The following is a 239,786-nucleotide window of genomic DNA, read 5'->3' on the forward strand; positions in this document are numbered from 1 at the left end:
CCAATTTTTATGAAATTCTATATGCATATTCAGTAGGTCTGAAAATCTACTATTTATTTTTCATACCCCTAAATGATAATAAGTCCATCCCAAACATTATTTTTTTATTTTTTGGGCAATATTCTTTACTTATATTTTTTATTAAATAATACATACAACCGTAAATTGTCACCGTTCTGTCACGAACCCTATTTTTTTATAGCGTTATTAATTTATATGGCAAAACAACGTTTGCCGGGACAGCTAGTATAATATAAAATTCACCTGGTAAACGTATTAACTAGGAATATAATGAGTTAAATCTGTGGAAATCATAAAATTTGCTACTACCTATGCGTTTTATTTGTTTCTGAATAAACTTTGTATAACCAACGTGCACTCGTAGACAATTTTTACAAAACCTCTGTGGGGGTTTAAGCCCACAATTCCGTGATGATGCTATTGATTGATTGATTTCCTAAAAAAAACCGCCTAAAAATTGGGTTTTCCTAAATAAAACCGCCTAAAAATTGGGTGTTCCTAAATAAAAACGCCTAAAAATTGGGTGTTCCTAAATAAAACCGCGTCGGTTGAATGCTACTCCAACACTGATTTTTGTTACTAAAATAAATATAACGAGGTGAAATGTATTGAGGTGAAATTGCATGTGTAGGCAATTGTGTATTGCACAGTAAGCAGGCATGGGCGGTTGCCCGTACAGCCTCTTTTGAAAGATGTGTTTTTATCCACCCATAAAAAGCATAGTATCTTAGTCTTTATGAATAGCAACTCATTAGTTTCATCGCGTATAGATATACCCGTGGATGCCGTGCCATGCTGATGCACTGATTATGTATGTTATTCAGTTATGCTATAACTGAATAGGGATGTTATGGATATGAAATTTCGGATACGGATAGGTTTCGGATATAGGAATAATTATTATACCGGATACGAATGCGGATATATATCGATGCGATATCCGAAATAATATGAGATTATTTCGGATCATCCGTTAGTTTCGGATGATTTCGATTAAGGATATTATTTTTTTAAGGAATTTCAAAAGTAAAATACAAATAGCTAATAAAATAGTTACATAACGTGTCTCAATTAGGCTCCGCCTCTATCCGATATTGTCCGAAACTTTTATTTCGGATTCGGTTACGGTTACGAATATTTTTTTATAGCATCCCTGGATCAAAGTTTAGTGGTGGTCTAGGTTTAGCAAGCACCCTCAATTTAAATGGTCAGGGGTTCATACGTATTAATGCATATGATTATATATCTGGATGTTTTCTATATATTTATAAAAATGATATTAAAATATGTTTAGCAGTTGTTTAACATGAATGTAGTACAAGCTCTGCTTAATTCAAGACTATGAGGCGTCGCTATGTAAAATATTCTGATTGTCATCGATTAACATATGGATTGTTGTCGATCTGTCTAAAAAAATGAATACCATAGCTTAAGGTTACCGTACCGTACCGTAATTACCGTGCGAGGAATCGAACCCGCGACCATCGGAAGTAAGGCAGTGCCTAAACCACTAGACCACTGGCACTGTCAATTCAAAGTTATGCTAGAACATATCATATAATTTGTATGTAGTCAACATTTATTGAGTAAGCACCTCTTCCTTGCCTTAAAAAAAATAATACGGTATTACTTTCTAAGTTTGTGTTATGATTTCTCTTTCTCAGCCACTACCCAATGACTTTTTTAATTGACGACATATACTGGACTTGACTTGATGACCAGGAACGTTCTCTAACAGTATTCCTTTGGATCAACGGGGGATCCTTGAGCTGGTTCCAGGACTTAGGTGGACCACTAATTGAACATAATGAATTTATTTATATATTTTGACACCATACAGATTTTATGTAACTACATACCTTCAATATTTAATTAACTTAATATATTATAATGCCTTTGTACATTATTAAAATACCCACTTTTTACTTGTATCTATTGTTATCAAAATTAAATTATAAGTTCTTGACTTGACGCCAACGCTGGATCCGCCCTTGCATTGGATTGAACAGTTTTATATTGAAAGAGTACATAATAAAAAAAATAACCACTTGAATTTAAAAAGTAAAAGACTGGAACTATCAATAAATTAAAAAGATCTAGTAAATCATATTTATTATTTACTAGCTGTAGCCGCAACAATGTATATGATAGTTTGGTTGGCTGATAACTTGAAATAAATTTGATTATAACACCTACAGATCACGCAGGCAGAGACGCGGTATATGCCTAGCTAGTGTAACCGCAAAGAAGTGGACACGTCCCAAACTGTCAATCGAGAGAAGGGAACCACAACGCAAGTTTTAGTCAAAATAAAATATGGATTTATGAGTCACACACTTCGCTTTGACTCATCGCCGCAGAGCTCTGTAACACCCATGTCACTAATAGGTAGAGATGTGCTAACTCGTAAATAACATGACTCGAGTCAACTCGAGTTAAAATTCAGGTAACTCGAGTTAACTCGAGTTGACTCGAGTTACCTGGAACAAAAAGTTTTTCTTTATTTTTTCGAACAATTCTAATGTTTTTGGGTGCAGCTACCTTGAAAGCTTCACCAAACTTTAAGGGGCGAGTAGAAATGGCACTTTAAAGCACGGAAGGACTTATGGAACGCATAATCATTTTAATGACAACATAATCGGACGAATATGCGAAAAAGAATGATAACAACCTCAAATAAATATTGAAATATTTGTGACGAGTGAAAATTGTATGATATGAAATGATCGGAAAATTTCATGTCATTGTCAGTTTGATGACAGAATCATGCTCTTTCACTTGATCCTTTCATTTACCAGTTGAATTCTTCCAAATCGAGTTGGCAGAATTCAACTCGAGTTAACTCAAACTATGCGCAACTAGAGTTGACACATCTACACTAGTAAGTAGGTATGTATTTCCCATATTCACGTTGCTTACATAAAAAAATCTCATTACAATAAAATCGTCATAGAAAATGAAACTTTTGATAATGATCTGATTGCTTTTACTTCAAATCAAAAATTATATATTCATGTAGGACATTTTAGCCGCTTATGAACGTCAAGTTTTTATATTAACAATTTTTTCCTACTGTCCGGTTCAATATATATACCCAATTAAGAAGAGAAGAACTGACGAGAAGAGACTCAACTATATATGCTTTCTTGATTCAATTATTTTAGAAATATGAAAGCGTAGCGGGTTTTGTATTAATTGCCGCATGCATTCTTATGTAAAGTGCGAATACTGTAACTACCATATAGTAATTTTTGTAGCTGTGACGTGGTCGTGTGGAATGAGTAGTTGATTTGATTGAGATGGCAATTGTGAGTAGCTATGACGTGGTCTGGTGTTTTGAGTAGTCATGCTCACTAAAATGTCCAGACTTGTGGCGGCGTGGTGGGCCGGGTCATTGGGCTCCCTAAAATATGGTCGAGCGCAGTGGTGGCTGGCTCATCCGTCATACTCGTGAACGGGTGCTGCTTGTGTGGACTGGTCTGCTCTAATCACTATGACTTATTTTCTCTTATTAATTGTTTAACCAGTTGTTGTATATTGAATGTTTTTTTCTATTTTATTATTTCATTGAATTAGTGCTAATCGGTGGTTTGTATTCACACACTTAAACTTAAATTGTAAGTAAGAATAAATTATTTAAAAGAGCAACACACAAGTTTCTTGCTTGTTCTTCTTGTGATGAGACAGCATTCCGAATGAGCGGTAGATTAAAAAAAAAAATGTTATGACTATTCAAAAGTGCTTCAATGTAAGTTTATTTGAATAAATGATTTTCTATTCTATTCTATTCTATTCTATTCTATGTTTTTTTTAAAAGCCAGTTTGTTTACAATACTTTCTCATAGTTTCGTATAGGTGTATACGTATAATATTAAATGAAAATCCCGTGCGTGAACAACAATTGACAGACACGTTTGTCATACAAATAATTGTTTAATGAGTAGGCTTTGATCAATTTATATATACATATATATAACTCAAAGGTGACTGACATAGTGATCTATCAACGCACAGCCCAAACCACTGGACGGATCAGGCTGAAATTTGACATGCGGGTAGATGTTATGACGTAGCCATACGCTAAGAAAGGATTTTGATTAATTCTATCCCCAAGGGGATAAAATAGAGGATGAAAGTTTGTATGAAACTTTGTCAATTTTAAATCGATCGGGCTGAGACTATGCATGCATAAATCTACTATGACGTAGGCATCCCCTAAGAAAGAATTTTGATAAATTCCACCCCTAAAGGGATAAATTAACGCGAGCGAAGCCGCGGGCAAAAGCTAGTCTATACATATAAATAAAATTGGAGTGTCTGTTTGTAATATTTAAATAATTGTTTTTTACTAAATGCATATCAATATAAATACGGTACATAAACCAAAATAACATTTTTTACAATTTTTATCTCTCTGTCTGTTTGTTCTGGCTAATCTCTGAAATGGCTGGATCTATTTTGACAGGACTTTTTTGGCAGTGGATGTAATAAGGAGTAATAATGTAAATAATAATAATAATTACTCTTTATTGCGCACATATAAAAAAAACAATAAGTACAAAATAAAAAAAAAAATATTATACAAAATGAAATGCAGTAAACCTGCAAATGTATAAAGAACCGACATACAAATATATATATCCATACATATATAATATTATCCACCACATAAACTTTATTTATTTATTATTATTTTTTTTAACTTTACAAAAATTCTCTTCTCCCCTCTTAAGGAGAGGAGATGGCAACTTACCCCCGGCAGAAGCACAGTCGGCCGGGGTTCAGGGCCCAGGGAGAGAAACCGGCGTACAATGCGGGCAGAATCTAAGAGCACCGCTTTCTGCATCTTTCCCGGGAGTGAGCCGCCGAGATTAGGTATTATTATTATTTCCGCAGTTTCACACATACATATATCGGTTATTTTATAGTGATCACAAGGACGGGCTTATATCACCAAGTCACATGTTCACACAATTGTATTTTTAAATATTGTTTACAGGACTATTCTTATTATTATTATTATATACAGAGTAGGTATATACATAATGAAGTGGGCCACCAAATTGCTCTGTATTTGAAGCATTTGAATATGTATGCTCCATACCACAGTATATAGTGACGCCCCGCCGAGACATCGACTTCCCACTACCTCCATACATATACGTAGAATAATAAACCTAAGTGCTTGATCACAAATTACCTAACTACGGCAAACAAGTTTTGAAATAACCACGTAAATTTCGCTCTGCAGAATAGAATAGAATAGAAAATCATTTATAGTAAAGTAAACTTACATTGAAGCACTTTTGAATTCATTCATTCATAATTTAAGAGCTACGCTCTTGTCGGTGGAGCTCTTGCCACTTTCCGCGATCTTCCATCATGCTCTTTAATTCTTGATACGACACGACTCCCATTTTGTCCTCAGTTTGTTTGATGTAGCTATTCCTTGGTCTTCCCCTCCCCCTCTTTCCTTCTATTTTCCCCTCAATAATAATTTTCATGAAATCATCGTGCCGTATCAAGTGTCCTAACATTTTTCCTCGTCTATTTTCTATTGTGTTCAATATCTGCCTTTTTTCTTTTACCCTCTGTAGTACTTCTTCGTTTCTTACTTTATCCTTCCAGCTAATTTTTGAATAGTCATCACATTTTTTTCAATATACCGCCCATTCGGAAAGCTCTCTCATCACGAGAAGAACGAGAAAGACACTTGCGTGTTGCTCTTTTAAATAATTTTATTCTTACTTTACATTTTCCAAGAAGGTCGTACGATAGTCAAGTTTCCATACTGAAATTTTCTCTTTTACTGAATAGTGGCGTATAACCCATATTGCATGGGTGGATTCAATAACGGTCGGAATTTGATCGCAATTAAATAATATAAACTCCGTTAAGTAGTACGATGTAAATAAAGCAATTGCTGTTTATTCATCTTATATATAAAATTCTCGTGTCACAGTTTTCGTTCCCATACTCCTCCGAAACGGCTTGACCGACTCTCATGAAATTTGGTGAGCGTATTAAGTAGGTCTGAGAATTGGCCAACATCTATTTTTCATCCTCCTAAATGTTAGGGGTAGTCCACCCCTATTTTTTTTTTATTTTAAGGCAAAACAACGTTTGCCGGGACAGCTAGTACTTTATATATTTTGATAAAGAGCTCGAGGTTTAATATCTATGTAATTTTTTTAGTAATAAGTAAGGAGCCAACTGAATATCAGCGCTGCAGGGTTATCTGTATGCTGAGTTGGCTACCTTTTCACTTTTGCGGCACATAAAGTCACCTACATTTTTTTTATTAATTCGTGTTTTTTCAGTATCTCATGTATGTTATGTGTTTTTAATTGTGAATAAAGAATTTATCTATCTATCCACTATTTATGTATCTAAATAAATCTATTTACTCTTTATTATATTATATTTTTCAAGCTTTTTAATTTTAGGTTCTTAGTTGTACAATTAAGTTATGTAAATAGAATAAATATTTACTCATTGATTAGAACCGTAGCCACCTCTTTCTAGACAAATTGTATTCTATTTTATTGTATTCTATTCAATTCTATTAAAAAAAATAATAAAACCTCAACACTATATAACGTGCTACAGCGGTGTTGCCGTGTGCTACGACAGTTGGTAATAGCGGTATACGATACGTAACTCGGCTAATACTCGGCTAGTACTGCAGTTAAGAATGTTAATAATATTAAATATATATATATATATATATATATACAATCTAAAAAAAACATTGGAACACATATCTAAATATATGTATATAACTCAAAGGTGACTGACTGACATAGTGATCTATCAAGGCACAGCCCAAACCACTGGACGGATCGGGCTGAAATTTGGCATGCAGGTAGCTGTTATGACGTAGACATCCGCTAAGAAAGGATTTTGATTAATTCTACCCACAAGGAGATAAAATAACGGGATGAAAGTTTGTATGAAACTTAGTCAATTTTTAACCGATCGGGCTAAGACTTTGCATGCATAAAGTTACTATGACATAGGCATCCCCTAAGAAAGGAATTTGATAAATTCCTTCATTGATAATCCTTTCCAAAATTCCAAATTAACGCGAGCAAAGCTAGTAAAAAAAATACGCCAAAAGAAGGTCGCCTACGCCACATAAGAAGCGGCAGATAATACTACAAAATTAAAAAAAAGTACTGCAGGTACCTGCCTTCGTCTTGTTTATGTCTCCATGTACTCAACATGGAGACGGCCGCAATTTGTGGACCTTTCACAATTTTGCGTATTTGCCAATGACACCGGTACACTCGGCCACATTATAAGAAGCTACGATGGCATATTTAAGAATATTTTTTACCTTTAATAATAATAATATCCTGGACAATTCACACAGCGCCATCTAGTCCCAAGCCAAGCAGAGTGTGTTATGGGTACTATACTACTGATAAAGACATATCTAGGTATAATTTTCTTGTAAATACCCAGACCGATATAATCATATAAGTGTTTGAACCGCGAGAGAAATAGAACTCGTAAGCAACAGTACTAAGATGGTGCGGTGGCGGTGGTGCGGTGATCAAAACTAGACCTAGCTAGACCGCAGAGAGAGTCAATTCAAAGTTATGCTAAAACATATCGTATAATATGTACGTAGTCATATAACATTTGATGAGTAAGCGACTCTTGCCTTAGGCTAAACTCCGTGAGGCAAGACATTATAATGGATAAAATATTGCTCTACCTGCTGTACCTATCGAATGAGAGTGAGTGTACAGGGGTAGGTATCGATAGGAAGGTCAAGGGCGAACGCCCGCCGACCCGCCGACCCCCGCTGCTGGCGACGTATCATTTGTTACAATGACTTACTTGTTGATATCGACTACCAGTGTGGCCAACTATGTTTGATCAAGCCCATTAGTTAGACGAGATTCCCCTGGAAAGTTTCATAAATTACTTCTTCTACTCACTTTTTACTATCGCACCGCTCGCCATCGACAGGGAATTCATCCCTATACGCAGGAACCTATGTGATCTCGGACAGTGCAGTTTCAGAGCTTCCTCCCGCGTACACTTAGTGGAATGAACTACCTACCGAGATTTTCTCACGAGACTACAGTATGGGGTTTTTCAAGAAGTTTCTTAAGGGTCGGCAATTCGCACGTGACACCCCGGTGTTTCAGCCGTCAATAGGCTACGGTAATCGTTTACCATCAGATGGGCCGTATGCTTGTTTGCCACCTACGTGCTATAAAAAATTAACATGATGGGCTAACTGTCCTGATTTCATGTTCTATTTATCAACTTCAACTGATGCCGTTAGTGCAGGCAGGTGCACCATTCCTTCTTCAGTCAATTCAATCTTGGCAAAGTTTTCGTGGCTTTTATGATGGTATATCTTGTGGTATGGTATCGTTGTGGTCCTTGGCGACAGAGCTCCTTGCAATTTGTCTCCATCTTGTACGGTTTTTGCCTGCACGAGAACATTGTACAATGGACTGATTCCATTATCATACTTTAAAAAGGCCCACTGGTTGGACCACTAAAAGAGTCCATATATTCATGAAATCATTAAATTAAGCAATTTACAACCTAACTGATATTATAACGAGAAAGTGTGTAAGTATGTATGGATGGATGTTTGTTACTCTTTCACACAATAACTACTGAACGGATGTTTATGAAACTTTACAGTAATAAAGCTTATACATCAAAATAACACATAGATTATGCCCCTCCGATCGATCGGAATTACGACGGCCTGAGCCGAGGTTCGGACCCCTAGTGGTGCCCTCAGACTAAAGTCGTATCGGTCAGGCAGGAGTTGGCCTTCAGCTGCTCCATAAGTCCTTCCGCGGCTTTGGAGTGCCATCTGCACTCGCCCCCTAACGTCCGGTGAAGCTATAAAGGCCAGCTGTAATACATTAGAGTAGTCCGAAAAAAAAAACATAGGTCATAATTTAAGATATTATGTAAATTGGGCGAAATACAATGATAAATGTCAAGTAAGAGAGATGCAGACGTAGTTGTTAGTCGGGTCAGCCAGTTTTCTATAAAAAAAATGGTTATTTACTCAGAAAATAATGCTTAATATTAAATAATTACTTTCGTTTAACAATTAACTTACAGAAATTAATAATTAGTAACGTTAAAGTTAAGAAATCAATCAAAGTTCCATTGAATAATTTAGGAGAGGAAATACTTTGAATTCGTAATCATTTTATTGATTTTTTAAATAGAATAGAAAATCATTTATTCAAACAAACCTAATTTAAGCACTTTTGACTAGCCAACAATTTTTTAAATCTACCCACCAAATGTGTCTAACTCTCCAGTTATAATGGTAAAACTAGTAAGGTGACAACACTGAGGACTACCTCATTAGTCAGCATTAACCAACAAACAGTAACCTGGCTACCGTAGTTTTTATTTATGCCTCCTAGCGTTGGGTATGGTAAGGGAAGAACCTACCAATTTTAAGGTGTGGTTGTGAATAATACATTTATTTCCTAAATTTTTCCTAAACATTTCCTCACGACCGCAAGGAAACTTTTAGCCAAAAATCAAATAGGAAGATAAGGTTAAGTACCGAATATGATGGTTCACTAGTATGACACAATATATAGAATTAAATACTCAAAATATACCACACAGCGCCATCTAGTGAAAACCTAGACAATTTGTACTGTACACCAGAGAGTGGGTACCTTTAGCGCAGACGGGTACTTTATTTATATGTATAGATAATATCAACCATATGTAAAAATATTAGTATAGCAATAAAGGTTTTTTTTTTTAATTTTTTTATTTTAACTTTTCTCTACATACGTTTTCAGTATAGGCACAGATAACATAATATTTATTAGGTGATTATTTGATGTATAAAAAATATAATGCCCAAACAAAAATGTCCTATAATAATTATGTAAATTCTTCTAATTTAAACTTTATTTATTTAAACTTTATTAGGCGGTATGATATTTTATTCCAAGTTTTCCCTCTCTCGCTGTTAATATTTTGTTCCTGTTGTGAACTTCCTCTACATCCTGATGCTGTGGAGGGCGTGATGACACACAGCGGATAAATATAAGATGAACGTGTATTTTCCTTTGCAAATTTTAATATATTTACATATGATTACACAATGAATACAATTATGACGAGTATATGGTAAGAATTAATAAACACTGTAATTTATTACTTAACACACGGGTGTAGGTATTATATGTATATATTATATATATATCTAAATATATATTACTCATAGGTGACTGACATAGTGATCTATCAACGCACAGCCAAACCACTGGACGGATCGGGCTGAAATTTGGCATGTAGGTAGATGTTATGACGTAGGCATCCGCTAAGGATTTTGATTAATTCTACCCCCAAGGGTTTAAAATAGGGGATGAAAGTTTGTATGAAACTTTATCAATTTTAAACCGATCGGGCTGACTTTACTTGCATAAAGCTACTATGACGTGGTCACCACCTAAGTACAAAAACGGTAGAAATAACAGTTTTTACTACATGCATATGAATATAAATATATTACATACACCAAAATAACAATATTTACAATTTTTGTCTGTCTGTTTGTTCCGGCTAATCTCTGAAATGGCTGGACCGATTTTGACGGGACTTTTATTGGCAGGTAGGCTACTTTTATTTTAGTAAAATAAAGTTAAATTTCACGCAGATGTCTTGTCATGATAAAAGAAACATATTACAGGTTAACATTTCGCTGGGTATATTGAATTTGGTTTCCATTTTACCTAACTATCAAAATGTGGGATGAGTCAAACCTCACACTTTGAATAATGTGGTTTTTTATCGGCATTTCTATTACAGGAAATTCAGTCCAAAAATATAAATCAACATAATTTTTTTTCGTTGTCAACCGATTCGAACTCACGACCGTTGCAAGAGCAGTGTATAAATTACTGGACCGCGACGTTTACTTTGTTATTAGTAGATACACTACAAAATATACAATATCCTATTATATTTATTTTCATTCTATACTTTATGTCTACCTACGCTTCTAATGATTTGTCTAACGCTATATCTATATATATATATATTTATAGTATTGTAAAAATAGCAACGTAAGTTCACATGAAACCGGATTCGCTTCCAGGCGCCAACCACGCACTGCGTCAAGCACCCACCAGCCGCACTAACAGAATCATAACAAACCTTGACTCACATAAACAAACTCCGCGCCCTGAAATGTCTACATTTTATACAAAGGGATAGACAAATCTTGTTCATGGTCTGCTACATCATCAAGATGGACCTTGCTGGTCTTGTTATAGAGTTTAACTTTAGCTAGCCGACCAAACTATGCATGGAAAAATTGTAAAGGTCAATCATTTTTGAAAAAAACACAAGAACTATAAACACTGAGGGAGTATCCCTTTTTTTTCTTCTTTAATAGGCAGTTGGAGAAGATTTTATTATCACTTACCTATTCTTGAAGGTATAAGGGGGGCAGGGGGGAATCTGTCAGGTTGACCTCAACGCGGTACCTCATGATAAATTCTTGGTGAATTAGTCACGATGGGCTAACTGACCTGATTGTCCACTGGTGGCCAGAGCAAACCGTTAGTGCATATGCATTCACCATTCCATTATCATCCAGTGAGGACGAATGTTTAAGTGATTGAATTCTTAAAATCGTGTTTTTTATATTAGATATATCCACAACAAAAGAAAAACATGAAATATAATATTTACTAAACTCTACATATTTCGAGTCCAGATTACATGCAAATCTTTGGTTATTTGGCACCCAAAAAGGAAGTTTTACCTAACAAATATAAAAAAATATACAGCTATATTTTTTATATTTGTTAGGTACTTCAGAATTCCGTCGTGTAGGTATCTATAAACCGATTTGAAAAAATATTTTATTATTTAGTATACTTTCAGATTGGTTCCATTTTTTTTTAATATGTATTCCATGTTTATTTTTAAATATCTATAATATTGCAGTATACGTGACTGTCGTCTCCGGTCGAGCTTATCTGTGAAGTTGGTAGTCGATGGTTACTCTATGTATTTTACAGAATAATTGAGAAATGGCGGTTCCCGCCAAATTAATGTGTACAGTAAATTCGCGTTTTAATTAAATACAGTACAAATATAATCATTTCATACTAGCTGTGCCACCGGTTTCACTCGCATGAAATTTGTAGCCTATGTTATTCTGATGTATAAGCTATATTACTGTAGTGTCATCAAAATCCGTTGAGTAGTTTTTGCGTGAAAGAGTATCTAACAAACATCAATAAACTTTTGCGTTTATAATATTATTATTAAGATAGGATATATTTTAGATATCAACAAGATTTTGAGCTTACTCAGAAATGTCAAATTTCATTGGCAGCTTGCGAGAGAATGAGATTTAGCCAGAATAGCCAGTAGCCAGTGAAATGGGCGTGAGCGAGGCGGGCTCTCCCCACCATATGGACCACGTGATCAGGCGCGTGCGCCGCCCACCACCCGCCAAACGGCAAATATATCGATTTCAACCCTTAATCATTTATTCTAATATATATTAACCGTGTGATATTATCACTATTTTTTTCTTATTGATGATAATGGAATAGTGGATCAGCCTGCGCTAACGGTTTACGCTGGCGGGGCACCAGTGGAGGATGATAATATAACCATGTTAAGGCAGTTAGCCAACAGATTTCAGGGGGAATAGCGCAAGGGTCACCCTGATATGGAACATTGCTAGCAATGGGGTCAACAGTTTACATCACAAACTTTTAAAATTGGGGGGAAATGGGATTGTTAGACGCGGTTCCCCCTGGAAACCATCGTTGTAAATTCTTAGTGAATTTGTCACGATGCGCTAACTGACCTGACCTCATGCTCATCTTATCATCCTCCACTAGTGCCCGCCAGCGTTATCAACGCCAAAAAAAAACTTTAAAAATTTAATGTTGAACAGATTCAAATTCACGGACTTTGGGATCTAATTCGAAATGACAACCACTAGGTCACCATGTCTTGATTGAGGTTATGACTAGCGTTGCGAGACGTCCCGTATTCGAATTGTGCTCAGCTTTTTATTATTAAATCGATCAATCTACGCTAGACAATTTGTCTTTTGATAATTTGTCCCGGGTAAAAAATTCCCGTATTTTTTTGCCTATTTAGGCGTTTGCCCCTTACAGGCTGAAAAAAATCTGGCAACTCTGGTTATGATCTACTAGTTTATTACCTAAAAGATAGCAAGTTCAAATCTGGTCACATAAAAAAATAAACATCTGAGTAAATTCTCATTTCGGACTCTTCGGTGAGTAAAACGTTCACAAAAAAAACATTAATGTAGTGTAGTACCTATATGGGTATCCCTAATTGGGATTTAAAAATGAATCTGTATTTTATAAACATATGCTCACAAGCTCATTTATAAGGAATAACGAGCCGAGTTTCTTATCAGTTCTTCTCATCTCGAAATCATTCCTAACTGACGGTAGATTTGACATATCATAAGAGTCTGTAATAGACCTACATTTATAATTTCTAGGTATTTAAAGTTTTCCAAGGCAAAGGTTTAAATAAATAACAAACAAGAAAAAAACATTTATTATTTACTAATCAACAGCACTTACAATATAAATGTAAGAAATCAGACAGCAAAGTCATTTTTAGAAAAAATATAACAAAACATGTAATCGTAAATAATATAACATACCTAGGTATAACATATAAGAAAATCAAACAAAACAATATATTGAAACTCTATAAGTTTTGTCTTGCTATTTTGTATTTTATAGCATAAGGGACAAACGAGCTAGCGGTGGTGGTAAATAATTACCACCGCCCATGTGCAGAACATTATAAAATGTGCAGGTGAGTTTCTTGTCTACCATTTGTTTTATAGCTCTCTAATACATAACAGCACCACTTAGAATATTTCGTCGATTAAATAGAAAAATAACATTTTTCAAAATTAGAAGCTACAATTGCCTCCTTTTGTATAAGTCAATTAAATTAACCACGCCGTCTTAATCATTATCTAAATACTTTTAAAATGATATATAATATTTCTGTGTAAATTTAAAACTTTAAAGGAAAAATTAATTTAATTAAATTTAAAAACTTTAAATGCTGGTTTTGGAAAAAAAATACTATTTGAATAGTGTCAATTTTCTATTTAACCAACGATTTATAGTGTGTGGTAGTGATCCGATATAAGCACTTTTTAGGACAACATTTCAAATCAAATCAAATCAAACTTAAACAAATCAAAACTACTTGAAATTTAAAATGCGAAATTCGATGTGAAATTGTATCGAAACGACAAATTTTAATTTTCAAGTAGGTACAACACTATATATAATTATTTAAAGCACATATACGAAAATAGAGTTATTTCTTTCAGTGGTAATGGTACCGTTACCATGCCGCTAAGCGCTGACAACTCGTAATCAGTTGCTTGCTGGCTACTGTCGCATCTGTACATACATAAAACACAAATTAAAATGGGTCACATTAATATAGATACATTCTGTAGTTCAACCTAACCGAACTTCCTGTATGTATGTAGATGGATGGAAAGAATAAATGGAATGTGTGAAAGATGTATAAAAGGACAATATGCTCAGAAATTCCGGCCGATAGGTATCAGTGGAAGATATACTGCGCCAACCACAAATAAAGGGATAAAGATAAGGCAATGATGAAACAATGCGGTGGTGACGGTCACGGGCGGGTGGTAGGTGGTGTATGATGACGGTCACGGGCGGGTGGTAGGTGGTGTATGATGACGGTCACGGGCGGGTGGTGTGTGATGACGGTCACAGGCGGGTCATGTGTGGTGTATGATGTCAGTCAGAGATGAGTGGTGTGTGGTGTGTGGTGACGGTCACGGGCAGGTGGTGTGTGGTGACGGTCACGGGTAGGTGGTGTGTGGTAACGGTCACGGGTAGGTGGTGTGTGATGAGTCATGACGGTCACAGGCGGGTGGTGTGTGGTGACTTCACAGGCGGGTGATGTTTGTTGACTTCAGAGCTGGTTGGTGTGTGGTGTATGACGACGGTCAGAGGCGGATGATGTGGTGTATGGTGATGGTCACAGGCGGGTGGTGTGTGGTGTATGATGACGGTCACGGACGGGTGATGTATGGTGTGTGATGACGGTCACAGGCGGGTGATGTGTGGTGTATAATGACGGTCAGAGGTGAGTGGTGTGTGGAGACGGTCACAGGCTGGTGGTGTGTGATGACGGTCACAGGCGTGTGGTGTGAGGTGTAAAGTGACGGTCACAGGCGGGTGGTGTTTACCGTTACCTGATGTTTGTTCCTCAAGCTGCGGCGGGGGGCTGCAGCCACGCTCGTGTCACTGCTGTAGCTGCTCTTGCTGGAAAGTTCATGCTTAGTTACAACAGGTTAGATAACACAGTTAAACAGTAGTTATTTTTATACTTTCATGTTCAGTAACACATTACTAATATAGTCAAACGGACTTTTTGTCACGATTTGATATGTCCAGGTTTATTATTACACTAGCTTGGGGTTCAATCCAATTGAAGTCAGTTGTTTGTGGTGTGAAAGCTGTAATATATTGGTAGTTTTTTTACTATAATAGAACATGTATTTACATACATACATCTTACATGAAAAAACGTTAGACATATCTGTAAACAATTACTTCATAAGATATTTTAGGTAGAAGGAACTTATTATGCACTTTTAATGTGTTTAGAATATATATTTTTTTTTAAGAAATCTTAAAATTAATATTTGATGCATTGAGCATTCATTCTTGCCTGTCTGTTTGTTCTTGTTAATATTTCCAATGGCTGGATAGAGTTAGCGGGATTTTCACTCGCAGATAGCTAATGTTATAAAAAGTAATTTAGGCAACTTTCATTTTAGAAAATTTTATTAGTTACATAGAAAATAATCTTAAATTTAACGCTGAGCATTAAAATTAGTGTAGTGAGACATCTTGGTTCTTCGAAATGGCAAACCATGAGAATACCATAAGGGTCACATGATCTCGTCGTGTATGGTGCTGTATATGTATGTGGTACATATAGGCAGCGGGTTACCACTTAGCGTCTTGTGGGCAATTTCATTAATAATAGAAAATCATTTATTCAAATAAACTTAATTTAAGCACTTTTGAATAGTCAACAATTTTTTTTAATCTACCGCTTATTCGGAAATCTGTCTCATCACAAGAAGAATAAGCAAGAAACTTGTGTGTTGCTCTTTTAAATAATCCTCGTAAGTTCACATTTTACAAGTCGAAATGTGTGAATACAAACTACTAACTACCACTAATTTATTTAGTTTCAAATATAAATACACAATAAGATTAAATCAGTCGTAGTGATAAGAGCAGACCAGTCCCTACAAGCCGCACTCATTCACGAGTATGACGGATAAGCCAGCCATCACTGCGCTCGACTATATTTTAGGGAGCCCAATGACCAATATAAAATTGAAAGACAATAAATTTTGTTTACAGTATAAATGAGCAGTACAAAACGACATTGTCGAGTCTGACTGTAGTATTGGTGGTTACCTGGGCGTGGTGTCCGTGGAGGGGGTCGGTCGGTCTATCTTCCGGCGCTTTCTCCGCGTGCTGTTGAAACGATATACAATTATTATACCCGTCTGAGTCGTAGACCTTTTTGGCTTTAGTTAATTTTAAACTTTCGTGTTTAATATACATTATTAAAATTATTAACCGGGTCTTAACACAAATAATTTTATGGCAAATAAACGCTGAAACAAATCACTGGATTGAACTACATGCGCCTAAGGTCCTCTCTACTGATCGCCACTATTACCCACGAATGGTCCGGGAGGCGATTGAAATTAAAAAACATCCCAATTTCAACAGAGAGGATGGCTTAAAATTATCATCTGCGTGGAATCCAGTCATAAATAAATTCAAGCAAAGTTCAGTAGCATCAACAGTCAATAAGTGTACGGATACCGTGAGTGCTGTGTGTCGCGAACTTTCGTTAAACAATCTAGTGACGGTAGATGAAAAAACTGCTGTCACCTATCTACATTGACATCGCTGCTACTCCAGTCAGCCGTGACCACGGCTGGTGCAACCTTTTTGGCTTTATTAATACTTTTTTTTTAATTTTTAATGTAACGTATTAAAAATGTACAACAGTGTGTACATTTTTAATACGTTACATTAAACGTTACAAATGGCAGTAAAGAACTTAAGTAGCAAAAATTCATTTCTGCATATTGCTGAAAATTATCCTTGTCTACGTCGGGGCATTTTCTATATAGGTATATTATGTATGAATTTTAATTTATAACAGTTGTCTACTACACATATCACAAGCCCTGCTCAGCTTAGGACTGGACGTTGCTGCGTGAGTTGTCCAGCATTATTATTATAATTATATCTGCAATTGTTTTTGATTATTTAATAATATGTAACTACTAGTGATGTGCCGGATATCGTATCCGTATCCGAGGATATCCGAGGCAGAATCAAGATCCGTATCCGCGTCCGTATCCGTAACGTTTTGACGGATCTTTTATGGATCTATTTACCTTTTAATTTTTTTACGAGTTCAGTATTATAAAAAGTTATAAGATCACTTTTTATTAAGAAAACAAAACATAGATCTTCGTGATATTTTAAATTCGATTTAAATTATTTTCATAATATATAATAATCAAGTAAACTAGTACACCGTGGCATATACAGTGTTAATGTTAGATTAGAATCACAATGACAATTAAAGGAACTTAAAAAATACATTAAACTATAACAAAAGAAAAACCCGCTGCGTAATGCTGGTCGAAAAATGTCTCAACTCAAGATTGCGACATCGATTGTGTAAGAACGTTAAGATCCATATCCGTATCTGTATCTTGACACCAAATATCCGTATCCGCGGATCTACGTTTTTGACAATCCGGCACATCACTACACACTCCAAGTCTCTTATGGGGTTTACAGAGAAACCCAACTGCTGTTACACACAACTCCTGCTTTATATACATAACATGACTCCTCTAATTACCTTTTGCAGATACTACTTTTCCTAAGACTGTGGACGGTGTTTATAGCATCACCAGAGAGAAAAAAACTTTAAGAAGGCACTCCATACACGACGTACAACATACAACACATTCATTCATTCATTCATAATTTAAGAGCTGTGCTCTTGTCGGTGGAGCTCCCGCCACCTTCGACGATCTTCCATCAGTCCTTCACAGGGACAGCCAAAAGAATTACCTCGGATTTTTAAATTAAATCTTGCACTGAACCCTACAAACGTAATTGATTGTTAATTCAGAACCAAAACTATTCAATACCAGATATTACCCGCGTATTTGACATTTTTTTAAATATATAAATTATTAATCTCACAAAGAGGGGGCACGGTGTGGGAAATTCACTTCGGGACGACACTCCGTGTAGTAGTAGTTCCCCATCAGGGTACGCAAAACCCAACCAAAAAAAAATTAAGTATTATTTCAGAATGATCAGTAATTTCGAAGAAATAAGCCTTTGAAACTCCACGTGTAACTTTTATAGCGTTTTCATCGCTAGCACGAACCGAGTCCTGGTGATAGTCTTTTGCGATCAGTAGTGTACTCATGAAACTGTACTAGTACTTTACATATTTCATCATTATCATCATCATCTCAGCCCGGAAGACGTCCACTGCTGAACAAAGGCCTCCACCAAAGATCTCCACGCGAACGGTCCTGCGCTGCTCGCATCCAATGCCTTCCAGCGATCTTGACCAGATCGTCGGTCCACCTTTACATCTTTAATATTTCATATTTCACCGGTCTCAAAATGAGTTCTCGTTTAGTAATTAAGAACGCTGTGCATAGTCATTCATTCATCATAATTAGTTTAAATTAATGAATGAAAATGATACTATACATTAAACTGTTACGTATAGTATAATTTTCATTAATATTCATCAGTTTTTTTTAGTTTGGGTACAACCCGAACATTGATCCTTCGAGCCGGATTGGAACGGATAAACCGGTTTTGATATATCACCTATAAAAAAACTACGCCATATATAATATATTATATGTTATAATAATTATTGTTAAATGAAATATAACTAAATAATAAATATGGTTATTAAACAAACTACAAATGTAATGAAAATTTCATTTATTATAAAAATACATATATAATAACTACAAATTACATGTCCATAACAAATTGACAACGATTTATTTATTTTATATCCTCAGAGTAACAGCCCACGTAACTGTTTTCATGCACATCACACCATACTCTTATCGTGGGGTCATTCATCACCTCACACCAATCACAATTATTAAAATAATAATTAATATTATATAAATAGGAATTAATTATTTATGTTATTGTAAAATCTTGTAACTGTCCCTTCCTCTCTTATGTTATATATAAACACATGTGTGACAAGTTGGAATGTGTAATTTTTTTATATATATAAACCATAAAGAAGCATAGACAACTCAATGTTAAATTCAATTTCTAAAATTAGTGATTATAGATGGTTACAATTTTAAGAATTGCTTTACACACAGACACAGCTAGTATATAATATAAATATTAACATTACCTGTGTTGCCAGTTTTTTGCGATATATATATAATCCCCACCATTACATTCACATCAACCAACCATACAGTTAAATCAAGTTCCATGAGCCATTACTCTTTCAAATGTCACAATAACTAACTACTTACTAACTACATTACATCTACTTACTATTACACAATTTAATACAACAAACATAGTCACCAGTTTGATTGAGTCAAGTTATCAATACGAGCAACCAAAGGACCTTAAACTATTATAGTCTCGATGATAATTATACGCAATAAATTATTATTAAAAATGTATTAAACGAATCAAAAATATTTTTTTTTTCGACTACTCTAAAGCTCTTGTCCGCAGCTGGCCTTTACAGCTTCAGCGGATGATAGGGGGCGAGATCAAATGGCACTCCAAATGGAAGGTAGGACTTATGGAGCGGCCAACTCTCGTCTGACGGATACGACGCCAATCTGAGGGCACCGCTGGGGGTACTAATCTCGGCTCAGGCCGTAATAATTTCGTTCCCCGTTTGAATTTAACAGAGGATCGATCGCAGGGGAATAATTAAAAATGCGAAAGTACGTTTATTGATATTGGACGTACGAATAAATTAGTTTTAACAAAATATGAATTCATTATGACTTAACAATTTTGTCATAAACATGATTCTTCAGTTCTGGTTTTGTTTTTAAAAAATACGTAAAAGGTAATTATTCAGTGTGTTATGGACTAACAAATAGGATTACATTTATTTATATTTCATGTAAAACAAATAAGATCATTATTCATAAGATCCTTTGATTTGCTCGTGTTGCAACTCGATATTACAACCCATACAGCATAATGTATGTAATAATGTGTTCATACATTATATTAGTATTAAATTTACATCACAGAATTGTACCCCAGTAATCATAAAAAATAAAAACATTAGTTCTACATACAATTATTAAAAATCTAGGGATCTTAACTCGTTTTTCAATAGTAGCAACAAACAAAGACTTGTGAAGGTAAATGAATATGTCTGCCCATAAAAGAAATAAAATGTGGTAAAATCCCGTGATTTTTCTAATTGTATGTTTAAATATGAATCGCATAAAATTTAAAACTTACTTTCATTTTAAATAATTGTTGGGAAGAAAAGGATATAACAGTAGGTTTGTTACACGTTTTTTTTTTCGGACTACTCTAATGCTGTTGGCCGCAGCTGGCCTTTACAGCTTCACCGGACATTAGGGGGCGAGTGCAGATGGCACTCCAAACCCGCGGAAGGACTTATGGAGCGGCTGAAGGCCAACTCCTTACTGACGGATACGATTTTAGTCAGAGGACGCCACTAGGGGTTCGAACCTCGGCTCAGGCCGTCGTAATATGGATCCCCGTTTGAATTGGACGGAGGATCGATCGGAGGGGTGTTACACGTTTGTAATTCTTTATAAATAAAGGGGTAATAGTCAGTTATCAGTTCGAACATCGAATCTCTCTAAAGCAATTACATGCTGACGGTAGATTTGACATATCATAAGAGTTGATGTACACGAATAAAGATATTTTGTATTGATTTGATTACGGAATTACAGTTCAGATTGTAGAAAAGAAACAATATATAAATATTCATATTAGAATGAATAAAATTATATTAAATATATAAAATATATACCTTCAAAACTATTACAGCAGATGGGGTGGATAGTATTAGACACATTTAATTTTAGATAAAAAGTCCAGTGCATCACATTTAAAATAAGTAATCATGTTGCTAAGTAACAGTTGATATGTAACGTGCAACTGAATCAGATCGAGAATAAATTATATTTGCTGTTGTATATAATCTACTGAATATCTCCATCAGATAGAAACCCTGTCAATTGTTGATACTGTGGAGAAAACAACAGTTGACATGTCCACTAAATTACTTACTTCCAATGAGTCTGAACTCGATTGTAAAGAGAAGAGAAGGAAGATAGATTGACTCCTCACGTGTAAGTTGACATATATGTCATGTACAAATCGTAGAATTTATCATATTATAAAGCAATCCATTATTTAGTAAAATCGTCGTATATTTTAATAAATTATTACTGGCAATATGATTTCATATTTAATATTTTGTCGATTGTCTATTCGTCTGTAACGTTCTATATGTATAAATATGCACTACTAGCACGTCTAAAGGTAAATAAAGACTTTAAAATATAATTACAGTATTTGACACTATTTATAATAGCTCTGTCAAATTCATTATACCTTCAAACGTAAATAATTAATTTATTTACAAAATTAATAGCACGTAATTTAAAAAAAATCTAATGATCAATTCTACGCTTCGGTTACGACATATGTACACTCTAATAGCTGGCAATCATAATTCCATTTTATATGATGGCAATACTGACCAATCTCTTTGACATTTGTGTACTGTCCGATGTCTTATTCGTTTGTACATTTTAATTAAACAGTTCAGTACAGTACATGTTCAGTATTCATTAATAATTCCTGGTATTAGACTCGAAATATGATACTAATAGTAGGGGTCGAGTAATATGTAAACAGATTCGTACTTTGTCACAATAACAAATTATTAAAAATATATAAAAACGTTTGGCAATCAACAACGGTCGATGTGACAAAGTACTAAAGTGTTTACATGGGAGTGCTGGTGACGCTGTAAGATGTGGAGTCTGGAGTCGCTCACCCTGGGTGCTCCTGGTCTGAATCGGGATTCTCCTCGCCCTCGTCTTCCTCATGTCCACCTGTACATAAACATGTCCTTTGTGATACACACACTATGTATGGAAAATAATCTTATAAAATTCTCGTGTTGTTGTGTGTCATGTTAGTTACCATACACCTGCGAAACGGTTTGACAGATTTCTAGGAAATTTTATATGCATATTCAGTGGGCCTGAGAATCGATTACTATTTGTCAAACCCCTAATGATAAGGGTTGTCTACTCCTAATATATTTTTTATTATTTGATCAAAAAATTTTTAATTTATTTTTTTATAATGTGGCATTAAAAATACATATAACCCTAAATTTTCTCCTTTCTATCACCAACCCCTATTTTTAATAGCAATTTTAATTTATATCATATCATTTCAGTCCGGAAGACGTCCACTGCTGAACAAAGGCCTCTTCCAACAATCTCCACGACGATAGGTCCTGCGCTGCTCGCATCCAACGCCTTCCAGCGATCCTGACCAGATTGTTGGTCCATCTTGCTGGAGGCCTTCCCACTCTGCGTCTTCCGGTCCGCGGTCGCCACTCGAGGACTTTTCTACCCCAACGGCCATCTGTCCTACAAGCTATATGCCCTACCCATTGCCACAGTTTAGCAATTCTTCAGAATAATAGACAAATGACATCATTAAACGTGATCGTTCACGTAAAACACAATTTCGACTACGTGCCCAACAAGTCGTAGTCCAAGGGACGGTCCCAAATACAATATTCATAACGAGGCCGTATCTTATCATCGGGCATCGAACCACGTCACCGGCGCGAGTGAAACCGCCTGGAGTTACGAGTGAGGCATACTAATGAGGGATTACTCTCGCATCGAGGCCGAGGCCGGGGAACCACTCGCCACGTGTGACGTGGTGTGACGTTGCAGCCACGTCACCTTTACACTCTTAAGTATTCAAGACTACGTGTGTCAAATACCTGCCTTAAATTCACGGTCCCGATGGTCAGGCCGCACTATGCGTGCTAGATCATTTTGACACTACCATACAAAACTCTGTTTTAGTTCCGTCGGTCTCGATTTCGATGGTGCAAACATTTGTATTCTTTTCTTATTTATTTAATAAAGATTATCATCATTGCCTTGCCTTTATCCCATTATTTGGGGTCCGCGCAGCGTGTCATTCTCTTCCACTGCTCTCATCTCATACAATCCCATACATACATATAATCTCATTTATTCGACTGATGTCACTACATGAGGTAGCGTATTTATTTCGATTGTATATATGTCACGAGAAAGTTTATTTGATATTTCATAGAATAGTAATCCATTCCCATCTATTACATATAGTTACAAGTTATTATTAAAATATTATTGTAGTATGTTCAAAAACTAGCAATTTGTTACGACTATCGTAGCGTGGGGTAGCGTGGGGTAGCGTGGGATAGTGTGGGGTAGTGTGGGGTAGTGTGGGGTGCGTGGGGTGTGCGGGGTACGTACGGTGCCTGCGCGCGTAGTGTTTGCATGCGGGGGGCGGGCGCTCGTCGGGGGAGTTGCGGTAGTGTGGGGTAGTTTGGGGTAGTGTGGGGTAGTGTGGGGTGCGTGGGGTGCGTGGGGTGCGTGGGGTGTGCGGGGTACGTACGGTGCCTGCGCGCGTAGTGTTTGCGTGCGGGGGGCGGGCGCTCGTCGGGGGAGTTGCGGTAGTGTGGGGTAGTGTGGGGTAGTGTGGGGTGCGTGGGGTGTGCGGGGTACGTACGGTGCCTGCGCGCGTAGTGTTTGCGTGCGGGGGGCGGGCGCTCGTCGGGGGAGTTGCGGTAGTGTGGGGTAGTGTGGGGTAGTGTGGGGTAGTGTGGGGTGCGTGGGGTGCGGGGGGTGTGCGGGGTACGTACGGTGCCTGCGCGCGTAGTGTTTGCGTGCGGGGGGCGGGCGCTCGTCGGGGGAGTCCGTCAGCAGCGAGTTGCGGTAGGCCGTCAGGGGGGCCCACTCCTCGCCCCACTGCACCGAGTGCTGGATGCGCGAGTCCAGGAACTGCCAACAAACACCACATTAAGCACGTTCTCGACGGTGAGTGGTATCACACAGAAAAAACGATACAGTCCAACATATCTGTAACGGTTATTCTATATGAAGGCATTTTAATGAGCACATATTTAAATAGAGAATTTGTGTTTTAGTATGATCAGCAATGTTAATTTTCATTTCAGCTCCAGGAACAGCAGGTGCGGCGTCTCCTGTAGCGGAGGGGGCTCACCTTGAGCACCTGCCGCTTGTCCTGCCGCAGCAGCTTGCCCGAGAACTCCGCCAGGGGCTCCAGGAGCAGCAGGTGCGGCGTCTCCTGTAGCGGAGGGGGCTCACCTTGAGCACCTGCCGCTTGTCCTGCCGCAGCAGCTTGCCCGAGAACTCCGCCAGGGGCTCCAGGAACAGCAGGTGCGGCGTCTCCTGTAGCGGAGGGGGCTCACCTTGAGCACCTGCCGCTTGTCCTGCCGCAGCAGCTTGCCCGAGAACTCCGCCAGGGGCTCCAGGAACAGCAGGTGCGGCGGCGGCGCGCGGCCGGGCTCCAGCGCCGCGAACGCGATGCCGGCGCGGTGCAGCGCCGTCAGCGCCTCGCGATTCTTCACCGCGTCCAGCCCGAACATCACCGCGAACCGCTTCGCCAGCTCCTGCAGTCACACGTGCGTCGTTACTATTCAGCCCGCTCCAAATACAAGTTGAGCCCTTGCTATTTAAGTCCACTCTAAGTAGAGAAGTTGATCCAATGGGAGCAGGGGAAGGGAGGAAGAAATTGCTACGACCTCCACACTGTTCCCTCTAGAAACCATCGTGATAAATTCCTGATGAATTTACTACTATGGCTAACTAAGCCGACCTCATACTAATATTATTGTCTTCCATTAGTGCCCCGCCAGCGTAGTAAACCATTAGCTTAGCAGCAGATAAAAACATTAGCATATTACCATATTCGTCGGTTAAATAAAAAATATGGCAGTATTTAAAATGTACATTTTTTACAAGACAAGATATTACAAGTTTTTAAATTTATTTTTTCCCTTCAAAGTTTTATATTTACACAAAAGTATTATATATCAGTTTAAAAGAATTTAGATACTGATTAAGACGGCGTGATTAATTTAATTTACTTATATAAAAGGTGGCAATACTAGCTTCTAATTTTGAACAATGTCAATTTTCTATTTAATCGACGAATGTATAGAAAGCCGGTTGATTCTCTATACACTACTTACAAGATATATATACTAACTAGCTTTTGTCTGTAGCTTCCCTCGCGTTAATTTATTATCTTAGGGGTGGAATTCATCAAAATCACTTGATCACTCTATCTATTAAAAAAATCGCTTTATAATCCGCTGCGTAGTTTTAAAGATTTAAGCATACCGAGGGACGGACAGACAGCGACAGCGATTTTGTTTTATACTATGTAATGATGATGATAAAGAAGTATATGCTATAACCAGCTTTTGCCCGCGGCTTCGCTCGCGTTAACTTATTCCCTTAGGTGTGGAATTTATCAAAATCCTTTCTTAGGGGATGCCTACGTCATAGTAGCTCTATGCATGCAAAGTCTCAGCTCGATCGATTTAAAATTGACAATGTTTCATACAAACTTTCATCCCCTATTTTATCCGCTTGGGGGTAGAAATAATGAAAATCCTTTCTTAGCGGATGCTTACGTCATAACATCTACCTGCATGCCAAATTTAAATATTTTAATTTAAATTTTTTATCATGCCAAAGTTATATATTTAAATATTATTAATAAATTTTATTATAATAAATTATCTCATTACATAACAATATACCTACTTAAATAATATACAAAATTTACTACATACATTAATTAAAATTGCATTTATCTTTACATACATTTTCATACCTATTTATGAAATGGTCTTAATTTTAACGTTTTATTTTCTCTAGTAATATTTACGTACGCTCTCTCGTGTGTGGTGGCCCCACTGAAAATCAGCACTGTGGTATATATATACTGCAGTATAAATGCTGAGTGGGAGTCACATTCAGCGTTACTAGTTTTAGCTTTTAGCTTTTAAGTTGTATAGTATATAAGATAAATAGCATCTAAGAATACTGTAATGCTGAATAAATATCTTTATTATTATTATTAAATTTCAGCCCGATCCGTCCAGTGGTTTGGGCTGTGCGTTGATAGATCACTATATCAGTCACCTTTGAGTTATATATATTTAGATGTCAATACCACAAATACGAATAAGTACAAAATTATAATAATTTAAAAAAAAGATTTATCAGTTTTCCGTTTCTCCTACGTGTACGTATTAAGCTATGCCCGTAGTTTCATCCGCATAAAATTCATAACCTATACGTTATTCTGATTATTAGCTATGTTACTAAGAGTAACCAACATACATCCATGCTCACAAACTTTCGGCGTTTATAATATTTATTTATTTTTATTTATTTATTTATTAGCATACAAAACAGATTACAGTCAATATAATAATATAATAGGAGCGTGTAGTTCGGTACAGAACTGGATTGTAATCCAACACTATGTATGCCTAAGAGCTAAATTATATAGACGCATTCAATATACGCTAGATAATTAGATAAGGTTATATAATAAAAAGTAAACTAAATAGAAAATGATATATAACTACGTAATGCAATGAATTATCATGTTAACAGAATTTTATTTATATTAAAGAAAAGAAAATTGGTACAATGTTAAATATAATTTGTCTCTTTACGGTGGAAATTTAATTGTCTCCGGAACTGGATCAGCGTTGAATGGAAAATATCTATATTTCTATTCGAGACAAGAATTTCATTGTATCGGCGACACATTCGAACTATTGGATTATAATAAGAAGTATTATTTGAGTAAACCTGAAGATGGAAGGTGTTATAATTACGGTTGCGTGATCTAAATCTCGTATTAAAGTTTAATAGAGAAAGAAGAGTGGACGAGTCCAACTGATGATGAATAATTTTATGTAACAAGGTTAGGTCATTATTTTGTCGTCTTATATATAAAGGGTCCAGATTAAAGTATTTCAGACGTTCACTGTAAGATGCAAGTTTACGACCTAAGCCGCATCTATAGCTAAGTATCTTTAAATAACGTCTTTGAATACTTTCAATTCGGTTGCTATGTAGTCTATAGAAGGGAGACCAGATAGCCGAGTTATATTCTAAAATACTACGTACGAGTGAGTAATAGATACTAATTAAGCTTCTACTCTGCCGAAAGTTTTTAGTTGATCTTGTAATGAACCCAAGAAGACGGTAGCTACGGTCAACAATGTTATCATAGTGGTCTCGAAATGTTAGTTTGTCATCAAAAAGCACGCCCAGATCTTTTGCGACACGATTACGATTATTAAATAAGATATAGTAGAACATACGAAACTCATGAGTCGTGGATAAACACTAACCATCAAGTAATAAGGACGATGAATACCTCTCGTTAGCGTAATAACAAAAGCTGTTTTTTCATACATTTCATATTGAGGTCATTGCTCAGTTCGGTTGTAACAGACGGCAGGGAAAATTATTTAACACTAGCAGTACACGCGACTTCGTCCGCGTGGAATTTAACTTTATTTTTCTAAAATAAAAGTAGCCTAAGTTACTCCTTATTACATCAGCTACCTGCCAAAAAATCGTCAAAATCGGTCCTGCCATTTCAGAGATTAGCCGGAACAAACAGACAGACAGAAAATAATTGTAAAAAATGTCATTTTGGTGTGTGTACCGTATTTATATTCATGTGCTTGTAGGAAAAAATGGTTATTTCAATATTACAAACAGACGCTCCTATTTTATTTATATAATAGCTGTTCCCGCGACTTCGTCTGCGTGGACTTTAACTTTATTTTTCCAGCAATTTCACAGATTAGCCGGAACAAACAGACAGACAGACAAAAATTGTAAAAAAATTACATTTTGGTGTATGTACCGTATTTATATTCATATGCATATAGTAAAAAACGGTTATTTCAATATTACAAACAGACACTACAATTTTATTTATATGTATAGATTAATACTATTGAAGACTTTTTGATAGAATAAGGGGCAAACTTGTGGCAGTACACCTGATGGTAAGTGATTATCGTCGCCCAAAGTACCCGCAACACCAGGGCATTTATTTTCATATGCATGTAGTAAAAAACGGTTATTTCAATATTACAAACAGACACTACAATTTTATTTATATGTATAAATGAATACCGGGTGTATTAAACATTATTTGGCATGTTGCTCCTGATTGGTGACCTTGTATTTACGATGGGGTTTCGCGACATGACCAATTTGTTTCTATTCTACATATTTTGTTACATATATTCGTTGTAATATATCAAATGCCCCACAAATTGAAGCATAATAATCTTAGGTACTTAAACACAGTAGTTTTTGTGTTTGAATTAAGCACAACTTGTTTATTGTAAATTGTAAACATGTATAACATTTATTTGAAAGAATAGAATAGAATAGAAAATCATTTATTCAAATAAACTAAATTTAAGCACTTTTGAATAGTCAACAATTTTTTTTAAATCTACCGCTTATCGGAAAGCTCACAAGAAGAATAAGCATGAAACTTGTGTGTTGCTCTTTTAAACAATCCTTGTAAGTTCACATTTTACAAATCGAAACGTGTGTATACAAACTACCAACAAGCACTAATTTAATTAGGCTCAAATATAAAAACACAATAAGATTAAATCGGTCGTAGTGAAAAGAAGAAAAGAATACGAGCTGAGTTTCTTGTCAGTTCTTCTCATCTCGAAATCACTCCGAACTGACGGTAGATTTGACATATCATAAGAGTCTGTAATAGACCTACATTAATAATAATATTTTGAATTTAGATTTTTTTTTTTATTGAAATTGAAATTTACAAGTAACCGTAACACAAATTTTAGCGTTTATAGAATAGAATAGAAAATCATTTATTCAAATAAACTTACATTGAAGCATTTTTGAATAGTCATCACATTTTTTTCAATCTACCGCTCATTCGGTAAGCTGTCTCACCACATGAAGAACGAGCAAGAAACTTGCTTGTTGCACTTTTAAATAATTTTATTGTTACTTTACATTTTTAAGTTGAAGTGTGTGAATACAAACAACCAATTAGCACTAATTCAATGAAATACTCAAATAGAGAAAATATCATTACACAGTATAAAACAAAGTAGCTGTCGTTGTCTGTTACTATATATGCTTAAATCTTTGAAACTACTTTCAACGGACTTTGAGGCGGTTTTTTTTTAATAGATAGAGTGATTCAAGAGGAAGGTTCATATGTAAAATACATGTAGACCCGTGCAAAGCCAGAGTGGGTAGGTAGTTAAATATACAACAAACTGGTTGAGTAAATCATTAGTAAGATAAAAATACCGATACATCAATTTTAATCCCATACAATTCAGAATTATTAATAACAAAATTATAATAATCTCAGGACAATTTACACAGCGCCATCTAGACCCAAGTTAAGCTAGCTAAAGCTTGTGTTATGGGTACTAGACAACTGATAACAAATACATAGATATATATATTTTTTGCTATATACATACATATTATACATAGAAAATAATCTAACCCAAACCAATACAAACAATTATACTCATGAATATAAATGTTTGTACCGTGCTAGGAATCGAACCCGCGACCATCGGAAGTAAGACGGTGTGCTAAACCGCTAGACCACCGAGGTCGTAAAAAAATAGTGTCCAGTTGTCTGACCTTCAGCTCGAGGAACTCCGGCAGCTGCTTGTTGAGGGTCTGGTGCCGCTGCAGCATGTCCGTGAAGAGAGCCTGCATGGCCAGCTCCATGGTGAGGGCGCAGTTGAGCTTGTTGATCTCGCGCGCCTTGCTTAGCGTAGATTTTATTATATCCCCGTAGTCGTTGTAGCACTGCAACAAACATCAATTAATTATACCAGAACACTTCATTATCATCACTACATAGTATATGTTCATGCACTGAATTTTCATTTAATGTTAGACAGACACCTATATAAAAATAAATTGTAAATAAACTGGCTTTAAAAAAACAAAAGTAATTCAATTGAGTTTCTTGCCAGTTCTTCTGAATTGGATGTATATACCGAACTGGACGGTAGGGAAAAATAAAATTATAATGTAAAAATTTGACGTTCATAAGCGGCTAAAATGTCCTACATGAATAAATGATTTTTGAATTTTGGAAGTTTTTGAATTTAATAAATCAAAGTCGCTGTCGCTGTCTGTCCGTCCGTCTAGGTATGCTTAAATCTTTAAAACTACCCAACGGATTTTGTAGCAGTTTTTTTTTAATGGATAGAGTGATTCAAAAGGAAGGTTTATATGTATAATACATGTACACCCGGGCGAAGACGGGGTGAGTAGCTAGTTCTATTATATTTCAAAATGTTTTAAAGGTTTATTTGTTTATAAAGGCACAGCAACCAATAGAGAAGATTGGAGGACGAGTTCATTGTTACATAATTATAAAATTTTATATATAAAAAAAGATAATTACGTAATTATTGAGTCATTTAAACTATATATATATATATATTTAATTAATAAAATCGTAGAATATATTCTGAAATAATATAATAACATATTTTAATTAACAATCCCTTGATTTTATGAATTTGTAAAGTAATATATAATTATAAATAACCCTGGACAATTAACACAGCGCCATCTAGTCCTACGGTAAGCAGCTCTGCTTACCTTAACACTTAGATATGTTTTTTGTACAATCTTTACGTAATATACACTGAAAACACCAAGATTGATACAAACAATCATACAAATATATATATATATAGTGATTAAAGTTTAGAATTTTTAATCTATTTTTTCATACTTGTATTACGACGCATTTGAATCTTAAAGATTATTTCTACTATTTCTACTACTATTATGACAGTTGTCATACCTTGATGTAGTGTTTGAAGACGTCAGCGGCGCGTCGTATGGGCGCTATGTTGTACACTATGAGCTTGCAGTACGCCGCCAGGAAGTTGCGGCGCTTGTGCAACTCCTCGATCCGTCTCTCGTCTTGTCCGTCTGTAACATAACGTTACTACATGCCACGCCCACTGACTACGCACACACGTACAGAGTCGAAACCTTACATCCAGTGCGCATTCTGGAAACTGCATCACTACTTTTATGTACTATAAGTTCTTTAGGTCCGCAAATTAATAGAAATAGATATAAACTTAATTCATGCAGATATTTTTTTTTTATTCCGTCCCCATTAGAATGCAAATTGATCGAGAATGAGAAAGACTAAGTAACTGTTTTTTTACATGTTAATTAATTATAGTGGTGATTTTTCTTACTGTCCATGTCTTGTTTGACAATTTGAGGGGGTCGTTTCTACTCGGTAAAGCAGTGTTTGGGGCAGAGCCGCGTAATATTCTGCCCCACTTGAGTTCTACAATACAGTTTATGTGTTGAATTGTCATGATTTATATATATAAATATAATATCATTTATATAAACTTGTATAACATATTCAATTAAATATATATGTCTAAAACGAGCTACAGCCAAGTTTCTTAACCTTTATTCTTGACTAAATGACCAAAGTGCTTAAATTAAGTTTATTTGAATAAATAATTTTCTATTCTATTCTATTCTTAATGTAGCAGGAATCAATATTTAATTAGAAACGGCGAAAGTTTATTTGAAACAAACTTTCTATCTATCGTAACACAATTTTCCAGATTGAGCTTTCAAACGTTGAAGGTCACACTCTGTACATATGTCACACTCTGATAGTCTACGTGATCTTCTATTACCATCTTCTTGCTATCTCTTATCATACACTATTCCTTTACATTTAAAATTACTTTTATAAGTTACTACATGCAAAAAATGTTATATTTCTCTATAAACAGTAACAATACTTAAGAAATCACAAATTTTGGTACAACTTTGTATTAACCTAACCTATACACCAATGTGTCGATTAGACTCACATAAGAGAAATGTATACTGTACGGCAATCAAAGTATACAACAATCTTCCATTTTTTTTGACCAAGTGTTTTTTTTTAGTGTCCAAGAATATTTAAGTAACACAAACACCTTCACGTATGCAAGCCTGTATGGTAAATATTGCTGATCAATCAATTTCATGTAACATCATATTAATTATAATACTGTACCAATGTATCGCAAATAAATTATTTCATTTCATTAAAATGACCATATAACTTGCAAATTATATTCTAAATAGTGTTTATAATCATCACAAACCATAAATCATCGTATTTAATTATACTATATCCTTTATAAACATTATCCTTACTGATCCTTACTAATATTATAATAAGTAACTCTATCTGTCTGTCTGTCTCGCTTTCACGCCAAAACTACTGATATAAACAAAAAATGTTGAAAAACAAAACCAAAGATTTGTGTTGTTGCTGTATAATAGGCGGGTGTAGTGTACTCACCCGACACCACTTGTCCGATGACTTGCGTGCAAAAACTAAAAACTACTGAACCGATTTCAATGAAATTTGGTACACAGATAGTCTAGACCCTGAGAAAGAAAATAGGCTTTTTAATGCGAATAAAGGGTTGTAAGAGGTTGAAAGGGGAGACGAAGGGTTCTATGGAAGTATCGTCATTTTTAAATCTAGAATCTATATTTTTCAGGCTGTTCATTAAATATTAGTAAGTTTGAAAATTATTATCCTTACGGGGATAAAAAATGGTGGATTAAAGTCTGTATAGAAAATCGTCATTTTTAAACCCATATCCAGGATTCCTTCCCATTTTAGGTTAAATTATTAAAAAAAAATTTTATATTTGGTCAAGATCACTATTCCACACGGACGAAGTCGCTGGCACAGCTAGTAAGCAATATATTGACATAGTATTGTAGTTTACAATAGCAATAATATCCATAGACAATAGGAATAGTGTAAATCACATAAGAGGTAATAAAACATCACGTAGTACGTAAATATGCTATTCAATTCACAACTCATCACACTAGTGTTCCACTCATAAACTATACCATATACGCTGTAGCATGGCGCGGGTGACAGTTTCGTTAACGTTTCGTTTCACTCATAAAAGTGGCCGCGATTTACAAATTATGACTTAGTATTTTAGCTGTACCACATATACATCTATACATATAAATAAAGTTCCAGCCATTTAAGAGATTAGCCGGAACAAACAGTCAGTTTTTTCACGTTTAAAAACGACATTATTTCTATAGTCTTATTCTATATATCTATACATATAAATAAAATTGGAGTATCTGTTTGTAATATTGATATAACCGTTTTTTATTACATGCATATGAATATAACTACGGTATATACACCAAAATAACATTCTTTACAATTTTTTTCTGTCTGTCTGTCTGTTCTTTCCGGTTAATCTCTGTATGGCTGGACCGATTTTGACGGGACTTTTATTGACAGGTACCTGATATAATAAGAAGCAACTTAGGCTACTTTTATTTTTAAAAATTTCCAAATTCTTTTTTATTAAATTCCACGCAGACAAAGTCTTAGATACAGCTAATTCGTAATGAATAAAATCATTAATAACTGTATTAACTTGAATTGCAATTGTTAAATGTAAAATTAATAACTGTCACCCGCACCATGCTACAGCGCACAGAGTATAGTCAGCGGCACCGTTCAACAACCGACGCTATTCATAGTCAAGTCCACGCGTGGTGAATCAGTGCCGCCAAGGTCTACTATGAATCATGCACCACTCTACTGTCTACTGCTCCACTATTAAAATATAACAAGCTATTATCTTATACAATTAGTGAGATGAAGTTACCACCGTAACACTCTGGAGTCTAATCACTATATCAATTACTACTCGTGCTGGCTTCGCACGTGTGTACATGTATTATACATATAAACCTTTCTCTTGAATCACTCTATCTATTAAAAAAACCGCTTCAAAATCCGTTGTGTAGTTTTAAAGTTTTAAGGATACATAGGGACGGACAGCGACAGCGACTTTGTTTTCATTAAATCATAACATAGTATAAAACAAAGTCGCTGAAGCGGTTTTTTTAATAGATAGAGTGGTTCAAGAGGAATGTTTATATATATATAATACATGTACACGCGTACGAAGCTGGGGCGAGTAGTTAGTTACGATAAAAGTCCATAATTAAATCTAAGATAAAAAAAATATAACCGACAAACTGAACAAATCTGAACATAAAATCAAGACTTAACCGAATGAAAATATCAATCAAATCGGTTAATTATTTAATTAAACATAAATTTTCTTAATATTTTGATAGTAATTCACTATAAAAATCATATTCATTGTGTACAACCCAATGACAATATATAAGCCATAACTCATTGGGTTGTAATAACCCATATTTAATTGGGTTGTAACAATCCATACTTCATTGGGTTGTAATAATAAATACTTCGTTGGGTTGTAATAACCCATACTTCATTGGGTTGTAATAACCCATACTTCATTGGGTTGTAATAACCCATACTTCATTGGGTTGTAATAACCATACTTCATTGGGTTGTAATAACCCCATACTTCATTGGGTTGTAATAACAAATACTTCATTGGGTTGTAATAACCCATACTTCATTGGGTTGTAATAACCCATACTTCATTGGGTTGTAATAACCCCATACTTCATTGGGTTGTAATAACCCATACTTCATTGGGTTGTAATAACCCATACTTCATTGGGTTGTAATAACCCCATACTTCATTGGGTTGTAATAACCCATACTTCATTGGGTTGTAATAACCCATACTTCATTGGGTTGTAATAACCCATATTTGATTGGTTTGTAATAAGCAATATTTCATTGGGTTGTAATTAGACTCCAGAGTAGACAGCCTGTTACGGAATTTAGTAGAGAAGCCGTAAATATTATTCTATTGGTACGTTAAACCTTTACCAGATCATGTTACAGAGGTGAGTGTAAAAATAAATTGATGTCCAGAAACAGAACGCAACAGAAACAACTGAATACACTGCACAGGGCATGCTTCAAATCACAAAAGTTTCCAAGTGTTAAGAAAGAATATCGGATCCGATACCGCGAGCGAATATCGTCCCAAATGCGCAGTGTTGCCAGATTGGGGGAATACCCTTAAATTTGGGGGTTTCAGTGGCGACGAGGATAATTTGGGAGAAACAAATATTTGAAGGAATTTGGTGGGTAAAGAAAATTTTAATTGAATTTTTTGTAAGGTAAACATAATGCGACAAAAACCAACAACACAAAACGGGATCGCACTCATCTAATTAAATATGTTGTAAATTTAATTAAATAAAAAAGCCTGTACTGTATGGTATATGCTAATAATATTGGTTCAAACATTACTAGCAGAAGGTATTTTTTCAACTCTTAAATTTTAGGATTCTGGGCATAATTTGGGAGGAAAGCGAAATGATTAACTGGCAACACTGAAAATACGTTCATGACAGCCGTGCGTAACGGTCGTTCGCCGTCGGTTTCGGATGCGGTCGATGAAGCGGGCGCGACAATTTTCCCTTAGTAATGTTAGGTGAGAACATATTGATGCACCGAACTGTGCTTCGCCCGCAACGAGCGTCGAGATAAAAATATGCATTATTGGCGCGCGGCGGCCGCCACCGACACCGGACACCGGACACCGGGCGCCGGACGCGGCCGGACGTCACCGGACGCCGCCGGACACCGCCGGCGGAACGGAACGGGATTCGGAAACGTAACTCGGGAAGTGAGCGATCGTACCGGGTCGGGCCGGTGTGGGTGGGTCGCGCCATTACTAAGGTAAAATACGCCGACGGAGCGCCCACCGCACGCACACGCGGGGAATCCCCGGCACTGCTTCCAAACAGAGCGGCACCGGTCGCGCAGAAACATTCACACGAGAATATTGTGAACGTCACCACTCCACAAACCGGGACGGTGACGCGGACAGTATCGTCGGTAGGGGTCGTTTCTGCGCGACGGCGACTCTCTAGAAGGAGCAGGGGGGGGCTGCCGGTGTGCGGTGCGGGCGGCGACGGGAACGCGAACTAGTGCGAGCGGATTGCGGAGTGCGGACCAATGGGCTTACCGGCGTGGAGACGCGCGACCAGCAGCGCACGCACCGAGCGTGACATGCAACCAAACATACCACACCGTTATCGCATCCCTCCCCTCCCCTCCCCACCACACCACACACCGCGCCCCGCGCCCCGCGCCGCCCTCCCCGGCCGCGAGCCGCCAACACTCCTACCGCGAGACAACCATCCAACACTTGTAGCGCGCGCGAACCGTTCAGACGGAATAGACGAGTTGCGTTTATAAATACTAGAATGAATCGAAGAGGAGAGAAACGTGTCGACGGAGCGAGGAGAGCCGAGGAGGCAGGGGAGGGCGGGGGAGCGGGGGCGCGGCGGCGTGGTGGCCGAGTGTCGGAATAATGCATATTTTTTCTCAGTCACTGACGAGTCGCGAGCGCAGCAGTGACGTCACTGTGACACTACACAAGTGCAATTATTTGCTGCGCGTGCGTCACCACCGAGCCCGTTCACGAATCCCCGTCACGTGCGCCCCGCGCAGCATTTGATTGCACTTGTATAAATATGAACAGACATAGAACTTGAAACCGAACAATCCCCAACATGTACATCCACTCGACCGCTATGAATTCTACAAAACACATCACCCCAATTTAGAAAAACCTAATCCCACAACACAGAAATTTATTTACTTCACCAATATTAGAATCGAGTTGCATAGAGCACTATGCGTCGATTGCGAGAATATACACGTCAAATATGACAGACATACAGTTTATTTTAATGTACCTTAAAACAAACAATGTAAGTTTACAGTTTTTACAGGAAACTATCATATTTGACTTGAACAAAATATTTACACGAAAATTTTATACGAAAGACTGTAGTTGAATGAAATTATTTTTACATAATACAAATCAAATTTAATTGATAACGTGAACACATAGAGTTAGATAACTGTATGTCATGGGAAATTAATAACTATACAAAAATGACAAAAGATTGCATATATACAAAGTATGTATAAATTGTGACTGGTGTTTTTAATCAACTGCTGTATTCTAAGATTTAATTACTTTTTTAAAAGTTTTAACTTTGTGTATATGTCAATCCTTTGAAGCAATATTCTTGGCTCTTGAATATATCTGGAGTCTTGCCAATAAACACCTGTATATTCACACGTTTAATATATTATTAAATTAACTAAAATAATGGACGATTTGAAATTTGATTTGTTTCATGAGTGAAGTGTAGAAGTGTTTAATTCCTTCATTTAAGCATTTTTTCTGTGATATAAAGAGTTTACCCTAAAAAGTATACTAAGCTCATAGTCAATTATGTAGTGAAAATCTGTAAAGAATTTTTAAACTACTTATAGAAACTATAGGATTATTTGATCAATTTAGTAGAGAAAAATAATAAAAAATTTTCAGTGTTACCACTGTGTTTTAATTTCATGCGTAATTTGATATGAGCTCGGTATACTTCGTAGGCAATGTCGGTAGTGTATATGAACGGTAGCCACCGAGTGAAGATCAAATTATCTGAGAGTTTTTTACATTTTTTAAGGGTAAACTTAGTACCCTGTTTCAGCATTTGTTCCTTGCTTTTTACAACATTGAGTATTTCATGAGAGTGAATGGTGTTACAATCTGATATAATCTCAAATACTACCCGTATTTGAGGTTATATTAGACTGCAGCATTGCAGTATCATTTAAGGGGTTACATGGGTTTCACGGTTTCAAAAAATCGAAAAATTTTTTTTTGTCTTATTAAATTCTATAACATCTCTAGAATATTGTCCTAAATTTTCAAGTTGATCCGACTAATAGTTTCGGAGATACAGCCTTTAAAAGGTGGACGGTCGAGGTCAGGTATAGGCTGAGGGCGCAGTAAGTAAAACGCAGCTGCAGCTCATCTATTGTTAGCTGTAATTCTTGTCCCTTTTTTTCTTTATATAAGGTAAACTACTGGAAAATATTTCATTTGGTGATTTCTCGTTAAACTACGAAGTTCATTTTGAGGTTATAAGTGTTTGTTGTGAATTTTATTCGATAAAAAATGCCGTTAAAGTGTCTAGAACCCAGATAACGGAAGGTGTACCAGCGAGACTCGTGAAGCCAGGATTCGTCATAGACTGGAGCAAAAGGATGCCCTGGACAATGCAGGTGTAGCAGGTTCTCTACTTTATGGCCCAGGAATCGACGAATCAATGTAAGTTAAAAAAAAAAAAAATACCCTGTTTTATTGTCTCTTAAAACTTTAAACGCGTTTTTCTCAAAACTATGTTTTCAAAGACGGTTGTCAAGATTTCTCGCGAACTACTCAACCGATCTTGATGAAATTTTACACAGGTCTTCGAGATATCATTTACAAGGTCTTGAACGAAGGATTTTTTTTTATTTTATTTACAACTATTTTTAAAAAAAAAATGTCGAGAAATTTTCATAGAAATTTGCATTTTTTTTATAAAAACGTCTGCCAAAAATCCAATTTTTATTTATTTTTTTTTTCCTTCGTCCAATACCTAGTTTATTGTCTTTACTAAAACACGTATTTTTTATTTTTATTTCAGATGATCCTGAAAGAAGTTCTGCTGACAACGCGGAGGCACCTTTTTACCGAGGGACTGCCGGAAATGGCGTCGTAATGACCGCCATTTTGATATTTTTTTTTTATAATTTTGCAAAATGTTTATTAAATATGTATCTTTTAAATAAAAAAAAATCATTAAAATATTTCATTTTTTATATGTAAAAAAAATTATTGAAAAAAAGGCCGTTTTTTGCCCGAGGAAACCCATGTAACCCCTTAACATCAAATAAGGTTGCGATGAAACGCGTCCAAATTTAGAAATACAGATAAATAAATGAACATTGATAGTGTATGAAAGTAGCGAGTGTTGCGGGAGGTGGGTGTGGTTACCGTAGTTGTAGTGTCAAGGGTGAATTGGTAGTATTCGAGATTAGATTACACCGCAGCATCATTCAACATCAGGTGAGATTGCGGTCAAATTTAGAAATACAAATAAGTAAATAACCATCAATAGTGTATGAGTGTAGCGAGTGTTGCGGGAGAGAGGTGGGCGTGGTTACCGTATTCGTAGTGTCAAGGGTGAATTGGCAGTATTCGAGTTTAGATTACATCGCAGCCTCACTCAACATCAGGTGATATAGAGGGTAATCGTGGTCAAATTTCGAAATACAGATAAATATATAAATGAGTGGTCGTAGGGTACGGAGTAGCGAGAGGCGGTTACCGTAGTCGTGGTGCACGAAGACGAGCCGCTGCACGGCGGCGTTGAGGAGGTCGCAGAGGTCGGTGTCGGGCAGCAGCACGAGGCGGCGCAGAGCCGGCGCGTGGTGCGGCAGCCGCGCCGCGAACACCACCAGCAGGTCGCACACGCTGCTGTAGGCCTCCTCCTGCAGCGCGCGCGACCGCCCCTCCGCCACGATGCTGCGGCACTGCGCCATGTACCTGACGCGTACCTTACATATTACCGCCGCTTTCCTTTGGACTTCCCATACATTGGAAGGGACTCCGGCCCGTCACCACGCTATCTTCGTCCGTTACTTACGAGCGCTTTCAATAGGTTTCCGGACGTAACCCGTCGAAAGGGACCCCCGGCCCGTCACCGCTTCGTTCATTACTTACGAGCACTTTCAATGGGTTTCCCATATGTAACCCATTGAAAGGGTTTTGAAAGATATTCATACTTGCTCGTATATCGACTTTATTTTTTAAAGATTGGAATACGACGTCAATATATAAAATATATATATATATTACTATTACCATTAATTTCGTGATACATAGATACCTACCAATCTCCAACTATAATACCCTCAATTATCGGGCATGTCGGACTCGATATCACTTTCTGATATACATGCACAATATATATAATTGTATCTATAAAAGATTCCCTCAACAATTTAAAATGGAAAACTATACCCGAGAATATTCTTTTGAAGAATACTTAATTAAAAAACCCTTTTAATATCTAAATCAAATTTCATAACAGTAGACAAATGAAAAGGATATCTATTGAAAAACTTCAGTACATCACAACCGATACTCCAGACCGTGCAGCAACCACACCACCGAGTGGCAGCAGACGTGTGTTACAAGTGTCAATACAAACCCGTGCAGACGGTCGTGCAACTGTGAAAGAGCATCAGCTGCTCCTCCGCCTGCAACCAGCCGCTCCTCGAGCTCGTGCAGCGACCACACCACGGAGTAGAAGCACGCGCGCACCACGTACACCAGCGCCTGCAGGTCACCACACCATGTTAATACACACAAATGCTAACATCATCACTATCTCAAACTAAAGGATGAGATTCTTAGTAAAATCCACTGGTCCCCATTAAAACAACATAGTACGCTAATTATCTACCGTGTACATAAACTACCATGCAGAATCTCTAAAAATCTTCATAATTTATTTATTTAAAGCATAAATAAAAAAATATGATAATGTCAGTACAATCTAAGGTCATATTACTACATTTAGGAATGAACATTGTCTGAAAAGCCCGTATAACACAGCAAATACCAAAAATACCACAGTAATTTTTATTTTGAAGACATAGACAATAAATACCATAACTGTATTAATTAATAAACACTAGTGCCTTTAACGTGAATAAAATTTTTATCTATTTTTATCTATCTATCTATCTATCTAGTGGCCTGTATGTAGAAATGAAGATTGACAAAGTTATTGACTTAAAAATGCATCAATGAATTGATAAACCCAAATAATAAGGGTAACCTTTTACCATTTAGGTTTAGGACTGGTAAGTTTAAGTTGGATTACGTAAAGAAATAATATGAACCTGTGGCGGCATCTGCGACTCGTTCTGCTTGATGCACTTGGGCAGGTCCTCGAAGAGCGAGTCCCATATATTGGTATCGTTGAGGTTGTGGCACATGTACATGATGGAGACCTTCCGCAGCGAGTTCTCGACCGCGAACACCTCGTCCGCATCAGGTGTCTCGCCGCCCTCCAGTAGCGAACGGTACTCGTCGATGGCCTCCTGCCACACGCCTCACACGCTCAGTACACACATTACACATACATACACACATCGCCAATATCGAAACTAGTTCAATATTTGCAGAGGAAATCATATAAACATAATATATAAAAAGAAGGGATGAACTTGAGACTTCAAAATTATGCTTGATGATCAGCATAATGATTTAGACACTGTTCATTTTAATTTCGAAAATCTCTGTTGAAATTATGTAAACTCCGTAACATGCACACACTAGAATATATATAGTTACTAGCTGTCCCGGCAAACATTGTTTTGCCTTAAAATAAAAAAAAAATTAAAGGTGGACTACCCCTAACATTTAGGGGGATGAAAAATAGATGTTGGCCGAATCTCAGACCTACTCAATACGCTCACAAAATTTCATGACAATCGGTCAAGCCGTTTCGGAGGAGTATGGGAACGAAAACTGTGACACGAGAATTTTATATATAAGATAATGAAAAGGTATTTTTATAAGGAGCTTTATTACCCAACTTAGTCCGCAAGCATTGTCTTCCATCATCTTCGTCATCATCAGTCTCGCGGAGCCTTTCACCACATCAATATATGTGTAATCCTTGTTATAGTATTTATGCAGTATAAGTAGTTTAATGATATAGTTCATCATATTATTTACAGTTTATTAAAGTTTATATATTTTGATAAACAGCTCGAAGTTTCATATTTATGTATTTCTTTAGTAATAAGTATAGTATAAGTAAGGAGCCAACAGAATATCAGCGCTGCAGAGTTATCTGTAGCATTATGCTGAGTTGTCTGCCTTTTCACTTTTGCGGCACATAAAGCCACCTACATTTCTTTTATTAATTCTAGTTTTTTCTGTATCTCATGTATGTTATGTGTCTGTAATTGTGAATAAAGAATTTATCTATAGCCTTACATTATTTTTTTTTATTTTGATTAGACCCTATAAACATCTACGTGTACATACATTAATTACATCGTATGAACGTCACACAGAGATTTCCTCCAATTAAATAGAAGTGTTTGGAATCGGGCACGTAATAGAGATAAAGATAGTGTGCGTGCGTGCGTACCTTGTACCGGTTGACGCACATGTCGGTGATGGTGGCTCGGGCGACGTTGCAGCGCGTGTAGACGCCGCCCTGCTCGCCGCACAGCCACTCCAGCGTGCGACCGCACGTCTCCACCACCTACCGTCACATCCCACTATACCGCACTTGCAACTATATGTATAAACCAATACTTACTTACCATCCCTTTATACTTTGTCTTTACGCGCGTTATAAAACCTCGATTCGGGGGCGGATCAGGGCCCGAGGATGCAAAGATCCCCAGTCATCACAGAAACGATATTTAGAATATAAAAAAACAATATTGAATGTTAAAAAACCTATCGTAAGGTTGGCAACCCTGAGATCAATCAACAATCAACCGGAAAGGAACGGGGAATCTCTGGTCGCTTGTTTTTGGTCAGTATATTTTTAGTTGAGTAATATAATTAGGTAGGCCCCTAAGTGGATTTAGCCCAGGGCCCTACAAATTCACGATCCGCCCCTGCCTCAATTACTCTCTTATTGACTTCCAATAGATGGCGCTAATTATTAAAGACTAATAAAAATATGGTGGATTGTGAAACTAAGATTGGGAGTAATACTCTCAGTATAGATATAGTCTCAGTATAGAGTATAGATTTCTAACTGTAGTAAAGTTTAGTGTTAAAAACAAAGTAAAAACAACAAGATGACCACTGTTAGACCCCTTGCAATTTGTCATAGACCCCTAGGGGTTGATATAGACCACTTTGGGAATCATTGTACTAAAGTAATGCAGTCATACTGTAGATATTCTCCAATTTATAAAGTAAAATTTTGTGTAACTAAACGGAAATAGTATATGTATGTAGGTGTATGGAGGGTGAATAGGGTGAGGGTGTCGCACCTCCGCCTCTGTCTGCACGGAGACAATGTCGCGCAGCTTGTTGAGCAGCAGCGTGAGGTTGCCCTCCTGGCGCTGCGTGGTGTAGAGCTCCAGGTCGAAGTACTGCGGGATGGAGACCAGGTTGGTGAGCTTCTCGGGGTCGGCTCCGAACTTGTCCAGCAGCGCCGGCAGCGTCACCATGAAGTGCGCCGTCATGCGGCTGCGGTCGTCGCTCACTTGCTGCGGGCACACATACGACATTCACTGACTGATATGCATCTGATTCATCCTAGCTGGAATCCTATGCTATCCAAATCTTGAGGAATATTACTACTTAAAATATTTTTTGTTTCAATTCAATTATTATCATATCCATCGATGTAAAATGGCGACGTTTAAGAATATAAAAAGTGAGTGTTATTTTTAAAAAGGTTTCATGTGACGGGACTTCTTCATATTAATCATTATGTACTTTTTAGGGTATTATTATATTTAAGGTGAAAATTAACCTGTAATTAAATCTCTTACCACTCTCTTTGTTGAATACCTTAACGGAACTAAGTGTATAGTCCTGGATAGCCAATATAAAACTAGTTATCTGTGATTAATAAATATAAAAACTGTTATAAAAGATAGACAGATTATTCAGGTTAGAAAGGTGGTATTATTAGTATCGGTGGCGATCGGACAAGAAGTGTCCCGTGTCCGGTATCCGGTGTCCGACGCGTAGCACCGGGCCGCAGGCCACAGGAGCGGTGTGTCGGGTGCGTGGACGCTAGGTTTGCATCAGGAGGCAGTGGTACACGTCCTTCGCATGCGGTGTACATTCAGTTACCTTGGCCTGGTCCTTGGACAGCAGGTGGTGGTGCTTGCGTGCGGGTCCTCGTCCGACGGGCGGCTCCCCGGTGCTGGCCTGCCGCACGCAGCACACCATCAGCTCGATCAGCGACGACTCCTGCACACCACATCACACATCGTACGTCACACACTATACGCCTCTTCACATTACAACCCATAGTTATTAATCCACAGTCATTTCACGATAACTTATTTCTATATTCTTAATAAACTAAAATATATCGTCGGTTAAATAGAAAAATAGCACTATTCAAAATGTAAATTTTTACAAGACAAACATTTAAACTATTTTAAATTATTTTTTCCTTTAAAGTTTTAAATTTACTCTGAAGTATTATATATTATTTTAAAAGTATTTAGATAATGATTAAGACGGCGTGGTTAATTTAATTGTCTTATATAAAAGGAGGCAATTCTAGCTTCTAATTTTGAAAAATCACATTTTTCTATTTAATCAACGATATGTAAACCTATTGTTTTATTGGGATAAATATATTTTTTTTTATTAATATGTTATTCGACTCTGGATACAAGTCCTTTTTAGCCCAACTTAAAGCTTTACAATATATACTGTCTTAACTCACCATTCAACAAAACAACTTACAAAGTAAACTACTATACAACTGAAATAGATAGAAAGAAGTATCCTAGTAGTTGAATAAGCACTTTTGAAGTTATATTTCTTTATTCTACCATTCATTCGGAACGCAGACTCATCACAAGTAGAACGAGCAAGAAACTTACTTGTCGCTCTTTTTAAAGTAGGTATATCATACTGGGAAATTGTTACTTTTATGTATATTAAAATATTTGTGCCTTGTTCCAGTAGTTATTTGAATAATTTGAAGAAATATTTATTAGACACGAATTATTATAGCATAAATGAATTCTGGATGACGAAGATTCTTCTGCAATTACGCGTACAAAACGCTTAATTGCAGAAGATAGTGAAACTTCTATCCATTTCTTAAGACCTTTGTAACCTGTACTTCACAAATAGAGTATTTGAATTTGAATTTTAATACAATTAATACAAATTAAAATATGTTTATTTTTGTAGGTTTACTACAGACTCGTATGACATGTCAAATCTACCTTCAGTTCAGAATCAAAAAGTCAGTTTCGGGCTGAGTAGAACAGACAAGAAACCCAGTTCTTAGTATTTTTAATTATTCAAAATACATTAGTGGCTTGTAAAAGAATATACATTGGTACGCAATGACTGACCTGTCTATTGTCCAGTGCTTCCTCACCGACCCCGGCCTCTTCGAGCAGCAGGTCCGTCATACACTCCCAGTCCTTCATCATGGGATTCGACTCGATCAACGAGTCCACCAGATACGCGCCGTGCTCGTGTAACTACAAAGACATACATTTGTATTACATATATATATCTTATAGTTTGTCGCAGCTTGATCTTATATTACTAATGTCAACGGTGAGAACATCTCTCACTTACGATTTGCCGACGACATAGTCATCATGACTGAATCGCTGCAGGACCTACAATAGATGCTGAACGGCCTGGCTGAGTCTCAACGCATCGGTCTCCGGATGAATTTGGACAAAACCAAGATCATGTTCAATGATCGCATTCGTCCGGAACCGGTCGCCATTAATGGAGTATCTCTCGAAGTTGATCAGGGGTATATTTATCTAGGACAAACGCTGCAACTAGGTAAAAACAACTTTGAGAGGGAGGCCAAGAGACGAATACAGCTAGGCTGGGCGGCATTTGGGAAACTTCGTCAAGTCTTCTCGTACGCTACCACAAAGTCTTAAGACCAAGGTTTATGAGCAGTCACCTCCGACTCGATGAAGAACTGCACGAGGTCCCGCAGCAGCGGCGTGGCGGGGAGGCGCCGCTTGCCGCGGCGGCTGCGGGCGGGCTCCGCGGCCGGCTCGGGCTCCGCCCTGAACAGCCGCACGTTGAGGAACTCCCCCGCAGCCGCCGCCACGGCGCGCCACGACGAGTACACCAGCTCGTACACGTTCTCGCAGTCCTTGTCCGTCAGCACGTCCGGGTGCATCCTGCGCACGCGTTCACCATATCATCGACCGCACATCATTCGTCCACACGCGTCGAAACCTAAGTGATCTCGGACTATGCCGTTTCAAAGGAGCTTTCTCCCGCGTACACTAATTTCATCATATTAATTGTCATCTTCAAGGTATAAAAAAAATCATACGTAAAATCACACTCGCGAATCGTTCCTGCTTTACGATTCCAGATTCCATAACAAGTTTTTAATTCTGTAATTTTACTGCTTACGAGTAATCTCATCCAATGACCTAAACATAGCTAGCAAGAGTAACCGTCGCGGCAGCAAAAATAGTGAGACTGAGGTACCCCACGCAGATGACTTTTTACAGTCTTATTTATTGAAGAACATAACAATATTATAAACACAAATGTACTATTCCATCCATATTTGTTTTCCACTTCAACATCCATATTTGATTTCACGTAATTCAAAAATGTAAATATCTTCTAAAATCATCTGAGTGTTACATTTATCTCCCTATTTCTGCCAGGAAACAGCTACTTTGTATCTCCAGTGAAATTAAAATATATAAAAACATTAATAGTTTCGGTTGTTAAGTAAGTAATTAATACATGAGCATCACATGAAGTTATATCCACCACCAACTTGTTTAACAGAGTGCATAAAAATAAAGAGTAGCACTAAATAATTCACTTACTTGAGTATAGCTATAACAAGTTTGACGGCATGCACCGCGACCTCAGTCTCCTTGTCGAGCGACATGGACACTATACGATCTTTAAACTTGGATGTGAACAACTCCAGTTTGCCCTTCAGCTCCTCGCATTCATACAGCGGCTGCAACGCTTGCAGGCAGCGCAGTCTCACCTCTCCTACCTAGACACGCACATTGCATGTTATATCGGTTCTTAAGATTGTAACTATTTCACATACAATAGTTGAGCTAATTTCCAGAGTTGAGGAATCCTTGGAACCCTTTTATACACCAGGGGTGTCATGTATAACCCTTTTATATATGACAACCCTGATGATTCAGGAGTCATAGGTCACAGTAACAATTTACTATGAGATGGAACTTATGGCTGTTTGCTACCATCAAGGTATAAAAAAAATTAAACATACATTCCAGCAAAAGAAATGACATCTGTATGAAAAGTCCATAATAAAATAATTTAAAAACAGAACCAAAGATTTAACTGCGGATAACAAAATAAAAAGGACTACTTATACACTAAAGTATTTTTGAATAATCATCACATTTATTTTTCCATCTGCCACTCATTCGGAAAGCTGTCTCAGCGCAAAAAGAATGAGCAAGAAACTTGCATGTTAATAAGTGTTTTCTTTATTTTCCCTCACATGACCTTGGTAAGGAAGTTTCGGCTTCGGTTTCGGCCGAAACTGAGACTTGCCAATACGGTTTCGGTCGTAAACTAGTTGACTGACCTTGTCGTGTAGAGTCCATCCAATGTACTTGAGATAGAGATCGTCGAGGAAGTGCGCCGGGAACTTCTCCATCCAGATGCCTATCTCAGCCATTGTTATCGCTCTTATATCTGGCAGTGTATCCCTAGCAGACAAAAACAGTTAAAATGACATATTACAACAATTCTACTTCTATAGAGTTAATTGTAAGCCTAAATGTCCAAAAACAACATATGCATGATGACCAGGGCCCTCACAGGACACTAAATTAAACAAGCATATGGCAAAACTAGGCCCTATGCACGACAAAAATCTGCAGATTCTGTCAAACTGAAGAAGAAGCGCTATTACACATCCTATGTGGTTGTAGTCCGCTCATGCATAAACGAAATATCTCCTTTGGAAAGTTTACACTCTTTCCCGAGGAGATAAAAACCATCGCTCCTAAGAATATCCTTCAATTCTTGTCCCTGACGGGTCTAGGTAGCGAACTTTGAAAAAGGGCGAGCACAATAGATCTATGTAGGTCGCAGTGCTACAGGTGTTACAAACACCTGACAATAGCCCTAACAACCAAATAAAAAAAAAACCTAAATGTTTAGACCTGAACTTAGCAATTTCAATGGCACAGCAGAGCCGCCTCGTACTGTGATATTACGACAATAATAATTTTGTAGAACTGTCACCTTCAGATCGCTAATATTAAATGGACGTAACTAACTTTGGCTACTTTCATTTTATAACTTTGATTTATTATAATTCCACACAGACTAACACTGGGTAACAGTTATTTTCAAATCAAAAATAATGAATTACAAATAAATATAAAAAATAATGAATATCTGAGGAACATAAGGTATCCAACACAATCTAGACACTTCCATTAATAAGCATCATGGTTCAAAAGTGACACTGACCTATATCTGTGTACGAAGACAGACTTAAACATGTAGGAGAGCATATTCTTGATCTCCTCCATATTCTCCTCGAGCTCCTGTCGCTTGGCGACGAGCACCTCGAGACGTTCGCTGGCGCGCTTGTCCCGCGCCTTGAGCCGCTCGGCCTCGTACTGCCGGAGACAGTTGTCGCAGTTCACGCTCGTCAGCAGCGCCACGTCCACAAGCGCAGTCATCAGCTTCATCACTGTACATACATCATCACATACTTACCAGGTAAGACCTTTGAGGCTCGAAAGGGGGAGTTTCGGCAAAAATCATGTAATATCACAAGGGGAGTACAACCTTATCATCTTCTAAGTACTAAAAAATACATAAACATGTATGTGTTTTTCGACATCAGGGGTCTAAGTCTTAAACCTCACAACATATCATTAGGGTGAGGAGTCCTTCTCCTAGAGATAAAATTGGTAAAAAGAAACATTAAGATTAATGGATGGACCCTTTCTTTTAATAAATGAATAGGAAGAGTGTCTTGACTTGGTATGCTATCCTAAATTACTCACATGTTGTGGGGTCAATTAATAAAGACAAAATAGGTTTTATATGATGGAGTGGTGCATTCGCCTGCACTATAGCACAGGCAGAGCACCAATAGAGGATGACATTATGCTCATATCATATCAGGTAGCCCATTGTGGCTGATACATAATGAAATAACCACAACATTTCCAAAGACGGACCATGCTGATTATCAGGCATCGGATATGTCAGGTCTGACATGGTATATTGCAGGAGTATATTGATGGGACTATTAACCCCCATTACTAAAAACCATTTCCCCTGCCAAATTTTGAACAAATCTGTTTGCAGGAGTATGTCCACCTGTACATATTTCTGTCAAGAACTAGTTTACTAAAGTTTCAGTATGAACATGAGGTGCTGTAGAATGGGACAATTTCATGTCTACATGCTTCATGTAAATAGGCAACAGTCATTCCTCAAGTGGCAATCATTGGCAACATGCATGTGACACCCCTGGTGTTTCAGCCACCCATAGGCTACAGTAACCATTTACCATCAAATGGATGGTATAAATATTTGCCACCATCATAGTATAAAATAAAAAAGTGGGTGTCCCATTGCCATTCAAGTTAATGACAGATTACAAGTTGAAACATGCAAAAGATCATCTGTAATGTGGACTGATGATCTCATTGTTAGCAATGTATCATGTCAGTTTGACCTCCATGTGGTTCTGGAAACCATCATGATAATTCTTGGTGAATTTGTAACAATGGGCTAACTGACCTGACCTCATGCTCATCTTATCATCCTCCACTGGTGCCCCGCCATCGTAAACTGCTAGCTCAGGTGGGTGGACCAAACCATTATCATCCACTACACGCACAACGGCCCGAATGTGAGGCTAATTGCGGAGAATGGAGTCTAACATACCATACCATTATCATCCTTGAAAAAAAATCATCTATACATACCAGCAAGAGTGGCTGTGTGCCTGAATGCTCTAACTTGTGAATCGGAGAGTCCAGTGAGCAGTGAGATTATGTTGTCCATCAAGTACTGGTCATATATAATGGAATACTGGCACATCTTCACCAGTGTCTGGATGAACTCGCAGAAGTTTGAACGGAACTTCTTCCATGTCTGGCCTGTCATTATCAAAGGGTACTCTCCACTCTCCTAATGAAGGAAAGAAATACTTGCATTAATTTAAATTATATTACTTCCTGTATATCTATACAATCCTACATTTTATAATGTAACTAATCACTGTTTGCACATCAAAGTCATGATCAAAACTTTATATTTATGTGTATTTGTGGGCACTAATCTCAGAAATTGTTTAACCATATTAGCCCTGGTTTTCACTATATATAATAAAATATAATATATTCAATACAAATTAAAAATATCTTGATTCATGTAGATTTCTTACACATACTCATAATAAGTCAGATGTAATTTTAGTTCTGAAAATAGAGCCAAGAACAACTGAGAGGAAACACTGCTCCGTACATAATGATTAAAACTTGAATGAATTAATACAGACATAATAAATAGTGTGGTAAAAGTTTCACATAAAATGTGTTTGTTTTATTCCAGCTCAGTTAGTAATGATTACATAGTATAAAACAAAGTCGCTGTCTGTCTGTCCCTATGTATGCTTAAATCTTTAAAACTAAACAACAGATTTTGAAGCTGTTTATTTAATAGATAGTGATTCAGAAGGTTTATATATATAATAATACAATTACACCTGGGTGAAGCTGGGGCAAGTAGCTAGTAAATAAATAAAATAAACAAACTACCTATATATAATAAATAAAATATACATTACCTCATCAAACTCTTGAGTCATTTTCTTAATAATAAGTGTGTGATCCATCTGTGCCATATCCGGTGTGACCTTCCCACGGCAGCCCGACGAATTTATGAAGAACTGCATCAGCTGCACCAAGGCACTCTCACGGTTGGTCTTGTACTCCTCAATCCACATATCCACAACTTGCTACAAAATATATATTCAATGTTACTTAATGCCTACAAACTACTTTGATACTATGTTAAAACATAAAAAATGCCCACAGGTGGGTATCTACGCAACGAGAGTAAATTCACATTGGGATTACCCTTGTGCACTTTTATTGAAATAAACCTAAGGGTTTAAATAATGTTGAAATAAGATTTCTTGAATGTGTTATACTACTAAAGAGTATGGGATTACTTTTCTTGTCAATTTTCGATACAAAAACATTATATAGAGAAAGACCAGATAAAAATTGTACTCACATTTATGGCAGTCTTATTAAATCTTAAAATATTATACAGGCTACTTTCGTCGTCGCCAGGTAAAAGTACAGGTGGAGGCGAGTATGCCTGCGGTGGGGCCGCCCCTCGACCACGGCCCCGTCCGCGACCACCGCGTCCGCGTCTTCGCAGGGGCGGCGGGGGCGGCGACTCTGCCAATCGCCCCACATACCCTCCATCACCACCTCGTCCACGGCTCCGGGTGATCCGTTTCGTAGGAGCCGGAGATGGTGACCTGGCAGCCTCCTCTTCGTGGTGAGATTCTTCAGGTTCCTCTCTAACAATCTCAGTGGCAGTCGAGTTTGCCACTGCTCCAACATTAAAACCTGAATAACTAGGCGTTTCTGGCTCGTGTACAGATTGTCCTCCGTAGTCCGTCATAGGCGTGGCGGGAGTCATTGGATTAACATATTCTGGTGGAGGATCGTCCATCCGGATACGTTTCCCGCCGCGTCGATGCATTTTGTTGAAATTTTAGTTTACTATAAGTACTTAGCCATTGATTTGTATAAAAAACAAAATAACACAAATATACTATGAGAACTGCATTGACACTCCCTATTCTATTTGCTACATTATTGATTTATTTTATAGACGCGTCGAGAGAAGTGGACTACAGAAAAAAAATGTTTAGTACTAAAATGGCGGAACACAGAATGTTGCCAAACGAAGTACAGGTACTCTCTCTAATATTTATTTTGGTCATAGAGCAACTATTATTAGTAGAAAAAAACTTCTCATTTAATATAAATAATTTAATATGCACTTTTCTTTAAAAGGTATAAATAACATTTAAACCTTTACATAACAATTTCTATCCATGAGTAAAAATTAAGTCACTAGTTAGATCATTATCTTATTCTATTTATATCTATATTTACGGATCTTTATATAATATACTTTATGCTTATGAAATTTGAAAATTACGAATTAAATTCTTAATTTCTTCGTAATTTGAAACTGTGTATACATATTTAAATAAAAAATAGAATGCCAATAGTAGTCACAAACTATAGAGTTGAAGTAGTAGTAATTTATGCTATGCTATATCATCTGTAGTAATTATTTTGTAACCTAGCAACCCGAATTGTGAACTGTCATATTTCCCGATCCCATGAATATACCTACATAGCTAAAAATTTAGTTCGTTCATATTATTATTTCTAAATTAACACACTAAAATGGCTAAGAAAACATACGATTTACTATTTAAACTTCTTCTCATTGGCGACTCCGGTGTGGGTAAAACTTGTATATTGTTTAGATTTTCAGACAATCATTTTACAACGACATTTATATCTACTATCGGTAAGAACGACTTCTTTATTTTATTCAGATTTATTTCCCGATTCATTTCACACCCACATTGTAATCATAAAATAGATTTTAACTGCTTCATATCAACTATTAACTCATGGGTTTTCTCCCGTTTACTCTTAGTATGTCTGATAATAACAATGTGGTAACGATTAGATGAATTTGTTATTAATCATAATTTTATCTTTAGGTATTGACTTTAAAATAAAAACAGTAGAGCTGCGTGGCAAGAAAATTAAACTTCAGATTTGGGATACGGCTGGCCAGGAGCGGTTCCACACGATCACGACGTCATATTACCGGGGCGCGATGGGTATAATGCTCGTGTATGATATAACAAATGAAAAAACATTTGATGACATTGTTAAATGGTTAAGAAATATAGACGAGGTTAGTGTTTTTTTAAAATTTTATTTATTGATGATAATGGAATGGTGTATCCTCCTGCACTAACAGTCTATGCTGGCGGGGCACCAGTGAAGGATGATAAGATGAACATTAGGTCAGGTCGGTTAGCTTATCGTGACAAATTCACCAAGAATTTATCACAATGGCTTCCAGGGGGAACCATGTGCAGGTCAACCTGACTTGGTACATTGCTAGCAATAAGATTCAGAGTCCACATTACTAACAATCCTCTTTCTCCCCTACAAGGTTAATGTTACATTTATTTTAATTAATATAAATGGAATGCACACCTATCTACACTAAGGGCAGGGCATCAACATCATGATGAAGTCAAGTAAGTTCACCCATTGGAGCAATTCAGCCCCTGGGAGATTGTCTTGTTAGCGAAGAGTCCAGTAGTCTCCTTTGCTAATGTTTCTATTTCCCATATTGTCTGGTTGTCTCAATTATTGGATATTTTACTAACTCTACTTCCTTGTATTTTGTCCAATTAATTAATTTTACCACAGGACTATATTTATTATCTGTATTAGTTATTTCTAAAGTAATGTATAAACATTTAATAGAGGCAGTTGATAAGAAAATTCTACTTAGTGATCCACCATGTAACCCACAGTTCTTTTAACTGACACTATTATTTTACTACTTACCTTTCATGCCTAACATTTACATATGCAACCACAAATCGGGTGCTGAAAATTTGTAGTTTATTATTCACACAAAATTATTATATTACATTGAAATATGGAATTTTACAATTTAGATGGAGCAATTGTAAGCTGATTTATATGTGTTTATTAACCAATAAGCACATATAAATCAGCTTTACAGCTCTATAAATTATTTCTGATTTACAGTGTATGTGTGTGTGTATGCTGGTTTTTTTTTTGATTGGAATGCTAAATAGTTGATGCTGAAGGCTGTTAATATAATTTGTGTATTGATTAAAATTAGTCTTGGCTAGAAAATTTCCTTTTGAAAATTAATTGGATTTTTACATGACTGTACACTTTTGATGATAACTACTATTAATTTAATACTAAAACTACTATAAATTTTATTAACGTTATATAGCATTATAGCTAGTAAATCATAAATATGATATAAATGCAATTGGATATAGTTATATATATTTTTAATGTTTCCAAAACAATAGTTTCCAGCCTCCGATCAATCCCCCAATCTCGTTCATTACAGACGAGACAAACACATTCCATATTCCACCTGTAAAATATTCTCACGTCATCCATCGCTTGCATTATACAGCTCTGTTCAATATACAAAGATCTCCTCCTTCCGATCGATCCTCCATTCAATTCAAATGGTGATTGAATTTACGACGGCCTGAGCTGAGGTTTGTACCCCCCAGCGGTGCCCTCAGACTAAAGGCGTATCCGTCAGCCGGGAGCTGGCCTTCAGCCTTTCAGCTTCAGCTTCTTTATCAGCCTTTTTTTTATGGATGATAATGGAATGGTGCACCCACTTGCGCTAACGGTTTACGCTGGCGGGGCACCAGTGGAGGATGATAAGATGAGCATGAGGTCAGGTCAGTTAGCCCTTCGTGACATATTCACCATGAATTTATCATGATGGTTTCCAGGGAGAACCGCGTGGAGGTCAACCTGACATGGTACATTGCTAGCAATGGGGTTATCAATCCACATTACTAACAATCTCCCACTCTTTTGTGGATTGTTAAAATGCGAGCGATGGAGGTCGCCTGGCTGATAACAATGTATACGTCATCTGCATACTTCTGGTAAACAACATGTAGGGCTTGAACTTGAAAAACAACAGTGATTGTTTAATTTGCAGCACGCTAATGAAGACGTTGAAAAGATGATATTGGGCAACAAATGCGATATGGAAGATAAGCGGGTCGTGAGCAAGGAGCGCGGCGAGGCGGTCAGTATATCCTTACTTCCTTACTAATACTATAAATTAGCTTGTTCTCGCGACTGCGCCCGCGTGGAATTTAACTTTATTTTCTAAAATAAAAGTAGCCTAAGTTACTCATTACATCAGCTACCTGCAATGAAAGTCCCGTCAAAATCGGTTTAGCCATTTTAGAGATTAGCCTGAACAAACAGACAGACAGACAGACAGACAAAAATGCTAGAAAATGTTATTTTGGTGTATTTATATGCATGTAGTAAATTGTAATTGTAAAAAGTGTTATTTTAATATTACAAACAGACATTCCAATTTTATTTATATGTATAGATGTATAAATGGACACCTCCAAGATGTTTTTATTGTTTTTGTTCACAATTTTCCTGTCTGTTCACTGATAGTCTGGGACACACACACACGTGTGTTAGTATGTCAGTACTCTGTGTTGGTATGTAGCGAGCGCTCGAGCGTGTTGTACGACTGTACTCATAAAAATTAGAAATTAATTAACATCCAGCCGATGTTAACAATCTACGAACATGCATTGTATGACTCATACATTTCGTAACTATGTATGAACACCGGAAAGAATGCGAGCGGACCACGCGCTGACGGTTCCGTACTGTCTATAGAATAGAAAATCATTTATTCAAATAAACTTAATTTAAGCACTTTTGAATAGTCAACATTTTTTTAAATCTACCGCTTATTCGGAAAGCTGTCTCATCACAAGAAGAATAAGCAAGAAACTTGTATTAAAACATTTAAAACTAATGCACAAATCTATACTAATAGAAAGAAAGAAAAAAATAATCTTCATTCAAATAAACTCATTACAAGCACTTTTGAATAGTCATATTTTGATTCTACCACTCATTCGGAATGCATATTCATCACAAGAAGAATGAACAAAGTGTTGCTCTTTTAAACAATCCTTGTAAGTTCACATTTTACAAGTGGAAACGTGTGAATACAAACTACCAACCAGCACTAATTTATTTAGGCTCAAATATAAAAACACAATAAGATTAAATCAGTCGTATAGATAAGAGCAGACCAGTCCCTACAAACAGTACTCGTTCACGAGTATGACGGATATCATAAATTATTAATGTTATCTACTCATACATACATAGGGGTCGTCCATTAATCCCATGATCTTTTTTTAAGCGTTATCTAACCCCCACCCCCTTGGTAATACGCGGTGAAGTTTAAAACTCCCCCTTCCTCCCACTCAACATCACGTGTATTTTTAGTACCTGCAAATCTTAAAATTTTTAAATTATTATCTTTAAATACATAAAGGACCATACTTACCATTTTTTAGACCAGACATACCACTTTAAATACATAAAAGGAGGAGAAAGGAAGGATAAATTAAGGACCATGATAAAAATGTCTAGACAGAAAGGTTGCAGATTGTTTTTGATTGCCATAAAATAACACGTGATGTTTTACTAGCCCCTTCCCCCTCCCCCCCCCCCCTCGCCTCTTGTGATATTTCGTGATTTTTTGTCAAACCCCTCGCCACTTATGGTGTACTATATATATTTGTATAATGATCATTTCACATCATTACCTCTTTTCATGACAAATGCTCGCTTACAGACGAGTCAGACACGTTCCATAGTTCATCTAATGTTTGGTAGATAGGTAGATGTTATGACGTACACATCCCCTAAGAAATGATTTTGATTAATTATACCCCCAAGGGGATAAAATTGGGGGTGAAGGTTTGTATGAAATTTTGTCAATTTTAAACCGATCGGGCTGAGACTGCGTGCATAAAGCTACTATGACGTAGGCATCCCCTAAGAAAGGATTTTGATAAATTCCACCCCTAAGGGGATGAAAGTTTGTATAAATCTTCTTGAACTGAAATTAAAGATTGGAGACGTTCGCTTAAATAGGATTTTGATAAAATCAACTCCCATGGGGATAAAATAAGGGATGATGCAGGATGTAAATGTATTAGTTTGAACCTATCGTATTTGTACCTAATGGAACGAACAAAATAATTTTTGGTTCTTTAGGCTACTTTTATTTTAGAAAAATAAAGTTAAATTCCACGCGGACGAAGTCGCGGGAACCGCTAGTATAATATATTAATGTTGCAAAGGGGAAGTAGTTTATTTGTAGCAGATGACTCGAAAGATTCTTAGCCTAGTTTTAAAGTTATACGCCTATGAATAGCTACCGTATCAGCAAGTAACATGGGCTGTATATCTATACATCTATACTTATAAATAAAATTGAAGTGTCTTATTGTAATGCCCAATTTACACTGAGTCCGAGTGGGCAGGGAAGTGAGCAGCGCTAGAGTGGAAACACTTCCCATGCCATTGGCGCTGCCACTCGCGCTGCCCGGCGCTCCCTCGATTGTCGGGTTTTCGTGCGCGAGTCAAAGGACTGGCAGCGTGTTTTATTCAGCCCTCTCGCTCAGTTGTCGCCCGGCAATATTTCCGGCAGCGCGAGTGGCAGGGGAAGCGGCTGAATGTAAACGTAACATATTGAAATAACCGTTTTTTTTTCTTGGCTTGTAATGGTACAGATAGCGCGCGAGCACAGCATCCGCTTCATGGAGACGTCTGCGAAGGCCAACATCAACATCGACCGCGCGTTCTCCGAGCTGGCGGAGGCCATCCTCGACAAGACGGCGGGCCGGGAGGCGGACGCCGACCACGCCCGCATTGCCGTCGAGCGCCGCCCTTCACGCGCGCCGCCCGCACGCGCCTGCTGCTCCTAAGCCACCACGCTCGCCACACATCACACTCGCCACACTCGTCACACTCGCCACGCTCGCCACACGATGGCAAAACATCTATTATCTCTATATACAAATATGTATGTTATGCTGTACGAAAATGTGACGAGATTCTATTAGGGTTTTCGATCTTCATGAAACCGCTAGGGTCCATGTGTGATCCTCTTTATAATATTATACATTTACGAAATTAAAAAAGACATGGCATATAATTAATTAAATGTGACATGGCACTATTAGGGTTTCCGATCTTTCAATAACATAAATATGTTAATGAATTTGAGATATTCGTTGGTTAAAACCAATGAAGAATACAATACTTGACTATGATCGGTTTGAAGATTTTGGATTGATAAAAAATAATTTTTCATTTGAGATATTGTTTATGGTCATGTATAAACTGTATGTAATTTTTTTTTATTAATAATGGGATTGCGCTTGGTCTTACCTCATCTGATGGTAAATGATGGCAAGACCTAGGATGTAGCGCACTTACCCTGAAGATATCTATTCACCATAGACTTGAAGAATCCGAGGTTGTATTTCTCCGGGATAACAAAAGTGTTTTCCTCTTATAAATTTGTTATGTTACGATGAATTTAGTTATGTTGTAATTTGAAAATATGTATTGATTTCTACAAGCAATTTTTTTAAATATTTAATCGATTTATCTGAGTGTATTCGAATCGATTCAAGTAACGCATAGTTTTGTTACAGATCTGAAACCCTATAGTCATGAAAGAGTTGAGTGCGAGTGTTATTAAAACTATATCAGTTTATATAAACTACCGAAATTGGTTTTATAAAATTGTAAATTCTGCTTCTAAGTAAACGATCCAAAGATGGCGGTGGAGTGATCTCGGCAGCGCAAAGTCTGGTGATTAGCATATGTTTGTCAAAGTGGCAGATAATTTTAGATCCCCTTTTCGAGCCTCTAGGCTGCTAGTTGATAGCTTATGGAAGTATCTATGTACTGGTGTTGATTTGTAGTTGTACACATTATATAATATAGAGATATTAACAGTAATTTGACGACCTCGGTGGTCGGGGTTTCGATTCCTCGCGGGATGGCCGGCGGTAATCACTTACCATCAGGTGAGCCGCAAGTTCGTTTGCCTCCAAATATATACAATACTATACAAAAACGGTCATCGTGACAACTATTACTGGAAATCTTTTCGTGTATTTATAAAATGTGTATAATTATGAACAACCCTGAAAAAGTTTAAAATAATCTACTTTATGGTATAATGGGAGACCTAACTTTGTGTACATTATAAAATTAGGGCTGACAAAAACGATTTAGTGCAATAAATTTGTTGATCGTTATCGACAACAGATACCGCACTAGTAGGTTTCAAACTGAATAGGGCTGTAACGCCTTGCAATTTGTCATTTTCTAATTCTATAAATGTTAGGAATCTGCGTGTATAGTTTTAACTCGTCATGCAACAGAACAATTATTCAATTAGTGCATTATCTATCTGACGAGTTAGTGCACGACACGCAGTAGTAATGCTTTCATATTTTTACATCATTATATAAATATCGTTTCGTTACGACAGACTGTAATTCAAGACAAATATTCTTTGGGACTGTACATTTATATTTCACTTGAGTTATAAAGATAAGCAAATATATGCAGTTATTGCGGAAAGAGAATCTACAGCAAATGGTTTTTAAAGTGATTTATTAATTAACTAGCTTTTGCCCGCGGCTTCGCTGGCGTTAATTTATCCCCTTAGGGGTGGAATTTATCAAAATCCTTTCTATGGGGATGCCTATGTCATAGTAGCTTTATGCATGCAAAATCTCAGCCCGATCGGTTTAAAATTGACAAAGTTTCATACAAACTTTCATCCCCTATTTTATCCCCTTGGGGGTAGAATTAATCAAAATCCTTTCTTAGCGGATGCCTACGTCATAACATCTACCTGCATACCAAATTTCAGCCCGATCCGTGCAGTGGTTTGGGCTGTGCGTTGATAGATCACTATGTCAGTCACCTTTGAGTTATATAACTAAAAGGTGAAATTAAATGGGCGATAAAATAGGGGATGAAAGTTTGTATGAAACTTTGTCAATTTTAAACCGATCGGGCTGAGATTTTGCATGCATAAATCTACTATGACGTAGGCATCGCATAAGAAACATTTTGATAAATTCCACCCCTAAGGGGATAAATTAACGTGAGCGAAGCCGCGGGCAAAAGCTAGTACAATATAAAAGTTCAAGATGAAATCACTAGAACAGTACTTGAAAATGTCAAAACATTAAAATGTAGTTTCTGCGTGCAATAAATCACTGCAACATGATTTCAATATATTTTGTAGCGTTAGCATGTATGTACTATATGATGAATCGTTTAATAGTTTTGGTGCTTCGCAATTCTCACGCCCAATGTGTTGTTTATTCACAGCTTTGTGTTATGAAATGAATTTTGCTAAATATAAGAGTTGTACATTTATAATCAGGTTTTCTATTTAGGAATTGTTAACAAATTCGTCTGGTGTGGTTTTTATATTTTAAACAAGTTTCAACATGTGTATGTGTTCCTTGATTTCACGTGAAATCAGGATACATTCGGCAACGTATATGTTTGATGATCAGAGTTAAAAGGAATGTCAGAAGTAGCTTCAAACGTTGATGTGTAGCATGTATAATGTGCCTCGAGGTGTTAAGTCCGCCATGTGTACCTTTATTTATGTATTTGTGCATTAAAGTTTTAATAAATAAATAAATGTATAGATCTTTGAGGGATTGTTCAAACATTTTCAGCATTTCTAACAAATATCATATTGCTAAAGTTCAAATGTATATATACAGTGCTCCTTCGTCAAGATCTGTGTACTGTGAGCACAATTGTTTGCCAACGATTTCTGTAAAGTACACATGTGTTTTAAAATGTTTTAATACATCTGTCGCTACATCTTACAGGTGTCCTACTTAAAAATACGGCAATGCTTCCATATAGATTTCAATATACAGAGTAATGAATTGTAAATCAGTTTTCAATGCAATATCTGAAGTTACTTTTTTTAATATTTTATTTATAATACTTAGATGCTTAAAAGTAAATTGAAATAACTATAGTTTGTAAAATGGACTTTTGATTTTTAACGTTAAGGTCTATTTTTCGTTTTGTTTTAAAGCAATTTTATTAAGTGGAAATTGACTATGTTTTTAATTACAATTTTCGTGTACCCAACTTAAGTGTCGGGACTCGCAAAACGTTTGCATGTTTCCATTATACTCTTGAATCATGAACAGAGCTTTTTGTCGTCCCAATGAAGTGCTAGGACGATATGAGACGCTAGTTATGTTATTCAGTCTCGTCCTCCACTAGGGCTGTGCTCTTTAACAAAACTAGTTCCGTCACAGATAATATAAGTAGGTACTCTATAATTACTGGATGTAAGAATTATGTACGTTGATGATAAATAAATTAATATTTTATCGTACGGTGTATGTGTCTCGTCGGTTTTTACCTGCTTTTATAAATAAACATCGCCATTGTATATTATGTTCATAATAAAATACCTATTGAAAAAATTGTTTTTGTTCTTTTTTATCCTTTACTCGGTTTCAAGTGTTCCATATTCAAATTCAAGATATCTTTATTCATGTAGGTCTATTACAGACTCTTATGATATGTCAAATCTACCGTCAGTTCAGAATGATTTCGAGGTGAGAAGAACTGACAAGAAACTCAGCTCGTATTCTTTTCAAATTAATGTTGTACATGTTTACAATATATACACAGTACCATCAAGTTTATTTAATGGTATCTTACGGAATCGATTCATTTTGTACACTATAAGAATAACGGCTGATAATTATACTAATTGATTCACGCGACTTCGTCTATTCTTTTAAATACAAGATGGCTGTCGTTCTTCGTGATACAAGTTATCTGCAGGTCAAATTTCTTTAAAATGCATTCAGGTTTTAGTCGTATATATTTAAATGCTAAAATAGTAATCATCTATATATATATATAAATAAAATTGGAGTGTCTGTCTGTAATATTGAAAACCGTTTTTTACTACACATATATACATATAACATACGGTCCATACACCAAAATAATATTTTCTACAATTTTTGTCTGTCTGTCTGTTTGTTCCGGGTAATCTCTGATATGGCTGGACCGATTTTGACGGGACTTTTATTGGCAGGTAGCTGATATAATAAGGAGTAACTTAAGCTACTTTCATTTTAGAAAAATAAATTTATTTTTGTATAATAATAAAAGAGAGCAACATGTTTTTTGCACGTTCGAATGAGTGGTAGAATAAAAAATATGATTATTCAAAAGTGGTTATATTAAGTTTATTCGAATAAACATTATTTCTTTTCTACGTATTATTTTAAATCAACTAACAATATCATGCCTCTTGTATACTGTAATTATTATATAAAAAAAACATCTATTCAAAAGAGCAACACACAAGTTTCTTTATTATTCTTCTTGTGATGAATCTGCATTCCGAATTTGACTATTCAAAAGTGCTTGTAATGAGTTTATTTTAATAAAGATTATTTCTATTTCTATTTCAACATATTGACTACTCTATGAATCATAAACAATTCGTCTCATTTCCTTGTTTAATAAATGTAATGAACACACGAATATTGAAATTTACATAACTTACGTATTGTCTTCTCCAAGGACACTGTTTACTAATTTTCCTGTATTATGCATAAGTAATCTCTAATCTCTGATGACCTCAATAGTGTATTGGAATACTACGTTGCCACACTTTCCGAAGGTCGCGGATTCGATCCGATCTATAAAATATTTATTTATTTATGAGCGCACAAAATAGATAAGTACATATAAGCATTTGTACGTATAATTAGTAAAAATCACGGTATCTTACCACGTTTTATATTTATTTACTAGCTGTTCCCGCAACCTCGACGCGTCGCGACGGCGTGGAATTTGTCTTTATTTAAAAAAAAAAAGTAGCCTAAGTACCTACTCCTTATTATATCGTCTCAGCCCGATTGGGTTTAAAATTGACAAAATTTCATACAAACTTTCATCCCGTTATTTTATCCCCTTGGGGGTAGAATTAATCAAAATCCTTTCTTAGCGTCTTAACCTACGTCATAAGATCTACCTGCATGCCAAATTTCAGCCCGATCCGTCCTCTTTGAGTTATATATATTTAGATTATGAAATCCCACAACTTGCTACGAGGGTATCACTTCTTACTATTTTGTAGTATACATTTGTAACGATAATTTTAAATATGCTACCTGCCCCTTTTGTTATACAGGAAATACGTTTTGTAAATAGGTCTATTGAAAACAAAACATGTTATTGTCTCGCCCGTGCTGCCCTGTGCCCTCTGTTATCGGTTGGCCAGAGGAGCGCCGTGGCATCTCGCAGTCGCCCCTCAGCATCCTGGATTGAGCGACCATGGACACCTTACTGCGTGCTGTTTTAATCGTGTTTTGTTTTAAATACGCTGCATTTAGTGACTGTAAGTACTTTAAAATATTATGTTTCCTATTTTTTTTAAATAAAATACAGTCTTATTTATTTGGGATAACAACAGCTTATATCATTGCTATTATTTTACAATTGAGAAGTTTACAATCTTAGCCAATTATAGTAACCTAGTCTTTAATTATAATTAGATAATAATAATAATGATGAGGTGTGCTAGACCGCTAGACCACCGAGGTCTAGAGGTCTAGCACACAGCTTTACATTTGATGGTCGCGGGTTTGATTCCTCGCACGACACAATCATTTGTATTCATGTGTATAATTATTTGTATCGTTCTGGGTGTTTTCTATGTATAACATGTATGTATTTACGAAAACAAAAAAATATCTATGTATTTGTATCAGTTAAATGTAAATTCACCAGGAATTTAACACGATGGTTTAACAGGGGGAACCGCGTGGAGATCGATCTGACATGGTACATTGCTAGCAATGGGGTTATCAATCCACATTACTAACTAGGGGATGGGCCCCTCAGGAACGCGGGTTCGATTCCTCGCACGATACAAACATTTGTATCTGTATATTATAGTTATCTAGTACCCATAACACAAGCTTTGCTTTGCTTGGGATTAGATAGCGTTGGATGAGTTGTCCTGAGATATAATTATTTAAAATAAAAATAATTTAAAAATGTGCTTCAAAATATTATCTATTGACAATGCCTAGCGGTTTAGTACACCGCTTTACGACCGACAGTCGCGGGTTCAATTCCTCCTTGTACAAACATTTGTATTAATTATTGTGATTGTTTCAATCGGTCTGGGTGTTTTCTATGTATAATGTATGTATTTACGAAAAAAATATCTATGTATTTATATCAGTTGTCTAGTACCCATAACACAAGCTCTGCCAGCTTGGGATTAGAAGACCCTCCGTGAATTGTCCTGAGATATTATTATTCAAAATAATATAAATACACAAAATATACATAAAATATTATGTTTATCACTTGTCCAGTACTAGACAAGTGGGCGATTACAATTCAAGTTATCAGGAAATTTCAACTTCAAGTTATCAGGAAATTTCAATATTTCCCAGCTCCGTGTACCATCGAGCTGGAATGTCGTGAGTGCATCCCGGACAACATGCCGTTGGTGACGTCACACCGCTCCGAGAACGGCACCATCACAGCGGCTGCGGGAGATGAGGTGGTGCTGGTGTGCAGCGGAGGGAAGTTCCTCGCGTACCCTCTGAGGGACACGCTCACTGTCGTCTGCAAACAGGGACGCTACAGGGTGCCTCACGATGGGTCGCTCAAGCACCTGATAGAGCTCGGCTGCCAGGAGAACGTGTTTGAAGATGTATTGCATGAGGTGAGTTATTTAACTACTTGGAAGACGTCTACTGCTGGACATAGATCAAAGATCTCCACGACAATCGGTCCTGAGCTGCTCGCATCCAATGCCTTCCAGCGATCTTGACCAGATCGTCGGTCCACCTTGCTGGAGGCCTTCCCACGCTGCGTCTTCCGGTCCGTGGTCGCCACTCGAGGACTTTATAGCCCTAACGCCCATCTGTCCTACAAGTTATGTTCCCTGCCCATTGCCACTTCAGTGTTGTAATTCTTCGGGCTATGTCTGGTACTTCTGCGGATCTCCTCTTTTCTAATTCGATGATGACAATGACTGTATCTATCCCATTTTTTACACTACGATAGTGGCAAATAAGAATACGATCATTTAATGGTAAGCGGTTACCGTTGTAGCCTGTAGATGTTTGAAACCAAAATTGGTTTAAAAAAAAAATTCTAGCTGTACCTGCAACGGCGTCCGCGTGGAATTTAACTTTATTTTCCTAAAATAAAAGTAGCCTAAGTTATTCCTTATTACATCAGCTACCTGCCAAAAAAAGTCCCGTCAAAATCGGTCCAGCCAATTCAAAGATTAGCCAGAGCAAACAAGCAGACAAAAATTGTAAAAAATGTTGGACTATGTACAGTATAGTATTTATATTCATATGGATGTAGTAAAAAACGGATATTTCAAAATTGCAGACAGACACTCCAATTTTATTTGTATGTATAGATGAGTGTAGGTCACTTTATTTCCGCCCCATGGATATACATTTCTAAAATAATAATTTTCTCTAATTTAATTGTTTCACTTATATGATCTGAAATCGAGTGACCGATCTCCCTCTGAAATCTGCCGCCCCCAGGCCGCGGCCTATATGGTCTAAAAATCCAGGACAGTTTGAAACATCAGAGGTGTCACATACGTGTTGCTGGACCTTAAGAATCTGAGAACTCTATCTAGAATACCATGTGGTGATAGTTTTTTTTTTTGGAAAGATAATGGAATGGTGGATCCGCCTGAGCTAACGGTTTACGCTGGCGGGACACCAGTGGAGGATGATAAGATGAGCATGAGGTCAAGTCAGTAAGCCCATCGTGACAAATTCACCAAGAATTTATCACGATGGTTTCTAGACCACGAGGTCAACCTGACATGGTACTAACAATCCCCTTCCCCCCTGTGGTGATAGTGGTGATGGTATGTTAAGTTTTTTTTAATGTTATTGTCAGGTGGCCGGATGTGCGCCCCCGCTGCAGGGCCGCGCGTACCAGGGCGCGGGGGGAGGGCGCGTGGCGCACGTGGCTGCGCTGTGCTACGACGCGGATCGTGGTCTGTTGCGGCATGCGCACCTCACCGCCGCGCGGGGCAACGACCTCCGTTTACCCCCCCACTCACACCACACCGCGCCCCTAACGCTACTCGGCAACTTCAACCACATGTTCGACGCCAAGAACCGCCAGGACGCAGAGATGCTGTACTCTGACGACGCGCGCTTAAACCGCCGCCTCCACGAGCTGCTCAAGCACGAGCCCCACACGTTCGCAGACCAGACGCTGACTGCGGTCAAACTGCTCAGTCCGCACTACTTCGAAGACCAGAACATGCGCGTGACAGACTTCGCGTCGAACAAAGCGGCCGTGTGGCGCAGTGTAGCGGCGGGCAACTTGCTGCACTTGCAGCGCGACGTCGCTCGCGCGATCAGACTCACACATTCGCGAGCCGTCGCCGTCGTTACGGGTACGCAGGGAGTCGCCGAGATGCGAACGGGCCATCACCAAACTCGACTGTTCTTAAAGGCGGGCGAAAGGTTCCCAGTACCGAAGTACATTTGGATGGTGGTGGTCGACTACAGTCGACGTCGGGCGCTAGCCGTAGTGGTCCTGAACGACCCGTTCGTGGCAGTCAGCGAGATCAAGGAGGCCGTGTTCTGTGACAGTGCCTGTAACGCCGTCAATTGGATCCACGAGCTGAAGAAAAACCGTAACTACGAAACGCCCGTGTACGGGCTCGCGTTTTGTTGCAGCTTACAGAATTTCACCAAAGTAGTTACAGACGTGCCTAGTGATCTTCGAATGAATATCTCAGATTTCGGTGTATTGACCGATTTAACTAGTGATGAGTAATTTCTCAATGTAGTACGCAGTAGATGACCCACGTGTCGATATTAAACTTTATACTAACGAGTCAGTACGTTGTTAGTCTTATCTGTGGTTGTAAGATATTGAACTTTATGGATAAGAACATAATATATTTGTGTGTATGAAATGCCACTTTTACTGATTTTGTATTTAACTAGCTGCACCCGCGACTTCGTCTGCGTGGAATTTAACTTTGTCTAAAATAAAAGTAGCCTAAGTTACTCCTTATTACATCGGCTACCCGCCAAAAAAAGTTCCGTCAAAATCGGTTCAGACATTTCAGAGATTAGCCGGAACAAACAGACAGAGAAACGTTATAAAAAAATGTTATTTTGGTGTATGTACCGTATCTCAATAAAGAGTAATTATTATTATTATTTACATTATTACTCCTTATTACATCTACTGCCAAAAAAGTCCTGTCAAAATAGATCCAGCCATTTCAGAGATTAGCCAGAACAAACAGACAGACAGATAAAAATTGTAAAAAATGTTATTTTGGTTTACGTATTTATATTGATATGCATGTAGTAAAAAACGGTTATTTCAATATTACAAACAGACACTCCAATTTTATTTATATGTATAGATTAACACAAAAATGTATTACATAATAAGATAATAACATTCTGCCCATTCAAATTTAAACTTAAAATTAAAACAACTAAAGTATATTATAGAGTTTATTTAAAAAAATTAGATATTTATTAGATACTTTAATTAGTCCTTTTCAGCGATAGCCGTCAAGTGTCTGTCGATCTCGCTCTCTGATAGCACACTGAAAATAAAAGACTTATTACACTTTGAAGTAGCAATATTGAAAACATTTACAAACATTATATTAAACTAGCTTTTGCCTGCGGCTTCGCTCGCGTTAATTTATCCCCTTAGGGGTGGAATTTATCAAAATGCTTTCTTACGGGATGCCTACGTCATAGTAGCTTTATGCATGCAAAGTCTCAGCCCGATCGGTTTAAAATTGACAAAGTTTCATATAAACTTTCATCCCCTATTTTATCCCTTTGGGGGTAGATTTAATCAAAATTCTTAGCGGATGCCAACGTCATAACATCTATCTGCATGCCAAATTTCAGCCCGATCCGTCCAGTGGTTTGGGCTGTGCGTTGATAGATCACTATGTCAGTCACCTTTGAGTTATATATATTTAGATATAGATTATCCCTTTTACACTTGGTTGACAATATATGTTTTTTTTGTATATGATAATGAAATGGTGCACCCGCCTCCGCTAACGGTTTACGCTGGCGGGGCACCAGTGAATGATGGTAAGATGAGAATGCAAATCCAAAACTTAAATAAAAAAAAACTACAATATAATGCACACTTACTGGAATTTAGGGTTGTCCTTACTGACCACCCCAACCTCGATCTCTGAGGACTTGAAGTCCACGGACAGCACCTGCGACAGGCAGGAGATGGCGAGCTGGATGACGTCATCGGCGGCGAGGTCTGCACGCTTCTTCAGCTTCTTCTCGAGGTAGGCGTTGGCGTCCGTGGCCTTGGCGCCCGCCGCTACAGCCTTGTACGAGCAGTAGTACCCCGACGGGTCTGTCTTGTACACACTCGCGCCGGCTTCCTCGTCGTACGCCACCAACATCATACCTGAAACAAATACATATATAAATCATTCACTCACTTACGGTGCCGAAACGTGGACACTGACAATACGACTGGTCCACCAACTCAAAGTCGCTCAACGAGCTATGGAGAGCTTGGAGTTTCTCTGAGGGATCAAATCCGAATCGAAGTAATTCGCCAGAGAACTAAGATCACCGACATAGCTCTTATCTGCAAGTAGAAGTGGCAGTGGGCTGGTAATATCTGTCGCAGAACCGATGCTCGCTGGAGTAGACGTGTTCTAGAGTGGAGACTATGAATTGGCAAACGTAGTGTAGGACGCCGCGCAGCTAGGTGGAGCGACGACATACGTAGGGTTGCGGGTAGTAACTGGATGAGAAGGGCTGAAGATCGTGCCCAGTGGCGTGCCTTGGGAGAGGCCTATGTCCAGCAGTGGGCTGATGATGATATAAATCTTCAAGGGCCAAAAACATTTTTATTCTGCACAGCGGGTCGCATCATATATATTTTTATAAGGATTTTTTTATTTTATATTAATTGCAATTTTTATTACTTAATTGTTGTCGTTATCCCAAGGGGATAAAATAGGGGATGAAAGTTTGTATGAAACTTTGTCAATTTTAAACCGATCGGGCTGAGACTGCATGCATAAAGGATTTTGATAACTTCCATCCCTAAGGGGATAAATTAACGCGAGCGAAGCCGCGGACAAAAGCCAGTAAGATATATAATAGCTAAACAATCTTCCAAAAATTACTCAAGAGAGAATGATAAGTTTTAATTGTTGAACAGAATAAATATTTTAAGTAACCTTTTAATACTTACTGCATCCAAGTGGGCGCATCTCAGCGTTCTGTGTGTACACCTGTGAGATGTCGGCAATACGGCGACACAGGATATGCACCGGTATCTCCGTACCATACTTGTACTGCCACTTAGCTGCTTCGTAGCGTGCTCTCTGTACCTGGGACTTGCTGTCCGCTGCAATCATTACATAGTATAAAATAAAGTCGCTGTCATTATCTGTCTGTCCCTATGTATGCTTAAATGTTTAAAACTACGCAACGGATTTTGAAGCGGTTTTTTTAATAGATAGAGCAATTCAAGAGGAAAGTTTATATGTATAATACATAAATACAAAAAAAATGATCAAATTATGTTCACATCATCTGGCTATACCTTTATCTTATGTGATTAACTTATCGATGGAGAAAGGTATATTTCCGGACCGTCTCAAAATATCTGTGATCAAACCTATTCACAAGAAAGGCGATACTTTAGACATAAATAATTACCGACCAATAGCTTTAATCTCAAACTTTGCGAAAATTTTTGAAAAAGTTATGGCTAACCGCATAAACGATTTTATTGTGAAGAATAATGTCATCAAACCTATGCAATTTGGTTTCCAGAGAGGAAAATCTACATCGCTTGCATGTTACCACTTAATAAAAGATATCTGTGAAAATATTAATAATAGAATACCAACAATAGCACTATTCCTTGATATGACAAAAGCTTTTGATATGGTAGAACATGAAGCATTACTTAACAAATTGGACAATTTAGGTATCAGGGGAATTTCATTGGATTGGTTTAGAAGCTACCTACAAGACAGAAGTCAATATACCGAATTAATGAGTATGCAAAAAAATGTAAGAGAATCAGTACACTCTCAGTTTAAATTTAATAGAAATGGAGTTCCTCAGGGAAGTATTCTGGGCCCATTACTTTTCCTCCTTTACATAAATGACTTGCCAGACTATGTTGACCAAAAGTGTATTCTATTTGCAGATGATTGTACATTACTATGTAAGTGTACAAATTTAGCTACATTTAATAAAGATATTAATAGTGCATTGGATAGAGTTATACTATGGCTAAATAATAATAACTTGAAAATTAATCTACAAAAGACTAAATGCATTCATTTCAAGACATACTCCAGCCCAAAAATTGACTTAAATATATTGCATGATGGAACAAAAATAGACAAAGTGGACTCTACTACATTTTTAGGAATTACACTAGACGAAAACTTGAATTGGAAAAAACATGTTGACAATATTTGCAGAAAAATTAATAGATTTGTATTTGCATTGTTCAGACTCCGACAAGTGGCCACTTTACAAACTGCGCTCAATGCGTATCATGGGTTTGTTTCTTCTGTATTGCGTTATGGATTGCTAATCTGGGGCAACTCATGTGACATAGATAGAGCTTTTAAAGCTCAAAAAAAATGTATTAGAGCCCTTTGCAATGTCGGATGCAGAGAATCATGTAGACCTCTATTTAAGAAACTTGGTATTCTTCCGTTGCCTTGTATGTATATACTTGATATCTGCACGTTTGTGAAACAACATCCAAACTTGTTTAGCACACATGATCAGATAAAAGACTGTCTCAGATCACAGAGAAGAAATAAAATATTGGTACCAAAGAGCAATTTGACGCTTTACCAAAGGAATGTATCATTTATGGCACAAAAAATCTTTAATAAATTACCACCGGACTTGAGAAAAATGCCTTTAAATAAATTAAAAAATCGATTATATTACTGGTTGCTGGACAAGTGTTTTTATGACATCAAAGAATATTTGTGTGATGATTGTTGACTTTTTTTTTTTTATTACTATATAATTAGAATGGTACATAAGACATTAATTTTAAATTATAATATTATAAATTATTCCATTTTAATATACCCAAAATTTGCATGCCCGTAAATTGGGGCAATTAAACAGTTGCCAATAATATTATTACCTGGACATATTATAATATCTAACTGTATAATACGCAAATAAATAAAATTTCATTAGTGTTGTAGTATAGAACAAGCCGAGTAATACAAAGATTTATAATAGATTCATGCGAAGTTCGGACAGGTCTTTTTTTTCCTTTTATCTAAATTTATTTTGGGGTGTTTTTTTCAAGCATGTAGAATGACTTAACATCTATTTTCTGGGAGTTAATATTAAAAACGAATTTGTATTTTAAAAGAATTCTAAATCTGTTAGGCTCTTTCATCTTGAAATCAGTTCATCAAGCCTTTTAAAGTGAACTTACAAGGATTATTTAAAAGAGCAACACACAAGTTTTTTCCTTCTTGTGATGAGACAGCTTTCCGAGTGGTAGATTAAAAAAAAAATTTATTCAAAGTGCTTAAATTAAGTTTATTTGAATAAATTATTGTCTATTCTATTCTTCAGCATATTTATTGTGGGAATGAGACTTTTTTTTTTTTAAGGATGATAATGGAATGGTGCACCCGCCTGCGCTAATGGTTTACGCTGGCGGGGCACCAGTGGAGGATGATAAGATGAGCGTGAGGTCAGGTCAGTTAGCCCATCGTGACAAATTCACCAGGAAGTTATCACGATGGTTTCCAGGGGGAACCGCGTGGAGGTCAACCTGACATGGTACATTGCTAGTAATGGGTTCAATAGTCCACATTACTAACAATCCCATTTCCCCCCTAACATTGGGAATGAGACTCAATGATCAAAAAATGATGATATGTAACTTGTTCAAACAAGTTTACCTATCATGCCGGTCATGACGCAGCCGATGCTGCTGGTTAACGGGAACAGGTGTGTGACGGAAGCGGGGTCCAGCAGCCGGTCAGGGACCTTCCGTTGCGCCGCCACCACGGCCGCCTCCACCCCGCGCAACGCCACCGACGTCAGCCCACCTTGATTGATGGCTTTTAGCGCATATTCTGTAACATTGCAGTGTGATGGGACACTATTATAAAAAAATAACCTAGACAGATATATTTTTAGAAAATCTTTATACATATCGAAAATAATGCAAACAACATTAATGCTGTAAATAAATATGTGTGTAACAATATATTATTTATACATAAAAATTATGTGTCACATTGTTTGTTCACCGCAGACGGACTACTGAACCAATTGCAAATTTGGTTTGAACATTGTGTGCAATTTGATCCAACTTGATAAGATAGTTTACATCTCAATTTATAGTTCCAATATTATTTTATTGCAAATTATTCCTCTATTATTAGCCACAGCAACGCATGGCCCAGTCTGCTAGTTATACATAAAAAAAAAACAAAATACACTAACTTATACATGTAAAATGAAAACAATAAAGTAAAATATATTATGTGCCACAGGGATATGAAAAGGTTTAGATATGCAGTCAATAATTTACTTGATAAACGAAACACTGATTTTCAGTGAATCGAGTCTAGTGCAAATGTGTGCAGCTATATTCATGAAACAATTTTTAAAATATTGAAACAATTTTGTAAATTTTGACAAAAACTATTTACAAAGACCTTATAAATGCTTAGACTTTAAATTATATTCAAACTAATTTATTCATATAGGAGAATTTGGTTGCTTATGATTATAAATTTTTATCACTAACCCTACTGTCCAGTTCCCACTTCAGTTCTCTCTTTCAGTGTCAGTTCAGCTAGATACTACAGTTAAGAAGAATAAACTCAGTTGAAAATATTTTTTGTCATTATTATTTTTAATAACTTTCAGTACTTTATTATATACCTATATTTTTATTTGACATTCTATTTGACTACGGACAGTTATGAATCTTTAGTGTCTAATTACTAAATATACTAATAAACTGCTAAACCGGGTAAACATAAGCATGACATTACAAATTTTTAAATGATAACCTCAATAAAATATTAAATCAGGGGGCAATGATTGAAAATTGAATAGATCTTCTCTTACATTTCTGTATCTTTACTATATTATTAAGTATGTATGTTGTATCTTTATTGGAAACAATGACAAAAAACTTATAAAATTACATATAGTGTAGTAGCGAAATACCGATGCTTAAAGAAAACTACATACCAACTTGATAAAGTCTTCCTTCAGGGGAGAAAATAGTAATATGTCTATCAAATCCAGCGCTGCTTTCTCTTGCCATTTTCTAAATTTAATATATTGAAAACTTTGATGAATATGAGAATCAAAATAATTAGATTGATAATTTAAAACACTTTAGTTTTTTATTACTGAATTGTCAAATCATTTTAAGGCTCTGGGTACAATTTTTTCAAGGCAACGACCGACGGGAGTCATAGACTATTTGAATATCTTTTTTAATTTTAAAATCTTTATTTTAAAAAAGTAAATTGCAAATTCGGTTTATATCAAATATATACAATTGTGTATTTTTATTTCGCTTAAATTACATTAAAATGTCTATTTTAACAACAACGTTTTATAAAATTCCCACATTCTACTAATGGCGGACAAAATTTGAAATATCAGTGATGGTTACACTGTACTGATGTCAATGTCAAAATAAAACGCATGTCAAAGGGTCAGAAATTGAACCCTCATGTCAGTTCAGTTGTTGTTTGTGAAAGCTTCTTATCTGTTGTCTCAATTTGAATTTTGTTTGAATTTTGTAATCTCGTTTAAATTGAGTTAATATTTTTTAAATAGACTAATTTAAATTCGAAGTATTAACCTCGGAGTCGAGCATTTGTTTGTCTGTTTAACTAAGAGCCAGCGTTTTCTGTCATCATAATGCAAGAAACCGTTACAAACACAAATGAGAGAAAATCTTTATTTTCTTCTATTCTCGATGTACTGGAAACCAGAGAAAAGCAAGCGCAGGTTGACCGTCAGCTGCAAGAGGAGAAATATTTAAGAAGAACGCAAAGAATATATGATTTTCACGGTACGAATCTTGCATATTATTTTGCCGCCTATACTCATTTCTATGTAAATATATTTAAATTACTAAATACTTCAGTCTCTATAATTTAACACTGTTGCTAATCTGTACCTTATTAATTTATTCGTAACGGACATAATTTTATAATGACGAGTGTTTTTTTTTGTTAAACACAATAATTTTGCTATCTGTGCATAAGTTAATAAACTGATTTTTCGTATGTGGTTATAAATATTAAAATCCTTTTTGCATTATATTATTATTATATCAGCATAAACTAATGCATGAGTAATCCATTTATTTATTGTGTTATCATGAATTATATTTTATTGGAGAATGAAAATGCATTATTCCTTTTTTTTATATTTTTAATACTTCATATTCAATAAGCAATCTTATCATGTTCAATACAAAGACTAATTTAAATTCAACACCAATATAATGCTCTATAAAATTTCTAAGAAATTAACACTAGAAGATTTTTATTAAAATAATAAAATTAAGTATATCAATAATTGGATAAATTAGCATCAATACAATTTATTTATTTTCATTTAGCCCTATGTATCAACTACAACAACTTTTATGTTAGAAAATGAGGTAATCACTCCACAAGTGTGTGGGAAATGGGCACAATATTTTCTTTTATTTTTTAATTTTATTATTTAAATATATGAAGTAATTTTTTAAATATATGAAGTAATTTTATTATATATACCCTTTATATTAACAAGGGTTATTTGTTCCACATGCATGTTGTCCAGCAGTGCGTTGAACACATCATAGATTGTGGCATATCACCATAGTCCTCATTCATGGCAATTGATAAGAATTACCATGGATGTATTTTTCATAAGCCAAAGTACAACTCTGTCCAAAGCATGTTATTGGCATTATTTTTACCCCTTTCGCATACATTTTTTTTATATGCATGCTAGAATTGTAGATAGTTCAGTGAGAAAATATGGTAAGACACATAGTACATTTATATTACTTAATATAACAAGAAACTGTATATAGGTCTTTTCAGTTAAATTATAATTCCAGCTTATAGAAATAGAAACAATTTTTATTCAAATAAACATATTATAAGCACTTTTGAATAGTCATAATTTTTTTTCCATCACTCATTTGGAACGCAGATTCATCACAAGAAGAATGAACTAGAAACTTGCATGTTGCTCTTTTAAATAAATATTGCTCAGAATTATATATAAAAAAAAATGTGTAAACACACATTGCCAAATAGCAAAGTTCATATAAATAAATAAATAATTACTTGAGTAATAAAATAAATCAGTCTCACTTATCAGAGCCCAGTCCCTACAAGCAGCATCTATTCACAAGTAACTTCCCATTGAAAATCCTACAATGATTGTTTGTCCAACAGAGCGACAGCGTCGCGAGGCCGTGGAGCTTCGGCGGTGCCTAGACTTCGTGTCGCAGCATGCTCACGTGCTGGAGTCTGTGCTGCGGGGCGGCGGAGGCGGCGGTGCTGGTGAGGGTGTTCCGCTGAGCGCAGCGCTGGTGCGGCAGGCGGCCGCGCTGCAGCGCTGCATGGCACAGTGCGTCGCCAACGCCTCCAGGATACGACAACTGCTCACCGCCACCCACCAGCCGCAGATGGACACCATGCTTGCCAAAATGGTGAGTGTATACCATAACTACCATAGACTAACTATATTTTTATTATCTTAATAATATTATAAACCGACCTCGGTAGTCTAGCGGTCTAGCACACCGCTTTACGTCCGATGGTCGCGGGTTCGATTCCTCGCACGGCACAAACATTTGTATTCATGAGTATGATTGTTTGTATCGGTCTGGGTATTTTCTATGTATAATATGTATGTATTTACGAAAAAAAAAAAAAAAACATCTATGTATTTGTATCAGTTGTCTAGTACCCATAACACAAGCTTTAGCTAGCTTAACTTGGGTCTAGATGGCGCTGTGTGAATTGTCCTGAGATTATTATTATTATTATTATTATTATTATTATTATTATTATAAACATAAAAGTTTGTGAGTATGGATGGATGTTTGTTATTCTTTCACGCAAATCGATGTAGCTTTTCAGTAATATAGCTTATCCCATCAAAAACATAAATGTGAAATGATAACCGAGTTTAATATTATGATATATGCCTTGATTGTTGACTTCTACGACAAAAGAGGTGAGATCTAAATGGGTGCCAAGTTCAATGGTCTGTCCTGAAATGTATTTGTAACAATATAAAATATCATTTCTTCTTATAACTTAGGATAATATACTGTAGCCTAAGGTCTAACTTGGCCAGTTCTCATATACCAATTATTACTTTCGATTGCTAGTTACTACTAGTAATAAAATAGGAACCGACAAGTAACATGTTTAGAACTTGCGAAGGCTACAGTATATTTCGTATATGAATGAATATTTCGAATATGACATTAATATCTAAATAACCGTTTGAGATATGTTTATGAAATTTGGAACACATATTTATCTCGCAAGTCTCAATATATGAACCAAATTTAACAGGTTTATGTGAAAGAGTTTTTGAGTTATGAGGGGGTCAAAAGTGGCTCCAAATGGTTCGTGTAAATATACACACTTGACACGCTACCGCGTGTTTAGATACATCAGAATAACATATAGGCTATAAATTTCAGGCGGGTGAATCCGCGGCCACAGCTAGTAATAAATATAAGAATAGAATAGAATAGAATAGAAAATCATTTATTCAAATAAACTTAATTTAAGCACTTTTGAATAGTCATAACAATTTGTTTTTTATCTACCACTCGTTCGGAAAGCTGTCTCATCACAAGAAGAACGAGCAAGAAACTTGTGTGTTGCTCTTTTAAATAATCCTTGTTTTAAAATCACTAGTATCCTGACGACTTAGGCGTAATGCCGATTAGTCAGGGAGAGAAACACCTCAATGCCTACAATATTCACAATTATCTATCTCTTATTTGTTTTTATAATAATATCAACACTTTCGCTCCAAAACTCCCGCTGCCTCCGTTCAATCGTCCGTCATCCACCTGTCAATGTCACATAGATTACTTTGGCTCTGGCCTCTGACGTTCCGTTTCAGGTTACATGATTATTGACTTTACCATTTTTAATTAATGGTGCGTCACACGATAGTTAACAGTCGGCCATCCTGCAATAGTGTCTGGCCCAGACACATAGGTAACTGATGAGCGTAGTCATGCTTATCAAAGGATATAGTGTCTACAGGATCATATAACAAATACTTAACTAAATAAACTAAAGATACACATTACTTTCATAACATTGACTATCTTAGTATACTGTCAAAGGTTTACAATCTAAAATCAATACTAACAGAGCTAAGTTTCGGCATGCATTCAGAATGCACAAAATATAACATAACATATATTAATTTACATAATCCAAATCACCCAAAAACATGAACAACCTTTTAGAGTAACAAACAATTATTTGGCGGTGATTGACTTCTATGAGTCAGACTGTAACATATCACCATCACAATGTAAGTTTCCGATCTTATGAACATTGCATTTTTTTTTTATACCTCCAAAATAGAACTTGACATTTCTCATCATGAATATTTTAACGGATAAATTTAACATATCACATTACAAAAGGTAAAACTTAATTACCTACATATATAGAGAAAAAATATAAAGAGAAAGTATTATTCTCGTGACATAAAATTAGAACAAAATCGCTGCCTGCCTTCACCTAACCAATAGAAAATAACAGGTCAATATTATTCAAGTGGTTCTAATACCCTCAATACTACTACTACTATTTTACTTCGACGATACTCTTGATTTACCAGAGAATTATTTTAATATAACATAATTCATTGAATTTCAGTTATGATTTACTTAACAATACCATCAGCTCACTGGTCAAGTAATCTATTGCACCCTTTGAACCCTGTACATTTAGGGAACTATAAATGATTGTAGATACTGATCTCAATTTTCTTTACAACACCAGTTTAACATAAACCAAAACCCACTGTTCCAGATTAATGTGAAATAGAAATAATCTTTATTCAAACAAACTTAACACAAGCACTTTTGAGCAGTCAAGATTTTTGAATCTATCGCTTATTCGGAACGCAGATTTATCACAAGAATAAACAAGAAACCTGTGTGTTGCTCTTTTAAATAAATATTGATTTACTTATATTTAATTAACAACAAGGATTAGGCGTGCGGCAATCAACATAAAAACCGCTACGCACTTAATCTCCGTTCAATCAGACAACATTGACAGCGCTATGAATTTCAAGTTAGATATTTTCTAAAAAAAAACACTGATTTATAAATGATGACATTTATAAATTTTTCAATTTTATAATAAGCTTTTTTTTTTTACAAAGAAAATATTTTATGACACATTTGATTTCTTTTTCTAGCAAATTGAGTACAGACTCTGGGAGTTTGTTGTAAAACCTTGCGCAATTTCCATAAAACGAATTACTAACTTTCGTCAAACGAACGTGAATTTAGTAAGCCTACTATTCACTTTATATTTTATCGATGGTATTCGTAGCCACTTCGGCCATCCAACGTTATCGAAGGGCCTCATTCGATATTATCATAACAGTTAACATCGGGTAATATAATAAAATTAAAATCATATAAAATTTAGTTTGAGATACTTTACATACTTAAAATATGAAAGTTGCCACTGACAACTACACATTACATTTCAACATCATGAATTCAGTCTTTGTTATATTTTTCCGCCTTAAGTTGTATCACTTAATTTTTCACACCAGGTACTAGTCAGCATCTCTGCAAACACGGCTGCCTAGCTAATTAGTGAAATACCTGTTAAAACAAAACATTAAAAAATGCCATCGCTTGCCCACTATGACTACGGTCTCAACAGATCTGGATTTTATTAGACTCAGCCACCGCTTGCCCGCACAAGGAGCTACGGCCTCAAACTGGTCAAATTCTCATTAGACTCAGCCACCGCTTGCCCACACAAGGAGCTACGGCCTCAAACTGGTCAGATTCTCATTAGACTCAGCCACTGCTTGCCGCCACAAGGAACTACGATCTCCAACTGAAACACATCAAATATTTAACAACTGGTCATTATCTCAATGAGGCATTCACCGCTTGCGCACGCAAGGAGTTACGGCCTCCAACTAGTCATATTCTTTATGGTACTATGCTATTTTTACTTCAGCCTCAAGTGCTCTACATTGCAACTCAACTATGGGTTATATGCACTCCCATCAAAATTTACTATTACTTTTTATTCTATTACATATCTTTAAGAACTGGATTTCCTGGTTCCATTTTACTATTTCTCCAACGCTTTAAAGGACTTTATAACATTTAATCATAAGTTAATTCAATTTAATTATGTACCAAATTCGAATTATATATCTGGTTGATATATATCTAGTATCTACCAATTTCTGAACGAACATGCAATATATTACTACCACATACCCTACTCCTATTATTATCTACCAAATCTTGAGTAGCATCAACAAAAAACGAGTCGTTCGTTGTACGTCGCATTGAGCACACGCGGATCCCCATTTTCTCCGTGAACTAACGTATACGGAACCATCAGCCGCGATCTCAGCGCAATCATCTCATCAGTATATCATCAAATCTAAATCACCATCATTTACCTTAAAATCCATAAATCGTATTCATAGTCATATGATTATTATATTAATCTCATAATTTCATCAAAGTACTGCAAATCATTTTTCATTGTCATATCAACCGCCCGTTCTATTAGCCATTTTGCTCATAATTCAGCTTGTCATCGATTGTAACTCATCATTGTATCACTAGCATTCCTTAATCTTTCAGATCTATTCGTTCATGTACAACTCTTCACCGCGTATATTTACCGACTATTTTCCATAGAGGTGTATCAAATTTTACCTTGTGATCGTCCTTACTACAATCTTGCAGTGTAACTATCTTGTACACCTCGAGCGCTTTATTCATAATATTTCTAAAGTGTCTGTATACGGTGTCTGGGTTCTATAAATTAGCACCTCTTCTAATTTCCCATTAATTACAACAGACACATAAAATCAATTCTGAAAGGATTAATTTCAATTTAAACTATTTAGTTAGTACAATAGTCAATCCGTTTTCTCCAAAGGGCGTTCAGCCACACATACAAGTGCATATAGGTGCTCAGACTAATCTATGGAATCAAATGCCCAGCATTTGATTGCGTTGATCATTACTTATAAAAATGTTAACTTCCGTCGTCGTCAAAGACAACGCTTTAAATTTAATTCAATCTTATTTATCTGATCAATATCAACCAAATATTTGAAAACAACATCACCGTTATTATTATAAACTTCCAATATCTCTACACCTGTAATTTTGTACAATTCAACATTAAAACACCCTCACTTATTTAATACATCCGTTCTCGTATGCTATGCAAGTGACAACATCAATTCTTATATGTTGATGAGTTTACTATTAAAAGCCTTAGTTAACACTTTTATTTTACTTCAACTCAACAGTTATGTCAAAAGTGACAATGGTCTAAATACAACACATCCAATCTCATATTCCAGTCAATTGAGTCAACATGTATACCAACAATTCTTACATGCTCGTTAATTTAGCATTATACGCTTCGATTATACTCTTTTTTTTTTCAACCAATTAAAATCTTAATAGATACAATATCTCAAGATTTAACAAAGGTTAACTAGAAATTAATAAAATTGGCAAAACCATCTACAACAGTAATTTATAACTGTAAACTGTAATCTATTGTTAACAATATTTAACTTTCTTATATCTTAACTTTCATTTATATCCTCTAGTAACTTTTCTTATATATTCCTGGGATTAAATTGACAGATATATAGCCTTACTTCCACAACTTATATTGTCTCTCATTTTATTTGCATTGGATATAAAGGTCTCTTAAAACAGTTATAGGTTCAATAGGATCCTTTCAACTTAAATCTAGTATACCCATGTACACTTTTCAAAACTTTAATGCTCATACATTTAACAACAATCAATTGTCCTTTTGTTTTTGTTTTTCTTTTAACTACCTGTGCTTCTTAAATTTGTATTCACTATAATACCATTATAATTAAAGAACAATGGCTCAGCTCGCAAACATTTTCTCAACAAATAATTCTCTATAACATGTAAAACTTACAACTTAGACCATGCAGTATTTATTTTTCATTCTACATATATGCTATTCATAAAGTAGTTTATTATCCATCAGTAAACCATATAAAAATCTCATAAATTACGCCAGTATCCATATTCATAAACCAGCTCGTCCATACTGACTATCCATGTCTCTCTCTATGGAAGTTTGCATCCAATCTTCTCCTGTTGTTTCCTTTTTTTTTCTTATGTCATCTGCTTATCTTTTTTTCTGCTGTCCTACGTTTCTTTTGTCTGTCGTCTCTGCCATTTTCTTATATATATATATATATATAGCTTATAAATTTTTCATTTCATTATATGGCGTCCTACAATCCAATCAATCACAATACTATTTAAATGTTAAATAGGCATTACTATATGTATTTATACCTGTACATATGATACAATTTTCTTTTGAATCATTACTATTTATATATTTTTTTCTTCTATAAATTATACTGATACTGTGCTTGTGAATCACTGTTCATCCCAACGGATACCAACATCTCACTTTCAATCTAAGTTACATTTGCAGTGATTAACTTGTGTTCACAAGATATTGAGGATTTTTCCTATTTTATTTTTTTTTTACTTATATATTCCTGTCATAGCTATACCGAAATCACCATGCACTGTCCTCTACAGTACAGTAGATTCACAGAAGATAATTGGAAGCTTGCCACAGTATAGAAATGCTATCTTCATAAAACCGACTAACTTCAGTCTCATCCTCTTTGGTAACAAAGTTATATTAAATAAAACAAACCACATGCTCATAAAGGCATAGCATAAAACACCAACAATCAGGAATTCTCATAAATATAAAACGGTTGTATAGAATGGGAATGAATTTCCATGCATGGAATGTTATGCAGCCTATTAATAACCACATTACCAAGGTCATCAGCAAAGTTTTCTAGAATATCCATATCTCTTTACTTTCCTAACAATCTTGTCTGTCTGTGTCTCATAATTTTCTTCTATAATAATTTTAAAGCTTATGTATTTTGAATATCTTAACATTGCTCCCACAGAGACTATTTAATAATAACTAATTAATATACAGAAACTTCATTAGTCAAATCATAAAATATTTTATAATCCTGTAGTATACAAATACATAAAAGGTAAGTTACATAAACCATTTAAAAATAGTATCCAATTTTCCTTTCTCCTCTATTTCACCATATCACAGTGTTTAAGATAGATACGAATGTGTAATATTAGTTCACTCCGTGCAAACTAGATGGCGCCACAGGTAAATGTAGATGGCGCTATTAAGATTTTTTTTGTTTTAATGACCTCCCTATAGTAATATTTTTTAATAAATTCCTATCATCCCTATTGAATGGTAGTTTCAATTGGAACCCTCAATAGCAGCTTTTTGACCTCACGGTACCTATTTGTTCATTGGTCCTTCGAGCCGGATGTGTTAACCAAGTTCAAGGTGGTACCAGTTCAACTCCTAAGTCGCAGTGGATTGCTGTGGAAAGGAGTTCCCTTGACTCAAGTGCAGCAAGTAGTACGAGCAGTCGGCGGTTCTACGGTGGCGCCACCTACCGGACGTCGGCGGAACTAATTGCGGACGGCGCGCGAGCAGTCGTCAGGAGAAGAGTCAAGGGCGGAGGAAAGTATTACGTCACAGTGCCATCAGTGTGTGAGTGGAATGTGAAGTGAAACCGTGAGTACATTTAAATTATTAAAAATTCAATGATAGGCGAAATTGAACCTTATATCAAGCGAAGAGAAGAAACATAAAAAATAAATAGCTGTTTAATAAGCTGAACTAATTTCAACCTTATTTGCAAGAGATCAAAAACTTAAAATATTTAAGTGTCTATTTGGGACTTGTAATATTTTCATATAGTGTTAATAGTTATTAAGTGTAGTTTTAGACTTAGAATTGTAAGCGAAAAAACGAAGGTACGGGGAACCTATGCCCAATTTTCCCTAGGTTTCTCAAACACTTAGAAAAATTTTGAAAATTTTTAACTTAGAAATTTTCTCATATATTTTTATTAGATTATCTATTATACCTACAATAATACAAAGTAAATATTAATGCCATTTACATATAAGTAGCAGTAAAATAGTACAAACTTTTACTTTGAATAAAAATAGTTTTTCTTTTACATTTTTTTTTATTTTATTATTGAATAGTAAACTTAGTGGTAAATAAAAAACATGGATCCGTTATTTAATATACAAAATGATATCAATTTAAGATTGAATAAATATAGAACTAATTTTAAAAAGAGTCCGAAGGAACGTATTACACAAGAATATTTAGATAGTAGATTACAAGCATTAGAAGAGTTATGGTTAGAATTTAAGGAGGGCCATAAAGAAATATTAAAAATAGCTGCTCCTGGTAAATTAAAAAGTCATGAGTATGTAACAGAACAATTGTTTGATAAATCAGAAGAGTTGTATTTCGATTATAAATGTGAATTGTTAAAGTTAAAAAGTTTTGAAAATAAAAATAGTAGTAGTGTCAATGTATCCAATGATGTTGCAAATGTTAAGTCGAGCCATGTTAAATTACCCCGCATCATTATTGGTAGTTTCTCAGGAAAATACACAGAATGGCCAACATTTAGAGATTTATTTATTTCGATGATTCATAATAATGACTCATTAGATAAAGTTCAGAAGTTACACTATTTAAAAGGGTATTTAACGGGTGAGGCGGAACAACTTGTTCGACATATTCAAGTATCGGAATGTAACTATGATCTTTGTTGGAAACAATTAGAAGAACGTTATAATAACAAGAAGTACTTGTCTCATTGTATATTAAAAAGACTACTTAGTCAAAAAAATGCGTCCTCAGAGTCATCTAGTTTTTTAAAGGAATTACTAGATACATCGTCCGAGTGTTTGAGTGCCTTGTCTAATATTGGTATTAACGTAAACTCATGGGATATAATTGTCATTCATGTATTAACTTTAAAACTTGACCCTGAATCCCGTAAACAGTGGGAGCTTAACGTCACTAGTAATACTAATTCCGATTCGTTGCCTACATTTAATCAATTTAAAGAATTTTTAACTAGTAGATATAGAGCACTAGAGTTCGTAGAACCACACAATAAGAAATTTGAGAATAGATGTTCACTTAATAATCCTGTAAAAACAAAGGCACTACATGTTACAAATGTTACAAATATAGCTTGTGAATTTTGTTCAGGCAATCATAAATTGTGTTTTTGTAAACAGTTTGCTTCTGAGAGTTATAACAAAAGACATGAATTTGTAGTTAATCAACGTATTTGTTTCAACTGTTTAGGGAGTAACCATTCGGTAAAATTTTGTCGAAAGCCCATTAGTTGTAGAATATGCAAGAGACGTCACCACTCTCTTCTTCATTCTCAAGCAGGGTCGTCAAACGTTAATCAAGGTAGCATAGTACAAACGGTTGATGCGATTCCTTCTACGAGTCAGGAAATTGGTAATGCTTCGAGTGGACCAATTGTCTCTTGTTTTAGTCAAAATAAAGTTAGTACAATATTATTAGCTACTGCTTCAGTTAATATTAAAACAAGAACCGGGGAGTATAAGATGGTTCGAGCCTTGATTGATCAGGGATCACAAGCTTCTTTTATTTCGGAATCCATAGTGCAGGTGTTCGGTTTAAAAAAGATTCCTACAAAAGGAACAATATCTGGAATTGGAGGTAAAAGTTCAGTTGTTTCAAAATATATTGTCATGCTAAAGTTAAAATCAACAACAGATCCATCCTTTACAATGGACGTAAAGGCTTATGTTTTAAAGCAAATTACTTCATACTTACCTGAGTCACGTGTGTCTATTGGCGATTGGGATGAATTCAAGAATATTAGCTTAGCAGATCCGCATTATGATACACCTAATAAAATAGACGTATTATTAGGGGCTGAAGTGTACAGTCAGATTATTAAAGATGGAGTAATAAAGAGTTTTGCGGGATCTCCAGTTGCCCAATGTACTTCACTAGGATGGATTTTGTCTGGTCCCATTAATTCTGTAAGTCCTGGTAAACAAAGAATTGTTAATGTTGTTATGCATACTCACGTCCAAGAAGATGACGCGTTGAAACGTTTCTGGGAGATTGAAATGGCGGATAATTGCTGTAAGAAAATATTAACACTAGATGAACAAAAGTGCGAAGACATTTTTGTTGCAACTACAAAAAGAGATTCTGATGGTAAATATATTGTTAAGTTACCATTTCGTACGGATGATCCTCCTTGTAAAGGCGGTAATTCCAGAGAAATAGCTATCAAGCGTTTTTATAATTTAGAGAAAAAATTAGCAAAGGATAACAAGCTTAAGAATGAATATACTAAAGTGATAAATGAATATTTGTCTATGAACCATATGAAATTAATAAAACAGCCAGATTATAAAGCAAATGAGTCAGTTTACTTACCTCATCATGCCGTGGTACGTGAAGATAAGTCTACCACCAAAACAAGAGTTGTGTTCGATGCATCCTGCAAAAATGAAAACGGTATATCATTAAATGATACATTATTAGTAGGACCTACGATACAAGGCGAGTTACGTCACCTTATTATGCGCTGGAGAAGCTATCCCGTATGTTTAACTGCGGACATAATTAAAATGTATAGAATGATTAAAATAGCAGAAGAAGATAATGATTATCAACGAATTATATGGAGAGAGAATATAAATGATGAAATAAAAGACTACAAATTATTAACTGTCACCTTCGGAACATCATCAGCTCCCTTTTTAGCAGTCAGAGCACTTAATCAGGTGGCTTATGATGAAGGAGAAAGGTATCCTTTGGCTGCAGCACGGGTTGCTAAAGAGTTCTATATGGATGATTTAATGACCGGAGGAGAAACAGTACAGGAATGTTTACAAATATATCATGAAATGAATGAACTATTAATGAAAGCGGGATTTAAATTACAAAAATGGAATAGCAATAAAGATGAAATTATGGAGGTAATACAAAATGATAAAGAGAGAGAAGGAAGAGAAAAGGAGATTAGTAATACAGATACAAAAATAGAAAATATAGAAATAAAAACAGATAATACTATTAACATATTAGGACTTACCTGGAATAGAAACCGCGATGAATTCCAATATTCAGTGAAGTTGCCGCCGCTGTCCGCACCTGTAACTAAAAGAAAAATATTGTCAGATGTAGCTAGGTTATATGACCCGATGGGTTGGATAGCACCTAGTGTAGTAATAGCTAAAGTAATGATACAGAAACTCTGGTTGGCCGGTTTAGAATGGGATGAAGAAGCACCTAAAGAGTTAATAAAAGAATGGCTTACTTACCGTTCAGAACTGCCACAACTTACTGCATATAAAATTCCCCGATGGATGTACACTAAGCATGATAATGTCAGCGTTGAATTGCATGGCTTTAGCGATGCATCTCAAATAGCATACGCAGCTGTGGTATATGCTCGGATTATAGATTCGAGTGGAGTAGTACACGTGTCATTAGTTAGTTCAAGGAGCCGAGTAGCTCCCATAAAACAAATTAGTATACCACGCTTAGAACTCTGCGGTGCAGTATTGTTAGCAAAATTACTAGTAGAAGTTGCTGATATATTAGTTGTTCCAATAACAAACGTAAAGGCATGGACCGATTCCACGGTAGTATTGGCTTGGTTGAGTAAGCACCCGAGTAGTTGGAAGACCTTCGTAGCGAACAGGGTATCGGAGATATTAACAGTTTTAGATTCCTCTCATTGGTATCACGTGTCATCCAAACAAAACCCTGCGGATTGTGCCTCTCGAGGATTGGGTCCATCGCTTCTTATCGCCCATGATCTTTGGAATTCCGGTCCTGAATTTTTATGGAATAAAGATATAGAATATTCTAAATTAAAATGCAATGAAACTCATTTGGAAGAAACTGTAAAGGTACATCATATAACTATAGAGAATTTTATTGTAGATAAATATTCGGATCTTACAAAGCTTATTAAAATTATAGCATGGTGTAGACGTATTATTACAAAACAAAGGATTTTAGCAGAGAATGGACAATTAAATTATTTAAACAAATGGGAACTGGATGAAGCATTAATGTGTTGTATTAAATTGTGTCAACAAAGAGAATTTTCTCAGGAAATATTAGAACTGAAAAAATATGGACAAATTAAAATAAAGACAAGCAAAATAACTAATTTAAGCCCATTTATTGATAAAGATAGTGTAATTAGAGTTGGAGGGAGAATTCAGCAGTCACTGGAAAATAATAATGTAAAGAATCCTATTTTATTACCTCATAAATCGCACTTAACACACCTTATTGTAGCCAATGCTCACAAAAAAACGCTGCATGGTGGTCCACAACTAATGCAGAATTATTTACGTACAGCTTATTGGATTATCAGAGCAAAAAATGTAATTAAACAGTACGTACGCAAATGCATAACATGTATAAGGCATAAGGCAAGAACACAAACTCCATTTATGGGTAACTTACCTTCTGTTCGAGTTACTCCTGCACGTGCATTTTTATGTAGCGGAGTCGATTATGCGGGTCCGATAAATTTGAGAACATCAAAAGGTCGAGGTCATAAATCGTACAAAGGATATATATGTTTGTTTGTGTGTATGGTGACAAGGGCAGTCCATCTTGAGGTAGTGAGTGACTTGTCAACTAAAGGTTTTATTGATGCATTTAAACGGTTTGTATCGCGTCGTGGTTATTGTTCTGAGCTATGGAGCGATAATGGATCAAATTTTGTAGGTGCTTCTAAAGAATTAAAATGTTTATTTAATGCAGAAAATTCGTCGATGTCCAAGGAAATAGCTGAAATTTTAGCTACAGATGGTACTTCATGGAAGTTTATACCTCCTAGGGCACCTAATTTTGCTGGTTTATGGGAGGCAGGGATCAAGTCCACAAAATTCCACGTAAAACGCGTGATTGGGGACGCTACTTTAACATTTGAGGAAATGTCTACACTTCTGTGCCAAGTGGAGGCATGTTTGAATTCGCGCCCAATTTCAATAATGAGTAATAATCTAGAGGAACCATTACCATTAACTCCGGGACATTTTTTAATAGGAGAACCTCTAGTAAATGTTCCTTCACCAAATTATGAAAACTTAAATATTAGTTCATTAAAAAGATGGCAATTGGTTCAACGAATGCTACAACACTTCTGGCGTAGATGGTCCAATGAGTATTTGTCACATTGTATGCAAAGATATAAGTGGACACATCAAATTCCCGAACCTCAAATTGGCGATGTTGTCTTGATTAAAGAGGATGATTTGCCTCCAACTAAATGGCTTTTGGGTAAAATTGTCGCAAAACATACTGGAGCTGATAATATTACGCGTGTAGTTACATTAAAATGTAAAAATTCTCAGATCAAACGCCCTGTTTCTAAAGTATGTATATTGCCAGTTACTGATGATAATAGTAAAGTGTAAAATGATTTGTTATTTACATATATAAATACTTGATACATGTTTAACCTACTAGATGTATTTTTTTAGATGAATTTAAGTGAAGGACTTTGTTTTCGTTTATTGTTTTATTTATACAGTCTACTATGGAGTTAGTCATAATTGTATATTATAGAATTTGTTTGAAAAATGTATTTAGGTTTATAAATATAACTTTTAATGGTTCAATTTATTTTGTGCTTAGGTTATTCATGGTGGGCGGTTGTGTTGTTTATAATAAGATTGTTAAGGCCATGGTGTCCTTGGTGGGCGGTATGTTTAAGATAGATACGAATGTGTAATATTAGTTCACTCCGTGCAAACTAGATGGCGCCACAGGTAAATGTAGATGGCGCTATTAAGATTTTTTTTGTTTTAATGACCTCCCTATAGTAATATTTTTTAATAAATTCCTATCATCCCTATTGAATGGTAGTTTCAATTGGAACCCTCAATAGCAGCTTTTTGACCTCACGGTACCTATTTGTTCATTGTGGTCCTTCGAGCCGGATTTGAACCAGCGACCTATTTTCTAGAATATCCATATCTCTTTACTTTCCTAACAATCTTGTCTGTCTGTGTCTCATAATTTTCTTCTATAATAATTTTAAAGCTTATGTATTTTGAATATCTTAACATTGCTCCCACAGAGACTATTTAATAATAACTAATTAATATACAGAAACTTCATTAGTCAAATCATAAAATATTTTATAATCCTGTAGTATACAAATACATAAAAGGTAAGTTACATAAACCATTTAAAAATAGTATCCAATTTTCCTTTCTCCTCTATTTCACCATATCACAGTTTACATGTATTCTCTTAATTCTCTCCCATCTGTCCATACCTATATACAACAAAAGAGTGCTATGCACTCATTTATTTCCATCTTCCTGCCATAATATCTGAATTATAAAGTTTATTATCCAAATTTCACAATTCTAGACCACACTGTTTGACACAATCCATGTGCTAACTTCAAGATGAGTTCATTATTAACTCATGAATGCTTTAAATCAGTTATTATCATCTTCTGATATACATTTATTTATATTAATATTCAATAATATATTCTTATATTCTATTTTTTTTTTATTATCTGTACTTCACAAATATATAATACAATTTGAATTTAAACAATTATGATTTCCTCCTTGGTTGACATTTCAATTCCAATACAGATTTAACAATGAATCTGTCCACTTTATAGTTTCTTAGTACTGTCATTCTACAAATGACACTAAATAATAAAACTCAATGGATAACTTAAGCTCAGATCCTTGCAGCAAATCTTCAGTTCATTAGCTTATGCACTACACAAGATTGGACAATATAGCAATACATTGCAATATATTACAATAGTCTATTTTCATTATTGTGATAACAATTGTCGTATGTTGTACATATTCATATTATAAAATCATGACATTTTGTGCAATTTACTGTATGGAGAGTTATAACTCATCAAAAGGCAAATACTCTCACTGTTGCGACTCAATATATATATCCAAACATTCTGTATGTACACAAATATTAACTTATTTCCAAAAACTTTTATTCATATTCATAACACTAATAGTAAATTTAAAGACAAGCTTGTTGCTCAAGTATTGTTTAGAAAATTCAACAGGTTTCTTGTACAATCAATAATACAATCAAGAGCCAACAACATTCATTTCTGGAGTTACCAAAAGCTTTTCTTTAGGTTAAAAGACAACTTCATAAATTATAAAACTGAACCATGTAAGAATAGTCTTACCTGTAATCTATCACTTTCTAACATGTCACATATTAATGTGGTGCTTATAAATTCCAACACTCACTTACTAAACATTGTCTCAAATGACAAATGTACATAGCTACAGGTACCTGCACAGGACCTTTAAGTACCTTTATTGATCAACAATGGCTGCTAAGGGCCATTCTAATGAATTTCAAGAGAAGCATCAAAGAAGTGAACCAATTGCTCAAACATATAATACATTCAATCTGAGCATACATATAATATATAATTCCAGCATAATATGACACCTTTGAGGAATTGGATATCATTTCTAGGTGCTTTTTCAACACATTAATAATCAATATCATATGATTATGATAACCTTGAGGATCCTAATAGATCTCAATTGGATTTTATACTAAATAATGATTAAATAAGGAACTATTAGTAATAATAGTTTACAGTTATTCGGTTTTTTAACATTGGAGTTTACTACCAATTGTTAGCCATTGCTATATATATAAAATTCAAAACACAGCAAGAAATAAATATAATAATTGTACTATCAGAGTTAAGTACTATTTTCACTGAGAGCTTCACAGCTAATCATGAGATAGCATCTAAAATGTCTTTAATATCTAATATTATGAAATATAACATGTTATGTTGCTGGTATCAGTTTATGTCAACAATATACTGTGTCTATCTATATTAATATGCTTTATTAATTCATTAATAAACACATATCAAAGTATCAACCAATATAATATATATACATATGACAGTGTCTCAATTTGGGAATATAACCACCATCAAGACATATACCTGGACTATGCCTGTGATTGTCATTTATCTGAAATGGGATCATCAAACATATATGTGTACCTATGTAAAGAAATAATAACAATTCTTCAATTCAATTCACGTAGAACAAACACACAAAACTGAACAGTAAGTTTGACTAATTTACTGTGAATTAGCAACAAACTCAGCAATACCATTACACTGTTTATATGTATAACATGGTATGTGTTCTCATGTTCAACCTGTATGTCAACATAGTTAATGTAACTGTTTCTAATCTGTTGGTATCCTATCATACTCTATCATAGGCATTAATAACATAACAATAGTTACTCTGTATTTTAAACTAATTAGATAGCCATGTTGTTCTATACTTAATGTATTCATAATACTTCTTTCTTAGGTATATTGTATACCTCAATATCATGCTACATGTCATGTCATTACTCTCGCAAGTTATCGTACATACTAAATCTATTTAATATGTAGAAAGCAATTCATCCAAAAGTTCAATAAAACAAGTGAGAAACTGCGTTTAATGGTATGCGTGTTATTAACGTAAATTCACTTACCACAACTTCTAGTCAGAATTACCTTACAGTCGAATTTGTAGGCGGGATTGGTACCGCTTCTGAACTTTTAAAATCACTAGTATCCTGACGACTTAGGCGTAATGCCGATTAGTCAGGGAGAGAAACACCTCAATGCCTACAATATTCACAATTATCTATCTCTTATTTGTTTTTATAATAATATCAACACTTTCGCTCCAAAACTCCGGCTGCCTCCGTTCAATCGTCCGTCATCCACCTGTCAATGTCACATAGATTACTTTGGCTCTGGCCTCTGACGTTCCGTTTCAGGTTACATGATTATTGACTTTACCATTTTTAATTAATGGTGCGTCACACGATAGTTAACACTTGTAAGTTTACATTTACAAGTCGAAACGTGTGAATACAAACTACCAACAAGCACTAATTTTTTGGGTCAAATATAATCATGCAATAAGATTAAATCAGTCGTAGTGATAAGAGCAGACCAGTCCCAAAAGAACAAAGAACAGTAATTGTAAGACCGTTACTATATACAGAAGCACAACATATTGTATATGTTGTAGCTTGTGTGGCGATCCTTAAAAGTAAATAAATAAATTATTCAGGTTGAGGAGTATAGAAGTTTTCAATTGTTGTTTCGGAGTCTTGATTGTTTTGAGTCTGAACTGCCAACCTAGGGCAATCTTTACCACTCTATGGTGAAAACCACAAATTTACATATTATGGGAATTTCGCCATGAAATTCATCTGTACACGCTGGAACCTAAGTTGTCTAGGATAGTGCGGTTGCAAAGGGGCTTCCTACTACGTATTTACATTTGAAAGGAGTTCCTTCTACTTGTCGAGGTTTTATCAAAAAAATACAGCATGAGGTTTTTTTTTTATTTATTTGAGCGACCGCCAAGACATACACCATGAGGTTACAATTATTGTAACTTGCAAAGAGTTCAGGTATATAGTGTTGACTTAATTACTGGTTGCCACGACATGCGTAAATGTTTACAGAAGTTTATATATGTATACATATTTATCTTTTTATTTTATTTATTCTAGTTTATATATATAGTTAGTTTTCAATGGTATATTAAGGTTTCTTAAGGGTTCGCAATGTGCACGTAACACCCCTGGTGTTTCAAGCATATAGGCTAAGGTAACCGTTTACCATCATATGGACCGTATTCTTGATTGCCACCACTGATTTCACTAATTTTCGATTCAGAGCTCCTAGATAATCTATACATCTATACATATAAATAAAATTGGAGTGTCTGTTTGTAATATTGAAATAAACGTTTTTTACTACATGCATATGAATATAAATAAAAATAGGGTACATACACCAAAATAACATTTTTTACAATTTTGTTTGTCTATCTGCTTGTTCCGGAGAATTTCTGAAATGGATGGACCGATTTTGACGGTACTTTTATTGGTAGGTAGCTGATGTAATAAGGAGTAACTTAGCCTACTTTTATTCTAGAAAAAAATTTTCTTTTAGAAAATTAAAGTCAAATTCCACGAAAAGAGAAATTCCACGCGGACGAAGTCGCGGGTACAGCTAGTTATTAATATTATTATTAATAACTACAGGTATAGCTTGTGTCTGAATAAATTGGAAGACGTCCATCTATGTCTGTATCGATGTATTATAGTATTCTCAGTTGAACAAAATTAATTCTGGGGGTGTTGATCTATTTTAAGGGTGTTTGTAGATGAGATTTTATTACGGGCCGGCTTGTGTCATGTTGTCACTTGTCACTTGGCTCATCGTAGTGAATTAACCACAATAGCTTTCTGATAAAACTGCGTAATTAGTATTAACCCTCTCTTTATTAACATAAACAACATTTTTAAAATAAAAGTAGTCTTAAGTCACTCCTTATAACATTAGCTATCTGCGAGTGAACGTCCCGTCAAAATTGGTCCAGGCGTTTCAGAGATTAGCAAAACCAAACAGACAGACTGACAAGTTAATACAATTTTTGACGAAAGTACCGTATGAACTGTTACATGCATTTAAAAAACAGTTGTTAAATTGAAATTATAATCAGACGCTTCAATTTTATATATGTATACAGATATTAGGTGACCCGGCAAACGTTTTGGCATATAAATTAATATCTATTAAAAAATAGGGGTTCCTGATATATATTCGTATCATATTTTTAATCTTTTTTTTTATTATGTAACATTACACAATAAAAAAAAATATCAAAAAATGAAAATATTTTTTTTTTTCCTGAGCCACTCTTAACACTTAGGTGTATAAAAATTAATTATAAACCTATTTATCCAAATCGGTCAAGTCGTTTCGGAGGAGTCTAAACACGAAATATATTATACGAGAATTTAATATATTAGATAATATCTACTGAATACTCCATTAATGCTGTGCAGATCTCTGTAGATTCACTATTCGTTTACTCACTATGAAATAAGCTATTGAATCATGTAATCCACACAGCATATTCTACTTAATTATACATACCCTTTAAACTATGTCTGTAGTCTATTATATATGATATTGTATTAAATTAATTATATTATATGCACATTTGAATTCCATTGAAAATCAGCGTCGTGGCTTTTGTCATGGCATAATGCTGAGATGGGTCTCTTACACACACATCAGTACAGTGACGCGGTGACGATGCTCCGCAGTGGTGGATAGGAAATGCATTTTACTTTATTATTATTATTTAGTATTGGTTTTTTATTATTATTATTTATTTGTTTGTTACTATGTTGTTCTGTTATTTATTTATATTTTGTATATAATGATTTCAACTCTAATTTAATGCATTGTTTTTATTTACGTTTATCTTATATAATAATTTATATACAGCTATCGGCATCATTTTTATTGTGATGTAATAAATGTTATTCTATTCTATTCTATTCTAGATATTTCATCTGTAGCAATTATTAAAAAAAATCGCACACTATTGTGTACATCTAATTGTTTTCTCATCGCAGTTTCATCAATAAACTAGTATCTGTGCTAACAATGCAGCCCACTTTTTGTAACATGTAAGTTATATGAAACTCTCGTATAGATTGAACAATAGGCAATCTGTACCAGAGGTTCCCAAACGTTCCCAAACCGAACAACAAAACAAAACCTAACCAGAGATTAAGTGCGTAGCGGTTTCTATGTTGATTGTCGCATGCCTAATCCTTGTTGTTAATTAAAAATAATTAAATCAATATTTATTTAAAAGAGCAACACACAAGTTTCTAGCTTATTCTTTTTGTGATGAATCTGCATTCCTAATAAGCGGTAGAATAAAAAAAATTGACTATTCAAAAGTGCTTACATTAAGTTTATTTGAATAAAGATTATTTCTATTTCTATTTTTTGTGTCGTAGACCCTTTGCCATATTTTTCGGTTTTGGGTACACCCCCCATTCTTACCTGGTATTGTTTTTTGTAAATTTCTAACTGTAGTAAAGTTTAGTTTTACTTGAATGACGAGTGTGCATGGCAATAGTTGTTCATGCAATGAATTTTCATTTAATGTTAGACATAGACACCTATATGAAATACATTGTAAATAAACTGGCTTTAAAAAAAAAAAGTAATTCAATTGAGTTTCTTGCCAGTTCTTCTCAATTGGATCTATATACCGAACTGGACGGTAGGGAAAAAAAATAAAATTATAATGTAAAAATTTGACGTTCATAAGCGGCTATAAATGTCCTACATGAATAAATTATTTTTGAATTTGAATTTGAATTTGAATTTAGTGATAAAAACATAAAGTAAAAACAACAAGCTGACCGCTGTCGTAGACCCAGTTTGTCATAGACCCCTGGGGGTCAATATAGACCACTTTGGGAATCACTGAACTATTGTTTTAAAAACGAGACGGTTCTCATCGGTATGACACGCTTAGCTAAACAATATTCGACAATTACGAACAATGAAATCGTTTCTTATTATAATACTGTAAGCTGTTCCCGCGACTTCGTCCGAGTGGAATATAACTTTTTTGTCTAAAATAAAAGTAGCCTATGATACTACTTATTACATCGGCTACCTGCCAAAAAAGTCCCGTTAAAATCATTCCAGCTATTTCAGAGATCAGCCGTAACAAATAGACAGACAGAAAAATTTTTTGGTGTATGTACCGTATTTATATTCATATGCATGTAGTAAAAGTTATTTCAATATTACAAACAGATACTCCAATTTTTTATATATATATATATATATATTATATTATCTCCCTTTGATGGGGTGTAAATTTGTCATTGCGGGTGAATATCACCAAACATTATTATTATTATTATTATTAATTGTCAGTTCTCCTCATCTCGAAATCATTCCGAACTGACGGTAGATTTGACTCAGCTCGTATTCTTTTTCAATTTTATTTTCGTATTATAAAAATATAGTGTTTTTGTGTGTGATATGTAGGATTTAAAATATACGTCTCAACTATCTATATCTATCTATGAAAAAATAGGCACCCACGTTAATTAATTCTAAGAAAACATCTCTCCCAGCGTCCTGGGAGCAGGCGATCGAGACACTTTCATCGACCTTGCGTCCGTCCGGTCCACATATCACTCCTGAGTACAGTCACCCATAAGAGAAAGTAACGAGACGCGTGAATCATCTGTTCCGAGATGAAACACTCATTGATTTCGCGAATTAAAATGTTATTGTGAAGTAGCTCCCGCCCGCGGCTACGTCCGTGTTTCGTGACCGTGTTAGTTGCTGCAACTTTTAAGGAAACACTTTGTTACTCTTATAGATTTTTATGTCAGTATATCAAAGTGTCCTGTCCTCTCCTACTTAGGTCCTTTAGGTACTTAGGTATTTTAAGTCCTTAGTCCTGTTATATAAATATATTTTAATTTATCGCTTATTCTCCACTAGCTATCCGCCCCGGCTTCGCGCGGGTGTACATGTATTATACATATAGACCTTTCTCTTAAATCACTCTATCTATTGTTAAAAACTGCATTAAAATCCATTGCCTGGTTTAAAATATCTAAACATACATACAGCAAATAGACAGCGGATGTATATACGATGATGATATATAGATACCACCAATATGTAGTCTATGACGGTCCGGTGGTTTAGTGGTTTAGCGTACCACCTTACTTCTGATGGCCGCGGGTTCATTCCTAACACGATACAAACATTTTTATTCATGAGTATGATTGTTTTTATCAGTATGGGAGTTTTCTATCTCTGTATTGAAGTATTTTAAAATCTGCTTAGTTAGGGACTAAATTAAAATTCAAAATCATTTATTCATGTAGGACATTTTAGCTGCTTATGGACGTCATATATTTACACTATAATTTTTTCCCTACCGTCCAGTACGGTATATAGATCCAATTGAGAAGAACTGGCAAGAAACTCAATTGTATTACTTTTTTTTAAAAGCCAGTTTGTTTACTATGTATATTTATATAGGTGTCTATGTCTAACATTAAATGAAAATCCCGTGCATGAACAACTATTGCCATGCACACTCGTCATTCAAGTAATCGTTTAGTGAGTAATAAATAGGCTTTGTTCAGTGAATATGATTTAACAGATATTTTGAATTTATTTAAGGGTAATTCCAATATATCCTTTGGTATCTTATTATAAATTTTTATACCTATTCCCATAAAAGACCTATGTCAATAGGTCTTTTATGGGAATAGGTTTTTTCTAAACGATACTTGGGGACAGCAAGTTTATTTTTAAATCTAGTATTAGTATTATGAATATTGCTGTTTTTTGGAATATTATTACATGGCTTTATGTGAAATAACCAGTATATTATTATTTTTATTCTGCATGTAAGCGAGAAATCGAGAACCTTCTTCTTTAGGATGGTTAAATACCAGTGCTTAACCTTCCTACGTAATATTGACTTCGACAATTATAGCCCAATTATTACATTAATTATATCATTTATAGTTGACATTGTATCATATATATAATGGGCATGTTATGCGGAGGAACGAGGACCATGTCTTATGGAAAGTGTATAATATGAATTTGGATGGATGTAAAGGGAGGGGACGCCCTAAGAAAAGATGGATGGATTGTGTGAAAGAGGATATGAATAAAAGAAGAGTATGTTCAGATATGACGACCGATAGAGAGCAGTGGAAGAGAATGACATACTGCGCCGACCACAAATAATAGGATAAAGGCAAGGCAATGATTATAGTTGACATTGTATCCCCAAATCTGTCATATGTCGCTGGAAATGAACGTCCACATTGTCTGAAATGTTTTTTGCTGTCAAAGTTCACCTTGCCATTTGGGTACACATAACCCAAATCGTTTCCGTGTACACAGCTCAAGGGCTTCTGTTATTACATATTGTGGGTAAAAACTTATTGTTTTTTAATATCACTCATTTGTATGAACCGGAATTGTCGACATATATATAATGTCTTAGCTGATTACTTGACGGTAATTATGGTGCGGTAGCAGGAATGTCATCTGTGTGACGATTGTCTTACAAATACGAGATTTTTGGATTTTGGCTATAATTCTTAATTAATTTAATTTCTTAATTTAATCTTAATTTATAATAAATTTCGCCCTTATATACGAAGGTCATTAGAAAGCCAATTCGATTAAAAATAGAATTTATTTATTATTTCTATGTTCATATACATATATATATATATATATATATATATGCAGATCTTAGTGCTAAATGAGAGAAGAACAGATACCTATATTTAGGTGACAATGCTAGTTTAAATTATAAAATATATTAATAACATTGATTAAGAGAAAATTGCATGAAAATTATTTCAAATTTCAATCTTTGAATTGTAATATTATTTATATGTATATATTTGTCTTGATATTATTGTATTTGAATGTTGAATATTACTCGATTTTATTTATAAGTTGTGCATAAATATAAAATTTATTATGAATATAATGAACGCGAGAGTTTGTGAGTATGGATGGATGTTTATTACCCTTTCACGCAAAAACTACTGAACGGATTTTGATAAAATTTTATAATAATATAGCTTGTACATCAGAATAACACAGGCTATAATTTCTAATATATTATATATAATATAAATATATAATAAAGTAACAATTTTTAATTCTATTATCACTCTAATGTTCATTATTGGAATAATATTTTTATTTCACAATATTTTTTTTTTTCAGAATATATTTTTTCTAATTATTTTTCGTGTGTATTTTCTCTTACACGTATATATACTTGTTTGTAGAATATATTATCTATCTATCTAACCTAAAAAGAGTGATTTACAAAGTAAGGTAGTTTATAATTTCTCATGTGTCAGCGAGGTGATGGTGAAACCTTATTGCCAATATATAGGAGTTTATCACATTTTTGTTTCCTCGTATGAGGTTAAGTGTTTTAATGTTGGCAACCCTATGTGAAAGACAACCGCAATGTATGGCGAAGTGCGGATAACGCAAGTCATGACATCTAAAGGGTGTTGATACTAATAAATCTTTATTTGGAACAAAATTATGCGTATAATATATCTATAATATATAACTATATATAGTTATGTACAGATTGCGGTCTAGACATCTTCTCCGACCTAATTCTAACCAACATATTTTTGTTTTCCTCTACGTTCACTTTAAAAGTTTCTTAGTATTTTAATATATATTACTAGCTGTCCCGGCAAACGTTGTTTTGCTTAAAATAATAAAAAAAAATTAGGGGTGGACTACCTCTAACATTTAGGGGGATGAAAAATAGATGTTGGCCGATTCTCAGACCTACTCAATACGCTCACAAAATTTCATGAGAATCGGTCAAGCCGTTTCGCAGGAGTATGGGAACTAAAACTGTGACACGAGAATTTTATATATAAGGTATACTAACAATAAGACTCAGTGGTCTAGTGGTTTAGCTCACCGCCTTATTTCCGATGGTCGCGGTTTCGATTCCTGACTCTATACAAACATTTGTTTTCATGAGTGTAATTGTTGTTATTGGTTCTGATAAAAAGGTTGGCAATTTCCAATTACAAACCTGATTGTGCTGAACTAGTGGAAGATGCTCAGACGCAACTCACACTCATATAAAGGTATATAAGTACCGAGTTACTAAGAGTAATTTTCACATTTATGTTTTCTCTCTTATAAAGAAATACTACATGATTGTGTACTGAACTGAGCTGTTTCATTTAAGATTTCAATAAGTATGTAATTGGTAGGTCGCACAGGGTTGCAATAGTAAACAGATCTTGGTGCTGGTTGGTAGTTTGTATTCACTCGTTTCGAATTATATAATGTGAACTTACAAGGATTATTTAAAAGAGCAACACACAAGTTTATCGCTCGTTCTTCTTGTGATGAGACAGCTTTCCGAATGAGCGGTAGATTAAAAAAAACATTGTTATGACTATTCATAAGTGCTTAAATTGAGTTTATTTGAATAAATTATTTTTTATTCTATTCTATTCTATTCTATTTATTTATTTATTTTCGGAAAACCAAGGCTATTTACAAACATAGTTATAAACATAATTAAATGATAACGGCCACTTATAGGTTTCCACGGATAGAAACGTAATATAAAAAAATTACAGTGCTAACACGAGAGGCGTGTTTGTGTTAAAAATACTCATAAAATCATATATCAAACAATAACAATCCACTAAATTAAATTAAATTAAATTAAATTCTTGGGTCTAATTAAGTTTGCCACCTCTGATATATACTTGAGTGATTCCGTTGCGTGACCGTTGGGTATTGCTTACCTTCGAGGAGGCTTTCTGTGAGCGGTGCGATTATTATTCGTTTCGGCAGTAGGGGTTTTTTTAAGGGATGACAACAATGGAACGGTGCGCGCCTGCGTTAGTGGTATACGCTGGCGGGGCACCAGTGGAGGTTGATGAGATGAGTATGAGGTCAGGTCAGATAGCCCGACGTGGTATTTGCCAGGAATTTGACATGTTAGTTTTCAGGAGAAACTGGAGGTCAACCTGACATGGTACATTGCTATCGATGGGGTTATTAATCCACGTTACTAACAACCCCCCCCCCCCCCCCCCCCCCCCCCCCCCCCCCCCCCCCCCCAATTTGTAAGTACTTATTATTAATTTATCAATTCAACAACAATTAAACTGTCAGTTAATATTAATTTGCTCTATTAGTGAACCCTTGAGACTAAAGTACACGTGACCGTGTCACAGTGTGACCTGCACCCACGCCGACCTCAGCCTGGACTGTACGCGAATTCCACCAGACATGATAAAATGGCCACTTCGCATGAATCATATTTTAATAATTATGACAATTAACACATTGCCATCTAGTCCTAAATGTAAGCAGAGCTTATATTATGGGTACTAGACGACTGATATATATACATAGACACACTTCTTTGTAATGATAATAAATATAGAAGAGAATAGAAAATAATTTATTCAAATAAACTTAATTTCAGCACTTTAGAAATAGAAAACGCCCAGTACAAACAATTATACTCGTTAATACAAATGTTTGTGCCGTGCGAGGAATCGAACTAGCGCCCATTAAAGCGGTGTGCTTGACTGCTAGATCGCCGAGGCCATCATGATTATTTTTTATATCTGATCCCATTTAAGGGCATGTGTACTTACTACATTAATCATATCATCTACTCACAACCTACATATCTTCTATATATATAAAAACTTGCTACTCGTCCCGGCTTCGCACGGGTGTACATGTATTATATATATAAAACTTCCTCTTGAATCTCTCTATCTTTTAAAAAAAATCGCTTTCAAATCCGTTGCGTAGTTTTAAAGATTTAAGCATTCATAGGGACGGACAGCGACAGCGACTTTGTTTTATACTATGTAATAATGATGACGTGTCATGTTGTCTGTCCGCGATGGACTCCTAAACTACTGAACCGATTGCAAATTTGATTTGCACATTATGTTCACATAGGACATCATTAGAGCTGAGTGGAGCCATTTCAGTGCATATATGGATATAAAAAATGATTATTTTATGTTTATTTTTAATTATCTACATGCTAAATTAAGTTTCATTATATGTACATTTTATTTGATCTTTTATTTTCGTTTGTTTTTTATATTGTACTAGCTTTTGCCCGCTGCTTTGCACGCGTTAATTTATCCCCTTAGGAGTAAAATTTGTTAAAATTCTTTCTTAGGGAATGCCTACGTCATAGTAGCTTTATGCATGCAAAGTCTCAGTCCGATCGGCTTAAAATTGACAAAGTTTCATACAAACTCTCATCCCCTATTTTATCCCCTTGGGGGGTAGAATTAATCAAAACCCTTTCTTAGCGGATGCCTACGTCATAACATCTACCTGCATGCCAAATTTCAGCCCGATCCGTCCAGTGGTTTGGGCTGTGCGTTGATAGATCACTATGTCAGTCACCTTTGAGTTATATATATAGATTTGTTACATTGTTGAAAAGCATTGAATAAAATATTTTCTTTCATTCTTTCTTCTTTCATTGTGTGCAATTTGGTCCAACTCGAAAGATAGATAGTTTACATCTCAATTTATAGTCGCAATATTATTTTATTCAAGAACCTTATCCGCAGCAACGCGTGACCCGGTCTACTAGTTTTAACATAAAAAGATATTATCATTACACGCATTGATTGTAATCTTTGAGTGTTTTGACATAGATTTTATTTATCTGTCATCTATCTACTGCACTTTTATCGTATGTGTAACATAATCCAACTGGGAGGAAGGGGATTGTTAGTAATGTGGACTAATGACCCCATGGATAGCAATGTACCATGTCAGGTCGACCTCCACGCGGTTCCCCCTGGAAACCATCGTGATAAATTTCCGGTCTATTTGTCATGATGAGCTAACTGATCTGACTTCATGTACATCCTATTATCCTCCACTGGTGCCCCGTCAACGTAAACCGTTAGCGCAGAAGGGTCCACCATTTCATTATCTTTAAAAAAAAAAAACTATCACCACATGGTATTCTAGATAGAGTTCTCAGATTCTTAAGGTCCGGCAACACGCATGTGATACCTCTGATGTTTCAGACTGTCCTGGATTTATAGACCATATAGTGCGGGTGCACCATTCCATTATCATCCTCTAAAAAATAAAAACATAATCCATCTTCATGAAGAAAGACAGCATCTTTTTTTATCTATCTAGATAACATATTAACTTGGCGCGATTAACAGTTCCCGCTTTCACTAAGACCCAACCTTGTGTGACAGTCGTCGTGTGACAGAAGTCGCGGGCAAAATCTAGTAATATTATATAGCTAGATAATATTACTAGCTTTTGCCCGCGACTTCGCACGCGTTATTTATCCCCTTAGGTGTGGAATTTATCAAAATCCTTTCTTAGGGAATGCCTACGTCATAGTAGCTTTATGCGTGCAAAGTCTCAGCCCGATCGGTTTAAAATTGACAAAGTTTCATACAAACTCTCATCCCCTATTTTATCCCCTTGGGGGTAGAATTAATCAAAATCCTTTCTTAGGGGATGCCTACGTCATAGTAACTTTATGCATGCAAAGTCTCAGCCCGATCGGTTTAAAATTGACAAAGTTTCATACAAACTCTCATCCCCTATTTTATCCCCTTGGGGGTAGAATTAATCAAAATCCTTTCTTAGGGGATGCCTACGTCATAACATCTATCTGCATGTCAAATTTCAGCCCGGTCCGTCTAGTGGTTTGGGTTGTGCGTTGATAGATCACTATGTCAGTCACCTTTGAGTTATATATATTTAGATTTATGAGCTGCTGATTTTTCGATGCTGTTACAGATGTCCTGGTCAGTTACATAGCATGTGTTGCGATACCGTATTCGATACTATACTCTTTCTATACGTTTATTTGACGACCTCGGTGGTCTAGCGGTCTAGCACACCGCTTTACGTCCGATGGTCGCTGGTTCGATTCATCGCACGGCACAAACAATTGTATTCATGAGTATGATTGTTTGTATGGGTCTGGGTGTTTTCTATGTATGTATTTATAAAAAACAATATCTAATCAGATATCTAGTACCCATAACACAAGCTTAGCTAGCTTTACTTGGGTCTAGATGGCGCTGTGTGAATTGTCCTGAGATTATATATCTTCCTTTGATGGGGTGTTAAACTTGTCATTGCGGGTGAATATCACCAAACAATGACAATTATAAAATAAATGATTATCATGACAAAAATTTGCGGACTATTCTACAGGTGTTTAGAATTACAGCTTTTTGAAGAAGTATTAAAGTAAGTAAAGTTATTATTATTATTCTTATCTCTCATACTCTCAGCTTTTGCTGGTTTTTTTTCCACACTTATTATTATTATTATTACTTTTTATAATTTGACATATTCCAAGTAACAAAATAAATGCAAGAAAGATGGCACGCAACGTTTATTCTCAACAGCGTGTAGTACATAAAAGGAGCGCAGAGAAGGGAAGGTACTTAGTACAATTTGACTGAGAGTACCTCTGCGTCATTTTACTAAGAAATTTACAATTTTCTGCAGGTTTTTCACGTTTAAAAATGACAGTATGTCTATAGTGTTAATCTATACATCTATACATAGGTATAACTAAAATAGTAGTGCCTGTTTGTAATATTGAAATAACAGTTTTTTACAACATGCACATGAATATGAGTACGGTATATATACCAAAATAACATTCTTTACAATTTTTGTCCGTCTATCTGTTTGTTCCGGGTAATCTCTGAAATGGCTGGACCGATTTTGACGGTACTTTTATTGGCAGGTAGCTGATGTAATAAGGAGTAATATAAGCTGTTTTAATTTTAGAAAAAAAAAATGTAAAATTCTATGCGGACGAAGTCGCGGGTACAGCTAGTTATTAATATTATTATTAGTCGTGCGCTGTCTAATCCTAGAAAAAGATGACCATGCTTCCACATGGTCATCTTTTTCTAGGATTAGACGGCGCTCTATGATACACTCGAAGTTATGTATTTTTTTATTTATTTTGTATCGATGCGGTCATTCGTGTCATCGATTACGCTTCGTAATTATAAAACAGGCGACGACGCGGTTTGTCAGTTTGTTGACCGGGTTAGTTCGTTACAGTTGTTTGAGAGCCGGCCGTTGACTCTCATTACGCTATCTGCCTGATTACCTTTGTTGTGCCGACGGACAGGGTCAATTTCGTGATCCCCAAATCAACTGGTCTCGTGTAATAGTGTAAGTGGGCCGCTTGGTGAGGTCATGTTGTATTAACTAGAAAATCTATGTCAACTTTACTTACTGAACTATTTTCTACATTAGCCGTGTTAGCACTTTGATTAGGGTCAATATCGACAGTTTTTTACATTCATTCATTCATAATTTAAGAGCTGTGTTCTTGTCGGTGGAGCTCCCGCCACCTTCCACGATCTTCTATCAATCTTTTTAGCTGCTAATACAACACGACTCCAACTTTTTCTTTAACTTGCTTGATATAGCTGTGTCTCGGTCTTCCTCTTCCTCTCTTTCCATCTATTTTTCCTCCGATAATATTATTATAAGTTCGTCGTGTCGTATCAAGTGCCCCATTTTTCCCCGCCTATTCTCAATAATATCTATGATCCGTCTCTTTTCTTTAACCCTTTCAAGCACTTCCTCATTCCTTATCTTTCCAGCTAATACTTTCCATCCAATATATATTTATATGGGGTTATAAATATACTATAAATAGAGATACGGCCTATCTGATGGTAAACGGTTAGGAGTCTCTGGTTCGCAGTGAAGTATCGCTTATATTGAGAACTCCGAGCTTTTTGGACGCAAGCTTGACCTTATCTTCGAGATGACTACGGAACTCAACTGTGCTGAGATGTCGACACCGAGAATATAAAAACATTTAAAGATGGTGATGAACCTAATTAAAATATTGCATAGATTTATTCACTACTTCTACACCTCGATGCATATTAAATATTAATATTGGTTCTCCGCTTAGTGATGACCAAATATGTTTGCAAGCAAGTGCTTTGCATTAACAACTAAAGTTAGACATTCATTGACGCAAGGCGCATTGTCTTATATATTTTAGTAAGGAACACGTTCCTTTATCATCGCAACACACGTCAGGCAATCAAACATGGTAATCGATTTGTTTACTATCGCGACATGTTCAATTCGCGACGTGTTAACATCCCCGGACATGTTAAATGTTCGGCGAATGCAATCATTGAGGAGTTTGAATAAGGAATTGTGCAATTTTGTTTATTACTCGATGTTATGTGACTTGGTCTTCTTATTACAATACACAAAATTTATAAAATAGAAATATCTTAGGTTACTCCTTTTAATATTTGCTGTCTGCAATTGAAAGTCCCATTAAAATCGGTCTAGTGGTTTCAGAGATTAGCAGAAACAAACACATTTTTTAAAGGTTGACAACGGTTGACTGTATTCGATCCTTCTTTTATGATAAGTCTATAATCCTAAGGGCTGTAGCTGTGTAAGACCTGTAAGGGCGGTGCTGCGGGGCGCGGCTCCAGTCCGGCGAGCTGGCGATATCCACCCGCCTTTGTATATATTTACTTCTAAGTCGTATATATCCTTCTGTTAATAATCTGTACAATAAAGAATTACAAACAAATCTTTTTTTTATAAATTAATTTTTAATTAAACTCTCACTCAATCTCACCAGCTAGTTCATTCCACAATCTGAGAGTCAAGTAACTATTACTTTATAGTTAACTAGCTACTCTCCCGGCTTCGCACGTGTGTACATGTACTATATATATAAACCTTCCTCTTGAATCACTCTTGCGTAGTTTTAAAGATTTAAGCATACATATATAATGATACATTACAAAGCAAAGCTTGGCGCAGATATAGGTGAATCAGAAATACCCACGCCGACGGCAAACTCTGTCTCGCCACAAATAAACGATGATTAAGCGTTTTAACAAAGAACTGCAAATCTGTTCATTTGTCCTGCTAATTAGATATTACGGCGCAGGTCAGCGGTGAAATCACACGGCCAATTATCCGCAACATTATCCAATTGAGCCGCAACACCGGGGCAAGCAATTAAGGCCTCAATGTCTTTACTGCCTTCACAGAGCTCGGGCGGCGGCGCCGGGACGTTATGTCCGGCTCCTTTCACTTAGTCTGGTTCAGTGTTTATCGCTAACCGATCACCAATAAACCATAAAATATCATACCCAGCGTATACCTAATTTAACATTTTATATGACTACATAACAATTTTACGTTTATTTAAAGGAGCAACACGCTTTTTGCTTGTTCTTGTGATGAGACAACTTTCCGTATTAGTGGTAGATTAAAAGAAGTATAACTGTGAATATTAAAAAGTGTTTAAATTAAATTAATTTCCATTATGGCTTTATTATTATTATTATTATTATTATTATTATTATTTCTTTATATCTATATTATATATCTTCCTTTGATGGGGTAATAGACTTCTCATTGCATTTAGTTAAAATCACCAATATAAATACAGTATAAATGATGAATGATGAGGATGGATAATTTTGAAGTGGAAGACAAAAATTTGCGGACTATTCTACAAGTGTTTAGTATTACAGCTTTTTGGAGAAGTATGAAAGTAAGTGAGTGAAGTTGTAATATCTTGAGACTGGTGTGTAGGGATGTTGGGATGACACCTGTGGACGAGATAAGAATTAGGAGAGTTTTCAGTTTATTTTTCTATTCTATTCTATTTTGATAGGAGCAGGCCCTTTCTCTTTGTCAAAAGATTTGCTACCGAGGTTCGCACAGTTTGGAACCTTTTTTGCAGTAGAATATTTAACGGTAGGCTTCGAATGCCTGGATGCCTTCGCACGACTATTTACCAAATGTTTTATTTAAAATCAAATTATGGTAAATACCCCTTCGATATTGACGTCCTGTATAAAAGCTCCGCAGCATACGCGATGCAAGAATTTTTATGGTATCTTTTCACACGTTGGGTTACATTATCGAAGTTTTTATACGGATACCTAATATAAATTTTTTTTGACACTATTCGATATTCCATCGTCTATAGTGGTCTTCAACGTTTGACAAATCAAGGGCCAAAAAAATTTTTTTCTGCATAACGGGCCGCATCATGTGTATTTTAATAAGGATTTTTTTAATTTATATTAAAGGTACTTTTTATTACTTAATTATTGTCGTTATTGAGAGTGGGCCTATGCTTTTGGCGGGCCCCAGAAAACACATCGGCGGCCCGCAAACTGCTCGCGGGCCGTGGGTTGAAGACCCTTGGTTGGGTTAATGGTAAGAGAATGGGTCCAGTAGTGTCGGATCAATACAAATAAACATATCTTTCCTCTTTGAAATATTAGTGTAGACAAGAGGTTCCCTAACTTTTTTGTGTCGTAGACCCCTTGCCATATACTTACTTAGGTATTGATTTTTTGTAATTTTCTAATTGTAGTAAAGATCAGTGTTAAAAACGTAAAGTAAACCAACAAGATGACCGCCGTCGTAGACCCCTTGCAGTTTGTCATAAACCCTTGGGGGTCAATATAGACCACTTTGGGAATCACCGGTGTAGACTATAATATTATTTATGAGCTGCAGATTTTTGACGCTGTTACAAATGTCCTGGTTATACATCGAGTAGTACTTTGAAAGGAGAGGAGACACTTAGTACAAAGTGGTCTGTGAGTACCTCTGCGTCATTTTACTAAGAAATTTGCTTAGTTTTCTGAATTTTTTCAGGTTTAAAAACAGCATTATGTCTAGTCTTATTCTATACATCTATCTATACATATAAATACAATTGTAGTGTCTGTTTGGAATACTGAAATAATCGTTTTTTACTACATGCATATGAATATAAATACGGTACATACACCAAAATATTTTTTTTACAATTTTTGTCTATCTGTCTGTGTGTTTGTTCCGGCTAATCTCTGAAATGGCTACACCGATTTTGACGGGACTTTTTTTGGCAGGTAGCTCATATAACTTAGGCTACTTTTATTTCAGAAACGTTAAATTCCACGAGGACGCATTCGCGTGTACAGCTAGCCATGTCTATAGGTATCGACACAGTTTCCAATTTCATTACCACAAATCGGCTTTTGTTTGTAATTTCTATACCACAAATAATATGTCGATAATCGCCTTTAGAGTTCACATTAAATATTCATTATGTCGCACCAAATGACTAATGCACTAATATTGTTATGGTCTGAAAATAAAACGTCGCGTGTCTGGAGCGTGGGTTGCACATTAAGCTGGCTATAATTTTTATGAACTTCAGAATGGTATGTTATTATACTCTCTATAAAATGCACTTTACCCCACCCCTGCCACGTCGCCATTAAGTCGTCGACCTCACATTCAGCTAGTTGAGGCGAGTTGTCGCGTCTGTCTGCCAACAAATTGTCGAGACGGTCCTTACAAACAAAGCTGAGCAGTACAGAGCCAGACAGATGTACATGTGCAAATATACTCCCATTTGTAATGTGAGACGATGCAATTCTGTGTTGCACTTTGAATTTGTAACGGTCACTTGATTAACATACGGTTGAAGCATGTCGTATAATAAAACAGTATGACAATATGAAATTATAACATGATGTATATGAAGCATCTAATATAATAAAACAGCATGACAATATGAAATTATAACATGATGTATATGAAGCATCTAATATAATAAAACAGCATGAGAATATGAAAGTATAACATGATGTATATGAAGCATATAATACAATAAAACAGCATAACTAAAGCGGAGGTATCTAATGTGTCTGATGAGTGAGAGGTACTGAGGGTTTAATGAGGAAAATACGGAGACAAAATAAAATACGACAGCGATATATCAAAAAATATGATTATAATATTCAAAAATAATACAAAAACTTATCAAGGAGTTCGCTACAATAACTATATGAAATTATAACATGATGTATATGAAGCATCTAATGTAATTATACATCATGATAATATATAATTACATTAACATGAATTACAAATAGCAATTCATAAATCATGCTGTAAAATTACGGTAATTGTTGCATGATTTTTTTGAATCCCCAATGCAAAAAGAGGTGTGTTAGGTCTTGTCGTTATATACAGACTAGCTTTTGCCCGCCGCTTCGCACGCGTTAACTTATCCCATTAGGGTAGAATTTATCAAAATCCATTCTTAGGGACTGCCTACGTCATAGTAGCTTTATGCATGCAAAGTCTCAGCCCGATCGGTTTAAAATTGACAAAGTTTCATACAAACTTTCATCCCCTATTTTATCCCTTTGGGAGTAGAATTAATCAAAATCCTTTCTTAGCGGATGCCTACGTCATAACATCTACCTGCATGCTAAATTTCAGCCCGATCCGTCCAGTGGTTTGGGCTGTGCGTTGATAGATCACTACGTCAGTCACCTTTGAGTTCTATATATTTAGATTCACAAATAACTTGTAAGATGTCATTGTACCTGTCTGTGGAATCATAGCTCTTACCCGAATTGACCAATAATGTTGTTTGAAAGATGATGTGATCGAGATGGTACTTAGCTGCAATTTATAAGATTTTTATTCGTAGCTTACTTAGAATATAGAATTTTATTTATACTAGCTGTCCCTGCAAACGTTGTTTTGCCTTATAAATTAATAACGCTATAAAAATAGGGGTTGGTGATAGAAGGGTGAAAATTTAGGGTTGTATGTATTTAATGACACATAATATAAAAATATAAATAAAAAATTTTGCACAATAAATAAAAATATAATGTTAGGGGTAGACAACCCTACGCTTAGGGGTATGAAAAATAGATAGTAACCGATTCTCAGACCTACTGAATATGCATATAAAATTTCATACAAATCGGTCCAGCCGTTTCAGAGTATGGTAACTAACATTGATTTTGATTGATTTTCTTTTTGAGTATTTAATTGAATTAGTGCTAATTGGTGGTTTGTATTCACACACTTAAACTTAAAAATGTAAAGTTATAATAAAATTATTTAAAAGAGCAACACGCAAGTTTCTTGCTCGTTCTTCTTGTGATGAGACAGATTTCCGAACGAGCGGTAGATTAAAAAAAATGTAATGACTATTCAAAAGTGCTTCAATGTAAGTTTATTTGAATAAATGATTTTCTATTCTATTCTATTCTATTGTGACACGAGAATTTTGTATATAAGATTTGCTTCCTTCATACTTAGGTATGACGATGCATTTGTTTTCCTATTAATAATTCCCGCTTGATTGGAGGCAACTACTTTTGAATATCTATTATCAATTTAGTACACAACAATTCATAAGCTATTTATATTTTGCATGATGCTGTAATATTTCTGGAATTAATATAATGTTGAAGTTTTAAACATGGAGTTTATAGAGTGTATGATAATATAATAGTGTTCTTTGTCTGTGCTAACGGTATACGCTGGCAGGAGTTTTACAATAAAGAACATCAGTTTATGACGGAGATATTGAGTGGATTACATATATAGCAGTAAATATAATTTATTTTCGTTCCGATCGCAGCTGCACGTTACATACAAACTGTTACTTAGTAACAATACTTATTTTAAATGCGTTGGATTATACTTTTTCTACTTAAATCAATGTGCCTAATAGTTTAAAAATGTGTTGTTTATGACTGATGTTTTTCAAATCTATTTTTTATCCATTCTCCTCTATTTAAGACATTTGTACATAACAAATGTAGACTTCATGGAAGATTATTGTTACATTTTTTATCTTCAAGGGGTGCAACTTTTTGTAACGCTGAATCATTGAAGTACAGTCATAGATTACAATGTAAATGACAGCCATAGATTACAACTTAGGACGTTACAAAGAGATCGAATAAGTCCTTAATGTCGTGCGTTTCATACAAGATATTATTTCTCCTCTTTTCAAATTTCAGTTTTAAGAAAAAAAATGTAGGAAACAGTTTCGAATGAGAATGATGAGCACTATCGTTTGGTACATTTACCTAAATACTAACTAAAAAAATACAATGTCCTCTTTTTTCATTATGTATCCTGAGTGCATCGTCTATCTAACGATGTCGGTGGTCTAGCGGTCTAGCATACCGATGGTCGCGGGTTCGATTCCTCGCACGGCACAAACTTTTGTATTCATGAGTATGATTATTTGTAACGGTCTGTGTGTTTTCTACGTATAATATGTATTTATTAAAAAATATGTATCAGTTATCTAGTACCCACGTAACACAAGCTTTAGCTAGCTTACCTTGGGTCTAGATGGCGCTGTGTGAATTGTCCTGAGATTATATATCTCCCTTTGATGGGGTGATAAACTTGTCATTGCGGGTGAATATCACCAAACAATGACAATTATAAAAAAATTATTATGATGACAAAAATTTGCGGACTATTCTACAGGTGTTTAGAATTACAGCTTTTTGAAGAAGTATTAAAGTAAGTAAAGTTATTATTATTATTCTTATCTCTCATACTCTCAGCTTTTGCTGGTTTTTTTTTCCACACTTATTATTATTATTGTTATTACTTTTTATAATTTGCCATATTCCAAGTAACAAAATAAATGCAAGAAAGACGGCACGTATATCGTGTTGTATTCACCTACGAATTAACCACGAAGATTTCCAGGGTTAATCACATGTAGGAAGACCGTACGTGGTACATTAGCAATGGCATCATTACTCACAATCCCCTCCCCCATATACCTGTATTTTGAAGGTACCGTTAGAGCCCCAAAAAATCCTTGTTTCGAACGTTTTAGAACGCTTTTTGTCCATGAAGGTTACGGTCATTGTCTATGGTGCGAGTTCATTGGTCAGGGTGTTACGCTAGCGATTAGTTGTGCTTGTCATGGGTGACGGCGCGCGACGGTCAACCCAACATCTGGTGGTAAATTGGTCACCAGAATTCATGTAGAACACTTAGTCATGTTAGACTTCGTCTGCGTGGAATTTAACTTCATTTTTGTAAAATAAAAGTAGCTTAAGTTACTCCTTATTACATCAGCTACCTGCCAATAAAAGTCCCGTCAAAATCGGTCCAGCCATTTCAGAGATTATCCGGAACAAACAGACAGACAGACAGACAAAAATAGTAAAAAATGTTATTTTGGTGTATGTACCGTGTTTATATTCATATGCATGTAGTTTTTTTTCTATATATAATGATTTCGACTCTAATTTAATGCATTGTTTTTATTTACGTTTATCTTATATAATAATTTATATGCAGCGGTCAGCTGTCGTTTTTATTGTGTTGTGATCTGTGATGTATGTTATTCTATTCTATTCTATACTATTCTAAAAAACGGTTATTTCAATATTACAAACAGACACTCCAATTTTATTTATATGTATAGTTGAAGGGGTCATTACTTAGGTGTCTCCAAAAACGGAATCGGCGTAACAATGAGACGAGACAAAGAGCACCACATTATATTGCACTTAGATCGGGATTTGCATATAAATGGAAATTCGCTTTCTAATGACAGCGGCGCCATTGTACGATTTGCGGTAATGATAGTGAAAGCGCACGCGCAGGACGCGGGCGGCGCCGCGCCGCGCGCCACTGCCAGAAGCGCTTGTGGGCGCCTGCCTAACATAGGGCTGCCGATTTTTGATGGAGACACAATTAGTGTAATATAGAAACTTTAGTTTCATATTTTTTTTATACCACGTAGGTGGCAAACAAGCATACGGCCCATCTGATGGTAATTGTGGTGGTAATGGTAATAAACAAATTCTACATTGCTATATATCGTAGTAATATTATAAACGCGTAAGTTTGAGAGTATAGAATAGAATAGAATAGAATAGAAAATCATTTATTCAAATAAACTTACATGGAAGCACTTTTGAATAGTCATTACATTTTTTTAATCTACCGCTCGTTCGGAAAGCTGTCTCATCACAAGAAGAACGAGCAAGAAATGCGTGTTGCTCTTTTAAATAATTTTATTATTACTTTACATTTTTAAGTTTAAGTGTGTGAACACAAACCACCAATTAGCACTAATTCAATTAAATACTCAAATAGAAAAAATATTGAATATATAACCAACTGGTAAACAATGAATAAGAGGAATCTGATGAATAAATGAAAAATCAGTCATATTGATTAGAGCAGACCAGTCCCTACAAGCAGCACCCGTTCACGAGTATGACGGATGAGCCATCACTGCGCTCGACCATATTTTAGGGAGCCCAATCACCCGGCCCACCACGCCGCCACAAGTCTGGACATTTTAGTGAGCATGACTACTCAAAACACTAGACCACGTCAAAGCTACTTACTTTGTGAGTATAGATATGTTTGTTACTCGTTCACGTAAAAACTATAGAACAGATTTTGATGTGACATTACAGTAATATAGTTTATATGTGGCCCGGGTTCCCACCAGCAAGCATGCGATCTATCCGATTATAGGCTATCTGCAACTCTTGATTGCCAGACTAATATTTCACTTTCACTATTCGATATCCGCTGCCGAATACTTAGATATTAAAATAATGGGACAAAAAGACAGACAACGACGTTATGTAGTGATGACACTAATGAATGGTGTTGTCGATAGGTTTAGAAAGTGGGATTATATCGGATTTGTACAGTTAGCCATAAAAATATAAATATACTAAATCGGTTCAGTTGAACCGATTTAGCACATTAGTGTGTGAATTGTAAAAAAGATTATAAAAAAATGCGTAGAATAGAATATATTTTTATGGCTAACTGTACAAATTCGATATAATCCCACTCTCTAAACCTATCGACAACACCATTCATTCATCTGTAATATATTTTTTGAGTTTTAGCGAGACTAAAGAACAGTATTTCAGCAGCTCTTACACGAATTGACCGATAATGTTGTTTGAAAGATGATGTGATCGAGATGGTACTTAGCTGCAATTTATAAGATTTTTATTCGTAGCTTACTTAGAATATAGAATTTTATATGTATACTAGCTGTCCCCGCAGACGTTGTTTTGCCTTAAAATAAAAAAATAATTAGGGGTGGACTTCCCCTAACATTTAGGGGGATGAAAAATAGATGTTTTCCGATTCTCAGTTCTACTCAATACGCTCACAAAATTTCATGAGAATCGGTCAAGCCGTTTTGGAGGAGTATGGGAACGAAAACTGTGACACGAGAATTTTATATATAAGATATAGATCACAGTCATAACATACATGAGATGCAGAAAAAGCGCCATCTAGTCCCGAGTTAAGCTATCTAAAGTTTGTGTTACGGGTACTAGATAACTGATACAAGTACATAGTTTTTTTCCGTAAATACATACATATTATACATAGAAACACCCAGACCGATACAAACAATCATACTCATAAATACAAATGTTTGTGCCGTGCGAGGAATCGAACCCGCGACCATCGGACGTAAAGCGGTGTGCGACCGCTAGACCACCGAGGTCGTCAAACGCATTGTACAATGTTACACAAAAAGCACTGGGTGTACGACTGTACGTTCTCTTTTGTGGAAATGAGCCCACTTATGGGCCAGCCTTTATTTAATTTAATTGTGATGACAAGTTAATAAAGTAAGTTAATGATGAGGTCATTAAGTCAGTGCAATGATTGATGATCACAAAAAGGAGGTAAATTATATATGTAAAAACAATAACTTTTGTTCAATCTTTAATGAATGAAGATTGAAGTTAGTTCGCACTTTGAATTTGCAAATTATGAGCTATTTTTATATAGTTTTTGTATATATTTTGTAACTACATTTTTTAATAATAACCCTGTACTATTCGCAGCGTCATCTAGTCCTAAGCTATCTAGCTAAGCAGAGCTATGTTTTCTATCTACCACCGAGATCGTCAGAGCGACGATGCACTCATCATTCTCATTCGAAACTGATTCCTACATTTTTTTCTTAAAACTGAAATTTGAAAAGAGGAGAAATAATATCTTGTATGAAACGCACGACATTAAGGACTTATTCGATCTCTTTGTAACGTCCTAAGTTGTAATCTATGGCTGTCATTTACATTGTAATCTATGACTGTACTTCACGCTGCGTCATCTAGTCCTAAGCTAAGCAGAGCTGTGTTTACTATCTAATATTAATATGTATATGTATGTATTTACAATATATATAAATTTGAATTACAGAGATTAAGTGCGTAGCAGTTTCTATGTTGATTGTCGCATGCCTAATCCTTGTTGTTAATTAAATATAAGTAAATCAATATTTATTTAAAAGAGCGACACACAAGATTCTTGCTTATTCTTCTTGTGATGAATCTGCATTCCGAATAAGCGGTAGAATCAAAAACCTTGAGTATTCAAAAGTGCTTATATTAAGTTTATTAGAGTAAAGATTATTTCTATTTCTATTTCTAAATTAATTGTCTATTATCCATAACATAAGGTCGAGTCTTGTAGAGGTCGAGGTTGAAAATAAAGGATATATATGACCAAGATATACTGATTAACTCAGAAATAACCCTGTTTATACCAATTACAACGTGTGTGCGAATTTTCCTGACAGCCGGTTGGGCGGCGCCGCGGTTACTGAGAAACAAACTTACTTTCATATTCGACACATTTCACATTCATATTCACACATATCGACAAATTAATGTAGTGAAAATGTCGAGAGAGGATATACCTTTATTCACTACTAGCTGTTCCCGCGACTTCGTCCGCGTGGAATTTAACTTTATTTTTCTAAAATGATATTTTCATTGCCTAAGTTACTCCATATTACATCAGCTACCTGCCAAAAAAAGTCCCGTCAAAATCGGTCCAGCCATTTCACCGGAACAAACAGACCGACAGACAGACAGAAATTTTAAAAAGTGGTTTTTTGGTGTATGTACCGTATTTATATTCATATGCATGTAGTAAAAAACGGTTATTTCAATATTACAAACAGACACTCCAATTTTATTTATGTGTATAGATTATTCGTGATAAGACCTTGCTTTGCTTATCATCAGGTAGGTCGTAGATTTGTGTTGGTCGCGACAAAATGTGTAGGAAAAAATATACATCCTAAAGGAGATCTTTATGGGACAGCTAGTGTACATGTACTATATATAATATACTAATTGTCCCGGTAAACGTTGTTTTGCCATATTAACTAATATTTACATTAAAAGGGTGAAAATTTAGGGTTGTATATTTTTTTTTAATGTCGAATCATAAAAATATAAAAATAAAATTTTTGTCCATAATTTTATTGATTATTTGTTTCTAGTACCCATAATACAAACTTTACTTAGCATGGGACCAGCACTGTCCATTGCATTGTCCGAGATCATTGTTTTTTTTTTAATTCTAAATTTGTCCTTGGTTGTCCTAGTTGCCTCTGTTGTTACTCCGTCATTAGAACTGTATCATTCTTGATCTAGTGTTAGGTGGGTCCCTCTCAAAGATATATGATGTAAATTCTGATTGAATCCAGACATGTTCTGCTAAATATTTGCAAGTGTTGTTATTACTATACTAATAATAAATTAGCGGTTTTAATTTTACAAAGTGTTCGTGAAAACTTTAGGTTAATGTACTATGTAAACACGAGGTGTGTTGGTCATTACTCCACTATTGTTTATAGATATAGCTATATAGATAACTTATATAATATTTCACTAGCGATGTTCTTATGATTCTATATTTTCATACAGTAAAATAAAAACTCTATTTTAGTTTACACTCTACTAATATATCGGTGCCTTCAATAATATGCAGTGCAGTAGTTTTCGCGTGATCAATGTTCAAAAATAGAGACACAGTAAAATAATAATTATCTCTAATAAAGGCATTAATTAAAAAAAATAGACATCTTATATTTGTCTCTATCGTTTTGTTATCTCAATGGTGCAGGAGGTACACACTATCTCATCAACTGGTATTAGCAGGTTCTATTTCTGCACAATGCAAATATTTGCATTTTTTTTTATTTTTCTGGGTTGGTGTATAGTAAATGATATCCTGGTAGATAGTACCCATAAGCTTTGTTTAACTTGGGACTAGATGGCGCTGTGTGAATTGAACATTATTATACAGACAGACTTACATAGGTAATAATAGTATTAAAATTTTTATTATATGTATCGTAATTTTTAGCTCTTCTAACCAACCCCTATTTTCTACAGCGATATCTTATAAAAATTACGTGTCATGTTTGTTAACGATGGACTCCTAAACTACTGAACCGATTGCAAATTTGATTTGCACATTGTGTGCAATTTGTCCAACTTGAAAGATAGGATAGCTTACATCTCAATTTATAGTCGCAATATTTTATTCAAGTACCTTAGCCACAGCCACGCGGACCGGGTCTGCTAGTTATAATATATGTATATTTATATCAATAATTTATTTATTTAACTTTAATGCACACAATATAATATATAGTATAGTACATTTGGCGGACTTAACACCATGCGGCATTTTCTACCAGTCAACCATCGGTGGTGCAGAGAATAAATGTTGGCGGTGCAAAATTATAAACATAAACAAAATATCAGCCAGTGTTTGTATATACAGTGGACCCGCGGTAATCCGGCCCCTGTCTAATCCGGCCCCCCTTGTAATCCGACATTGTCTATTATTTGTTATTGAATATTACTTTGACAATATACTTCAGAGTGCATATACATACATACATATATAACATAGAATCTTATCACTGGATCTGTAATTTGTCGGATTACAAGATACTCTTTTGTAAAAAATTCCGGACTATAAGCAGAGGACCCTTAAGCAGCACTCTATAATCCGACAAATACGATGGTCCGACACTGCCCTGCAAAACGTTTGTCGGATAACCGGGGGTCCACTGTCTATATATATATATAATATAAAGAATCATCATTGGATCTATAATTTGTCGGATTACAAGGTACTCTTTTGTAAAAAAATTCGGACTATAAGGGGTCTTAGGCAGTACTCTATAATCCGACAAATTCGATAGTCCGACACTGCCCTGCAAAATGATTGTCGGACTACCGGGGGTCCACTGTATTTGTAAAGTAATGTACAAGTTAGATTTCGTGATAATTCTGCATGTAAATGGGGAAAATGTGTAAGAACGCAAGTACAGGGAAAGTGGCACTAATGTCTGGTCACCCAAATGTGTAATGAGCGGATAATGATGCGCCGCAGCCGCTGCTGACCGTCGCGGTGGTCAGCACGTATTCACAATTATACTCTACTAGCTGTGCCCGCGACTTCGTCCGTGTGTTATCGTGACCTTGACCAAATATAGAAAAAATATTTAATAATCTAACCTAAAAAAGACAGATAAAAGATTCCTCGTTATATAATAGTTTTAAAAATGACAAGTCTATACAAATTTTTATCCCCTATTTTTTACCTCCTTAAGGGTAACAATTTTACAAACTTAGTCATATTTATTTATTTTTAATGAACAACCTTTCATCTACCCTTTCAACCCCTTACAACCGTTTATTCGCATTAAAAAACCTTATACTCTCTCAGGGTCTAGACTATCTGTGTACCAAATTTCATTTAAATCGGTTCAGTAGTTTTGCCGTGAAAGCGAGACAGACAGACAGTGTTACTTTAATGTTAGTAGGGATTTAACTATGTTCAGCACATTCACTTCTAATTTTTATTCTGACTGAATTGAGACATGAAGAAATTGACAGCGTTATTAGTCTAGCGGTTTAGCAGCCTTGCTTTCGATGATCGCGGGTTCGATTCCTCGCACGGTACAAACATGAATATGATTGTTCGTATCGATCTGGGTGTTCTCTATATATATTATGTGTGTACTTATAAAAAATATATATCTAAGGATTTATACCAGTTGTCGTAAGTATATAATCAGTCAAAATTTTGTTGTTGAAAAAATTGTTCAAAAATAATGTTAGGGGTCGACACCCCTAACATTCTTTTTGGTCAGTTTTTTACATATAACCTTTAACCGTAGGACATACAAACCTAAATTTTCACCTTTCAAATTTCAACTCCTACTTTTTAATAGCGATTTTAATATAAAAACAGCGTTTGCGGGGTCAGCCAGTAACCTATATCAATTTAGACAGTATCAATTCAGTCGTTTAGTAGTAAAATAGTAAAAAACACAGACGGACATTCATATTTAGTAATGTATATTAATAATAAAAATATGTAATAAAACTAGTACGGTTTTATTAATTAATGTTCTTTCTCTATAAGTAAAATTCCTTGAATTTTCTTTTTCTTGTGAGACTAGAAGAAAATATTGTTTTTTTTTTATTGTGAAGGGGATCTGTATCGAGATAAAAAACGCAGCGTTATAATCCGTGTCGGTATATATATATACGACGTCAGTACTTCCTATCGTAAACTGTGTAATTGTCTCACATTTCTGGTTTCTCAGGAATAGGAAAAAATACAAACATATATTGTTTACTATGGCAATTCTTTTTTTGTCATAATGAGGAGTTTTTTTTTTGTTATTACGACGAGAGAAATTTTGTGAATAACATATATTTTTTATGTATTTTATGGTCCTAGATACTAATGAGTCGCCATTAATGAAATTATTTTTTTCCCAGTATTTTTTGGGTTGTAAGATTTTTAAGAGACTTTATTTTCGATATTTTTTTTATTTTTAAATTGCGATTTGTGTGGCTTTCGTCCATATGTACTTTGGGCCCAACTGAAAATTGACACAGGAAACTATTATTCCAGCATTATGCTGAGTTGTGGTGTACTTTGACTCTGTGTTGTAAATTGTTGTTTGTTGTTGTTATTGTTGTATGTGTCAAGCAAGTTAATAAATTCTATTGTATTTTACACGGTATCAAAACATTTAAGAAAGAAGACAAACATTCACTTATTCATATAACAAATAAATGACGAGCGTGCATAGCAATAGTTGTTCATGCACGGGATTTTCATTTAATGTTAGACATACGACACCTATATAAATATACATTGAAAATAAACTGGCATTTAAAAAAGTAGTAATTTGATTGAGTTTCTTGCCAGTTCTTCTCAATTGGATCTATATACCGAACTGGACGGTAGGGAAAAAAATAAAATTAGAATGTAAAAATTTGACGTTCATAAGCGGCTAAAATGGCCTATATGCATAAATGATTTTTGAATTTGAAATATTAATACACACACACATATACACCCACACACGCGCACCAATAAACAGTCCTTTAAAATTATTTATATTTTGTATCTTAAACCATATGTAGATAGAACATAGAAATTTACATACTTTCCAATATTTTAATAATGTATTCGAAACAAGACGTTCACGTGTTCTCAGTTTCGGTCGCGTGACATTACAATTATGTGGAGACTCGAGAGTTATCGACACGAGCGTAATAATGTATCTTAAAACACTTTTTTTACTTTTGGTTTCTTTCGGTTGAATCCGAAAGCTGACACATTACGTCGCGGTTACGTACGCGCCACGTACGGTATACGTACGGCACGCGCAGGATGCAACGGATCGTCAAATTGTAAATGAGTATAGAATATACATAGACGCCGTGACAGTTAGCTGTCACGGCGTATGCTGAGTGTCAGCCATGTTGCCAACCATATGTAGAAATAATATAAGATGAATTATTGTAATTGTTCTGTGTATGTATGTATGTATATATGTATATGAGTGTGTGTGTGCATATGTGTATGTATATATATATGTGTAAAGTGTACAATTGTCAAATGTGTATATTTAATAATGGTTGACAATAAATGTTTTTTCTTTCTTTCTTTCAAATAGAAAACACCCAAAGCTACAATCAATCATACTCATGAATACAAATATTTGCATCGTGCAAGGAATCCAAACGAGCAACCACAGGTAGTCAAGCGGTATGCTAACCGCTAGACCACCGAGGCAGAGGTGAAATCTAAATATATATAACTCAAATGTGACTGACTGAGATAGTGATCTATCAACGCACAACCCAAACCACTGGACGGATCGGGCTGAAATTTGACATGCAGGTAGATGTTATGACGTAGGCATCCGCTAAGAAAGGATTTTGATTAATTCTACCCCCAAGGGGATAAAATAGGGGATGAAAGTTTGTAGGAAATTTTGTTAATATTAAACCGATCGGGCTGAGACTTTGCATGCATATAGCTACTATGACATAGGCTAAGAAAGGATTTTGATAAATTCCACCACTAAGGGAATAAATAAACGCGAGCGAAGCCGCGGGCAAAAGCTAGGTGAAAGATTGTGGATAGAATTATGGAATGACTGATTAGTAAGTTTCGGATATTTTCGTATAAATTTACAAAGAATTGCTTTCGTCTTAATACAGTGGTTCCCAAATAGTTTTTGCTGCATACCACTTCCAAAAGGACCTCAAACCTTGTGTACCCCTTATTGTAGCAATCACACTAATATTATAAATGTGAGATTTTGTGAGTGTGTGTGTATGTTTGTTTTACTGATAGCCGCACGTACCCTTTGATGCAACTTCACGTACCCCTGGGGGTACGCGTACCACTAATTGGGAAACACCGGTCTAATAGATTATGAGTAATGAGACTACATTGTCAGTAATATACCCCACTCAAATGGAGTTCCTCGCAGTCCTTTCGGTAAATCATTGTGTTTAAATTCGTAATGAATTTGCTATGAAGGGCTGTCTTCATTGTATTCCTATCATTTTCCATTAGCTTATATGCTCATCCCATTGAAAATATTCTATTACTAGCTGTATCCGCGAATTTAACTTTATTTTTCTAAAATAAAAGTAACCTAAGTTACACCTTATTACATCAGCTACCTGCCAAAAAAAGTCCCGTCAAAATCGGTCCAGCCTTTTCAGAGATTAGTCGGAACAAACAGACAGAAAGACAAAATTGTAAAAATTTTATTTTGGTATATGTGCCGTATTTATATTCATATGCATGTAGTAAAAAACGCTTATTTCAATATTAGAATAGAATAGAATAGAATAGAATAGAAAATCATTTATTCAAATAAACTTAATTTAAGCACTTTTGAATAGTCATAACAATTTGTTTTTTATCTACCACTCGTTCGGAAAGCTGTCTCATCACAAGAAGAACGAGCAAGAAACTTGTGTGTTGCTCTTTTAAATAATCCTTGTAATTTACAAGTCGAAACGTGTGAATACAAACTACCAACAAGCACTAATTTTTGGGTGAAATATAAATATGCAATAAGATTAAATCAGTCGTAGTGATAAGAGCAGACCAGTCCCTACAAGCAGCACTCGCTTCACGAGTATAACGGATGAGCCAGCCATCACTGCAAACACATTACAAACAGACACTCCAATTTTATTTATATGTATAGATGCAAAAATCTTTTCTTTACAATTACATTAATAATAAATAAAATTGTTTCTACTCTATACAGAACGTACTTCTATGGCTAATAAATTTTTGATACATGAAATGACTTCCGTAGTTACACGTTCTACGATCCGTGACCTTCGCACCGTGACCTAAATTTCCCATACTCTCGCCGTGGAGCCGTGAAATGTGTATTGGGTGGCAGCCACACCATGCCGCTCGTACGAGACGGTGCGGTACCGTCGCGTCGCCACACAAATAGCTTTCTACTGTAGTTGCTGTTCAATATCAAAGCATTTTATTTATTTATATTAAAACTTTAATGCACAAATACAAAAAATAAAGTTGCAAATGGCGGATTTAACCATACCTTCAATATATCATTAATTAAATTACCCGAAAATTATAGTTGGCGTTAATTACCTTCTTAAAAGTATGTATTTAAGAAGAGAAGAGAAGAGATAAATAGCATGTTCCTTTTCATATACATTATTTACATACATACTTGTAAACTGTCACGCCATGGCGATTAAAATATATATAATAAATTGAAATTGTAAATTTATGTCGAAGTAAATTCAAGAAAGAACTACATCAGCAAATCTTACGACAGTGTTCAGGAGTACTTAATTAATTAAAAACATTGTCATGTATAATTTATAAATATTTCATTAATACGAAATTGACATACTCATAATATAAATAATGTACATACGTAGTTAATATTGACTAACTAAGAATAACCAAAATTGACATCTGTTTTGTCTGTTGTATGTCAGAAATGACAATATGTGTGAAACTAGTTCTAAAGATCTTAAAAACCACATGTGTACCACATTTCAAGCTTTATTGCTTTCATTATTAATTTCATTTCATCTGGCAACCCTATTCCCAATACCGTTTTTCTTCCCAGTGTTGGAAATAAATTTATATAAAGTCTTGAATAGTGCAGGCCTTGATAAGATCTCTTCTAGAGACTGGGAAGAAATTATATATTTTTTTTAAGTTTTTGTATTTTATGTTGGGCTAAAACGGACTTGTATCCAGAGCCGTAAAATATTAAATAAAAAAAAAAATAGGTACCGTTTTTCTCAACTTTGTTTGTTTACGCAACCCAGAATTATCTTTTATGTTCTGTATACTTAATGACGCTCTTTATACGTGCTTTAATATCGTCCCAGTAGAAACACTCGAGTGAGTGACGTTGTCAGAAGGGTGTTATTAGTATTGTACTGTTGTAGGTATAAATAGACAATGAGTTGTTACAAACTAGCTGCTACCCACGGTTTTGGTTGCTTTATTTTAGATAGTATCGTGCAGGGATGTTAGGGAGCTCCGTAATCGTGAAACTATCGGATAGCAGATATAAAAAGATAATCGTAACCGTAACCAAATCGGAAATAAAAGTTTCGGATAATATCGGATAGGGGCGGAGCCTAATTGAGACACGTTATGTAACCATTTTATTAGCTATTTGTATTTTACTTCTGAAATTCCTTTAAAAATTAATATCCGTAACCGATATTATTAGAAACTAACGGATGATCCGAAATAATTTCATATTCGCATCCGTATCCGGTATAATAATCATTACTATATCCGAAACCTATCCGCATCCGAAATTTCGTATCCATAACATCCCTAGTATCGTTTCATATATAGGCTTTATTGACTTAATAAAGTTTGACGTTCATAAGCGGCTAAAATGTCCTACATAAATAAATCATTTATGAATTTGAATGCCCTGCGTAATACAAACTGTTTACTTAGCAACAAAAATGGTTCAATAAATCCTTTATCTAGTCCCAAGCTGAGCAGAAATTGTATTATAGGTACTGCATAACAGATATAAACACTTATATACATTTGTTTTGTAAATACATACATAATATATGTAGAAAACACCCAGATACAAGCAATCATACTCATAAATACAAATGTTTGTACCATTAGAAGAATACACAGAACAAAAAAAAAATAACCTGCGACCGTCGAAAGTAAAGCAATGTTTATTTCAATATGTTTTAGTTCTTCTCAATTGGGGATCCAATATACCGAAAAATATGATAAATTAAAAATGTAATGTAAAAAAAATTACGTTCATAAGCGGTTAGAATGTCCTACATAAATAAATGATTTTTGAATTTGAATTTATATAAAATAGAAACGAGGTAACGAACTTGCGAACATCAAAAGTAAAGTGCTAAACCGCTAGACCAAGGGTTTTCAACCGCGGCCCGCGAGCTGCTTGCGGCCCGCCGATGTGTTTTCTGCGGCCCGCCAAAAGCATAGGCCCACTCTTAAAAACGACAACAATTAAGTAATAAGAAGTATCTTTAAAGTAAAATCAAAAAAGAAAAAAATTTGTTTGGCCCTTGATTTGTCAAACTTTGAAGACTACTGCGCTAGACCATCAAGGTACGTAAGTTTGCGTAGGTGGGAACCTACTCCGATATTTTTCTAACACCTTCATTAAATATTCTCGTCGTCACGATTGGGGCCCTCAACTTGCTTATGAATTCATGGCCCATTCGATGCCTGTGCAGCGTGGGTGGTGTTCGCACCAACCGGGTCACGGGTACGGCGCGTAGGATTTACTTTTCACGATTTTAATAGGATAACTGACCCCAACTGAGTTATTGGCATAACTACGTAAGTCTAATGAGCTCTATTTTATAGTGCTGCCGCCAGTTTAACGCAGTTTGTGTGTTAGGCTGTTTCCTCAATGATCAGGTATGACTGCGATGACGTCTTTCTGGTCAATCCAGAGATTAGATCTCGATTTGTCAACAGTAAATGATCTTGAACTTGTATACTCATGTATAGATAGGTAGATTTCTAGGCTTTTAGAAGAGGACAGTGTTTTAGGAAAATGGTCTTATCCTGGCTAGTTTTTTTTTATTTTGAATGATAATGTAATGGTGCACCCGCCTACGCTAACGGTTTACGCTGGCGGGGCACCAGTGGAGCCTCATGGTCGTCAGGTCAATTAGCCCATCGCGACAAATTCATCAAGAATTTATCACGATGGTATCCAGGGGGAACCGCGTGGAGGTCAACCGATTTGGTACCATCAGTCCACATTATGGTTAGTACCCCTTACCCCTGTTTAGGTTAGTATCGAGAATCGATTAGTTTTCAGAATAGTGTTCACAAAATCAGCCCCCGCGTTTTTTGGAATGAGGATTGTAATTGCGGGGGAATAAGAAGTAGTTAATTTCTAAAAGATTTTAAAATATTACTTAGGCGCTATTAAATTGTTTAATCTTCTAATATGTATAAAACTTTCGAGTCCGTGTTTGTAACAATATTTTAAAACGGCTTGAGGCATTCTTACAAAATGTGTGTATATATTAATTTTCATACCCGCAAGGGATAAGGGTGGTCAAAATTTTATTTTTTGACTAAACTTTTTTTTAAATTTTCAATCGTTTAGTATCAACCCCATGAATGTATTCATGAATATTATTGTTTATATCGGTCTTGTGTTCACTATGTATATTATTTATGTAATTCCGAAAAAAAAATCTACGTACTTGTATCAGTTGTCTAGTATCCATATACAAGCTTTAGCTAGCTTAACTTGGAACTAGATGGCACTGTGTGAATTGTCCTGAGATTATTATTATATTATGACTAGCTGTCCCGGCAAACGTTGTTTTGCCATATAAATTAATAACGCTATAAAAAAATAGGGGTTGATGATAGAAGGGTGAAAATTTAGGATTGTATTTATTTTTGTATGTTGTATCATAAAAAAATAAAAACTAAAAATTTTGTCTAAAAAATAAAAAAAAAATTAGGACTACTCCTACATTTAGGGGGATGAAAAATAGATATTGGCCGATTCTCAGACCTACTCAATACGCTCACAGAATTTCATGAGAATCGGTCAAGCCGTTTCGGAGGAGTATGGGAACGAAAACTGTGACACGAGAATTTTATATATAAGATTATATCTATTTTGTATAAAACTTAAGAACTCGCTGATTCATTGTAGATACTCATAGTATGGTATGCAGTAACAAAATAGACATCCTGTCCAAGATAAAAACTGGCTTCAGTATTATTTTGCTCAATTGCTAGTGTCGACGAACCGGCCGATCGGTTACGGCCCGTGTTGGTCGGTACCCCAGCTGTAATACAAATGTAACGGTGACCTTTTGTGGCGAGGCCTGATGGCGATGACACTGCACTTTTTGAACGGGCTATTCCGGGAAGTGGCAATTTTGTGGCGCCTAACCGTGATTTTGCTATACTTAACTATTTCGTAAGGTAAAGGATATAAAATTTGACGTTCATAAGCGGCTAAAATGTCCTACATGAATAAATGATTTTTGAATTTGAATTTGAATTTCATCAGAAAAAATCAAATTTTGAATTTGATTTTTTTGAATATGTTTATTCATGTAGGTCTATTACAGACTCTTATGATATGGAAAATCTACCGTCAATACGGAGTGATTTCGGGATGAGGAGAACTGACCAGTTGGATAAACTCGCTGAGACCGAGGCTCGGGCCTTAGGGTGGAAGGTGTTTTGATATTAAATGTCTTGGATTTTTGCCAATCACATTACTGGGTTTAATTGATATTTCGTGCTAAGGAAGAAATTCATCAGCAAGGGTATATATTACATCTATACATATAAATAAAATTGGAGTGTCTGTTTGTAATATTGAAATAACCGTTGTTTACTACTTGCATATGAATACAAATACGGTACATACACCAAAATATCATTTTTTACAATTTTTGTCTGTCTGTTGGTCTGTTTGTTCCGGCTAATCTCTGAAATGGCTGAACCGATTTTGACGGGAATTTTTTTGGCATGTAGCTGATGTAATAAGGAGTAACTTAGGCTACTTTTATTTTAGAAAATAAAAGTTATTACATATATTTTTTGAGCAAATATCGGTCTAAAAATATTTGTATGGACTAATGATTTAATCACGTATAATAATATGTAAAAATAATAATATATTAGGATGGCTTTTTATATCTGACTCTTACGCTAAGCTCGTTAAGCTAAACTCCTCCATTTATAGTATGGGTTCCAGGGAGTCTTTACGAGAGTTCTTTAAGGAATCAAATATCCTTACCCTTATCTTAAATATCCTTACCTTACGTGATTAAGACGACCTCGGTGGTCTAGCGGTCCAGCACACTGCTTTCGATGCTGGTCGCGGGTTCGATTACTCGCACGGCACAAACAATTGAATTCATGAGTATGATTGTTTGTATCGGACTGGGTGTTTTCTATGTATAATAATCTTTTAGTTCTCATGTTAAGTGAATTATTTGTAATTCTTAATGAGAATAAATATCTATAACCTTAAAAAAACCTAATATGTATGTATTTACGAAAAAAAAAATCTATGTATTTGTATCAGTTGTCTAGTACCACTAACACAAGCTTTAGCTAGCTTAACTTGGGTCTAGATGGCGCTGTGTGAATTGTCCTGAGATTATTATTATTATTTTAAATAAAAAAATACTGCGCTCCTTCTCTATATAAACTTTATAACTTGTATAACATTTCACAATCTTCCTTCTGCGCAATTTTCGTAAAAAATGGCACATAGTTTTTGCTTCTCGTAGTAATATCTTAATGTTATCATTATCATCATAGAAGATCAAGGGAGGATCCAGCTTTGGCGACAGGAGGCGGCCATATAGTCGTGGTCAAGTCAAGAATTTATAATTTAATTTTTATAACAATAGATACAAGTACGTAAGTATTGTACTTATTAATAAAATCTGTGTGGTGACGAAATATATACATAAAATCATTAAGTTCAATTAGTGGTCCACCTAAGTCTTGGGCTCAGGGGGAGGTCATGACCCCCATTACCCCCCCCCTCGGGTCCGCCGTTGTAGAAGAGCGAGCCCTTTCTACACTTTGAACATAACCCATCGGTTTTGAAGATAACTATCCACATGCACACACGCAGAATTTTTTTATCGATGATAATGGAAAGCACAGTGTGGTAGTGTAAATCTGCTATAGGTAAAACCTATTGTCATACAAATATAAGGCAGTCATATATTTTCCGTGGGGTCAGTTGTCACCAGGCCTCTCTTCCCCACTGGCCACACTGGGCACGTGCCCAGGGCCCCCTAGTCTAGTCTAGTCCCTACTCCATTGTCAAAGGATAACCGATAGCTGCTCTACTCTCGCCGGAAAATCAGTCTTAACTAATGCTTACTTACTTTGGTGAATTTGCTCGTTTTTATTATTTTTTTATAAATGTTAAGCAAGACCTTAAGCTAAGACCTCTCATCACGTAACGACTAGGTAGGGCGAAGGTAGGGCGTCCCATATACCTACATCTCTAAAGAGTCATGTTAAAAAATGACTTTCTTTATTCTAACAAAATAGTACTTTATTAGTATTGTCATAGGGGTTATCTTAATGTACCCAGTGTCTCTAATAAGTGAAAGACGGCCCTGGTTGTGACCCGTGACCCGCGGCGGGTCAGGCCCCGGTTGCGGAGCGTGGGCGGCGCAGAGCAGCGACCGCGGCCGCCCGACGGCCCTGACCGTCATCTCTATAAATATAACAGTTGCTACCGTCTACATACACATACGGACGCACGTCACGTTATGTATTGTTATGTAAGGCGCCGAGTGCTTTTTCAGCGCTGTAGCATACGAGTGGAGAGTTGATTGATCGAATTTGTAGAGAGAGTGTCTGGTTTATAAATAACTAGCTGTGCCCGCGAATTCGTCCGCGTGTTGTAGTGACCTTGACCAAGTAAAGAAAAAATATTCAATACTTTAAGCCAGAAAATTCAAAGCAAAATTTCTCTGTCTGTCTCATCGTTCTAGCTTCAAATATTAAGGGGTTGAAAAGGGAGAAAAAAGCTGTTTCCATACAACTTTTTATCTCCCTTTTCATCCCCTTAAAACTCATTTTTTGCATTAAAAAGTAGCCTATGTCCTTTCTCAGGGTCTAGAACTCTCTGTATACCAAATTTCATTTATATCGGTTGAGTAGTTTTGGCTTGAAAGCGAGACAGACTGAGTTACTTTCGCATTTATAATATTACTAAGAATTTAGTATTAAGGATATTATAGTTACGGCTAGGTAGGCTACGGTAACCATTTACCATCAGATGGGCCGTATGCTTGTTTGCTAACACTAATTCAGAAGCAGATAAAAATTACACATTATAATCCTGAATACAAACTTCAAATGTAACATTTTTTTTATCAAAAAGGACTTCTGTATTTACTTACATACACATCTTCATATCTACGGGTTCAAAACCGTATCAATAAAAACTTTTGTGTTCCATATATATATTACAAAAAAACGGTTTTAGTATGTCTATCCGACATTCAGTACCAATAATACAAGCTTTCCTAACGTAACTCTTGTTTAAACGTAGGACTAAATAGAGTTACGTCACTTATTCGTACAGACCACTCCGATCGATCCCCCGTCCAATTCAAACGGGGATTGAAATTACGACGGCCTGAGCCGAGGTTCGAACCCCTAGCGGAGCCCTCAGACTAGAATCGTCAGGCGGGAGTTGGCCTTCTGCCGCGCCATAAGTTCTTCCGCGGGTTTGGAGTCATCATTGTGCCATCTGCACTCGCCTGCTATCGTCCGGTGAAGCTGTAAACGCTAGTTGCGGTCAACAGGTGTAGACTCGAAAATATATCTTATACATAAAATTCTCGTGTCACAGTTTTTGTTCCCATACTCCTCCGAAACGCCTTGACCGATTCTCATGAAATTTGTGAGCGTATTGAGTAGGTCTGAGAATCGGCCAACATCTATTTATCATCCCCCTAAATGTTAGGGGTAGTCCACCCCTAAATTTTTATTTTTATTTTAAGGCAAAACGTTTGCCGGGACAGCTAGTATATGTATATATTTGTACAGTTAGTAAAGTATTATGTATTCTGTGGTCTAGATTATTGTTTACACATCCTGTAATGAAAATAAGGGCAACGGAACATGTCCTCACCGCGCCCCACTCGCTTCAACCCGTCGGCAATCTGCGGCTCTATTTATACGGCTTCACGCATCCACCCGCTTATTGGATGTTCGGCGACAGCGCGGGGTGTCGGCGTAGGGGTGGCTGGCTCCGTCGAAGGTCGACCGGCTTCCAATTTTATAGGCTCCGAGTTCGACGGCCGTAAATCAAAGAACATTACACGACAGCCTAACGCAGTCGTCGGAAACTTCCAACCGACGTTTCACGGCGAATGGATCTTATTTCATACATCGTGTGCTCGTAATGCATGTTTAGAAATGTGTATGGGCAGTTGTGTGATAGTTTTGTAATTTTACAAATAAAGCAGCAACGGGTGATAAATACAGATATACAAATGGGTTTAAATACAAGAACTATTTCTATATTTTTCGTTGCACTTCTGTGTTCTCGAGTGCTGCTTGTAGGGACTGGTCTGCTCTTATCACTACGACTGATTTAATCTTATTGTGTTTTTATATTTGAGCCTAAATAAATTAGTGCTGGTTGGTATTTTGTATTCACACGTTTCGACTTGTAAAATGTAAACTTACAAGGATTGTTTAAAAGAGCTACACACAAGTTTCTTGCTTATTCTTCTTGTGATGAGACAGATTCATCAAGCGGTAGATTAAAAAAATGTTGATTATTCAAAAGTGCTTAAATTAAGTTTATTTGAATAAATGATTTTCTATTCTATTCTATTCTATTCTCAAAAACTATTCTGTGTTTATGTATTGACTTGACAGTCTCGGTGATCTAGCGGTTTAGCACACCACTTTACTCCGATGGTCGCGGATTCGATTCATCGCATGGTACAAATATTTGTATTCATGAGTATGATTGCTTGTATCGGTCTGGGTGTTGTCTATGTATATTATGTATGTATTAAAAAAAAAAGTATCTAATTATATATTATCAGTTGTCTAGTGCCCATAACACAAGCTCGGCTTACCGTGGGACTAGATGGCGCTATGTTAATTGTCCAGGATTATTTATTTATATATTATTATTGAATAATGATTAGGTGTATCAAATTTCATTTAAATTCTACAAACTTGTCCGATTTCATAATTTACAAGGTATGATTGCTGTAGTTTCATTCGTGTACACTGATGAAAATATAAATTAATTTTCAAAGTAGGTACATACTCATTTGAAAATAATATGATTTTCTTGTCAGTTCTTCTCATCTCGAAATCATTCCGAACTGACGGCACATTAGACATATCATAAGAGTCCGTAATAGACCTATGTGAATATATGTTGATTGATACGTTTTAGAGTGATTAGTAGATTAACAGATTGATTTACTGCTAGTTTTTCTCAGCTAAAGCAGCAAATGCGATCGTAGTTTGGTTTTTTAGTGGATAAAAATTACACACACCCCTCGTTACTTTCACGGATGGACTGTCTTTTGAAGATTTTTAAAAATAAAAAGGTTTAATGTAATATAAATTTGAAGTCCATAAGAAAATTTTATACTTGTATGAATAAACTCTTTTATCGTTGGTTATGTTTACTTGCGCAGGAAGCAGAGCTGAGCACGTGGACGTCGTTCCTGCAGCGCGCCGTGGACGCCACCTACAACACGGAGGTGGTCATAGACAATCTGCACAACATGATCGGTGAGTTGAGACCATAGACAACAGGAACGGGCGGTATTACTAATGGGGACTAGTGGACTGCAGTGGCGTATTTAGGTAACCAAGGGCCCTGGGGCAAATCAAAAAATGTGGCCCCACTGCCCAGCCGTGGCCCTACATTACAGTTTTATTAAAACGCACATATCGCTATCCGTCAAATTGCCAACAGCACTGCCAACCCATAGAAAGAATTTAGGGGACATCCGAAGGTATAACTTTCGAATTTCTCTCAACTGAGTTGCCATGATTAAAGTCAGGTTGCAACCTGTCATATTTATTTTGAAAATGGGAGAAATTTTCAAAGTTCAGTTGATCGAGATTTTCTGTCAAGGGTTCGAGGGCCTCGTGAGCTTGAGGGCTCCGGGGCTCTGCCCCGCCTAACTATAATACGACTAACTACTATAATATGACTAATTTAAGACGAGCTTGCGGTGAGACATTGCATCTCTGTGCATTTCCAATCGCATATCTCACGGAGACTATTCTGAATGAATAATTATTGGATTAATAATACCAACTGGTGAATTTCACCATCGCACTACCCGCCAGAAATTAAAATACCATTCTGATCAACTGGATGAATGGCAGTCCCCACCAAGCGTTCTTCAATAAACTTTTTGGCATGCACCAATTACATTGTAGAATCACCTTCCAGCAATGGTAATCCGAACCGATACAATATAGAAACCTCCAAGAAAAAGTTTATTCCTTAAAAGGACGGCAAGGCATTTGCAATTCCCATGATGTTGCGGGTGCTTATGGGCGGCGATAATCACGTACCATCGGGTGAGCCATAAGCCTCCGTTACTTCTGGAAATCATATTTATCAGTTTCTTATTTTTTCTCATCCTTTTCATGGATCTCTAGGATCTCTTTCAGTCAACTTTTGAGCAGCTGTGAGGAATATCTCATCTTTCTCATGTATAAGATGTGCAACCCTAGGAAAACATCATCCCATCTTTATAGAAGAAAAATAAATGAAAATAAATACGGAAGCATGTCAAGATAAACAATTTTTCATACCTATGCTACTGTGAGGTTAATGAACACAACAATAATAAAACGTAAACTAATGAAGAGACAACCCTGGTACAGACAGATAGAGTGATTAATTATAAGTAAATGCATTTACCAGGAACATACCGGCGCGGTGTCAGATACCTCGTCGTATCTCGGTAGACATTTCACGCGCTGTTTCACTCGTAATACACACCGCACCGACTCTAGTGTATCTTATGTCTGTAAACCCATGCATTGCTTTGTTTCTGACATATTTAATATTACTCTATACTTTTTTTTACTTTGGATATCCATCATTAAGGTTGACCGCTCCAGGGGTACCGAATGGGTACTGTTGCAATCTCTTTGCACATTTTTATATGTTTATTTTTCTACCAATTTTGAATGTATTTTCTTTATAGGTTTGTCATATATTTTTATTGTCACCTTTTGTCTTACAATCGTTTGTACACGTATCTTCATTATAAGTATTTACCATTTTCTATCCATTGTTTGATTTACATCACACATACAGTTCACTCATTCTATCAACAACAGGTACTGCCGGGTTTCTAAACCGCAAGGTCTACTCTTATTGCTGGAACCACGCTGGAACCACGGTTTGTGTGAGCATTCTTCCACAGCTTCCAGGGGGGTGAGGGGGGAGGGGGGGGCTGAGATGGGTATATCCCGTTGTCGGAGCTATATCCCAAGGTGTACTCTACGGCTTATTGCCGGAGCCACGGTTTATGCGAGCATTCTTTCGCCACGGCGGGGACCTCTAAGTCCCCGTCGTCGGAGCTGCGAAGCTGGAAGAATGCTACACAAGGGTCACTACACTTCTTCATGAGTAGCGCGGGTACACGGGCCCACCATCTCTGGACTGAGATGTTGATAGAGAAGCCGCCGCCCCTGGCCCTTGCGAAGCGCCTCCTTCGCCGTCTTGTCCGTTTCCGATGAATTGGATCAGAACATTATACATATAATAATTTTTCCGTCATATTACCGACATTTTAGCAACATTTTACATTGCAGTTCCACTCCTATTGGTCGTAGCGTGATGTTATATAGCTTACAGCCTTCCTCGATAAATGGGTTTATTGTTTGATTGGTTGTATTAAATATATAAATTTATTGTATAGTGTCATTTTGTGTGTGTAAAAATTAAGTTATGCATGCTGTGTCTACATCTAGAAGGTGTGTTTGTTTTATGTGTATTAAGTTATGTACTATGTAAGACATCCAGTTTTGTAGACCTAATAAATAAAAAAAATAATGATATAAAGATCTATAATATAAAATATCCAATACTTTTTTATTGTGGAGTTTGGGCTATTGTCAGGTGCTTTAGACCTGTAGCACTGCGATCTATGTGGATCTATTGTTCTCGCCCTTTTACAAAGTTCGTTATTTTTACTCAATAGCAATAGTCTATTGAAGTATCTAATGAGTTACTTAATTTTTTTTGACATTTTACTCAGTGTTTAGAACCAAGTTAAGCCAGCTAAAGCTTGTGTTATGGGTACTAGATAACTGATACAAGTACATAGAATTTTTTTTCGTAAATACGTAATTCAAAATATCTTTATTCATATAGGTCTACCGTCAGTTCGGAATGATTTCGATATGAGAAGAACTGATAAGAAACTCAGCTCGTATTCTTTTCAAATAAATGTTGTACATGTTTACAATAATATATAATAGATTAATTTTTAAATTCAATCTTGGGACATACATATTATACATAGAAAACACCCAGATACAAACAATCATACTCAAGAATACAAATGTTTGTGCCGTGCGAGGACTCGAACCCGCGACCATCGGAAGTAAAGTGTGTTAAACCGTTAAACCACCGAGGCCGTCGTGTAATAATAATTGCGTTTGAATGTTGCATAGAGTCGAGTCGTTATAAGCGCCAGCCGTGTCGTGGGATTTGATGCACAGTTGAGGTCGTTGCAGTTTCCCGCAATTGTCACAATTACGTTTATTGTCAATTCACTTGCACAATTACTCAAACACCTCATTATGTCTCACTACATCTCGCGTGCTATGGGAGCGTCTTAATTTGTTAAACGCCCCGACATCGCTCGGAATAATGACCCACTTTTGAGCAATTTTGCCTTATTATGCTGTAAACACCGGATTGTGTACCAGATGAGTTTCTTGAGAGTACTTTTCAATTGTAGTAGCCAGTCGGTACTGGACAGGGTTAGTGGTGAAAAATGGGACAAGGGGATTGTTAGTAATGTGGATTAATGATCTTATTGCTAGCAATGTACCATGTCAGGTTGCCCTCGACGCAGTTCCCCCTGGAAACCATCGTGATACGTTCTTGGTGAATTTGTCATGATTGGTTAATTGACCTGACCTCATGCTCATCTTAGCATCCTCCACTAGTGTCCCGCCAGTGTAAACTGTTAGCGCAAATGCGTGAACCATTCCATTATCTTGCATGCAAAAAAAATTCAATTCAGTTTCTTGCCAGTTCTTCTCAGTTCGATATATATACTAAACTGGACGGTAAGGAAAACATTATAATATAAAACATTTGACGTTCATAATCTGCTAAAATATACTACATGAATATGTGATTTATAATAATAATAATAATCTCAGGACAATTCACACAGAGCCATCTAGACCCAAGTTAAGCTAGCTAGAGCTTGTGTTATGGGTACTAGATAACTGATACAAATACATAGATATTTTTTTTTGTAAATACTTACATATTATACATAGAAAACACCCAGACCGATACGAACAATCATACTCATGAATTCAAATGTTTGTGCCGTGCGAGGAATCGAACCCGCGACCATCGGTCGTAAAGCGGTGTGCTTGACCGCTACACCACCGAGGTCGTCATGAATTTGAATTTTGAATTATTTGAAAAAAAAGGGATAAAAAATATGATATGCACAAGAGATATAAGGTGCTATTTAAAATCATTTATTAACATATTAATAAATGATTTATTTATATACCTGATTAGTATCACTGACATCTCATAATCACGTGACGCCTGATGGACCTCATATATTGTCGGAGACTAAACCTCCATAGAAGATCGTGCGCATGGCCTGCCTTGGGAGGCCTATGTCCAACAGTGGACTGCAGAGGACTGATGAAACCTCCGAACCTTGTGACTTCTCTGCCATAGTCTTTTTTAGTTTTGAAGAGAATGTACCCAAATATTATTTAAATTGTAATGCTGAACAACATTTATTTAAAAGAGCAACACGCACGCGTCTTTGCTGAATTTTCTTTTGACTAGTCTGCTTTCCGAACGAGTGGGTAGAATAAAAAAATATGACTATTCAAAAGTACTCTATTAAGTTTATTTGAATAAAGATTATTACTATTTCTAATATTTGATGACCTCGGTGGTCTAGCGGTCTAGCACACCGCTTTACGTCCGATGGTCGCGGGTTCGATTCCTCGCACGGCACAAACATTTGTATTCATGAGTATGGTTGTTTGTATCGGTCTGGGTGTTGTCTTTGTGTATATAATATGTATCAGTTATCTAGTACCCATAACACAAGCTTTAGCTAGCTTAACTTGGGTCTAGATGGCGCTTTGTGAATTGTCTTGAGATTATTATTATTATTATAATAATTAATATCAAAATTAATGGAATGAGTAAACTCGAAAATATTAGACCTATTACTAAAGTTCTTTCAGTTACAGAAAGATAGCGTATTATCGAGTAATATCGGTATGTTTCATACGGACATCGTCGAGGTACACAGCTAGTATAACGTAAAGGTGTTAATTTTCAGCGGAGCAGCGGCGGTGCGTACGCGAGGTGTCTAATAGCACGGTGTTCACGTCGCTGTGTGGCGCGACTGCCAGCGAGTCACAGGCGGAGGCGGGCGCGGAGGCGAGCGCGGACGCGGAAGCTGATACTCGGTCTCCGCTCGAGCGGCGCGCGCCCTCCGCCGCCTGCAGCACGCCCATCGCCCGTGACTCGAATATGTGAGCCAACTTCTTTTGCTGCAATATTTTCCTTAAATCAAGGACAAATGCAGTGACACGACTTTTGTAAAGTGAGGATTTAGACGTTCATTACATTGTGTAGTAGCACAGAGCAAGATGAAACTGTAGAGGGAATGTTAATTACCGGAAATATTAGGTCTTCTCTATATTTGTAGTGAGTTAAAAATGTTTTTTGTTAAGTGATGTAAAGATATTTCAACGAGATACAAAGAAACCGTAATTAAATTATTATGTTTTGTTATTAGTTATCAACGTTTAATACTAACTAGTTAACTAGTTATCAAGGTGATAACAGTTTTTTGTAATTATATAATAATTGTATTTTGTTTACGACGAAACATTTGCGTTAAAGAATCTTGTGACTGGTACACAGCGGCTATTTATTAAAAATCAAATGATAGTAATAAACGTGTATATATCCCAAAAGGGCTCACAGCGAAGAGTCAAAGTGAATATCAAGTCAAAAGTGATATATAAAAAACTACAAAGTTTATAAAAATTATGGTGTTGCCAGCAACAAATATTTTTCAAAATTCATACAATTGTTTTTGCAGACTGTATTTTGAACGCTAAATTGCTGCTTCATTTCTACCTAATGTTCCCTCTTGACTATTCTTGTTCTGAATATATTAGCGTGTGTATTAAAGAATATGACTCTCGAGCCGGCCATGGAGCCATGACGTCTGAATTTTTATGATTTGTAATCGATGAACGATTATTGCTGAAATACTCGACTGCGTACGCGAGTATTTATAGTGCTGTATCCATCGGAACCGGCCGTAAAACGTGTCCGGTGTACGTCGTTAATATATATATAAAATGTACACATATGTGTTACTCCCCCCTATAACACTGCAGATTGGTTTCGAGTTATAGAAAAACGAGTTCCCGCTGAAGAGGGTTTAAAACAAATATTAAAAAAAACTATGTAATGAACGAAATATGTAGGTTCTATTAAAAACTAAGCTAAGAATATTTTAAATAAAAATTAATAAAACTAATTGATTTCAACTGTACAATTATAAATTTCACAATATAGAAATATAATGTGGATTTACCACATTATATTTCTGTATATGGGGTTATATAGGGGAATGCCCGTGTTATGAGTAAGAGTGCCCTGTTATAGAGGGGTTATTATATATTTTTATGTGTGTATGAAGTATATAAAGTGAAATGAGACGAGGGGAGGGAGGAGACGTGGCAATCCATCTGCATCACTGCCTTACCGCGTGTGTTCAATTCGCGCAAACTGCCACAAACACTTCGAATGGCGCCCACGCCGAATATATTCAACTTTTAATATATACATGTAATATACTTGTTATGCCTAATATTTAAATATCTCGTGTTTGAAATTGCATGTTTACACTACTCTAATGCTGTTGGCCGCAGCTGGGCTTTACAGCTTCACGGACGATAGGGGGCGAGTGCAGATGGCACTTCAAACCCGCGGAAGGACTTATGGAGCGGCTGAGGGCCAACTCACGCCTGACAGATACGACTTTAGTCTGAGGGCACCGCTAGGGGTTCGAACCTCGGCTCAGGTCGTCGTAATATCGATCCCCGTTTGAATTGGACGGGGGATCGATCGGAGGGGGGCTAAAAATTGCATGTATTTTTAATTCTATTTTTATAGTCTATAGTCGATGCAGTTAATATGCTTAGAGCCTTCTTGCTGATGGAATAAAGTTGCGAATATTTCTACTAGATGGCGCTGTATGATAAAATAACAAAAGAAGTCATTACTAAGTTACCGCATTTGAATTATACAATTTATTTTGTAAATTTATATGTAAATTAAATATCAGAAACGTGGTCCAAATATTTCTTATAATGTTTCTTTTTATTTTATTAAGGTGGTAAACAAACATACTGCCATGTTTGTGGTTTTCGTTGATAATAGTTTAGGCAATGATTACCGATGACCATCAGGTGATCTGTAGATTGCTCATCCGTCATACACGTGCTGCTTGTGACGAAGTATTTTCTTCTGATTACGGCTACATATTAAGTTTTCTTTTGACAAATATGCAATAGCATATATTGGTCGTCGTTGCGTTCTACCTAATTGAATTTAAAAATGAATGAAATGAAATTATAATGTAAGCTAATTTGAAAAGAATAAGAGCGGAATTCTTATCAGTTTTTCTCAGCTCGAAAGTAGAGATATCATAAGAGTCTTATAAAGGTACATGAATAAAAAAATTCGATTTGATTGATTCCTCTCAGAAAAAAAAACCAATACAAACAAATGGCCTGAATTCCTAATAACAATTATACAATATATTGGTGTCCTAAAAAGCTTAAACCAATTACACGAAGCTTTCGACGAAAGCCTTGACCGCTGGCCCGCAGTACATTAACACTGGCACCTCCGCGAAAGCGGCACAACCGGTCGCGGAGCAAAAACGTCGCGATTTTTTAATGTTATTGTATCTATCGAGGTTTTATAGAGTATAACAAATTGTTATTTATGCATAATGAGTGTTTATTGATATTCTTTTTGCTCTCTATATGAGACAAGGACTTTGGGCCATCCATTAATCACGTGAGACTTGAAGGGGAGGGGGGGGGGGTGACAAAAATCACAAGGGGGGGTCTAGTAAAACATCACGTGTATTTATTTTATGCCAATCAAAAACAATCTACAACCTTTCTGTCTTAACATTTTTATCATGGTCCTTAATTTCAGAATTAAGATTATACTACCTGTATTTGAAGATAATATTCTAAAATTTTTTTTAGAATATTATCTTCAAATACAGTTTTTTTACAATAAATTACAATTTTTTTTAAAAGGACAGTGGAAGCGGCTTCATTTTATATTATGTGAAGATGTTCAAACTGTACATATAGCGTTATGACTAGATATAATCGAATATGCTTCAATTTAAAGACGAGTATGTTATTTTATTAATATTGATGTTTGTATGTATGATTAATTTATATTTAGAGAATGGTCTGTAATCCAATTTACATGGTAAAAATATACCGTTATCGCTGGAAATAGTAGGGGGTTTCAAGCGTCATAGACTACGGTATTTTGCACCATCAGATGGGCCGTATGCTTGATTGCCACCATCGGAGTATAAAAAAATCAGCTGTTGACCAGTTTTCTTTGAAGAGTATATGGCAGTAAATTTTTAGGGTGTCGAGGTATGATACCTTAGTAGTAAGGAACGAAAATGCGTGAAGTCAATGCATTTTATAACGCCCATGGGGGCGTATGGTCTATAAATTACGTGAGATGTTTAAGGGGAGGGGGTCGTGTCAAATCTTTGCAATTTTTTTTCTGATTGAAACAGAAAATAACTATTTCGGTCCATTTAATCCAGATTGTACATGTTTATTATACTTATAACTCCCAGCAATATTGATAACTAGTATTAACTAGTCGTAATTAAAAGCACGAAGCAATTTGTTTTTCATTTTACAATAACAATCTAACGCGTTTACGTAAGAAACCGACATTTTGAAAAATCTCACGCGAGATTGAGGAATGGGGGAGGGGGTTGAATGAAATCTCACGACATCTCACCAGGGGGGGGGGAGGGAGGGACAGAAAATTAAAAAAAACACCTCACGTAATTTATGGACGCCCCCCATGATGTGCATTTTCCACTAAATGAACTATCAACTTGTTTGTCATTGAATATAATAAAAGTATTCTGAATTTAATTCACAAAATTGTAAATTTTACGTGCTAAATATTATTTACTAGCTACTCGCCCCGGCTTCGCACGGGTATACATGTATTATATATATAAACCTTCCTCTTGAATCACTCTATTTATTGCTGAAAATGCGTTAAAATCCGTTGCGTAGTTTTAAAGATTTAAGCATACATAGGGACGGACAGAAAGCAACTTTGTTTTATACTATGTATTAATGATTCCAATTAATTCGCTTATTCGGTGCCTTCAATGTTTTTGATCATGCAATGTCAGGATTTTATATAAGTTAAATCCGCTTTGGATTGAAGTTTCTTTGTGTGATATAGATGTATATAATTGAGAATCGTGTGTAGTGTTTTGTAGCACGCCTGTATCGTATTAGCACATTTAGAGTTATATGTAATATTAAACGATTTTTGATCTTTTTACATTTTATAATAGTTTTTTAATATCTCAATTGTTGTAAGGCTCGATTATGTATTTACAATTGTTTATTGAACAGTTGAAAATTAAATTGTTGTAATTATTACAAGCAAGTATGTAGTTTTCAGCAATCTGTAATAAAAGTTCTTGTATTGCGAAGGAACTGGCTTCTGTCATACGGTTAATGCTAGTTCAGGAGTGAGGACTACACATAAATACTGAAAGGATTGACATTGTCTTGAAAGTGTACCTACTGTATAAATAACGTTGTAACGATCCTCCTGAATTAAATAATGATTATTATTATGTACTGACAAATGGTTGATACAAAATCATATAGTATTAAAAATTAAGAGAAATTTCTGTTAAAAAACTACTCACTCATAATAGATGTACCTATTTTTAATATATATATTCTAGCAGACCCGGTCACGCGTTGCTGCGGATAAGGTTCTTGAATAAAATAATATTGCGACTATAAATTGAGATGTAAGCTATCCTATCTTTCAAGTTGGATCAAATTGCACACAATGTGCAAATCAAATTTGCAATCGGTTCAGTAGTTTAGGAGTCCATAGCGGACAAACAACGTGACACGTAATTTTTTATATATAACTAGCTATTCACCCCGGCTTTGCACGGGTGTACATTTATTATATATATAAACCTTCCTCTAGAATCACTCTATCTATTAAAAAACCGTTCAAAATCCATTGCGTGTTTTTAAAGATATAAGCATACATAGGGGACAGACAGCGACAGTTATTTTATAGTATGTAATGATGAAGATATATGTAACAAACATAAGACAATTGTAATTATGTAACGAGCCTGCTGTAGATTTAGTGTTCAATAATGTAAGAACTGTTTGCCCCACTGCCATACTATAAATGTTTATATATAAAGGTAAGGGGTTGTTATGTTACATGTATATGGTTTGCTCATGGACTTCGGTAGAGGAATTAAGGAAGATATTGCCAATTTTTAAGAGATTCCACTGAGATCCATTGAATATAAATAATATTTATATTACTATATATGTTAATACTAATGTCTGGCTGTTAATGAATTAACCCTTCCAACGTTTCGACACAGATCTGTGCCCGCAAAACCTTGACCTCTTTTTAACCAATTTAGTCCTTATTTAAAACGAAATAAGATCGAAACGCATTTGAAAAAATACAGCTGGCGCGTGCATACCGCCTCTTCACTTTCGGTCGCTGCGACAGACGGACAATCGTTGAAATATCTCCTTTCGAAAGTATACACTATCCTGAGGAGATAAAAACCATCGCTCCTAAGAATATCCTTCAATTCTTGTCCCTGACGGGTCTAGGCAGCGAACTCTGAAAAATTGCGAGCACAATAGGTCTCTATAGGTCGTAGTGCTACAGGTCTGAAGCATCTGGCAATAGCCCAAACACTACAATAAAAATATTCCTTGTCTATAAAATATTGCAAATAGCAATAAGACCGCAATTAAAACATTTTTAATCTACTTTTATTTTTATTTGTCTATTTGTGCGTAATAAAGAGTTATCATTATTATAATAAATTATATATAATATTTTTTTTGATACATTGGCACTATTCTACGAAAGTTAACTCTCTTAGATTTAACAGAATGGAATAGAATAGAAAATCATTTATACAGATAAACTTCATTTAAGCATTTTTGAATAGTCATAACATTTTTTATAATCTACCTCTCATTCGGAAAGCTATCTCATCACAAGAAGAAAGAGCAAGAAACTTGTGTTGCTCGATATAAATAGCATTACAAAAGAAAATATGTTGCTTGTAAGAAATTAACAAAATACAGTTCATTACCTAATATCCCTAAATAACAACCCCTTTCTCCCCAAAATAAAGGTTGGACTATATCATTTGTCATCGTCTGCCGACGCCCATGATCACTTTACTGGTCTGATGTAGGATATCGGCACCGAGCAATGCCACGGTTGTTCGTTGTATTGTGAAACTATATACGTACACTCATTTCAGTATGTAGGCGTTACTTAGACCTAGACTGTAATGCTTAGAGTTTTCAGGCATTGCTGAAGTTGATATGTTGGTGTTAACAATGATACAGTATTATGTATGCAATATTATTAATATATATGTATGATCTATATTCTAAAATTTAATATGTTATATACGCATATACACTTTTAAACTATATATATATATACATATATTTGTACTCATTGTATAACGGATATATTTTTTTATAATAATAATAATCTTGGACAATTCACAGAACGTCATCTAGTCCCAAGCTATGCAGAGTTAGTGTTATGGGTACTAGACAAATGATATAAATACTTAGGTATTTTTTTTTTTGTAAATACATACGTAATAGACATTGGAAACATACAGATCGATATAAATAATAATAAGAAATCATTAATACAAATGTTTTCACCTTGTGAGGAATCGAATCCGCGACAATCGCAAGTAAAGCGGTGTACTAAACCACTAAACCTCGTCACAGCTTATCTAAATATCGGAAGTTATAAATTACCGATATTTCGATAAACTGTGACGAAGTAACCATCGACCCATCGAAATATCGATAAATGTCCCGTTATATAATGTGTTCAAATATAAATACAGTTATATAAGTACTCAAATTGATGTGGCCAAATTTTGCATAGTGTGTCGGGACGTGTCCCACTGTGTCGCTAGCTACCACTGCCTGTCGCTGGTAAGTGGTAAACCTAAAAGTATCGCTTGCACAGCTCTGTATATATATATTAAGCGTTACATATATATGAAAATTATATTACTATGTTTACATATAAGTATATACATATTTTAACATACAAGAATAAAAATGTTTATATTTACTATGACATATATTTGTAGAGAAGTCAATATGATTGCCAGGAGTGAATAATATCTACAGGGTTAATCGGAAAGGGTAGTACTAAGCCGCAAGTATATGAAAGTATCCACGTAACAAACAAATTGTATAAAAAAATTGCTATCGGAAATAATATCACGCGGGATCAATTAGTTGTTAGTAATATGATACAGTGCTAGTTGTGTTTAGTATATACTATATACCCTTTCCGACTAAACCTGTATATAACGATTTTCGATTATTCGATATATCGATATTATTTCTACCATTGATTGATATTGCGTCTGTCAGCAGCGCTTGGTACTTAATTGGATATTTTATTAGACACCAATATTTATATTTATATATATCAATATTGTATAAATATAATTCTAAAAGTCTATTCGTGTTTTATCGTTTTTAGACCTGTTATTCGATATTATAAATGTAATGAATATTATAACTATAATATCCGTTTATATATTTTAGAGTAGATATATTTATAGAGTTATGTTTCTATAAATAATCTTTAAAAAATATTGTACCAAAAATGTATGGTCAAAGTATATTAATGCAAATAGAAATTTAGCACGTGACATTGTGTATTTTTAAATAAGAAAATAACTAAATTGTTACTAGAGATATTCTAATCTCGACTAATATTTTAACGATCTTTATTAAATAACAAATTTTGTAAGTCGCTTAAGGAAATGGCATGATATTTTGAATATTTCGTAATATATTTTGGATACAGAGACAAGTAATAATTTTGCAATTTAGAAAGGAGTTTATGCAGTATATTACACTATCATAAATACAGGATTAATGTTATGTATATAAGAGTAGTAAATTATTTAAAAAGTAATTTATTAAAACATGTTTAAACGTGTTCTGTATTTCTTCAAAATAGAATTTAAGAGAAGAAAATTATACAAAAACTTTGTTTGTGTTTTGTTGTTTAAAAGTGTTCTATATTTCCTCAAAGTCAACCAACTGGTCTTTGAAGATAATCAACAAATTGTATTATTTTGTAATTTTTTTTTTAATATCTTATAACAAAATCTCTTATATATATTTAGCAGTCCTAAATTTTGAATAGTGTAATATGCTCATATAGTCTTTCTGTTTAGTGTAATTTAGTGTTATGATAGGTAGTCTATATGGACTGCCTCTTATGTGATATCACAACGAATGCATACAAATATTTACTCAAGTTAAACCCTACTACCCTACGTCTGTATCCTAACGTAACGACGGGACCCTAACGTGTTATTGTTGCTACCTGTTACTGCCAGCTATTTATGTATTTGTTACTCACTCATATATGTGTAATATTGAATATTATATTTAAATGTAATGTATAAACCTTCTAAAGAGAGAAATTATGTAATAATATTAATTATTTATTGTTACGCTTAATGTTTATAGTGAAATCAGTGAGATGTCATGCGGTATATTGTAAATCTTGTATTAGATAATGTTGACAAAACAGTTGTCTGTGTCTATATTAGGTCGGATTTGTTGTGGCATCGGACAACATTGTTTTGGGAATATTATAACAATATATACTCATCATCATCATCATCTGCTTCTTCCTTATCCCATTTATTTCTGGTCGTCGTAATATGTTTTTCTCTTCCATTCCTCCCTGTTCTCAGTGATCTTGTTGTTTACTCCCTTTCTTATCATATCATCTTTCAGATCATGTATAACATTATATACTATGAGTATTACATTATATATTTAATGTAGTCTACCTGTTAATATTTATGTACATAGAGAATATTAAATGTTTGTTAAAATTAATTTCTACTTTAAACACTAACAGACAAAAGATATTGCTATATTTCGTTATATTATATGTATGATCCGGCTCGAAGGACCATTTTCCATTTTATACCGAAAGTATTAATAGATACTAATAAATAAATAAACTTTTTATTTAAATCGATGTTTAAACTGCTCAGATTTGTTATTATTTCACAATGCTCGTCCGATGTCCAACATAACTTAGCTTTATAATGTATCGCCACCTGTTGGTGTGGAGGCTCGCTAGCTAACGTTTGGAATATCACTGTTGTAATTCGTCGTACTGCTGTGGGAACATGCCTTATACGCTAATTTGTTATCTGTGTGTTGTATAAATAAAGTCTAAATTAGGTATTTAGTTAAGTCTAGGGATGCGTAGTCATTAAGTTTTGCGCTGAAAGAATTTGTCAGTTAACGGTTTGTAAGTACAAACCTTTAATAAATTTTGTATTTACGGTAATTATTTTTGTTACGTTTGAATAAGTGATTAGGGTTGCCAACTTATTTTACGTAACGTAAACGTATAAACTGGTTTGGATAGAAAAAAAAAGTATTTTTCTAATGTTATGTTACTATTGCTTTAAAAACGTATTTTTGTGTGCTTCTAACACTAGAGCTGTGACAAATTTCACAACTCACAATTGACATCTAACATTTTGTTCGGTAATTGTAAATCGTTAAGTACCTATAATGATTATTTTGATTTACGCATCACAGTCAAATTTGAAAATAAAGTAATTTTGCACACTTTGTATTTAAAAGTATAATTACTAAAAATAAAATAGGTTACGTTATTATAAATTATGGTTGGCAACCCTACCCGTGATCACACATCCCTACAGCGTCACATTACAGGAGTGCGTTCCCAGACTTAGATAATACCTATTTAATATATGAAAATACCAAAATTTGTGTATAAATTGTACTCGATTCTGTATTTGCGACTGTAACGTTATAGTAGACCGTTTTGTGTAAAGTATTTTGTACGAGTAATAAACAACTGCCGACATTCCATAGTTTAAGTACAGTCAGACAACATACGTATTGTGAAAATAAAGCTACATTTATTTTGAAAATATAAATCTTATTTTATTTGTACCTTACACTATCTTACAATAAATCAATATAAATTCTCAAATATTAAATTATACATCAGACTCATGTTGGCAAGCTCATACATAGGCACGTCTCGACATGTCCCAGTGTACAACAGAGTGGTGTCACGTGATCGAGCCTATGTATGTAACATACAGTTATAACTATGGCCACCCGCGAATTGTACAACCTTTGAGCACGAGAATTTTGTCGGCTATTCAACATTTAAATCTACAATCATTCATATATTAAATACAAATCTGATAATAATATTGCCAGTTACAAATAATTTTATACTGTCTCTTCTATTTGTATTTTATTAAAATGTAAACTTTTTAGTTAATTATTAATTTACTAATGTTTATATTAATGGAGTTCAGATTTATTCTTACATAATATTATAAATGTGTAACTCTGTCTGTCTTGCTTTCATGCCAAAACTACTAAACCGATTTAAATGAAATCTGGTACACAGATAGTCTAGATCCTGAATTTGATATGCCGTGATAAATGAGGTAAGAAATACAAATAATTGGACGATAACAAATTAAAAAAAAGGCCAATTCATTATTTTGTTACGACCAGTACATATAAGGTCAAATTGAACTAAATTTTATGTACCAATACCAAATCATCGTGGAGTGTAAAGTTTTGCATTTTCAGCATTGGGAGTTTGATGCAGTATATATGTACATTAGTATTGTATCCGAATATTAGTATTTTAAATTTTAGAATAGGTAAGTAAAGTAAGATTATTAATTCCAGTCAGTAAAATGACATTTCCAGTGTTGCAGGTTTTTAGTCCCAAATAAATAGTGATGTGGTAGAATCGAGTTTTTACAATTAAAAGTTAGTCGAGATTACATTTTTTTTATTCAATATCAAATTGCCTTTATATAAATAAAAATTCTAGAATTAATTCCTCTGAATCTCTTTTTACATTTTTTCCCAGCTTTTGTAATAATGTTATAGTGAGAAATTTTAATATGCTGGTAAGGTTCATATTTCTAAAATTGTATTGTTTAATACGATATTTATTAAATATTTAAAATAAAAAAAAGTCTTCGATACCTAATAAAATAAAGCATGACTAAATATCTAAGTCTATTGATTGCTGCACATCACTATTGTAGCGGGTCACCCTTTTTTATCAGTGATAGTTGCACTTGTCATTTTACTGACTGGAATTAATAATCATACTTTAGTCATAAGTATGGCAGGAAGATATGAAAATACTAAAGTAACAAACCATATGTGCTGTAGCATGGCGCGGGTGACAGTTTCGTTAACGTTTCGTTTCACTCATAAAAGTTGCCGCGACTTACAAATTACGACTTAGTATTTCAGCTGTACCACATTCATAATATATTAAATCAGTAATAACTGTATTAACTTAAATGTAGCAATTGTTAAATGTAAAATTAGTAACTGTCACCCGCACCATGATAGGAGTTGTTCAGGTATTGCGAAGCAGTTTTATTATAATTATTTAACCCCCATTTTGTTAGCAAATGTAAGCGAAGCTCTTACCCCCTCCCCCCAAGATAAAAACGAGAAAAAAGAAACATTTTTCAATTAATGTATTGTTTTTTTAGCAAAGACAATATGAGGGTTGCCATTCGTCTAAAAATGTAAATAACTATTGATGACGTAATCATCATCTACACTCCCCCACGGGGGGTGGGGGAGTCGTCCAAAATAAGCAAAGTAAAGACCCCCCGACCCCCGTGGGGGAGTGTAGATGATGATTACGTCATCAATAGTTATTTACATTTTTAGACGAATGTAGAGCTTACTTAATACTTGAACGGCCCCTTACAACGTACACAGTATAATGGCATACAAGATAATTTTAAACTATTAGAATTTCTATTTTATTCTGTATTTAATAAGGCTGCACCAGTTCTATCCGACACGTCAGTTTCTATATCTACATTTATACCAAAAAAAACTCTGAATATAACACGCTTAACTCTAAACGTACGTGTGACATGAGAAATGGTAACAGATAGGAGATGTAAAAACGTGTTCACGGCGCACTGTGGAGAACACAATGAAGTGATATCGAAAGTGAAACTGATATGTAATTGTCGATCGATCTCTTGATCAATTACCATACAATGTAGTCATAAACGGTTTCATTTCATAAAAACATACTAATTGCTATTGTAATGTGACAGTACAATTCGTTAGTTAACACAAAAAACGGAGTCCATACTTAATTTTTATAGAAAACGATACAGCCTGTATCATCATTGTGGTATGATAATAATAATAATAATAATCTCAAGGACAATTCACACAGCGCCATCTAGACCCAAGTTAAGCTAGCTAGAGCTTGTGTTATGGTACTAGATAACTGATACAAATACATAGATATATTTCTTTTTGTAAATACATACATATTATACATAGAAAACACCCAGATCGATACAAACAATCATACTCGTGAATACAAATGTTTGTGCCGTGCGAGGAATCGAACCCGCGGCCATCGATCGTAAAGCGATGTGCTTGACCGCTAGACCGAGGTTGTCGTAATCGATTTAAAAAGAAGTAACCAATTCATTTTTGTATACAAATATACAAAATAATCATTGAATAAGACAATTTGACAATAAACAAACTGGTAGATACGGTTCTATTTATATATTTCTTCAATTGATTACACATACTTCTAATGAAGAGTGAGAGTGAGTTAAATGGATCAACCATTTAACTCACTGTCACTCTTAATTTTATATATTTAAAGTCAATAATATCATCATCAGGAATGCTACTTCTTTTTTTTCAAGTGGCTCCACTGAAAATCAGCGCTGCAGTGACACGCTGCGGCACCAGCTGAGTGGAGGCACGTTCAGCTCATAGAGAAATATTTTTTAAGTTTTGTATATATATACTCTGTATTATGCTGAATAAATGATTATTTATTATTAGGATCTGTATACCGAACTGGACGGAAGGGAAAAAAAATAAAATTAGAATGTAAAAATTTGACGTTCATAAGCGGCTAAAATGTCCTACATGAATAAATGATTTTTGAATTTGAATTTGAATTTATTTTGCAAACTTTACAAAAATTCTCATCTCCTCTCTTAAGAAGAGGAGATGGCAATTATTATTATTTCCCTTTCTTTCTCTTCCTTTACAAGTTTAAAAGAAGGTAATACTCACCTACACGGGCCTTAGCCAAGTGTGGGAGAGGTTGTGGTGGGTGATGATATTGTTGAGGAGGTTAAGAATTTTCGAGTTATGCGATAGGTATTTAGTATTGTGGCTTTTTGTAGGAGATATGTTTTGGAAGAGTGAATATTTATAAAAGATTAAAATCTCATTTCCTCTCCATAAATTATATGTAATAGTTCTTTATATATATATGTATTTGTTTAGGTATTTCTATATGGTTATTTTATTATATTTATAATATAATATTTATTTATAACATGTATTGTATTAATGTTTTCTATTATTATTACTATTATTGTATTTTATATATTTGTGTGCCTGTATGATTTTTTTTTAAGTAGTAGTAGTAGTACATTGGAATATCTATGGTTATGTATCTCAAAAACGCAAGCACTACCGTTGCCCGCTAACTACCACCTCTGTCACACTGTTAACTGGCTGGAAGAGATCTCTTGCAGAGATAAACCCACCCTTGCTCACAATTTAGTATAACTGTCTTTGTATATTAATGTAATAAGTGCAATAAGCAATAAAGTATATATTTAATGTTTGCAGACTATTTTGAACTGTTTTGGGTACTATTATTAGATTAGTGAGAAATATCCTCAAAGTAAGATACACGAGTGCCGTATATTTCATACCTTCTATATACCAATGATAATATGGGCTTCAATATTATAGTAAGCTGATTACAAGCAATGTACATGGAACGAGGAGTCTTATCACTGTCAATTGATATTACATTTATGTATAACATGCTATAATTATAATGGTAATACTGCAACTTGTTTGTTGAATAATGTTATATAATTAGCTTATCTATTTAGCTAAGTAATACTATAAGGGCGCGCCCCCTCGAGGTCGCTCTTCGTGTGTTCATCACGGCGAATTTACATGTTATATGGCCGTGAGAACATCGTATAAATACTTATAGTTAATTATTTACAGTACAGTAGGCACCGATGTAGACTTTTCTTATTATTATAAACCTTATTAAATCATTCATTTTTATATGTATTTAAAGATTTATTATCTGATTATTGTAATTCCACCTTTAGTCTATGTGTGAGAATTGATCATCTCAGCCTGGATGACGTCCACTGCTGGGCAAAGGCGATCGTGACCAGATCGTCGGTCCACCTGCTGGAGGCCTTCCCACGCTGCGTCTTCCGGTCCGTGGTCGCCACTCAAAGACTTTACTGCCCCAACGGCCATCTGTCCTACGAGCTATGTGCCCTGCCCATTGCCACTTTAGTTTCGCAATTCTTCGGGCTATGTCGGTCACTCTGGTTCTGATGCGGATCTCCTCATTTCTGATTTACGCAGAGAAACTCCGAGCTTAGCCCTCTCCATTGCTCTCTGAGTGACTTTGAGCTTGTTCATGAGGCCCATAGTTAGCGACCACGTCTCTGTGCCGTAAGTAATCACTGTCAACACACATTGGTCGTATTGGTATGAGAATTAGTTTCACTAAAATCTACTAATTACTATTTTGTAGTAAATCATACTAAAATGACAGCTAATGTCATCCGCACCGTACTAGAACGTGCGGAATATAATCACTTGGTTTAATTTTTTTTTTTATTAAATTTCGATATTTCTTTTTAACAACTTGTAAAGTTCATAGTTTGTCATGATACAAGTTTTTATTATGACGTATAGCATCGTGTGGACGGAGACGTGTGGCGTGTGGTTTCGGTGTTAAGCGAGAGCGGGGGCGGGAGCGGGCGCGGCGGCGGCGGAGGGCGCGGGCGGAGGCGGCGGCGGGTGCGGGCGGGGCCCCAGTGCGCGCGGGGGGCCCAGCACGCTGTGTGGCACGCACACACGCCGTCCACACACCTATAGTAGACAATAATATTATTAATGAAAAATCCTAGATTGTAAGCTCTAAAATTGCTATGTATCTAGTAATCGATAATGATATATGTGTAGCGAACTCCTTAATAGGTTTTTATACTATTTTTAAATTTTCTAATAATATTCTTAGACATATTCTTTATTGTTACTTTCTATTATATATCACTGTCATACTAGTCGCATTTATTTAATCTCCTTATTTTCCTGATTAAAACCCTCAGCACCTCTCACTCATCAGACACATTTGATACCTCCGCTTCAATATGTACTTGTTAGAGAACTGACTTTTTAAAACTTGGTTAAATTGTTAAGATACCCAAATATATATGTATAAAAAAAAGATATGACTGTATTGTGCAGGAATTGAACTGGCGATGGGATGGAAAGGGGATTGTTAGTAATGTGGATTGATGATCTTATTGCTAACAATGTATCATGTCAGCTGACCTCCACGCGGTTCCACTTTTAAATCATCGTGATAAATTGGTGAATTTGTCAATATGGGCTACCTCACGTGACCTCATGCTCATCTTATCATCCTCTACTGGCGTCCCGCCAGCGTAAACCGTTAGCGCAGGCGGGTGCACCATTCCATTATCATCTAAAAAAAACTGGCTACGGGAGGCGAGAAAGGGGATTGTTAGTCATGTAGATTGATGATCTTATTACTAACAATGTACCATTTCAGGCTGAAATCCACGCGATTTCCCCTGGAAACCTGATAAATTAGTCACTATTGGCTAATTGATCTGACCTCATGTTCACCGTTAGCACAGGCGGGTGGACTATTCCATTATCATCTAAAAAAACTGGCTACGGGAGGAGAGAAAGGGGATCATTAGTAATGCGGATTGATGATCTTATTGCAAGCAATGTCAGGTTGACCTCCACGCCATTTCTCCTGGAAATCATCATGATAAATTCTTGGTGACTGGCCTGACCTCGTGCTCATCCTATCATCCTCCACTGTTAACGCAGGCGGGTGCACCATTCCACTATCGTCTTTAAAAAAACTAGCGATGGGATAGTGGTGGACGTACTTGGAGAGCGACGAGTCCGCGGCGGGCGGCGCCGAGTGCGAGCACGGTGTCCCCGGCGCGCAGCCGCAGCGCGTCGGCGGCCCAGTCGGCGGCCACGGTGCGCTGCTGCGGGTAGCCGAGCTTCACGCCGCCGGCCACAGTGTACGCGCGCGGCGGAGGCAGCGGCGGCGGCCGCTCCTGTACCACACACTCCTTATACCTTCATCTTTTGCCTACACTTGGAATATATTTTTTTCAAACGAGGGGAAGTGGTAAGCCTACGTTTCTATTTTTTTCAAAGCAAGAGAAGTGGTATACCTTCTCTGGTTGTTTGGGAAACTACTCTGCTACCAAAATGTTAGGGGAGCGTCAGTTTCGTACCTGTATGGTTCTGCGGATTTCTTGGGCTTCAGGGTCTCGAAGGTATCTTCGCTAGCTTTCCAGTTTCACAGTAGGTTTCACAGTTCTAATTTATTTTAATTCACAACAAATGCGTGCGCGCGTGAAGGCCGCTGTACGGTCAGTTTGTTACTAGTTAATGAAGGGGAACGAAAGGCGCGGGAACAGAAAACTAACGGACTCTAATATAATAATCTGTGCTTACGATGTTACAGGGTAGATTTTGAACACTGGTAATGTGTCTGTAACACTCGCCAGTCTTCCATTAGTTTAATTCTCCACATAACTTAAATTTTGGTTCAGTGTAAAGACAGCCCACGATATGACTCCGCGTCGACACGGCGTGTAGTGCTTGCTCTTCTTGAGAACTAAGTTTCAATATCGTCATGCCCTTTAATTTTCTTGCCACATATAAATTTCAACAACCTTGAGTGATGTAGAAAACTCAGAATTTCTCTAAAGGACATTATCCATGAACCATGATTCAATATTGTGAAGATCGATGTAGGAGCAAAGAGGCTGTTATAGCTCTCAAAATCTACCAGCTGAAATAGCAGTAGGCCGGTATCATGATCAGCGAAGGTAGATGGAAAGTTTATAGAATATAGGCCAATTACGGAATGATGAGTACCTAACGTTGGTTACCTAATATGGTACTGGGGAAGACTTATTACCAATTCGTCTCGATGAGATCAATCATCATCAGATCAGAAATCATCGACCTAACATTCTAATAGACATCGGCAGAGACTGAGTAAAAAGAGCATACCAGATCAAGACCGACGAGCGAGCAGGTGCGCTTAACGAGCCCCGGGTCGCACTTGTCAGCGGGGTCCGGCGGGGGTGTGCCCGCGATGGGGGCGGGGCGGGGGCGGGCGGCGGCGGGGGGAACAGGGGCGGGCGGGCCGGGGGGCGCGGGGGCTGCGAGGGGAGCCCGCCCTCGGTGCCGCCGCCACGCCGCCTGGATGCACTCCGCTGCAGCCTGGCGTCGTGCGCGCCGCATGCGCTCCAGCACCTGTGTGGTCATTATGTTCTTATTACCTATCACCCTATGATCTAGTACTTACTACTACATACTACCACACTAGAGCGTCCCTCAAAAATTGCAATTGTCACAAGCCACAAACCATTTCCTTTTAGCAGTTGTTTTTTTTATACTGCGTTTCGTCCCCGTGTTACCTAGTACTATACACTACCACACATTCCGAGCATTCCACAAAAACTGCAATCGTCACAACGCACCCATTCGTTTTACCAGTTTTTTTAATTCTGCAATTGTGGCAACCAATCATACGGCTCATGTACGAATAGAATAGAATAGAAGATCATTTATTCAAATAAACTTAATTTAAGCACTTTTGAATAGTCAACAATTTTTTTTAAATCTACCGCTTATTCGGAAAACTGTCTCATGATAAGAAGAATAAGCAAGAAACTTGTGTGTTGCTCTTTTAAACAATCCTTGTAAGTTCATATTTTACAAGTCGAAACGTGTGAATACAAACTACCAACCAGCACTAATTTATTTAGGCTCAAATATAAAAACACCATAAAATTGGCACAATGAGTATTCTGTCACTCACATGTCATGGTGATGGCAGGTAGTCTTTCGTGAACATTATACGGTGATTTTTCCAGCTATATAATCCATCCATATTTGGCTCCAAGATTTCAGGGTATACTTTAGTTTTTCGACATCTATAGTTTCGCTCACACCTTTCATAGCATATAAATTATACTGAAGATATCCTAATGTGGAAGGGTAGTCACCTGGCGCATGCCCTCGCTGAGGAAGACGTGTCGTTTCCCGAGCGCCCAGCGCACGGCGGCGGGGGAGGCGGGCGCGGGGGGCGCGGCCGCCGCCGCCACCGCCCGCAGCACCGCCGCACACCCCGCGCCCGCCTCCTGCTCCGCGCCAGCACTCACGCCAGTACTCGCGCCAGTACTCGCGCCAGTGCTCGTTCCTCGTCGCCACAGCGCGCGGTAGCGGCTGCTGAACGCGCGGAACCGCATGCGATGCGGGTATCCGCTGGCCATTAATTGAGCTGTCTCTAGAATCTGGAGCGCCCGGACCTGATATAAAGGAGTGACGATGTGATTAGATCAATTGCCAGTCAGCAAAATTAATATTTGTCCGGAACACCGTACTACAATAATCATATATAAATTATCACTTACGCAGCATCTTTCATTTTATTATGTACTAAGCTGTATCCGCGACTTCGTCCGAGTGGAATTTAACTTTATTTTTCTAAAATAAAAGTAGCCTAAGTTATTCCATCATTACATCAGCTACCTGCCAAAAAACGTCCCGTCAAAATCGGTCCAGCCATTTCAGAGATTAGCCGGAACAAACAGACAGACAGATAGACAAAAATTGTAAAGAAAGTTACTTTCGTGTATGTACCGTATTTATATTCATATGCATGTAGTAAATAACGGTTATTTCTATATTACAAACAGACACTACAATTTTATATATATGTATAGATTAAATAGTCAGATACCTGTTTCGCGACCGTGGTCCGCTCGAAGAGCATGGGCGTCTCTGTGGCGTTGGCACGCAGGCAACGCACGAAGTGCGGGCGTGCGTGCACGAGCGTCCTCAGCAGGTTGTCGAGGCGCGTGTGGAAGTCCTGCGTGAGCGTGGACTCCGGCGCCGCCGCCACCGTCGGGGACGCGCGGAACTGCGCCCCCGCCGCCCCGCCCTGCGCCGCCACCACCTGCACGCCCACGTCTTCAATGATCACTCACGATTAATAGCTAAATGGGTTTTTCTAGCTATTACCATAAATGAAAGCGTATTTTATATTCGTAATACTTTATTGGTACGTCTTAACAGAACCGTGGCCAAGACGAGAATGAATAATTATCTCTAAATATCGTTTACAGATCAGTTTTGTACCCTCACTATTTTAATAAAAATTATGAAACTAACTCGGTCGATATCAATAACATTACTTCTATTTGTAATTAAACAATTCATTATTAATCAGCATATATGATCATGTCAATATTCCATTATTATAAATATATCTGCTATACAACTCTGTATATTCATTGTAACTATTATAATCTAACACAATAATCCGGTCCGAAGGACCAAAAGAAAACAAGTTTCAACCGGTCTCTTGAATGTAATTAGGATTTTTTTTGTGGATGACAATAAAATGATTCTCCCGCCTGCTCTAACGGTTTACGCTGCCGGGGCACCAGTGGGGGGTGATAGAATGAGCATGAGGTCAGCTTAGTTATCCCATCATGATATATTCACCATGAATTTATATAGGATAGTTTCCAAGGGGAACCGCGTGGAGGAACCCTCATTACCTACAATCACCTTTCCCCCCTGTAATTAGGATTATAATTATAATTAGGATTGATTGATCTGAATTGTAGGTACAGTATCTTAAAATCTTTGAAGTGGCAATGGGCAGGGCACATAGCTCGTAGGACAGATGGCCGTTGGGGCAGTAAAGTCCTCGAGTGGCGACCACGGACCGGAAGACGCAGCGTGGGAAGGCCTCCAGCAAGGTGGACCGACGATCTGGTCAAGATCGCTGGAAGGCATTGGATGCGAGCAGCGCAGGACCGATCGTCGTGGAGATCTTTGGGGGAGGCCTATGTCCAGCAGTGGACGTCTTCCGGGCTGCGATGATGATGATGATGATGATGATATCTTAATTTATAATTCATTTTCATTTAGTATTTTAATAACCAAGGCATCGGTGGTCTAGCGGTTTACCACACTGCTTTAATTACGATTGTCGCGGGTTCGATTCGCACGATACAAACATTTGTATTCATGAGTATGATTGTTGGTTACTGTGTCTTGTTTGGATGTTTTCTTTTGTATGTATAGATTTTTAAAAAACCTGTCTTAATATTCACCTGAGTCGTGTAGTACCCATAACACATACTCTGCTTACCTCTACAGACTTTTTATACTACTTATTATTGTTATCTTGCTCGTACTTTCAGCTTTTGATTTGTTCTGCTTGTATATATATATGTTACTGACGTGTATGACTATTTATGAGCGTCTGTATCCAAAATATTTCTAACTATTTGAATTGCAGCTTTTTGCTTGTTTTACTTTTCGCAAACCAATCTGTTTACTGTAAATTTAGTCATTGCGATGTGATTTATTGAACTAACTTTTTGTATATAATATTGGCTGAAAAGGTTTTAGACTTTTTGTATATATTTTGACATTCATTCAAAATATTCTTACTTCATTGCTTTTAATTTTTCTAACACGTTATCAGCACGACAACAGCAACCCATAGTGGCTTTGTCCTTGGCTGAAGCAGAGTACATGGCTGTAACAGCAGCCTCTAAAGAAGCTTGTTATCTTCGCAGCTTCATATCTGAAGTGACTGGTAATTTACAGCGCGTTACGATATTTAGTGACGGTCAGTCGCTCATACAGACAGACAGTCGTCTATAAAATTAGCGCAAAATCCAGTCCATCATAATCGAACCAAGCATATTGATACGCGATTTCATTTTATCCGAGAAAAGATAGTGGAAGAAATAATTGATGTACAGTTTGTTCCAACAGACAAAATGTAGGCAGATATGCTGACCAAACATTTATGCAATGTAAAATTTAAAAATTGTATAACTAATGTAGACATTGTATAACTTTTATTATTGTTAAAATACAATGTCTTGTTTATTGTTTATATTGCTGTTACATTGTAGATTAAGGAGGGTATGTTGATATTGGCTAGAAAGGTTTTAAACTTTTTATATATATTTTGACATTAATTAAAAAAATTCCAACAAAATGTTGGCAGATACGCTTACCAAACCTTTATGCAATGTAAAATTTAAAAACTGTATAACTAATGTAGACATTGTATAACATTTATTATTGTTAATCTACAATGTCTTGTTTATTGTTTATATTGCTGTTACATTGTAGATTAAGGAGGGTATTTTGATAATATTGGCTGGAAAGGTTTTAGACATTTTATATATATTTTGACATTAATTCAAAAAATTCCAACAAAATGTTGGCAGATACGCTTACCAAACCTTTATGCAATGTAAAATTTAAAAATTGTATAACTAATGTAGACATTGTATAACATTTATTATTGTTAATCTACAATGTCTTGTTTATTGTGATAATATTGGCTGGAAAGGTTTTAGACTTTTTATATATATTTTGACATTAATTCAAAATATTCTTAATTGCTTTCCATCATTCTAACACTTTTAAAATAATATAAATACACTGGAGAGTAGAGCTACTGTGCGTTAAAGTTAAAGAACATACTTTAAGTTCAGCGCCGAAGAGATGCGTGGCGAAGCCGAACTCGCAGGTGCGCGTGTCGAAGGCTGCGAGCAGCTCGTGCGGCACGGCGTCCCGGTTGGCCTCGAGGAAGTCCGCCGCGTCGTAGGCGACGTCGGCCGCGTAGTGACGCACGGCGAACCGCCGCGGGTGAGCCGGCCGCGCCTCCGCCAGCCGCGGGTGACCTCTGTGACAAAGAAGAAAGAAAGACAAATATTTTATTGCAGTGCAATGTAAAAAATACAATATAAACAAAAAACAAAAAAGAGCAAATAAAATGTACATATAATTAAACTTAATTTACCATAATTAAAAATAGGCATAAAATAATAATTTTTTACATCCAAAAATGCACTGAAATGGCTCCACTCAGCTTTAATGTATGTCCTAGGTGAACAGCTGGTTTTCAGTGGCATCAAAAATATATATATACAAAAGAGGGAGAGAGAGAGGGCACTATTTAAAATATTAATGATAATAGTTAAAACAAAATTACAACTAATAAATACAAACCAATTACATATAGTAGAAATAACAAAATAGAATAAAATAACATTAATAAATATAAACATTAAACATATATATACAACTACTTTGCCGTAAGATTTATAGGTTAAATAGTACATAGATAATTTTTGTATAGTTTTTTAAAGACAACACACACTTACTCCACTAGTGCTCTCAGTACAGCACTAGTACAACGTGTATATATTTAGACAAAAATGATTCCATCTTACTAATACAGTGCAACCTTAATATATCGACTTCCTCGATTTAACAGATTCTTCGCATCCATCCCCTTCAATTGGTCAAAGTTAAATATTCCTTTACATTGCGATCATTTTTTTAAGAACAACCTCTTTACAACGAATTTTTAATTATCAAGAAAATGTAAAAATTCCTCTAATTGACGAATTTTGCCATTGTATAAAGTTCTCACCAATGTACATGTATGAATCTTAATCTCACAATATGTTTCATATATTTTTACCTCATTGGAAATTCAACTAACTAAAACTCCTTAGTTTTAGTTAGTTGACTTTCCTGTATTATTGCGCAAGTTTGTGAGTTGGATGTTTTTACTCTTTTACACAAAGTACTGAACGGATTTTGATGAAACTGCACAGTAAGATACTTAGACAGCCGAATGACATATAGGCAATAATTGAAATATTTTTTGTTATTTAGACTAAATGTAATGTCAAGGAAGTGTAATACAGATGAAGTTGGGGTAGTAACCAGTAGCTTGCACTAACACTTTGCCCTCAGCTATTCTCTTCAATTATGTTTGTATATATTTGGACGACGTCCTTTAGTTGTCTCTTACAATATTTTAGATTTCTAGGTATCTTATGCGGTGTTGGTGATATATAATATGAGTATATTCTTATTTCATTATAAACACGTACACGGTAAAATGTCTGACCTGTGAGCCGTTTTGATCCTGGCGACGTACTGTTCGGGCGTGCCCTTGGCTGCGCACTCGGCGTCGAGCGCGGCCAGCAGCCCGCCGCGCAGCGACGACACCAGGTCGATGCAGGGCACGTTGTCCACGTAGTCCACCTCCAGCGCGCACGCCACGCCCTCCTCGCGGCACGACTCCGCCGACGACTTGAACACGTGCGTGTTGTAGAAGTGCTGCATCGTCTCCGCGCACAGGTTCGCGCACAGGTGCTCCAGCCGCGAGGGCGCCGCGTCCTCGAACCCGAACATGTCCAGGATGCCCACGAACCCGTCGGTGGCGTGGCGCACGGCGTCGTTGAGCGCGGCCATGGAGCGCGCGCCCGCCCGCCCCCCGCCCCCCGCGCCGCCCGCCGACGAGGCGCGCCGCGACGCCGCGTCCTGGTTGTGCACGGACTCGTTGGAGTCGGAGGAGAGCGTGCCCAGCGTGGAGCCGAGCCGCTTGAGCGAGTTGGCGCGGCGCACGATGGTGGCGACGGTGCGGCAGTAGAGCGCCTTGGCGAGCGCGTCGCGCGCGGCGGCGGCGGCGGGCGCGGTGGCGACCGCGGGGGGCTGGCCGCGCGGCGCCCGGCGGCCGCAGCGCGTGGCCAGCCCCCGCACCAGCGCGGGCGCGGGCACGCCCAGCAGCGCCGCCGCCGCCGCCAGCTCCGCCTCGCTGGCCGGCTCCGCGCCGCCCTCCGCGCTCTCCGCGAACTGCACGTTGCCCAGCAGCAGCACGGCGGCCAGCACGCGCACCACGTCCAGGAACGGTATGCCGAGGATGCCGAGGCAAGTTTTCCACGCGTGGAAACGCGCCGCGTCCTCCGGCTCCGGCCGCCGGTGGTGGGGCGACGCCAGATATCTGCATTGATGGAAATGATGCTTTAGTAAATAATTTTCATAAAGCAATAGTGTTTGAATTTTTTTATATACAAAAAGGAGACTTTATACGAAGTTGTGTTTCATGTACTTCTATTATCAACTGATTTGTAAGTTAAGATACCAGAGATAGCAGTGAATTTAAAGATATAAAACAATTTAAAGCATAACGTTACTTCTTAGGTATGATAACGCACAATACAACAATATATATATATATATATATACACAATACAATTTGTATGTGCTAAGAAAGTTTTTAAACATTTATTTATTAAAGGAAAACCAAGGCTAACATATATACATATTGAGTCAATATAAACACAGTAACACAGTAAGCCACTGACAGGCTTTCACAAATAACAACGTGTCGCGGACAAGCAGTAAAAAAACTCAACACAAAAGAAGCGTTCTGATTGGAGCGCACACCCATCCAATTTAAATTCTACAATAACAAACAGATCTAAAAAATCAATTCGATCGACGCAACGTACATTTGTTCACTCATCCTAATTTGTAATTTATAATAGTATTTACCAATTAAATTCAAGAAAATCAAGCGAATCTATCATTTATTCACCCCGTAATCTGCTGAAGCCATCAACCCCTACCATCTATCATTCGAGTCCCAACATCACCTACCACCTGAGCATTCGAGCCGCATCACCACTTACCACAACTGATTAACTCTATTAAATTCGATATCACTACATATAAAAGCAACAACACATTATAAAATTAACAGAGAATATGAAATTATGATAAGAACAAAAGTACAGTGACAAAATTTTATTATTTTGTGAAGTTCAGACAGTTCATGAACACATTCATATTTATAAAAGAAAAACTACCGTAATTCCTGGGCGGAATATCCATCGAGGTGTAGCTGCGTGCGCTCCTCCGGCGTGAGTCCAGCGAGCATCTGATAGAAGATGTGGTAGTTCCGTTCTCCGGGCGGCGGCCGGACCACGCGCGTCTGGTCCAGGAAGTAGCAGTGGATTTTTGTGCGGTACAGTGCACCGTCCGTCACTTGCACCTCTATGAAATGACCCTAAAAATAACATTTCATGCATATTCGTCTGTTAGGGAATTCACTCTTTGCTACCAAAATATTAGGGAATTTACTATGTATATATATAGGGAAAAATATGTGTGGAAATGGTTCTGCGGATTTCTTGGGCTTCACTTCAGGGTCTCGAAGATATCTTCGCTAGCTTTCCAGTTTCACAGTAGGTTTAACACAGTTCTAATTTATTTTAATTCACAACACAATGCGCGCGCGTCATGGCCGGCGTACGGTCAGTTCAGTACTAGGTAAGGGAGGAGAAGGAAACGCGCGGGAAGGAACTAACGGACTCTAATATAATAATCTGTGCTTACAATGGTACAGGGTAGATTTTGAACACGTCAGTAATCCCCTCCGAGCGATCTACCATCCAATTCAAACGGGGATCGATATTACGACGGCCTGAGCCGAGGTTCGTACCCCTAGCGGTGCCCTTAGACTACAGTCACGCGGCCTTCAGCCGCTCCATAAGTCCTTCCTTTGGTTTGAAGTACCATCTGCACTAGCCCTCTATTGTCCGGTGTAGCTATAAAGGCTAGTTGCGGCCAACAGCATTAGACTAGTACGAAAAGCGGCTCGTCTCGATCCAGTTATCCACTAGACGATGCACGGCTTTCAACGCCGCACCGCTGTGCCGGTCGGAGTGGGGGGTGTTAGGTTTATTTTCGTTACGGAATTTCTTGAATCGGTCGCCGCGCTCAAAGCCCGCGATAAAATCTGACAGACGGAGGGCGGCGTTCTGTTGGACTGCAGGTCCAACAGAACGCCGCCCTCCGTCTGTGCACAAATGCCGGACGGTACGTCCGTAATGACGTGATCGCCCGCGACCTCAAGGTCCCATCGGTGGAGCAGTTCGTCGTCCGGTTGACGGACAGCGGGCGCGAAGCGCACCTGCGCGACCTCGCCCCCCTCCACGCGCGCCCACCGGACGCCACTCGCGCGCTCCCGCGCGACCTACTCTTCACCGAGTGATCACGTCATTTACGTGACGTGGCGGCGTTAAGCCGGCTCGGCGAGCGAAAGAATGATTCCCGCCACACAACGCCCACAGGCGGCTGCTAAGGAGCAGCCGCTCTCCGGCCGGCCGGCAGGTCGGCCGGTAAAAGAACGACGCTGGGGTGGTTCACCCCAGCAGAATGCCCGGGCAAGGAGCGCAAGCTCGGGGCCCGTACCCAGCGGTCCAGTTAGGACCAACGGACGACCCGGATGATGATAAAATCTATGCAATAGCTTAAAAAAAATAGTATGTGAGATACTAACGATGCGGCTGGAGTGTGTGTTGGCGGCGGTGGCGGCCGTGCCGAGGGAGCGCAGCACGGTGAAGGCGGCCGCCAGGTGCTTGAACGCGTCGGTCTCCGGCCCGCCGCCCGCCACGTCGAACAGCCGCCGCAGCAGCACCATCGACGCATACGTCTTGCCGGACCCCGACACGCCTGCAAACATATCACATCAAAAATCATTTACTCATGAAGAACATCTTAGTTGCTTATGAACGGCTATTCTATTATTCTGTTCTATAAAAGTCAAGTTTTTTGTATGTAATTTTTTCCCTTTTTTATATTACTATGGTGGTAAACAAGCATACGGCCCATTTGATGGTAAATGGTTACCGTAGCCTATGGACGCCTGAAACACGAGGGGTGTCACGTGCGCGTTGCCGACCCTTAAGAAACATTAACATCTTGAAAAACCCCATGCTGTAGTCCCGTAAGGAAACCTCGGAAGGTAGTTCATTCCACAATCTAAGTACGCGGGAGGACGTTCCTCTGAAACCGCACTGTCCGAGACTACTTAGGTTCTAGTGTCTTCAGATTTCTTCCCTACCGTCCAGTTCTCATTATGCAACTTCTCCTACACTTCACTAAGGCTTGAGTTGGTGAGTGTTAACTTACTTTAGATCACATATTCATATTTTATTCAATAATGTAACACCCCTTGTTACACGATAACATAAAAGAAGAGAATAAGAAAAATAATAATAATAAGAACTAAGAATAAGAAACTACTACTACTAATAATAATCCTGGGTTAGTGCGACAGTAGATCGCATTACTCTAATCCAGGATTATTCACACAGCTCCACTTAGTCCCACAGCTATGTTATGGGTACAAAGTTTGCTTTATGGGTACTAGACAACTGATAGAAATGTTTAAATACATGTTTTTGTAAATACATACAAATTATTACATAGAAAACACGCAGACTGATACAAACAATCACACTATCATTGTGTGTGGCATTTAGGAAGCGATGGACTATTGCACACGTATCTAAGATAACAGCCTTTTGTAGTGGAATGTATATTCGTTCACTCAATCTCAGATCGTCTATTGCTTTGTGTAGTGTTTTAGGAATGTTACTATATTATTTTAACTGTATTTTGGTGCCACATTTGCTTTATTTCTTCTGCTAACGGAATATATTTTTGTAATTTTTCTACATGTTTTTATTTTACATTATTTGTATTGGGTATTGCTATATCTATTAAATATGTTATTTCATCTGCTTTTAGTTTAATGTGATATCAGGTCTATTGTTATATATTGTTTTGTCTGTGATAATCGATCTGTCCCAGTATAATTTAACAGTTTCATTATCCAATATATTTTTTGGTTTATGTTTGTAGTATGGTTCTATCTTATCTAATCTATTATTATTATTTATTTTTTTCTCACACTATATTATTTATTATTTATGGTTTTCTCCACACTTACGGGCCGAAACCAAGTACATAAGTGCAGAGTGTGTATGTGTGTGTGCGCGTGTGTGTATGTGTGAGTGTGTGTGTACTTATTGTGTGCCTGGTGTGACTGGTGTTATATCCTTTTCATCGATTTCGAGAAATTTTCGGACTGTACGACAGGTATTTAAGATGGCAGCCTTTTGAAGGGTGATGTAAAGTGTTTTTTGTATATCTAATTGTTTCAGGCTATGATGTAGGTGTTTGGGTATGATACCTGTAGATGAGAGGACTATGGGTATTATATAAACTTTTTCCTGTTTCCAAATTCTTATTACTTCTTCCTTTAGCTCTGCATATTTGTTTATTTTTTCAGCAATTGTCTTCTGGAGATTGTGGGTATTAGGAACTGCAATATCTATCAGGTAGGTTTTTTTATTTACTTTATCTTGTAGTATTATGTCTGGTGTGTTGTAATGAATAGTCTTATCAGTAAGTACAGCACGATCGTTATATAGTTTATTTTATTATTATTATATATCCATTCGCTCTTCATTCTTGTTTCAATTCATGCATACACCGTTCAGTTAACACAGTCGTTCCGTTACGTACCAATCCCATAAATACATAGATACATATTTATTGTAAATACACACATAATATATAAAGAAAACACCTAGACCATTACAAAAGAATCAGTCATGAAACAAATGTTAGCATCGAGCGAGGAATCGAACCCGCGACCATCTGCTATGATGCAAAATAGCTAGACTACTAATATATGAAGTAATTTGGTATATTATTACCGGATAGTATGATGGCTTGTGGGTAGCCAGTGTCGGCCTGGTGCCGTACGGCGTCTAACACCAGCCGCGCCAGCTCGGGCCGCTGCGCACGTGCCTCCGACAACGTGAGCGCGTTGCACGTGTCCGTGTACGCATTCATTGCCACGAGGATCGGGCCGATCATTGTCTGCAAATGATGGATGTGCGTCATAACCATACTGGCATGTACAGTACTTGAAGGTAGTTTCTTTTAATCTTAGATTTAAATTCAAATTCAAAATATCTTTATTCATGTAGGTCTACTACAGACTATTATGATATGTCTAATCTACTGTCAGTTTAGAATGGTTTCAAGAGGAGAAGAACTGACAAGAAACTCACTCTTGTGATGAGACAGCTTTCCGAGTAAGCGGTAGATTTAAAAAAATTTTGACTATTCAAAAGTGCTTAAATTAAGTTTATTTGAATAAATGATTTTCTATTCTATTCTATTCAGCTCGTATTCTTTTCAAATAAATGTTGTACATTTTTACAATAATACAGATTCATTTTTAATAATCTATACATCTATAATAAATAAAATTGGAGTGTCTGTTTGTAATATTGAAACAACTGTTTTTACTACATGCATATTAATATAAATACGGTACATACCCCAAAAAATATTTTAAATTTTACAATTTTTGTCCGTCTGTCCCTCGGTCTGTTAGTTCCGGCTAATCTCTGAAATGGCTGGACCGATTTTAACGGGACTTTTTTTGACAGGTAGCTGACGTAATAAGGAGTAACTTAGGCTACTTTTGTGGTGGTTGTAGCCCACTCATGTATAAACGAAATATCTTCTTTGGAAAGTTTACACTGTAAGAGATAAAAACCATCGCACCTAAGAATATCCTTCAATTCTTGTCCCTGACGGGTCTAGGTAGGGAACTCTGAAAAAGGGCGAGCATAATAGATCTATGTAGGTCGCAATGCTACATGTGCTACAAACATCTGACAATAACTCAAACAACCCAATAAATAATAAACTTTTATTTTAGAAAATTAAAGTTAAATTCCACGCGGACGAAGTCGCGAGAACAACTAGTATAATATATAATAGCGATTAATATACTTTTCATAAATGTTGTTTTCTAAATTAGAACAGCTATATAATAAACTAGTTGACCCGCGCAACTTCGTCTGCGTTTTATTTCCCCATCTTTTGCAATATTTCTCATTGCAGCTCCGCTCCTATTGGTCGTAGCGTAATGTTATATAGCTTAAAGCCTTCCTCGACAAATGGACTATCCAACACAACTATATTTTTTTAATTCGAACCAGTAGTTGCTGAGATTAGCGCGTTCAAACAAACAAACTAAACTCTTAAGTTTTATAGTATAGATGTATAATGGAGCGATAAAGCGTTTAGTTTGTTTGTTTGAACGCGTTAATCTCAGGAACTACTAGTTCGAATTGAAAAATTATATTTATTTTTCAATTGGAACTAATAGTTCCTGAGATTAGCGCGTTCAAACAAACAAACTAAACTCTTCAGCTTTATAGTATAGATGTATAATGGAGCGATAAAGCAAGAAATAGTTAAAACATGAGATCACCCCGATCGTATATTCGGCGGCCATCACAAAAACTGTGATAGCGGCGTGACAGTCGACGGTGGGTGCGCCCGCGCAGGTAGCCTCTACCTGACCGCGAAGCTCGCATGCCTCGTACTATACTTACAACTTGAATGGAATCGTATTGATACACCAGCGACCCAATATCGTACAGGTGCAAATATTGTAGAGATCATTTCATTCATTTCATTCACATAGTTAATTATTTGAGACAAATGAAAATGTCCATGTTTATCTCAGAAAGATCTTGATTAGTTGAGACAAGATGTTGTATGTAGGTACTTTTATTTCTCATTCCGGTTACATTAAAAAGTTGTAACATTTACAGTTGTTATATATACAAACTAGTTTTTGCCCGCGGCTTCGCTCGCGTTAATTTATCCCCTTAGGGGTGGAATTTATCAAAATCCTTTCTTAGGGAATGTCTATGTCATAGTAGCTTTATGCATGCAAAGTCTCAGCCCGGCCGGTTTAAAACTGACAAAGTTTCATACAATCTCACATCCCCTGTTTTATCCTCTTGGAGGTAGAATTAATCAAAATCCTTTCTTAGTGGATGCCTACGTCACAAATCTACCTGCGTGCCAAATTTCAGACCGATCTGTCCAGTGGTTTGGGCTGTGCGTTGATAGATCACTATGTCATTAATAGATCACTATGTAAATCAGTCACCTTTGAGTTATATATATTTAGATGTATAGATTTATATTACAAGAAAATTTATAGTTAGAGATTATTTTCTAATATATATATGTGACGAAAAGGCTCTACCCGGATAAGCATATAAAATTTTCACCAGCGTTTATGAAAGTACTTCCTCTAGAACAGCCATACTATGATTTGGTAGACCTAAAACTCCTTTGTTATATTGACATATTATTTGTATATAAAAAGAGAAAACATATTAATAGAAAGACGACTGCGAATAAAATAGTGTATCCTTATTTGCCCTCTGCATAAATAAAATCCCAATACACGCACGCTTCCATTGCGTTGATATGATTTTCATATCCTAACCCTTCTTGTAAGCGAGTAATTAGGATGGCAATCCTTGACAAAAACATTTCTTTTTCTATGTACCTATTGAAGATAACTTTATGAAAGTTGGAAGCGAATTAATCGAGAAATCTGTGGAGAAGAAAGTGATGTTAATTATGTAAATTAAAGTGGTCATAATCGAATCAATTTACTAATCAGGCGTAGGTAACTATATCTGAGTATTAATAATCCATTTGTATGCAAAAACGCATGCATATTGGTTTAATTATGCCCCTATAGGGCGAGGGATATTTGTGTAATCTAATTAATATTATAAATATATAGTTAACGAAGGCAGTGAGTTTGTTTGCTGTGCTTTCACGCCTGAATGGCTTAACCAATTATCATAAAATTAAGCGTATATGTAGTATTTACAATGGAAAAAGACATAAGCTATTAACTGTCCGCATAGCAATGACTCACGGGTTATACACGAAGTTGAGGAAAGTTGAGGAAAACAGCTAGTACAGTAACAGGTCTTTTTTTGTAAAATTTAGTAATGTACTCTTTACATATAACAAAATTGTACTAAACTGTGCATTAGAAAAGTATAAAGTATGTATTCAAATTCAAAATATCTTTATTCATGTAAGTCTGTTACAGACTCTCATGATATGTCAAATCTACCGTCAGTTCGGAATGATTTCGAGGTGAGAAGAACTGACAAGAAACTCAGCTCGTATTCTTTTCAAATAAATGTTATACATGTTTATAATAATACACATTCATTTGTGAATTCAAATTTGGGTGAATAGAGTGACCACCAGCATATGCTATTGCAAAAGCAAATAGTCTAATCAGTGTTCACAACTCAAACTTATAATATTGTTACAAAAACTAAAGTTTACGATTATTTTCTCTATTGTATCACATCTTGATTGTTTACTTTTAAAGACATTGTTGACGTGTTTGTGTTCAAAGACATTTGACATTATATTGTAAAGTAGAGTAGTTCTTTAGAACTTAAGAATAAGAAAACATAAGATTTAAATTTAGTTGCATCTATTTTAGCTATTTTTTCGCTGCATACGTGAGAAATGTCGCTGATACAGCTAGTTGATTTAGTGTAATAATTAGAAATAAGTTAATTTCATAACTAATTAAGTAAAAGATGCAAGAAATTAGCAACGCTATTGACCCAGATGCATAACAAGAGATGACCATAAATAGTATTTTTACTGCCAGCATCGTCCTATTGTGTTTATAGAACCTGTAGCCTTTGCCGTGGGAATGCACAAGTTAATATTTCGTGATGGTTATATAAACTTTACTATAGTTTCCGTAATTCGACTCGCTCGAAAGTTGTCCGGGGTTCTCACGAGATTCCTAATCAGCAAGTAAATGTTTCATATTATAAAATTTATGCGTCATAATTTCGTATAACGTAACGTTGTGTGATGCGGCTCTGGATTATTCGGAAAAACTGTAAAACGTAATGTCCGTTTGTGTGTAACAACGCAAGTGTTCTCGGAATTTGACAGCAATGTCGAGCAAGAATAAGTTTATTTGCGGACAACGTTATAATTTCTTTTTCATACTGCTTTCTTGAAAGAATTGAAAAAAATTGAAGAATTCGTTAACGATAATAATGTTTTTATAGAAAAACTTTAAATCCATAGCACTGACAATATTATCTGATTACATTAATAATGAGTGCGTAGCGACTTCTATATTGATTATCGCATGCCTCTTACTTGTTATACTATAATTATTTATATAAAAAAAACATCTATTAAAAAGAGCAACACACAAGTTTCTTGCTCATTCTTCTTGTGAATCTGCATTCCGAATGAGTGGTAGAATCAAAATATGACTATTCAAAAGTGCTTGTAATGAGTTTATTTGAATAAAGATTATTTCTATTTCTATTTCTATTTCTTGATATATGATAGCGTAGCGGCTTTTGTATTGATTGCCGCATGCATCCTTATGTAAAGTGCGAATACTGAAACTACCATATAATAATTTTAAGTAGCTGTGATGTGGTCGAGTGGAATGAGTAGTCATGCTCATTAAAATGTCCGGACATGTGGCGGCGTGGTGGGCCGGATCATTGGGCTCCCTAAAATATGGTCAAGCTCAGTGATGACTGGCTCATCCGTCATACTTGTGTACGAGTGCTGCTTGTAGGCACTAGTCTGCTCTTATCACTACGACTCATTTAATCTTATTGTGTTTTTATATTTGACCCTAATAAATTAGTGCTGGTTGGTAGTTTGTATTTACACGTTTCGACTTGTAAAATGTGAACTTCAAGGATTATTTAAAAGAGCAACACACAAGTTTCTTACTCGTTCTTATTGAGATGAGACAGCTTTCCGAATGAGCGGTAGATTAAAAAAAATGTGATGACTATTCAAAAGCGCTTAAATTAAGTTTATTTGAATAAATGATTTTCTATTCTATTTCATTCTGTTCTGTTACTAGCCGTTTTGCCGGCACGGTAAACGTTGTCTCCCATTTCCGTGGGAATTCCGAATTAATTCATCATCATCAGGCCACTGCAGTCCACTGCTGGACATAGGCCTTTCCCAAAGCACGATCACTGGGCACGATCTTCAGCCCTTCTCTTCCAGTTTTTACCCGCAACCTTACGTATGTCGTCGCTCCACCTAGCTGCGGGACGTCCTACACTACGTTTGCCAATTCGCGGTCTCCGCTCTAGAACAGCGAGTATCGGTTCTGCGACAGATATGATCAGCCCTTTCTTTGTGTATGTCTAGATCTAACTTCAAATAACAAACCAGATGGTTAATCTGCACATTGATATAGCATCACGACTAACCAATGACGGAGAAGTAGTCAATACCGTTATTATTATCGACTAGCTGTACACGCGACTTCGTCCGCGTGGAATTTACCTTTATTTTTCTAAAATAAAAGTAGTTTAAGTTACTTTTTATTACATCAGCTATCTGCCAATAAAAATCCCGTCAAAATCGGTCCAGCCATTTCAGAGATTAGCCGGAACAAACAGACATACAGACAGACAGACAAAAATTGTTAAAAATATTATTTTGGTGTATGTACCGTATTTATATTCATATGCACGTAGTAAAAAACGGTTATTTCAGTATTAGGTACAAACAGACACTCCAATTTTATGTATATATATAGACGCGACTCCATCTGCGTGGAATTTAACTTTATTTTTCTAAAATAAAAGTAGTCTAAATTACTTTTTATTACATCAGCTATCTGCCAATAAAAATTCCGTCAAAATCGGTCCAGACATTTCAGAGATTAGCCGGAACAAAAAGACATACAGACAGACAGACAAAAATTGTAAAAAATATTATTTTGGTGTAGGTTGGTGTTAGGTTATTTCAATATTAGGTACAAACAGACACTCCAATTTTATTTATATGTATAGATATTAATAGACTGACAAATAAAAATATTGATCTTATATACCAAATGACAATAGGAAAATGTAAGGTGGGGTGACACAGTTTAGACACGGCAGTGCTTAGTACACAATATTGGATTTGTCTTACTAGACATTATTAAATGCAATTATTATATAGATGTATCTAGGTAACAGTGTCCCATAGAGAATATTCTGACTTAGTGAACCAGTTAAGTTAAAATGCTGCTTGCAGAAGTAATAAAAACTTTACTTACATAAAACTTATTGTGGTAGAACCTGGCCTGTAGTGCTCTAACGACGGCGTCCTCTGTGAGGGGCCCGCGCAGGTGTATGAGATCGTCGACGTCGAGCTGCGCGGCGCCCGCCGACGTGCTGGCTGCAGCGGGGGCTGCTGGCGCGGCCACGGTCGTGGTGCTGTTGTTCCGCCATCTTGCTTCTGTGTCCAACATATAATAGAAGAACATTCTAGAACGTGTAGAATATGGTACTGTACAGTTTTATAAAATTAATAATCTAAAGCAAGCAAATACAGGGGTCTGGCTCAGGTAGGCTCTGAGTATGATTTTGTCCCATTCGAGACCCTTGGTCCATGGAGTTCTAGCGCTATAAGACTTTTCAAGGAAATAACAAAAAGGTTAGTCGATATCACAGAAGACCGAAGAGCTGGCAGCTACCTCGGACAAAGAATTAGTCTAGCCATTCAAAGAAGGAACGCTGCCAGTATCTACGGAACCATGCCTAAAGGGACGCCTTTTAATAATATATTTTAGTTATTATATTATACTAGCTTTTGCCCGAGGCTTCGCTCGCGTTAATTTATCCCCTTAGGGGTGGAATTTATCAAAATCCTTTCTTAGGGGATGCTTACGTCATAGATTTATGCATGCAAAGTCTCAGCCCGATCGGTTTAAAATTGACAAAGTTTCATACAAACTTTCATCCCCTATTTTATCCCCTTGGCGGTAGAGTTAATCAAAATCCTTTCTTAGGGGATGTCTACGTCATAACAGCTACCTGCATGCCAAATTTCAGCCCGATCTGTCCAGTGGTTTAGGCTGTGCGTTGATAGATCACTATGTCAGTCACCTTTGAGTTATATATATATAGAATTTTTAAGGTTTTTAATTTTACGTTCTTATTTGTACAATTAAGTTATCTAAATATGTTTAATAAAATGTCGAAAAGGACACATTACAAAAACAAATAAGCTACATATCTATAGAATAATATACAATCTATATAAATTCTATACAATGCCTATGGCATTGTATAGAATTTACCTGCGTAGTGATTGGGTCGGGTTATATGATTTTATTTGTTCTACAATTTTTTTCTTGTTACTTGATTAATCCTTACATACCTATTGTTTATTAGGGAATCATCTATACTTATAATGAAAACTGCAATCACTAAACATACATCTTTATTGTGTACCCTTAAATATACTTGTACTATATACATATATACAGCTCCCTTTTGATTTCTGTAATATTATATCTTTTTTATTTTATGTTAATATATTTTTGTGCGCCAAAGTTATTTCACCTTTTTAAAATGGACTACAGGCAACGGAACAAACCTAAACAGTTATAATATTGAGACTATATTCAAAGTGGGATATTTAACACCTATATATACAATATTACAACATAATAATGAGAATATAATTATATTAAAAATTACAATAAATTATAATACGATTTATATCAAAAGTTTCTATTATATTAACAGCTGACACACACAGGCACTCGCCATTTTTATTGATCTTTTTTGATGAATTACTAGCTGTGCCCGCGGTTTCACCTGCCTATGTGTTATTCTGATTATAAGCTATATCACTGTAAACTTTCAACACAATCCGTTCAGTAGATTCAGCGTGAAAGAGTAACATACGTCCATCTATACTCAAACTTTCGCGTTTATAATATTATTAGATATAATAAGATTTTCGCATACCATCCAATGGATTGTAATTAAAAATCAGATTGACTGATTTGTTCTCAGGACAAATCACTTCAAAATTTAAATTATCTTTATTCATGTAGGTCTATTACAGACTCTTATGATATGTCAAATCTACCGTCAGCTCGTAATGATTTCGAGATGAGAAGAACTGACAAGAAACTCAGCTCGTATTCTTTTCAAATAAATGTTGTACATGTTTAAAATAATAGATTCATTTAAATTCAAATTCAAATTCAAAATATCTTTATTCATGTAGGTCTATTACAGACTCTTATGATATGTCAAATCTACCGTCAGTCTGGAATGATTTCGAGATGAGAAGAACTGACAAGGAACTCAGCTCGTATTCTTTTCAAATAAACGTTATATATATTTATAACAATACAGATTCATTAAAAATTCAAATTTATAATGAATCTGTACTACACTACTTTGACAGACGAATATATGATACCGATATATATCTTTCTGCATAGTTTTTCCTACTAACCTGGCGGCGGTGGTGGCGGCGACAGTGGATGGTGAGCGGGCGGTGGCGGGTGCGCGGGGGGCGGGTGGTGAGCTGGCGGCTGCAAGTGGGGCGCGCGGGGTGGCACCGCCGGCTGGGGCGCCGGAGCCTTTCCCGCGGGCCCGCCGCCCGCCGCTCCACCAGCACCGGTGCCCGCAGCCGCGCCCACGTGCAAGTGGTTGCGGAGCGTCACCAGCTCCGAGCTGAGGCTCAGCAGCCGCCGCTGGAGGTGCACCGCCTCGTTAGATGACGATGCGTCTACGGAATTATTGATACACGGTTATGTTTGAGTTTTTTGTATGTAATTTGGATGGGAAACACTGATGACTGTTGGGGCGGTGCATTCCAGAATCAGTGCCAGCCCGTGCTCATGGCACCCATGGCGATGTAATTAGAATAGAATAGAAAATGATTTATTCAAATAAACTTAAGTGCTTACTTTTGAATGGTCATTTTAATCTACCGCTCATTCGGAAAGCTGTCTCATCACAAGAAGAACGAGAGAAACTTGCGTGTTACTCTTTTAAATAATTTTATTCTTACTTTACAATTTAAGTTTAAGTGTGTGAATACAAACTACCAATTAGCACTAATTGAATTAAATAATTAATAGGATTAAAACAGTCGCAGTAATTAGAGCAGACCAGTCCCTACAAGTTGCACTCGTTCACGAGTATGATGTATGAGCTAGCCATCACTGCGCTCAACCATATTTTATTTACAAATAGCTGTACTGGCGACTTCGTCCGCCTGGAATTTAACTTTATTTTACTAAAAAAAAGATTTTTTTTATAAATAAAAGTAGGCTAAGTTACTTCTTATTACATCAGTGGAATTGAACTACATTTTTCAGAAAAATATTAAAAATAAATAAAAGTAGGCTAAGTTACTTCTTATTACATGAGCTACCTGGCAATAAAAGTCTCGTCAAAATTCATTTGAGAGATTAGTCGGAACAAACAAACAGACAAACAGACAAAAATTGTAAAAAAATGTTATTTTGGTGTACGTACCGTATTTATATTCATAAGCATGTAGTAAAAAACGGTTATTTCAATATTACAAACAGATACGCTAATTTTATTTATATGTGTAGACTAACGATTTTTGTAGACGAACATTTTTTACAAATTTTTTAGTCTGCCTGTCTGTTTGTTTCGACTAATCTCGGAAATGGCTGGACCGATTTTGACGGCACTTTTATTGGCAGGTAGCTAATGTAATAAGGAGTAACTTAGGCTGCCATTATTTTAGAAAAATAAAGTTAAATTCCACGCGGACGAAGTCGCGTGTACAGCAGTCCAATATAAACAAGGTGATCATTGCGATCATTACTAAGTAATGTATGTAGAAGTAATGGATGTAGAAGAAAATATATTAATTAATTAACAAATACTAGGCAAAATATAATTTCCAACCGTAAACAAAGTGTGTAGTGACAACTGGTTAATTCCGGTTCATCGTCATCATTACATAGTATAAAACAAAGTCGCTGTCGCTGTCTGTCCCTATGTATGATCAAATCTTTAAAACTACGCAACGGATCTTGAAGCGATTTTTTTACTACATAGAGTAATTCAAGAGGAAGAATAGAATAGAAAATCAATTATTCAAATAAACTTAATTTAAGCACTTTCGAATAGTCATAACAATTTGTTTTTTATCTGCCCCCCTCCCTCCGCCCGCCCGCGAGCCTCACCAAATATTTTGAGAGAGCTCTCGTCGTTTCCAATGAAACTGAGCGATCACCTGTGAAAGTTCCCGACAGGAATTTCAGAGTTCTCGCGTGTTTACGACCTACATGACTTGTACGACGAAACCGTGATGAAAATACATGTATATATATATATATATATATAAATAAAATTGGAGTGTCTGTTTGTAATATTGAAATAACCGGTTTTTACTACATGCATATGAATATAAATACGGTACATGCACCAAAATAACATTTTTTTACAATTTTGGTCTGTCTGTCTGTTTGTTTGTTCCGGCTAATCACTGAAATGGCTGGACCGATTTTGACGGGACTTTTAATGGCAGGTAGCTGATGTAATAAAGAGTAACTTAGGCTACTTTAACTTAGAAATATTCTCTAATTAACTTATTGTTAAATACTTCGCGGACGAAGTCGCGGGTACAGCTAGTTGCAAATATAAATTTTAGGGTCATACGATAAAAAAATATTTGAACTGTTTCTATACAGGTTTACTAAAGACTAATCAACTCCATCTAAATAAATTATGAAGATCTCGGTGGTCTAGCGGTCTAGCACACCGCTTTACGACCGATGGGCGCGGGTTCGATTCCTCGCACGGCACAAACATTTGTATTATATTCATGAGTATAATTGTTTGTATCGGTCTGGGTGTTTTCTATGTATAATATGTATGTATTTACGAAAAAAAAATATCTAAGGTACAAGATAACTGATACAATTATCTAGTACCCATAACACAAGCTTTAGCTAGCTTAACTTGGGAATAGATAGCGCTGTGTGAATTGTCCTGAGATTATTATTATAAATCAAATCAAAACAAGAATGATTTATTCATGTAGGACATTTTAGCCGTTGATGAACGTCAAATTTTTTCTTATAATATTTTTTCCTTACCGTTCAGTTCAGTACACAGATTCAATTGAGAGAACTGGCTAGAGAGAACTGGCTAGGAATCGAACAGATTTTTTAAAAGCCAGTTTATTTACAACGTATATTTATATAGGTGTCTATGTCTAACATTATATGAAAATTCAGTGCATGAACAACTATTGCCATGCACGCTCGTCATTCAAGTAATCGTTTAGTGAGTAATAGGCTTTGCTTAGTAAATATGATTTACGGGATGTTTTGAATTTATTTAAGAGCAGTTCCAGTATATCGTTTCATAATATGTATTTATTTATATAAATACATATATATGAAATTATTTAATAAATTATTCAGAAGTTTATTTGTCAATTTTACCAGAAGAACGTATAATTTAGTTTTATATTTTGGAGATTTAACTAAAGATTAAAGTACGTTTTGTTACTATTTTCTACTACCAATATAATTATTCCGAGATTATTCCGGAATTAACTGTAGATAATCCCAAAATCCCGGGATTAGAAAATCGACCGGGATCGATTCCTCTTATACATCATCATTACATAGTATAAAACAAAGTCGCTGTCCCTGTCTGTCCGTCCCTATTTATGCTTAAATCTTTAAAACTACGCAACGGATTTTGAAATGAATTTTTTTAGCAGATAGAGTTATTCAAGAGGAAGGTTTATATATATATAATAATAATAATAATCTCAGGACAATTCACACAGCGCCATCTAGACCCAAGTTAAGCTAGCTAAAGCTTGTGTTATGGGTACTAGATCACTGATACATATACATAGATTTTTTTTTGTAAATACATACATATTATGCATAGAAAACACCCAGACCGATACAAACAATCATACTCATGAATACAAATGTTTGTGCCGTGCGAGGAATCGAACCCGCGACCATCGGGCGTAAAGCGGTGTGCTAGACCGCTAGACCACCGAGGTCGTCAAAGGTATATATGGTTATATATATATATATAATACATGTACAGTAGCTAGTATAATACATATGTAGTAGTTTGTAGCCCTATACATTTGTAAACGCTATGTGAACTTGGGAGCGAATCACCGTGCGAAAGCTTTGTCACGGCGTCCCACGTATGTAATCATAATGCATCTATAGAAAGATATCAACTTCGCCAATAACGGTACAGGCGCTCAGGTAAAGACGGGTTGGTTGGGGCAATGATTACCAAGACAATGGTACAATGGAGTCTTGTGTTGGTAGGAGTAAGTTTTATTTAATTTATTTCGGATATGTATCCATATTATGTTAATATTAGTAATAATCTCAGGAAAATTCACACAGCGCCATCTAGTCCCAAGTTAAGCTAGCTAAAGCTTGAGTTACGGGTACTAGATAACTGATACAAGTACATAGATTTTTTTTTTGTGAACACATACATATTATACATAGAAAACACCTAGACCGAGACAAACAATCGTACTCATGAATACAAATGTTTGTGCCGTGCGAGGAATCGAACCCGCGACCATCGGACGTAAAGCAGTGTGCTAGACCGCTAGATCACCGAGGTCGTCAATTCTATAAAGAAAATACATTCAAAATTGGTAGAAAAATAAACATATAAAAATTTGCAAACTGCTTGCAACACGTATAAAATTTCATCTATTTTCGACACGTGAATTGATATTTGCATATGATGTTTTAAATTTTTATTTTCAATTAATGCAACGTGATTTAATTAATTTGAATTAATATCATCATTGCCTTGCCTTTATCCCATTATTTGTGGTCGGCGCAGTATGTCATTCTCTTCCACTGCTCTCTATCGGCCGTTATATCTGAACATACTCTTCTTTTATTCATATCATCTTTCACACAATCCATCCATCTTTTCTTAGGGCGTCCCCTCCCTTTACATCCATCCACATTCATATTATACACTTTCAATTAATTTGAATTAATAATAGGATTTAAATTAATCACTGCCTTAATATCTATGTTTACCTTGAATGAGTGATTAATTATTTTTATCTAAATATCAACATTCCTAGAATTCTGATAAAATTACATACATTATTTATTTGACGACCTCGGAGGTCTAGCGGTCTAGCATACCGCTTTACGACCGATGGTCGCGGGTTCGATTCCTCGCACGGCACAAACATTTGTATTCATGAGTATGATTGTTTGTATCGGTCTGGGTATTTTCTATGTATAATATGTATGTATTTACGAAAAAAAAAATATATCTATGTATTTGTATCAGTTGTCTAGGACCCATAACACAAGCTTTAGCTAGCTTAACTTGGGTCTAGATGGCGCTGTGTGAATTGTCCTGAGATTATTATTATTATTATTATTTATCTCATCTAAATATATCAACGTAGTGATCTATCAACGCACAGCCTAAACCACTGGACGGAGCGGGCTGAAATTTGGCATGCAGGTAGATGTTATGATGTAGGCATCCGCTAAGAAAGGATTTTGATTAATTCTACCTCCGAGGGGATAAAATAGGAGATGAAAGTTTTTATGAAACTTTGTCAATTTTAAACCGATCGGGCTGAGACTTTACATGTATAAAGCTACTATGACGTAGGCATCCCCTAAGAAGGAATAAAAGGATTTTGATAAATTCTACCCCTAAGGGAATAAAATAGGGGATGAAAGTACAAACTTTCATCCCCTATTTTACATTTATACAATATAAATCTGTTTACATTTTCGATTGATTGAACTGAAATTAAAGATTGGAGCTACTATAATGATGACGTTCGCTTAAATAGAATTTTGATAAATTCAACCCCCATGGGGATAAAATAAGGGATGATGCAGAATGTAAATGTATTAGTTTGAACCTATCAGTACCTAATGGACCTAATCAATTAAAATGAACAAAATAATGTTTAGTTATTTAGGCTACTTTTATTTTAGAAAAATGAATTTTAATTATTAATGTTTCTAAGGACTGTATATATTTTATATTATATTTTTAGTTACAAGAGAAACTACGGTCGCTGATGGTAAAAGACATATATTTCAAAGTGACAATAAAAATCGAACGAAACATAAAATATTTAAATATATATATAAAAAATATAATTATCATATAAAAGGTGCGTTATGCACAATGAATGAAGTTAAATTCCACGCGGACGAAGTCGCGAGAACAGCTAGTTCTTTATATATGAAATTTATAGCCTGACATGACTAAACGATTTTTGAATTTTGAAATTATATATATATTATTTCAAAATTCAAAAATCGTTTATTCATGTAGGATATTATAGCTGCTTATGAACGTCAAGTTTTCACAATATAACTTTTTTTTCCTATCGTCTAGTTCGGTACATAGATCCAGTTGAGAGGAACTGACAAGAAACTCAATAGATTTTTTTTAAACGCCAGTTTATTTACAATGTTTGAAATTTTGTAATTTTGTAAATATGAAAGTTTATTACTCTTTCACGTAAAAACTACTGAACGAATTGTGATGAAACTTTGCAGTAATATATCAGAATAACATAGGCTATAAATTTCATGTGGATGAAACAGCGGGCATAGCAAATATAATAGAAAACCGTTTATTCAAATAAACTTAATTTAAGCACTTTTGAATAGTCAGTTATTTTTCTTTTAATCTATCGCTAATTCAGAAAGTTGTCTCATCACAAGAAGAACGAGCAAGAACCTTGAGTGTTGCTCTTTCAAATAATCGTTGTAACTTTACATTTTTAAGTCGAAACGTGTGAATACAAACTACCAGCTACCACTAATTTATTAGGGTCTAATATTAAATACGCAAAGTTTAAATTAATCGTGATGATTAGGGCAGACCAGTGATGCGTTGCTGCATATCTATAGTTTGTATAGTTACAAGCGTCAGTAAAGTGGTAATGTATTGGACAGCCTGTCAATTTTCGAGACGTAGAGTGTAATGAGGCTGGTGGGCATGAAGAGGACGTTCACAGGGAGGGAGCCCGCGGCTGCGACCGGTTTCTACAGGTGAATGCAGTGATGGTGAGTGCCGGATGCCGACTGTACGCTGCTCGGACACTCATCCATTGGCCTATGTTTGTACTGGATAATACGCCAATTTACAAACGCGGGAGTATAGTTTGTACGAGTAAATAGGAAAATATCTATTATTTACATCTTCATCATCATTATCACCATCATCATCGCCACCATCATCACCATCACCATCATCACCGCCATCATCATCACCACCATCATCATAATCTGCCTTTTCCTTATCCTATTCTTTTGGGATCGTCGTAACATGTTTTTATCTTTCATTCATCCCTGTTCTCAGTTATGCTAATATTATAAAACTGATATGTTTGTTTGTTGGAACGACTAGTTCGAACTAAATATATATATAACTCAAAGGTGACTGACTGACATAGTGATCTATCAACGCAAACCAAACCCAAACCAATGAAGGGGATAAAATAGGGGATCAAAGTTTGTATGAAATTTTGTCAATTTTAAACCGATCGGGCTGAGACTTTGCATGCATAAAGTTACTATGACGTAGGCATATTTTAAGAAAGGATTTTGATAAATACCACCCTTAAGGGGATAAAAGTAGGGGCAAACTCTCAAATTTGCGGGTATTTCCCATTTTTGCAACATTCAATAGAAGCGATACAACAGTGAATGTTGCAAAAACAAGGAAAATTATTCATATATGAGGACTTCCGTTGCGTGCGCTGCGCGGTAGGAGCTGGGCACAGATAATTAATAATAAACAGGTTTTAACATAAATAATTTTATGGCAAATAAAGGTATTTCTCTTGATGTTTGGACTAGGTTGTACTAGCCGTGGTCACGAGTTGACTGGAGTAACAGCGATGTCAATGTAGATAGGTGACAGCAGTTTGTGTATGTGTACTAAAGTTTAAAAATAGGAAAAATAACTGTTTGGTAACAGAGGTTTTTTACATTGTAGTACACAACTTAAGGATATTTAGTATAAGACAATTAGGTAGTAAAAATGTTGAAGCACTTTTGAATAGTTATCACATTTTTTTTTAATCTACCGCTCATTCGGAAAGCTGTTTCATCACAAGAAGAACGAGCAAGAAACTTGCGTGTTGCTCTTTTAAATAATTTTATTGTTAAGTTGAAGTGTGTGAATACAAACTACCAATTAGCACTAATTCAATTAAATACTCAAATAGAAACAATATTAAATATACAACCAACTGGTTAAGGAACTAAATAAGAGTAATCTCTTTTATTGAAAAACATCCTTTTTATAATATTACAGATTATTTAGACCTAAATATAATTATGTCGTAATTATGACTACGAAACATATTATGTTATTAGTTATATTGTGTACGCATTTAATTAATATAATTATATTTATTAATGTAATTGTAATTAGATTGAATTTATATAAATATGAACTGATGTTATGACTTGCCATATACTCGTATGTAAAGAAGTTTTTTACATTGGTTAATAAATGAAATATGAAATCAGCCGTAGAGATTAGAGCAGACCAGTCCCTACAAGCAGTACTCATTCACGAGTATAACGGATGAGCCAGCCATCACTACGCTCGACCATATTTTAGGGTGTTAAGGTATAGAACAAACCGAGAAATTCAAAGAATTGTAATGTATCCGTGCAACAATCAAAAGTAGCAATTCCTAAAACAAACCAGCGAATGACAAAACGCCTACTAAATCTGGACAGGCACAACATAAAAATAATGATAGGGACAATGACGGGCCACTGTCCCTTAAACAAACATCTGTACACAATAGGTGCTACAGACAGTCCCCTGTGCCGGGGCTGCTTTTAGCCGAGGAAACGGCTGCTCACGTAATCCTGGAGTGCGTAGCAGTGGACACACAACGTAATCAAATCCTCGGAACGGTGAGGTCGCTCCGTGAAGCCTGTGAAGACACCAGGAGACTTCTGCGCTCTATGGCCCAGATGAGAGGCCAATTGCGGAAAATGGAGTTTAACCTAAATTACATAACATTACAACGTATCCGTGTGAAGCCGGAACAAGTTCCTAGTGACCTATAAATGATTCACAACACGTTGGGTGATTTAAAAGTGTCTTAAATGTCACCGGACTAGGGAATAGAGTCGGGCGGCGCGGCGTCTGAAAAAACGTCGCACGCGCAGAGCACGCGCTGCGCGTGCCCGGAATGCGCGCTAGGGCTTTTACTTTCTGCACGTGCAGCTCAGCATTCGCGATGTAGTGCTACAATGTCAACACGCTCTCCGTCATCCATGGAATGCCCATCGTGTTGCAGACGCGTAATGCGTGTGAAATTATAGAATATTGATGGCTTTAGAAAAAAACAGCTATGCCGGGTCAGTATGAAATCTTACATTATGATTGTCGCAGATTGTCGTATTCTATCTCGTCACTGGATATCAGCGCCTACTATTTGAAGAATTTAAATTATCTACGAGAAATGTTGTTCCTTTTTTTAATGAGAATAAGCAAATTTGAATTCTTAGAGTTGTAATAAAGTATTTTTTTAACCTAAAACAAAACTGTATGTGATGAAGACTCGATTTTAGACTCAAGTTTATTCTTGTTTTGTGTTTGTTGTTTTTATTTAAATATATTATCATTAGCTTCTGCCCGCGGCTTCGCTTGCGTAGTAGTAAGTATTAGTTAGGTGTAGTTTTTGCGGCTTTACTTTTGTTTAGCGTGTGTAAAAAATTAGGGCCTACAAAATCTATGAAGATTTATACAAATTTTCATTCCCTATTTTATGCCCTTAGGGGTGGAATTTATCAAAATCCTTTCTTAGGGGATGCTTACGTCATAGTAGCTTTATGCATGAAAACTATCAGCCTGATCGGTTTAAAATTGACAAAGTTTCATCCCCTATTTTATCCCCTTGGAGGTAGAATTAATCAAAATCTTTTCTTAGCGGATGTCTACGTCATAACATCTATCTGTATGTCAAATTTCAGCCCGATTCATCGGTGGTTGGGGCTGTGCGTTGATAGATCACTATGTCAGTCAGTCACCTTTGAGTTATATATATTTAGATATTTATTTAGATATATTTGTAATTAATAATTTGGCATATTAAATTTTAAAACACTAAAACATGACATACTAAACTAACTGCTGTTATTATAAACATCATTAACTACACTAATAAATTCTAGAGACGGGGATGACTCAAATCATATTCCGAGCAACTTTGCTACACTTTATGACAAGAACAATGTTGTGTTCATGTGTCTCTTTCAGCATAAAGTAGTCCACTGCTGGACATATGCCTCTTGCATAGTTTTCCACTTAGTTCCATCTGTGGCGCATCTTGTCCAGGTCCGCCCTGCCGTCTTCCTGATGTCGTCAGACCATCTAGCGGTTGATCTGCCTACGCTTCTGCTTCCCATCCTAGGTCGCCACATTAGGGATCTGTATGTCCATCTGTCGTCATTACTTCGACATACATGACCAGCCCAACGCCACTTTAGCTGTGTGATTCTTTGGATGATGTCGGTAACTCCAGTGTGACTTCTGATCTCAGTGTTCCGCAGTCTGTCTCGAAGGGAGATACCGAGCATAGATTGCTCTTTGGTTGCCTTGTAGCATGTTGACCCTTTCGGCGGTTAGCGTCCACGTTTCGCAACCGTATGTTATTACTCGTAGAGAAATACAAAGACTCATTGTGAAAGAATTCAGGAACAAACAGACTCCATCAAAAATTCTCCTCATTTCGATTAACCGTTTCGATCAGAGCTGAAAGAACTTAAACTAGAACCGACAATAAAAATACAGAAGAGATCATTAGCGGCACCGGGCAGTGAACGGAAACTAGCGGCGGCGCCCGGGGCAGTGGCGGTTGCCTCTGATGGCCCTCTATACTGTGTGCGCTGTAACATGGCCCGGTTGACAGTTGCTTTTATTTCTATACCTACTAGAATATTCTGGCTACGTTAAATTTAAGTTACTAGTTATTAACAGAAATAGAAATGAAGTACTTATATAACAATAAACTTTATATAAGTACTTTTGAATAGTCAGATTTTTTTATTCTACCGCTCATTCGGAACGTAGACTAATCACAAGAAGAACGAGCCAGAAACTTGTGTGTTGCTCTTTTAAATCAATATTGTTTTAATTAGATTTACATTAACAAGGATTAGATATGCGACAATCAACATAGAAACTGCTATGCACTTAATCTCTGTTCATAACAATAATAATCTCAGGACAATTCACACAGCGCCATCTAGACCCAAGTTAAGCTAGCTGAATCTTGTGTTATGGATACTAGACAACTGATACAAATACATAGATAATTTCTTTGTTCGTAAATACATACATATTATAAATAGAAAACACCCAGACCGATACAAACAATCATACTCATGAATACAAAATGTTTGTGCTGTGCAAGGAATCGAACGTGAAGCAGTGTGCTAGACCGCTAGACCACCGAGGTCGTCAATATACATAATGATTTAATATATTACAAATGTAGTACAGCTGAAATACTAAGTCATAATTTGTTAATCGCGCCAACTTTTATGAGTGAAACGAAACGTTAATGAAACTGTCGTCCGCGCCATACTACAGCGCACATGGTATAGTGCGTATTGTGACCGCAGACTCTCAACGACAAAGATGGCCTGCTGTAAGAAGATTTTATTGGAGTTATAATTTTTTTGTAGTATCATTTCCCTGAATTATTATAGTATTTCCTCATAGAGATTGCACTGTAAGTAAAGCCTTTTGCGAGGAACGAAACGTTGTGATACAGCGTTTGCATGTTTCTAATTTTAGGTACCAATAAAGTGCAGGAGAGTATACTGTTTTTTTATTGTTTGGGAACTTATCATTGTCCCCAAACAATACATTGACGACCTCGGTGGTCTAGCGGTCTAGCACACTGCTTTACGATGGTCGCTGGTTCGATTCCTCGCACGGCACAAACTTTTGTATGCATGAGTATGATTGTTTGTATCGGTCTGGGTGTTTTCTATGTATAATATGTATGTATTTACGAAAAAAAAATTATCTGTGTACTTGTATCAGTTATCTAGTACTCCTAACACAAGCTTTAGCTAGCCTAACTTGGGTCTAGATGGCGCTGTATTAATTGTCCTGAGATTATTATTATTATTTTTATTATTATACAAAAATTCTCATCTCCCCTCTTAAGGAGAGGAGATGGCAACTTACCCCCGGCAGAAGCACAGTCGGCCGGGGTTCAGGGCCCCAGGGAGAGAAATTTATTGTTATTATTATTATTATTGTCAGGATGAAGCGATGTAATGGTAATGAATGTCGCAATAATAGAAAAGGTAGGAGAGAATAAGGGTAGCCGACTCTTCTAACAAATCAGATATATCTGGGTAAAGACAGATAAACAAAGTTTACTGAGAAGTCAACCTAATATTAATATACATTACGATTTGAAATCATCTGAAAATAAATACGGAAATTTATAACAATAACCCTCAAAAAATCATATAGCGCCATCTAGTCCCAAGCTAAACAGAGCTTGTGTTATGGATATAGTGTTCACTTATTTGTTATTTATGTCTTGTTGTATCTCCTGTTGTGTAAGTTGTTATCGACATAATATCGGCTCGTTAGCCACAGCTCCACGTCTTTACTCCGCGGCGCTTGCGCACGGCCCTTGCGCACGGCAGGCCGTGTACACTCAATAATAAACCGCTAGTGTTTCCACATACACTACAAAAGTTACTAGACAACTGATCTATATACTTATAATACTTTTGTAAATACATACATAATATACATAGAAATATATATATATATATATATACATAGAAAACACCCAGAGCATCCATCGTAATCATAAATACAAATGTACGTACGGTACGAGGAATCAAACTTGCTTCATCGGAAGTAAGGCGGAGTGTAACCGCTAAGCCGAGACTATCAAATGAAGAGCGAACTGTATATATCTCGAAATGATTGTTTACTTATTTTAAGACATTAGTTTACTGTGGTGAGAATGGTGACCGTGAGAACGCGGTGAGTGTTGACTCATGTTGACTCAGTGCGCAAAAACCGACCTAAGTTCGGTTATTCGACACGCGCCTCGCGATTTATTAAAATACTAGATCATTGGTTCTATATCCTTAAAATTTACAAATTGTTGAATGATTAGTTTCATTATTGTATAACTAGCTGTACACGCGACTTCATCCGTGTGGAATTTAACTTAATTTTTCTAAAATAAAAGTACCCTAAGTTACTCCTTATTACATCAGCTACCTGCCAAAAAAAGTCCTGTCAAAATCGGTCCAGCTATTTCAGAGATTAGCCGGAACACACAGACAGACAGACTAAAATTGTACAAAATATCATTTTGGTGTATGTACCGTATGTAGTAAAAAACGATTATTTCAATATTACAAACAGACACTCAAATTTTATTTATATGTATAGATTGTTTAGTTGTATAGTTAGACCAGTTGTATAGCAACAGGCATGAGTCAATGATTTAGGATAACATGTACATAGACGTATGTTAAATAGGAATATGAACTACTAGCTATGCTCGCGGTTTTATCCGCGTGAAATTTATAGCCTATATGTTATTCTGATGTATAAACTATATTATTATAAAGTTTCATTAAAATCCATTCAGTAGTTTTTGCGTGAAAGAGTAACAAACATCTATACTCACAAACTTCCGCGTTCACAATGTTACATAGTAAGACTTTTGGTTAAATTAAATTTAAGTAGAAAGTCGTGTAACATATGTACAAATAAATAAAGTTGGAGTATCTGTTTGTAATTGAAAATTAACAGCTTTTAAACGAAATGCTTGTTATGGACAAATATGGTCTTTTAAGTGTTTTATTATAGGAACTAATTTGTACCCACGTTTTGGCAAATAAAGTATTTAATATAAACGAAAATGGTTCACAACCCAAAATGTCCTCACTGCAATGAAGATGAAGATTTGAATCATATTATATTCAAATGTAGAAAATACGGACTCGACAGATTATTACTCATTCACGAGATTCAAGAGCATATTAATGAAGTACCGAAGTCTCTAGAAGAGATCTTATCAAGGCCTGCACTATTCAAGACTTTATATAAATTTATTTCCAACACTGGGAAGAAATTATAATTTTTTTTTAGGTTTTGTATTTTATGTTGGGCTAAAAAGGAGCTATCCAGAGCCGTAAAATATTAAATAAAAAAAATATATATAAAATTATTTAAAAGAGCAACACGCAAGTTACTCGCTCGTTCTTCTTGTGATGAGCCAGCTTTCCGAATGCGCGGTAGATTATACGGATAGAAATCAGCAACGAAGGCAGCAAAATTGTTAACTGGTGACTCATGAGTTTTGAACTTTAGACACTGACTACGCATCTTTTAGAGATGTACAATCCGTGCATATACGACATTCACTACATTTGATACGTAACTAGCTGTGCCTGCGACTTTGTCCGCGTAGAATGTACGACCAATGAAGAATTTCCACTTCATTTCCTACTTTAGAATAGAATAGAATAGAATAGAAAATCATTTATTCAAATAAACTTACATTGAAGCACTTTTGAATAGTCATAACATTTTTTTTAATCTACCGCTCGTTCGGAAAGCTATCTCATCACAAGAAGAACGAGCAAGAAACTTGCGTGTTGCTCTTTTAAATAATTTTATTGTTACGTTGAAGTGTGTGAATACAAACAACCAATTAGCACTAATTCAATTAAATACTCAAATAGAGAAAATATTAAATATACAACCAACTGGTTAAACAACTAAATAAGAGGAAATCAGTCGTACTGATTAGAGCAGACCAGTCCCTAAAAACAGCACTCGTTCACGAGTATGACGGATGAGCCAGCCATCATTATGCTTGACCATATTGTAGGGACCAAATTAATGGGATAAAGGCAAGGCAATGATGTTGTTGGTTTCAGAATCAGGAAGCGGACATTTATAGACGCCATGCCCGCGACTTCGTCCGGGTACGGTGACCTTGACCAAATAAAAAAATTATAATAAATAATCTAAGCGATTCTAAAAGTTTCATTCAGCTTTAAAAATGTCAGTTTTTCATACAAACTTTCATCCCCTATGTAAAAAAAGGGGATGAAAGTTTGTATGGAAAATCGTCATTTCAGAACCCCTTAATTTTTATATTCAGTCAGCCAACCAACCTAAAACATAAGTTTCAATAATCTAGCTTTAAAAATGACAATACCACAAACTTTCATCCCCTATTTTATTTCACCTCCTTAATTTTTATATTCAACAGCAACTTAAAACAATTCAAACTTCTAGCTTTTAAAATGATAATACATCCATACAAACTTTCATCCCCCCTTTCAACCCCTTACAACCCTTTATTGGCATTAAAATGTAGCCTATACCCATTCTCAGGGTCTGGACAATCAGTGGTGAATTTAATTGAGAGTTGAATTTAATTTAAATCGGTTCAGTAGTTTTGGCGTGAAAGCGAGACAGACAGACAGTTACTTTCGCATATAATATTAATATATAATATTAGTAAGGATAAGAATTTGTCGTCGTCAGTTGACACGAGCCATTAGTTACGTGGCAGCGGAGCCTCGTAAATCATGTTTGTACATACAAGCTAGTTCCAATCGATTTGCAGTGAAGCCGGCCGCGCGGCGCGCCTCTATAAAAAAAACCACAACGTACACGCGTCAGATTAATCTAGTTTTTATTTAATTTAAATTTCCTATCACTACAAAGAAGTTATTACTCGTACAATATTTGTTTTAATATCAATATCGGGGATGTTAAGGAGATCCGTAACCGTAACCGAAACTATCGGATATCCGAAATAAAAAATATCCGAATCCGAAATAAGAGTTTCGGACAATATCGGGTAGGGGCGGAGCCTAATGGAGACGTTATGTAACCATTTTATTAGCTACTATTTATTTACGGTTATTTCAATATTACAAACAGACACTCCAGTTTTATTTATAGTTCTATAGGTATAGATACAATGTAAACAGTGTCAGACCGGTGGTAAGTCGTCCCCGCGGTGGTGGCGGCCACCAATCGATGCTAATACTTGCGTTTCACCGTCGCCGCGCTCTTTTTATTTTTTTTATTTATTTTTATTTTTTACACTTTTTTGCACCAGTTACAGAAACTATTAATTACTATACAAATTTGTATAACAATGACGAGTACAAAAGGCGGCCTTATCGCTAAGCAATCTCTTACAGGCAACCTTTACATCGTCTATACTCTATTTAGTAGTAATCTGACGCAAAAATAGATTGGAGCTTTGTTCAGCCGCTTAAGGAATTGGCGAGAATACTCAGTGATTAATATTAAATAGTGCATTTTTTTTTATAAATAACTAGATTTTGCCCGCGGCTTCGCTCGCGTTAATTTATCCCCTTAGGGGTAGAATTTATCAAAATCCTTTCTTAGCGGATGCCTACGTCAGAACATAACATTGCATGCCAAATTTCAGCCCGATCCGTCCAGTGGTTTGGGCTGTGCGTTGATACATCACTATGTCTGTCACCTTTGAGTTATATATATTTAGATTTGTATTTTACTTTTGAATTCCTTTAACAATTAATATCCGTAACCGAATTTATCTGAAACTAACGGATAATCAGAAATAATTTCATATCCGCATTCGTATCCGTATCCGGTTTAATAATCTTTCCTATATCCGAAACCTATCCGTATCCGATCATATCCATAACATCCCTGATAAATACATATTTTAAATTTGGAAACGTATCTATCTGTCTGATTAACGGATAAAAAAATTATATCACTTTCTTTTATCCACTAGTGTTTAATATTCAAGTAGAAATAGCAATAATCTTTATTCAAATAAACTCATTACAAGCACTTTTGAATAGTCATATTTTGATTCTACCACTCATTCGGAATGCAGATTCATTACAAGAAGAATGAACAAGAAACTTGTGTGTTGATCTTTTGAATAGATGTTTTTTTACACAAATAATTACAGTATAACAAGTAAGAGGCATGCGATAATCAACATAGAAATCGCTACGCACTCATTATTAGTGTAATCAGTTAATATTGTCAGCGCTAATGATTTTAAGTTTTCTTTAAAAACATTATTATCGTTAACAAATTCTTCAATTTTATAGTAAGCTATTTAACAAAGGAAGTGTTTTATATGTTACTCATTACATAGTATAAAATAATGTCGCTGTCGCTGTCTGTCCCTAAGTATGCTTAAATCTTTAAAACTACGCAACGGATTTTGAATCGGTTTATTTAATAGATAGAGTGATTTAAGAGGAAGGTTTATATGTATAATACGTGTACACCCGTGCGAAGCCGGGGTGGTTGGTTAGTATACTATATTTGAATTTTAATATGAGAATATCCTACATATATTTTATTATATTCTCGAGGTTCATGTTCCAGATCACAATGAGCCATCCAAGTACACGTTTTAGAAACCCGTTGTTCAACATTTGTGTATGAGAAGTTCGCGGAACGATAGCGATCTGCGGACGGTGTCGCATCAATCTAAATGTTTGCCGATACCTCCCCCGCTCCATCTCTTACCCCCTACTTACCCCTACAAATTATCCTAATTTGAACTTTATTACTCACACATAAATACCATATTTTGTAGTCACAAAATGTGGAGACATTCTACTAAAAATGGTCGTAATTTGAACTCTATCACGAACATATAAGATTGATGTTTGATTTGAGTAATGCGACAAGATCAGCTCTGAGATAACATGGTAATATCACAGTATACTGGATTTAGAAACAGTTAAATGTTACATGAAAATGTGCTTATATTTATGCGTGCAGAGATTGTTTTACAAATTTTAGTTTATTTTTAAATAACAAGTCAGGAGTCACTCAGCGCCATCGAGTTTAAAAGACCTGAATTAAAAAAAAAAATTAAATATTCAAATGAGTTTCTTGCTAATTCTTCTCAATTGGATCTATATACTGAACTGGACGGTAGGGAAAAAATTAAAATTATAATGTATTAAATTTGACGTTCATAAGCGGGTAATATGTATGTCCTACATGAATAAATTATTTTTGAATTGCATTTGATTTTGAATAAATAGAAATATATAAATACCAGATTTGAATTCATTATATTTAAAATAAGAATCGTCTAAAGAACGCGACAGGATGTGAATCACTCGCCAATTACTGGCCAAGTGGCATCACTAATAATATAATAAATTAATTGTGACTTGGTCATTTTTAATAAAATTTATATTATAATATTTTTATTTTTTTTGCGTCCTTGGCCTTTTTTTATCTTGTGAAAGAAGATATAAAATAAAAAATAATAATACAAGATAGTGAATCTGCAGATTTTGCTAAACTGAAGAGGAAACGCCACTATACATTCTATGTGGTTATAGCCCGCTCATGAACGAAATATCTCTTTTGGAAAGTTTACACTCTTTCCCGAGGAGATAAAAACCATCGCTCCTAAAAATATCCTTCAATTCTTGTCCCTGGCGGGTCTAGGTATGAACTCTGAAAAAGGGCGAGCACAATAGATCTATGTAGGTCGCAGTGCTACAGATGCTACAAAGATCTGACAATAGCCCAAACAACCCAAAAAAACACTCTTTCCCGAGGAGATAAAAACTATCGCTCCTAAGAATATCCTTCAATTCTTGTCCCTGACGGGTCTAGGCAGCGAACTTTGAAATAGGTCGAGCACAATAGTGTTACAGGTGTTACAGGTGACAGTGTTACAAGTGCTACAAACAACTGACAATAGCCCAAACAACCCAAAAAAAAACACTCTTTCCCGAGGAGATAAAAACCATCGCTCCTAAAAATATCCTTCAATTCTTGTCTCTGACGGGTCTAGGCAGCGAACTTTGAAATAGGTCGAGCACAATAGATCTATGTAGGTGGCAGTGCTACAGGTCTAAAGCACATGACAATAGCCCAAACAACCCAATAAAAAAATAGTTAAGTCTACAGTAGTAAGTATAACTTGCGTCTGTAGTCTGCCATTAATTTTGCGGTGTGTCAGTAGTGAGTTGTACGCGTCACGCGTTGATGTCTTTTGTACTGCAGTTCATTTGCGCGCATCCACAAACCGATACCGTCTGCTTTTCTTAAATTTATCTTGTTTTATTTTACTTTTTAAGTTATTTCTTGTATTAATATCTATATATACATACTGCTATATATGTATATTAATTTGAAAACAATATTACAGGGTGAGAATCTAACGCTTTCCCTCGGTTATTTTGATTGTTAATAAGCGTTTTTTACCCGAAAGTCAAATTAGAAATATAAATATACTAGCTGCGCCCGCGATTTTACCCGCGTTAAATTCGAAAATTATAGCCTATATATTATTCTGATGTATAAGCTATATTACTGTAAAGTTTCAATATAATCCATTCAGTAGTTTTTGCGTTAAAGAGTAACAAACACACATACTTACAAACATTCACATTTTTAATATTATTAAGATAAGATATATATTTGTTTTGTATCGATGGTACACAAATTAACGCCCTATTATCCCTCTAACCGTAAGAAAAGAGGAATAAAAGTTGCTTCATATACTAAAGTACATAAAAAATGCTGGAGTGTGACAAAATTGTTAGTTATGGAGCGTCACTTTCGCTGACAAAATCAGTTTCTGCAAAGACATCAAACGATTCCGGCGGCGAAAGTGCTCGAAAACTAAACGTCGTGAGCAGCCGAGAGTGGTGACGTGACGTGACAAGACGTGACGTGACGTTTTACCTTCCGTGTTGTAAATAGATTTTACAGTTACAATTAGTTATTGGTTGCAAGCTCCTTTTTTTCAAACAGTTCTAATGTTGTTGGCCGCAGCTGGCCTTTACAGCTTCACCAAAAGATATGCAGCGAGATGGCACGCTAAACCTACAGAAGGACTTATGGAACTGCTTTTTTTAAACAATTCTAATGCTGTTAGCCGCAGCTGGCCTTTACAGCTTCACCGAACGATAGGCGAGTGCAGATAGCACTCCTAGAATAGAATAATAGAATAGAATAGAAAATCATTTATTCAAATAAACTTACATTGAAGTACTTTTGAATAGTCATAACATTTTTTTTTTAATCTACCGCTCATTCGGAATGCTGTCTCATCACAAGAAGAACGAGCAAGAAACTTGTGTGTTGCTCTTTTAAATAATTTATTCTTACTTACAATTTAAGTTTAAGTGTGTGAATACAAACCACCGATTAGCACAAATTCAATGAAATAATAAAATAGAGAAAAAAAAAACTCGGGTAGGACTTTTGGAGCATCTGAAGGCAACTCCCTGATGGATACTGTGCATAGGTATTCAAACTTCGGCCCAGGACTGTGTAATTTCCATTCCCGTTTCAGTTGGATGGCGAATCGATGAGGAATTGTTGAAGAAGAGAAGAAAATCTAATAAACTTTTCCTATAAACGAAGTCCTGGTGATGACGACAAGTAGTGGTACATTGTAATTGTACTCTGTCATCCCATAAGATCTAATAAATGAGTAACATTTATACAAAAAAACTGTGGAATTCAATAAGCGATATTACTGTTGCACTTTATATAACAACGTATAAATTAAAGTGCTTCATCTATCGACAGATTGCATATTGTTGTAGTTCTCAGGTGAGTCGCGATGGGAGCAAAAAGTATGCGCTCGCGCCGGTGCCCGGTAATTGCACCGGACGCCGGCCGCGTGCCGCACACACACTCACACACACATACATACATACACACACATACATAATATTTATAAATGTTGAGTATATGTCTAATTATTTATTTTTCTAAAATAAAACTAGCGTTAAGTTAAGGAGGCTACTTTTATTTTAGAAAAATAATGATATATACGTATAGTTCATACTCATCATTATATACATTTTTTTAAATGCACTGCATATAAAAAATGTATACTTTTTAAAGTAGAACGAGTGCTGCTTGTAGGGACTTGTCTGCTCTTATCACTACGACTGATTTAATTTTATTGTGTTTTTATATTTGAGCCTAAATAAATTAGTGCTGGTTGGTAGTTTGTATTCACACGTTTCGACTTGTAAAATGTGAACTTACGAGGATTGTTTAAAAGAGCAACACACAAGTTTCTTGCTTATTCTTCTTGTGATGAGACAGCTTTCCGAATAAACGGTAGATTTAAAAAAATGTTGACTATTCAAAAGTGCTTAAATTAAGTTTATTTGACTAAATGATTTTCTATTCTTTCTATTCTATTCTAATAACAATGTAAAAAAAAATAACTATGATTATAAACGAATCCATAATCATGTATAACAGAAAATCTATACATATAAATAAAATTGGAGTATCTGTTTGTAATATTGAAATAACCGTTTCTTCCTACATGCATATGAATATAAATACGGTACATACACCAAAATAAAAATATTTACAATTTTTTAATGTCCGTCTGTTTGTTCCGGCTAATCTCTGATATGTCTGGACCGATTTTGAGGGGACATTTTTTGGCAGATAGCTGATGTAATAAGGAGTAACTTAGGTTACTTATATTTTAGAAAAATAAAGTTCAATTCCACGCGGACAAAGTCGAGGGCACAGCTAGTATTAAATACATCTCAAGATATTCATAACAGGAAAATTGTCCAAATACTCTCTGAACTGCGCACCGACGTTACACATATCCGCGCTACCTGTGCGCCCGCGCAGGTACTCGCTCGTACCTGCGCCTGCGCCCGGAGGTAGTGCGGCGCCCGCCCCCCGCCCCCCGCCCCCCACCCTGCAGCCCTCCACTATATATTACGTGCCGTTAGCCGCCGCGGCCTGCGATGCAGTTTTGCGTAATTTTGTTACTCATGTACATCTTATATATAAAATTCTCGTGTTCATATTATTATACATACATCCAACAATAAAATGTAAACGATTGTTATGTCATGGTCGTAAGAAATTAATTGCTTCTGTGCAAAATAAAACTATAAAAATATATACGCAACGTTGGACAACGTTGTGTGAGTAGTTATAAGTAAAGTACAGACGTAAATTTTTGTAGTTCAGTATAATTCATAATCTTATATATAAAATTCTCGTGTCAAATGTTAGTTAGCATACTCCTCTGAAACGGATTGACCGATTGTTATGAAATTTTATATGCATATTCAGTAGGTCTGAGAATTGGCTATCTACCCTAAGTGATAAGGCAATCCACCCCTAACATTATTTTTTTAATTTTTAGGCATAATTTGTTACTTATATTTATTTGTTTCGTCTCATTAAAAAATACATAGAACTCCAAATTTTCACCCTTCTATCACCAACCCCTATTTTTTATAGCGTTATTAATTTATACGGCAAAACATCGTTTGTCGGGACAGCATAGTATATATATATGATATATACATATATATATATATTGCATTTGCGTCGTTCGATAACCTCACGTAGTATGAATGCGAAACCAGTGAGGCCACATAACGAAATTAGTGTGGCCATTTATGAACTATTAGATATTTATATTTTACTAGCTACTCGCCCTAGCTTCGCACGGGTGTACATGTATTATACATATAAACCTTCCTCTTGAATCACTCTATCGATTAAAAAAAACCGCTTCAAAATCCGTTGCGTAGTTTTAAAGATTTAAGCATACATAGGGACGGACAGCGACCGCGATTTTATTTTATACCAGCCGTTCCCGCGACTTCGTCCGCGTGGAAAATAATAAAAAAATTATTTTTCTAATATAATGGTAGCCTACGTTACTCCTTATTACATTAGCTACCTGCCAATAAAAGTCCCGTCAAAATTGGTCCAGCCATTTCAGAGATTAGCCGGAACAAACAGACGGACAAAAATCGTAAAAAAATGTTATTTTGGTGTATGTACCGTATTTATATTCATATGCATGTAGTAAAAAACGTTTATTTCAATATTACAAACAGACACTCCAATTTTATTTATATGTATAGATACGCGGTTCGTGATATATTTGAAGTATACGTGAGTTCCTACATCAGAGGAAGTATGAAAGTGGCGCCGGTGTCGGAGAGGTTGAAGAGTAATCGTCTATCGTGGTATGGACATGTAATGCGTAGGAATGAAGATCATATCCTAAAGAAGGTGTTACATATGAATATGGATGGTTATAAGGGTAGAGGAAGGCCGAAAACAACACACATGAATATAAACACGGTACATACACCAAAATCACACTTTTTACAATTTTTGTCTGTCTGTCTGTTTGCAAATTTACATAAAGAGACCCTACTAAATTAAAAATGGCACCTTATAGAAACTGCATAAAATTAATTCACAGTTCAGCTCCCTACAAATCTTTACGTATAAATAAAATTGGAGTGTCTGTTTGTGTGTCTGGAGTGTCTTGTGAAATTACCGTTTCTACAGTTTTGGTACAGACACTAAAATATATTTTTTTATGCGTCTGTCTCGGTTTGTTCCGGCTAATCTCTGAAATGGCTGGACCGATTTTGACGGGACTTATTTTAGCAGTAGATGATGTAATAAGGAGTAACTTAGACTACTTTTATTTTAGAAAAATAAAATAAAATTCGACGCGGACGAAGTCGCGGGAACAGGTAGATATGAATAAATTGTATTGTATTGTTACACCAATCTTCTTAAATTTTGGTAAATGTTTAGAATATTGGATAAGTAGTTAATGTGCCAGAACGTAACAAACAAACATTGAAGAATTCGTTGACGATAATAATGTTTTTATAGAAAAACTTTAAATCTATAGCACTGACAATATTATCTGATTACATTAATAATGAGTGCGTAGCGACTTCTATGTTGATTATCGCATGCCTCATACTTGTTATACTGTAATTATTTATATAAAAAAAACATCTATTAAAAAGAGCAACACACAAGTTTCTTGCTCATTCTTCTTGTGATGAATCTGCATTCCGAATGAGTGGTAGAATCAAAATATGACTATTCAAAAGTGCTTGTAATGAGTTTATTTAAATAAAGATTATTTCTATTTCTAAACAAACAAATTCACCTCAGAATTTTTAGTATAGCTACCCCTAATAGACTTTAGACCTTAGTCTAATAGTCGTTGATCATAATAAACAAGGAAAAACGGTTATTTATACGAAGGTAAAAACATTCTTAATCGATTCAATTGATCGATTATCGGAGGCTTAATCGATGCGTTTATAAGGAAACGAACATTTCAGTGAGTCATCACGGATCACAATCGGATGTCTTAGTAAACGCAACTAGAATTAATAAGGCGCCGCGTTGTCGTTATAGTATTGGTCCTTCGAGCAGGATTACGTTTGTACTCGGTGAATGACGTTCAACAGACACAGGTGAGTCGCGGTGGTTCTGGACGAGCACGAAAACAAATAACACCGATCACAGGGTCCCGTCGGCGAGCGGAGCGGAGGAGGCGCGGGCGGCGAGCGTAAGCTCCGCACAGGGCGCAGGGCAGGCGGGGGGGCGGCGCTAGCTCGCTCACCTTGCAGCTTCTTCTCCGTTTCCCAAAACTTTTGCAGCTCCGTGAAGTACTTGTCGAGGATGAACACCTTGGAAAGGCCGAGCGTGGCCATGGCGGGCGGCGCGCTCTCATCACACTCCGCGGCCGCGCCGCTACCTGCCGACAGCGGCGACCTTTCTCGAGCGCGTGTATCCGCGTACTGCCGAACCTGCGCGCGCGCCGCCCGCTCACCCCCCTGCCGCCCGCCCCTCGCCCCGCCCCGCCGCCGCATGCCGCGATACCTACTTCGAACTAGAAGCGGTGCCCAGATCATTAGGCGATCGACCTCAAATCGACTACGAAACCTGTGTCTATATTATTTGGTAGAATCTACAAATAGCAGGAATGTTGCTTCGTAATGAGTAATGACCAGCTGTTGAAGGTTCGGGGAGGAAATGTCGAGTAAAATGTAACAACGTGCAGCATTCCAAACGTCGACGTTAATGCAATAGTAACTGAAAGCAGTGCTTAAAGCTCACGAGCAAACTTACCTAACGATTGAAACTTTTGTGAGCTTTTATCAATTCATACTTAGTTTTGTTATTGTTATATGTAATTGTTTTTTTTTCTGCAAAATAACGTTGAGACATAAAACCTGCAATCTAAGAGGGATAAGACAAAATTTCGTGCCTTAAACATATTGTATACAGCGTGGATGGAGGCTGCACGAGTGCCGCGGGCCGATACAGATAGCAAGAAACACAAGGCGTTGAGGGCGCGGGCGGGGGGAACGGAAACTGGTTTATTTATTTGTAAGCTCGCGCGCGCCGAAAGCTATGCACGAAACTCACTGCCTTCACCCCGCACTCCTCGCCCTTTTCCAATCCCGACTGAAATCTAACGCTCGAAAGCCTAGGCTAGACAATGTTGAACTTTCTAAGTGCATAATGGCGGCCGTTTGTATACACGTATATACAGACAGACGGCGCTACTGTATACATTTATATAAAAACCGACAACTTACTCGTTAGTAACAAAAATAGGCATTTTTTTCTTATACATGACTGAGTTCCTAGTCTGAATCTGCGTCTCACCGTACTATTTTTTGTTCCGAGACAAACTGCTATTTGAATAAAGACAATTTCATTTTCTGTTCTATCAGACATACATCTTTATATGTACCTAGCTGTACCAGGCAAAAGTTGTTTTGCCTTAAAATAAAATAAAAATGTAGGGGTGGACTACCCTAACATTTAGGGGGATGAAAAATAAATGTTGGCCGATTCTCAGACCTACTCAATACGCTCACAAAATTTCATGAGAATCGGTCGAGCCGTTTCGGAGGAGTATGGGAACGATAACTGTGACACGAGAATTTTATATATAAGATATACTAAACGTAGATTTGGGTGTATTTTACTCACGGACGATAACTCTTCCGGTGCAACTCGACTGCTAGAATGCAGCAATGCAACAATTGAATGCAGGGTATCGGCGTATGATGAAATAAGTGATGTACATATGTATGTTTGTATCGTAATGTGTGGCGATAGACAGCTTGGGTCCGTTAGTTGCCGTTACAGTGACGTATAGACCAGTCGCAGCAGTCGAAAATAATTCTTATATCTATATTGATATTATATCTATATTGACGACCTCGGTGGTCTAGCGGTCTAGCACACCGTTTTACGTCCGATGGTCGCGGGTTCGATTCCTCGCACGGCACAAACATTTGTATTCATGAGTATGATTGTTTGTATCGGTCTGGGTATTTTCTATGTATAATATGTATGTATTTACGAAAAAAAAAAATTATCTATGTATTTGTATCAGTTGTCTAGGACCCATAACACAAGCTTTAGCTAGCTTAACTTGGGTCTAGATGGCGCTGTGTGAATTGTCCTGAGATTATTATTATTATTATTATATTACTACTTTACTAATTTGTCTGCTCTATTGCTGTTGTCCGCAGCTGGCCTTTACAGCTTCACTGGACGATAGGAGGCGAGTGTAGATGGCACTCCAAACCAAAGGAAGGACTTATGGAGCGGCTAAAGTCCAACTCGCGCCTGACGGATACGACTTTAGTGTGAGGGCACCGCTAGGGGTTCCAACCTCGGCTCAGGCCGTCATAATTTCGATCCCCGTTTGAATTGGACGGGGGATCGATCGGAGGGAAACTCTTCCGGTGTAACTAGACCACTGGAATGCAGCAAAGCGATAATTCGTGAATGCAGGGTATCGGCGGGTGATGAAATAAGTGATTTATATATGTTTGTATCGTGATGTGTACCGATAGACGGCTGGGTCCAGTAATTGCCGTTACAGTGACGTATACAATCCTAGCTAAAGTGTCGCATCGTATCATCAAATTTTATTATAATATTAATACTAGATTTAAAGACAAACTTGCTGTCCCCAAGTATCGTTTAGAAAAAGTCAATACGTCTTTTATTGGAATAGGTATAAAAATTTACAATAAGATACCAAAGGATGTATTGAAATTACCCTTAAATAAATTCAAAACAACAATTTATGTACTATATATTATTACTATATATATATATTACAATTTTTGTCTGTCTATCTGTTCGTTGATTTTGACGGGACTTTTATTGGCAGGTAGCTGATGTAATAAGGAGTAACTAGTTTAGGCTACGTTTATTTTAGAAAAATTATCTAAATAACTTATTTGTTAAATTCCACGCAGACGAAGTCACGGGTACAGCTAGTATAAATAGCTACTAAAATTGACTAGATAGCGTACACATCAGAATAACACATAGGTTATAAATTTCATGTGTGTGAATCCGTAGGCGTGGCCAGTATATATATAAACGATCTCTGTCTCTATAGTTATATAATAAAAACTTTATTCAAATTCAAAATAATTTGTTCGTGTAGCACATTTTAGCCGCTAAGAACGTCGAACATTTTATTATATAATAAACACTATTACTAGCTAACTTTATTCAAATTCAAAATCAAAAATATATTTTTCACGTAGCACATTTTAGCGGCTTATGAACGTTACATTTTTATATTATAATTTTTTCAGTTCGGTATATAGATCCAATTGAGAAGAACTGGAAAGAAACTCAATTGAATATATATTTTTATTTAATTTATCAACGTAATACAACCGTAAAACAATAATTGTTAATGCAAATTGTATACTTGTTTGTTTGTGTGCGCCAATTAAAAATTTATATTATATTTTCTCTTTACCGTCCAGTTCAGTATATAGATCCAATTGAGAAGAACTGGCAAGAAACTCAATTGAATATATATTTTTATTTAATTTATCAACGTAATATAACCGTAAAACAATAATTGTTAATGCAAATTATGTTTCTGTGTGTTTGTGTGCCCCAATTTAAGAAATGGTTTAACAGATTTTTATTTTTAATTATTTAAATTGCCGACTAATGAATATGATTGTATGCCCGCATCTCCATAACTGTATATAACGAGTATTCGATATTCATAAAACTTGTCATCCATAGTTACGTGTAGCGGTACAGCCCGCTGACTATACTTCAACTATAGTTGAACTGGCTGTCCCGGCAAACTTTGTTTGTCATATAAATTAATAACGCTATAAAAAATAGGGGTTGGTGATAGAAGGGTGAAAATTTAGGGTTGTATGTGTTTTTTAATTACACATAATAATAATAATAATATAATATAATTAATAATCTCAGGACAATTCACACAGAGCCATCTAGACCCAAGTTAAGCTAGCTAGAGCTTGTGTTATGGGTACTAGATAACTCATACATATACATAGATATTTTTTTTTAAATACTATTATACATAGAAAACACCCAGACCGATACAAACAATCATACTCATGAATACAAATGTTTGTGCCGTGCGAGGAATCGAACCCGCGACCATCGGTCGTAAAGCGGTGTGCTAGACCGCTAGACCACCGAGGTCGTCAATAATAAAAATATATAAATAAAAAATTTTGCCCAAAAAATAAAAAAATACTGTTAGGGGTGGACAAGCTTGTATGAAACTTTGTCAATTTTAAACCGATCGGGCTGAGACTTTGCATGCACAAAGCTACTATGACGTAGGCATCCCCTAAGAAAGGATTTTGATAAATTCCACCCCTAAGGGATAAATTAACGCGGGTGAAGCCGCGGGCAAAAGCTAGTACAAAATTAAACTATAAATATATTGATATCAAAAGAGTTTTTTAATAAAAATAGTCTATGTACTTCTCACTAGTTGCAAATACTACGGACGTTATATTTGTCAAATTTGATTATGATCGAGGTGTGACATTATAACAAGCAAATAAACAGACAATTAATTATATTTTTATATTCGTAATTCTTTGGCAGACTTCAAGGAATAGATAGCTTTTGCTCGCGGCTTCGGCTTAATTTATCCCCTTAGGGATGGAATTTATCAAAATAATTTCTTAGGGGATGCCTACGTCATAGTAGCATTATGCAAGCAAAGTCTCAGTCCGATCGGTTTAAAATTGACAAAGTTTCATATAAACTTTCATCCCCTATTTTATCCCCTTGGGGGTAGAATTAATCAAAATCCTTTCTTAGCGGATGCCTACGTCATAACATGTACCTGCATGCCAAATTTCAGCTCGATCCGTCCAGTGGTTTGGGCTGTGCGTTGATAGATCACTATGTCAGTCACCTTTGAGTTATATATATATATTTAGATTGTTAGTCTTTACAGCTTAAACGGACGAAACCGACGTCGATTAGTATTGTGCCTAGGAAACTGGCTGTACAGCCTCGCACCGACGACCCGTTGGCCTCAATAAAGGCCCACCGTCTGGTAAATTGCATACTTTATTAAATAACGATATGCAAATATTTATTACAGTCATTTTAAGTGTAATGATTCACATCATGTGTCACAGATGATGAAGTTTTTGTCACAGATGATGAAGTTTTTAAATAAGTAATCAAAATAACAAATATATTTTTTATTACTATAGTGGCAAACAAGCATACGGCCCGTCTGATGGTAAATGGTTACCGTAGCCTATGGACGCCTGAAACACCAGGCGTATCACGTGCGCGTTGTCGACCCTTAAGAAACCTTATTATTGTATTCATGAGTATGATTGTTTGTATCGGTCTGGGTGTTTTCTATGTATAATATGTATGTATTTACAAAAAAAAAATATCTATGTATATGTATCAGTTATCTAGTACCCATAACACAAGCTCTAGCTAGCTTAACTTGGGTCTAGATGGCGCTGTGTGAATTGTCCTGAGTTTATTATTATTATTATTATTATTTAAAAAAAAAATATATATCCTTCTTGAAAAACCCCATGCTGTATTCTCGTGGGAAAACCTCAGCAGGTAGGTCATTCACAATATAAGTGTACGCGGGAGGAAGCTCGTCTGAAACCGCATTGTCCGATAATTACAAATCATCAAATATACAAACAAAAAAAGTTATAAAGTATAATTAAACCCCCGACGAGTCAAATTGTTATTTTTGTAAGTGTTCTAATGAACCTTCCGGTAGACAGTACAATGTGTGCCCTACAGGAAACTACCTTTCTGTAGTCTTCAACTTGCGTTTGTCTGATAAGATCCATTTTGTGCAAATTCCAATATTTTGTATTTAGCTGACTTAACTTGAGACTAGATGGCACTGTGTGAATTGTCCTGAGTTTTTTTTTTATTTTAAATACAATTTTCCACAGACATATTCGTCTGTGCCTTTTTTAATTTACTTTAATATTATTATATTTCTTTAATTTCCACTTTTGTACAACTCCAGCCGAGATGTTACAATTTGCCTAACAGTGGCACCGAGGCAGACCTTATCCGTCTGGCCCAGAACCACCGCTGGCCGGCCGGGTGAGTTGACAACATGCAGTGTCACCCATCTTTATTAAGAGCCAGTTACATTTACCAATATGCATATACAATTATATAAATCTTACACTACTACTAATTTCACAGTTTTCATTACATTGAGTTGTATTGTTACATTATGAATTATTACATTGCATATATAATTATATTATTATTATTGATCCCATAACGGTAGTCAACCTCCCCACGGGCCCACCTGTTCCACCCTGACCACACTTTTACACCGTCCTCGCCGGCGAAGACGACGACCTCACATACCTCGTATCGCGCATTCAACCGGGCGCCTGAGCGCGCCCAGGCGCTCCTCACCGGCCCCCAGTCGCCCCTTCGATCGATCCCCCGTCCAATTCAACGGGGATCGATGTTACGACGGCCTGAGCCGAGGTTCGAACCCCTAGCGGTGCCCTCAGACTAAAGTCGTATCCGTCAGGCGGGAGTTGGCCTTCAGCCGCTCCATAACTCCTTCCGCGAGTTTGGAGTGCCATCTGCACTCGCCCCCTATCGTCCGGTGAAACTGTAAAGGCCAGCTGCATAACACAAACTTTAGCTGGCTTAACTTGGGACTAGATGGCGCTGTGTGAATTGTTCTGAGATTATTATTATTATCATTCATTGATTCCATCTGGGTTTACAGTAATAATGATATGCAAAACGAAAACATTTCGTTTATCGTTCGCAAATTATAATCTCAAAACTGAAATCTTCATGGATTTCAAAATTATTTCACTTCTAGAAAACTTTTATTAACAGCAAATAACATGAGCTATTTCATAAAAAAAAAAACAGAGGTTAACTCCATCGCTATCGCTAGTTACAATATCATAAAAGATAACGTGATAGTAACGCCACCTAGTGTTGTGTGGAGTAGCTAGTGAGTGATAGCGAGTGATAGTTATGGTGCGCAAGAGTTGCTCGCTGTGGCGCCAGTAGTGGCGCTGTGCTCTACGAGTAACAAGTGATTACCAAGACAGACCGACAGGGGTCGACTGTTGCATAAAAGTAATTCAAATTCAAATTCAAGATATCTTTATTCATGTAGGTCTGTTACAGACTCTTATGATATGTCAAATGTACCGTCAGTTCGGAATGATTTCGAGATGAGAAGAACTGACAAGGACCTCAGCTCGTATTCTTTTCAAATTTATAATATATATGTATACTATAATACAGATTTATTTATAAATTCAAACTTGGGAAAATAGAATGACCACCAGCATATGCTATGTATGTCATATGCTGGTGCATATATGGTATAGCATATATATATGCTATGTCAGTTGCAAACTGTATATTACTAGCTGCACCTTCGTCCGCGTGGATTTAAAATAAATAAAATTTCTATAATAAAAGCGGCATAAGTTATTTCTTATAATATTAGCTATCTAAGAGCGATAGTGCCGTCAAAATCGGTCCAGGTGTTTCAGAGAACTAACAGACAGACCGTGACAAGCTTGATTAGACGTGCATTTTTTTTAAAATAAATTTTATGATGGTGTACGGTATGATTGTATGAGATTCTGAAAGTGACGGTCCAGCCGTTTCAGAAATTAGCAAGAACAAAGAGATAGATAGGAACGTACCTATTAAAAATATGTTTTATGCTGTTTGGTATAATGTGCCAATGTAAGGAATGGCTGGAGCACGAAACCTTTGATTGTGCCAACATCCTACCCTATTCTTATTACATATCTTATATTCTTTATAGTAATAACATCTATAATATACCACGTGAGAAGCAATAAATTAATAAATAAAAAGAGCAAATTCATTTTACACAATCTGAACTCAGATCAGATCAAATCTTTGAAAGTCAAAGTCACTGTCAGAGGTTCGACTTACACTGAATATATGCAAAGTGTACACTAAATATATTATCTTTGGAAAGTGCCTTGAAACTATCGCCAAAAAAATTAGTCATTCTGTCACCATTATGTTATCTGTGCCATTATATTATAGTTATCACTATAAGTGCATGAAAATCTATATATCTATGTATATATATATATAAAGATTAGTTGCTGTCTGAATAAAAGTAGAGATCGGCTGAACTAATTTGGCTAATTTTAGTATATTTTATAAATACTTATTGAACTTTTAGAATAATTAATAATGAAAATTTCAATTTTAATTAATTTTTAATTTTAAAAGCACTTAATAATTAAAACTATATATTCTAAGGATGGTAAGACAGTTTTTCGAAAATTCCAACTTAAATACATCGCAAATGCCACGCAGGCAAAGCCAGTACGCACAGGTAGACGCATGTGCAATGTATCTTTATATTTCTATCGGTTTATATTGGTCTCTCATGAAGACGTTAATCGTTTATTGAGTGACAGTAGACCATGTTGTACAAGTGCACTATATCCGGCTGCCGGTGTAGTAATTAAAATGGTTGTGAAACTGAAACAACTCGTAAACAGAATTGTATAATTGAGAGAGTGTGAGAACGGGTCGTGAGCAGATCGCCGTATAGAGAGCTTGTGTACGCCGCACTGGATCACAGCTCATAATACAAATAACAATATACTATATCAGGGTTTTTTTTTATGATAATGAGATGGTGTATCCGCCTGCGCTAATGGTTTACTCTGGCGGAGCACCAGTGGAGGTAATCCTCATCTTATAATAAGATGAGCATGAGGTCAGGTCAGTTAGCCCATCGTGACAAATTCACCAGGAATTTATCACGATGGTTTCCAGGAAGAACCGCGTGGAGTTCAACCTGATGGTGCATTGCTAGTAATGGATTCTTGAGTCCACATTACTAACAATTCCCTTCCCCCTACTGTACCAGGGTAACCAAAGGCACGCGTGCCATTGACGACACGCCACACAATATTTTGGGCACGTCGTCGATCATAAAGCTGTTTGAAGGAGCTGGCTCATGCTATTTTAACAATATTTCCACCTACCTATGCCTGCGAGTCATTATTTTCTTTGATGAATAACATTAAAAACTCAGTTAGAAACCGTTTGACAGATGAATCCAGTTCAGCATGCATTTTGCTAAAAGTAACATCGTACAAGCCTGACATAAATTATTTGTCATCTAACCTGCAGCAACAGAAGTCACACTAATTTTACAGTAATTTAATTTATGCGTGTAATAAAAACAATCCAAAATGTACCTCTTTTCTTTACTTTATTTCATAGAAAGTTTTGATAGTATTTATTATTATTATTTTCCAAATAATCAGAAAGTCAAAATTATTTTATGGCACGTCAATGACTCCATTAAACATTTTCTGGAAAAAATGGCACGTTGATGAATAAAGGGTCGCCTACCCTGTACTACACAGTTAATAAATAAAAATATTTTTTTATTTCTAACAGCCTCAGTGGTCTAGTGGTTTAGTAACCGTTTTAATTCCGGTGGTTGCGGGTTCGATTCCTCGCACGGTGCAAGCATTTGTTTATGATGATTTCTATTATCTAAATAAGCGAAATCTATCATTTCTACACCCTGTAATCTGCTGAAGCCATCAACACCTACTATTACTATAAAACTGTGTGTAATTTCACATTGAATTTTATTTAGTATCTAGGTTTGACCTTTTCTTTTGTTTGCACCAGTTGTTACCCACTCAGTACCACATATCCCACTGTTTTAAGTTGACTGGACGAGATCTCTTCTAGTGATAAGTCTACCTTTGCGCACATTGTCTCTAAATTATAACATCTTTGTATTATCTGTGCAATAAAGAATATATATTGTTTAAGACCAGATTGAGGACAAAATTATTGACTAAGTGTTACTATTATGTAGATGCCTATTATAATGTTGACCATAAACACTTATGAGGATCTACTGCACTGCTAGCTGACATACCGATGCCATACATTTAAGATTTAATATTTAAGTTGATATTATGTTGTTGACAAAAATTTATTGTAATGTTACAATTATGTTATCCTACACAATTTGTATTGTTTTGGATGTATAAATAAATAAATAAATATTAATTCGAGCCGCATCATCCTGTACCAGACATTAATTTCAATTATTGGTATATTTGATTTTTTAAACATATTTCATTACATTAGTATTAAGCAGTAACATAATAGATATTATTTCGTTAAAAATAGAGATCTTACAATAGCTGGACCTATGAGAAACTATAGCGGGTAGCTAGTGTCATTATGGAAGACACATTTTATTTGTCTGTAACTGTATCCACGAATTTATCCACGTGGAATTTAACTTTATGTTTCTAAAATAAAAGTAGCCTATGTTACTCCTTATTACATCAGCTACCTGCCAAAAAAAGTCCCGTCAAAATCGGTCCAGCCATTCCAGATTAGCCGGAACAAACAGACAGACAGACAAAAATGATTATTTTGATACATGTACCGTGTTTATATTCATATGCATGTAGTAAAAAACGGTTATTTCAATATTACAAACAGACACTCCAGTTTTATTTATAGTTCTATAGGTATAGATACAATGTAAACAGTGTCAGACCGGTGGTAGGTCGTCCCCGCGGTGGTGGCGGCCACCGATCGATGCTAATACTTGCGTTTCACCGTCGCCGCGCTCTTTTTACATCGTCTATACTCTATTTGGTAGTAATCTGACGCAAAAATAGATGGGAGCCGCTTCAGCCGCTTAAGGAATTGGCGAGAATACTCAGTGATTAATATTAGATAGTGCAATTTTTTTTATAAATAACTAGATTTTGCCCGCGGCTTCGCTCGCGTTAATTTATCCCCTTAGGGGTAGAATTTATCAAAATCCTTTCTTAGGGGATGCCTACGTCATAGTAGCTTTGTGCATGGAAAGTCTCAGCCCGATCGGTTTAAAATTGACAAAGTTTCATATAAACTTTCATCCCCTATTTTATCCCTTTGGAGGTAGAATTAATCAAAATCCTTTCTTAGCGGATGCCTACGTCATAACATCTACCTGCATGTCAAATTTCAGCCCGATCCGTCTAGTGGTTTGGGCTGTGCGTTGATAGATCACTACGTCAGTCACCTTTGAGTTATATATGTATATATTTAGATTGTCAAGTACAGAGAATTTTAAACGACAGTTATTTGACAAATGAATAATGTGTCTACCTCGATAATGAAACTAGCTACCCTCTACATTTTCGCAATTGTCCAATTAATGTAAGGATTATTGATTTTTATTGAAATACTATCTGTATTGCATTAAAATAAAAAAAAAATTAGGGGTGGACTACCCCTAACATTTAGGGGGATGAAAAATAGATGTTGTTCGATTCTCAGACCTACTCAATACGCTCACAAAATTTCATGAGAATCGGTCAAGCCGTTTCGGAGGAGTATGGGAACGAAAACTGTGATACGAGAATTTTATATAAGAAGACAATGCTGATATTATTACCTGCTAATATAACTGGTGAAATGAAATGAAATTAAATGAAAAACACTTTATTGGTCCTCTCACAGAAAGAATAATTACATAAATTAATATGTATATTAAATATAAAAAAAAGAACAACATAATTATAATATAGAGGTGAACATGGGCGGCCTTATTGCTAAATAGCGATTTCTTACAGCCAACCTTAGGATGGAGAGGAGTGATTAGACTGTGTCTGGTCGAGGTATAACAATTAGATATTGGATGTATAATTTTCATATCATATACACATACATATAACTACATAATAATCATTATATATAAAATATACATACATACATATATACACATATAAATAAATAAAATAATAGTATCTATACAATAGCGAGGTTACTATGAAGATAAGTTTCGTGAATAATATTTTTTAACGCTCGATTTAAAAGTAGGCAGTGATGTCAATTTACGTATGGGAAGTGGCAGTTCATTCCATAGTTGGACAGCAAGAAAAAAAAAGATCATGTATTTCTGTTTATCTATACATATAAATAAAATTGTAGTGTCTGTTTGTAATATTGAAATAACCGTTTTTACTACATGCATATGAATATAAATAAAAGACAGGTTCGGTGGTCTAGTGGTTCAGCACCCCGCTTTACTTCCGATGGTCGCGGGTTCGATTCCTCGGACGGCACAAATATTTGTATTATATATTTTGGTTCTGTATTCTGGTCTGGGTTTTTTCTACGTATATTATGTATGTATTTCCAAAAAAGAAAAAATATATGTACATATTTATATCAGTAGTTTAGTATCCATAACACAAGCTCTATTTAGCTTGGGGCTAGAGGGCGTTCTGTAAATTGTCAAAAAAAAATGCAAGTGTTCAAGCGACTATTCTGTTAAAGGATCAGGCTCTGTCGTTGTGTATAAGCTTATAAAAAGCTCGCTATCGTGTTTGCGTTGCATTAACTGAAGCACTCGTTACTAACGAAAGTTACCGCCATGAAATTAGATCCTAATGATCCGTACACAAACGGACACTGTACGTTATTTTATGCGTAGATTTTGTGTTTCGTATTCAATTAAACATGAAACAATAAAAGTTCTCACAAGCTGAGTGTACATTCAAAGAGAGAGATAACTTACAATAAAAAAAAATTTAATGAAATGTATTGCATTTTTGACGGTCTCGGTGGTCTGGCGGTCGGGACACCGCCTTACTTCCAATGGTCGCAGATTCGATTCCTCCCCGATCGATCGACAAATTCAAATGGAGATCGATATTACGACGGCCTGAGCCAAGGTTCGAACCCTTAGCGGTGCCCTCAGACTAAAGTCGTATCCGTCAGGCGGGAGTTGGCCTTCAGCCGCTCATAAGTCTTTCCTCGGGTTTGTAGTGCCATCTGCACTTGCCACCTATGATCCGGTGAAGCTGTAGAAGCCTACTGCATTAGAGTAGTCCGAAAAAATAAAGGTTCGATTCCTCTCACGGCACAAACATTTGTATTCATGAGTATGATTGTTTGTATCGGTCTGTTTTCTATGTATAATATGTATGTATTTACGAAAACAAAATATCTATGTATTTTTTTTTTTGTAGATGATAATGGAATGGTGCACCCGCCTGCGCTAACGGTTTACGCTGGCGGGGCACCAGTGGAGGATGATAAGATGAACATGAGGTCAGAGGTTAGCCCATCGTGACAAATTCACCAGGAATTTATCACGATGGTTTCCAGGGGGAACCGCGTGGAGGTTGACCTGACATGATACATTGCTAGCAATGGGGTTATCAATCCACATTACTAACAATCCCCATCCCCCCTATCTATGTATATGTATCAGTTGTCTAGTACCCATAACACAAGCTTTACATAGCTTAACTTGGGACTAGATGGCGCTGTGTGAATTGTCCTGAGATTATTATTATTATTTACTATTTATATGTATATGTACATACTTTCAGAGGTTTTTACTGGTATCACAGAGTAATATAACAGAGAATTATAACTGTCAATATAACAAAAGTAAAACAGTACTGACCTGCTTCAATGTCTTCTAATATAGTGTACATATTTCAGTTATCATCATAGTATATATACAGTTTTATAAATATTTTCACCATTTTAGTAAAATCATATATTTTTTATATATTGTCCCACTTGAGTTGTTTGTTTGTTTTTCTTTGTCACGCGTTGATGTGTTTTATATGACGCAACTGAATCACCTCGCTTCAAATATTAAAAAAGTAGTTTTTGATCCAATATTTAATTTTTTTAATATATTTTTTTTAACTGTGTAAAGGTATTGAACACTCTGATTCTTTTATATGACGCTACTAAATCACCTTGCTTCAAATATTAAAAAAAGTATTTTTTTAAGCAATATTAAAATTTTTGAACATCTAGACGTAATATTAAAAGTTTCAAACACGAGTACGTATTTTTAACTGTGTATATTTATTGAACAGTATGGATTCTTTTACATATATGATGCGACTGAATCACCTCGCGTAAAATATAAAAAAAAAATCTTGAAGTAATATTAAAATTTTTGAATACGATTTTTTTAACTATGCAATGTATTGATCACTATGGATGACTTTCGGCGACTGGATTGTAATTGTAATTGTAACAGATGGCATGACATGACAGTTACGTTAACGCGGCGTGTACGGTGCGGTAACGCGATCCGCGCACGCGACCTCATCCGCTTCATACATTCACATACTTTGCGGAAGCTAATAGCAGAACGTTACCAAGTAGACGACTGTAATAAACTATAAGAATGAACTCTCTTAAAGCTAGATGATGATAAAAAAAAATATTTTTTTGTACTTTTTTAATGTTACACTGAACTATATGTGGCAATTGCAGATGCCACTTTAAACCTGCATGAAATTATGGAGCTAATGGAAGCTAAAGACGCGCTTCCCGCTTGACGGATATGATTTAGTCTAAGGCAGGGTGATAGGTAGGTATCAACGTGCCATTTTATCCAAAAAATATTTAATGAGATCATTGACGTGCCATCAGGCCGAAAAAGAGATGGATGGACTGTGTGAAAGATGATATGGTAAGAAAGGAAGTAAATAACGCGATGACTGCGAACAGGGATGAATGGAAGCGAAAAACATATTACGACGACCCCAAATAAATGGGATAAGGAAGAAGCAGATGATGATGATTGACGTGCCATCAAATAATTTTGACTTTCAGATTATTTGGAAAATAATAATAATAAATACTATCAAAACTCTCTATGAAATAAAGTAAACAAAAGAGCTACATTTTGCATTGTTTTCGTCACACGCATAAATTAAATTACTGTAAAATTAGTGTGACTTCTGTTGCTGCAGGTTAGATGACAAATAATTTATGTCAGGCTTGTACGATGTTACTTCTTGCAAAATGCATGCTGAACTGGATTCATCTGTCAAACGGTTTCTAACTGAGTTTTTAATGTTATTCATCAATGAAAATAATGACTCGCGGGCATAGGTAGGTGGAAATATTGTTACAATAGCATGAGCCAGCTTCTTCAAACAGTTTTATGATCGACGATGTGCCCAAAATATTGTGTCGCGTGTTGTCAATGGCACGCGTGCCATTGGTTCGCCTACCCGGGTCTAAGAGCACCTCTAGGGTTTCGAACCACGGCTCATGCCGTCGTAATTATGAACACCATTTGAATTGGACGAGGTTGAAGTTTAAATAAAAAACCGATTAGTATTTATACATTTAAAAAAAATTATATATATGGTGTTCTAATTCTACACTGGTGCCATCTAGTTTAGTTGTAATACATAACCTGTTTCTCTTTCTCTCTTATCATTATGATTTCACAAAATTTAAATCAGTGCAAGATTGGCCAGACATTGTGCTAGCAGATTTAATGCAAGGTAACACCGAGGTACGTGTGGAGCCTACTACGAAGGCTACCTCTGGTCATGTCCAGGAACGATATCGCTGAAGTTAATGTCAGTATTTAGTGCCATCTATAATAATTTAAATTGTATTAATAATCTCTTTCTCTCCCAAAACCGCGGAAGGACTTATAGAGCGGCTGAAGGCCTACTCCTGCCTGACCGCCTGCCTGACGTGACCTGATATGACTTTAGTCTGAGGGCCGCTAGGCGTTCAAACCTCGGCTCAGGCCGTCGTAATTTGGATCCCTGTTAGAATTAGACGGGTGATTGAAAACTGTGATTTTCAGGGTTCGAAAATTTAATTAAAAAAATCGAATTGTATTTATACATTCTAAAAAATCAATATACATGGTGTTCTATAATAAATCTACACTGGTGCCATCTAGTTTACATTGTAGTACACAATCTCTTTCTATTTCTCTCTTATCATGATTATTTTACAAAATTTTAATCAGCGCAGAACAATTTAATCACTAAACGATTACTTAAATGACGAGCGTGCATGGCAATAGTTGTTCATGCACGGGATTTTCATTTAATGTTAGACATAGACACCTATATAAATATACATTGCAAATAAATTGGCTTTTAAAAAAAAGTAATTCAATTGAGTTTCTTGCCAGTTCTTCTCAATTGGATCTATATACTGAACTGGACGGTAGGGAAAAAATTAAAAGTATAATGTAAAAAGTTGACGTTCATAAGCGGCTAAAATGTCCTACATGAATAAATGATTTTGAATTTGAATGTCTGACCAATCAGACATTGTTCTGGCAGATTTAATACAAGGTACGTGTGGAGCCTACTTTGAAGACTGCCCCTGGTCATGTACAGGAACGATATCGCTGAAGTTAAATATATTATGTCCAATTGAAACGAACAATAGGTGATAATGACGGGCGAGGTAGCGCGGTAGGGTCGTCGCTAGGGATGTGCAAATGTAATCGATTCTAACTACTATATATCGATACTATTTAATAGAAAAAAATAACATTTTGAATCTATATTAATATATATTAGACGAGGAAAAATGTTAGGACACTTGTTACGGCACGATGATTTCATGAAAATTATTATTGAGGGGAAAATAGAAGGAAAGAGGGGGAGGGGAAGACCAAGGAATAGCTACATCAAACAAACTGAGAACAAAATGGAAGTCGTGTCGTATCAAGAATTAAAGAGCATGATGGAAGATCGCGGAAAGTGACAAGAGCTCCACCGACAAGAGCGTAGCTCTTAAATTATGAATGAATGAATTAATATTCCATATATTGATTAATTAATGTACGTATATCATCATTACATAGTATAAAACAATGTCGCTGTCGCTGTCCGTCCCTATATATGCTTAAATCTTTAAAACTACGCAACGGATTTTGAAACGGTTTTTTTTAATAGATAGAGTGATTCAAGAGGAAGGTTTATATGTGTAATACAAGTACACCCGTGCGAAGCCGGGGCGAGTAGCTAGTACGACGATAATATAGAGATAGTTCGCGAGTGTTAATTTTGTGTTTGGTAAAATAAATACGACAATTAACACATCGTTAAACAAATAAATAAATAATTAATATATTATTGAAATTATGACATGTAATAGTTAACTAATGAACAATTTTTTTTTATTGGAGCAGTTCAATTTACGATTTTGTATTCCGTAAAATCCACCCAAAAAATATGTTTCTTGTTTTTACGGTTTCTAATATCGCATAAATTCTAAGAAAATATATTATATAAAGCTTATGGAGAGTCATATACCGTTTTAATGTGTTAAATGTCTGTAAGAAATTGCTGTTAGCGATAAGATCGCCTTTTGTATAACTTTTTATTGTTCTTTATTTGTCTGTGCGCAATAAGATAGATAGAAAGATAGATAAAAAATTGTATTCACGTTAAAGGCAACAATAAAGAGTTATTATTATTATTATCTGTTTTTCACAGCTTAAGCTGGTGATCAGTACCGAGGACGGGACATGCCAAGTCTCTCGTTACTTTATTATTTTACTTAATTACTTTATTAATCTCGTTACTTTATTATTACTTTAGCTTTATTATTATTATATATATATGTTTTATATCTCCCTTTTTACAGGGGTAATTTTCAAACACGCGGGCCTTAGCCAAGCATGGATGAGTTATGTGATGAAGAAAGAAATTTTCTTACTATTCGGCATGTGTTTAGTATATATATATTATTATTATTATTAAATTTCATATGAATATTTTCCATAGGTACAGAGAAAAAATGATATTTTAATCACCCTCATTACTCACAAGAAAGCTTAGAGAATTTAAACTAATTATTACTTAGTTCAAGTGGTTATTATACAGGAAGAAATAAAATGGACACTAGTAAAGATTATGCATATATTTAACTGGTACTCAACCTTTTGAGGTGCGAACAAATAATATTTTTTTTAGATACTGTCACATCCCTAGTGGGCTCCGAGTCGCACCGCCACCGGTGTGGTGCGGCAGCCAACAGCATTTCAATAAATGACACAGAATACAATATATACAACAGAATTACCACATATACATTGAACTTTGTGTTTACTTTAAATCTATACATATAAATAAAATTGCAGTCTGTTTGTAATATTGAAATAACCGTTTTTTACTACATGCATATGAATATTAATACGGTACATACACCAAAATAACATTTTGTACAATTTTTGTCTGTCCGTCTGTCTATTAGAGATTGGCCGGAACAAACTTCCGGCTAATCTATGAAATGGTTGGACCGATTTTGACGGGACTTTTATTGGCAGGGAGCTGACTTAATAAGGAGTAACTTAGGCTACTTTTCTTTTAGAAAAATTCGATTATTTTAGAAAAATAAAGTTAAATTCCACGCGGACGAAGTCGCGAGAAGCTAGTATCAAATATTTTAAAAAGAAACTAAATTATTCATAGTTATTTATTAGACCTGGCTTCGTACGAGTGCAAATATTGTGGAATCTTATTTTGTAGTTCGTGGTATACATACATGCTAATAATGTAGATACATATGTGTAGTTGAATATATTTTACGTTCATCAATTGCAAAAATATATATACAGTTTTAAATTTGACGCGGTTATTATTTATACGTATAATTAGTAAAAATTAGAGGCCATTGAAATACAGAAATATAAAGATTTCAATCGTGACGACGGTTATAGGCTCTCTAATGCCTGGAATCCAGTGATTGGTTTAATTAAACAAAAACAAAAAACGCGATCGAAAAGTGTATTAAATGTACGTGAAGATACTGTGAGTACAGTTTGCCGAGATGAATATCGAGCGAGTTCTAGTAGTAGCTACAAACGAAGACGTGTGAAGGTAGACGCATATGTCTGACCATAAAAAGATTTTACTCACCATCTACCCGCTGTATCTTCAGTTTACCCGTGATCATGGTGGTTGAAACAATGCCGAAATATCGGGAACTCAGGAAATACATATAAAAACGTGGTAAGATCCCGTGATTTTTACTAATTGTATAATTAAAGTATAAAAAAATATATATCAAAACTTTCCTATTTACACGATACGGTTTCTAAAAAGGGAAGTCAATATCATTAAATATTAAAAGTATCTTCAGCTCTCCAACAGTGATATTTCCTTGAAGTCAACCGATTTTTTATGGATAATAATGGCATGATGCTCACGTGCTAACGGTATATGTGATTCACTAGCGGAAGATGATATGAATGGACTAGATACAGAGTATATCTTATAGCGATGCGCCGGGAATATATATATTAGTAATTTTAATATATTTTTATGTTTATATCTATCAATTTATGTTTGTTTATTAATGAACGACGACCCCAAACTTCTGTCTCTTAACGTTTTTGAATAAACTATTTTTGAAATTAGGAAGACTAATAAAGAGAAAATTAACATTTCAAAGATGTTGTTTTTAAGATTAGATATCTATCTATACAATTGAGGAATCAAAATGTATATCCGACTCTTAATCTCTTAGAACCAGAACCCCAAAGACCCCGCTTTTACGGCAAAAAATGTGAAAGGCCTCTTAACGAATGTTAGGTATTAATATACTATAGCCTAATATTTTTTTTTATTTACGCTCTTTATTGCATCAATTACAGAAAAAAAAAACAATTAAAATCAACGGACATATCGCTGAGCAATCTCTTCCAAACTACCTTTGGGTAGATAGAGAAATAAAATTAATAAAAGGTAATAAACAAAACTAAATCAATATATTTCTATTTTGTAATGGAAATTACTAAATTTATACAGAGATATTAAATTTATAATTACAAACCTTGGTTGGTGGGGTTCTAACGCTATAAGACTTTTTAAGGAAATATCAAAAAGGTTAGTCGACATCACAGAAGACCGAAGAGCTGGCAGCTACCTCGGACAAAGAATTAGTGTAGCCATTCAAAGAGGGAACGCTGCCAGTATCTTCGGAACCATGCCTAAAGGGACGCCTTTTAATAATATATTTTAGTTACTATATTATATTTTTTAAGGTTTTTAATTTTAGGTTGTTTGTTATAGAATTAAGTTTCAACTTAAATAAACAAAAGGGTTTTGGGCACATGCCTTTTATGGTGGTTTTATAAGGCGAACTGAATTAGAGTTTGAAAATTAATTAGGATTGGTAATCGCAGATCTTAAATTGTAATAAAATCTTTATATAGTCGGTTATAAAATGTTCCGCCGATCATCTTTTGTTACTCATCATCATACACAAAGAATTTAAGGTGATTGTATCCAGAACTTGACGTACGAAGGTCAACCTGTCATGGTACATCGCTGGCAAAGGTGTCACTATCTCCTATTACTATCTCTTTCCCGTCTTCTAGTTATGTATCATCACCATCACCACCTGCATCACCATCACCACCTTCATCATCATCATCACCATTATCATTATCCTCATCATCACCATCCTCCTCACCACCACCACCACCATCATCATTAGCACACTCTAATCCACAGCTAGACATATACCCTTTCCAATACACGCCACTGGGCACGATTTTGAGCCCTTTCTTAATTCTAGTTTAAACGTGAAATTTGTTATAAATAGCTGTTCTGTGACATGGGTATAGAACTTTTTAATGTTAGTAAACTAGTGTCCGGGAGTGCGGCCGGTGCTCGGTGCTCGGGGGAGCCGCGGCGGCCGTCAGATAACGCCAATTAAGCGGCGCTCGCGATAACGTCGACTTGTTTATTGTATCGCGCCTGCGCCCAGTTTATTCCGTTCTCTACCCACATACACAACCTGTCAATACTTAATTCTTATTTCAGTAGCACTGTTTATTGCAATAATGTACCTATACATACATAATGTAATTGTATTTTCTGTGAGAGGAACAATCAAGAGTTTCATTCATTCATTCATTCATTCATTCATCGGGGAAAGGCTTAATTCTTAAGGCTCATCCGTCATACTCGTGAACGAGTGCTGCTTGTAGGGACTGGTCTGCTCTTATCACTACGACTGTTTTAGTCTTATTTTATATTTGAGCCTAAATAAATTAGTGCTGGTTGGTAGTTTGTATTCACACGTTTCGACTTGTAAAATGTGAACTTACAAGGATTGATTAAAATGGCAACACACAAGTTTCTTGCTTATTTTTGTGATGAGACAGCTTTCCGAATAGGCGGTAGTATTACAAAAAAAATGTTGACTTTTCAAAAGTGCTTAAATTAAGTTTATTTAAATAAATGATTTTCTATTCCATTCTATTCTATTCTTATTTCAGTAGGCACATGCTGTTTATTGTTTTAATGTCTACACAGGTGGGAAGCGATTGTTAGTAATGTGGATTACTAGCCTCATTGCTAGAAATTTTCCTTGTCAGGTTGACCTCCTCGTGGTTCTTCCTGAAAACCACCATGTCAAATGCCTGGTGAATTTATCACGATGCCCCGGCACCGTAAACCGTTTGCGCAGGCAGGAAAATGATTCGATTGTAATCCATTAAAAAAAAATTACCACACCTTTGTCGACCTCAGTGGTCCAGTGGGTTAGTATATCGTCTTACTTCAGATGGTACTTCAGAATTTCAAACATTGATGAATTCAAATGTTTAGCTTGCGAGGAATCGAACCTGCGACCATAGGATAGTAAAGCGGTATGTTACACCACTAAACCACAGAGGCTGTCGTATCTCGTTGTTATATCGCAATAAGATTCGTTTTTAAGAAGAATTATCTGTTGAATGCTAAAGTTAATGAAACTAAATAACAGAATGAGAAAGAAGAATATAAGTTATAAACGAAATGGTTTTGTTCGTTAGTACATTCAGATTGAACTCGAAAATACAAGCTCGCTCTCGGGTCCCAAAACATCGCATCGGATCGACAAAAACACGAGCGGCCTCGATTCCCCGACGCGGCAACAGGTACACTGATCGGTATCACATTATGTGCATATTTAATATACAGTCCCTGCATTTTTGCGAGCATTACTAATATGGTTGGACGCAATGACTGCCTCATCCGTCATACTCAGGAACGGAATGCTTGGATTGGTCTGCAGTCATTGCGTTTGATTTGTTTTTTTCTTATAGTTTTGTAATACGTGTGAGTTAGTCGAAGGCATGGGTAAGTTTATAATGATTTGTCAACTTCTATGATTACCAGATGGAGAATTACAGTCTGATGTCCGAGCATAACAGAAGTGGGCCGCTAGTTCAGTGTATACATTTTATACTAGCTGTTACATGTGACTTGCAACCTTTTATAGCAGCATATAATATTATCTATCATAAAATTAGTCTACAGATTTTCGACTAAATTATTTCAGTAGTTTAGTTTCAGATTACATTAACTGAAAAACTGGTCATTCAGTTGAGTTCACTATCACTAAAATAGTACCCAGAAACTGTCTACCTACTGACATCATCATAGAATCGGTACGGTTGCTTTCAAAGACTAGCACGAACAAACAGACAGTCAGAAAACAAATCTTTTTTTGATGTAATTACAGTATATATTTTCATTTGCATTTAGTAAAAGCCGTTAATTTTAAATGAGTTCATAACTCAAATAAACCATTTTTTTTATAGATGGAGTTACATATCACCCACTTAATACAATACTGCTTACAGCAGTATAAGCCCACGTGTATATACGAAATATCTCCTTTGGAAAGTTTACACTATTTCCCGAGGAGATAAAAACCATCGCTCCTAAGAATATCCTTCAATTCTTGTCCCTGACGGGTCTAGGTAGCGAACTCTGAAAAAGGGCGAGCACAATAGATCTATGTAGGTGACAGTGCTACAGGTGCTAGAGAAACCTGACAATATCCCAAACAACCCAATAAAAAAAACAGCACTATAAACATAGAATTTACAAATAATTAAACATAGACTATTCTAATGCTGTTGGTCGCTGCTGGACTTTACAGCTTCACCGAACGATAGCAGGAGTTATGGAGCGGCTGAAGATCAACTGCTGCATAACGGATGTGACTCTAGTCTGAGGGCACCGCTAGAGGTTCGAATCTCGGCGCAAGCTGTCTAATTTTGAACCCCGTTTGATCTGATCGATCGGAGAGGGAAATGATTATGAAAGTTACCAATTGCAATTGGATTCGAACCTTGCGTCTGGCTGTCATATGGCTCTTATTAATTGTTTAACCAGTTGTTGTATATTGAATGTTTTTTCTATTTTATTATTTCATTGAATTAGTGCTAATCGGTGGTTTGTATTCACACACTTAAACTTAAATTGTAAGTAAGAATAAATTATTTAAAAGAGCAACACAAAAGTTTCTTGCTTGTTCTTCTTGTGATGAGACAGCATTCCGAATGAGCGGTAGATTAAAAAAAAATGTTATGACTATTCAAAAGTGCTTCAATGTAATTATTTGAATAAATGATTTTCTATTCTATTGACTATTCTATGACTGATTTCCTCTTATTAATTGTTTAACCAGTTGGTTATATATTCAATATTTTTCTATTTGAGTATTTAATTGAATTAGTGCTAATTATTGGTTTGTATTCACACACTTAAACTTAAAAATGTAAAGTAATAATAAAATTATTTAAAAGAGCAACACGCAAGTTTCTTGCTCGTTCTTCTTGTGATGAGACAGCTTTCCGAACGAGCGGTAGATTAAAAAAAATGTAATGACTATTCAAAAGTGCTTCCATGTAAGTTTATTTGAATAAATGATTTTCTATTCTATTCTATTCAATTCCTAATTTCGATCCCCGTTAGATCTAATTGTTCTGAGAGGGATGCTTATGAAATTTACAAATTGCATTCGAGTTCGAACCTCGCGTCTGTCCGTCATAATTTTAATCCCCGTTTGGTCTGATCGATCGGAGAGGAAGATGCTTATGAAAGTTACCAATAGCATTTGGGTTCGAACCTCGCCTCTGGCCGTCATAATATCGATCCCCGTTTGATCTGATCGATCGGAGAGGGATATGCTTATGAAACTTACCAATTGCATTCTTGTCGACGATGGATGACAGGCCGCGGCCGCGACTACGACTACGGTTCTTACGTCGCTGGCCATCACCCCGCTCCGATACCGGTGATGCTGCTCGTGCAGGTGATCCCCTGTGAATATCAACCAAATCTCTATATATAAAAATTACGTGTCACGTTGTTTGTTCGCGATGGACTCCTAAACTACTGAACCGATTGCAAATTTAATTTGCACATTGTGTGCAATTTGATCCAACTAGAAAGATAGGATAGCTTACATCTCAATTTATAGTCGCAATATTATTTTATTCAAGAACCTTAGCCACAGCTACGCGTGGCGGGTTCTGCTAGTCATTACATAGTATAAAACAAAGTCGCTGTCGCTGTCTGTCCCTATGTATACTCAAATCTTTAAAACTACGCAACGAATTTTGAAGCGGTTTTTTTTAATAGATAGAGTGTTTCAAGAGGAAGGTTTATATATATAATACATGTACACCCGTGCGAAGCCAGGTCGAGTAGCTAGTAATAAAAAAATTGTCGTGTCACAATGTTTGTAACAAAACAGCTTGAGCAATTCTTCTGAATTTTTGTAAGTCTGCCAAAAGGACGTAAACTATTTATTTATTAGGTAAAGGTGTAAGTGTGGTCCACACAAAACATATTTTTACTAGCTTTTACCCGCGGCTTCACTTGCGTTAATTTATCCCCTTAGGGGTGGAATTTATCAAAATCCTTTCTTAGGGAATGCCAACGTCATAGTAGCTTTATGCAAAGTGTCATCCAGATCGGTTTAAAATTGATAAAGTTTCATACAAACTTACATCCCCTATTTTATCCCTTTGAGGTAGAATTAATCAAAATTCTTTCTTAGCGGATGCCTACGTCATAACATCTACCTGCATGCCAAATTTCAGCCCGATTCGTCCCGTGGTTTGGACTGTTCGTTGATAGATCACTACGTCAGTCACCTTTGAGTTATATATATTTAGATTATTTTGGTATTTTTTTTATTCGTCATTAAAACATACATAAAAACCTTAACTTTTCACCCTTAATTCATCGCCCCATATTTTTTCACATTAAGTAGTATTAAACTACTCGAAATGCGAATTGATTTATTTTATTTCAATATGAACAATTTTGTTTTACGGCTTTCGGAATATGGAGTCCTTTTTTATGATTACTTGGTGGATAGATGTAATTGATGTCGGATATTACAAAGTTATTAAATATAAATTTAATAACTTTGTAATATTATTACATAAAAATAAAACATATTACGGCTGGTTTATTGGTACTAACTGTATATTTATTGGAACCTGTATAGATTGCAGTAATGTTAGGATGAATTGCTGACTTTGCTGACAATAAACACATATGATTGCTGGAAGGTGATTCCACAACCACATTGTGGAATCACCTTCCAGCAATAGTATTTCCGAACCGATACGATATTGAAACCTTCAAGAAAAGAGCTTATTCCTTTTTAAAAGGCCGACAACGTACTTGCAATTCCCCTGGTGTTGCGGGTGCTCATGGGCGGCGGTAATCACTTACCATCAGGTGAGCCGCATGCTCGTTTGTCCCCTGTGTTATAAAAAAAAAATGATTCTTTTTTGCAGGTAACAATACTATGTTGTCGGTTGAGACGATGTATATTACATATGATAATAGACTGACAATATGTACGTAAAAATATTGATCTTATATACTAAATGACAATAGGAAAATGTAAGGTGGGGTGACACAGTTTAGACACGGCAGTGCTTAGTAGACAATATTGGATTTGTCTTACTAGACATTATTAAATGCAATTATTATTTTGATGTATCTAGGTTACTGTGATACTATTGCATAGTACACGGCGTTGCTCGTACATGACTGTAAATAATCACTTATTTTGTTTAGTTCCGCTACAATTATCATGTGTGAGACAAAAAATATTCGGTGTGGAAACTTAACTACTGTTACGACCTTCTCTGATGGTGATCAAATTCCTACCGTTATTGAGTCTACACCCATATTGCGACACGTGTTTCGACTCTGAACGAGGCATCATCAGGCATTGAATAGAGTTCTGATATAAATTGGAAAACTAGTGTAATTATACGGCGACCAAACCGCGACTTGGTCTCTGAACAGTCTACATTAGGCCTCCAAGCTATATTCGAACTCTATTTGTGGTCTCACATATGCTAATTGTAGCGGTGTGTATTGAAGTTAAATAAATAAATATATTTACACTAGCTTTTGCCCGCGGCTTCACTCGCGTTAGTTTGTCCCCTTGGGGGTGGTATATATCAAAATCCTTTCTTAAGTGATGTTTATTAGTCGCTTTATACATGCAAAGTCTCAGCCCGATCGGTTTAAAATTGACAAATTTTCATACAAACTTTCAACGCCTATTTTATCCCCTTGAAGGTAGAATTAATCAAAATCCTTTCTTAGCGGATGCCTACGTCATAACATCTACCTGCATGCCAATTTTCAGCCCGATCAGTCCAGTGGTTTGGGCTGTGCGTTGATAGATCACTATGTCAATCATCTTTTTAAATAAATAAATATATTTACATAACTTAATTGTACAACTAAGAACCTAAAATTAAAAAACTTAAAAAATATAATATAATAACTAAAATATATTATTAAAAGGCGTCCCTTTAGGCATGGTTCCGTAGATACTGGCAGCGTTCCCTCTTTGAATGGCTAGACTAATTCTTTGTCCGAGGCAGCTGCCAGCTCTTCGGTCTTCGGTGATGTCGACTAACCTTTTTGTTCTTACCAATATGAATAAATATATGACCAAGATAGTCAGATGAGAGTCTGACTTTTAAGAACTGATGATGAAGCTGACGCTGTGTTGAGGCTGAACAAGGGGGAACTGCTCTATTGGAAGTGTCAATCTACCTGTCCTATACTGGACGCTACATCTGCTGCAATCAGTCACGTGGATAGTCTTAGAAAACTTAGAAAAACTTAGAGAGAAACTAAACTAAACTAAACTTAGAACTTAGATTTTTTTAAGATTCTAATTTTAAAAAATCTAAGTGTAGAGTTTATTCAAATTCAAATTAAAAAATTATTTATTCATGTAGGATTTTAGCCGCTTATGAACTTCAAATTTTTATATTATAAATTTTCTCTACCGTTCAGTATATAGATCCAATTGAGAAGAACTGGCAAGAAACTCAATTGATATTTTATTTATTTTTAAAGTCAGTTTATTTACAATGTTTATTTATCCCGTACATGAACAACTATTGCCATGCACACTCGTCATTCAAGTAATCGTTTAGTGAGTAATAGGCTTTGCTCAGTAAATATGATTTAACAGATGTTTTGAATTTATTTAAGGGATTCAAATATATATATATTCTCTCTGCAGTTATTTTTGACACTGTTTTTTTCTTAAAATACCTATTTGTTTTTTAAAAATAAACCGGTCACTAACAAGTAGATATAACATAAGCTTGTGTCGTGACCGGACAAAAAATCCGGGACGAGAGAAAGCCCAGCGGAAACGATTCGCTCCCAGCCACTACATACAACAAATTTTATTGTATACTAGCTGTACCCGCGACTTCGTCCGCGTGGAATTTAACTTTATTTTTCTAAAATAAAAGTAGCCTAAGTTCCTCCTTATTACATCAGCTACTTGCCAAAAAAAGTCTCGTCAAAGTCGGTCCAGCCATTTCAGAGATTAGCCGGAACCATCAGACAGATAGACAAAAATTGACAAAAATGTTATTTTAGTATATGTACCGTATTTATATTCGAATGCATGTAGTAAAAAACGGTTATTTCAATATTACAAACAGACACTCCAATTTTATTTATATCTATAGATAACTAGCTATTCGCCCTAGCTTCGCACGGGTGTACATGTATTATACATATAAACCTTCCTCTTAAATCACTCTATCAATTAAAAAAACCGCTTCAAAATCCGTTGCGTAGTTTTAAAGACTTAAGCCTATATATAGGGACGGACAGACAGCGACAGCGACTTTTGTTTACGTAACTGTACACTTACTTGCGCGTGAGTGGCAGCCGCCTCCGGTTCGCGCAGAAGAAGTCAGGGCGTGCACGGTGCGCGCGCAGCAACGAATGCAGAGGAGGGGCGCGGGGCGGAGGACGCGCGAGCTGCACGTGCTGCGCGTGCTGGACGTGCTGCACGTGCAGCCGCGGAGTGCAGCCGCCCTCGTACGTCTGGTCGGGCAGCAGCATGCCCGCATCGCGCACGCATGGGCGCAGCGAGCGCGACCACGCCGCTACACACGTTTCCTCTCTGCTTCTTCTGTGCACATATTAATATTTCACTTAATAATTGCACACAATTTATATCGAATTACATATTTTTTGACGGCCTCGGTAGTTCAGTGGTTTAGTACAACGCTTTACCGATGGTCGCGGGTTCGATTCTTCGTACAGTACAAATCTTATTAATATTATAAAATAAATAAATAATCTCAGGACAATTCACACAGCGCCATCTAGATCCAAGTTAAGCTAGCTGAAGTTTCTGTTATGGGTACTAGACAACTAATACAAATACATAGATATGTTTTTTTTTGTAAATACATACATATTATATATAGAAAATACCCAGACCGATACATACATTCATACTCATGTATACAAATGTTTGTACCGTGCGAGGAATCGAACCGCGACCATCGCAAGTAAGATGGTGTGCAAAACCGCTAGACCACAACGGTAACTCTAACAAAAGGGAGAAGAAATTATGATATATTATTGTTTAGTCATAGGAAAGCTTCCAAAGCGCAGGACCGATCGTCGTGGAGATCTTTGGGGGAGGCCTATGTCCAGCAGTGGACGTTTTCCGGGCTGCGATGATGAGGAAAGCTTCCAGCAAGGTGGACCGACGATCTGGTCAAGATCGCTGGAAGGTGATGGATGCGAGAAGCGCAGGACCGATCGTCGTGGAGATCTTTGGAAGCCTTTGTCCAGCAGTGGACGTCTTCCTCAACACAACTCAAAAACCTTATTAGGGACATGCTTCTAAATGCATCATGATAATTCAACACATAAACTGTATTGTAGAGTAACTGTATTGTCCCAAGCGGGACAGAACATTATGCGGCTCTGCCCAAATCACCGCTTTGCCAAGTAGAAACGACCCCCTCAGTAGAAACGAACCCTTCCAGGCTGCGATGACGATTGTGTACTCATTATTTATTTAAATGTCATATAAAACACTTCCTTTGTAAAAAAGCTTACAACGAAATTGAAGAATTCGTTAACGATAATAATGATTTTATAGAAAAACTTAAAGTCCATGTGTTAACTATCGTGTCGTCGCACCATTAATTAAAAATGGTAAAGTTAATAATCATGTAACCTGAAACGGAACGTCAGAGGCCAGAGCCAATGTAATCTATGTGACATTGACAAGTGGATGACGGATAATTGAACGTAGGCAGCGGGAGTTTTGGAGCGAAAGTGTTGATATTATTATAAAAAAAAATAAGAGATAGGTAATTGTGAATATTGTAGGCATTGAGGTGTTTCTCTCCCTGACTAACCGGCATTATGCCTAAGTCGTCAGGATACTAGTGATTTTAAAACATGACAATAACTGATTGCACTAATAATGAGCGCGTAGCGACTTCTATGTCGATTATCGTATGCCTCTTACTTGTTATACTGTAATTATTTATATAAAAAAAACATCTATTCAAAAGAGCAACACGTAATTTTCTTCCTCATTCTTCTTGTGATGAATCTGCATTCCGAATGAGTGGTAGAATCAATATATGACTATTCAAAAGTGCTTGTAATGACTTTATTTGAATAAAGATTATTTCTATTTCTATTTCTATTATATGTCATTATAATATTTATATATGTACCGACATTTAATATTATCTGTTACATCTTTTAATTCCCGTCAGACACTAACTACACCGAGTTTACAAATTGCACTAGCCATGTAATTACGAGCGACAGATGTTAACGACGCGCGATGCAATCCATCAACGAGATAATCAGGCAGCTGTTCCATCAACGTCGAACATTACACTCAATGGATATTATACAAATGAATATATTAAGAGTTATGTGGTGTAACATAATAGTTGGAGGCGGCGAAATCACTGTCAACGGCCATTACCCGCAGTGACTGGTCGGATCTTCTATTCAATCAATACGTGGTCCTTTGTACACGGGCAACACAATTTAACTTGATTAATGCATAGTTCTTACGTTTCATACGCAGTTTGAGGTTCATTTCCAAACACAATCATAAAGCACAGAAATCTATTACAATACTAGCTGTTCCCGCGATTCCACGTGGAATTTAACTTTATTTTTCTAAAATAAAAGTAGCCTAAGTTACATCTTATTACATCAGCTACCTGCCAAAAAATGTCCTGTCAAAATCTGTCCAGCCATTTCAGAGATTAGCCGGAACAAACAGACTGACAGACAGACAGACAAAAATTGAAAAAAATGTTATTTTGGTGTATGTAATGAATTTATATTCATGTAGTAAAAAACGGTTATTTCAATATTACAAACAGACACTCCAATTTTATTTATATGTATAGATGTATATTAGAAATTTGTTAACGAGATACGGAGAGATTTGAAAAACACAATAATATTAAATCAGTCGTAGTGATAAGAGCAGACCAGTCCCCACAAGCAGCACTCGTTCACGAGTATGACGGATGAGCCAGCCATCACTGCGCTCAACCATATTTTAGGGAGCCCAATCACCCGGCCCACCACGCCGCCACATGTCTGGACATTTTAGTGAGCATGACAACTCATTCCACTCGACCACGTCATAACTACTTAAAATTACTATATATAGGTTACAGTTCTACCGTCTTGCGGTACATACGAGTAAGTTATTTAATATCAGAGATCTGTTGTTTAACGTGATCGTTCGGATGTTAGGGGGACAGGGGAGGGGAGCGGGTCGCATCGGTCGTGGTATGTCGCTAAGGTTTTTGCTCACATTCTGCCATACAGTGGTGGTGACTGCGCACTCGTGTCCATACAACTGTTAAAACCACAAAATATATATGTTTTTAAGTATAAATGATTATGGATTAAATAGAATAGAATAGAAAATCATTTATTCAAATAAACTTACATTGAAGCACTTTTGAATAGTCATAACATTTTTTTTTTAATCTACCGCTCATTCGGAATGCTGTCTCATCACAAGAAGAACAAGCAAGAAACTTGTGTGTTGCTCTTTTAAATAATTTATTCTTACTTACAATTTAAGTTTAAGTGTGTGAATACAAACCACCGATTAGCACTAATTCAATGAAATAATAAAATAGAAAAAACATTCAATACACAACAACTGGTTAAACAATTAATAATAGAAAATAAGTCATAGTGATTAGATCAGACCAGTCCACAAATAAAATATTTATTAAAATTAAGTAATCTAAATATGTATAATCTAAATTAAGTAATCTAAATATCTAAATATAACTCAAAGGTGACTGACATAGTGATCTATCAACGCACAGCCCAAACCACTGGACGGATCGAGCTAAAATTTGGCATGCAGGTAGATGTTATGACATAGGCATCCGCTAAGAAAGGATTTTGATTAATTCTACCCCCAAAGGGATAAAATAGGGGATGAAAGTTTATATGAAACTTTGTCAATATTAAACCGATCGAGCTGTGACATTGCATGCATAAAGCTACTGACTACTAAGCTACTGTTACTATAACGTAGGCATCCCCTAAGAAAGGATTTTCATAAATTTCACCCCTAAATTAACTCGAGCGAAACCGCGGGCTAAAGCTAGTTTTATATATAAAATTCTCGTATCACAATGTTAATTACCATACTCCTCTGAAGCGGCTTGACCGATTTTTATGACATTTTATATGCATATTCAGTAGGTCTGAGAATCGGTTACTATCTATTTTTCATACCCCTAAGTGATAAGGGTTGTCCACCCCTAACATTGTGTTTTTATTTTTTGAGCTACATTTTTTATTTATATTTCTTATTATGTGTCATTACAAAATACATACAACCCTAAATTTTCACCCTTCTAACACCAACCCCTATTTTTTTATAGCGTTATTAATTTATATGGCAAAACAACGTTTGCCGGGACATATAAATAAAATTGGAGTGTCTGTTTGTAATACTGAAATGACCGTTTTTTACTACATGCATATGAATATAAATACGGTACATACACCAAAACAACAATTCTTACTATTTTTGTCTGTCTGTCTGTTTGTTGCGGCTAATCTCTGAAATGGCTGGACCGATTTTGACGGTACTTTTTTTGGCAGGTAGCTGATTTATAAGGAGTAACTTAGGCTACTTTTACTTTAGAAAAATAAAGTTAAATTCCACGCGGACGAAGTCGCGGGAATAGCTAGTAATGCAATAAAATAATTCACTGCAGACACGTATCGGTCGATTAAACACCCATAAAAACATACCTGCGACGTGTGATCTATTCATTTGATACATAAGGACAACTACCTACATACATAGTTAGACTAGGGCTGCCAAGCTCAAGGCGTGAGGTAGGACAACCTCCTCGTATGTTCCAGCCATTGGGAGGTCCCCCATCCTCGTGGATACTTCCGCGGGGAACAGTGGCCGAGCAATGGTTCTAAATAGTAGTATTTCCTTTTGTAAGAATATAGTAATTTAGTATCTATTATGATCTGTGATTTTTAAACACCAATGTAAATCGTCTAAGGTCTCATAATAAAAATCGTCTAAGGTCTCATTATCTGTCCCTATAGCAAATTTTTTTTTTTTCCTATTTAACTCTGAAATCTTCCAATATATCGAATATATGTATGTACATTTATTTATATATATATATATATGTATGTCTATTAATTAGTTTGATAATTCTAGTGTCTTGTGTGTGCCATCTACCTCTTCTGTATATGTTAGTCCTATCTTGCAGGTTGTCTGTAAGAAATTGCTTATAGCGATAAGACCGCCTTTTGTTCATAATTTTCTATTTATTGTTTTTTTCTTTTTCTTATTGTACTTCTTCTATGTGCACAATAAAGAGTTTATTATTATTATTATTATTATTAAATTAGTAGCTAAATGATCGATAACTTGTTATTGACGTATATGACATGTGTTATGAAGTTTGATTTTGAATATTTTAATATGTATAATTTCATGTAGATTTTAATAAACTTAATAAATTTAAGTAGTGAAACAGATTAAGTTGTTAAATGACTCAGTGATTGTGATAAAAAGAACGCCTCTCCTCTATTTGGAGCAGTGGATTCTGATGATTCTTAACGAAGTAGTTAGTGTTCGGAAAATAATAATAATAATAATCTCAGGACAATTCACACAGAACCATCTAGACCCAGCTAGCTAGCTTGTATTATGGGTACTAAAAAATACCATATACCATAAAAATAAATAAAACAATGTAATATAAATAAATTTTACCTAAATGTCGTTTGGCTAAAGTTAGTAATTCGTTTTATGGCAATTGCGTAAGGTTTTACAATAAAATACCAGAGTCTGTTATAAATCTGCCAGAAAAAAGATTTAAATGTCAAATAAAACAGTTCCTTTGCAAAAAAGCTTACTATAAAATTGAAGAATTCGTTAACGATAATAATGTTTTTATAGAAAAACTTTAAATCTATAGCACTGACAATATTATCTGATTACATTAATAATGAGTGCGTAGCGACTTCTATGTTGATTATCGCATGCCTCTTACTTGTTATACTGTAATTATTTATATAAAAAAAAACATCTATTAAAAAGAGCAACACACAAGTTTCTTGCTCATTCTTCTTGTGATGAATCTGCATTCCGAATGAGTGGTAGAATCAAAATATGACTATTCAAAAGTGCTTGTAATGAGTTTATTTGAATAAAGATTATTTCTATTTCTATTTCTAATGAAACCAACTGAAGTTTTCATTTAAAAAAAATCATTAACTCTAATACTTTGGGATATTGCTACTAAATTGGTGTATAATCTGGTGCGGCAGGCTGGGACAATGGGCCCAGGTCCGTCCCGTTGGTGGTCCGCTCCTGCTATGAATCTACTTTTGTAGAGACACGTGTGTAGTGGATGCGGCACTGTGTGGACCCAGTCTCAGGGGTTCAAGTCTGCCGCTCGTATTACGGTGCATCTTCCCCACGGTGGACGAAGGCGGGGGAACTGGGAAGAGTGGGGACTCTTCCCAGCGGGTCCTCCTCAACGTGTGGGGGGCCCACACGTTGAGGAGGACCCGCTTGCAGGCAACCGGCGCTGGGGTCGTGGTTGATTGACAGCTCGATCTCGTAACCGGGACACTATGGCGACGAGGAGGAATATCGTGGGGTTTTTGGTGAGTAGGACTCTCACAGTACCCGTCCGTCCAACCCCTGAGACGGGCGGGTCTCCATGAGGGATTTACTTTTGTAGAGACACGTGCGTAGTTGATACGACTCTGTGTGGACCCAGTCTCAGGAGTTCAAGTCTGCCGTCCATACTACAAGAGCCGAGATGAGGGGGAGGCGCATCCCGTATTACGGTGCGTCTTCCCCACGGAGGACGGAGGCGAGGGAACTGGGAAGAGTTCCCCCCAGGCGTTGAGGAGGACCCGCTTGCAGGCAACCTCGTTGATTGCCAGCTCGATCTCGTAACCCGGGCACTATGGCGACGAGGAGGAATATCGTGGGGTTTTTGGTGAGTAGAAGTCTCACAGTACCCGTCCGTCCAACCCCTGAGACGGGCGGGTCTCCATGAGGGATTTTCCCACATTAAAAAAAATAATAAAAAAAACCTGGATTGAAAGTTCAAAAATCAGGACAATCCAGTTTAAACAAAACGCAGTAATAGTGTTGCAATAGTTATATTAATATATAGTAAAATTCAAGTAATTAATATAATCAGGTTTTTAATAACAAGTATTTGATAAAATTATACTGTTGACAATCATAAAAAGATTCCATTTATCGTATCTCCTCAGTTTTAAGACACTCTCCTTGATGTGAGGCCAAATCTCGAGGTCCTTGGCGTTGATATATCCAGTGACGTTCAGTTTTGCGGTCATTTGGAGGACAAGGCTAAAATAGCCTCAAAAAAGCTTGGTGTGCTCAGTAGAGTGGGACGGTATTTCACGGCGGCCCATCGCTTGCAATTATACAAGGCGCAGATCCGGCCGCACATGGAATACTGTTCTCATCTCTGGGCGGGAGCACCACAATACCACCTACTTCCATTTGACCGCATTCAGAACCGAGCAGCCAGAATCATTGGTGCTCAACGTCTATGTGACAGACTCGACCCATTGGCTTTGCGGCGAGATATTGCATCTCTGTGCATTTTCTATCGCGTATATCACGGGGAGTGTTCTGAGGAATTGTTCGGATTAATACCAACTGCTGAGTTTCACCACCGTACCACCCGCCAGAAACTGAAATACCATCCTGATCATCTGGATGAATGGCGGTCTTCTACAGTGCGGTTTTCTAGAAACTTTTTGCCTCGCACAACCACATTGTGGAATCACCTTCCAGCAATGATATTTCCGAACCGATACGATATTGAAACCTTCAAGAAAAGAGCTTATTCCTTTTTAAAAGGCCGACAACGTACTAGCAATTCCCCTGGTGTTGCGGGTGCTCATGGGCGGCGGTAATCACTTACCATCAGGTGAGCCGCATGCTCGTTTCTCCCGTGTTATGAAAAAAAAAACAGTTATTAAGAGACGCGCATATTTTAAAACCCAGGACGCTGACAAATAACTATTCAGGACTTCCCAGGACACTTCAGAAGCTAGGACATGTCCTGGGAAAACAGGACGGTTGGCAACTCTACGTTAGACGGTCCCCGAGTCAGTCTATACTGTGTGCGCTGTAGCATGGTGCGGGTGACAGTTATGAAACCACGGATTTTTCTCTATAGCATATCAGCCCTACAGAATGTCCGTGCATTCTGGAGGGCGATATGTTATAGAGTGATGATTATCACTTTATCACAATAAAATTATATACTATGTGATGAGGTGTCGCTACTTATTCTCTGTGCGCTGTAGCATGTTGCGGGTGATAGTCACTAATTTTACATTTAAGTTAATACAGTTATTAATCATTACAAAGTATAAAACAAAGTCGCGGTCGCTGTCTGACCCTATGTATGCTTAAATCTTTAAAACTACGCAATAGATTTTGAAGCAGTTCTTTTTAATAGATAGAGTGATTCAAGAGGAAGGTTTATATGTATAATACATGTACACCCGTGCGAAGCCGGGGCGAGTAGCTAGTGATTTAGTATATTACGAATGTGGCACAGCTGCAATAATAAATCATAATTTGTAAATCGCGGCAACTTTTAAGAGTGAAACGATACGTTAATAAAACTGTCACCCGCGCCTTACTACAGCGTATGTAGTATAATAGTTAGTACTGAAAGCAAAAAGTGGTTGTGTACACGAGCCAAGTGTGACGAGTGTCACTTAAAACCTGATTAAGCCATTACAGGTGGTCGGCACCGGTCGGGGGCGAGGCGGCACTCTCCGGGGAGGGGAGGGGGTGGACGAGGGGGTAGGAAGGGGGCGCGGGAGGCGCTGTCACTCATTAGATTATCCGCGTGGAAAAGAATTTCCACGCGAACGATCAATCACGTTGAAACAGCGGTGTGTTCTAAGTATTAACTGTTCTGGACACCTGCGTATGCGCAGGTAATACGATATGCTAGGACCATCCTAGATTGTAGGCTTGTGTAGTTTGCTAATGAACTAGTTCGAAAAAGCGCTCTCAATGACGAACTATGTGAACTAGTTCGTATATCTTTTGCTCTTTAGCTAGATTGAAAATTAAATTAGTCTTATAAAAAAATATGGTATTATATTTCGGATATTTGCGGGTACTTATACGTCTAGAGGATATCTATAATCACTCAAAACAATTCACACAACGCCATCTAGTCCCAAGCTAAGCAGAGTGTTATGGAAACTGATGCATATACTTAAATACACACAAATTATACATATAATAGTAAACATTCAGATAGATACAAAAAACCATATCCATGAATACAAATGTTTGTACGATATAAATATTTGTATTTCCGAGGAATCTAACCCTGACCATCGGAAGCAAGGTAATGAACTACATCTCTACACAAACGATGGAGTCTTTTCGAATGAACTATCACAATAGAATTAAATCGAACGAACTGAATCGAATGAACTAAATCGAATGAACAAATCAAAAGAACTAAATCGAATGAACTAAACCGAACGAACTAAATCGAATGCACTAAATAGAACGAACGAAATCAAACAAACGAACTAAATCAAACACACTAATTCGAACAAAGTAAATCGAACCAACTAAATCGAAAGAACTAAATCAAACAAACTAAATCAAGTCAATCCAAGCCCGAATCATTACTATGCAAGCCTACAAGATGGAAGTAGTTTTTTATTAATTATTTTTACTCTTACGATATCCAATGTTATTTTTTTCTAAACGTTCATTGCAATCGAAAACACTTCGTCGCGGCACGCAACTGTTTTGCAGTACCAAATACACATAAATACTGACACACGCAGAACCGAGGTTCCACATTTGGCAGGCCCCTCCCTCTCTCTATACAACAACAATAACAACAACAACAAAGTGTACTTGTTACTGTTACAGAGACCGCAGTGCAGTCGTGTTTATGAATCAAATAATATATGATCCATAAACTTTATTCATTTACTCCTTGTTCCCGCGACTTCGTCCGCGTGGAATATGATTTTTTTTTTAAATAAAAGATTTTTCTAATATCAAAGTAGACTGAGGTACTCCTTATTACATCAGCTACCTGCCAAAATAAAGTCCCGTCAAAATCGGTCCAGCCGTTTGACCATAAAAAGATTTCATTTACCATCTACCCGCTGTATCTTGAGTTTCCCCGTGATCATGGTGGTTGAAACAATGCCGAAATATCGGGAACTCAGCAAATACATATAAAACGTGGTAAGATCCCGTGATTTTTACTAATTATACATATAAGTGATGAACGCGTCAAATTTAAGAAAGAAAGAAAGATAAATATTTTATTCAGTGCAATGTAAAAAATACCATTTAAAACAGTATATTATTATAAAATCGTAATCGGTAAGGAGGCCGTATATACACCTAACACTACATTTGAAATGTTAATTAATCTATTGTAAATTCGAGTTGCAAAACAGTTTAACGCTCGCTTTCAGATCTGCGAGCCCAGCTCAATTGTTCACGTGAGTATTACGAGAAACCTATGTTCTCACAAATTTGTCACTGCACCCAGGGATGGCGACAACAAGATCACAATATTTTGGCGGTCTAGGTACGAGGTATGTTATAGTCATGGATTATATTAGCGACTAGCTTTTGCCTGCGGCTTCGCTCGCGTTAATATATCCCCTTAGGGGTGGATTTTATCAAAATCCTTTCTTAGGGGATGCCTACGTCATAGTAGCTTTATGCATGCAAAGTTTCAGCCCGATCGGTTTAAAATTGACAAAGTTTCATATAAACTTTCATCCCCTATTATATCCCTTTGGGGGTAGAATTAATCGAAATCCTTCCTTAGCGGATGCCTACGTCATAACATCTACCTGCATGCCAAATTTCAGCCCGATCCGTCCAGTGGTTTAGGCTGTGCGTTGATAGATCATTATGTCAGTCCTTTGAGTTATATATATTTAGATACACGTACACCCGTGCGAAGCCGGGGCGAGTAGCTAGTAAAAATATAAAGACAACCCTACAAGACGGTAGCTCGTAAGCATTTTCACTTGCGAGATGCCACAGAACTTTATTTGTCTCAGTAATAGTTCCATTGTTATTAAATAAAGTTACATTGTTGTACGTCCGTTGTGATCACTCTGATTCATTTAGTGTGTTGATATCAAAACAAAGGAAGGTAAGGTTTCACTCACCGCCAGCGACTACTTGTACTCTCACAAGACTGCATGTCCCCGACAACTCTCCATACAAAACGTGTTACTATGAAAATTTTCTACAATAACCAATTAAATATGATGAAATACCAACGTATCTATCATACTAGTTTATGTTTTACAACAAACTGCCAAAGTCACTCAATTTGCTAGAAAAAAAATCAAATGTGTTATACAATATTTTCTTTGTAAAAAAGCTTATTATAAAATTGAAAAATTTATAAATGCTAATAGTATTTTTGTAGGAAATATCTGACTTAAAATTCATAGCGCTGACAATGTTATCTGATTGAACAGAGATTAAGTGCGTAGCGGTTTCTATGTTGATTGTCGCATGCCTAATCCTTGTTAATTAAATATCAGTAAATCAATATTTATTTTAAAAGAGCAACACACAAGTTACTTGCTCATTCTTCTTGTGATGAGTCTGCATTCCGAATGAGCGGTAGAATAAAAAAACTTGACTATTCAAAAGTGCTTATATTAAGGTTATTTGAATAAAGATTATTTCTATTTCTCTGAATAGAGCTACCACTACAACCACTACTAAACGCGTACATGTTTTAAATTTAACGCGGTTATTATTTATACGTAAAATCACTTTTTTTTACGAGTTCCCGATATTTCATTATCACCCGTTTATTTTACCCGCGATCATGGCATGGCGGTTGAAACACTACCGAAATATCCGGAACTCACGTATGATCCCGTGATTTTTACTAATTAACGAATACTTTTTTTTAAGAGAGAAAAAAATATATGATATGTATACACATCATACTTTCATTGCGTGGACTCACTCGTCTTAATCCACTTACTTTTTTACCCTGGTACGCTTTGTACAATGTTGTCTGCGTGGGTAAGTTATCTATTTGAGTTTCCAGCTTTCTTTGTAAGCTGTATCGTCACACATATATACACATAAAAATACAATGTAAGAACTTTTCACACAATGTACTTGTGTAATTCTGTTATTCAACTGTACTTTACTAAACTCTACAGAAACAGGAGACTTATTTATTGAAACAAAATTAATTTAACACTTTTGAATAGTCATAGTTATCATTCTTTAAATCTACCGCTCATTCGGAAAACTACCTACACTGAACAAAAAACATCTATTCAAAACATTGACACACAAGTTTCTTGCTCATTCTTCTTATGATGAATGAGTGATAGAATCAAAAACATGCAGAATAGAATAGAATACAAACAATCTTTATTCAAATAAACTCATTACAAGCACTTTTGAATAGTCATGTTTTGATTCTACCACTCATTCAGAATGCAGATTCATCTTTGTAAAAAAGCTTAGTATAAAATTGAAGAATTCGTTAACGATAATAATGTTTTTATAGAAAAACTTTAAATCCATAGCTCTGACAACATTATCTGATTGCACTAAAAATGAGTGAGTAGCGGTTTCTCTGTTGATTATCGCATTCCTCTTACTTGTTATACTGTAATTATATATAAAAATATCTATTCAAAAGAGCAACAGACAAGCTTCTTGCTCATTCTTCTGGTGATGTATCTGCATTCCAAATGAGTGGTAGAATCATAATATGACTGTTCAAAAGTGCTTGTAATGAGTTTATTTGAATAAAGATTATTTCTATTTATAGGTATAATACAATAAGAAATCGACGACGAAAGTAAAAATAAGATGTTGGGACGTCGGTGGTGCGGCGTGGGAACATGTTACTGTAGATAAGCGAATATATCATGGAGTTAAGATTCATTATATAATTTGGCGGGATGCGGGCGGCGGACGAGATCGCGGTGCGTGAGAGATGCGCGTGCGCAGCGCCGCCCAACTAATTGTCCCCGGCTCGCAGCGCCCGCACCCAACCTCCGACCTTCGGGGGGAAGTGGATTGTTAGTAATGTGGACTGATGATCCCATTACTACCATGTTAGGTTGACCTCACCGCGGTTCCCCCTGGAAACCATCGTTACAAATTCCTGGTGAATTTGTCACGATGGGCTAACTGACCTGACCTCATGCTCATCTTATCATCCTCCACTGGTTCTTCTCCAGCGTTAACCATTAGCGCAGGCGGACGCTCCATTCCATTATCATCCATAAAAAAAAACTCCGACCTTCATTACTACAATAAAAACTCAACATATTAACTGAATATATTTAAAAGTAATTTATATGTTCGACCGTCTCGGTTGTCTAGCGGTTTAGCACACAGTCTTACTTCTGATGGTCGCGGGTTCGATTCATCGCACGGTGCAAATATTTGTATTTATGTGTATGATTGTTTGTATCGGTCTGGATGTTTTTTATATATAATATATATGTATACAGTTGGCCAAGCCATAAACAGCGAGCGCGACGATGCCCCCGGGAAGTTCCGTACTATTAATGTCGGGATAAACTATTGTAATATAAATTCTAGTAATAAACGCATTGGAGAATCTATAACAGTCCACTCTTTCACTCCCTGACGCCAACACAGTAATACAGATTCTCTCTCTCACAGTCTAATACAGACTCTCTCCCCTTTAAAAATATGACCATAATAAAAAAAATGATATCAATAATAAAAAAAATCAAATTTATCTTTATTCATGTAGGTTTATTACAAACTCTTATGATATGTCAAATCTACCGTCAGTTCGGAATGAGTCCGAGATGAGAAGAACTGACAGGAAACTCAGCTCGTATTCTTTTTGAATATATAGTTATATATTTTTTTTCGTAAATACATATTATACATAGAAAACACCCAGACTGATATAAACAATTATACTCATGAATACCAATGTTCGTTCGCGAGGAATCGAACCCGCGACCATAGGAAGTAAAGCGGTGTGTTAAACCGCTAGGGGTTTTTTTTATGGATGATATTGGAAAAGAGCACCAGCCTGCGATAACGGTTTAGGCTGGCGGGGCACTAGTGGAGGATGATAAGATGAGCATGAGGTCAGGTCAGTTAGCCCA

The 239,786-nt window shown here is 36.1% G+C and overlaps 6 protein-coding genes across 7 annotated transcripts; 3 read left to right on the plus strand and 3 right to left on the minus strand.

Annotated features, from left to right (window-relative positions):
* Window positions 1-14,325: 14,325 nt before the first annotated feature.
* LOC131845702 (cohesin subunit SA-1) lies at window positions 14,326-51,914 on the minus strand. The gene is made up of 22 exons (XM_059194804.1): window positions 51,238-51,914; window positions 50,786-50,956; window positions 49,923-50,127; window positions 48,445-48,670; window positions 47,549-47,672; window positions 46,800-46,978; window positions 45,902-46,127; window positions 45,324-45,455; window positions 44,074-44,193; window positions 43,260-43,478; window positions 42,395-42,511; window positions 41,133-41,333; window positions 40,436-40,563; window positions 39,551-39,768; window positions 31,194-31,324; window positions 30,008-30,178; window positions 24,715-24,915; window positions 24,145-24,283; window positions 22,261-22,318; window positions 16,554-16,613; window positions 15,311-15,380; window positions 14,326-14,477 (listed from the first exon to the last, which is right to left on the minus strand). The coding sequence occupies exons 1-22, from the start codon at window positions 51,715-51,717 to the stop codon at window positions 14,466-14,468; spliced, it is 3,588 nt and encodes a 1,195-aa protein (XP_059050787.1). The 5' UTR covers window positions 51,718-51,914; the 3' UTR covers window positions 14,326-14,465.
* A 423-nt stretch (window positions 51,915-52,337) lies between these two features.
* LOC131845701 (ras-related protein Rab-10) lies at window positions 52,338-57,702 on the plus strand. Its single transcript, XM_059194803.1, has 4 exons — window positions 52,338-52,563; window positions 52,763-52,962; window positions 54,796-54,885; window positions 57,425-57,702. The coding sequence occupies exons 1-4, from the start codon at window positions 52,437-52,439 to the stop codon at window positions 57,617-57,619; spliced, it is 612 nt and encodes a 203-aa protein (XP_059050786.1). The 5' UTR covers window positions 52,338-52,436; the 3' UTR covers window positions 57,620-57,702.
* Window positions 57,703-63,043: 5,341 nt separating this feature from the next.
* On the plus strand, window positions 63,044-66,970 carry LOC131845698 (uncharacterized). The gene is made up of 3 exons (XM_059194798.1): window positions 63,044-63,129; window positions 64,199-64,473; window positions 65,685-66,970. The coding sequence occupies exons 1-3, from the start codon at window positions 63,066-63,068 to the stop codon at window positions 66,576-66,578; spliced, it is 1,233 nt and encodes a 410-aa protein (XP_059050781.1). The 5' UTR covers window positions 63,044-63,065; the 3' UTR covers window positions 66,579-66,970.
* A 293-nt stretch (window positions 66,971-67,263) lies between these two features.
* On the minus strand, window positions 67,264-73,225 carry LOC131845699 (proteasome subunit alpha type-6-like). Of its 2 annotated transcripts, XM_059194800.1 has the most exons (5): window positions 73,043-73,225; window positions 71,734-71,910; window positions 69,018-69,173; window positions 67,943-68,216; window positions 67,264-67,371 (listed from the first exon to the last, which is right to left on the minus strand). In XM_059194800.1, exons 1-5 carry the CDS (start codon window positions 73,116-73,118, stop codon window positions 67,314-67,316), a joined length of 741 nt encoding a protein of 246 aa, XP_059050783.1. In that variant the 5' UTR covers window positions 73,119-73,225; the 3' UTR covers window positions 67,264-67,313. The 2 variants fall into 2 exon arrangements, with proteins under 2 accessions (XP_059050783.1, XP_059050782.1); XM_059194799.1 differs by lacking the exon at window positions 73,043-73,225 and having other exon boundaries at window positions 71,734-72,004.
* A 401-nt stretch (window positions 73,226-73,626) lies between these two features.
* Window positions 73,627-137,643, plus strand: LOC131845700 (uncharacterized). The gene is made up of 4 exons (XM_059194802.1): window positions 73,627-73,880; window positions 75,268-75,524; window positions 132,280-132,376; window positions 137,179-137,643. The coding sequence occupies exons 1-4, from the start codon at window positions 73,727-73,729 to the stop codon at window positions 137,376-137,378; spliced, it is 708 nt and encodes a 235-aa protein (XP_059050785.1). The 5' UTR covers window positions 73,627-73,726; the 3' UTR covers window positions 137,379-137,643.
* Window positions 137,644-151,184: 13,541 nt separating this feature from the next.
* LOC131845703 (unconventional myosin-XIX) lies at window positions 151,185-198,537 on the minus strand. The gene is made up of 13 exons (XM_059194805.1): window positions 198,374-198,537; window positions 174,338-174,613; window positions 172,137-172,318; window positions 165,880-166,045; window positions 163,653-163,825; window positions 162,178-162,377; window positions 160,434-161,309; window positions 158,993-159,194; window positions 156,213-156,428; window positions 155,476-155,778; window positions 154,475-154,720; window positions 153,328-153,504; window positions 151,185-152,269 (listed from the first exon to the last, which is right to left on the minus strand). Exons 1-13 carry the CDS (start codon window positions 198,462-198,464, stop codon window positions 152,132-152,134), a joined length of 3,246 nt encoding a protein of 1,081 aa, XP_059050788.1. The 5' UTR covers window positions 198,465-198,537; the 3' UTR covers window positions 151,185-152,131.
* Window positions 198,538-239,786: the final 41,249 nt, after the last annotated feature.

Source organism: Achroia grisella, unplaced genomic scaffold, assembly GCF_030625045.1.
Source record: "Achroia grisella isolate CSIRO2021 unplaced genomic scaffold, CSIRO_AGI_Agris_v1 utg478, whole genome shotgun sequence".
NCBI lineage: Eukaryota > Metazoa > Arthropoda > Insecta > Lepidoptera > Pyralidae > Achroia > Achroia grisella.

Bases quoted from the DNA above. Each gene is read 5' to 3' on its own strand.
- LOC131845702 (XM_059194804.1), bottom strand. From the start codon at position 51,717: ATGCATCGACGCGGCGGGAAACGTATCCGGATGGACGATCCTCCACCA. The intron at 50,957-51,237 runs GTGAGTACAATT...TATATTTTGTAG, and splicing joins TTAATAAGACTGCCATAAAT to CAAGTTGTGGATATGTGGAT. The intron at 39,769-40,435 runs GTTTGTATTGAC...GGTACGCGTCAG, and splicing joins TTGCACGACCGTCTGCACGG to GTACATGGCGCAGTGCCGCA.
- LOC131845701 (XM_059194803.1), top strand. From the start codon at position 52,437: ATGGCTAAGAAAACATACGATTTACTATTTAAACTTCTTCTCATTGGC. The intron at 52,564-52,762 runs GTAAGAACGACT...TTTTATCTTTAG, and splicing joins GACATTTATATCTACTATCG to GTATTGACTTTAAAATAAAA. The intron at 52,963-54,795 runs GTTAGTGTTTTT...TTTAATTTGCAG, and splicing joins GGTTAAGAAATATAGACGAG to CACGCTAATGAAGACGTTGA.
- LOC131845698 (XM_059194798.1), top strand. From the start codon at position 63,066: ATGGACACCTTACTGCGTGCTGTTTTAATCGTGTTTTGTTTTAAATAC. The intron at 63,130-64,198 runs GTAAGTACTTTA...AATATTTCCCAG, and splicing joins ATACGCTGCATTTAGTGACT to CTCCGTGTACCATCGAGCTG. The intron at 64,474-65,684 runs GTGAGTTATTTA...TGTTATTGTCAG, and splicing joins TTGAAGATGTATTGCATGAG to GTGGCCGGATGTGCGCCCCC.
- LOC131845699 (XM_059194799.1), bottom strand. From the start codon at position 71,989: ATGTATAAAGATTTTCTAAAAATATATCTGTCTAGGTTATTTTTTTAT. The intron at 68,217-69,017 runs GTAAGTATTAAA...TATTTGTTTCAG, and splicing joins GATGCGCCCACTTGGATGCA to GTATGATGTTGGTGGCGTAC. The intron at 67,372-67,942 runs GTAAGTGTGCAT...TTTTATTTTCAG, and splicing joins AAGGACAACCCTAAATTCCA to TGTGCTATCAGAGAGCGAGA.
- LOC131845700 (XM_059194802.1), top strand. From the start codon at position 73,727: ATGCAAGAAACCGTTACAAACACAAATGAGAGAAAATCTTTATTTTCT. The intron at 73,881-75,267 runs GTACGAATCTTG...TTTGTCCAACAG, and splicing joins AAGAATATATGATTTTCACG to AGCGACAGCGTCGCGAGGCC. The intron at 75,525-132,279 runs GTGAGTGTATAC...TTACTTGCGCAG, and splicing joins ACACCATGCTTGCCAAAATG to GAAGCAGAGCTGAGCACGTG.
- LOC131845703 (XM_059194805.1), bottom strand. From the start codon at position 198,464: ATGGCCACGCTCGGCCTTTCCAAGGTGTTCATCCTCGACAAGTACTTC. The intron at 172,319-174,337 runs GTTAGTAGGAAA...TGTTGGACACAG, and splicing joins GCCGCCACCACCGCCGCCAG to AAGCAAGATGGCGGAACAAC. The intron at 153,505-154,474 runs GTATGCTCTTTT...TGTGTGGTACAG, and splicing joins CGCTCGTCGGTCTTGATCTG to GAGCGGCCGCCGCCGCTGCC.